The following is a 269976-nucleotide window of genomic DNA, read 5'->3' on the forward strand; positions in this document are numbered from 1 at the left end:
AAGACCTACAATGTTTAATTATACTATATGTAAAGAGTTGACTCTTTTTACAAAACGCCACTTTTACATCCATAATTACTTGTGCAAGTGAAATTCTTTCTGTTATTTTACTAAAGAACGAGACCACAAAAGTTGATGCTTCACCTTTTGGAGAATCTTTATATATTTTTGCTCTTCCACACAAGTGGTTGTATGTATTTGATCAGGAAGCTTACGAACGTTTGGAAGTAGTTGGGGGGTTTGGCGGCTTCCGTGCTCTGGAGTAAACAACAACACATAGACCATTACACACTTACATGCTTTTCCCCTGTAGGGAGTGTCATCTCAGCTGACGATTAGCGTTGGCGCTTGATTTCTGCCCCCTGGCCTTGGAATTGCCCTCTCCGCGCATAACAGGATGAGACAGGGCTGCAAATCAATAATCAAAATCAATAATCCAAGGCAGTGCTTGGATTTTATACTAGCCCTTCGTACATCAGCTAACATCTCAAGCTCGTTACCAGACACCCAGCCTAATAACCCCAGACAGCAAGGTCAATGCAGGGCGTGTTGATAGAACAGCGTTAGAAAGTCTTCTCCTGTCTGACTCACAGATTAGAGGACCGAGCCCAGGCCAGGCCCCTATCTCAGGTAGGGATGTGAGCTCCTCTCTGACCGTGATGGTTAGGGGTTAACAAGGCGGAGGGCTGGATTATTCCGAGCCTCAAAAAAAGGGCTTGCTTTTTATCCCAACCATTTGGGGCCTTATGACATTGGATTGAACTGAAGAGTTCATTGCTTTTGCATTCTGTTGAGCTTGTAGGTTTGAAGCCAGATAGAGTGTTTCTTGAAGCTTGGTGGTAATTGACATGATCTGACATTTGCTAATGTCCAGGGAGGTATGAGAGAGAGAGAGAGAGAGAGATGAGAGAGAGAGAGAGACCAGACAGAGATGAGAGACAGACAGACAGACAGAACAGAGAAGACAGAGACAGAGGACAGAGACAGAACAAGAGACAGAGACAGAACAGAGACAGTACAGAGACAGAGACAGACAGACGAGACAGAGAGACAGAGACAGAGAGTAGAGAGAGAGAAGAAAGAGAGACAGAGGAGAGAGAAGACGAGAGGAGAGAGATGGGAGAGAGAGAGAGAGAGAGAGGAGAGAGAGAGAGAGAGATTAATACTCCCTTGAGGAGGTGCATTAATTTTTTCTCCAATCTTCCTGGCATTCAATAACAATGTATCTGAAATGGAAATTCCTCTTATTCAGCACCATTTGTGAAATAAAAATAGAGAAATCCCACCTTGTGTAAGTTCTGTTTTCTTGAGCATTACCTATACGCTGTCCTATGAAAACAATACAATTGTGTCTAGTTTAGATACCTGAGAAAGTTGTATCAAGTATTTCACATCACACCGAAATCACATACTATACTGACATCTGATACAAATCCATATTTGTTAGTCAGCTGTCAGTATCTGAAGAAACCTATCATCTGACACAAGAGCGCTACGCTTGTCACGATCGTCATAACGTGGAAGAGAAGAGGACCAAGGCGCAGCGTGAAAGAATACATCTTCTTTATCAGACGAAGACGAAACGAAACGAAACACATACAAACTAATCAAAACAATAAACCAACAAACTGAAGCTATACAAACTAAGTGCTAACATGCAACATAGACATAGACAATCACCCACAAACTACCTAATGACTATGGTTGCCTAAATATGGCTCCCAATCAGAGACCAACGATAGACAGCTGTCTCTAATTGAGAACCAATCTAGGCAACCATAGACATACATACACCTAGACTAAACACTGCCCCATAAACATACAAAAAAAATCTAGACAATACAAAACACATACTTCCCCCATGTCACACCCTGACCTAACTAAAACAATAAAGAAAACAAAGATAACTAAGGCCAGGGCGTGACAACGCTGCAGGCAAGACAGTGACTATACACTAATACAACTAGTTCGGTATTAGGATGCTCACACATGCACACACACACACACACACACACAGAGGAGTTGAGGCACATATCAAAGGACAGTTTCTGCATGACTTGGGAGGGAGGAATTTACAGCTGTTTGGAGAATTGTGTGCCAGATACTGACAATATAAAAATCATTTAAAAAAGTTACCTTTATTTAACTAGGCAAGTCAGTTAAGAACAAATTCTTAATTACAATGACAGCCTACCCCGGCCAAACCCGGAGAACGCTTGACCAATTGTGCGCCGCCCTATGGGACTCCCAATCACGGCCGGATGTGATGCAGCCTGGATTCAAACCAGGTACTGCAGTGACACCTCTTGCACTGAGATGCAGTGTCTTAGACCACCGCACCACTCGGGCGCACGTGCCAGAGAGCCACAGCTGCAGATTCGGAAATGTATGGGAGATGACCCATACATCCATGTCTACTGGAAAGGTTATGGACCACATATAACTCTCATCCACAAATAGATCATACAGACATAAAGATTGGTGCCGTTGTGTGCGAGACAACACAATTGGGATTTTAAAATGTCATTGGTACTGTAAATGTCAGCATGGACCTAAACCCATCAGATTAAATGTGAGCGGCTCATCAACAAACTGAACTGACAACCATGACTCTTCATCAATTTCAAAAGAAGTCAGAACAGGTTTCCTCTAGTACACTGTACATGCTACAAGGAACGCAAAGTGGTTCTACCTGGAACCAAAAAAGGATCTCCTATGAGGACACCCGAAGAACCCTTTTGGAACCCTTTCTCGAAGAGCGTAGACTCCTGAGAAGCCTCCATGTCAACTCTATATAGACTCTTATTCTCTGAGCCATTTACCTTTTATGTTTCATTTCCCTATAGAAAAGCAGAACAGAATAAAGGCCCTCTGTCTCTCAGTAAACTAGTTTGATTAGGGGGAAGACAGAGACATCTACATCCATCCTGCCTCCTGGAGCCCGTACAGAGCAAGGAATAGGGCAGGGACTGGGAAACTGCCTGACTGACTGAAGGCCTAATCACAGCAAAAAAGGAGAATCTGGGGCAAACATACACACACAGCTTTCAGAGGRATAATAATGGACTTTAGACATATTCAACTTCTTCCTATTTTGATGAGCCTTGGATACATACAACTCTCTGATGTTAATCTCTGCAGCGGTTGCACTCCTGGTTCAGTTGGGACCTATGTACACATGAAATACCGTTTTCACAGCTTGATAGACATAAATGTACCTATGTCGCCTGGTCTATTTCTACTAGGAAATAATTGTGACATTGTATTGTATTTGATTATATTGAAATCGTTCATATGTGCCCTAACCGCTGCCAGAAAGGCAATTCAAAAAAACATTGGTTTGATCCAAATACTTCTGTAGCCCTTTCCTGCAGTCAAATGACCTAGTGTCCTCATGTTATGAATATTTTTCATAATTTAATAATTTCATACTCTTCCTGGGGTCCATCAAAATTAAAGCAGTTATACGTGTTAAAAACATTACAATACATTCATAACAGATTTCACAATATATTAAGTGTTACTTCATGTGGAATAGAGTTCCATGTAGTCATGGCTCTATGTAGTACTGTGCGCCTCCCATAGTCTGTTCTGGACTTGGGGACTGTGAAGAGACCTCTGGTGGCATGTCTTGTGGGGTATGCATGGGTGTCCGAGCTGTGTGCCAGTAGTTCAAACAGACGCATTCAACATGTCAATACCTCTCACAAATATAAGTAGTGATGAAGTCTATCTCTCCTCCACTTTGAGCCAGGAGAGATTGACATGCATATTATTAATGTTTGCTCTCTGTATACATCCAAGGGCCAGCCGTGCTGCCCTGTTCTGAGCCAATTGCAATTTTCCTAAGTCCCTCTTTGTGGCACCTGACCACACGACTGATCAGTAGCGCCAGGTGTGACAAAACTAGGGCCTGTAGGACCTGCCTTGTTGATAGCGCTGTTAAGAATGCAGAGTAGCGCTTTATTATCCAAGATTTCAGCCAATCAGTCTGTCCGTTTGTATGTCTGATTCTTGAGATCACAGTTTTAAGTGTTTTTATGATTTAATGACCCTGATACTGTCTACAGATGCTGTATAATACAACTGTTGAATGGAGACTTACAGAGGAATGTAAATAATATTTTTAGGCTGGATCATGTTGTTGTATTGTTATATGTTTTAATTCTGTAATGTATTGATTGTTGGTGCCTTCTTGGCCAGGTCTCGCTTGAAAAAGTGACTCAAGGTCTCAATGTGTTAAATACAGGTACAAAATTGTAGACAGACTTCTCCCCATTCTAGCTACTGTTCTATCAATATGTTTTGACCATGACAGTTTACAATCCAAGGTTACTCCAAGCAGTTTAGTCTTCTCAACTTGCTAAATACCACATTATTCATTACAAGATTTAGTTGGGGTTTAGGGTTTAGTGAATGATTTGTCCCAAATACAATGCTTTAAGTTTTTTTTAAATATTTAGGACCAACTTATTCCTTGCCACCCATTCTGAAACTAACTGCAGCTCTTTGTTAAGTGTTGCTGACATTTCAGTCGCTGTGGTAGCCGACGTMTATAGTGTTGAGTCATCCGCATATATAGACACTCAAAGCCAGTGGCATGTCGTCAGTAAAGATTGAAAAAAGTAAGGGGCCTAGACAGCTGCCCTGGGGAATTCCTGATTATACCTAATTTTGCTTTCCAAAGTTTACTAAGGGTTGGTAACAGGCTGATTGGTTGGCTATTTGAGTCAGATAAGGGGGCTTTACTATTTTTAGGTAGGGGACTAGTAGGCTTAAATTGAAAATATGGCAAACAGGAGTGGAAATATCGTCCGCTATTAACCTCAGTAATTTTCCATCCAAGTTGTCAGATCCCGGTGGCTTGTCATTGTTGATAGACAACAGTAATTGTTTAACCTCTTCCACAGTTACTTTACGGAATTCAAAATTGCAATTCTTGTCTTTCATATTTTGGTCAGATATACTTGGATATGTAGTGTTAGAGTTTGTTGCTGGCATGTCATGCCTAAGTTTGCTAATCTTGCCAAATAAATAAATCATTAAAGTAGTTGGCAATATCAATGGGTTTTGTGATGAATGAGCCATCTGATTCAATGAATGATGGAGCAGAGTGTGCCTTAATTGCCCAACATTTCATTTTATGGTGCTCCAAAGGTTTTTACTATAATTCTTTGTGCAATTTATCTCTGTTTCATAGTGTAGTTTCTTCTTCTTTTTATTCAGTTTAGTCACATTATATATCATTTTGCAATACTTTTGCCAATCAGTTGTATAGCCAGACCTATTTGCAATCTCATCCCTCTCAACAATAAAATGTTTCAATTCCTCATCAATCCACAGTGATTTAACAGCTTTTACAGTCATTTTCTTTATGGGTGCATGCTTATTAGTAACTGGGATAATCAATTTCATAAATGTGTCAAGTGCAGCGTCTGGTTACTCGTAATGTTTTTTCTTCCCAATTTCATGATATCCAATTGGTAGTTACAGTCTTGTCCCATCGCTGCAACTCCCCTACGGACTTGGGAGAGGCGAAGGTCAAGAGCCATGCATCCTCCGAAACGCGACCCTGCCTCTTGACACACTTCTTAACCCGGAAGCCAGACGCACCAATGTGTCGGAGGTAACACTATCCAGCTGGTGACCGAAGTCAGCTTGCAGACGCCCGGCCCATCACAAGGAGTTGCTAGAGTGCGATGGGACAAGGAAATCTCGGCCGGCCAAACCTGATGCTGGGCCAATTGTGGGCCGCCTCATGCGTCTCCAGGTCACGGCCAGCTGTGACACAGCCTGGGATCAAACTCGGGTCTGTATGGTTGCTCGTCATTACACACTGACCAACAAATAATCTTCACATCAACAACATAGGAATCACTACAAAACTTATTGTATGACCTCTTATACACAATATTAGGCCCAGCCTTTGAAACTTTGGATTTCCTAGATATGGCTACTATATTGTGATCATTACATCCGATGGATTTGGATACAGCTTTCAAACAAATGTCATCAGCATTAGTAAAGATATGATCAATACATCTTGATGATTTCATTCCTGTACTGTTAGTAACTACCCTGGTAGGTTGATCGACAACCAGAACCAGGTTGCAGGCACTAGTTACAGTTTGAAGCTTTCTCTTGAGTGTGCAGCCTGATGAAAGCCAGTCAATATTTAAATCACTCAGAAAGTATAATTAATCAACTTTTTTTTTTTTAAACAGACGGAATTCCCGGTGTTTCTATGTTAAACAGTTTGTTATAATATTTCAGTGTTCTGTGATGTATATAAAGTGTAATATTGGGATGCAAACTTAAAGTTTAATACATTTCAACTCTATATCTGACATATAGACAATAGCCATGTGTGTTAGGTGTATACTTTTGTTTCAGAGTAGATTTGTTTAAAACTACCAAGAAACACTACGTGACCCTGATTTAGCCCACTGCAGTAAAAGGTTAAAATCTTCAACAGCTAAGCTGCATGGCGCAGCTACAAAAACAAAGACCTTTATTAGATACCCCTCTTGTAATATTATCTCTCAATTGTTGTATCTTGAGCTGCTGTACCAAACCCCCCTTCTTGTTCATGTTTTGTTGCTGTGCAGATCATGTGACTGCTATCGCTTGTTTGATTGACATTGATAAAAACAACAAATATATTTTTTCAATCAATTTGAAAAAACTTGAATACATTTGGGTCTATGACTTGAGTAATGATTTGAAGCCTATCATGCATTTGTAAGCACTGTTAGCCAAAGACAAATAACACACTCCTCATGATGAAATGATGTGCAGAATGAAAAAGACAACTGCCATCAGAGCTGCTAATAAGAATCTGCAATAGTAAAGGTACTGAAGATGACCGAGATGTAAGTAAACCCAGGTTATCTCTGTTTTGTCCGACCCGGGTCACTCCTACTAACAAAGCTGAATCAAACAAATCACTCTTGAGAATCACAGTGTGCAGTGGGTTGATTGTCTGTGTGTCACTATGCTCGTGGTTGGGAAAGATACTGATTCCTCCTCTACCCCTCTGCATTTTCAATACACTCGTAGAGAGAAAAACGATCATCTCCATGACCCTTGCTCCTGTGTTTGTTGTGTGTGTGTGTGTGTTGTGTGTTGTGTGTGTTGTGTGTGTGTGTGTGTGTGTGTGTGTGTGTGTGTGTGTGTGTGTGTGTGTGTGTGTGTGTGTGTGTGTGTGTGTGGTGTGTGTGTGTGTGTGTGTGTGTGTGTGTACTGAAACATCAGTAGGCCTACATCACAGTCAATGGTTTCCTACAGTCATTTTAAAATACCGAAAATACATAAATTCAAGATGTTAAACAATCACTGACAACTGTTGACCCCAATGCCATGTCACTGTTGTAATTTATTAATACATTTGACAGGATGTGGATAGTGTTCCATGAGATCACACACACTAAGGGCCGTGCACTGACATGTTGGGAGGAATATGCTCAAACTAAAAAAAGGGCACTCCCAAAAATGTTTTTCCTGCAGCAGCGGTCACAGACTCGTTGAGCAATTATTACAAGCAGGGAAAGCAGCACAATCTGCTTATTTCTCTCAAATGTTGTACACAAATTTGTTTGCATCCCTGATAGTGAGAATTTCTCATCTGCCAAGATAATCCATCATGTAATAAAGCCCTTTTGTGGGGAAAAAACTCATACTGATTGGCTGGGCCTGGCTCCCCAGTGGGTGGGCCTATACCGTCCCAGGACTACCCATGGCTGCGCCCCTGCCCAGTCAGGTGAAATCCATAGATTAGGGCCTAATGAATGTATTTCAATTGACTGATTTCCTTATATGAACTGTAACTCAGTAAAATTGATACAATTGTTGCATGCTGTTTATATGTTTATATTTTTGTTTATATGTTTATATTTTTGTCCAACCCAACTTCAACATAATTTTTTGACCCGCGACCCCCAAAAAAGAGTGTTACAAAACTTGCGACCTCCTGCGCGTACACACATGCACGTGTGCACACGCAAACATTTACAAACAATCACTGCTCAATTGTAGCCTGTCATTACAGCCATAAACAGTGATTTTCAAAACGCAAGTTAGGCTACTGAGATAAACTGTGTTTAACACCTGCATTTGGAGTGAAAAAGTCATTCATGTTAGCAGTCAATATCAACTAGGGATATATTATGTCACTTCTCTGGAGTCCAGAGCAAGCAAAATCATTCTGCCTACTTGTAGTGGAGTCTGCAGGATTGGTTGGACAGCATGTTCTGTCTGCACCACTCCATCACTTTGGAGGGCAGCCTACCTGCAGAGTGCTCGTTCCCAGCCGGGTATACCTGTTCTTCCTCACAAATATCTTAATACATTTGCCAGAATATGTTAAATCTTCATCCCATAATATGCAATGTTACAGCTGCCTATCTTTAGACATGTAGCCAGTCCTAGGCCTATCTGAAATATGATCAATCAAATTGCCAGTTAGCCTATTGTTCTGGCAACGATGAGTCAGTAGATTGATAAAATGTATTTTATATGGATGCGAAACATAGGCCTACTCTGTTTTTGTCAGGCAAAACTGGAGGAAATGAAACAAGGTCTTTTTGGTCACTAATCTGGATATGCGTTCCCACCTTTTCTGAAAATGTTGATGACTGGTCATTGGTCAGCAATCAAGACGCGCAACCTTTTGGTTCTGAAGCATAGACGAGAATTTAACGATGACTTGCGGGCAGTGGGTTCAGAACAATAATGACAAAAAAAAAACATTTTGGGGGAAGTTATACCACCACTGAAAAGGGCAATTTGGAGATTGGAAGGGCAAAGGGGCATGTGTTGTGCACAGGTAAAGCCATAGCTGTGCATATGCCTGCTCGCACACACACAAACACTGGCTCAGACTCCCCTTTGCCTCCAGAACATCCTGAATTCTTTGGGGCACTCTACAAGGTGTCGTAAACGTTCTACAGGGATGTTGGTCCATGATTACGCAATGGCATCACACAGTTGCTGCAGATTGGACGATGGTACATTCTTGCTGCGAACAGCCCGTTCCATCTCATCTCAAAGATCCTCTATTGGGTTTGGTCAGCAACAATGTTCAGATACACTGTGGCTTTCAATTGTTGCGCAATTGGTATCAAGGGACCTAACGTGTGCCAGGTAAACATTGCCCACACCATTACACCACCGCCACCAACCTGTACCGTTGACACCAGGCAGGATGGGTCTATGGACTCGTGCTGATTACGCCAAATCCTGACTCTGCCATCAGCATGACACAACAGGAACTGGGATTTGTTGGACCAGGTGATGTTTTTCCACTCCTCAGTTGTCCAGTGTTGGTGATCGCGTTCCCACTGGAGCCACTTGTTCTTGTTTTTAGCTAATAGGAGTGGAACCCGGTGTGGTCGTCTGCTTCAGTAGCCCATCCGAGACACGGACTGACTGATGAGTTCAATTCCGAGGTGCAGGAGTTGCATTCCGAGATGTCGTTCTTCACACCACTGTTGTACTGCACCGTTAATAGTCTGTTTGTGGCCCGCCTGTTAGCTTGCACGATTCATTCTCCTTCGACCTCTCTCATCAACAAGCTTTTTTTTGCCCACAGGACTGCCACTGACTTAATGTTTGTTTGTCAAACCACACTTGGTAAACCATAGACACTGTTGTGCATGAAAAGCCCAGGAGGGTGGCTGTTTCTGAGATACTGGATCTGGCGCGACTGGCACCGTCAATCATACCACACTCAAAGTCACTAGTTTTTCCCATTCTAACATTCAATCAAACAATAACTGAATGCCTCAATGCCTGTCTGCCTGATTTATATAACAAGCCAGGGCCACATGATTCACTGTCTGTAGGATGATCCATTTTCTGTCCTGCTTCACTGCTATCTGTTTCAGGCAAAATGTTAGTTTTTAGGTGTTGGTGATTGCCATGTTCTCCAGCCTCCCTGTGAAGACCTAATAGAGCAGCTATTCCTTAAATAAACGTGAACCAGTTGGTCACGGTAAAGCAGTTTGTTCACGCGCTGGGACGGTTACTCGTCCGACAAATAGTAACACCATGATAGGCGACACAGAACGCATTTACGATAATTAAAAGTTTCACCTGAGAGTAAAGGAAATTAATGTAAACAAAAAACATACAATATAGCCTGCTATAACGCTGATTTACTCGCAAAAACACAACGACACCCCTTGGGTAAACATGAAAGGCGCAATTATATTTCAGTGCGCAAATGTATCCTAAATATGACTGCTATGTTATATATCGGCAGGCACTAACGTTAATACATATGATGAATAAATTGAATGGCAACTGTAAACMTATTTTCTATCATTTAGTTATTTCATGCAAAACAAATATGTGTTTCTGCAAACACTCAAACTTACCCATTCCAAAACGCGGATAAATCCAAGAGGTAATTTAAGCACTTGAAATGTCCCAACAGACACGAGCTAATGGAATGACAACAACAATAACATAGAAAAAAATTACGATATTTTTCATTTAAAAAATCCACAAAATATGTCATGTTTGTATAGCCTATTTGACATGTAAATTAGCCTACATTGTTAAAAAAAATGGAATAATGGCTGTTTATTAATGCATATTATTTTGAGACCTGACAAAACAAATATACAATCAACAAACATACCTCATTAGTCGATAACATTTTCAAAATACTTATCTCCTTGTTCAGTAAGATGTAAACAATTATACAGAGTTACCCAAACCGCTTGATGTCTATGCCTCGCGCGTGTAAGACTCTCGGCTCTTATTGCTACTACACGGAAAAACCCGAGCTTTCGTCAGCTTGTTGAAAAATAAAACACCATAGAGACAGACGGGGATTGGCTTCACGGAAATGAACGATGACTTCAAGATTTTACGATTGGATAAGATTTTCTTGTTATCGATTTAGGCTACGATGTGTTATTGTTTTGAACTGCCTCTCCTCCCCACGGTGGAGATGGATGAGAGGATGTGATTGTAACGGAGTGCCTGAATGTTGTCTCGAGGCGCCACGCATTAGTCTGGTCCTATAAGTAGAAAAATATATCTTATTAATCATGCATCATTTTGTAGGTTACATGCTTGCGTGCATGCAGCGCATGCACTACCAATAGACTGAGAAATCCTATGAAATGCCTTTGACCTGTGGGTATTTTCTTGTGACTCCACCATCTGTAGCCCATTCAGGATGAACCCGTCATCTGTCCCTCTGTAATGGTTGTGCTTTGTGCAGAATAATAACCCCCAAATCACTCGCCTATGGCTCCAAAAGCGTCAAAATTGACCTCTTTTATAAGACCATTTCTCTGAATCCTGGAAATATGGGCTATATTCAGATGTAACTTCCATTACTTGTAGGCTACATAAATTATGTGGATTATTATAGAATTTGAGCGAATATGCCTAAATTGCTCAGAACAAAACATTCATAGAGCATTGCAGATATAAATTGACTAAATGTATAAATGGACTATATTCCAATTCTACGTGAATGGTTCTTAGAATTATGTCGTTCTGAAGGATCCCCTGTGTGATTCCCAGACAAAGTCAACATGGCTGCTGGCTAAACACAATCCAAGGGCAAATAGGTAACTCACTGAAGACGTAATGTTATGTAATGTGAAGCAGGGACTGTTTTCAAGACTGAGTTGTACTCCTGTGTAGTCAGTGTACAGTCAGATTCAAATTCCCTGATGAATTATCATTTGCCTGACATTTTTGTTGTTGTTGATAAGGACATCTTTGTGTGAATATTATGATGAAAACATGAACCAGATTTTCCTTGTATTTTTCTGTTGATATGATGTTCCCTTGCTGTGTGATAGCCATTCCTAGCCACCCCACTGGAGGTTGAGCAATTTCTCATCTAATTAGCCAGCCGAGGCAGATAGAAGAGAGCTGGACTGTAAACTAACTGTAGGCAAGATGATGGTGAGCAAGCGAGGCTTCCTGTGTCTGTTATAGAGATGACAATTCCAGTAGAGATAAGTTAAAACCAGGCTGACAGTGTGGCTAATTTGACAAAATCTCTTCTCACTCCACCCCTCCTCCTCCCATTTTACTCTTGCTCACAAACATCCCTCTCTTCTCCTTTCCCTTTTCTCCCCCTCCCTCCGTCTGCCTGAATTGCTTTGTCCTAGCGATTAGAAAACTGTTAGATCCGATTGGCCTAATATTCCCATCACAGTAAATCAAAAAGAAGTGAGCAGGAAGAATAGAAGATCTCATGCATAGTTTATCCATTTAGTAGGATGTGATTTTTTTCATGAGCTGACTGTTTCTGAAAGGGCTGCCTGACATGAGTTTGCCTGTAGAGTTTGTTGAGCCAACAAACTCTACAGGCTTGCCAGGATCAATAAAACAATGGTCAATACAATGATTGAGCATGGTGCGATGATGTTGACTGATAATGATTTAAATAATCACTTATCTACGGAGTACAGGTGCCATCTCAACATACACTATATACAGTATATACAAACGTTTGTGGACACCCATTCATGTTAGTGGATTTGGCTATTTTAGCCACACCCGTTGCTGACAGGTCTATAAAATCGAGCACACAGCCATGCTATCTCCATAGGGAAACACTGGCAGTAGAATGGCCTTACTGAAGAGCTCAGTGACTTTCAACATGGCACCGTCATAGGATGTCACCTTTCTAGCAAGTCAGTTCGGCAAATTTCTGCCCTGCTAGAGCTGCCCCTGTCAACTGTAAGTGCTGTTATTGTGAAGTAAATCGTCTAGGAGCAACAACGGCTCAGCCGCAAAGTGGTAGGCCACACAAGCTCACAGAACAGTGAGTGCTGAAACGCATATTAATAATTAGTCCTCGTTTGCAAGTTCCAAACTCTCTCTGGAAGCAACGTCAGCACAAGAACTGTTCGTCGGGAGCTTCATGAAATGGGTTTTCATGGCCCAGCAGCCGCACACAAGCCTAAGATCACCAAGATCACTTTTTCAACCTCCTGAGGGCGAAGAGGCACAGTCCTTAGTGATTTGGACCCAGAGGAACTTGAAGCTCTCGACCCGCTCCAATGGACCTGTCGATGTGGAAGTTTCCTGTAGTCCACGATCAGTTCCTTGGTTTTACTGACGTTGAAGGAGAGGTTGTTGTCCCGGCACCACACTGCCAGGTCACTGACCCCCTCCCTGTAGGCTGTCTCATCGTCACCGGTGATCAGGCCTCCCACCGGTGTTGTCAGCAAACTTGATGATGGTGTTGGAGTGGTGCATGACCAAGCAGTCGTGGGTGAACAGGAAGTACAGGAGGGGACTAAGCACATTCCGATGTGGCGCCCCCGTGATGAGAGCCAGCATGACAGAGGTGATGTTGCCTACCCTCACTACCAGTGTCGGACCGTCAGGAAGTCCAGGATCCAGTTGCAGAGGGATCCAGTCCTAGGGTCCTAAGCTTGGTGACGAGCTTGGATAGGGAAATGGTGTTGAATGCTGAGCTGTAGTCAATAAACAGCTTTCTCACATATTTATTCATTTTATCTAGGTGGATGAGGGCAGTGTGGAGTGCAACTGACATTGAGTCGTCCATGGATCTGTTGGGGCGATATGCAAATTGGAGTGGGTCTAGGGCACATGTGTCAAACTCATTCCACGGAGGACCGAATGACTGAGGGTTTTCGCACCACCCTTGTACTTGATTGATGAATTAATGTCACTAKTTGGTAAGGAACTCCCCTCACCTGGTTTTCTAAGTCTTAATTGAAAGGAAAAAACAAAAACGTGCATACACTTGGCCCTTCGTGGAATGAGTTTGACAACCCTGATCAAAGACATGAGACTTAAGGTTACTTGCATAACCCCGGTTCTCTGATAATATGAGTGAGATGTATCACATATGGGAGGTGAGCCCTTTCTCCCTATGAGGTGCCACTCACATGTCCTCTGGTCATTCTTGACCATGCCCCTATTTGATTGAGCTCTTGCGAGCAGGGAAATTAGGTGATACATCTCACTCATATTATCAGAGAACCGGGGTTACGCGAGTAACCTTAAGTTCTGTTTCAAATACTTATTTCGATGTATCACATAAGGTGATATGGCCCGTATCGCAGACATGTTCTCTGAAGCCAGGGTAGTCCCAACAGTGTAACCCCTCAGTGGCTCAGACACTGAGGACAGTATGTGCCAACAAAGGTGCAGTGACATCCAGTCGGTAAAACCTCATGAAGTTATGAGAGGCGGCCCGACATGTCGCATCACAAATCTCTAGTAAAGAGATGCCTGTGAATAGTGCCCAAGAGGCAGTCATACCTCTGGTGGAGTGAGCCCTCAGGCCTTCTGCGGGCTGTAAACCCTTGCCAGTATTAGTAATTTAGTATTCTCCACTATCCGGTTGGAAATACGTTGACGAGAGAGGGGCCTCGCCTTGCAGGGAGGTGCCCAAGCAGCGAAGAGTTGGTTGCCCTTGTGTAAAACTCTCATTCTATCCAAGTAAATGTGCAACGTGCGTACTGGACACAAACGGTGGAGACACGCTTCTTCCATAGCGGTGAAGGGCGGCGGACAGAAAGCCACAAGCTCTAAGATGAGACTAGTGGTGTTTCTCAATGTGCATACAACCATGCTCCTCCCCCTACTGTATTACCTCACTCTTCACCTCCACATTCACTGAACCGTCTTCAAGCCAGGACAATGGCAACAAAGCAACCGTTTTAATTCATAACTATCAGTTATCAGCTAGCTATATGTGAACCATAATAATGACTTATTATGAGCATGGGATCTACTGTACGTAGGCAGGTAAACATGCCAAAATTAACACAGCCTGTATTTATTAACGTATCAAGATAAAATATTGTAGTCAGTCAACATATGAGATGTGAATAGGCAACATTTCATTCCGAAGTCGGAGTGTATTTTCTCTCACTTCAACTAGAATAATGGCTGCCATTGATTTCAAGAAATGTTGCCACATTTTTTATGTGGTTGAGTCATATTTCTTTGCATACTTTCCGTTCAAGCTTGCATCGATGCATGCTTTAAAATATGTACAAACAGAGTACGCATTCAAGAAGTGCCCTCTGTGCTCCGTTTCACATACCTTGATTTGGACAAATACTCCAACCTTCCCGTGCTCCAATTTGTGTGCTCGGAGCAGGGTAGTATGCATTTTGAGAAAAACCTCTGGTCCTGTCCCCGACTAAAACAAATCTAGGTTGACCAAAAGGCGTCTGTTCTTCAGAACAATGGATTGGTCGAAATGTTTAAATGTGTATTTTTCGATATATAGACACACCTTATGTGTTTTAATCAAATCAACTATATGCATTGAGCTTGTCTGATGCTTTAAGCTTACTGTTTGATGAAATATGACACAAATGACTCAAGAGGGAGCCAGAGATTTAGATAACCAGAAGAAAAAAAACTTAACCTGACCCAATCATTCTCCTCCCTCTCCTGCTGGCTTTCGCAGATTCTGCCATTACTCTCCTGAAGTAGCTGGTAACAGGTTACACGAGGAGTTGACAACCTTTCTCTCGTAAAATGCCAATTTATCTTGCATTTCTACCGATCTGTATGCCAGTTATGGTTTTCATATGCACATTTTCAATTAATTACAAACATCTTCATATCTCAAAATCATTGTCATGCGGTTAATCAAATTCTATCCAAATCTAAATGAAAATGATACAACATTAAAAAGCAACTTCTATTACCATTGCCAACTATGTAAAAAAAGCCTACATAAAGCCAACAAATAAAACTGCAGCCAGCAGGTAGAAAATATCATGATTTAAATAAATATCCTATAAATCACATTGGCCTGTCTGAAACGAACTTGAAACATTGTATCAACTATAACTTGGGTCCAGCCCTAAGCTTGTGGGTCCAGCCCTATGCTTGTGGGTCCAGCCCTAAGCTTGTGGGTCCAGCCCTAAGCTTGTGGGTCCAGCCCTAAGCTTGTGTGTCCAGCCCTAAGCTTGTGGGTTCCAGCCCTAAGCTTGTCGCGGTCCAGCCCTAAGCTTGTGGGTTCCAGCCCCTAAGCTTGTGGGTCCCAGCCCCTAAGCTTGTGGCGTCCAGCCCTAAGCTTGTGGGTCCAGCCCTAAGCTTGTGGCGTCCAGCCCTAAGCTTGTGGGTCCAGCCCTAAGCTTGTGGGTCCAGCCCTAAGCTTGTGGGTCCAGCCCTAAGCTTGTGGGTCCAGCCCAAAGCTTGCACTAGGGAACTTGCAACATTGTATAAAATATTCTGGTCCCTCAGAGATTCCCACGCCAGTGAGCTGGGCATATACACAGCTGTAGGCTGTCTCAAATACAAGGAGTGAAATGTTACAATTTACCTCACCTCTCAGGTCAGTTGTAACAGGGCTTGGGGTACAATGTAACAGTTTGAAAAAATGCATAAATCATGACATGCAACAGAATATTGAAAGCCTTTATTGAGAACAACTGTTGCCATGTTTAACATTTTGCACAGCAGAAATAATAAAATAATAATACAAATCATAAAATTGTTATTATTTTATGTTCCATTAACTGGCCCTTCTCAACAAACATCTGACAACTAAATAACAACATCTGGACTAAACAATTGAATGTTTGTGGTGTCCCTTATGGAAAAAAACGAATGAATTCCACATGTGAACACGTGCTCTTGTGTGATCACATGTAATTTTATGTGAAGTTAATGTGATAACATGTGTCAATGTGAAGGAACGTGATTAAAGGAAACTACACGTGACAATATGTGAGCACATGTGAGAACAACATTTCAACATGTGATACCATGAAACTAAACGTGACATTTCACTTGTTTTTAGAACACATCGCATTTGTGAAATTTCACTTGAAATCATGTGCAAGTGAAATTTCACATATGATATAATATGCAAATGTTTTTTTGGAACACTTCACATGAGATACTGATGCGATTTGATTATCTGACAAGGGTTGCACCAGCGGGAGAAGTTTTCCCCGGGTAAAAAGGGATTGGATTTGTTTTGGAACCTGGCTGCCCCATTCAAAGCCCATGGCGAAGTTGGCTCAAAACAAAATTAAGCATGTGGATGTTCTCAAGACATTTGTTTTACCAGTCGTCAGGACGTTACGTAATGGTCCCAGATGGTCCCAAACTATTATAAGTAACGTAATGATATGGTGGTTTTAAAGTAAGTGGAACGCTGTTCATCTAAAATATAACCCCACCTGGGATTTGAACTCACAACCTATGGATTTGAGGTATGCTGATCTTTCTGATCTTGCCCTACACATTAATTGTCTATAATACATCTATGCACTTAGAAAAATAATGCCATCTGCACTGCTGTTTTAATTATTAGTTATTAGTTCATCTGACCATTCTCTCATCATTGATTTAATTTACTCACTTCAGCAAAGTTTTATTATATTTGATTTATTTAACCTTTATTTAACTAGGCAAGTCAGGTAAGAACAAATTCCTATTTACAAAGACGGCCTACCAACAGGCAAAAGGCCTCCTCGGCGGACGGGGGCCTGGGATTAAAAATAAAAAACATTAAATACACATCACAACAAGAGAGACAACACTACATAAAGAGAGACCTCAAACAACAACATAGCAAGGCAGCAACACATGACAACACAGCATGGTAGCAACACAACATGACAACAACATGGTAGCAACACAACATGGTAGCAGCACAAAAAATGGTACAAACATTATTGGGCACAGACGACAACACAAAGGGCAAGAGGTAGAGACAACAATATATCACGCAAAGCAGCCACAACTGTCAGTAAGAGTGTCCATGATTGAGTCTTTGAATGAAGAGATGGAGATAAAACTGCCCAGTTTGAGTGTTTGTTGCAGCTTGTTCCAGTCGCTAGCTGCAGCGAACTGCAAAGAGGAGCGACCCAGGGATGTGTGTGCTTTGGGGACATTTAACAGAATGTGACTGGCAGAACGGGTGTTGTATGTGGAGGATGAGGGCTGCACTAGATATCTCAGATAGGTGGGAGTGAGGCCTAAGAGGGTTTTATAAATAAGCATCAACCAGTGGGTCTTGTGAAGGGTATACAGAGATGACCAGTTTACAGAGGAGTATAGAGTGCGGTGTGTCCTATAAGGAGCATTGGTGGCAAATCTGATGGCCGAACGGTAAAGAACAATTGAAGGGGTTTGTATAGTTGTCTAATGTTGGTGGGGCATATTATTCTGTTTAAGTGTTACTCCTGAATCAATATGAATTTAACCAAGCTGAGATTTACTTTGACGTCCAAAGTGCAGGAATACAAGTGTGGCGGCGTAGCAGAAATATCATAATGCTGTGAACCAAGAGGTTGTGAGTTCAAATCCCAGATAAAGACACATTGAATAATAATTACCTTATAAATAAACATACAATGTAGTCAAATATGTAAGATGAAAGCACTGTGTGTGTATCATAGACACACTTGATATTTTCATAAATGCCACGTGAAGTGATCTAAAAACACATACATTCAAATGTGAAATGTCACGTGTGAAATGTCAAGTGTTCCAAGAACTTGTTTTCACGGTCTGAAATGTCACGTGAAGTGTTCCAAAAACCAGGGCACAACTTTCACTGGGGATGGTGGTGACATACCCCCCCCCCCACATTCTGAAATTCAATTTTTGTCCCCCCTGTTGGAATGTGATCCAAAACAAGGAAACAGTGTGCTTTCTAGGTAGGCTGTTTGGAGTGTTTACCCGATGCGGACACCACAGAGCGGACTGACAGGCTGTGTGAAGGCAAAGCTTCTGGAAGGCTGGCTAGGCCAGCACAGGAGAGTTGAGCATAGTTCAGTGTGTTCAGCATTGCGCTCTTTCACCGAGTTGTAATAGGAACAGAAACTGGCTACTCTTTAGTTGACTGATGTAGCTGGAAAGGTAACCGCTGTTAACTTAACAGAAAAAAAACGAAACTAGTGTTTATTCGCAGTGCTGAGCTATTATTGTAACTGACATGTAACTTTAGCTAATGTTTCATCCCTTCTCGACTGAGGTAAATGGATAAGCTACGCTAGTGAGTTGCTGACTTGCTGCACCCTCGACAACTACTGTGATTATTATTATTTGACCATGCTGGTCATTTATGAACATTTGAACATCTTGACCATGTTCTGTTATAATCTCCACCCGGCACAGCCAGAAGAGGACTGGCCACCCCTCATAGCCTGGTTCCTCTCTAGGTTTCTTCCTAGTTTTTGGCCTTTCTAGGGAGTTTTTCCTAGCCACCGTGCTTCTACACCTGCATTGCTTGCTGTTTGGGGTTTTAGGCTGGGTTTAYGCTGGGTTTCTGTACAGCACTTTGAGATATCAGCTGATGTAAGAAGGGCTATATAAATAAATTTGATTTGATTTGATAGTGAGTAGCTACCACAGCCAATTCAGCATAGCCTCTAGTTATCTGTCAGATGGTAATAATAACCACCTCATATCGCTATCTAACAGCAGTTGTTTGTATGGACACGTTTTGTAGCCTTTGTTTTGTCACGTTTCAGAAGTAAATTAACTTGGCAAACTTTCGCCAATTGATGTACCGTTAGAGAGAAAGCTGGCCTTTTTTCCTCAATCAAACTAGACCTGAATCAAATGATTGAAGATTGCTATTCTGACTTTTGTCAGTGCAATGTGAGTTGTATTAGTCAGTATGTCTATTATTTTAGGTGTATGTGACACAGCTCACTTGCAAGCCCTGGTCCCAGCAACTTTGCGCCCTATAGGTAATATCAAATGTGATATGAGTGATGAAATATGAGTGATCAATATTTAAGCCTATTTCTAGGCAATGTAGTAGACTATAGCCTAATAATAGGCCTATTTAGGAAGTACATTTCCTTGGAAAGATAACTGTTCAGTGCTTCTCCGCCCATGTATACATAGGCTCTAGCCAACTCTATTTAATTGAGACCACACACGCACCTGATCTCGCAGGCATGGCTACTGAACTGGAGGCAGCAAGAATGATGACAGCAACACTTTCTACATTTTAGGAAGACGATTTGCAGGCAGAGACAAATAAATGGCTAATCCATACTTATTGGAAATGAAAAGGCACATCGCTCGCTAACCATAGTAGCCTAACCTATGTTCATATAATTTCAGACATAAATCACCATAGAATGTATTATCTACCAGTGAAACTGAATATCATGCACTCAGAAATTGTATTATTTTTCTGGAGGTGTAAAGCAGAAAAGGGGACATATTTGCAGATGTTGTGGTCTTGTGTAGCCTGGCTGAATTCTGGCAAACAGTATGTTCTTTTATCTCAGCATGTCTACAGATTCTCCCTTCTCCCTGTTAACTTMGAAATGTTGATACTGGACACTGTTATCAGAAGAAACTATGTAACCTAGCTAGAGGCTAATAAATGCATTACCATTAATTGGAAGGTTGGTTAGATTTGTTTTAAGATTAAGGGTATATTGTGCAGCTTTTATAAGGTCTGGATGCCTTATATGGAATACTGTACGACAAAAGGAGTCTATATTGAAAACATGGCCACGTCAGGGGAGATTTAGGCAATCCCTAGCTGCTGGGCTGCCCAGTCCTGGCCCTGCTGTACTGTTGTCACTCTGGCCTTGGCCTTACAAACCTGAAACCAATAATGAATGTTTCACTAAGATTCTAAAGCTGAGTGGGGTGTGTTGGGGCGCTACAGGGCCGTGGACCCCTAGGGGCAGGACGTGATGACCCAACTATATTGTGTGCATTAAAAATAGCTTTACAGTACTATTAGGCCTATGAGATGAATTGTATGGAGGGTGTACTGTTTCTGTATGTTAATGTGTAGGTGTACAGTGCATTCGGAAAGTATTCAGACCCCTTGACTTTTTCCACATTTTGTTACGTTACAGCCTTATTCTAAAATTGATTAAATATTTTTTTCATGTTGTGTTTTTTTTTACATTTTAGCAAATGTATTAGAAAAATATCACATTTACTTAAGTATTCAGATCATTTACTCAGTACTTTCTTGAAGCACCTTTGGCAGCAATTACAGKTTTGAGTCTTCTACGGTATGACGCTACAAGCTTGGCACACATGTATTTGGGGACTTTCTCCCATTCTTCTCTGCAGATCCTCTCAAGCTCTGTCAGGTTGGATGGGGAGCTTTGCTGCACAGCTATTTTTAGGTCTCTCCAGGGATCTTCGATCGGGTTCAAGTCCAGGCTTTGGCTGAGCCACTCAAGGACATTCAGAGACTTGTCCCGAAGCCACTACTACGTTAGCTTGACTTTGTGCATAGGGTCGTTGTCCTATTAGAAGGTGAACATTCGCCCCCAGTCTGAGGTCCTGAGCGCTTTGTAGCAGATTTTCATCAAAGTTCTCTCTGTACTTTGATCTGTTCATCCTTGCCTCAATCCTGATTAGTCTCCCAGTCCCTGCTGCTGAAAAACATCCCCACAGCATGATACTGCAACCACGATGCTTCACCGTAGGCATGGTGCCAGGTTTCCTCCAGAGGCGACGCTTGGCATTCAGGCCAAAGAGTCACATTTTGGTCTCATCAGACCAGAGAATCTTGTTTGTCATTGTCTGAGAGTCTTTAGGTGCCTTTTGGCAAACTCCTAGCGGGCTGTCATGTGGCTATTACTGAGGAGTGGCTTCCGTCTGGCAACTCTACCATAAAGAGATGGTTGTCCTTCTGGAAGGTTCTCCCATCTCCAAAGATTAACTCTAGAGCTCTGTCAGAGTGACCATCGGGTTCTTGGTCACCTCCCTGACCAAGGCCCTTCTCCCTCGACTGCTCAGTTTGGCCGGGCAGCCAGCTCTAGGAAGAGTCTTGGTGTTTCCAAACTTCTTCCATTTAAGAATGATGGATACCACTGTGTTCTTTGGGACCTTCAATGCTGCAGAAATGTTTTGGTACCCTTCCCCAGATCTGTGCCTCGACACAACCCTGTCTCAGGGCTCTACGGACAATTCATTCGATCTCATGACTTGGTTTTTGCTCTGACATGCACTGTAAACTATACGACCTTATGTATACAGGTGTGTGCCTTTCCAAATCATGTCCAATCAATTTAATTTTCCATCGGTGGACTCCAATCAAGTTTCAATGGAAACAGGATGCACCTTAGACTCAATTTCGTGTCACATAGCATAGGGTCTGAATACTTACTGAATAAGATATTAATAAAATAATAACATTTCTAAAAACCTGCTTTCACTTTGTCATTGATGGGTGTTGTGTGTAGATTGCTGAGGAATATGTTTAAAAAAAATCTATTTTAACAATAAGGCTGTAACACAACAAAATGTGGAAAAAGTAAAGGGGGTCTGAATACTTTCCGAAGCCACTGTATGTGTGTTTTCATTCAACTTCTGTTTTCCAAACCTTTCCCTTGAGATATAATAAAAAAGATGGGAAGGATGTTGTGTTGGGAAGAGAGTTGAGTTATTGACTAGACTGGTGGGGGTTGGGCGTGTAGGCGGCTCGGCTTGGCTGGGCGGTCTGGCTGAAATTTGATATAGAGGATGACTTAAAGAAAATGTATTTGTAAGAGTTGTTCATTTGTTAGGCTATTGGTTAAAGGTGGATCTAGTGGATCTAGTTCAGTGGATCTAGTTCAGTCTTATCAAACACTGAAACATATTTAATAATCTCTCACCTAGCTTGATGACTGTGGGCATTTTTGCTTACTTTTTGTTGTTCTAAATAGAGATGGCTAGAAGGGCCATGGGTCATATTAGATTGTGTATAAATGCAGGAAATGTGGTTAGATGCCCCCCAAAAATGGGAGGGCCCCCAGACCCCCTACCAAGCTACTGTAAGTCCCCCTCTGCAAATAGCACTGCTGGGTGATTTAAAAATAATACTCTTAGCAAAAATGTGTATTTTTAATTAACAATATGTAGAAATCTATGAGTATAGAAAGGTTCCGAACTTTTGTGATACATCACAGCACATTTGAAAAATATATGGAAAATCAAAACTGGATGGTGTTCAGAGATAGATGGGAGGGGTTGAAGGTAGCTGAAGGATGGGATGAAAAACAAACAAAATAGAAATATTGTAAAATATACTGTGTCCGTAAAATGTATATCGTATGTATAAGCTGGAAGTAGAAGCCTAAATGTTGTTGTCCATTAGTTTACTCCAATTAGGGGAGGGATGGTAGAGTTAGGGGAAAATAATAAAAGAAAATATATTTTGAAAAATATATATATATTTACAAAAAATATATATGGGGGATTGGAAATTATGCAGTCAATTACATTGATGGAAGCCATAATCTATCTGTCTAATTAAAGAATTAAAGCTGGTTTTTGTTATTTTGTTATTATTATATCCCCCCACTTCTAAAACCAAAGTTGCGCCCCTGCCAAAAACACATGTTTTTTTTGCATGTGTGTGTGTGTGTGTGTGTGTGTGTGTGTGTGTGTGTGTGTGTGTGAATGTTGGACATGTTCGCTCAATCAGAGACACAGTTGTGACAGTGGTATGGTAGTCGTGGGGTAGAGGCTTAGTGGGCCCATCATTTTTATTCCCAGCACCCAGACCTCCATAGGCTTGTTACAACTAACCCTGACCTTTGCAGCCATTAGCTATCTTCAATTTTAGCTACATGTTCAAACTTTAGCATTGCCCTATTTAAATCAAATATATCTACACACATTGGTTATAAACCTGATATAAGTTTGATGAATCTAACGTCAAAGTAGGTGATGCCATCGCAAAATTTGGTTAAAAAAAATACTTTCTGACCTCAAAATCAAATTTCTGTCAATAAAATCTGCAGTCTATAACAAGGGCTGTGGTCCAAACACTTAAAAGACACACCCTATCCCCTCAGTCCTCAAATTAAGTGGACACTTCTGATGATGTATCACTTCGTCTGGCGAGTATACACTTGCAGGGCAAGGGGCGAGGGAGGAAGGAATGATTTTTAAATGGACCACCCTTGGCCGGAAATTCGTCACTCACGCGATGATTTCAGCCACCAGTAGCTTGTGGGTGCTTTATATGCACTACAGTCAATTATGAGTGCATGTCTACTTATATTAAATATATAATTATTAATATACGCCTACTGTATGATAGCTAGCAAATTAATTAGCTAACTAACGTTAGCCTGCCTAGCTGGAACTTCTGAAGAAGGAAAATGTTTTATTTCTACAACTTCGAAAAGATAACCAAACAAAACATATTTACATTTTACGAGGCATGTTTGTGCCGTCATGTGCATTAGTAGCACAATTTCTAACTTATTTACATTCGTTTTTACTTACACTTGTATGTTGACTTCTCCATTGATGTTGTTTTTAAGTTTTCGCTGACTTTTCTTAGTGGATGTACAGTCGTCGCGAATTGAATTATGGGGAGTTTCAGGCCCCGAAATGAACATAATTGTACACTCCCAAAGCCGACTAAAAATTAGGGCTGGGGGGCTTAAGTTGCAAACTTCCCTTGGCTAATCATTTGGACCGCCCTCCAAGATGGCGACGGGCATTCCCCCAAGGGCATAAGGCGAGGGTAGGTGGACGAGGGTGTGTCTTTTAAGTGTTTGGACCGCAGGCAAGGTTATGCTTCTTCACATGAGGGTTGAGGACTAAACTGACCATGTGCACAGTGAGTCACATGATTCTAACTTGTTCCCGATTGGAGATATTGAGAGTGTACAATCCTGTGTTACAACCATCCCTGGTCTCCCCACTGACACCTCAAATGTTCTACTGCTTGAGCTTCTGTTCCTCTTATATAATATTTTCTCAAAAGTATTGTGGAGCTCCTGCACCTAAACATAAACAGTACCAACACCCAAACCTATTTCAGTCCAAGTCAAGCACTGATAAGAAACAGGTAGGCCTCTTTCATGACGTTTCAACTGGATCAGAGCATGACATGTTMCCCTTTCACGCTGAGTGGTTATCGAAAGGGAGACAGCTGGAAAGATTTTTCAAATACATTGAGGAACTATTGTCATTCTCAATGGATGTAAAAACAGACGTTGTTTGCTTGCCGTTTGAGGTGAAGAAAACATTACTTTGAGAAGCTCCACAGGTCATTAGTGGTGGTGCATTAAGCCAATCCGAAATACTATAATTTGTGCACAGGCCAGATAGCCTACAGGCCTATTTCTAAGCTACTCAGGTGCACATCCTTATTCAACATTGACTGGAGCGCTTCAAACAAAAGACAATGACTAAATTGAATTGACAAAATTTGATGAAATAAACTAAAACTTGTTTCTCACAAGTGTTGCATGGGTTGTGCGCTCTGCAAACAATGTGTCCACTCCGACAATGAGAAGGGTASAAGGAACAATAATATATTGAATGCATTAACAGAAATTACCATAACCAAACAAACACTGTAGATTAGAAATTATAGGAATTAACGGTAAATGTACTACTAGCAAACAATTCACACAATGAAGTTATGAAACAATGAATGTGCACAAATTGGTGGGAGAGATCGCATTCTAGCGAGAGAAGTGCATTGTGCATCTGGGCGCTGATGTCTACATTGGCCATGCACCGCTTACGGTGATACGGCCTCTGCAGAAATCAGGGCATTCATACTTCTTGCTCATCGCCGAGCAGTGCAGAGCTGTTGCCAAGGAAGTTGTCAAGGAAGTGAGTTTGTGTTTATACAGGATGTTCCGCCCCCACCTACTGTCAACCAATCATGTCAATGCGGAGCTATACAGAGCCCTCGACATTGTTACAACATTTGGGAGCCATATGACGGTGCGGTATAGATCTCAATTTCGCCTCTGCATGCCTCTGGAGGCTCGCAATTGCGTCACACCCTCCATATGGCGCCATCGACAACATTTTCGGATCAAGCATAAATAGTTTTTTAGTCTAGGCCTCCGCAATGGATTAGTTAACTGAGATGTGTGCAAATATATAAGATGCAAGATTGCGTCCCAACAACTGGGGTACCTAATGTGTCCAAGGCGAATGTGCAGAGTTCTTGTAAAGACAGGATTGAACCTCTTGGACTGTGCCTTTAATGAGTGGCGACAGGTATGGCCATACAGTCTGGCGAGTGTGGGGCTGTCTGCCAGAGAGCAGCTAACGGAATGTCGCAAGCCACCAACAGTATAGCGAAGAGGAAGAAGGAAACATACCGGTTACCCAGATTTCCTAATCCTAAACAGTAGAGCAGCTATGTGTCTGGTCTGTCTTGCCCCAACTCCGAGGAGGAAGGGTTATAAAGAACAGAATATTTCCCCAACCGCTCGCCCCCGTGAGGGGAGGTAGAGTGGTCAGTGGCCGGACTGCGTGAAACAAGCACAGGTGTAGGGACGAGGAAGACGCCTAAGCGTTGTAGACTTGGGAGTACCAAATAGGTGTATAGGGCTCCCGGGCCTGAAAAGGGCGCAGTTTCCCCCTCCCCTTTATTGAACCAGAAAGTATACATAATTAAATACTGGGCTAAGGGAGTCTTGTAGTGAGACAGAAAAAGCCTGTGCCTAGGTTTCATTCCCTGCTCCGCTCACCTAGAGTGATGGCACCCCCTGGAGGAGAACCAAGGGGGTGCACTAATGAGTCTGTTCTATGGTGTTCGGTTGCGCGCAATAGACATATTGAGTCAAAGTGCATGGGAAGAGGGCCATGATAGACGGCAAATGTCAATCAGTCATCCTGCTCCGTTTGTCACAACCGACCTGAGGGGTAGTGGGCATACACTGACTTCTACCCCTGGCTGGAACCTGAAAAGGTGCCGAGGGGAGAGCCTAAGGGAGAAGAGCACTTGGGGGTAAGGAGACCACATGTCCCAGATTGTGTGGGACAGTCTGGCATTTTGTCCCTTTGTCCTATAACCAAACAATCATGTCCTGCAGTTTATCAGCAAATTAAAACCACTAATTTACAATAAAAGGTTGATTTGTCCAATTACCGTGCGACCGGCAGTCAGACATTCCACGTTGCACTTATGAGAAGATATATATCATAAGGATTTGGTACTGGTGATGTTAAACACTCCAGTCATTGTTGAGATCTGATATTCTGTAGGCCAGTATGTCATATCATTAAACAACCACTTTTGTCAAATCCTTTCAGGCTAAATTCCAGCTAAACATGGAGAGGACAGTTAAAGCTGCAATATGTAACTTTTTAAGCACCCCGACCAATTTCACATAGAATAGTGAGTTATAGATCTTTTATTCTCATTGAAAGCAAGTCTGAGAAATGGTATATCTGTTCTATGTGTGTTATTTCTATACTTCCCAATCTTCTGTTTTGTTTTTACGTCTTTTACTTTCAGTTTTGTACACCAGCTTCAAACAGCTGAAAATACAATAGTTTTGGTTATGTAAAATATATTTCACAGGGGTTTAGATGGTATAATGACTCTCTACTCTATACTTGCTTGTTTGGGGCTACACTAGTTCATTTAGCAGACAAGATTTGTTTAGAATTCTGTGACATTATTTTATATTATTTTATAGTATGAAGAATACAATTGAACATATCTGAATTAAACAGAAAGGATATATTCTCCAAACGATTTGAGGGAGTATGCACATGCGGCTATTCCAGCAGGCTCCAGACTGCGTATGGTAATAGTTGAATAACCCTGACATATATTATTATACTTCTTTCTCTGTGACCAGGCTGCTTGTTGCATTGTAATGACAAAGGTTAGGAGAATTAGGTTAAGGTTAGGAAAATGGTTAGGGGAAGGGTTAGCTAAAATGCTATAGCTGTCCCCGATGCGACTTGAACATGTAACCTTTGGATTGTTAGACAGTTGCGATATATTAGTTTGTCTAAAGCAACCAGACCATTTGACATATCATATGTCTTGGAGGTCCACAAAAATATGTATAATATCCTTCGTATGGCTCTAAGGCCAGCCTGGATATGCACAGTTGTGGACTTATTATTAGGCAGAAGAAGCAATTGCCTCAGGCCTCACATCATCAAGGGGCATAATTGAAGAAAAATAATACTAATACTTCAAATAAAAATAAATCTCCGCTTGAGGCTCGGCTTCTGCCTGGGGCTTCTAAATCACTAAGTCCCCCCCTGGATAGCAACAACACATGCATGACATTCTCATAAACGAACATGTGCATTCAGGCACAAACATACAGACATCTCTGTCTTTATCTTATACACATGTGTGCACAGCTTTCAAGTGCAGCCTTGGTAAACACATAATTAAACCATATCACATAACTGTCCAATCAGTAAAAGCCTGTCTCTGTGTACCGTCAGGTTCAGCACATGCAAGAAGAGAACATAGGCGCTTTATTACAGTAGACCCAGAGCCATTTATAGTGCCTTCAGAAAGTATTCACACCTCTTGACTTTTTCCACGTTTAGTTGTATTACAAGGTAGGATGAACATTTATTTAATTGTAATTTTTTGTCAACGATCTACACAAAATAATCTGTAATGTCAAAGTGAAAGAAAAATTATAACATTTGTAAAAAAAAAAGAAAGAAAAATATAACACTAATATACAGTATCTTGATGAAATAATTATTAAACTCCCTGAGTCAATACATGTTAGAATCAGCTTTAGCAGTGATGAGTCTGTGAGTCTTTCTGGGTAAGTCTCTAAGAGCTTTGCACACCTGGATTGTACAATATTTGCACATTATTCTTTACAAAATTATTCAAGATCTGTCACGTTGGTTGTTGATCATTGCTAGAAAGCAATTTTRAAGTCTTGCTATAGATTTTAAAGCCGATTTAAGTTAAACTGTGTAGCTAGGCCACTCAGGAACAGTCAACGTCATCTTGTTAAGCAACTCCAGTGTATAATTGGCCTTGTGTTTTAGGTTATTGTTGAAAGGTGAATTTGTCTCCCAGTGTTTGTTGGAAAGCAGACTGAACAAGGTTTTCCTCTAAGATTTTGCTAGTGCTTAGCTGTATTCCGTTTCTTTTTATCCTTAAAAAATTCCCTTGTCCTTGCCGATGACAAGCATACCCATAACATGATGCAGCCACCACCATGCTTGAAAATATGAAGAGTGGTACTGGATTTGTCCCAAACATAACACTTTGTATTCTTGGACATAATGTTAATAATGTTAACCTTCAGGCTCTGATCAGGCCCTACACCCAAACAAGGGCACTGCGTTCATCCACCTCTGGCCTGCTCGCCTCCCTACCTCTGAGGAAGTACAGTTCCCGCTCAGCCCAGTCAAAACTGTTCGCTGCTCTGGCACCCAATGGTGGAACAAACTCCCTCACGACGCCAGGTCAGCGGAGTCAATCACCACCTTCCGGAGACACCTGAAACCCCACCTCTTTAAGGAATACCTAGGATACGATAAAGTAATCCTTCTAACCCCCCCCCCCCCTCCCTAGAATTAGATGCACTATTGTAAAGTGGTTGTTCCACTGGATATCATAAGGTGAATGCACCAATTTGTAAGTCGCTCTGGATAAGAGCGTCTGCTAAATGACTTAAATGTAAAATGTAAATGTAAATGTTAATTTCTTTGACACATTGTTTGCAGTTTTACTTTAGTGCTTTATTGCAAACAGGATGCATGTTTTGGAATATTTTTTATTCTGTACAACCTTCCTTCTTTTCACTCTGTCATTTAGGTTAGTATTTTGGAGTAACTACAATGTTGATCCATCCTCAGTTTTCTCTTATCACAGCCATTAAACTCTGTAACTGTTTTAAAGTCACCATTAGCCTCATGGTGAAATCCCTGAGCGGTTTCCTTCATCTCCGGCAACTGAGTTAGGAAGGGCACTTGTATCTTTGTAGTGACTGGGTGTATTGATACACCATCCAAAGTGTAATTAATAACTTCACCATGCTCAAATGGATATTCAATGCCTGCTTTATATTTACCCATCTATCAATAGGTGCTCTACTTTGCGAGGCGTTGGAAAACCTCCCTGGTCTTTGTGGTTGAATCTGTGTTTGAAATTCACTGCTCGACTGAGGGACCAGTGGGGTACAGAAATTAGGTAGTCATTCAAAAATCATATTAAACACTACTACTGCACACAGAGTGAGTCTATAACACAAATTTTGTGACTTGTTAAGAACATTTTTACCCTTGAACTTATTTAGGCTTGCCATAACACAGGGGTTGAACACTTATTGATTGACTCAAGACATTTCAGCTTTTCATATTTTTTTTGTTTGTAAAAATGTCTAAAAACATAATCCCACTTTGACATTATGGGGTACTGTGTGTAGGTCAGTGACACAACATCTCAATTGAAACCATTTTAAATTCAGGCTGTAACTAATCAAAATGTGGAAAAACTCAAGGGCTATGAATACTTTCTTAAGGTACTGTACATACCGCTCTGAGTAGACCTAATTTGAGCTCTTGCCACAGATTGAAATGCAGTAAATACAGTCAGGTTCAAACATCTGAGTCACTCACCCAGGAGCCTTTGATAGACTGAGCTCTTACCACGTCTGTCATTGGTCAGTAGACCGCTTCAGAGGGCACCAGGAGAAGTCGACTCCATGACAACAGATTTAGCCCATCCATTGCTAGGCAACTAATCCGGTGGTCATGGAGTGGGTCAATGATGGCTAATTATCGGATGCTTATCTCTTTGCAGAGGTTAACCATTCCACTAAATGCATTTTTCAGAACACTATTTTGTAACTGATAATGTGCACTTTTTCATGTCACAGAATATTTGATTATGTGCTTTCAGTTATTGATAAACAGAAAATGTCTTTTGGACTTTCTGCATTATAAACAAGTATGCACCCAGCCATAGAGGGTGGGAGTGCCGGTCGAGGTCTACACTATTTGTATTCTATAACACAGGGAATTAATGTGGCAAAATGACTATGGCCACTTCTAATAATATACCTTAATAGATCTACAGTACATCAGGGTCAGAGAGAAGTAAGCTCTATAGTGGGAATGACACTTGTTTAGATTTGTTTGGGTGACATCAAATCGAGGAGCAGAATCTTCTGAAGCCGTAGTTATTCATTTTCATGGAAACTCTCTGGTGCCCACTGTGGTTGAATTAGTTTGATGTCATATTCCTATTTTCGAAATGCACAAGGTTTACCGGTATGTCTGGACTGGACTGACTGACTGCATAGTTGTCATCCAGCCATGTGTCTGCACTCTGAAGGAAATGGATTTGCACATGACATGATGCATTTGTAGGCTCAGTATCAAAGGGGTTATGAAACCACCTGGATGATCCCTACTGCCAGTGTACATCTGCATCTCAGCTAACTATCACATCGTTTTCTGTATCTATCAATACATAGTTCAACCACATCATGGGGTAAAAAATATCCCTATATCTTCAGAAATAAATCAACTAGATGTTTTCCAGTGAACAACTGCAGATGCCAGAGAGGCCCATCCTTCCTAGCTCCAATCGAATTTAAAAAATGTGGTTATCTGTTGCTGCCAATCTCCATCGGAAATTACTGATGGGAAACATGCAACGACCAGCGCCTTTGTCTAATCTGCAGCTATCAGGAGATGAGGAGGCCAGATAGAGCCTTCCCTGTGACGCTAGAGCACTGATAACCTGGGGACAGGCTGCCAAACACATCCAGTCAAATTAATGGGTGATTTTTCTCATCAGCTGTGCTCCCTATCTCCTCACACAGCCTGTTCTGCTGGCTGGCTGCACAATATGCCAACATCACCACACTGCTTATTCAGTCTGGGAAGACAGGCACTGTTAATTAACTGACTGAGGAGAATTGCAGAGAGAGATTTGGGTGGTATTGTGAGCTATGGTATCCTCAATTCTTTCCTCAAACACAAAGACGGTAGCTAGAGAAGTAGCACAATGTCACACACTCTCTTACTGTGGCAATATTGGCATTTATCTATTAAACTGAGCATTTCATTTCACAATGGTGGAGAGGTTTACCTGAGTACATTTAACATGAATTATATACATATAAATATGAATAATATTTAATCATTAAATGTGTACATTTCTGACAGAAAATGAGCATGAGGAATAGTGTAATTTTGATTAGAAATAATAGACCAGTAGGGGGCTCTCTCTCATTACCTAGCCAGCTTCTACAGAGCAGTGTACTGTGTAGTGTAGGCTACTACCCAACAGCAGAAAATAAGGCCTCAAAGAGTCTCTTTGAAAGACTACTCAAATCTGTGCCTGTCCTACCCCAGGTGATAGGCTTGATCACAGTGATGGGGAGTAGTGAACTATACTGAACAAAAAAAGAACGCAACATGCAACAATTACAGTTTGCGACACGGGGCCGTGCATTACCATGCTGAAACATGGGGTGATGGCGGCGGATGAATGGCACGACGATGGGCCTCAAGATCTCATCACACTATCTCTGTGCATTCAAATGTCCATCGATACAATGAAATTGTGTTCGTTGTCCATAGCTTATGCCTGTCCATACCATAACCCCACCATGGGGCAGTGGTGGAAAAAGTACTCAATTGTCATACTTGAGTAAAAGTAAAGATAACTTAAAATGACTCAAGTAAAAGTGAAAGTCACTCGTGTAAAATATTACATGATATATTACATACAAATATTACATACATTTGTTTTAAAATATATTTAATAAGAATCAAAAGTAAATGGAATTGCTAAAATGTACTTACGTATCAAAAGTAAAAGTATAAACCATTTCAAATTCTTTATATTAATGTACTCAGATGGCACAATTAGATTTTCTTGTTTTATTGATGGATAGCCAGGGGCACACTCCAACACTTAGACATCATTTACAAACAAAGCATTTGTGTTTAGTGAGTCCGTCAGATCAGGGGTAGTAGGCATGACCAAGGGATGTTCTCTTGATAAGAGTGTGAATTGGACCATTTTCCTGTCAAATTGTAAGGAGTACTTTTGGGTGTCAGGGAAAATGTAAAAAGTACATTATTTTCTTTAGGAATGTAGTGAAGTAAAAGTTGGCAAAAATATAAATAGTAAAGTAAGGTACAGATACCCCCCAAAACGACTTAAGTAATACTTTAAAATATTTTTACTTAAGTGTTTTACACCACTGCCATGGGGCAGTCTGTTCACAATGTTGACATCAGCATGCCGCTCGCACACACAACGCAATACACGTGGTCTGCGGTTGTGAGGCCGGTTGGATGTACTGCCAAATTCTCTAAAACAACTTTGGAGGCGGCTTATGGTAGATAAATTAACATTACATGATCTGGCAACAGCTCTGGTGGACATTCCTACAGTCAAAATGCCAATTGCACACTCCCCTCAAAACTTGAGACATCTGTGGCATTGTGTGATAAAACTGCACATTTTAGAGTGGCCTTTAATTGTCCCAAGCACAAGGTGCACATGTGTAATAATCATGCTGATTAATCAGCTTCTTGATATGCTACACCTGTCAGGTGGATGGATGATCTAGGCAAAGGAGAAATGCTCTCTAACAGGGATATAAACAAATTTGTGCACACAATTTGAGAGAAATAAGCTTTTCGTGCATATGGAACATTTCTGGGATTTTTTATTTCAGCTCATGAAATATATGACCAACACTTTACATGTTGCATTTATATTTTTGTTCAGTGTACATGTAGTTCAACCAGTAATTGAATCACATTTTGCTGTAGCTTGGTGGTAGTTGAACTAAATTCAAATCTTGGTAGTGTTTTCAGTAAGCTACACCACTACATGGCCGAAAAGTAATTAACTACTGGAACTACACACTACTTTTTTTGTGAACAGAAGATATGGGTACAGTAGGCAATATTTCCTTTCTTTTCTGGCATCAGACCTGTCAAATTTTTACTTGAAACCTAGTTTTTATGGTAAAAAATAAATATAATTTTTCTTTGTTAAAATGCTCTAATTTTTACCCCTATTTCTACCCAATCTTGTGATATAAAATTACTAGTTACAGTCTTGTCCTATCGCTGCAACTCCCGTACAGACTCGGGAGAGTCGATAATCGAGAGCCATGCGACCTCCAAAACACAACCCTGCCAAGCCACACTGCTTCTTGAGACACTACCCGCTTAACCCAGAAGCCAGCCACACCAATGTGTCAGAGGAAACACCGTACAACTGGTGACCAAAGTCAGCGTGCATGCGCCCGGCCCGCCACAAGGAGTCACTAGAGCGCGATGGGACAAGGACATTCCGGCCGCCAAACCCTTCCCTAACCCGTGTCTCCCGGTCGCGGCCGGCTGCAACACAGCCTGGGATCGAACGCGGGTCTGTAGTGACGCCTCTAGCACTGCGATGCAGTGCCTTGGACCGTTTTTTATCTTTAATAGGCTAAATTACACATTATGTTAACATCTGACTCCAGAGACCTGTTCTGCAATTTGTGGTCTTTGACATTTCGGATTTAAATATGATAATTTTTCAGGAAGTAGTTTGGATGTAATTAACTACTTTCTCAAATTAACTTTAGTTTAGTAAACTATATGTTTATTAAGGGTAGCTTTAGTGTATCTTAACTTCTTCCAGTGTGAAGTAGCTTGGTAGCTTGTTAAACTATAATTTCAGAGTAGCTTCCCGAAGCTGGTATTGCACATATTGCTATAGATGGTGACTCACTGTGCTGAGCTGGCATCTTACTGTAACAGGAATTGACAATGCTGACTGGAGGCCTATCATTGGCAATGATGGAGATGGGACAATTTTGTTGGTTGATTACTATTTTAGGCCTATCTGCGCTGGTGGCACAAACCAGGTTCTCTCCCCTCTACAGAGCACACAGGTCCACCGCTATGAGTCTTGCTCTGTGGGTCTCCCCCTGTGTGGGTATGATTTAACTCATATTTACAGTAATAGCAGTGTGCTGGAAACAGGCTCAGGGGCTCCGGGCTTCTCTCTCTGAAGGACTCCGACTCGCTTTAATCCTTACAAAACCACTAATGGAACGCCTCATGACCTGTTCTACTCCAGCGAGCTCATTCACACGGTACACACACACACACACACACACACACACACACACACACACACACACACACACACACACACACACACACACACACACACACACACACACACACACACACACACACACACAGAATAAGTGCATGCTGGTGTCCACTGAAAGTAAGGCAGATATTTATTACCTCACCCATTCCCCGTCATGTGTGTAATGGATTGATATCTGCAGGTTGTACAGTTTATTCTGTTCTCTTTATAACAGTAACAGTTAGTGAAATAAATCTAGGTCTCTCCAGTGGCGGCTCGCCCACTAGGGCATTAGGGGTGGTGCCCGGCTTTTGATTGGTCCCATTTAAAATGTTAAAAAACTACAAATAATAATACTCACTATATATACACTGAACAAAAATATATAAGCAACATGTAAAGTGTTGTTCCCATGTTTCATAAGCTGAAATAATAGATTTCAGAAATGTTCCAAACATACAAAAACCTTATTTCTCTCAAATTCTGTGCACAAATTTGTTTACGTCCCTGTTAGTGAGCATTTTTCTTTTGCCAAGATAATCCATCCACGTGATAGGTGCGAGCGGTTTGCTGATGTCAACGTTGTGAACAAAGTGCCCCGTGGTGGCGGTGGGGTTATGGTATGGGCAGGCATAAGCATTTTATCAATGGCAATTTGAATGCATAGAGATCCCATGTCGAGATCATGAGACCCGTTGTTGTGCCATTCATCCACCACCATCACCTCATGTTTCAGCATGATAATGCACGCCCCCAAGTCGTAAGGATCTGTACACAATTTCTGAAAGCTGAAAATGTCCCAGTTCTTCCTTGGCCTGCATACTCACCAGACATTTCACTCATTGAGCATGTTTGAGATGCTCTGGATCAACGTGTAAGATAGCGTGTTCCAGTTCCCACCAATATCCAGCAACGTCGCACAGCCATTGAAGAGGAGGGGGACAACATTCCAAAGGCAACAATCAACAGCCTGATCAACTCTATGCGAAGGAGATGTGTCGCACTGCATGAGGCAAATGGTGGTCACAACATATACTGACTGGTTTTCTGATCCACGCCCCTACCTTATTTTTAAAGGTATCTGTGACCAACAGATGCATATCTGTATTCCCAGTCATTTGAAATCCTTAGATTATGGCCTAATTTTTTTATTTTTATTGACTGATTTCCTTATATGAACTGTAACTCAGTCAAATCTTTGAAATTGTTGAATGTTGCATTTATATTTTTGTTCAATATATTTTTGTTCAATATATACATACAGTATGTACACTACATGACCAAAACGATGTGGACACCTGCTCTTCGAACATCTCATTACAAAATCATGGGCATTAATATTGAGTTGGTACCCTTTGCTGCTATAACAGCCTCCGCTCTTCTGGCTTCCGATTTCCACAGCCGTCTAAGGCACTTTATCTCAGTGCTAGAGGCGTCACTACAGACCCTGGTTCGATTCCAGGCTGTATCACAACCGGCCGTGATTGGGAGTCCCGTAGGGCGGCGTGTGATTGGGAGTCCTGTAGTGCGGCGTGTGATTGGGAGTCCCATAGGGTGGCGCACAATTGGTCCAGTGTTGTTAAGGTTTGTCCGGGGTAGGCCGTAATTGTAAATAAGAATTTGTTCTTAACTGACTTGCCTAGTTAAATAAAGGTTAAATAAATAAATACAAAATTAAAAAAGGCTTTCCACTAGATGTTGGATCATCGCTGCGGGAACTTCCATTCAGCTACAAAGAGCGTTAGTGTGGTCGGGCACTGATTTTTAGAGACTAGGCCTGTGTCGCAGTTGGCATTCCAATTCATCCCAAAGGTGTTTGATGGGTTTGACATCATGGCTCTGTGCAGGCCAGTCAAGTTCTTCCTCACCAATCTCAAGAAATCATTTCTGTATGGACGTTGCTTTGAGCATGGGGGCATTGTCATGCTGAAACAGGAAATGGACTTCCCAAACTGTTGCCACAAAGTTGGAAACAGAAACAGAATAGTCTAGAATGTCATTATATTCTAGTGTTAAGATTTCCCTTCACTGTAAATAAGGGGCCTAGCCCAAACCATGCAAAACAGCCCCAGACCATTATTCCTCCTCCACCAAACTTTACAGTTGGCTACCTGCATTGGGGCAGGTAGCCTTCTTCTAAAATTGAATAAATATATAAATATTTTTTTCAATCTACACATAGTCAGAACTTCTGGGTCTGCTCTAGTCTCCCTCCCAATGAGTCTCTCATGCCAGACTGCTTACTTTCGCATGTGAGACTAGATCTGCTCTATCAGGTGTAGACGGAGCTAAATCAAAAAGCAAATTGTAATTAACTTGTAAATAAATAATCATAACAGTCATGGGAACCTGGGACCTGATGAACCTGACATATACATCCAACAAGAGTTGAAGGACAGAGGGATACACTAGCCAGAACCTTCTCATCGAGGATCTGGTAAGGACAAAAAAGCATGACGGTGGCTGGCCAATTTTTGGTTTTTCCCCACAGTACTCATCAGGTTCTACTGTAGGTTACAGTCTGACGTTGTTTTGTGGACTAAAAGAGCATAAAACCGGGGTGTCACAAAGCATGCTAAAATGATTTACCCAGCTTCTGTAATACATTTCTTTGTTGTAAAATTAACCATTTATATCTACCTTTAATAAGCAGCTAGCCACCTTTAATAAGCAGCTAGCCAGCTACAGCTAGCTGGTAGCTTGCTAGCTAGTTAGTTAGCCCATGTCAATTTCTTTCTAATGTAATATCTGACTAACTCYGAAATATTAAGTTATTTCAGAATGAAAGGTAACGGGCTAGCGCATCATGCTTTGTGACATTATGTTAGCTATCCCCAGTTAGATAATGTGTTTTGTAATAAATACCATTTAAAATAACACAAGCATATTGCTATTACGTTGTTACAACTAACTTCTTTCAAAACAGGGTTTCTCACAAACTCATAAGCAGATACTGAGACCCACACACACCCAGAGACAGATGGCTGACACAAACCCCACACAAACACTGATTAAAACAGGAAAGGCCTTGACCAACAGGGTGCTTGGGTCTGCATTTCACGAGATACTGAGACACACACACACCCAAGGACAGAGGGCTGGCACAAACCTTTCATAAACACTGATAAAACAGGAACATCTACGCACACACAAAATCTCCTCTTCAGGCTGAACATTTTACAGAGACACACAGAAATGTCAAAATAGGAACATCTACGCACACACCTAATCTCCTGTTTTAGCTGAACATTTCTGAAGACAAAGAACTCTACTCAGAGCCAATGGGACAGTGATACTAGCCTGAAGGGGACCTCGCCCAACTCATCAGGACCAACCAGAAGACCAGACCAGCCAGACTCAACCTACTTTATTACCTGTATAAAATACATTTGCACTATGTTTTCGGGGCTCTTTCCGACGGTTCCCTATGAGCCAGACAGAACGAGTCCGTGCACGCTTGTACCAGATATCTTTACTCTGAATAAACTGCCGCTTGTCATACAATTTACCACCTAGTCTGAATCGATCCTTGACCGGCTCACCCTTCTCCATATCCCAATATCAACAGTTTTCACTTATTGCATCTGCATGCTTGTTATGTTCTCCCTCGGTTGAATGCTTAAATTCTTGTTAATCTAACGGCACTGTCCAATTTACAGTAGCCATTACAGCGAAAGCATGCCATGCGATTGTTTGAGGACGGCGCCCCACATCAAAATATTTTCCCACCGGCACAGGTTTCATAAATTCACAAATAGCGATTAAATATTCACTTACTTTTTGAAAATCTTCCTCTTATTTCTCATCCAAAGGGTCCCAGCTTTAACATGTAGTGTCGTTTTGTTAGATAAAATCCTTCTTTATATCCCAAAAAGTCTGTTTAGTTGGCGCCATCGATTTGAGTAATCCACTCGTTCAACATGCAGAGAAAGGAATCTGAAAATCTACCGCTAAACTTTGTTTCAACAAGTTAAAATATGTTTCTATTTACTCCTCAGATATCCTACAATGTAATCAAACTATAATATTTCATACGGAAAGAATGCCCCTATACTTTTCATTTTTCTTTTGGATTTTCTCCTACGATATCTATTATGTTATAGTCTCCTACATTATTTTAACATTTCTACAAACTTCAAACTGTTTTCTTTCCAATGGTACCAATGATGTACATGTCCTGGCTTCGGGGCCTGAGCAACAGGCAGTTTACTTTGGGCGCATCAGTCAGGCGGAAATTGAGTAAAAAGGGGCCTAGCCCTGAYAAGCAGCTAGACGCTAGCTTCTGAGTTGGGTGCCGGAGCTACTGAACTTCAACTAACACTTAGAAATTAGTCTCATCCAGATGACTTTAGGACATTGCAAAAAGCTCCTGGGGAAAATACTTTTGCAAAAGAAATGCCAAAAATTGTCAGTTATCTTCCTCATCATTATCTTAAATACCAGTAACCACCCTAGACTCAATCACCAGTCTAGACTGGAGGGCCTGGTACTATGATGCATTGGGACATTATTGAGATGACTAAATGGAAGTGAGAACATACTTTAAATTGGTGCAATTACTACAAAATAACTACAGAATATTTGGTAGGATATATTTATTAATCTCATGCATGAAATTAGCAAATAACCTCAAAGTTTGTCAAAAACAGAAACATGCCAAGATACAATCAAGACAGTACATCTAATAATTTAGGGTTTATGGAATTCATCTGTACAATATTTTATATTTCAGATTCTTCAAAGTAGCCATCCTTTGCCTTGATGACAGCTTTACACACACTTGGCATTCTCTCAAACAGCTTCATGAGACTTCATGCTTTTCCAACAGTCTTGAAGGAGTTCTCACATACGCTGAACACATGTTGGTTGCTTTTCCTTCACTCTGCGGTCCAACTCATCCTAAACCATCTCAATTGGGTTGAGGTCGGGTGATTGTGGAGGCCAGGTCATCTGATGCAGCACTCCATCACTCTCCTTGGTCAAATAGTCCTTACACAGCCTGGAGGTGTGTTTTGGGTCACTGTCCTGTTGAAAAACAAATGATAGTGGGGCTAAGCGCAAACCAGATGGCGTATCGCTGCAGAATGCTGTGGTAGCCGTGCTCGTTAAGTGTGGATGGAATTTCTGAATAAATCACAGACAGTGTCACCAGCAAAGCACCCCCACACCATCACACCTCCTTCTCCATGTGTCATGGTGGGAACCACACTCCGGTAGATCATCCGTTCACTTACTCTGCGTCTCACAAAGACACGGCGGTTGGAACCAAAAATCTCAAATTTGGACTCATCAGACCAAAGGACATCTTTGTCCATTGCTCGTGTTTCTTGGCCCAAGTAAATCTCTTCTTCTCATTGGTGTCCTTTGGCAGTGGTTTCTTTGCAGCAATTCGACCACGAAGGCCTGATTCACGCAGTCTCCTCTGAACAGTTTATATTGAGATGTGTCTGTTACTTGAACTCTGTGAAGCATTTATTTGGGCTGCAATCTGAGGTGCAGTTAACTCTAATGAATTTATCCTCTGCAGTTTAGGTAACTCTGGTTCTTCCTTTCCAATTAAAGTAATCGGATTACATTACTGAGTTTGGGTTAATCCAAAAGTTAGTTTACTGAATAAAATTTTGGACAGGTTTACATTTAGAAAGTTACCTACCCAACAAGCAGTTCTAAGGGGTTATGCGTAGGTAACTGAAAAGGGGTTGGGGGTTTGGAGGGGACTTTTTGTTTAAACTGATGATTATCTCCCTCCGTCTTTCTCCCTTTTAGTCTGTGGCGTTAGGTGGGGTGGCCCACCTGGTGAATTTCTGCAGTAGACACAGACACAGTAGACACAGACACTAACTAGCGCTCTCTCTCTCATATATATATACACACAGTTTTAGCCTACTTCTTAACTGCAGTCTCCAGCTGAGTGGGACACTGGCAGTCAGATGTAAGCAGCAGAGGACCCGAGGCAAGTAGTGGCAGGGAAACTGAGGTAGAGAAACATTGAAGGCTAAATGAAGAGTTGGAGTATTAAAGCTCTGCTGTCATGTATCTGCCTACCAAAAGGGTCATTAATCCATGCCCCAGTAAAGCTATAACTTAAACATCCCATCTGTGCATAGGAAACCAAAGCGCACATGCACACAAACAACCTTTTTATTTGGCTGTGTCAGGGCTATGCCTACTATGCCTACTAAGCAATCAAATAATATAATCTTGTCATGTAAAGCAATAACACACACACACACTTCTAGATCCCAGTGTGCCCCTATGAAGGTCATATCAGTGAGACTGTGGCACCTAGTCAAGGCCTTGTGGTTGCCTCAGTAACAGGTAGTGGTTCAGGGACAGAGCACTTTCTGGTCTAGGTTATAGACACCTAGGTTAGGACAAGAGGATTCTAATAACTTTTTGCATAAATGAAGAATTCAAAACAAAGCTTTTCTAGTTAGCAACAGCGCTGGTTCCATGAATCCGTCCATTTTCAAAATCTTGCGCATGTGAATACAACACATCATAACCTTTGTCATAACCTGGTCAGGGACACTAGGCTAAAGGAGGGAGATAGACAGAGGCTCCACACCTGAACCCTCCCTAGCATGACACTGATCAGAGGTTGCAGTCTCAACCTTTGCACAGCCCAGCCAAAATACCCAAAACCGGCCTGGATCCTTCTACCACTGTGATTCTAGGCTAGTGCTTAGTATTATTCCCCCACTGTGATTATTATTGATCATTACTGTGGCAGGTTTAGCGGCTCTTTATTGGAATGCACTTAATGTAAGTCGCTCTGGACAAGACAGCGTTTGCTAAATGACTCAAATGTAGGCTACAGTAAAGCATTGTAACCTAATGTAATGTAATGGAAGTGAGGCTAGATGGAGGCAGCGGAAGGAATAAGAACCAATGGCCCAGTAAATGGGAAGGATTTTGCAGCTAGCATAACAGGGAGAAGTGATGCTTCCCCTTCATCACGATATTTCAAAACCATTGCATAGATGGACGTTGCTCAATACCTTGCATAGCAGAAGGTCATGGCTGATCTCTTTTTGATTAAATGGATTTCTTTGATTAAATGGATTTTCTATTAAGGCTGCCTTTCACCAAATAATGGCTTTCTGATTTTACTGTTCCCATAGGATGTCAAAGGGGCTTCTGTCTTCCTGGCATTATTCTTGATTTATGTTAGTATTCTTAAATTTGATTATTTCTTATTGTTGTTGCAGTGTCGAGAAGGAATCTGCAAGTAAGCATTTTGTTGGACAGTGCATACCATGTGTATCCTGTACATACGACTAATAACACTTGAAACAGTAAACAATACAAGGTTGGCAAGCAATGAACGCTACTATTTTTGACCTATGACTTGCATTGTAGTTAATCATCTACTTAGCTACCCTGTGCTAAAGTAATAAAATCACATTTTATTTGTCACATGCGCCGAGTACAACAGGTTTAGACCTTACCGTGAAATTCTTACTTACAAGCCCATAACCAACAATGCAGTTAAGAAAATAGAGTTAAGAAAAGATTTACTAAATACGCTAAAGTAAAAAACAAATAAACAATAATGAGGCTATATACAGGGGGTACCGGTACCAAGTCAATGTGCGGGGGTACAGGTTAGTCGAGGTAATTTGTAACATATCAATCACTCAAGAAAACTATGAGATGGTTACTAGACAAACGAAAGAGACAGAAATGAAACAGAAAGTTATTCAATGCATACAACTACCCAACTGGGAAAACTATGAAAAGGATTGTCGTGATTGCACAACATATTCTGTTTAAATTTTTAGAAAGGTTCTTAAATCCCTTAACGAAACATAAAATAAAGTGTTTGATTCTGAAAATTTTTAACTAGACATACCATGTCCTCAAAACTATGGTGCAAGGCAACAGAGCATGTTTCATAGATAAGAGCAGTAGTCTAGCGGATTACTGACAAATAATCTTAATACAACTATATATATATATATATATATATATCTTATACTTGACTTTCTGTAGCCCTCTATCAATCAATGAAATACAATTTATTTTATAAAGCTGTTTTTACAACAGCAGTTGTCAAAGTGCTTTACAGATTCCCAGCCTAAAACAAGCTAAGCAGAGGCACAGTTGCTAGAAAAAACTCCCAAGAATGCAGGAACCTAGGAAGGTGCTTGACCAGGATCTTCTTAAACTCCRGGGAGATGGTCGCCACAGTGATGGGATACCACATCTGGACCAGCATGGTCTGTGAGGGAGAAACAGACAGATTTTCAAAACACAATTTGATTGGAGAAGTTGATTTTGTTCAGAGACGACTTCTAAAACCTTTACAATGGGGTGTGTCTGTGCCACTGCTGCTGGCAGGGAAGCAGAAATGGGTGGGGCCTGGATATCAAAGCTGAGAAACACAGTCGGTACATCATTGTACTTGAATACTTCTTGATAAAACATTTTGTTGTGAAAGCACAACAAAATGACAATGAAGGACACTAAAAGGGGAAATTAAGAAAATTACCTCAATATAGTTGGTGAGCCAGAAGAAATCTGGGTCTGTGTTTTACACTGTGAAGACAACGTTCCCTATGGGAACGATCTTTCCCTCAGGAACCGCTTTGATCCGGATTGGGAGACGGCCATCATACTTCTGATTGATCAGTATCAAAATCTCCTATCAACCTCAGTGCGTGTGTCAGCATGCTTCAGTTTGGCTGGCGGCTAGCCGAAGTCGGCTGGGCAACCAAACGAGTGTGCTCGCATATTCCCTTAAAAGACCTTAGCTTGAAAAACAAAAAGCGGCAATAGTAGGGGAGAGCGAGGTAAGTTGTCACACGGGTAAGTTGTCAAACTGTTCGTACCTCCAACACTAGAGGCGCTATCTCAAAAATCAAATAGCTACTTTGTGTGACTACATGTTCTATGGTCAACTTCCTGTTCACATGTGGTCAAGGTCACTTTAATCTGAGGTGAGCACAAGTTTCTTATTTTTCCCCTTCAAAAGTAAAAAATTGGCACTTTAGATTTTATGCAATACAACTTTGTTAGGTATGAATGTTCAAAATCCTAATTTTGCACTGAGTAGAGGAGACAATAAAGTGTATTTTGATACTTTAACTGCAGTGCTAGGTTGAGCTAACCTTGAGATTTAGCCAACATTAGCACACATGGTAGTTTGGGGCAAATTGTCTCAATGACCTTGGGGCAYGTCTTCACATGTGACAACTTGCCCCAGTACAGAAGACTTGCCCCAGTATACATAGAACATGCTCAAAAAACATTGTGATATTGTGTAATCAGCTCTGATAATAGTATTTACTGTTACTGTAAATTGATTATTATATATACGTATAGTTTAGAGCAGCAGACATATCCCTGGACTACACCAGACAGGCTCTGGCGTGTGTGTGTGTGTGTGTGTGTGTGTGTCTACTAACACACTACATGCCTACTGTATGAGACAGCATATCCACACACACACACTACTTCATACAGTGTCATGAATTTATTGTGGTGTTATGAATTGTATTGTGACAGCAAGGATAGTAGACAGGGAGGTGGGCGTAATAAGCCTGTAATGAATATGTAATTGCAATGAGGAAATGTGATTTTGAAGGAAAGAAGAAAGGAAGGACGGAAAGAAAGAAAGAGGGGAAGGAAATAAAGATGGTTAGAAATTGTAAAAGAAAGACAGAATGGCAGCACACCACCTGGCATAATGTTAAAGGCAGTGAGGCAGGTGAAGTTGCAGAACAAATCAATCAGGAGTACAGCAAAGGATTTTGACAAATTACCGTACTCTGACTCGGTATTGTCCAAAGGTTACCAGAGAAGAAGTCAGACAGCCATGCCAACAACAGTGGTTGGCTATACAAAGCCACAGCAGGTTTTTTCACCTGATTTGGAGATGCAGCTTGTTCAGTGTACTACTAGGTCAGCTGACATTTATTTTGGTCTGTCGCCAAGTGAGGTCAGAAGACTTGCCTACCAGTTTGCTATGGCACACCAGCTGAAGTTCGCGCCAATGTGGGCAGAAAAAGAAAAGGCCAGCTCGGAGTGGTTTACAGGCTTCTTAAAGCGGCAACCAACACAGTCACTGAGAAAGCCAGAGGCAACTAGCCTTGTCAGAGCAAGTAGCTTCAACAGAGAAAATGTTAGTGCTTCCTTCAACAATGTAGCAGAAGTGCTACAGAGATATCAGTTTGGACCAGGAGACATATGGAATGTTGATGAAACTGGGGTGACCACTGTACATAAACCTGACAGAGTGGGGGGATATCAGTTTGGACCAGGAGACATATGGAATGTTGATGAAACTGGGGTGACCACTGTACATAAACCTGACAGAGTGGGGGGATATCAGTTTAGACCAGGAGACATATGGAATGTTGATGAAACTGGGGTGACCACTGTACATAAACTGACAGAGTGGGGGGATATCAGTTTGGACCAGGAGACATTGGAATGTTGATGAAACTGGGGTGACCACTGTACATAAACCTGACAAAGTGGGGTCACACAGAGTATACCTCCATATTTTATATTCCCCCGTGTCAACTTCTACAATCATTTCCTGATCAATGAGCAACCTGGCAACAAAGGAGGGGCAAATCCCCTGGGTGTGAAGATGTGCACTTTGTTGACTTCTTGAAACATTTTGTCGAGCATACAAAGTGCTCAAAGCAGAAGCCCTGTTTACTCCTTTTGGACAAAACCAGCTCTCATCTGTCAATTGATGGACTCATAATTATGCCAAAGAAAATGGCATACTTTATGCTGTCATTTCCACCCCTTTGCTTTCATCGGCTTCAACCCTTAGACAGGTCTGTCTACGGGCTACTAAAGAGGCACATCAACACTGCGTGTGATGCCTGGATGAGGAACAATCCCGTGAAGACAATGTCAATTTATGACATTCCTGGGATTGTGGCAATCGCCTATCCTCTGGCTGCAATCCCCTTGAACATTCAGGCTGGCTTTAGGGTGGCTGGGGTACAACCTTACAACAGCGATGTATATCTGGAAACCGAGTTTGCGCCATCCTACGATACAGATCACCCCATTCAGAACCCAACTCTACAAGGCCCCAGCACCAACCTTGCCTGCCAGCCCCAGCACCAACCTTGCCCTGCCAGGCCCCAGCACCAACCTTGCCCTGCCAGGCCCCAGCACCAACCTTGACCTGCCAGGCCCCAGCACCAACCTGACCTGCCAGGCCCCAGCACCAACCCTGCGCTCGCCAGGCCCAGCAACATTCCAGCCCTGCCAGGCCCCAGCAACATTCCAGCCCTGCCAGGCCCAGCCCAACCCTGCCCTGCCAGGCCCCAGCACCAACCTTGCCCTGCCAGGCCCCAGCACCAACTTGCCCTGCCAGGCCCCAGACCACCTTGACCTGCAGGCCCAGCACCAACCTTGACCTGCCAGGCCCCAGCACCAACCCTGCCTGCCAGACCCCAGCAACATTCCAGCCCTGCCAGGCCCACAGCATTCCAGCCCTGCCAGGCCCCAGCAACATTCCAGCCCTGCCAGGCCCCAGCACAACTGCTCTGCCAGGCCCCAGCACCAACCTTGCCCTGCCAGGCCCCAGCAACATTCCAGCCCTGCCAGGCCCCAGCAACATTCCAGCCCTGCCAGGCCCCAGCACCAACCTGCCAGGCCCCAGCACCATTCCAGCCCTGCCTAGCACGAGCTGACACAGACCTGCCCAGTTATTATGCTAGCACCAGCTCACCCTTGCCCAGCAATGCCATTTCTGACAGCGGACTACCAACTCCAGAGGACATCCGGCCATATCCATAAGCTGGCCCCCGAAAACCAGCTTGTAAAGGATGAAAACAAGCGCAAGACAGCAATTCTTTAATTTTTTAATTTATTATTATTTTACCCCTCTTTTCTCCCCAATTTCATGGTATCCAATTAGTAGTAGTTACAGTCTTGTCTCATTGCTGCAACTCCCGTACGGACTCAGAAGAGGCGAAGGTCGAGAGCCAAAACACAACCCAACCAAGCCGCACTGCTTCTTGACACGATGCACATCCAACCCGGAAGCCAGCCGCACCAATGTGTCGGAGGAAACGCCGTACTCRTGGCGACCTGGTCAGAGTGCACTGCACCCGGCCCGACACAGGAGTCGCTAGTGCGCAATGAGACGAGGATATCCCTGCCGGCCAAACCCTCCCCAACCCGGACGACGCTGGGCCAATTGTGCACACCCCATGGGCCTCCCGGTCACGGTCGGCTGCGACAGAGCCTGGGCTCAAACCCAGAATCTCTGGTGGCACAGCTAGCACTGCAATGTGCAGTGGCGCAGTGCTTTAGACCACTGCGCCACCCAGGAGGCGTGCAAGACAGCAATTCTAACTGACACACCAGTGAAGCAGGCACCAGAAATGGAAAAGAATAAGGCACAATCTAGCAAAAGACTGGTTCCGAAGAAATTGAACCAAGGGGGAGTCAAAATCTGGATCTGCAAAGAACAAGAAGGCAGCTAAAAAAATAAAAATCATTGAAGAGTCATCAACAGATGAAGAGGAGTGCTTCTGCCTCGTCTGTGTGGAGCCATTTGCTTTCCAAAGGAGACTTGGGTGAAGTGTGTGAGATGAAACAAATGGGCCCATGCTTGTACCTCAGGCCAGGACATTTATGTGTGCCAGAACTGTGACTCTGAAGATGAGTCTGATTAATCAGATACGGATGTACGTCGTATAGGCTGTTACAAAACTGTGCATTAGTGTGTTTAAACACCACGTCTGTTTTGTTTAACATCTAAGCAAGTTATCTGCAGCATTACATTTCATTCCGATTCCAACAATTACCGTGGATCTATGTACACGCCAGAGAACATTCCATTTTCAGTTCAAAGTAAAGTGGTTGTGCCACTTCATTCATGTGTGCTCTGTCAGCATTATTGTTTTGATTGAAAGGTATGATTTGCTAGATTCTCTAGGCATGATTGTTTTTATTTTGACTTCTTTAATGAAGTTGAATTTGGTTTTGAATTTGAAATTAAAATCAATATTCACAATGAATTAGTTGTGTTCTTATTTGTTGATAATCCAATGTGACAACTTACTCGACGTACTGTGACAATTTACCCGCTGATGGGGAAAATTGTCACAAGTGCACACTCTCTATTTAACTGTCTACAATTCCGTACTGAAATAAGATATGAAGATGTAATGAATACAAGATATGTGCCCAAGACTTCCTTCTTTCATTTGGTATGATATTTATACCATTGTGATGTATTGTGCCCAGTAAATGTTAGATAGCGTGAAAAGTGTGGTAACATACCTCGCTCTCCCTTACTGGGTCTATTTTGAGACGCCGTAGCCAGTATACACTTACTTAAAATAGGAGAGATCTTAGTCGCGCAATTTTACATCTAACTAAGATGTTTGGTGCAGTATTTCTCAATGAAAAAAAATGTGCATGAAAACATTTAATTGACAAAGACTTTATTCTGGAGCGAGTGCGCTTATGAAGTGGCTATGTTGAGTGTAAAAGTGATCATTTGAAACAGGTCCTATATGCTAGATTTAGATTTATTTGGCAACTTTAGTTGTGCTGATACAAATCCTGAGAATGTCTTAGAAATCAAAACATATGATGCAACTATAGGCCATTGATGATTTGAAAAAGTCACAAAAAAAGCTTGCACTCTGTTCCTTGTTTCAGGCTGCACACACACTGTTCTCTCATCAAGTGATCATATTTTCACCCATCAGACTATTCTCAATTGAATCTTGTCTTTACTAATATGTACAGTTAGTTTCGGTTTAGAATGGCCCATCATCAAATGGGCAGGAACAGGGGCAGGGGGAAAAAGACACGGCATCCGTATTCACCCGAACAGCGAATAGATCCTCCTCTTTTTAGTGGCAACCATCAAAACTCTTTTCACACAGGATTGAATATAGGAATATCTGGGCTCATAAGTAAACTCTCTCCCTCCCTCTCCCTCCCGGAGGACCTGAGCCCTGGGACCATGCATCAGGACTACCTGGCCTCTGTAGTGCCTTGCGACACCTAGGAGGGAGATAGCAGCTACACCGTATTTCTAGTAGTGTAATGCTGTGTTCATAATCAAGTGGGATGGTGGTAATTACCAGTTGAAGTCGTACATACCAGTTGGACACATTCTCGTGCTTTGAACTCGTTGAGAATGCTGATTGGTTAATGGCCAACAAGCTGTGTCAACCACAAACTAAAAGTGCAGCTATCATGCTTGTAAATTGCTTGTAAATTATTAATAGAATGTTGAATACATTTAATTTGAACTTACTCTATCTGCTGTCCACTGATTTTGTTAAAATATGAGACTAAATATCCACAGGAAATTGTGATTAAACCAACTTCCAGAACGCTGGTCAATATAATGATCTGTAGGTTTTTGTATTTCCAGGGTGTATTTTCATGGTYACATTCGGGTATTGTTTAGGTAGTGTGCATTACGTGCGAATGCAAGAGATTGAACATACAAGCTGAGAGAACCATATACTCACTGGTTCTCTAAAAAGGAGGGTTAACAATACTTTCCTGTGGATATTTTGTACAAAATTTCAAGCAGCTGAAGGGTCAACTGCACAGACAACCAGTAGAGTAAGTTCAAATGTAATTGTATTAAACATTCAGGCTTGTAATTAAAACTTCTACGATTTTAAAGATATACAGTAAGTTTCAAACTATGTCAAGCATTGGTAGAAAAGTCTGATTCATTAGGCAAGGATGATACTGTATGTGGTTGTCTCACTCAGCTATCTTAAGATGAATGCACTTATTGTAAGTCGCTCTGGATAAGACCGTCTGCTAAATTACTAAAATTAAAAATTAATTTAAAAAAAAATGATAGACTAGTAATGCCCCAGTTGGAGGGGCATTCAAGTGGATTTTCTTCCAGTCATATGTGATAAATACCAGCTTCCCACTTGTTTATGAATGCAGCTTTACACTGCCACAGAATGTGACCACACAGAGATGGAGATTTCAGAGCGGAGATGGAAGAGGAAGCGAGACAACCCACTCCCTGTTTATTTTCTTCTGGCCACTCCCTGTTTTTTTTTCTGATTCAATGAAAGTCAATGAACAAAGCAATGATCTATATAAACACTAGATGACTATTTGGGGGTGATGTGTTTAAGCCACCGTGCTTCCATCTTGGCACTCCCCCACCGGTGTAAAAAATATATTTTAGTTTTTGATGAATTTATACATACTTCTTAATTACATTATGTGAGATAAACATTATGATTAAACATTTTAAAATATATCATTTTGCTTAAAGTATACATTTTAGAGATTACTAATGATACTGTCCCTACTACTTGAAAAAATACTTTAAATACATGTAATTTTGTCCTAGAAACATTTAATTGAAATACTGTAGAATTCCATTAATTCTTATGGAGAACTGCTCCTACTGGGGATTGCAACTATATGGCCGACCGGTGGATTCAAAGCCTCTCAATGGTCAATACATAGCATCAGCAATCCAGAGTTTATATACATGATTTGAACTATGTGGACCAGAGCCAGCTGCTATTGCATTGGTGTCTATGGGAAAACCACCCGTTAAGTAGACTGGAACTGACACATTTTTTTTCAATGGTTAACGGCCTGACTGAACTATCTTCATTTATCCATCATCTTTGTTTCAGAGGTTTCAGAGGTGTTCAAAGAGGGCGAGTTTGAAAACATGCATGTCAGAAAGCATGTAGTGAATGGGTGTGTTCGAGGGGTTACACAACCAAAGTCGGGGGAGGGGCATCTGCTATATAGCCGAAAGTCCGACACTGTAGTGGTTTTCCAACAGCAAGGCTCAGATTAGTATGGCAATGTGTTCTACCTACTATTGTTTCTAAACGTTATTCTGTATAAATCTCGAAATATATATATATTTTTTCAGTGTTCCTAGATGTCTTGAATGCACTGAAGTTGGATGTCAGAGATTTCCCAGTTCCCAGTTGTTTAAAACCCGGTAGTGGTTGCAAGTCGGACGTTTTTTGCAAAACCATATTGCAAAAGTGATCCGCTTGATTCGCTGCCACTGAAAAGGCGTAGTCACTCAGTTACACAGGAGGCTGCAAAGGTGAGGACGGCTTATAATAATGGCCGGAACGGAGCAAATTGAATGGCATCAACCACATGGAAACCATTTGTTTGATGTATTTGATGCCATTCCACTAACTACGCTCGAACCATTACCACGAGCCCGTCTCCCCAAATAAGGCGCCACCACCCTCTTATGCTCAGTTGTACAAGTTTCATTTCAGCACTGTACTGATTATCACTTGGTGGAAAGTTTCACGTTCTTAGAAAGCATTGACTGAAGGGAAATGATGGTGCTGCTGTACGTTTTGGATTGTAGGCCTAGTGGCTAACCCAGTCAAGAGTTCCTGATCACCACTCTAGCACAGGTGGGATTGAAAATGTTCATAAACTTCATAAARATGTTGCAAAATAAATGAACGCATACAGTTGAAGTCGGAAGTTTACATACACTTAGGTTGGAGTCATTAAAACTCATTTTTCAACCACTCCACAAATGTCTTATTAACAAACTATAGTTTTGGCAAGTCGGTTAGGACATCTACTTTGTGCATGACACAAGTAATTTTTCCAACAATTGTTTACAGACAGATTATTTCACTGTATCTCAATTCCAGTGGGTCAGAAGTTTACATACACTAAGTTGACTGTGCCTTTAAACAGCTTGGAAAATGCCAGAAAACGATGTCATGGCTTTAGAAGCTTCTGATAAGCTAATTGACATAATTTGAGTCAATTGGAGGTGTACCTGTGGATGTATTTCAAGGCCTACCTTCAAACTCAGTGCCTCTTTGCTTAACATCATGGGGAAATCAAAAGAAATCAGCCAAGACCTCAGAATTTTTTTGTTGTTGACCTCCACAAGTCTGATTCATCCTTGGGAGCAATTTCCAAACGCCTGAAGGTACCACCTTCATCTGTACAAACAATAGTACGCAAGTATAAACACCATGGGACCACGCAGCCGTCATACCGCTCAGGAAGGAGATACCTTCTGTCTGCTAGAGATGAATGTACTTTGGTGCAAAATGTGGAAATTAATCCCAGAACTACAGCAAAGGACCTTGTGAAGATGCTGGAGGAAACAGGTACAAAAGTATCCACAGTAAAACGAGTCCTATATCGACATAACCTGAAAGGCCGCTCAGAAAGGAAGAAGCCACTGCTCCAAAACCGCCATAAAAAAGCCAGACTACAGTTTACAACTGCACATGGGGACAAAGATCGTACTTGTTGGAGAAATGTCCTCTGGTGGGATGAAACAGAACTGTTTGGCCATAATGACCATCGTTATGTTAGGAGGAAAAAGGGAATGCTTGCAAGCCGAAGAACACCATCCCAACCGTGAAACACGGGGGTGGCAGCATCATGTTGTGGGGGTGCTTTGCTGCAGGAGGGACTGGTGCACTTCACAATATAGATGGCATGATGAGGGGGGGAAATTATGTGGATATATTGAATCAACATCTCAATACATCAGTCAGGAAGTTGAAGCTTGGTTGCAAATGGGTCTTCCAAATGGACAATGACCCCAAGAATACTTCCAAAGCTGTGGCAAAATGGCTTAAGGACAACAAGGTCAAGGTATTAGAGTGGCCATCACAAAGCCCTGACCTCAATCCTATAGAAAATGTGTGGGCAGAACTGAAAAAGTGTGTGCGAGTAAGGAGGCCTACAAACCTGACTCAGTTACACCAGCTCTGTCAGGAGGAATGGGCCAAAATTCACCCAACTTATTGTGGGAAGCTTGTGGAAGGCTACCTGAAACGTTTGACCCAAGTTAAACAATTTAAAGGCAATGCTACCAAATACTAATTGAGTGTATGTAAACTTCTGACCCACTGGGAATGTGATGAAATAAATAAAAGCTGAAATAAATCATTCTCTCCACTATTATTCTGACATTTCACATTCTTAAAATAAAGTGGTGATCCTAACTGACCTAAGACAAGGAATTTTAACGAGGATTAAATGTCAGGAATTGTGAAAAACTGCATTTAAATGTATTTGGCTGAGGTGTATGTAAACTTCTGACTTCAACTGTACATGTTATTCAGTCATTGCATCCAAACTGCTCGTGCGCTTCTGCGTAGTCAGGCGCTAAAATAGAACTTGGTTCTATTTGTGACGCTTAAAGCACTTCAAGTTCCGCCCCTCCCATCTCCTCATTGGTCTTTAGGAGCATACACCCACGTGGGTGATTGAACGATAATTTGAGGTCCACACTCAAGTCCAGGTTGTGGTGGTAATGCACCTGATAGTGCCTGCATCTGATGGTCAGAGACTGACCATCAGATGCAGGCACTATCAGGCAAGAAAATTATTAAAATGTATGCTCACTCAGTTGTGTCACAAGTAATACAACAACAGATCTTTACCGGTGTGATCATATAGCCTACAGTACCTCAAACCGAACAACAATGCATTCAGTGGCAGGGCAATTCAAGCAAAGCAAATATCCTGTGATAATGTATTGGGCCTATAGTTTACTGCACAAACCTCATTGCTACAGTACTGTTTTTAATAGGTTAATGTTGCATAGGCTTACGTTTTTTAAGTAATGTTAAAAATAAATCTGAGCGGTAGATCTCGGCTTGCATAGACTTTACATAGACCGGTGTGGCATAAACAATCAGAGTTGCAGTAGGCCTATATGCAAATAGACCATTGCCAAATATGGATCTTTGCCATTTACTTCGAACCGGACTGTGTTTACAGCATGAGAAGTTGTGAGTACCGTAGATGCGCTTGTTTTGAGATCAAAACTAGAGCTGCATGTAGCCACTTGTAGGAAGCAGTGATTGCTTCCTACAAGAGCACAAAACATATACATTTCTAGACATCTCTGAAAAGCCAGTCAGGTGAAGAGCTTTTTTTGTCTTAAAGGGGCAGTGTTGTATTTTGAGACAGGCTTGAATAAACTAAGTAGCCAATTGGCAGAGGGTAGCAGAAGTTGTCTGTTTCTCTGTAATAATGGTATGGGAATAATAAATCATTTTATTTTGTAAAATGTACTTTGGTGCAAAATGTGGAAATTAATCCCAGAACTACAGCAAAGGACCTTGTGAAGACAAGCCCTGCATGTTTTTTCCCCCTAAAGTCTCATGGAATGTAGGCCTACATTGAACACCACACACTGGCTGCTACTGTAAGCTGAATGATAGAACAGCTATTTCCATGTTACAATGTTATTTTCTCCATTTTTTCTGCATTTTCTCCTTTGCTTTTAATGGTAGGCCACTCTGGTAGGGCTACATTATGATCAATTAGCCACAGTAGCCTACATGGCCACTGTTAAAACTGTAACTTAAAGTGTTTACAGCCTCAGTGTTCACATTAAACGCACGCTGGAAGATGAACAGAATTTTCATGACGTTCACATTTGCACTAGATATGAAATTTGCTCAGTGCCACAAAAGAATTTGAGCCAACATTGGTCACAGACGTCTTCTTCAAGTGTTATTGAGGGGCGATGAGACGCAAACCGCTGTGCTCCTTAGCCCCTTGCTGGTGGCAACAGACATAAACAATTCCTTGGAGGACTCAGCCCAAAATATCAAATCAAATCAAATTTATTTATAAAGCCCTTCTTACATCAGCTGATATCTCAAAGTGCTGTGCAGAAACCCAGCCTAAAACCCCAAGCAATGCAGGTGGAAAGATAATAGTGGATTACAACCAAATACAGTCATTGATTACAACAATATCTAAACCATGTTTTATAAATACAATATGATTATGTAACCTTTATGGGCAGCCAGAACTATAGTGTATGAAAATAAACCTTCATACTTGGATACGTTTCTGTGCGTTTTCAAAACTTGCACATCACAAATTATAAACCTACAATGGTCTATGCCATCTCAATCTAATCTCAAAATGAGATGGCAACATCTACAGTAGATACAAAGATATGACAAAGTAGTCATAAGGTTGCCTAACACTAAATGCAATTAGAAATGAATTCCTCCCTACAGATTTATGTATTGTTTATATACAGTGGGGAGAACAAGTATTTGATACACTGCCGATTTTGCAGGTTTTACTACTTACAAAGCATGTAGAGGTCTGTAATTTTTATCATAGGTACACTTCAACTGTGAGAGACGGAATCTAAAACAAAAATCCAGAAAATCACATTGTATGATTTTTAAGTAATTAATTTGCATTTTATTGCATGACATAAGTATTTGATACATCAGAAAAGCAGAACTTCATATTTGGTACAGAAACCTTGGTTTGCAATTACAGAGATCATACGTTTCCTGTAGTTCTTGACCAGGTTTGCACACACTGCAGCAGGGTTTTTTGGCCCACTCCCCATACAGACCTTCTCCAGATCCTTTAGGTTTCGGGGCTGTCGCTGGGCAATATGGACTTTCAGCTCCCTCCAAAGATTTTCTATTGGGTTCAGGTCTGGAGACTAGCTAGCCACTCCAGGACCTTGAGATGCTTCTTACGGAGCCACTCCTTAGTTGCCTGGCTGTATGTTTTGGGTCGTTGTCATGCTGGAAGACCCAGTCACGACCCATCTTCAATCCTCTTACTGAGGGAGGAGGTTGTTGGCCAAGATCTCGCGATACATGGCCCCATCCATCCTCCCTCAATACGGTGCAGTCGTCCTGTCCCCTTTGCAGAAAAGCATCCCCAGAGAATGACGTTTCTACTTCCATGCTTCACGGTTGGGATGGTGTTCTTGGGGTTGTACTCATCCTTCTTCTTCCTCCAAACACGGCGAGTGGAGTTTAGACCAAAAAGCTCTATTTTTGTCTCATCAGACCACATGATCTTCTCCCATTCCTCCTCTGGATCATCCAGATGGTCATTGGCAAACTTCAGACGGGCCTGGACATGCGCTGGCTTGAGCAGGGGGACCTTGCATGCGCTGCAGGATTTTAATCCATGACGGCGTAGTGTGTTACTAATGGTTTTCTTTGAGACTGTGGTCCCAGCTCTCTTCAGGTCATTGACCAGGTCCTGCCGTGTAGTTCTGGGCTGATCCCTCACCTTCCTCATGTCATTGATGCCCACGAGAGTGAGATCTTGCATGGAGCCCCAGACCGAGGGTGATTGACTGTCATCTTCAACTTCTTCCATTTTCTAAAATTGCGCCAACAGTTGTTGCCTTCTCACCAAGCTGCTTGCCTATTGTCCTGTAGCCCATCCCAGCCTTGTGCGGGTCTACAATTTTAGCCCTGTGTCCTTAGACAGTTCTCTGGTCTTGGCCATTGTGGAGAGGTTGGAGTCTGTTTGATTGAGTGTGTGGACAGGGTCTTTTATACAGGTAACGAGTTCAACAGGTGCAGTTAATACAGGTAATGAGTGGAGAACAGGAGGGCTTCTTAAAGAAAAACTAACAGGTCTGTGAGAGCCGGAATTCTTACTGGTTGGTAGGTGATCAATACTTATGTCATGCAATAAAAAGCAAATTAATTACTTAAAAATCATACAATGTGATTTTCTGGATTTTTGTTTTAGATTCCGTCTCTACAGTTGAAGTGTACCTATGATAAAAATTACAGACCTCTACATGCTTTGTAAGTAGGAAAACCTGCAAATCAGCAGTGTATCAAATACTTGTTCTCCCCACTGTATATAAGTAACAGTAATAGTTTGGACACACCAACTCATTACAAGGTTTTTCTTACATTTTTTTACATTGTAGAATAATAGTGAAGACATCGAAACTATTATATACATATGGAATCATGTGGTAACCAAAAAACTGCATAATATGTAAAATATTATATCTTTGAGATTCTTCAAAGTAGCCACCATTTGCCTTGACTTCAGCTTTGCACAATCTTGGCATTCTCTTAACCAGCTTCATGGGGTAGACACCTATAATACATTTAAATTAACAGGTGTGCCTTGTTAAAAGTTAATTTGTGGAATTTATTTCCTTCTTCATGCATTTGAGTCAATCAGTTGTGTTTGTGACAAGGTAAGGGTGGTATACAGAAGATAGCCCTATTTGGTAAAAGACCAAGTCCATATTATGGCAAGAACAGCTCAAATAAGCAAAGAGAAACGACAGTCCATCATTACTTTAAGACATGAAGGTCAGTCAAAACCGGAACATTTCAAGAACTTTGAAAGTTTCTTCAAGTGCAGTCGCAAAACCATTAAGCGCTATGATGAAACTGGCTCTCATGAGGACCGCCATAGAGGATACGTTCATAAACTGCTGACCAGACCGGACACGTCGCGTGCGCGAGCGTTGCAAAATAAATGTAGAATCCATGTTATTCAATTATTGCACCCACACTGCTTGCGTGCACCCACACTGCTTGCGTGCACCAACGAGCATCTGCGCTGCCAAGGGCTAAAATAGAAGTCATTCCTATTTCTGACGTAGATTGTGCTGCAAGTCCTGCCTCTCCCATCTCCTCATTGGTTTATAGAAGCAGGTACCACGTGCCATCTCCTCATTGGTTATACCACGTGGGTGATTGAAAGACGAACTGTTTTGACGGTCGTCGTGGTAATACTATGAAAGTTTAGATGCCAATCACCATATAAATTCAAAGATGAAAAAACCGGAAGGAGGAGAGATGAGGAGAGAACGATTCGGTTGACCGTTTTATGTGTGGATTAATTGTCGGAGTAGAGGACCTTGTGCATTTCAGGTAAAATAACAACTCAATGTTTATATCCCAGGACAAATTAGCTAGCATGTGCAACCTAGCTAAAAAGGACAAATTAGCTAGCATGTGCAAGCCAGCTAGCTAAATTGCCATACATGTTTAATGCTTTTCGACCTGTCCCCAAATTAATGTAATTGGTTCAGAGTTTGTTTTGATATTTTATCCTGCGTGTCGTGATCGCGTTTGGTGTGGGGAGACAAATAAATGTATGCACAATGGCGCACGCGCGCAGCCGGTTTGGGTTCCGTGTTAGAGTTACCAGCCTCAGAAATTGCAGCACAAATAAATGCTTCACAGAGTTCAAGTAACAGACACATCTCAACATCAACTGTTCAGAGGAGACTACGTGAATCAGGCCTTGATGGTCGATTTGCTGCAAAGAAACCACTACTAAACGACACCAATGAGAAGAAGAGACTTGCTTGGGCCAAGAAACACGAGCAATAGATATTAGACTGGTAGAAATCTGTCCTTTGGTCTGATGAGTCCAAATTTGAGATTTTTGGTGCCAAACACCGTGTCTTTGTGAGACGCAGAGTAGGTGAACGGAAGATCTCAGCATGTGTGGTTCCCACCTTGAAGCATAGAGGAGGGTGGTGTGATGGTGTGGGGGTGCTTTGCTGGTGACACTGTCTGTGATTTACGGTAAAAAGCCACAGAAGCCTTGGCCATAAGGGTAAATTGTTGGCACTGTCTTTGGAGGGATGGGACGCGGCCATAAGGCTGCACTTTATTGTTTTTTTATTAAGTAGGCTATATAGGCCCACACCCTCTCTAAACAGAAATTATAGCTATCCTGTGTTGGATTGGAATTATCCCAGGACCAGTCATGGAAAAAGGCTCCAGGACAGATATTATGCTGTCAGTATTGATGATTGATGCATTAATTCTGAGGCATAATTAAAAAATATATATAATAATTCTGATGCATAACCTATTACCTAGGCTACATAATTAATTATTAATAAGGGACAAGTCTAGGCTATATAAGGCCTAGGCTACCATACAACATTGGCACTATCATAAACAAAAACATTTAATTAATAGTCAATGAAATCATGCACTTCTAGCCTGACTATTGCACGTGTTAGGGATAAATTGATAACGTGGATAAATGATATTGGTGGATTGAAATATGAATAAAGAAATAATGATGTTGAAATAGGCTTATTTGGTGAAATCTCCCTTGGAGATGCATCTCCGAGTCTCAGATCATCAGGTGGATGGAGTGAATCGGTTGTCGCAGCAACAGCGTCAACTGCACCCCCACCCCCCGCTATAATTTGCTTTCTGATTCAGAACGACGGTCAATTCCCGGTACCTTCCAGTTGTATRTTCCCAATCCGCGCGATGCTTAGCAGGAAGCGGCCATCGATAGTTTTCTATTGACAAATCGCATCAGGAAAATAAGTGAAAGTCGATGGTTGTCCGTTCTTTCTATCTTTCATCCGACTCCTTCCCGTTCTCATAGATAGCATCCTAGCAAATCCCCGAAGCTGACTGGAGAGTTAAAACGCTGAAAACGCGTAGCCTAAGCAACTACAATTTTCTTTCGTTCGAATTCAATCGCTTTTTGTGCGAACAGTTTGACTAGCTACTCTCGTTCAACATCAGTCGCGCGCTTTCGTAATTCCTCTCCTCAACTGAAATTTCCTGTTTTAAATATAGTTTCTGGATTTTTTCGACTTTTCCCCCCACTGGCGTTGCCAACGCAACACAGATAGCCTGTTTCTGAACGCAGTCGTTATTCGAAAAAACCTCCTGTGGCACTGAGACACATCGGTCTACGCTTTCTCCCCTGTCTAGATAGTCTCCACCCAAGACCGACAACATGTTGGACCCATCTTCCAGTGAGGAGGAAGCGGATGAGATAGTGGAAGAAGAAGGCAAAGAGGTGATGGCACCAAAGACCGGGGGAGCACGGGTGTCACCCAGCCGGACCACCGAGAGTTCTGGTGGGCTCCAGCCCTCGAGCCGGGGAAGCAGCGCTTGTCCGTCCAGCCCCAGCCCCTCGGCGGCCAGCGAGAAGGAGAAAGATGATCTGGAAAAGATGCAGAGGGAGGAGGAAGAGCGAAAGAAGAGGCTCCAGCTCTATGTCTTTGTGATGCGCTGCATTGCCTACCCTTTTAATGCCAAGCAACCCACCGACATGGCCAGACGACAACAGAAGGTACTGTAAATAATAAACTCACAACAGTGACAAATTAATTTGAATGACTTTTAAAAAGCATCTCATATATATATATATATATATATATATATATATATGTATAGTATCTTATGAAACTAGTTGCATGTCCTCTTGCTTTGGAATGGTACATAAGTCATTATTAGAACAGAGCCAACCACACATGCACAATTCGAACGCTCATCTACTACTGCTGGTGTTGGAAAGACAGTAGATCCAGGAAAGGCATATTTCAATACAGCAACACTAGTCAGTGACCAGTTGCACTGTCACATCGTTTCCTCAAATGACAATCTGTGATTGCTCCATACTTTTAAATGTATGATATATAGGCATACCCATTGATTCTTGAAGAATATACCTTATAAATTACTTTAGCTGTCTAACCCCATCAGAATCCAAAATATAAGCTTGTTTTACTCCTATCTTTGTAAACACTGTAAATGTAAACAAACACTGTATATCCTCAAAACATGGTTAAAACTATACATTTGATCTAATGGTTGGTCAGTCCTTTCATCCATAGTTCTGTTTTTGAATTTGAGAGTGGTTACATTTCTCCAGCCCCATCCCTTAGCTGTTGTGGCTGCTTTGTTGTTGTTTCTGTGCCCAGCTCCAAGAGACATTACAGTCACACCATTAACAAGACTAATGTACATACACTGTAAAGCGGTTATCGTGACTTTGACAGTAGCTTACAGGCAGCTCGGTGGCAAGTAAAATTCTGTAATTCATATTACAGCACACCAACTTTAATATATTTTTTAACCAGGCAAGCCAGTTAAGAACAATTTCTTATTTACAATGACGGCCTACCCCAGACGAAGCTGGGCCAATTGTGCATCGCCCTATGGGACTCCCAATCACGGCCAGATGTGATATCGCCTGGATTCGAACCAGGGACTGTAGTGATGCCTCTTCGACTGAGATGCAGTGCCTTAGACCGCTGCACCAGTTGGGAGCCCAATATAAATAGCGTATTAAAGTAAGTACTGTGTAATGACACAGTACAAAGCCATAAAACCTACTTTATTATACTGTAAAAAAGTAAATGCCACCGTAATCGGAATGAATTAATTATTMAATGAATGAATGGATGAATTAATTACATTTGTTGAGGGGAGGGGTTTGTATTTCACAGTATTTTACTGTAACTACAAGGGATTGATGCAAGCAGGTTGGCTGGTAAGTAAAGTGTTTAGAAACATTAGAGCATATTAATGAATATTTTGTGATTTATATCACTTGCACTTCTAAAGGCCTTAAAGGCTTCCAAACTGGCAGCGACTACACAGCAAAACAGACCAAAAGGACATAGAAAAATGCTCAATCATTTAACGTTCAGGACTTGCTGCTACTCCAATCTTTCCCCTAACCATTTTTAATTGGTGGGGCATTATAGCCACATAGGAGTTAAATTGGTACAGCATTCTCAATCACGGGTGCAACAAATATAGCTCTTACAAGGCACTCCTCAAAGTATGTTAATGAGACAGAAACAACAATACCATGCCCTCACTAGTAGTCAAAATATTTTTTTCGCTCCAAAAATACAGTACAGTACTGTATTCTGGGCCGGCAGGTAGCCTAGTGGTTAGAGCATTGGACTAGTAACTGAAAGGTTGCAAGATCAAATCCCCAAGCTGACAAGGTAAAAATCTGTCATTCTGCCCCTGAACAAGGCAGTTAACCCACTGTTCCTAGGCCTTAATTGAAAATCAAAATTTGTTCTTAACTGACTTGCCTGGTATAATATTCTGTGGTATGGAATTACAGTATCATTCAAAATACAATTATTTCCCCGCCTACAACCTTTTCTCACAATGCCCCATCATTTACAGTATGCTGCAGTAAAACGTTTTGTACTGATTATAATACAAAAAAACACCATATAATTTACAGTTTTCCGTTAATAGTGTACTGGACAGGTTTGTGACAATACCAGTATCGAGATATTGTGATACTCGATTTTCCATGGCAAAAATGAAAACACAAAGTAGACCAAACTCTTTGGTCCTTTAAAAACCTGCGGTATGTAAAATATTGTGTGCTATAGACTGGTTAGCTGACAACATCACGAAAACGATGCGCGTGCTTCAATGGGGCAGAAGTCCGTGTGTTGTGATTCTGGATGGCCAGATAGCAATCAACAATGACAAGAAGCTGCCATGTGGGGAATGGTAGGTGACTCGTTTTAGCTAGTTTTATCTTGTTCTTGATACCATGTCTTGTTTTGACTGATGTCACGTCTATGCTAATATGGCTCAAATCTGCTAGCGAGCTAACCAACAACTGTAACGATGTCTATAGCTTGGAAAATAAATACATGTGACTCTGGACAGCAACATAATGATGTTTGTTTCCAACATTAGGGCTGTTTTCCTTAAAGGCCCAGTGCAGTCAAAACGAGATTTTCGTGAAAAAAATCGCCTGGAATTTTAGCCTGTTTGGGTGGGATGGAGTTTTTGTCCGCTGCATGTCACATGGCGATCTGATTTTAATGGACAAAAGATCATTTATGTTGTATTTGAATATTCATATTGTATTTGCATACGTACCCTCCTACGCTAGAACGAGAGAGTGGCTTCTTCTGTAAAAAACATGTCCTGCCCTAGGCTAATAGCTAGCTAGCTAGACGTTATAGTGTGGCTATTTGAATAATGACAGATCTTTGGATTACTCATATTTTCATCATGGACAACATGCAAAATTAAACAACGTCTTTCAATAATGTGTTGCCCTGAATTCACCTGGTTCATCGACGACACCGCACTCAGTCATGAAAGTCTGAAAAAAGTTCATGCTGAGTGAGAATGTTTCACTTTCAGTCTTCTACCATTAATCATTCATCCATACACAGGTAAGAGACTAACGTTATGGTACAGTGGCTAGCTACAAGTGCATACATTTTATGTTCCACCTGTATGACGTAATTTGCTTTGCTAGCTATATTGTTAGCTAGATAGCCAACTGCATATTGGTTAGCTAGCTAGCTAGCTGACCGGCAGCTGTAGGTTAACGTTGATTGCACATGCGTTATATAAGCTTAGATAATCATCTTTGTCATTATTGTACATTTTTGTCTGTTCCCTGCCAAAAATATTCACTGTGGTTCTAATGCTAATCAAATCACATGAGTCAGTGGTACAAACTGGATTTTATTAGCTAAATTTGGCTAGCTAGCTAGTTTTGATTAAAGTTACACAATTAGTTAAGGACGTTGTTTGCATATTCAACTAGGTGGCTAGCTAGATGAATACCATTCACATCCAGCTAGCTGGTTATTATGGCGTTAAATGTTTGTCAAATCTAGCTAGTTACAGTGCCTTGCAAAAGTATTCATCCCCCTTGGCGTTTTTCCTATTTTGTTGRATTACAACAAGGGTTTAAATAGATTTTTTATTTGAATTTCATGTAATGGACGTACATAAAATAGTACAAATTGGTGAAGTGAAATGAAAAAAATAACTTGTTTCGAAAAAGAAATAAAAAACTGAAAAGTGGTGTGCATGTGTATTCACCCCCTTTGCTATGAAGCCACTAAATAAAATCTGGTGCAACCAATTACCTTCAGAAGTCACATAATTAGATTGCACACAGGTGGACTTTATTTAACTAACTGTCACATGATCTGTCGCATGATCTCATTATATATACACCTGTTCTGAAAGGCCCCAGAGTCTGCAACACCACTAAGCAAGGGGCACCACCAAGCAAGCGGCTTGGAGCTGCAAAGCTCCACAGCGGACATTGGAGTATCTGTCCATAGGACCACTTTAAGCTGTACACTCCACAGAGCTGGGCTTTATGGAAGAGTGGCTAGAAAAAAGGCTTTGCTTAAAGAAGAAAATAAGCAAACACGTTTGGTATTCGCCAAAAGGCATGGGGGAGAATCCCCAAACATATGGAAGAAGGTACTCTGGTCAGATGAGACTAAAATTTAGCTTTTCGACCAACAAGGAAAATGTCTGGCTCAAACCCAACAACTCCCATCACCCTGAGAACAGCATCCCCACAGTGAAGCATGGTGGTGGCAGCATCATGCTGTGGGGATGTTTTTCATCTGCAAAGACTGGGAAACTGGTCAGAATTGAAGGAATGTTGGATGGCGCTAAATACAGGGAGATTCTTGAGGGAAACCTGTTTSAATCTTCCAGAGATTTGAGGATTTGTCCACCTTCCAGCAGGAGAATGATCCTGAGCATACTGCTAAAGCAACACTCGAGTGGTTGAAGGGGAAACATTTAAATGTCTTGGAATGGCCTAGTCAAAGCCCAGACGTCAATCCAATTGAGAAACTGTGGTATGACTTAAAGATTGCTGTACACCAGCTGAACCCATCCAACTTGAAGGAACTGGAGCAGTTTTGCCTTGAAGAATGGGCAAAAATTCCAGTACCTAGATATGCCAAGCTTATAGAGACATACCCCAAGAGAACCATTTTAACTTTGAGCTGTAACGGCAGCCTTCCCTCTCTTCATGAGAAGAGGAGGTGTAGCAGGGATCGGACCAAGACGCAGCGTAGCTCGTGTTCAACATGATCTTAATTACGAAAATACTGAACACTAAACAAATACAAAATAACAAATGTGGCTTACCGATACAGCCCTATCTGGTGCAGAGAAAACACAGAGACAGGAAACAACCACCCACAAATCCCCAACACAAAACAAGCCACCTATATATGATTCCCAATCACGGACAACGATTGACAGCTGCCTCTGATTGAGAACCATATTAGGCCGAACACAGAAACAGACAAACTAGACACACAACATAGAATGCCCACCCAGCTCACGTCCTGACCAACACTAAAACAAGCAAAACACACAAGAACATTGGTCAGAACGTGACATGAGCCTGTTTCTGATGCTGAGGTCTTTAAAGCACTAAAGGCAATAGACACTAAAACGTTTGCAGGTCCAGATAACCTGGATCCCTACCTCTTAAAGGTAGCAGCTGCTATTATTACTGAACCTGTGGATCACATTTGTCTGTTGAACAATTCCATACCCAGCATTTGGAAATCAGCTCATGACCTCCCACTGCTAAAGTATGGAGATCCCTCAGATGCTAATAACTATCATCCTATCTCCAAACTCCCTGTCCTGGCCAAAGTCTATGAATCCCTAGTGAGTTCACAGTTAAAAACCTTCTTAATTGAAAAGAACATACTCAGCGGGGTTCAGTCTTGCTTTAGATCGGGGCACAGCACCACAACTGCAGCTATGGCAGTGGCACTTGATAAAAGCAACATTGTGCTGCTCTGTTTGTTGATTTATCAAAGGCGTTTGATTCAGTTGACCATGAATTGTTGCTAGCTAGACTCAGTAACATTGGTCTCAGTGAAGGGGCAGTAAATTGGTTGAGGAACGATCTGTCTGACAGAACACAATGTGTATATACTGACAATCACAAGTCTAGCTTTCTTGAGATTAATAGAGGTGTGCCCCAGTGTTCCGTTTTAGCTCCTGTGTTGTTCTCAATTTTTATTAATGTTTCGGGAAATGGGATGCAACCGGCAAAGTTGCATCTATATGCAGATGATAGAGTCATATATTCATGTGCTCCTTCTCTGGTTCAGGCTGTTGAAGAGCTCCAGACTCCTTTTCAGTCACTGCAGGCCTCCCTTTATGGTCTCAAACTAGTCTTGTATGTACAAAAAAACTAAATTCATGACCTTTACCAGAGCTTGCACTCAGCCAGAGAAGGTTAGCATTGTCACATCTGGTGGCTTATCCATTGAAAAAGTGTCATCCTACAAATACCTAGGTATATGGTTGGATGACAAGTTGTCTTTTAAAGTTCGTATGGAAAATCTTGTGAGGAAGCTTAAATTGAAATTGGGTTTTTATTTTCGTAATAAGGCTTGCTTCCCGCTTATGGCTAAAAAGAAGCTTGTTCATGCTACTTTTCCCTCTGTAATTGATTATGGTGACTTGTTGTATATGCATGCAGCCTCCTCCGTCTTACAGAGACTGGACTCTGTTTATCATGCATCCTTGTGCTTTATTACAAATGCCAAGTCACTCACCCAACATTGCACCTTGTACCAAATGGTAGGTTGGACCTCACTTTATATGCGCAGAAAGCTACATATATCTACAAAGCCCGAGTAACTGCCTCCTGATGATTACATCATCGCCACACCGGAGAGTAGGATAAAAACCCAGCTTTGTCATGTCAACATGTTGAAACCATACTTCACCCGCTACGATCGGGCGACARTCGAACACACTCCTGTGTTTCAATGGCACGTTGTGTTAGCTAATCCAAGTTTATAATTTTAAAAGGCTAATTGATCATTAGAAAACCCTTTTGCAATTAAGTTAGCACAGCTGAAAACTGTTGTACTGATTAAAGAAGCAATAAAACTGGCCTTCTTTAGACTAGTTGAGTATCTGGAGCATCAGAATTTCTGGGTTCGAGTACAGGCTGAAAATGGCCAGAAACAAAGGACTTTCTTCTAAAACTTGTCAGTGTATTCTTGTTCTGAGAAATGAAGGCTATTCCGTGCGAGATCTCGTACAACGCTGTGTACTACTCCCTTCACAGAACAGTACAAACTGGCCCTAACCAGAATAGAAATAGGAGTGGGAGGCCCCGGTGCACAACTGAGCAAGAGGACAAGTACATTAGAGTGTTTGGTTTGAGAAACAGACGCCTCACAAGTCCTCAACTGGCAGCTTCATTAAATAGTACCCGCAAAACACCAGTCTCAACGTCAACAGTGAAGAGGCGACTCTGGGATGCTGGCCTTCTAGGCAGAGTTCCTCTGTCCAGTGTCTGTGTTCTTTTGCCCATCTTYATCTTTTCTTTTTATTGGCGCAAACCAGATGTGATAGCGACATCTGGTTTGCGCTTAGTGGGACTATCATTTGTTTTTCAACAGGACAATGACCCAACACACCTCCAGGCTGTGGAAGGCCAATTTGACCAAGAAGGAGAGGGATGTAGTAATGCATCAGATGACCTGGCCTCCACAATCACCCAACCTCAACCCAATTGAGATGGTTTGGGATGAGTTGGACTGCAGAGTGAAGGAAAAGCAGCCTACAAGTGCTTAGCATATGTGGGAACTCCTTCAAGACTGTTGGAAAAGCATTCCATGGGAAGCTGGTGGAGAGAATGCCAAGAGTGTGCAAAGCTGTCAAAGGCAAAGAGTGGCTAATTTGAAGAATCTCAAATKTKAAATATATTTTGATTTGTTTAACACTTTTTGGTTACTACATGACTCCATATGTGTTATTTCATAGTTTTGATGTCTTCACTATTATTCTACAATGTAGAAAACAGTAAAAATAAAGAAAAACCCTTGAATGAGTAGGTGTGTCCACTGGTACTGGTACTGTATGTATGGTACTGGTACTGTATGTATATATATATAGGGGATATCAGTATAAATGCAACATGTACAATTTGGTTCCATTAGCTGATTTGAAAATCCCATAAATTTACCATATGCACAAAAAGCTTATTTCTCTCAAATTTTGTGCAGAATTTTGTTTATAACCCTGTTAGTGTGCCTTTCTCATTTGCCAAGATAATCCGTCCACCTGACACGTGTGGCATATCAAGAAGCTGATTAAACAGCATGATCATTACACTTGTGCACCTTGTGCTGGGGGCAATAAAAGCCCATTTGAAAATGTGCAGTTTTGCCACACAACACAATGCCACAGATGTCTCAAGTTTTGAGGTCGAGTGCAATTGGCATGCTGACTGCAGGAATGTCCACCAGAGCTTTTGCCAGAGAATATTGGAGAAGGCGATGCATTTAAGTAGCGACGCATTTAAATTGATAATATTGTGTAATGGAAGTTGTTCTCTGTTGGTGGTGAGCAAACGTGTCCAACAAAAATATAAGCACAACATGCAACAATTTCAAAGATTTTACTGAGTTACACTTCATAGAAGGAAATCAATCAATTGAAACAAATTCATTAGGCCCTAATCTATGTATTTCACATGACTGGGCAGGGGTGGGCCTGGGAGGGCATAGGCCCACCCAGTTGGGAGCCAGGTTCACCCACTGGGGAGCCAGGCCCAGCACAAGTTCCCCCACAAATGTGGAAAAAGACAGAAATACAGACATAAATAATCCTCAGCACCTCCCTCCCCCTCCTCAGACAATCCTGCAGGTGAAGAAGCCGGATGTGGAGGTCCTGGGCTGGCGTGGTTACATGTGGTCTGCGGTTGTGAGGCCGGTTTGATGTATTGCCAAATTCTCTAAAACGACGTTGGAGGTGGCTTATGGTAGAGAAATTAACATTCAATTCTCTGGCAACAGCTCTGGTGGACATTCCTGCAGTCAGCATTCCAATTACACACTTCCTCAAAACTTGAGACATCTGTGGCATTGTGTTGTGTGACAAAGCTGCACATTTTAGTGGTCTTTCATTTTCCCCAGCAGAACGTGCACCCGTGTAATAATCATGCTGATTAATCAGCTTCTTTATTAGCCACACCTGTCATGTGGATGGATTATATTGGTAAAGGATAATTGCTCACTAACAGGGATGTAAACAGGGATGTATTTGATTATACATTCAAAACATTGATTTAAATTAATATGTTTTTAACCCGGTGAGTGACAGAGGAAGAAGATAATTTCATCAACTGCAAGCAAGGGTTTTCATTGAGATTGCTAATACAGCTAGCTGACCAAGGTAAGATTTGTTTTTGAAAATGAAAATTGAGTAGAGTTCAGTAGAATTATTTTAATGTAACAAAATACAAAATAATTGTTAAATGGTCTTGGTTAGCCAAGCAATGTGTTGCAAGCTAGCTAGCTAGCTAGCTAACTTAGTTAGCTTTAGTAAGGGTCGGTTGTCTGTTAGAACTGGCTAGCTAGCTAGATTATTTTTAGCAAAATATATTCCTATTTTCCCCTACTGCAGTGGATCCTTCTGGTCTTGAGCCTCAGCTGCCTAGGGACAGACCCATCCAATATAAGTAGTCTTTTGTATAATTTAGCTAGCTAGTTCCCAATTAAGTTCAAATCTGTTCACGAACATTAACCCCTTATTTATTTATTTTTCATCTTGTGTGAATAATTTCACTGACTCTCTGTCTCTGCATTATCCACAGGGACTGTCAACTTGTAAGTCTGAAAATTAACACTGAGTGTGAAGGAATCTGAATTGTAAGTATCAATTTTAAGTATGTTCATAAACATTCAACTCTAATTCATCTTCTTGCAAGGAAAGTTTTCATTGACTCATTTACATTTAGTCAGAATATGTTATTGTTAGACATCCAGTATCCTATGGAACGGAGAAGGGCAACAGTCTGGTACAAGTCAACAGGACAGCCGTGAGTTGGTGAGAAGTGAGGAATTTGGGCTGAGGTCAGGTCAGATGAAGTGAGAAAGAACAGACATCACTAAAGTCCTGTCTAGCAACAGAGATGTATTGGCTGTTCAGATGTGTAAGGAGGAGACTCAGCATAGGAGGAAGGTTTAAATACCAGTGCTTGTGTGAATATGTCTTTGTCTTATGCAGCTGTGTGACCCAGTGGGTGAATAAACTTGGTTTGAGCTTTACTAGTTGTCTGTGAGTTTTTACTCCGTTTATTTAGAACCTAACTAAGGTAACTGTCAACGTGTGAGTCTTAAAATTGACCCTGGAGGTGAAGGATTCTGCATTGTATGTATCGATTTGATTTTCAAATTCATTATTTTCACAGAGGTAATTACATTATATTTTGTGTTTCAGATGTGACCATATTTATGAAATACATTTTGTAATATATTTTACTAGCTACCACAGGATGCTGACAAAATGTATTTCCACACCATATATTTAAATATATAAACAACAAAGTTATCCAGGTCACACCCCCACACGTGATATTATTGAAAAGCCCAGAATGTCCTCTTAATGGTACAACATGACTTAACACACTGGCATGTATGGCCTCTAATGTCCATTAGAGTGGACAAAAATTTATTTCTGGGTCTCAGGAGGAGTAAACTCTAGGTTACTTTCGTAACCCCGGATCTTTGATAATATGAGTGAAATGTATCACATATGGGGATTTGCTAGGGAGCAGGGGCATGCAATGATACATCTCACTCATATTATCAGAGAACCAGGGTGATGAAAGTAACATTAAGTTCTCTTGCAAATACTTATGGGAATATGGCCAACTCCCGTGTCTCCGACATGCTCTCCGAAGCCATGATAGTCCCAACAGCATTACCCCTCAGAGGCTCCGACACTGAGGACAGTATGCGCCAACAGAGGTGCAGTGACATCCAGTCGGTAAAACCTCATAAACGAATGAGGAGCGGCCCGACATGTCGCATCGCAAATCTCATGTAAAGAGATGCCTGTAAACAGTGCCCAAGAGGTAGCCATACCTATGATGGAATGAGCTCTCAGGCTCTCCGGGGGCTGTAAACCTTTGCTATTATAAGTACATATAAGAGTTTCCGCTATCCGTTGACGAGAGAGGGGCCTTCCCTTGCAGGGAGGTACAGTAGGTGCCCAAGAAACGAAGAGTTGGTCGCCCTTGTGTAAAACACTCATATCCAAGTAAATGCGTACTGGACATAAACGATGGAGACGCTCTTCTTCCGTAGAGGTGAAGGACGGCGGGTAGAAAGCCACAATCTCTAAGGTGAGACATTAAATATTTATTGACCTTAGGCATGAAGGCAGTGTTATGTAACAAGGTCACCTTGGATAACCCTGGGGCTGTTGTAGGCATGAATGGTGAACACTACGTGCAGCTCATTCACTCGCTATGCAGACGTAAGGGCCATTAGTAGGACAGTAAGAAGGAGAGATTTTTTTTTTCAATCCTTTATTTAACTAGGCAAATTAGTTAAGAACAACTTCTTATTTACAATGACAGCCTACCCCAGCCAAACCCTCCCCTAACCCAGACGACACTGGGCCAATTGTGCGCTGTCCGATCACAGCCAGTTGTGATACAGCCTGGGATCGAACCAGGGTCTGTAGTGACACATATAGCACTGCGGTGCAGTGCCTTAGACCGCTGTGCCACTAGGGAAAGATATTATCTCCATGCTTTTCATATCAAAAAATGCTGCAGTGAAATAGCCTCAAGCACAATTGGCCGGTCCGAAGATGCTTGGAGGGCTTGGATACTGAGCGGAAACAACATGCTCCCTTCATGAAACGACATAACAGAGGAAGTTCCTGCTGTGTTATTGTCGAAACCTATAGCAGGCCGAGATAGAGGCTAAACAGTGGAGAAAAAACCTTCCCCCTGTTCAAAAAGGGCCTGCAGAAAGCATAAAACCTTCGATACATAGGTAAGGAATGATCTGTACTTGGTAACACCACTTCTCAAAAACGCACCACCTGTTACCGTACACTGGGTGTGTAGAAGGGACTCTGGGGATCCCAATGATTTTTTTAACAGGAGAAAGCCTTCCTTTTCTTTGAGCCTCAAAACCCGCCCTAGTCAGCATTTTGCAATGCTCGTAGGACTCAGGGTTGTCGAGTGCTGCCTGAGCATGCTCCCTTCCCAAGCAGTTGATGTAGGTGAAAATCCTTCCTCACAATCATGGAGCCGCAAGCCGGGGGTTCGAGTGCTGGGCATGGCTCACCCTTGGATGGGGTAGCAGTGGCCATTATATGGAACAAGGCTTGCTAATATAGAGACGCATGTTGTAAAAAACAACGTATTACGTGGAAGGCTCTGAATAGGCTTAAGCAAGTTAGGAAAAAAGCCACAAGGCTAATAACTAGCTAGCTTGAGCACAAAGTGAACGCTATAGCCACGAGGCTTGTAAGGCATTAACTAGCTAGCAGCTACCCTGTGGCTAAGGTGTGCTGTAGCTAGCACAGTGCTACCCGAAGGGGACTGCGTGGGGCAAGGTTCGACTTCGGGTTGGTAAAGTATCTCAAAGGAGAAGCCGTGAGGCTAAACCAGTCGATCTAACTAACCCAACGAATGGACGTAGGTTAACTAGATGAGAAAAGAGAGCTAGCAATGCTACCATGTGTGCAGGTAGGGATGCTTGTGTGGGTTGGCTAGCTAGCAGCTACCTTGTGCCTAAGGTGTGCTGTAGCCAGCACAGTGCTAGCTGAAGGGAACTGTGTGGTGGCAGAGTTCTGCTTCAGGTAGGTGTTCTCCCACGACCGTGGAGCCGTGAGGCTAAGTCGGTCGGGCAAGTTAACACAACCAAATGAACGTAGATTAGACTAGACGAGAAAAGGAAGCTAATACTAACTAACGTATGTGCAAGTAGGAATGTGGTTTGCTTGCTTTCCAGCGAGCTAGCCAAGTTAGCTTAAGCATTGCAGCGTGGGCTAATCAAGTTTCGATAGCTAGCCATGTAATGCTAGCTAACACCGAAGACTGAGAAGTAGAAAATAAATTATCTTAAAGCAAAATCTTTCCTTTCAGTCAGTACTCAACAGTATAGCCAGGAGGTAAGGTCCTTTGTTCGGCAGCGTTAACCTCGCGGTTCGCATGAGAACAGTTAAGTAGGAAGACAGGATTCTAGTCATGCTCAGGAGAGCTTCAGGAGCCGTAGCGATTCTTCCACAAGGAAGAAAGGTGAGAATTACCAGAGGACGGGTGAGTGGCGCTCTTACTCACCACATTCGCCACTTGACCTGTCTGTCTCCGACAGAAGTTGTGTGATTGGATCGTCATAGTGATCCGCCTCCAGTGAATCCCCATATTTGATACATTGAAACTAGTATTTGAAAGAGAACCTCCAATGGGAATTCCCAAAGCAAGGCTTTGCAGGTGCAGTTTTCTCCTGGTGATAACATGTTATGATCCTTTTCTTGTATGATGAAATACACTAGACAATTTGGCATTCTCTAGACTAGTGACTGTCATAAAGGACACCCTGCAGTCTGATGGGTGGTTCTGGTTCAAACATTCATTACATTACCTTGAAGAAGGCAAAGTGATGCCAAAGCGCCGGTGGTTTACCCAATAAATTACTGGGAGCTTTTATATAGTGTGTGACTCTATTTATTTTTATAGCCTCTTCTTTGCAGACATTTTCTGGAGATGAGTGGTGAGGGATAGCTCTCCTGGAATAAGTTGTCATACTTATTAGTCTATTTGGACACTTAAAGTATCTTCACCACATTACTGTAATGAGTATATGGACACATGGTGGTCCATGTCAAACAATGGTCCACCGTAAGATAAAGGGCAGTTAATTACTGCTGTTGATCCTTGAATGAGCTGGCGACTATACAGTAACTGGGTTGTGACCCTGGTCTGACCTTACCCGAATCAATGAAGTCAGAGTAACGGATGTGACCCTGGTCTGACCTGACCCGACTCAATGAACTCACTCTGATCTGATCTCTTAACATCAATCTCAAAATATCCTATCTTGTGTTCCCGATCACTAAACTCTTTGTTGGTTCAGTTTTAGGAAAACATGTAATTTCTCCCAGGAACAAATTGGATCGCTTTAACAATTTTTTTTCTCATGAAGTCATTGTGGATAGCTCCATTAGACCAATATGCAGGGCTGGAGGCTCAGCTGTCTCTCACCATTACCTTTGGGACATTACCTCATCTCAAATCAAATCCAATTTTATTTGTCACATGCGCCGAATACAACAAGTGTAGACCTTACCGTGAAATGCTTACTTACAAGCCCTTAACCAACAATGCAGTTCAAGAAATAGTTAAGAAAAGATTTACTAAATAAACTAAAGTAAAAAGTAACACACAAAATTACATAACAATAACGAGGCTCTATACAGGGGGTACCGGTAGCGAGTCAATGTGCAGGGGTACAGGTTAGTCGAGGTCATTTGTACATGTGGGTAGGGGTAAAGTGACTATGCATAGTTAATAAACAGCGAGTAGCAGCACTGTAAAAACAAAGTGTGTGTGGGGGGGGTCAATGTAAATACTCCGGGTGGCCAATTTATGAATTGTTCAGCAGTCTTATGGCTTAGGGGTAGAAGCTGTTAAGGAGCCTTTTGAACCTAGACTTGGCGCTCCGGAACCGCTTGCCGTGCGGTAGCAGAGAGAACAGTCTATGACTTGGGTGACTGGAGTCTTTGACAAATTTTTGGGCCTTCCTCTGACACCGCCTAGTACATAGGTCCTGATGGCATGAACCTTGGCCCCAGTGATGTATTGGGCCGTACGCACTACCCTCTGTAGCACCTTGCGTTCGGATGCCAAGCAGTTGCCATACCAGGCGGTGATGCAACCGGTCAGGATGCTCTTGATGGTGCAGCTGTAGAACTTTTTGAGGAGAGGGACTCATGGGGACTCATGCTAAATCTTTTCATTCTCCTGAGGAGTAAAGGGTGTTGTTGTGCCCTCTTTACAACAGTCTTGGTGTGTTTGGACCATGATAATTTGTTGGTGATGTGGACACCAAGGAACTTGAAACTCTCGACCAGCTCCACTACAGCCCCATCGATGTTAATGGGGGCCTGTTCGGCCCTCCTTTTCCTGTAGTCCACAATCATCTCCTTTGTCTTGCTCACATTGAAGGAGAGGTTGTTGTCCTGGCACCACACTGCCAGGTCTCTGACCTCCTCCCTATAGGCTGTCTCCACGTTGTCGGTGATCAGGCCTACCGCTGTTGTGTCATCAGCAAACTTAATGATTCATGGGTGAACAGGGAGTACAGGAACGGGACTAAGTACGCACCCCTGAGGGTCCCCGTTATTGAGGATCAGCGTGGCAGATGTGTTGTTGCCTACACAACTGGATCCTGGGAGCGGCCATGGTCCAGTTGCATAGGGAGGTGTTTAGTCCCAGGATCCTTAGCTTAGTGATACGTTTTGTGGGCACTATGGTTTTGAATGCTGAGCTGTAGTCAATGAACAGCATTCTCACATAGGTGTTCCTTTTGTCCAGGTGGGAAAGGGCAGTGTGGAGTGCGATTGAGATTGCGTCATCTGTGGATCTTTTGGAGCAGTATGCGAATTGGAGTGGGTCTAGGGTTTCCGGCATTATGGTGTTGATGTGAGCAAATGACCAGCCTTTTCAAAGCACTTCATGGCTACTGACGTGAGTACTATGGGGCGGAAGTCATTTAGGCAGGTTACCTTCGCATTCTTGGGCACAGGGACTATGGTTGTCTGCTTGAAACATGTAGGTATTACAGACTCGGTCAGGGTGACATTGAAAATATCAGTGAAGACACTTGCCAGTTGGTCCGCGCATGCTCTGAGTACACTCCCTGGTATCCGTCTGACCCCGCGGCCTTGTGAACGTTGACCTGTTTAAAGGTCTTGCCCACATCGGCTACTGAGAGCGTGATTACAGACTCGTCCGGAACAGCTGGTGCTCTCATGCATGCTTCAGTGTGGCTTGCGTCGAAGCGAGCATCTGGTATGCTCGTCTGGTATGCTAGCGTTACTGGGCAGCTCGCGGCTGGGTACCCCTTTGTATGCTTTGCAAGCCCTGCCATATCCGACGAGTCAGAGCCGGTGTAGTAGGATTCAATCTTAGTCCTGTATTGACGCTTTGCCTGTTTGATGATCATCTTGTACTGTTATTGTGTACACTTCCAGTTATGTCACATATCAAATCAAATCAAATCAAATCAAATCAAATCAAATTTTATTAGTCACATACACATGGTTAGCAGATGTTAATGCGAGTGTAGCGAAATGCTTGTGCTTCTAGTTCCGACAATGCAGTAATAACCAACAGTAATCTAACCTAACAATTCCACGCTACTACCTTACACACACACACAAGTGTGAAGGGATAAAGAATATGTACATAAAGATATATGGATGAGTGGTGGTACAGAACGGCATGGCAGATGCAGTAGATGGTATAGAGTACGGTATATACATATGAGATGAGTACTGTAGGGTATGTAAACATAAAGTGGCATAGTTTAAAGTGGCTAATGGTACATGTATTGCATAAAGATGGCAAGATGCAGTATGTGTGATTGCATGTGTCTGCTCTCAAGTTCAGCTCTGAGCAGATTGAATGGAATCTGCTTTAGAAACAAGGCAGTTGATTGCCTTCTCTCTTTTAGGGTTCACAGGGCACCTAGCTTGAGGTAGTCTGTGAATGTGACACTTGCTGTGGTTCTCAGTCTTAAACAGTATGTGTGAGTTCGATTTGTCCCTCTGTTAAGGTCACACACACTCACTAGCAGGATGATAAGTGGATGGTATTGCACCTGTAGAGTCGAATCCCTCCCTGTTCAGACTGAGCCTTTACTCTCACTTGAACCCCAGTGGATAGCTGACTGAGAAAGTGTATCTTTATCATTACAATGTCTTCAAAATCTCACATTGATGTAGGTCTCTATCTCCCCTTTCATATGATCTTCTCTTCTTTCTCTGACTGTCTTCCTCCCTCTTGTTCTCAGTCTCTTTCTCAGCCCCCCCCCCTCTCCCTCCCTCCCCTGTCTTCTTCCGTCTCTCACTGCCTCTGTCTCCTTCTATCGCTTTCTCTCACTCAAGATCACTCTCTCACTCTGTCTTTCAGCGAGCTTTCAGCCTGGAATTGGAGCTCATTTGCTCCCAGCAGTCGATATACCTTGAAGGCCTCTATATGAAAGTGATTGTAATAGTCATCAAGTCATTTACTCAATGTTTCGGCTGGATGCTTGTCCATATGACTCCTTTTCTCACTTTCCATCAAATACCACAGTGAAAATGTGGACTTATTAAAAAGAGAAAACTAGCATCTGTTGTGTTAATAGGGCCATAATGCTTGGGAAAAACAAGTCTTTGTCTTTTTAGGCATCAAGCTAAAGTGAATTTTTGCTGTGATAGATTATTTGAAACTTGTTTCCTCAAAACATGTTTTCTAATTAGGCATAAGCTCTGCAAGGCCCTTGATCTAAAATGAAATATGCTAACTAGCTCTGTTGTTTCAACCACTTCTCAAAAATATTGCATGCCATACCAATTACTGAAAACATGGAGCGATAGTTAAATGCAGAAGGCACTGCAATATGGTAACAACCTCCCGCTCCCTTTTGTCTTTTATTTATTCCCCATTCTCTCCCAAGCCTTCTAATCAGGCCTGGGGGATTAGTACACACAGGTGAGGCTGATGCGGTACAGTAGCACAATCAGGCCATCTGTCCTCTTTTTCACCACAATAGGCCTGGATGAAACCAGTCCAACACCGTCACACCTCACCCCCGCTTTTCTCTCCTTTCCTCCTCTCCTCTCCTCTGCACCTCTCTGCCTCTCCTCGACCATTCCCTTGCTCCTTTTCCTGTTCTTCTCCACTCCTCTCTGCCTTTCCTCTACCATTCCCCTACTTTTATCCTTGCTTTTCTCCTCTGCTTCTCTCTGCCCTCCTCTACCCTGCTCCTTGTCTTCTGCATATCTCCCCCACCCTCTCCTCTGCTTATCTTCCCTGCTCCTCTCCCCTGCTTCTCTCATCCACTTTCCTCTTCCATCTCTCTGTTGCTCCTTTTCCCAAATCCTTTTCCCCATCTCTCTTCAGGAGCCTCCAGTGGCAGGGCCTTGAGTACAAAGCTGTCGGATCAACAGATACACAGGGCTCCAGCCAACAAGGGCTCCCTTTTGATATTTTCATCTCTTTGTTCAGCCGACACCTTTGTCCATGGCTACTTACCCTCCCTGCTTTAACAAGCAACATGTTTAGGGCCTTACTCTTAGGAGTTTAACCAGTATAGTAATTTCAGCATATCAGAGGTAAACATAAGGAAAGGATATAAAGCAACGGATGAAAGGGAGGAAAGGATGTAAGGCCTCTGAGAGTTTTGGTCCAGCCTTGCTTAGTCTCCGCTCAGCCTACTCTGGGACGTATGAGACAGGTAACGGGACAGAGTTACGACCTCCCCTCCTCTCTCTCGTTAATTACCGTGGGATACTGCCTTGGTGGAGAGAAAGTTGCTTCTCTGCTCAGCTGTATTTGTCTCAGAGGAACGTGGTGCGCGAGAAACAAAGAATGATGTTGAACAGCAGTATGCTTTCTATTATCTCTCTGCCATCCAAAGCTAGACCAATAAAACTCCAGAGACAAGCGCTGCGAATGGGTCTTTTTCATTTAGCATTAGCACAGCCAGCTGTGTGATGCAAATATGCTTGGCTGCTCCCTGTACTGATGGAGAGAAAGAGATTCAGTAGTAGATTCAGTAGTCCTGCTTCAAAATTGACAATGAGATACAGTATGTATCTTTTTCTGTCCATTGGATACAGGTTTTATGCCTTTCTTAGACATCACGAGTGAGTGGTGTATAATACATGAGAGTTTCTGGAATTTAAATGTCTTAAAATAATACGCAATACGTAAGTGAGAATAGGCATAATCTGAAGCCAAAAAATAAAGGAAATTCACGAGCACCACAAGGCCTATTCTACCCAGGCTCTACCAAGGTTTCCAGCACACAGCTTTGACCTACTACAGTAGCTATTTTGGTATTGTACTTCAAAATATGTGTATGCAGATTGCTTACGATTAAAACTTTCTCAAATAGCCTAATTCATGCTCGTAGAGTGTCAGGACCCGGTGTGAGAAACAGTCACTAATAGTCGGCAGAACCCAGAAGATGAGGCAGACACAGCAGTACTAGAGACGGTGGTTTAATCAAAGTAAAAGATCTTCAGGCAAAAAATATAAATCCACAACGTCAAAAGTAAAGCCAAGAGAAAAAATGGATATCCTCCAAAATACAATGAAAATCCACAAAGTGGTAAGAACAGCAGGAAAAAACAAACCTCAAAAGACTAATCAAAAATAAACAAGAACAAAACCAGAGAACCTCTGGAAAATCCAACAAGAGAAATATATGTTCACAGCATGGCTGGGGCTGGGTGCTAACATACAAACACTGAGCAAAGAACTGAGGAACACTAAGGGTTTAAATACCTGCAAAGAAATAAGGCACAGGTGCAAATAATAATTAGACCAAGGGAAAAACAAAAGGTTCAAAAAAGGCGCAATGGGGGCATCTAGTGACCAAAACAATCCTGGCCAAATCCTGACATAGAGGAGGTGCTTCCACAATAATGTGATGTGTACTGCATACAAGATAAAGTATTCGATTCTTCACACACCACAGTATTATCCCATTACACTACCTTTTGATGCTTATTTTATTAAATGAAGGCAAGCTTTACTATTATACTTACAAGACCATCAGCCTTGATTGAGTTGTTTTGTCTTGTAGTAATGTGGTGTATGCATGTACTGTATTTCCTTAAACCTTTATTTTAGCAATACTGTAACGGATTTCCTCTTCGTCTGAAGAGGAGTACCAAGGATTGGACTAATGTGCAGCGTGCTAAGTGTCCATAATAGATTTTTAATAAATCAAAATGAACACAGAACAAAAATAACAAAACACGAACAAACAACCGAAACAGTATGTTGCAAACACTGAAACAGGAAACAACCACCCACAAAACACAATAGAAAACAGGCTACCAAAATATGGCTCCCAATCAGAGACAACAACTGACACCTGCCTCTGATTGAGAACCATACTAGGCCAAACAAATAGAAATATAACAACAGAACAAAACATATAAAAACAACATAGAATGCAGTGACAGTACCCACCCCCAAAGGTGCGYACTCCGGCCGCAAAACCTGAACCTATAGGGGAGGGTCTGGGTGGGCATTTACTGCGGTGGCGGCTCTGGAGCGGGACGAGGACCCCACTTCACCATAGTCTCGGCCCACTTCTGTGACACCTTAGGAGCGGCGACCCTCGTCACCGACCCTGGATTGGAGACCCTAGTAAAGGGCACCACTGGACTGAGGGACGCCTCTGGACTGACGGGCGCCTCTGGACTGACGGGCGCCTCTGGACTGACGGGCGCCTCTGGACTGAAGGGCGGCTCAGGCGGCTCCTGACTGAAGGGCGGCTCAGGCGGCTCCTGACTGAAGGGCGGCTCGGGCGGCTCTTGACTGAAGGGCGGCTCCTGACTGAAGGGCGGCTCAGGCGGCTCCTGACTGAAGGGCGGCTCCTGACTGAAGGGCGGCTCAGGCAACTCAGGACAGACGGGCGGCTCAGGCGGCTCAGGACAGACGGGCGGCTCAGGCGGCTCAGGACAGGACGGGCGGCTCAGGACAGACGGGCGGCTCTGGCAGCTCAAGACAGACGGGAGCAGTTGTAGGGAGGAGACGGAGAGACAGCCTGGTGGGTCCTGTGGCAGCCCCATGCACCAGGCTGTCTCTCCAGGTGGTGGGTGAATTTTGCAGGGCTCTGGCAGTGCACCTCCTTGCACAAAGGCGGAGGTAGCGGTCCTGCTGCTGGGTTGTTGCCCTCCTACGGCCTCTCCACGTCTCCTGATGTACTGGCCTGTCTCCTGGTAGCGCCTCCATGCTCTGGACACTACGCTGACAGACACAGCAAAACCTTTTTGCCACAGCTCGCATTGATGTGCCATCCTGGATGAACTGCACTACCTGAGCCACTTGTGGTGGTTGTAGACTCCGTCTCATGCTACCACTAGAATGAGAGCACCGCCAGCATTCAAAAGTGACCAAAACATCAGCCAGGAAGCATAGGAACTGAGAAGTTGTCTGTGGTCACCACCTGCAGAATCACTCCTTTTTTGGGGGTGTCTTGCTAATTGCCGTTAATTTCCACCTTTGGTCTATTCCATTTGCAACACAGCATGTGAAATTTATTGTCAATCAGTGTTGCTTCCTAAAGTGGACAGTTCGATTTCACAGAAGTGTGATTGACTTGGAGTTACATTGTGTTGTTTAAGTGTTCCCTTTATTTTTTTGAGCAGTGTATATATATATACACTACATGGACAAAGTATGTGGTCAACTGCTCATTGAACATCTCATTTGTCACGTCTACTCCCGCCCCTCCCCTCCCCTCCAGTGTTCGACATCGCCAGTATACTAACCACCGGTCCTGAGATCCATCATTACGCACACCTGGCATCAATCATTACGCGCACCTGCACGTCGTCGTGAGGCACACCTGGACTCCATTACCTCACTTATTACCTCCCCTATATCTGGCACTCCCTTAGGTTCTTTCCCCAGTCAGTATTGTTCCTGTGTTTATGCGTAAACGATACTCTTGTCTCGTTCCATGTTTGTTGTTTTATTAAAAGTTTCACCTACACCTGCTTCTCGACTCTCAGCGTCTCCGTTACATCATTCCAAAATCATGAGCATTAATATGGAGTTGGTTCCCCCGTTGCTGCTTTAACAGCCTCCACTCTTCTGGGATTGCATTCCGCTACAGTAGATGTTGGATCATTGCTGCAGGACTTGCTTCCAGTCAGCCACGAGCATTCATGAGGTCAAGCACTGATGTTGGGCGATTAGGCCTGGCTCGCAGTTGGCGTTCCAATTCATCCCAAAGATATTCTATGGGGTTGAGGTCAGGGCTCTGTGCAGGCCAGTCAAGTTCTTCCACACCAATCTCGACAACCCATTAATGTATGAACCTCGCGTTGTGCACGGGGGCATTGTCATGCTGAAACAGGAAAGAGCCTTCCCCAAACTGTTGCTACAAAGTTGGAAGCACAGACTCTTCTAGAATGTCATTCTATGCTGTAGCGTTAAGATTTCCCTTCACTGGAACTAAGGGGCCTAGCCCAAACCATGAAAAACAGCCTCAGACCATTATCCCTCCTCCACCAAACTTTACAGCGAGCACTAGGTATTGGGGCAGATAGCGTTCTCCTGGCATGCGCTAAACCCAGATTCGTTCGTTGGACTGCGAGATAGTAAAGGTTGATTCATCACTCTAGAGAACGCTTTTCCACTGCTCCAGAGTCCAATGGTTTCGAGCTTGACACTACCCCAGCCAATGCTTTGCATTGCGCATGGTGATCCTGGGCCATGGAAAACCATTTCATGAAGCTCCCGACGAACAGTTCTTGTGCTGACGTTGCTTCCAGAGGCAGTTTGGAACTCAGTAGTGAGTGTTGCAACCGAGGACAGATGATTTTTACTCGCTACACTACGCTCTTCAGCACTCGGCTGTCCTGTTCTGTGAGCTTGTGGCTGAGCCGTTGTTGCTCCTAGACGTAACACTGTAACGAATGAAAAACAGTTGAGAAACACCTGCAAAATACAAAGTCATTAGACAAGTACAAAACTCTTAAGAGAAATGATAGACATATTTACAAATCTGAAATTGGATAGGTGCTCTAAACCCTTGAATACTAAACTTCAGCTACAAATGTCTTAAGTACACCGCTGTCCAACTCCAGTAAAAGAGCACACATGTCCTCATTTATAAATGGTTGTATAAATATTAAAACCGGTGAGAGAACTCACAGATTTGGATCAGAACATACATTTTAAGTATCGATAGTGTGCGAAGTACCATGTTTACTGCGTGCATTTGTATTGGTATAAGTCGTTTGTCAGTTCCACATGGGCCAGCTTGCATTTCTCTGTGAGAGGTGCATTCCCAGAATCTGCCACTCTGCCATAAAGGACTGTGTTCCCAGGTAGTACCTTAGGGTTGGCGTGCATCTCACAGATGAGTGCAACGACCCACGCAGTAGTACACACCACCACACTCACTGCCACTTGCCTGCCACTTCATGAACCCAAAGGCTCTTAAGAGCCACCTAATAAATGTAAATAAGTGTGCGTGCGTGTGTGTGTCGGTAGGGGTCTGTCAAAACTATAAACTAAATAATCCTCTGGGAGGCGAACCCACCTCCAGCCATTACACTACAAACCCTGTTCTCAAAACACCGATTTCTTGAAGCGTTTGTTAAAAAAATGTTTTTTGTTTATTTCTCTTGCTTGGTTAAAATACAATAGTCTAAAACAGTTGATTTGTTGAAAACAGACACATTTAATCGTGTACATTGTCTTCAGAAAGTATTCCTACCCCTTGACTTTTCCACATTTTGTTGGGTTACAGCCTGAATTCTGAATGGATTAAATATATTTATTTTTTCACCCATCTGCACACAATACCCAATAATGACAAAGTGAAAACATGTTTTTAAAAATGTTTGCAAATTTATTGAAAATGCAATACAGAAATATTTAATTTACATAAGTATTCACACCCCTGAGTCAATACTTTGTCGAAGCACCTTTGGCAAAGATTACAGCTGTGAGTCTTTCTGGGTAAGTGTCTAAGATTTTTCCTCAATTGGATTTTGCCCATTATTCTTTTCAAAACTCTTCAAGCTCTGTCAAATTGGTTGTTAATTGTTACTGGAAAACCATTTTCAGGTCTTGCCATAGATTTTCAAGCAGATTTAAGTCAACTTTCATTCGGCCACTGTCTTCTTGGTAAACAACTACAGTGTAGATTTAGCCTGAGAATATGAGAATAACTTTTTTTATGCACGATGCGTTTAACAATGCAACAACCAATAATGGAACAGAAAACTTTGTAAATGATGTAATCAAAGGCAGATCTTGCATGTTTTAGTGAGTAAACACATCGTTTACTATTTGTTTGTGAATAGAGCGATTGTGTGATATGGAAATCCAGCGTAAGGTTTTGTGTGTGATGATAGTGTCAGCTTGCTCATGCTTCCCTTGCTCTCTTAAAGTAGTTGTGATACTGGTTCAATAGTTCACTATTCATGAGGACAAGGTGTTTGCACCTAATGTTGCCATGTCAAGTTTTCTACTGTGCAGCCAGTCAGTGAGTATTGTATCCTCGCCAGGGTCTGTACACACACTCACACTTAACGCATGGACACACTGCATACACACGCACATGCACACGCACACGCACACGCACACACACACACACACACACACACACACACACACACACACACACACAACACACACACACCACACACACCAACACGAACACAACACATATGTGCAGTACACCCACACATACTACACATGCTCACACATCCTGTCTCTGACACATGCAGTACACGTACAGTACCACTCTTTCAATGTTTTTTCTATATTTTTTACTATTTTCTACATTGTAGAATAATAGTGAAGACATCAAAACTATGAAATAACACATATAGAATCATGTAGTAACCAAAAAAGTGTTCAAAAGATCAAAATATATTTTATGTTTGAGATTCTTCAAGGTAGCCACCCTTTGCCTTGATGACAGCTTTGCACACGTTTGGCATTCTCTCAACCAGCTTCACGAGGTAGTCACCTGGAGGTTTGTCCAATCTTTTGTCTGGTACTGTACACAAACATATATTAATAAGACTGATCAGTGCATTGAGTCACTGTGAACACACAACCACAAAGTCTGATCAATTACAGCTGTAATGGTGTGCTGCCTGAGACACCCACAGAATGAGCATGTCAATTAGTACAAAGACTAAATGCACATGCTATCAGCCTAACCCCCCGCCACAAGCTCAGCGGTACCAGACATCAAGCTGTGTTTTAGTATTCTTTAACACTATTGAACTACTGTTAATGTATGTGCCATGCTATTCCATTCTCTATGTTGTTGGTATTCTTGAATACCATTTTAAAAGGGTGTGTTTTCTGTAGGTGGTGCTTAATCTATCTGTGAAGGAGTTTCTTATGTTTCCACACTTTAATGTCTCACTTTATAAGTGGATTACAATTGTGGAAGTGGCCAGAGATGTTTTATGTGGGCAATCCCATTTTTGGGACATTATCCTAATTTTAGCTGAGAGGTAAAAGCCTCCATTCACAGAACCTGTGGATAGTAGTTACAAATGGCCATGGGAGAGCTGGGTTGGACCTGGGAGTGAAGCAGTGGCACACTGGTAATGAACCATAGATGGATTCCCCACTGGCCCAAAGCACTTTGGAGGGAGAGAGCTGTGATGAGAGTGCCACTGTGGGTGCTGGAGCACCGTTCCAATACTACTTTCATGATTTATCCTTCCTGCCTCCCAGTCCCTACCTCAAAGTAATCATTAATCAGACTGGATTGGCTAAAACTAAGATGTGGAATCTTTGATTTTCTCATCTCATTAGATCAGTGATCACTTCAAGAAAGGGAAGAGCAGCCTCCTGAGTGGTGCAGGGGTCTAAGACACTGCATCGCAGTGCTAGCCGTGCCACTAGAGATTCTGGGTTCGAGTCCAGGCTCTGTCGCAGCCGGCCACGACCGGGAGACCCATGGGGTGGCGCACAATTGGCACAGCGTCATCCGGGTTAGGGGAGGGTTTGGCTGGCAGGGATGTCCTTTTCCCATCGCACACTAGTGACTCCTGTGACTGGCCAGGTGCAGTGCACTCTGACACGGTTGCCAGGTGCACGGTGTTTCCTCCGACACATTGGTGCGGTTGGCTTCCTGGTTAAGTTGGCATTGTGTCAAGAAGCAGTGCTGCTTGTTTGGGATGTGTTTCGAGGGACGCACGGCTCTCGACCTTCGCCTCTCCCGAGTCCGTACGGGAGTTGCAGTGATGAGACAAGACTGTAACTACCAATTGGATACCACGAAAAAGGGGTAAAAAAAAAAAATCTTTAAAGGGAAGAGCAATAATGTTTTTTACAAGTGCCCCCTCTAGAGGGCTAAGCTACAATAAACCAATCTAATGTTTCTTGCCGCAACCAAGTCTGCTCTGATTGATTTTTTTTGGTGGAACCATCCCACTGGGCACGAACTGGTTGAATCAACGTTGTTTCAATGTAATTTGTCATTGTGACATGGAATCAACGTGGAAAATACATTGGATTTGAAAAAAGTCAACAACGTAAACTTTTTCAGGTGGGTTAAATTTCAACCACATCACTATGTCACCATGTTAACCAAATTTCAACATAGACAAACATTGTATAAAATATGTTTAATTTGTATCTTTAAAACAACGTCAGACCTTCAACAGTATGTCCACTATCAGAAAAAAAACTATAGGCTGGGCAGCACCTCCTACTGGAGAATTTATCTATCTACATCTGGAACAAAAGCCAGACTAAGTAATGTAAGTAAGCAGATAGAACTGTTAAAACAGAAGATAAATCTCCTTCAAATGTTTTTTATTTTTTATGTTTATTTAACCTTTATTTAACTAGTTAAGAACACATTCTTATTTACAATGACGGCCTTTACAATTTTGATATTTGGTTGAGTTGACAACCAAACACAATTCAATATCACTTTTGAAATACAATAAATAGCCTGTTAACTTGTCGACAGGTTTACAAATGAAACAGTATGTTGGATTGACGTCTCCAGCACAAACAAAATAAAAGTAGAGAATGGGATTAATGCCAGTGACTCAGATGGAACTATCCAAGCTGAAGATACATCTCCTTTAAACGTTGATATTTGGTTGCATTGTCAACTTTTGCCATACAGTACAGTAAATACCTAAAGTTAAGGCTATCTTACAAACTATTGTAACATTCAACCTTAAAATGAGTAACACATCCATGGCCATATTTTGAGGTTACTGTAACTAGGCCTATACATTTCATCTTATGTAATCATATAAAACGGGCATGTTCAAGATAGCATGCATAGGTCGTTGCAGGTCTGTGGAGATCTTCACAATTGCTGTAATAATATGCACTGCATCTCAAACGGAATTGATCACTTGCACCATGTACTTTAAATATTATCTCAACTGCAATCCAGGTCATTTGCTTCTGCTATTAGATGAAGCACAGTGATAACACATTAAACGGTTGTATAAATAAAATACATCTGACATTGTATTCCCATTTGAACTTTGCTGTGGTTTTAAATGGTTGAAAGCATAGTGATAGCACATTGGAAACTCAACTAACTTTTGGCGGTATTTTTGAGTTGGTGATCATTGATCAACGTCTCAACCAAATATTACCCAATTATCCAGGTTGATACTATGTGGTGTATCCAGTGGGATTACTCTAGAGGAGCGGCACTGGCACGTGACTGGAAGCTCTATTATTTCGTTTCTTTTTGGGAAATATTCATTTTAAAATGGCAGCTTCCTTTCAAAAAGGCAAGAGTAAAATAAAATAGGAGAGAGAATGGGGGATTAGACATGTCAGTGTTTGTTTCTTCCCTTCTTTTGTGCTTGTGTAAGTGCATGTCCCTTAATAAAGCAACACGATGTTGCTGCTGAGCATTCACGTACCTCTGTTTTTATGTGCAGGCCTGTGTGGGTGGGTGTGCACGTGCACAGATGAGCACTTGCTCTCCTTTGTTGGTTGTCAGTAATCTGGGATTACACATCCATTTGATGTTTTACGGACATTATGTAACTGCCGGGGAGAGCCTGTCTTTGTGCCCTGCCCTCTATATAAGAGGAGAGGAGAGAGAGTGATGTGTGGACGACGAAAGAGAGAGAGATATGGTTGCCCTCCTGGTGCCCTCTCTCTTCTCTGAGACTGTTTTCCTGACCATATGTTCAGTAGTCACACATTAAAGACACTCCATTGGAAGCTGAATGGTGATGGCTTTTCCCCTGATGGTGATTAGGGAGATATGTTCCTTGATTTGCAATGGCCGACCCCCTTTGAATGATTCAGAGCTATTTCAGACCTCACCAACTGCCGAAAAACACTAATTAACGTTGCCGAGAAAGAGAGACAGAGAGACAGAGACAGAGACAGAGAGAGAGAGAGAGAGAGAGAGAGAGATCTGCTGGTATCTGCTGTATGACAGAAGAGCAGAACACAGAAACACAGTGGCTACATCAGGGCTGCCCAACCCTCTTCCTGGAGATCTACCGTCCTGTGGGTTTTCAGTCCAACCCTAATTTAACACACCTGATTCTACTAATTAGCTGTTCAACAAGACCTTAACTAGCTGAATCAGATATGCTAAATTAGGGTTGGACTGAAAACCTACAGGACAGTAGATCTCCAGGAAGAGGGTTGTGCAGCCCTCATCCATCATCTCCCTCCTTTCCATGTCCCAGTTGCATAGTGGCTGCAGAAACAGCGTCATATATGATAGGTGAAGTATGTTGCAGCGTGAACACTCGTGACTGAGGTATGTTTTTGTAGCTCACAGATGGCAGGCATAGAGATGGCCTCCACTAACACCAGGCCCTAAGTTGACATGTCCACTGCTTTCTCCTCTCTCCAGTAGTGGTGTGTGGGTAAAATCACTGGTGCAGCCAAGCCAGTAAAAACATCCATATTACAACCTATGTMTTGTGATAATTGCTTTGTTTGCTCTATAACCTGTTAGTTCATATGCCTTGACACCGTGATATATAGGCCTAAGGCAGAGACAATAAGATATCACAGTGGCAGAATATATTCAACCACACCTTTGTTTCATCACAAAACCGGAGATCAACCTCTGTCTGGTGAAGTCCACAAAGCATATTGCATGTAACAAACAGTTATATGACCTACAGCATGGTCAAGCAAGTTAATGTTTCCGACATTTCTGACTACTAAGCAGCTATTTATTTGGAACCACAGAGAGTTACTGCAAGTCGCAAAGTAAACAGGAGCTGCCTCCACTATTCCAGCACCATTTCAACTTGAACATTTCAACATCATCAAATCACCTACGCCAATGCTATCCTCCTCTCTTTCATGTTGACAAAACAGTCTTTGTCTCTGTCATACAGTACACGCTTTTATTTTTTGTTGTCCTAGGCTACCTGGATTAAGTGCTTGCTCACTAGCCTAACTTCCTTTCATGGGCAATGTCAGCTAGTTAACATTAGCCTTCTACATTTTCTAATTTTAGATAGCTAGCTAGCCACCAGAGGACAACAACACAATGGGATGCAACAATTAAAGTTGTTTTTGTCAATGATGTATTGCTCGTGTGATGTGATTGGAGTGAAGCCAAATCCAAACTGGCTTCCCTTGACACTTTTTTTTTGGTGCACCAGGACCATTCACAGTTAAGCTCACTCAGTTTAGCTCAACGCTAATTGGCTATTATTTAATAWTTTTTTTTATCAAGGGAGGCCAAATGCTCGCTGGCTTCCCTTGCCTTCAATGCTACGGGCTGCAACAATGTCATACTCTTTATGACCATACAGCATCAGACAGATGGCCTACACARACAGAGACAGAGGGATGCTGTTTTATTCGCTGAGATGCTTTCTCCGATGAGATGCTTTCTCCGATGAGATACATTCAACCTCTTACGAATTGAAGGAAAATTATGAAACAGAGACAAAAGATAAATAATTTTATAGATTTTTTGTATTTTTTTCTTGTTCAAGTTTTTGGGGAAGTCTGGCTTCCCTTGGCATCCATGAATACACGCCACTGGCTCTCTTCCTCTTTCACACTCTTCCTTTCTCGGACTCTGTACCTCCTCTCACTCTCATTCGCTCACACATCTAGTTAACTCAGGATGTCAGCGCCAAACCAAGTTTCATTACCACAGATGCCATTCCATACAGAAAGTGGGGGGGGTTACCTAGTCAGTTGTACAACTGAATGCCTTCAACTGAAATGTGTTTTCTGCAATTAACCTAACCTCTCTGAATCAGAGAGGTGCGGGGGGCTGCCTTAGTCGACCGCCTGGGACCACTGTTAACACTAACTGTAATACATTGACTATCAGTAAGAGAGAGGAAGATTTCTTGAAGAGGTTGCTACATTACTTGGTACAGTTGAAGTCGGAAGTTTACATACACCTTAGCCAAATACATTTAAACTCAGGTTTTCACAATTCCTGACATTTAATCCTAGTACAAATTCCCTGTCTTAGGTAAYTTAAGAATGTGAAATGTCAGAATAAAAGTAGAGAATTATTTATTTCCGCTTTTATTTCGTTCATCACATTCCCAGTGGGTCAGAAGTTTACATACACTCAATTAGTATTTGGTAGCATTGCCTTTAAATTGTTTAACTTCTGTCAAACGTTTCGGGTAGCATTCCACAAGCTTCCCACAATAAGTTGGGTGAATTTTGGACCATTCCTCCTGACAGAGCTGATGTAACCGAGTCAGGTTTGTAGGGGTCATTGCCCATTTGGAAGACCCATTTGCGACCAAGCTTTAACTTCCTGACTGATGTCTTGAGATGTGGCTTCAATATATCCACATAATTTTCCTTCCTCATGAAGCCATCTATTTTGTGATGTGCACCAGTTCCCTCCTGCAGCAAATAACCCCCACAACCAGATGCTGCCACTCCCGTGCTTCACGGTTGCAATGGTGTTCTTCGGCTTGCAAGCCTCCACCTTTTTCCTCCAAACATAACGATGGTCATTATGGCCAAACAGTTCTATTTTTGTTTCATCAGACCGGAGGACATTTCTCCAAAAAGTACGATCTTTGTCCCCATGTGCATTTGGAAACCGTAGTCTGGCTTTTTTATGGCGGTTTTGGAATAGTGGCTTCTTCCCTACTGAGCGGCCTTTCAGTTTTTTGTTTTGTACCTGTTTCCTCCAGCATCTTCACAAGGTCCTTTGCTGTTGTTCTGGGATTGGTTTGCACTTTTCCGTCCATCTCTAGGAGACAGAACGCGTCTCCTTCCTGAGCGGAATGACGGCTGCGTGGTCTCATAGTGTTTATACTTGCGTACTATTGTTTGTACAGATGAACGTGGTACCTTCAGGCATTTGGAAATTGCTCCCAAGGTCTTGGCTAATTTCTTTTGATTTTCCCATGATGTCAAGCAAAGAGGCACTGAGTTTGAAGGTAGGCCTTGAAATACATCCACAGGTACACCTCCAATTGACTCAAATTATCAATCAATTAGCCTACCATCTGCTAAATGACTTAAATGTACCAGAAGCTTCTAAAGCCATGACATAATTTTCTGGCATTTTCCAAGCTGTTTGAAGGCACAGTCAACTTAGTGTATATAAACTTCTGCCCCACTGGAATTGTGATACTGTGAATTATAAGTGAAATAATATGTCTGTTAACAATTGTTGGAAAAATAACTTGTGTCATGCACAAAGTAGATTTTCTAACCGACTTGCCAAAACCATTGTTTGTTTACAAGAAATTTGTGGAGTGGTTGAAAAACTAGTTTTAATGACTCCAACCTAAGTGTATGTAAACTTCCGACTTCAGCTGTATTATAAGGAATTGCACCCTGTAGTGTATATTCTTGTTTGTGAGATAATGTGAAAATGCATGCATTTAAAATATTGTAAGCTGGAGCCTGTTTGGGTACCAAATGTAGTTCTGTAGGCAACAGAGACATTAAGATGTGGCAATGATCATCAGAGAGACCAGGGTCCTGTTTCCCAAAAGGCATCTTAAGGCTAAATTAATCTTAGAACCATAGGATCTTATTCTAACGATGAACTTAACCTTAAGATACTTTTGGGAAACCGGGCCCAGGGTAATAGAGCTCTGAAAAGCTGTGATAGGGAGAGAAATAGAGTCTAACTTCTTAAATGACAGCCTAGGGAATTATCAGCATTGGTCCAGTTTCCTAGAGGACCAGGACTCTTTGTCATGTGTCCACCCCCATACAGAGCCCTCTGTGTGGGAGTAAACACAGCCCGGCTCCCGGAGACATGAAAAGAGGATTGTACCTCAGACACACACACACACACACACACACACACACACACACACACACACACACACACACACACACACTATTCACAGCACACACAACTAGCTTGTATGCATGCACACACACACACACACACAACACTATACTAACAATGGGGAGAACAAGTATTTGAAACCCTGCCAATTTTGCAGGTTTTCCTACTTACAAAGCATGTAGAGGTCTGTAATTTTTATCATAGGTACACTTCAACTGTGAGAGACGAAATCTAAAACAAAAATCCAGAAAATCACATTGTATGATTTTGAAGTAATTAATTAGCATTTTATTGCATGACATAAGTATTTGATCACCTACCAACCAGTAAGAATTCCGGCTCTCACAGACCTGTTAGTTTTTCTTTAAGAAGCACTCTGTTCTCCACTCATTACCTGTATTAACTGCCCCTGTTTGAACTCGTTACCTGTATAAAAGACACCTGTCCACACACTCAATCAAACAGACTCCAACCTCTCCACAATGGCCAAGACCGAGAAACTGTGTAAGGACATCAGGGCTAAAATTGTAGACCTGCACAAGGCTGGGATGGGCTACAGGACAATAGGCAAGCAGCTTGGTGAGAAGGCAACAACTGTTGGCGCAATTGTTAGAAAATGGAAGAAGTTCAAGATGACGGTCAATCACCCTCGGTCTGGGGCTCCATGCAAGATCTCACCTCTTGGGGCATCAATGATCATGAGGAAGGTGAGGGATCAGCCCAGAACTACACGGCAGGACCTGGTCAATGACCTCAAGAGAGCTGGGACCACAGTCTCAAAGAAAACCATTAGTAACACACTACGCCGTCATGGATTAAAATCCTGCAGTGCACGCAAGGTCCCCCTGCTCAAGCCAGCGCATGTCCGGCCCGTCTGAAGTTTGCCAATGACCATCTGGATGGTCCAGAGGAGGAATGGGAGAAGGTCATGTGGTCTGATGAGACAAAAATAGAGCTTTTTGGTCTAAACTCCACTCGCCGTGTTTGGAGGAAGAAGAAGGATGAGTAACAACCCAAGAACACCATCCCAACCGTGAGGCATGGAGGTGGAAACATCATTCTTTGGGGATGCTTTTCTGCAAAGGGGACAGCGACTGCACCGTATTGAGGGGAGGATGGATGGGGCCATGTATCGCGAGATCTTGGCCAACAACCTCCTTCCCTCAGTAAGAGCATTGAAGATGGGTCGTGGCTGGGTCTTCCAGCATGACAACGACCCGAAACACACAGCCAGGGCAACTAAGGAGTGGCTCCGTAAGAAGCATCTCAAGGTCCTGGAGTGGCCAAGCCAGTCTCCAGACCTGAACCCAATAGAACATCTTTGGAGGGAAGCTGAAAGTCCGTATTGCCCAGCGACAGCCCCGAAACCTGAAGGATCTGGAGAAGGTCTGTATGGAGGAGTGGGCCAAAATCCCTGCTGCAGTGTGTGCAAACCTGGTCAAGAACTACAGGAAACGTATGATCTCTGTAATTGCAAACCAAGGTTTCTGTACCAAATATTAAGTTCTGCTTTTCTGATGTATCAAATACTTATGTCATGCAATAAAATGCAAATTAATTACTTAAAAATCATACAATGTGATTTTCTGAATTTTTGGATTCAGTCTCTCACAGTTGAAGTGTACCTATGATAAAATTACAGACCTCTACATGCTTTGTAAGTAGGAAAACCTGCAAAATCGGCAGTGTATCAAATACTTCTTCTCCCCACTGTATGCACACATACGCACATACGACTAATGGGGACTCTGTTTCAGTGGGGGTCCGTCAGTCACAACCCACGCACATGCAGGCCCAGTGGGCTTCTGGGTCTGTGAGCATTGTCTTCTGGCCACGCTCGGGGTGCTAATGATGGGAGGAAATGTACTGTAACGTTAGATGAACAATAATGCATACACAGGACATGCTCACTTAAGCGATACAAGGCACGTGCCAGGCACAGACATACAGACCATGCTTAAACTCTTATGAACACACACACACACACACACACACTGACAAAACATGACTTAATCCGCATTTAAGTATGTATAATATACAGTTCATGTTTGTACAAGACATTCATAATACATCCTACATTACATTGATGAGAGTTGTACTATACACATACATATTGTCATATTTGTGCCGTGAACCTGTAAAGAGCATGCCTTTTCAGGAGTCAGTGCTGGTTGTGGCCAGCTGGCTCAGTAAAACAATCATTCAAGGGAATATTCCATCCTGTGCCAGAGATGATTAGTTTCATGCCATTAATGTGGTGCATTACATAAACCCTCAGCCTGATGTTAGCTGGCTTGGGGGCTTAGGGCCAATGGTGCTGCTTCATGAATGGATTGTAGTGGACAGTAAAACATGGGAGAGGACTTTAGTTAATGAGAAGAGACTAAGTTACCTTGTTGGTGTTTATTTGTAAGTGGAACAGTCTAAACTCTCTGAGTTGCTTATACACTGTGGGAAGGTAGATGACTACATTTCTTTATCGTATTATGTAAAAGATTTAGGGAACTATGACTTTGCTATTAATCTAATGGGAGAACACAGCATCAAATGTCAAATAGCAACATGATCTCATGCACATATATAGTGTATATGCTGTACCCAAGGGTTTGGAATATGGAGTGTTCTCTTCCTGGTCATCTAATGTTTGGAGTGTGCCTGTTTGCTCTGTGTCTGTTCATCAATAAAAGGCTGGCAGAAGAGGCATGTGTTAAAACTGACACAGTGTGCCAAACTCCAGTCAGAACACTGATCTTTTCCTTAGTAATTCCCTGGTATTAGTGTGTTGGTGTGTGTAGTTTCTGGACTGCTGCCATGGCTGGCCGGTCTCTCAGTCTGACAGGCATCTATAGAGAACCCTGAGGGTTTTTCCTCACTGTCTTAGGAGGAAGAGAATATTACACAGACACACCCATCTATTTAAATATGCAATATCTCTGTGAGTATCTTTTCTTTCGCATCCGGGATGTACAAACCAATCAATCCTAAGATTGTACTAAGTGTCAATCTTAAAAATATTACAAATATTTACACACAGGCATGTGCATGATTTCTTGTACTGACTTCGCAGTTAATTTAATTAGAGGACACTGACTTAAATAAAGAAATAAAGTCTGCTCAATGCTCAGCTTCGTTTTGTCTTTTACTCCACTCTGAAATGGAGGTAGTGAACATTGCACGGGTGCAAGCGTTTAGTAAATCTAGGCCCATGGTTGATGGATTCTAATGTAAACAATACAATTAAATGCTTCATTAAGCACATGTGATTCCTGCGGGAATTCACTCTTGAGACGGACCATACAGTATGGAAACTGTAGACACACAGACCATTATAGCGCCTATTCTCACCCACCCTTGTTGTGAGTGAGATTTCTCTAAGAGGAAACAATGACATGTTATCTTTGTAGTGTACACTTGAACCAGGAGGGTCACAATTACATATGTTCCAAATACACCCACAATTACCAATTACCACAACCCGGATCTGAAAGCACTACATAGGTGAAGGTGATATGGAGAAAAATACTTGCCCTCAGATTCTGCCAAATTCATTCCTCTAATATCTGTGGGGTTTGGAGTCAGGAGTCAAGGATCGGAATTTATTAAAGTGTGTTTGGACATACTGCAGCAACTATTTCACGTCAACTCCAAAACCCGAATGCACACCTGCCCCTCCCCCCGACTCCTACCCCCGACACCTACAAAATGTCTCAATTGACAGTAAGTCAACCAATCAGCTGAGCAGCCTGACTTGTTTGACACTTTTTGCATAATTTCTTTGAACAATAAAATGTCCATTAGTGAAGATATGATCAATACAAATGGATGTCACAGATCCAACACTATTGTTATACACTGTAGTTGGTTGAGTTATAACCTGGGTTACAGGCATTAGTCACAGTTAGAAGCTTCCTCTTGAGAGGAGAACTAGATGATAACCAGTCAATGTTCAGGTCACCAAGAAAATGTATTCTCTATTAGTGTCTAACATCAGACACATACTCCAGATACTGACAGTTTGCACTTGGTGGCCTATAGCATTACCTTAAAAGTAGAGGCTTCCGATGAGGCATGTGAACCTGCAACCACAGCACTTATTTTTTAAACTTTTATTTAGGGAAGCCRAATTGAGACCAGGGTCTCATTCGCAATGGTGCCCTGAGTGCACACATAATCACAATCAAAGAAAATTAACATTCCAAATAAAATAAGAAGAATAAAGATACAAATAAACTACTAGGTTTACAATATTACAATTTCAACAATTAAACCAATAACAATTAATCAAAATAACAATTAAATAAATAAGTACAATCCTAAATTAATTAATTTATCACCAGAGTCCTGAATGGCCCTAGTGGCACCAGAGAATCAAGACGCAAGGTATTTTGCAGGTTAATCCAGCAATGGGGAGCAATAAAACTCAAGGTGTCAAGGCTCTGGAGAAGACCCAGACACTTTCGAAGTAACAAAAGTTTACTACAAAAACAGGGGGGCAGGCAAACGACATGTCAAGGGCATGCAGACGTCAGTAGTCCAGAGCAGAGTCCGAAAGGTACAGAACGACAGGCAGGCTCAGGGTCAGGGCAGGCATAGGTCAGAAATCCAGGGTGGTGTGACAAGGTACAGAACGACAGCCAGGCTCAGCGTCAAGCAAGGCAGAATGGTGAAAAGCTGGAAAACAGAAACTAGAGACAGAAAGGCGCGCGGAGAAAAACACTGGTAGGCTTGACGAAACAAAACAAACTGGCAACAGACAAACAGAGAACACAGGTATAAATACACTGGGGAAAATTAGGAAGATGGGTGACATCTGTAGAGGGTGGAGACAAGCACAAAGACAGCTGAAATAGATCAGGGTGTGACAAAAGGAGGATTTACCTAAATTGGTCAAGACCAGAGGGACCTCAAGAGTGCGAGCGGGTTTGGTAGCTTATTCTTTTATACTTCAGCAAAAAAAGTATGTAAGTTGGTAGCTTGTGTAGTAGAGCTTTGTAAACATAAAGGGGTAATGAAGGGATCTACAGGACTTTATTGAGTACCAGCCAACCTTTTAATAGAGGATACAGTGGTGAGTATTAAAACTGTCACCTGTGATAAAGTGAAGGGCGTTATGGTAGACGACATCCACTTCATTTGTCATGAGATCCTCTCTGACCTTTACAGGAATATGCCTCTGAATATATACAGTAACACCTCCCCTGCAGACATTCCTGTCTCAGAAATTGCTAATATATTAATATTATCTAAGATTAGCAAATTACTAATCTCATTAACTTTGTTTCTGAGGCTACACACATTTATATGAGCTAACTTTAACCCTTTCTTTGGTAGCGTATCTAAAACTGAACTCATTGATAATAGGTTTTATTTGGAGTGTGTGAGTAGAGCTCACTAGATCTCAGAAAAACGTTGAGATTCTCTACATGTTGGATGGTGGATAAATGAGGATGGCTACTGTACAGATTCAATTGAATGTTTGTCACTTCCATAACTATAATCTGTGCTATAATCATTACCCTCATTTCAGGGTTTTAGTATAGCCCTCGGCAGAGAGGCTAGTAGTGTAAAGGTCATGTTAAACTCTGAACCTTGACCCCATTAAGGGTAATCACTACATGGCTTCCTGGAGTTGCCTGTGACATGGTGACCACGGTAAAAGTAACTTGGGACAGCTGTGGGCGGGGACAGATGGGGGAGGAGGTCCAGGGGTGGGTTGGTGGGCGTGGCTTTAGACATTAGTGTCATAGACAGAAGAGAAACCGAGACACACTGCTCCCTCATTTTTTCTGATCGGGGCGGGGCCAATCTGCTCTACTTATTGCCTGGTTGTTTGTCTTGTGTAGAGGACAAAGGAGAGAGACCACATGAGGGGAGCATTGATAATACATTTGAATGAATTACAGTATCTTGTTCCTTGCCAAAATGATGACAGAACGGTTGGCTACCCTCCCCTCTCTTCCTCTTAACATGTTGCAAGTGTGTGGTAAAGACTTTGATAAATGATGGACGTCGTTTGGGTGATTATCCTCAGTCAACATCACATTCCTAGATAGGACCTAAAAGTTTCATTATGGCTGTACTGCCTTGTGTCACCTGTCTATGCTGCATCACTTTCTCTATCCTCCCAGTTAGACCTGCTCTCTTGTCTATCTCTGCTCCTACCAGCCTGTGTGTTTAGCTTGGGATGGAGAGAGGCTGGGCAGTTTATTAGGTACACCCATCTAGTACTGGGTCGGACCCCCATTTGACTCCAGAACAGCCTGAATTATTTTGGGTATGGAAACGTTGCTCAATTGGTATCAAAGGACCTAACGTGTGCCAGGAAAATGCTCCCCACACCATTACACCACCGTCACCAGCCTGTACCGTTTACACCAGGCAGGATGGTGCCATGGACTCATGCTGCTTACGCCAAATCCTGACTACCATCAGCATGACGCAACAGGAACCGGGATTCATCAGACCAGGTGATGTTTTTCCACTCCTCAGTTGTCCAGTGTTGGTGATCGCGTTCCCACTGGAGCCACTTGTTCTTGTTTTTAGCTAATAGGAGTGGAACCCGGTGTGGTCGTCTGCTTCAGTAGCCCATCCGAGACACGGACTGACTGACGAGTTGTGCGTTCCCCAATGCCGTTATGCACTCCCTGTTGTACTGCACTGTTATTTGCTTGTTTGTGGCCTGTCTGTTAGCTTGCAAGATTCTTGCCATGAACGGTCCTTGGACCTCTCATCAACGAGCTGTTTTTGCCCAAAGGACTGCTGCTGACTGGATGTTTTTTGTTTGTCGCACCATTCTCGGTAAACCCTAGACACTGTCGTGTGTGATAAGCTCAGGAGGCCAGCCGTTTCTGAGATACTGGAACTGGCGTGCCTGGCACCAACGATCATACCACGCTCATAGTCGCTTAGGTCACTCGTTTTGCCCATTCTAATGTTCAATCTAACAGTAACTGTATGCCTCTATGCCTGTCTGCCTACTTTATATAGCAAGCCAGGTTCACATGACTCARTGTCTGTCTGTAGGAATGAACCATTTTCATGAACGGGGTGGTATAACTAATAAACTGAGTGTACATTTGCACAAGTGACTTGTGCAGTATTACTGTGGCAACATCAGTCCAAACTCATTTCCTATCTATATTTGAACATCTTTAATACCCAATCATTTATTTATAGCCTATATATCAGTCCTATGCAATATGCAATAAACCTCCTCATTGTTACTGTCAGTTAAGAGACCCCAGTTTTTAAAATGTTGGCGAGGGCTGTAATCCAGAATTAAGGTGGCATTTTTTTTGTCATAAAAGCCCTGAAGTTTACAAATAAAGATGTGGATGGGTCGTTCCATGAAATGAGTAACCTTTGCATCCCTTTGATATTTCAAGTAGAAATTGTGCAGCAATATTGCATTTTAAAAGCCTGTTCAATTAAGTGCCCTTCAATATAGACCACATGGAGAATTCAATAAATCCTATTTTTTTTATATGAATAAACACTTGCTAATGTGGCAAAAATCTGCATTTGAAATCCTATGACACAGGATGATTTTAACCCCAAAATTTCTCCCAAGTTTTCACGATGATTGTAAAGCCCTAGTTATTTTGTTGCTTTGACAAAGAKATTTCTGAAGATTATTATTTATTTAATGCAGTGGTGTAAAGTACATAACAAAAAATACTTAAAGTACTACTTAAGTATTTTTGGGGGGTATCTGTACTTTACTTGACTATTTATATTTTTTACAACTTTTACTTCAATACATTCCTAAAGAAAATAATGTACTATGTACTCCATACATTTTCCCTGACACCCAAAAGTACTATTTACATTTTGAATGCTTAGCAGGACAGGAAAATGGTCAAATTCATGCACTTATCAAGTGAACATCCCTGGTCTTCCCTACTGCCTCTGATCTGGCGGACTCACTAAAGACACGCTTCGTTTTGTAAATGATGTCTGAGTGTCCCCCTGGCTATTTGTAAATAAAAATAAAATGGCCACATCTTGTTTGCTTAATATCAGGAATATGAAATGATTTATACTTTTACTTTTGATACTTAAGTATATTTTAGCAATTACAAATTACTTTCTATACATARGTATATTTAAAACAAAATCATTTTAGACTCTTACTCAAGTAGTATTTTACTGGGTGACTTTCACTTTTGCTTGAGTCATTTTCTATTAGTGTATCTTTACTTTTACCCAAGTATAACAATTGGGTACTTTTTCCACCACTTATTTATGTTATTKGTGATTCCTTTTAAGGTWAAAAAAAACCTGTCCCTTATTTTAAGTTCAACAATGTTAAGTGAACTGAAATCTTGTTTTAATGTGGTGAAACTATTCCTTTAAAACATTTTWGAAAAMAWACATCTAATAGTCAAATCATAGTGTTAAAGCAGGTGAGCTGGATCTACTCTTTTTGGCAATATTCTGGTGTTTTGTGGTAGAAACCTAAGCGGGTCGAGCATAACATGTCAACCCTGTTACCTACAGCTAGGTTGACTAGAAATGTGCTTCCATTTCCACTGTCACAAGGGGATTTTTGTTTGATTTAAGATGCAATTGTCAACCCTGCTACTTTATTTGGCACTTAACAGGCATTTACTATGGTATGRTTTTTATTTATTTAACTTCTTGTGATGGAAAATGTGTTTTTTATTAAGTTGCCAATGTGCCCTTTATGACAGAATGTAACCATTTGGTAAAATCAGATTTTTTTTCTTACAAAGTTACACATCTTAAAAGGCATCGAATTGGTGGAACGACACGGATGTTAAAAACAGCATGAGATGGAACCAGGAAATGTGTAATTGGTAACGGGAGGACTGAGATATGAGTGCTGGGACCGGGGCTGCGCAGGGCAGTTAAATTATTTGTGTGTTGAGGATGTTAGAGGAAAACACGGTTTAAACGGGAGGCCATGTTTCAATTTAGCACTGAAGAAGAAAGATCTATGCATGCAAAGAGGATCCAAAAAGAGGAGTTGTGTTAAGTGAAGAAAGACAACATTTTTTTTACTGTATATTCAACATTGATATGAACTTATTCATTTTATAAGGGGACTGTGACAATAAATGTTTGAAGTGAAGTAATATGAAACCTATGAGCTAACTTAATGTTACCATGATTCCTAATACTCTGTCTCTGTCTCTGTCTCTGTCTCTGTCTCTGTCTGTCTGTCTGTCTGTCTCCTCTCTCAGATCAGTAAGCAGCAGTTACAGACAGTGAAGGAGCGTTTCCAGGCTTTCCTCAGTGGTGACACCCAGATAGTGGCAGACGAGGCCTTCATCAATGCAGTCCAGAGCTACTATGATGTGAGGCCCTACTCTCTCGGTGTGTGTGTGTGTGTGTGTGTGTGTGTGTGTGTTGTGTGTGTGTGTGTGTGTGTGTGTGTGTGTGTGTGTGTGTGTGTGTGTGTGTGTGTGTGTGTGTGTGTGTGTGTGTGTGTGTGTGTGTTTGGTGTGGTTCTGGATTGTGTTATCTGTTGATTTGTATTCACCAATGATTATTCTGTAGTTTTAATAGTCCTCTGCGGACGAACCAAATCGTCTGGATGTTTGAGGAGATGACTCACCTTTGGTCTGGTAAATGATGTGGAACACACAGACAGCTGCTTCCCTCAGGCAGTCTTATTAATGTTTTCCCCCTGCATCTGACAGATTCAAATGAATTGGACTTCCCAAAATAGGCCTCTAAAATATTAATAGTTCAGACAGAGGCTATGTGAGGTGCTAAGCTGAATCCTTGGACATCTTATGCTCCAGAAAAGTAGCTTTGAGTATGCCTATCCGGGGCCTACCGAGTGGCGCAGCGGTCTAAGGCATCGCAGCGTCTGTGTTGCAGCTGACTGCGACCGGGAAACCCATGAGGTGGTGCACAATTGGCCCAGCGTCGTCTGGGTTAGGTAGGAGGTTTGGCCGGCCGGGATGTCCTTGTCCCAACGCACTCTAGCGACTCCTTGTGGTGGGCCGGTTGCATGCACTCTGGCTTCGGTCGCCAGTTGTACAGTGTTTCCTCTGACACATTGGTGCGGCTGGCTTCCGGGTTAAGCGAGCAGTGTGTCAAGAAGCACTGCGGCTTAGCCGGTTTGTGTTTCGGAGGATGCATGGCTCTCGACCTTCACCTCTCCCGAGTCCGTACAGGAGTTGCAGCGATGGGCCATAACTGTAACTACCAATTGGATAACATGAAATTGGGGAGAAAAAGGGGTGAAAAGTACCCAAAAAATAAATACAAGAATATGACTATCCATCCCTTTCAATATGTCTGCCTTGACAACTCTGAAATCACAGAAGAACGATGTTCGAAACACTATCTCAAAGCTTCCAAACAGTTACAGAAAATGAGACAAAAGTAAATGAGATTTGCTCTGCCTGCAGAATTAATTGATACAACACTTCAATCAGCCTAAATTTGTGAATTGAAATGCTTCATTACTCAACACCCAGCTAAAGCTGGTTTTCCAATTCAATTAAAGCCCAATGCTCTTACTGACTGTGTTCTGGATGCTTACACACTCCCCACATCCCCACCTGCCCTAGAGCCTGGAGGAGACCTGGGTGCTCTTCCTTGGCAGAATTTAGGATTAAGCTACATAAAAAAAAAATATTCTAGCCAACATTTCAATTTTATTGTTTATATCAGCAGTTCTATCTTCAACACTCCCATTTGTGCAATGTTCCCTTATTTTTGGCCCACTGAGAGCACTGCTGCTGTTTCAGAAAAGTTGCAAGTGCCCGAGGATGATACATGTCTGTGTATCTGTATGTCCATCCAGCCTCAGAGGCGATGGCCCTCAGTCTTCACCCTGCGTTAGGCACTGATTGGGAACAGTGAGCCTGTCACCGTGAACCATAAGGAGGCTGCATGGTAGAGAGAGGGCCAACATCTGAGTCAGCCAGACATATGGGACATATGTACAATTGGCTCATTCATCCCCCTCCTCTCCCCTGTAACTATTCCCCAGGTCGTTGCTGCAAATGAGAACGTGTTCTCAGTCAACTTACCTGGTAAAATAACYGTAAAATAAAAAATAAAAATAAAAATCCACACCCCTTGGCATGGAAAATTGCTTTGTGAGAATTGTGGGAAAATAAATGTGCAGTTTGGGATTGAACAGATAAGCACAACAATGGCAGATTTAATTGAAACTACAATCATTTATTTTCCTCTGCACCTTCATCATGAAGACAGAAAGACCAAGCTGCAGCAAATCCTCAAAGAGAAGCAGTACTTTAGACATTTCACTTCCCTCCAGAAGCAAAGACATGTCAGGCTGCCACCAGGGCTTCTTTACGCAGATGCAGGGGAGAATGTCTCACAGAAAATAATGGGCAATTTCCAATTCAGAAATTGAGTTGAAATAAAATTCATCCCAACCTCACAACCAAACTGTATGTTCTTCCTGTATGTTCTTCCTGCCTTTTTAATACTTAAACCACATGCTTAATCCCCCATCTCTGCTCTTAACTGTGACCACAGATATTCCTGAAGAGTGACCGTGTGTCCCGGATGGTCCAGAGCGGAGGCTGCTCGGCCAGTGACTCGCGGGAGGTTTTCAAGAAGCACATTGAGAAGCGTGTCCGTAGCCTGCCGGAGATCGACGGCCTAAGTAAGGAGACAGTGCTCAGCTCCTGGATGGCCAAGTTTGACACAATCTACCGCGGAGAGGATGACCCCAGGAAGCACCAGCAGCGGATGACGGCCAGTGCAGCCTCAGAGCTCATCCTCAGTAAGGACCAGCTCTACGAGATGTTCCAGTCCATCCTGGGCATCAAGAAGTTTGAGCACCAGCTCCTCTACAATGCCTGCCAGGTGAGATAAGAGCTTCCTCTCATGTCCTTTACCAGACATTTGTCTTAACACTAACACTTTCACTGATGGAGATTTCTCAGTTTCACTCCTTTCTCTAGGTCTGAGAGGTGACTTGAGGTGCAGTGTCAACTTTTAACACCTTTTTGATGCTTTGATTTGAGGCTTGCTTCCCATTAAATTCTAATGGGTTGAAATTGTAAAAGTGTGCTGTGAAATCAGCCTTACTTTAAACCCCTGGAAAATCCATCCACTTTCCAGGGTTATTAGATGAATAGGCACCTGTCACAGAAAAGCACAGTTTAGTGTGGGATTGAATACTCTTTAATCCAAGCAGGAAAGAGGACTGGAATGAATACTGCAAAAAAATATGACCATTGTGAGATGGAGAAATAGTGTGGGTGGTGTGAAGGGCACTATGGAGGCAGAACAATAGATGAGTGTGACTACCAAGGTACTGTGCTAACGGCAATCATATTGTATCATGAGAATGGAATGGATAGCTATTGATCATTATTGAATGGAGAGGGTGGGCTGAGAAGTAGGCAGCCAGAATAATAGGACGATGGTGGCCTTTAAAGAGGGGGTTCACATGTCAGTCATACTGGGTTCAATGGAAGGTGTAGTGAGCCCTTCAGGATGTCTTAAGTCATCATCCAGGCTTTTGTCTGTCCAGGATTAACCATTCAGTTGCCACACACACAGGACGCTGGCCAAGGACGGCAGGTAGCCTTGCAGTTAAGAGCATTGGGACATTAACCAAAAGGTTGCTGGTTTGAATCCCCAAGCCTACTAGGTGACAAATCTGTAGATGTGTCATTGAGCAATGCACTTAACCCTAATTGCTCCTGTTAATCAAATCAAATCAATTTGTATTTGTCACATGCGCCGAATACAACAGGTGTAGTAGACCTTACCGTGAAATGTTTACTTACAAGCCTACAATGCAGTTCAAGAAATAGTTAAGAAAATATTTACTAAATAAACTAAAGTAAAAAATAAAATAAAAAGTAACACGATAAATAACAATAACTAGGCTATACAGGGGGTACAGGTACGGAGTCAATGTGCGGAGGTACAGGTTTGTCGAGGTAATTTGTACATGTAGGTAGGGGTAAAGTGACTATGCATAGATAAAGTAAATAGTCCGGGTGGCCATTTTATTAATTGTTCAGCAGTCTTATGGCTTGGGGCCTTTTGGACCTAGACCTGGTGCTACGGTATCGCTTGCCGTGCGGTAGCAGAGAGAACAGTCCATGACTTGGGTGACTGGACATTTTGGACCTTTTTCTGTCACCGCCTAGTATATAGGTCATGGATGGCAGGAGCTTGGCCCCGTTGATGTACTGGGCCGTACGCACTACCCTCTGTAGCGCCTTATGGTCGAATGCTGAGCAGTTGCTATACCAGGCAGTGATGCAACCAGTCAGGATGCTCTTGATGGTGCAGCTGTAAAAAAAAAAAAAGAAAAGAGGATCTGGGGACCCATGCCAAATCCTTTCAGTGTCCTGAGGGGGAAAAGTTGTTGTCGTGCCCTCTTCAGGACTGTCTTGGTGTGTTTGGACTAGAGGTCGACCGATTATTATTTTTCAACGCCGATACCGATTTATTGGAGGACCAAAAAAAGCCGATACCGATTAATCGGCCGATTTTTATTTATTTATTTGTAATAATGACAATTACAACAATACTGAATGAACACTTATTTTAACTTAATATAATACATCAATAAAATCAATTTAGCCTCAAATAAATAATGAAAAATGTTAAATTTGGTTTAAATAATGCAAAAAAAGTGTTGGAGAAGAAAGTAAAAGTGCAATATGTGCCATGTTAGAAAGCTAACGTTTAAGTTCCTTGCTCAGAACATGAGAACATATGAAAGCTGGTGGTTCCTTTTAACATGAGTCTTCAATATTCCCTGGTAAGAAGTTTAAGGTTGTAGTTATTGTAGGAATTATAGGACTATTTCTCTCTATACGATTTGTATTTCATATACATTTGACTATTGGATGTTCTTATAGGCACTTTAGTATTGCCAGTGTAACAGTATAGCTTCCATCCCTCTCCTCGCCACTACCTGGGCTCGAACCAGAAACACATCGACAACAACCACCCTCGTAGCAGCGTTACCCATGCAGAGCAAGGGGAACAACTACTCCAAGTCTCAGAGCGAGTGACGTTTGAAACGCTATTAGCGCGCACCCCGCTAACTAGCTTGCCATTTCACATCGGTTTCACCAGCCTAATCTCGGGAATTGATAGGCTTGAAGTCATAAACAGCGCAATGCTTGAAGCATTGCGAAGAGCTGCTGGCAAAATGCACGAAAGTGCTGTTTGAATGAATGCTTACGAGCCTGCTGGTGCTTACCATCGCTCAGTCTGACTGCTCTATCAAATCATAGACTTAATTATAACATAATAACACATAGAAATACGAGCCTTAGGTCATTAATATGGTCGAATCCGGAAACTATCATCTCGAAAACAAAACGTTTATTAGTTTCAGTGAATTACGGAACCGTTACGTATTTTATCTAACGGGTGGCATCCCTAAGTCTAAATATTCCTGTTACATTGCACAACCTTCAATGTTATGTCATAATTACGTGAAATTCTGGCAAATCAGTTCGCAATGAGCCAGGCGGCCCAAACTGTTGCATATACCCTGACTCTGCGTGCAATAAACGCAAGAGAAGTGACACAATTTCACCTGGTTAATGTTGCCTGCCAACATGGATTTCTTTTAGCTAAATATGCAGGTTTAAAAATATATACTTCTGTGTATTGATTTTAAGAAAGGCATTGATGTTTATGGTTAGGTACACGTTGGAGCAACGACAGTCCTCTTTCGCGAATGCGCACCGCATCGATTATATTCAACGCAGGACACGCTAGATAAACTAGTAATATCATCAACCATGTGTAGTTATAACTAGTGATTATGATTGATTGATTGTTTTTTATAAGATAAGTTTAATGCTAGCTAGCAACTTACCTTAGCTTCTTACTGCATTCGCMTAACAGGCAGGCTCCTCGTGAGGCAGGTGGTTAGAGCGTTGGACTAGTTAACCGTAAGGTTGCAAGATTGAATCCCTGAGCTGACAAGGTAAAAATCTGTCGTTCTGCCCCTGAACAAGGCAGTTAACACACCGTTCCTAGGCCGTCATTGAAAATAAGAATGTGTTCTTAACTGACTTTCCTAGTTAAATAAAGGTGTAAAAAAAWAATWATAGGTAACCTGCCTAAATGACTACCGCCCTGTAGCACTCACATCTGTGGCCATAAAAAGCTTTGAAAGGCTGGTCATGGCTCACATCAACACCATCATCCCGCAGTGGAGGCTCCTCATAGGAGGAAGGGGAGGAACTTCCTCCTCAGTAAATTTTATAAAAGTAAAATTGTGAAACATTAAAAGTGATCCTTTTTAGATAAAACTATACTAAATATATTCACGTCACCAAAAATGGATTAAAAGCACACTGTTTTGCAATGAAGTTTTACAGTAGCCTCAGCAGTACTCTGTAGGGTAGCAACATGGTGTAGCCGGAAGAAAGCTAGCTTATGTCCTCCTCTGGGTACATTGACTTTAATACAAAACCTAGGAGGCTCATGGTTCTCACCCTTTTCCATAGACTTATACAGTACTTGTGACAACTTCCTGGGGACATCCTCCAACCTATCAGAGCTCTTGTAGCATGAACTGACATGTTGTCATCCCAATCAAAGGAGCAGAGAATGACTCTAGTACTGGAAGCATAAGCTACAGCTAGCTAGCACTGCAGTGAATAAAATGTGGTGAGTAGTTGACTCAAAGAGAGAGAAAGGCAATAAATGAATTTCTTCCAAAATTAATAAGCAAGATATAGAGAGAGCTCTATATTTCATAGTATATTTTTTTTTAACTTTCACTTACTTAGCTAGCATCGAATGCAGCTAGCTATTTTAGCATACTCAAACACCCGGCTCAAACAGAAAGGGATGCTATGTTAGCTAGATAGCTATGGCTATCCAACCCTGGAACTCTTCCAAGTCAAGGTAAGCTTTTTGTTTTATAAATGTATTTTCACCCGGGCCCGCCGGTGTAACAGCTAATCTGCTTGCTGCTGACTATACACTGTACTACATGATTGTAGCGGGTTTACTAATGTGTTWGTTCTATTAGTTATGTTGACTACGATGTGACAACAATGTAGGCTGTGTTGTAGTGGTTCGTGGTCATGATATGACGGTTTGGCTTGGAAAGGTTTTTTCACCTGGTCACAGACAGCTGATATGTTGTGCACAAGTCCACAAGCGAAGGGAAAAGTTGAGAGGAGGAGAGCGCGTAGATAGATGTGAGAAGGAATTATATATATATAACAAACTGTTTGTATGTGGCTGTTATGAAAGTGAACTGTGTGGGCATGATCAGGGGTGTATTCATTGCACTGATACTGTTGAAAAACGTTTCTCAAACGGAAGTGGGGATAAATATACCTGAATTTGTGCGATAGAAAGTCTTGTTAGACTTAAGATTACACCCTAGATCAGCTAGATGCAGGCAAGAGTGTGCAAGACAGTATTGAATGTGTCACTGTCACCTTGATTACTCAAAATGATCTTGATCTGTCAACCTACGTTGTAAACTTTGCTTCCTAGACTAGGTTGTAGCAACCTCATGATGGGTACAGAGAAAATTAGAGTATCATGTAGTAACCTAAGCCTATCGCTGTTACATTGAACTGGGTGAAAGGAGTATGAATGACAGTCATCCAATATGCTGCAATAGAAATAAGGCCATGTTAATCCTCCCTCATCTTAAATGGCACCGACTGCCACTGCATCCCAGACAACCTGGACCCGCTCTAATTCGCATACCGCCCCAACAGATCCACAGATGATGCAATCTCTATTGCACTCCACACTGCCCTTTACCACCTGGACAAAAGGAACACCTACGTGATAATGCTGTTCATTGGCTATTGCTCAGCATTTAATACCATAGTGCCCTCCTAGCTCATCACTAAGCTAAGGAACCTGGGACTAACCACCTCCCTCTGCAACTGGATCCTGGACTTCCTGACGGGCCACACCCAGGTGTTGAGGGTAGGCAACACCACATCTGCCGTGCTGACCCTCAACACAGGTGCCCCTCAGCGGTGTGTGCTTAGTCCACTCCTTTACTCCCTGTTCACCCATGACTGTGTGGCCACGCACGACTCCATTACCATCATTAAGTTTGCAGATGACTCGATGGTGGTACGCCTGATCACCGATGACGATGAGCCAGCCTACAGGGAAGAGGTCAGAGACCTGGCAATGTGGTGCCAGGACAACAACCTCTCCCTCAATGTTAGCAAGACAAAGGAGTTGTTCGTGGACTACAGGAAATGAAGGGTCGCGCATGTCCACATCGACGGAGCTGTAGTGGAGCAGGTCGAGCGCTTCAAGTTCCTCGGGGTCCACATCATTAAGGAATGGTCTACACACCCCAATCATGGGCCACACACACCAAGACAGTCGCGATAAACGCCTCTTCCCTCTCAGGAGGCTGAAAAGATTCAGTATGGGCCCTCAGATCCTCAAAAAGTTATACAGCTGCACCATTGAGAGCATCTTGACTGGCTGCATCATCACAAGGTGCTACAGACGGTAGTGCGTACGGCCCAGCAAATCACTGGGGCCGAGCTCCCTGCCATCCAGGACCTGTATACCAGGCAGTGTCAGAGGAAGGCCCTGAAAATTGTCAATGACTCCAGACACCCAAGTCATAGACTGTTCTCTCTGCTACCAGACGGCAAGTGGTACCGATGCACCAAGTCTGGAACCAACAGGACCCTGAACAGCTTTTACCCCCAAGCCATAACTGCTAAATAGTTAGTCCAGGTAGCTATTGGTTAAGTATTTAACTATTTGCATTGACCCTTTTTGCACTAAGTCTTTTGACTCATCACATGTGCTGCTGCTACTGTTTATTATCTATCCTGTTTCCTAGTCACTTTAACCCTACCTATATGTACAGTGCCCACCACTAATATTGGCACCCTTGGTAAATACAGTTGAAGTCGGAAGTTTACATACACTTAGGTTGGAGTCATTCAAACTCGTTTTCCAATCACTCCCCACATTTCTTGTAAACAAACTATAGTTTTGGCAAGTCAGTTAGGACATATACTTTGTGCATGACACAAGTAAATGTTCCAACAATTGTTTACAGACAGATTCTTTCACTTATAATTCACAGTATCACAATTCCAGTTGGTCAGAAGTTTACATACACTAAGTTGACTGCCTTTAAACAGCTTGGAAAATTCCAGAAAACGATGTCATGGCTTTAGAAGCTTCTGATAGGCTGATTGACATAATTTGAGTCAATTTGAGGTTTGTACCTGTGGATATATTTCAAGGCCTACCTTCAAACTCAGTGCCTCTTCGCTTGACATCATGGGAAAATCTAAAGAAATCAGCCAAGACCTCAGAAAAAAATGGTAGACCTCCACAAGTCTGGTTCATCCTTGGGAGCAGTTTCTAAACGCCTGAAGGTACCACCTTCATCTGTACAAACAATAGTACGCAAGTATAAACACCATGGGACCACGCAGCCGTCATACCGCTCAGGAAGGAGAGGAAAAAGGGGTAGGCTTGCAAGCCGAAGAACACCATACCAATCGTGAAGCACGGGGGTGGCAGAATCATGTTGTGGGGGTGCTTTGCTGCAGGAGGGACTGGTGCACTTCACAAAATAGATGGCATCATGAGGAATTGAAAATTATGTGGATATATTGAAGCAACATCTCAAGACATCAGTCAGGAAGTTAGAGCTTGGTTGCAAATGGGTCTTCCAAATGGACAATGAATTGTGAAAAACTGAGTTTAAATGTATTTGGATAAGGTGTATGTAAACTTCCGACTTCAACTGTATGAGCAAAACAGGATGTAAAAAAAATCTTTATTGTTTATCCTCTTGGTCTTTCTTTGAAAATATTCACAAAAATCTAACTTTAATTAAAAGTAAAATAATTGAAAGAAAAAATATATTCTTCACATAAAATAAATATTTTTCTAAAATATGTGTTTATTATTGTCACCCCTTCATTCAATACTGTGTGCAACCTCCCTTTGCCAAGATAACAGCTCTGAGTCTTCTCCTATAATGTGTAATGAGGTTGGAGAACACATGGCAAGGGATCTGAGACCATTCCTCAATACAGATTCTCTCTATGCTTGTGGACTGTCCTCTTCAGCTCATCCCACAGGTTTTCTATGGGGTTTAGGCCAGGGGACTGGGTTGGCCATGGCAACCTTGATTCTGTGGTCAGAGAAGCATTTTTGTGTTGATTTTGAGGTGTGCTTTGGTTCATTGTCCTGCTGGAAGATCCAACCAAGGCCCAGTTTAAGCTTCTTAGAAGAGGCAGTCAGGTTTGGATGTAATATCTGCTGGTACTTGATGGAGTCCATGATACTATGTATCCTAACAAGTTGTCCAGGGCCTTTGGAAGAAAGACAGTCCCACAACATTAAAGATCCACCACCATACTTCACAGTGGGATGAGGTACTTTTCTGCATGGCTAACTTTCTGTCTACGCCAAATCCACCTCTGTGTGTTTCCAAAAGCTATATTTTGGTCTCATCTGACCATAGAACCCGTTCCCATTGAAAGTTCCAGTAATGTTTGGCAAACTGTAGGCGCTTGTGTTTGTTGTTTGATGACAGCAAAGGCTTTTTTATGGCAACCCTCCCAAACAACTTGTGGTTACGTAGGTGGCGTCTGATCGTAGTTCTGGAGTCTTTCTGATCCCAAGATCCAACTAACGTCTGCAATTCTCCAGCTGTGATCCCWGATTTTTTTTTTGCCACTGTTACCATCCTCCTCACTGTGCGTGGGGTCAATATAGACACACGTCCTCTTCCAGGCCGACGGTTGACATCTCCAGTTGCTTTAAACTTCTTAATTATTGCCCTGATAGTGGAAATGGGCATTTTCAACTGTTGAGCTATTTTCTCATAGCCATTTCCTGATTTGTGCAGCTCAACAACCTTTTGTCGCACATTAGTACTGTTTTCTTGGGTCTTTCCTATAGTGATGGTTGACTATGGGAACTTGGCCTGTATGTCACCTCATATTTATACCCCAGTGAAACAGGAAGTCATGGTTTAACACTTAAGTATTTCTAATCTCTCAGGTGAATTTAAAACGTAAAATATGCATGGGAATATACTTCAGTTAGATTTTACTCATAAGAATTTCTAGGGGTGTTTTGGAGAATTTTTTAAATTTAATTTACTTCACATTACATTTTTTTTACTTCATTTTACTTTTTGTGAGTATTTTGAATGAAACACCAAGAGGATAAACAGCAAATATATATTTTTTTACAGACTGTCTTGCTCATGTTTACCAACGATGCCAATAAGTGGAGGGCACTGTACATATCTACCTCAATTACCTCATAGCCCTGCACGTCGACTCGGTTCTGGTACCCCGTGTATATAGCCAAGTTATCATTACTCATTGCGTATTTATTCCTAGTGTTATAATTGTTCTATTTGTCAATTACTTTTCCTTTTTCTCTCTGCATTGTTGGGAAGGGCCCTTAAGTAAGCATTTCACTGTTAGTCTACACCTGTTGTTTACGAAGCAAGTAACAGATAAGATGTTATTTTATTTGAGTGTCAGATTGAGTGTTTGAAGAACAGAACAGCTGTAATCCGTGTCCCTACTCGGGTACCTGTCATCATGTACTTTAGGGTTGTGAGTTGGATGCTTTTGAAGGAGATTGAGATACAGATGGTTCCCTCCTATCACATTTTGTAGCAAGCTGTTGTTGCACTCATTAGATGAGTGGTTGTATTCTGGGGATTGCAGTGTAAGAATGGTGCAAAGAGGGCTGGTGGATTTCCAGTTGATAATCTGGGTAATAGGGTGCATTTTATGTTGTGTGTGTGTGTGTGTGTGTGTGTGTGTGTGTTGTGTGTGTGGTGGGGGGGGGGGGGTGGACCTCTACAAAACTGAAGACTAAAGTCATGACTATGTAAACATTTCTGTGAAGGAAACAACCTCAGTGACTGTCTAAATTAAAAATGAGAGCAATATTGTCTTCTGATGAATATGTTTAGCCTGTAATGATGATTTGAGTTAAGGAATAAATTGAATTTCAGCCCTGTTTGGCAGATGCGTGACTTGACCTAGGTGTGGGTGGACAGCATGGGTCTTCTTCCTTTTCACCAGATGGAGTTTGGAGTTATGGATGTGGTCCTGCTGACCGCTGCGCGCTTTTAATGAAAGCACAATCAGCCTATAATTGGTCAAGAATGGACAAGCAACAGCACAACATGGCTGAAGTGACTACACTGCTGGCTTCCCAGGGACTCATATAGAAACACAAAATTAATCATCATGAAAAATAAATAGTATCTTTATTAAAGATGCAGTCCGGGATCTTAAGCGCTTACAAAATTCATAACATATTGTACGAATTGGAATTTGTAACATGTCATACGAATTGCAAAAGACTTTTCAGGATGTAACATATCATACGAAATGGATGACGTACTACACAATTGTGCACCATTTTTTGGAACCCGTTTTGGCACAAATTTTCTATAGGATTAAGGTCAGGGCTGTGTGATGGCCACTCCAATACCTTGACTTTGTTTCCTTAAGCCATTTTGCCACAACTTTGGAAGTATGTTTGGGGTCATTGTCAATTTGGAAGACCCATTTTCGACCAAGATTTAACTTCCTGACTGATGTCTTTGAGATGTTGCTTCATATATCCACATAATTTTCAATTTCGTCATGATGCCATCTATTTTGTGAAGTGCATCAGTCCCTCCTGCAGCAAAGCAACCCCACATCATGATTCTGCCACCCCCGTGCTTCACGGTTGGGATGGTGTTTCTTCGGCTTGCAAGCCTCCCCCTTTTTCCTCCAAACATAACGATGGTCATTATGGCCAAACAGTTCTATTTTTGTTTCATCAGACCAGAGACATTTCTCCAAAAAGTACGATCTTTGTCCCCATGTGCAGTTGGAAACGTAGTCTGGCTTTTTTTATGGCGGTTTTGGAGCAGTGGCTTCTTCCTTGCTGAGCGGCCTTTCAGGTTATGTCGATGCAGGACTCGTTTTACTGTGGATATAGATACTTTTGTACCTGTTTCCTCCAGCATCTTCACAAGGTTCTTTGCTGTTGTTTTGGGATTTATTTGCACTTACAGCACCAAAGTACATTCATCTCTAGGAGACAGAATGCGTCCCCTTCCTGAGCTGCGTGGTCCCATGGTGTTTATACTTGCGTACTATTGTTTTGTACAGATTAACGTGGTACCTTCAGGCATTTGGAAATTGCTCCAAGGATGAACCAGACTTGTGGAGGTCTACAATTATTTTTCTGAGGTCTTGGCTTACTCTTGATTTTCCCATGATGTCAAGCAAAGAGACACTAAGTTTGAAGGTAGGCCTTGAAATACATCCACAGGTACAACTCCAATTGACTCAAATTAGTCAACTAGCCTATCAGAAGCTTCTAAAGCCATTACGTCATTTTCTGGAATTTTCCAAGCTGTTTAAAACTTCTTATGCTGCAATCCCGTCACCGGGATGATATGACAACAGCCAGTGACAGTGCAGGGCGGCAAATTCAAACAACAGAAATCTCATAATTAAAATTCCTCAGACATTCATGTGTCTTATATCATTTTAAAGGTAATCTTGTTGTTAATCCCACCAAAGTGTCAGATTTCAAATATGCTTTTCAGCGAAAGCACTACAAACGATTATGGTAGGTCACCACAAAACCACAATAAGCACAGCCATTTTTTCCAGCGAAAGATAGCTTTCACAAAAAGCAGAAATAGAGATAAAATTAATCACTACCCTTGATTATCTTCATCAGATGACACTCATAGGACTTCATGTTACACAATACATGCATGTTTTGTTTGATAAAGTTTATATTTATATAAAATAATCTGAGTTTACATTGGCGCGTTACATTCACTAGTTCCAAAAACATCAAGTGATTTTGCATAGCCACATCGTTTCAACAGAAATACTCATCATAAATGTAGATGATAATACAAGTTATACACATGGAATTATAGATATACCTCTCCTTAATGCAACCGCTGTGTCAGATTTCAAAAAAACTTTGCGGAAAAATAAACCATGCAATTGTCACGACTCCTTCCGAAGGTGGCTCCCCTTCCTGTTCGGGTGGCGCTCGGCGGTCGTCGTCACCGGCCTACTAGCTGCCACTGACTTTTTCCTCCCCCTCCTTATTTGTTTATTGGTTACACCTGTTTTTAGTTAGGGTGATTTAGTAGGGCTTTATTACCCAGCAGGCCCGCCTGTTGGGTGTGCGGGATTGTTTTGTGTACTGTTTGTGCATGCGTGTATGTCACGGTTCGAGGTAGTTGTATTTTCGGGAACTATTTTGTTCCCCTTGTGTGTTGGGGCATTTGGTTGGAGTGGCGTCGTGTTTCACCTTTTTGGTGATTAAAAGTTACGCTACTCTGAACTCTGTCTCCTGCGTCTGACTCTTTCCTCCACTACACCCCGTGTATTACAGCAATAATCTGAGACGGAGCTCAGAACAATAGCCAAATTAGCCGCCATGTTGGACTCAACAGAAACCAGAAAATACATGATAAATGTTTCCTTACCTTTGATGAACTTCATCAGAATGCAGTCCTAGGAATCCCAGGTCCACAATAAATGCTTGATTTGTTCGATAATGTCCGTTATTTATGTCCAATTAGCTACTTTGGAATTGTTTACCAAACACGCTAACCAAAGTCACAAACCGCGTCCACTATAACGTGACGAAATGTCCAAAAGTTCCGTAACAGTCAGTAGAAACATGTCAAACGATGTACTGAATCAATCTTTAGAATGTTGTTAACACATCTTGAATAACATTCCAACCGGAGAATTACATTGACTTCAGTTGACCGATGGAACAGAGCACCCTCTCACTTGAACGCGCCAGTTCAATGCGTGGGCACCTCATCCATATCTCGCTGTAATTTCATTGAGAGCTTGGTTGAAAATCTGCCACCCCCAGATAAAATCCAAACAGAAAGTGGAACTTCTCAGGTTTTTGCCTGCCATATGAGTTCTGTTATACTCACAGACATAATTCAAGCAGTTTTAGAAACTTCCGAGTGTTTTCTATCCAATACTACTAATAATATGCATATATTAGCAACTATGACATAGGAGCAGGCCGTTTACTCTGGGCACCTCTGTGCACCTTTCATCCAAGCTACTCAATACTGCCCCTTCAGCCATAAGAAGTTAAAGGCACAGTCAACTTAGTGTATGTAAACTTCTGACCCACTGGAATTGTGATACGGTGAAATAATCTGTCTGTAAACAATTGTTGGAATTATATCCAAAAATCTCAGTTTACATTGGCGCGTTATGTTCAGTAATGTTTTGCTTCCTAAACATCTGGTGATTTTGCAGAGCGCCACATCAATTTACAGAAATACTCATCATAAATGTTGATGAAAATACAAGTGTTATACATAGAATTATAGATCCACTTCTCCTTAATGCAACCGCTGTGTCAGATTTCAAAAGAACTTTACGGAAAAAGCACACCATGCAATAATCTGAGTACGGCGCTCAGACACAAAAACAAGCCATACAGGTACCCGCCATGTTGTGGAGTCAACAGAAGTCAGAAATAGTATTATAAATATTCACTTACCTTTGATGATCTTCATCAGAATGCACTCCCAGGAATCCCAGTTCCACAATAAATGTTTGTTTTGTTCGATAAAGTCATTTATGTCCAAATACCTCCTTTTTGTTCGCGCGTTTAGTTCACAAATCCAAATTCATGAGGCGCGAGCACTAGGTCCAGACGGAAAGTCAAAAAGTTCCGTTACAGTTCGTAGAAACATGTCAAACGATGTATAGAATCAACCTTTAGGATGTTTTTAACATAAATCTTCAATAATGTTTCAACCGGAGAATTCCTTTGTCTTTAGAAATGCAATGGAACGCAGCTAACTCTCACGGGCGCGCGCGAGACTGAGCTCATGGCATTCTGCCAGACCTCTGGTTGAAACAGCTCTCATTCTCTCCCCCTTCACAGTAGAAGCCTCAAACAAGATTCTAAAGACTGTTGACATCTAGTGGAAGCCTTAGGAAGTGCAATCGGACCAAATTTACACTGTATCTTGGATAGGCAAAGAGTTGAAAAACTACAAACCTCAGATTTCCCACTTCCTGGTTGGATTTTTTCTCAGGTTTTGCCTGCCATATGAGTTCTGTTAAACTCACAGACATCATTCAAACAGTTTTAGAAACTTAAGTGTTTTCTATCCAAATCTACGAATAATATGCATATCTTAGCTTCTGGGCCTGAGTAGCAGGCAGTTTACTCTGGGCACCTTATTCATCCAAGCTACTCAATACTGCCCCCCAGCCATAAGAAGTTAACATGTTTAAATGTTTTACTCACGTTGGCCGCGGTGAAGGAGAGCCCACAGGTTTTGGTAGCGGGCCATGTCAGTGGCACTGTATTGTCTTCAAAGCGAGCAATGAAGTTTCCCCGTGTCCGCGACGGGGCTGGTTTTCTTTTTGTAATCCGTGATTGACTGTAGACCCTGCCACATTACGTCTCGTGTCTGAGCTGTTGAGTAGCCACACTGTCTGTATTCGTTCAGGTTTCCGGTCGCCTTGCTATGATTAAAAGCAGTGGTTCGCGCTTTTAGTTTTGCGCGYATGCTGCCATCAATCCACGGTTTCTGGTTGGGGAAGGTTTTAATAGTTACCGTGGGTACAACATCACCGATGCACTTGCTAATAAACTCGCTCACCGAGTCCGCGTATACATCAATGTTGTTGTCTGTGGCTATCCGGAACATATCCCAGTTCATGTGTTCGAAGCAACCTTGAAGCATGGAATCCGATTGGTCGGACCAGCGTTGAACAGACCTGAGCACGGGCGTTTCCTATTGTAGTTTCTGTCTATAGGCTGGGAGCAACAAAATGGAGTCGTGGTCAGATTTGTCGAAAGGAGGGCGGGGGAGGGATTTGTATGCATCGCGGAAGTTAGAGTAGCAATAATCCAGAATGCTGCCAGCCCGAGACTTGTTTTCAGATTGGCTTTGTCAAAATCCCCAGCTACAATAAATGCAGCCTCAGGATATATGGTTTCCAGTTTACATAGAGTCCAGTGAAGTTCTTTCAGGGCAGTCAACGGTGTCTGCTTGGGGGGGATATACACAGCTGTGATTATAATCGAAGAGAATTCTCTTGGTAGATAACGCGGTCGGCATTTGATTGTTAGGAATTCTATGTCAGGTGAACAAAAGGACTTGAGTTCCTGTATGTTGTTATGATTACACCACGACTCGTTAATCATAAGGCATACTCCCTTGACCTTCTTCTTACCAGAGAGATGTTTGTTTCTGTACCGACTCTGATAACATATCCCGAGTGAGCCATGTTTCCGTGAAACAGAGAATGTTACTATCTCTGATGTCTCTCTGGATGGCACCCCTTGCTCGAATTTCATCTACCTTGCTGTCTAGAGACTGGACATTGGCGAGTAGTATACTCGGGAGCGGTGAGCGATGTGCCTGTCTAAGGAGCCTAACCAGAAGACCGCTTCTGCAGCGCCGTTGTTTTGGGTCGCTTACTGGCATCAGATCCATTGTCCTGGGTGGTGGTCCGAACAGATGATCCGTTTCGGGAAAGTCGTATTCCTGGTCATAATGTTGGTAAGTTGACGTTGGTCTTATATCCAATAGTTCCTCCCGGCTGTATGTAATAAGACTTAAGATTTCCTGGGTTAACAATGTAAGAAATAATACATAAAAAAACAAAATACTGCATAGTTTCCTAAGAACGCAAATCGAGGCAACCATCTCTGTCGGCGCCATCTTCATACCATCTCTGTTGGCGCCAGCTCTCACCCCCTCCCTTCCACAAAGATGTAGTTCAGTACTTTTCCATCACACAGTTGGAAAAAGGTTTCTCCATGTTCCTCCGTGCGTATCACAGGACATCTTATCAGTCAGGAGAGGTCTTTAGTTATTGGGAGTACTCATTCTCACAGTCCACTGCAGTCCACTAAATAATTACACTTCTCATACAAAGAGCTTGAACCTTACACTAATTTTGATTTCTAAGGCTATATAAAAAATCTATTCATACTAAGACGATATAATGATATAAAACAGTAAGAATATAAAACAGTAATTTACAATCTATCAATACAAAAGCTCTGGAGAATCCAGCTCTAGTGAGGCGGATAATTTGCCTTGATCTCTGCTCCCAGAACACAATCCCACAACACAAACACACACCTTCTGGTTGCCAGTTCATCTCCCTCTTGCCATTGTCTGTTAACATTCTGACCATTGGTCTACCTCTCTAACTTCAAGGATACATATGCCTATATAAACACTCTCCGTTAATCTTGTAGAATCAGTTAAAGAGATTCTCTGGTACTTTTGTAATCTTTATTAGTTCTGAAAGTAGAGCTCACAAGCCAAAAGTGGTTCCCTCTCTCGATTTGCTGTGTGTGCATCTTGCTAGTTGTCACTCAAATGGCGAGGGGCTAACATTCATTGGCTGAAACTTGAATTGCTAGGGGGCTGACCCACGTGGGGGGGAAATGTAGGGAAAATGGCGCTGCGCAGCTTCCTGTAAACAGTCACTTTCAAACTATGGATTTCGTGGCTAATTAAAATAAGGCTGTAATTCTGATCATAGACGTGTATGAACTACAGATTGACACTGTCACGCCCTGACCATAGTTTGCTTTGTATGTTTATATCTTTTGTTTGGTCAGGGTGTGATCTGAGTGGGCATTCTATGTTGTATGTCTAGTTTGTCTGTTTCTGTGTTTGGCCTGATATGGTTCTCAATCAGAGGCAGGTGTTAGTCGTTTGTCTCAGATTGGGAACCATATTTAGGTAGCCTGTTTTGTCATTGTGGGGGTGGGTGATTGTCTATGTGTTAGTTGCCTGAGTCTGCACTGTTATATATAGCGTCACGTTCGTTTTGTTGTTTTGTATTAGTTTGGTTAGTGTTTCTTCTTAAATAAATAGAAGAATGTATTCACTTCACGCTGCGCCTTGGTCCTCCTCTCTTCCACATTACGACGAGCGTGACAGACACATCCAGCCCGAAGCGGGAGGTTTCAAAAATACTTACTAGTTGCCAAAGTTCCGGATCATGTCTTTAAGTATTAAACAACATAAAAGCGRCAATGCAAACAGTCGTATTTTTTCCCGAAAAAATTGCCTACTTGAGCACACAATGTTTTAGAAGTCTGTCAGAAGTCCCTTTTATCATATATTTTCCAGTTCAGGTAGAACAGAAAAACAACAGCCGTCATCAATGAGTCTTTTGTTCTCTGTGTTAGTTGTATAAAACCTTTTACTCTGTCAAGTCACTTACTGTACACCTCATTGAATATGGATGAGAGAGATCAAACCCAAAGAAAAGACTCCTATATTTTTTGTATCATAAACAAGGCCATCAACACAACGATTTGAAAGCCCTCCGTTCTATGCATACATTTGCTGCTATTACAGAATGGGGAAGTAATATATCCTCAATTTTCATCAAAGACCTTGCTGCTATTGTACTGCAAACAGATGTCTGTCTGAAAGCTTTGAAGTAGATCTCAATGCTGGACTTTTGTTTTGGTGTAGTCTGTATGGTGTGTTGCTATGCTCACTGTGTGTGTGTGTGTGTTTATTTGTTTGTGGAACCTTTCTGCCGTCAGTCACACACACACCATGCCCTTTGTCTGCTCATTTGTGCTACCATGGTGACAGTAAACATGGCTACCTTTCTTTCCCCTCTCCCCCTCCTCCACTGTCAGCTGTTGTCATCCTGTATATATTAAACCAGACAGACCGGAAAGGTTTTCCCCTAATCACATATCAGAGTTTGACTTTGAATCTATCAATCGGAGGGGATTGCAATTTATTTAAACAATTAAAAGACTGAGGAGAGGAGAGCAAAGGAGAGGAGACGAGAGGAGCCTGTTTGGAATAGGTAGAGGAGATKGTATGTAGTGAATCACAAAATCCTGCAAACCCATCCTTTAGTCCGTTACCTCTGGCCAAAACCCCCAGTAGCTGAACACCTGTGTGTTATGACATTTAATCTCCTCTGTAGAGAGTTGATCCACAAAAGAGCCTGAAGCCTCGTGCACTGTATCTCGTTACACAGGAAAGCACTGTAGTATCAAAGTGGAAGTGTGCCCGGAGTTCTCTGTACATAGGATTAAACATTGATCAGACACTTATGCACTCTGAAAAATTTACCTTGGCAGAGCTGTGTGTGTGTGTGTTTTTGTGTGTTTGGTTTTACTATCCTTGTGGGGACCAGAATTCCTCACAAGGATAGTAAAACAAGGACAATTTGGATAAGTGGGTGTGGGGACATTCATCGGTCCTCACAAGGAAAAAGGCTATTTTAGGCTTAGGGGTTAGCATTACAATAAGGTTTAGGGTTTGGGGTTAGGGTTGAGGTTAGGGTTAAGTTAAGGGTTAGGGAAAATAGGATTTTGAATGGGAATCAATTGTTTGGTCCCCACAATGATATTAAAACAAATGTGTGTATGCTTGTGTTTTTCTTTAAAAAGTGGAAAACAGAAGGGAACAAGCAGATTAGGAGGACTGTAGCCTTGACAACGGTATCAGACAGTACCATACTTGAACCTAAACTCAATCAAGCCAGTGGTACTGAACTGGGATCTAAACTCAATCAACCCTACGATCCTGATATGTGGCCAAAATATTCATTTTACGGAGCGTGGTGGTGGACAAGTGAGTTTCAGAGGGAATGTCTCCCTGACCCTTATCCTCAACCCTCCCAGCCCTGCCTCACTCTGCCTGTGGTTACGCTATAGCTGTTCACCCCCATGAATGTTTTCACTTAAGGATGAGTTATCTGCTGCCTGGAGTGCTTAATGATGGAGTGACCGGTGCCTCAGACTCAGGCTCCACGCTCTAGTGAGTGATTGAAAAAGATAGATAGTTCATCATGCTACTCAGTGGACAGAATACACTATCGATTGCCACTCAGCACAACAACAGCATGGCTACTACAGTTACAATAACATGATGAAGATTGATACTACAGATCACAGACACAGACTGACTGGCTGGCTGGCTGTGTCTGAATATCCATACTAGCGTACTACATACTTAAACTGCATACGATGTACGCATCGTCGCATACTATTTAGCATGTACCGTTTAGTAAAAAGTATGCAGTATGCCACAGCTCCTGACTGGCTGAGTAGGGAAGGCGAGGCCGAGTGCAGGTGGATTTTTCCAAATTCAACAGAAATGCATCGCATTAACCAACCTGATAATAGCTCAGTTCCAATTTGATTAATTACTCTAAACTTTGAATAGAATAGGAATGGTTATAGGCAGACTATCACATTGGACCTATACTGTAGCTGTTAAGTCTACTCCCGCTTCTCCTCTCCGGTGTTCGACATCGCCGGTTTACTAACCACCGGTCCTGGCAACCATCATTACGCGCACCTGGCATCAATTATTACGCGGTATACTCCTCATGATTAGGCTCACCTGGACTCCATTTCCTCTCTCATTACCTCCCCTATATCTGCCACTCCCTTAGGTCTATTCCCCAGGCAGTATTAATGTTGTTCCATGTCCATACGTTACACTTGTGTCTTGCGGTGTGCTCTGTTACGTTTATTATTATACTCACTACCTGCACTTGCTTCCTGTCTCCCAGCGTCGTCGTTACAGAAGCCCATACAGCCCATCTATCCTATTTAAAAAGGACTGAAAACAGAAACATGTTTGGTTCAATTTCGACATATTTATTAGTGAAACAAAAGTGCTGTAACAAAAAAKAAGACTTCTGTTTTCAAAGATGTGATCATTTTAATGAGAACAAAAATGACTTAGCCTACATTTGAACACCACCGCAGAAGCTTCGCTATTCGGTATCTTCCCAATTAAGTAGCCTCGTTTTGTTGTTTGGCTACTTGAAGAGAACAAGGGTCTATCACTTGCAACCCACCTTTTCCATCTTTCCATCACCTTTCCCATCTTTTGCATTGTGGAAAAGTGTGCATCCAATTCTACTAGATGAAGAGCCGAAATGAGTATAACATTCTGGCATTTAAACCATACTCGATTTTCGCATACTGAGAATGCATCATGCGAGATTGCGTTGTTTCCCGTTGTTTGTTGATTTCTGTAGCGCATCCCCAAATCTAATTGATCAGCTCTTGTTAAAGCCAAAAATAGTATGACATCTGGGCATTTAAAGTTGACTCGATTTTCACATACTCGAAAGGCCTACTATTTGGGACGCAAGTATGGGTATTCAGACACGGCCACTGACTGACTGACAGGCAGGCACACACAGACAGGGATCATCAGTGCCTCACCCAGTGGGGATGTGGGATCTACTAAATTAAGCGGGCATGTAACACAACATACTGTTAGGCAGTGTGTCAAATGAGATGACTCACATTCGTCGTATGAATCGGACCAAGGCGCAGCGTGGAATACCTACATTCTTTATTATAAAAAGAAGGAACACTGAACAAACTAACCAAAATAACAAAACGACACGTGAAGCTATACAAAACGAGTGCTGACAGGCAACTACACATAGACAGAACCCACAAACACCAAAGGGAAATGGCTACCTAAATATGATCCCCAATCAGAGACAACAATAAACAGCTGCCTCTGATTTGGGAACCATATCAGGCACCCATAAACATACAAAACCCTATACATACAAAACCCCTAGACATACAAAACCCTAGACATACAAAACCCTAACATACAAACCCCAGACATACAAACCTAGACATACAAAACCCCTAACATACAAAACCTCCTAGAACATACAAGAAAAAACCTCCTAAACATAAGACCCTAGACATCACAAAACCCCTATACATAACAAAAACCTGCTTAGATCATATCAAACACCCCGTCCAGTTCTTACCCTTTAATACAAAACCCAGACATAACTATAAAGCCCCTACACATACAAAACCCGCTACAACATGGTATCCCAAGAATCAAACTGCGTTCCACCCTAGATCACACCCTGACTAACCAAAATTAAAAACAGAGATCTCTCAGGTCAGGGGCGTAGCACAGTACCCCCCCCCCCCCCCCCCAAGGTGCGGATCCCGGCCGCAAACCTGAACCTAAGGGAGGGTCTGGTGGCATCTACCCTTGGTGGCGGCTCTGGTTCTGGACGCCGCCCCCCCCCCCTCTTTAACGCTGACCCTCCGCCTTTGTAGAACGGACCGGGAGACATCGCCGAGGCTCCGGACTGTGGACCGTCGTGGATTTCCGTACTGTGGCCCGTCGCCAGGAAGCTCCGGACTGGGTACTGTCGCCCGGAGGAAGCTTCCGGACTGGGTACTGTCGCCGGAAGCTCCGGACTGGAGGACTGTCGCCGGAAGCTCCGGACTCTGAAAGCGCACTGGAAGCCTGATGCGTGGTGCCGGGAACTGGTGGTACCGGGCTGAGACACGCACCTCAGGAGGCGGAGTGTGAAGGAGAGCAGAACGACGTACTGGACTGTGTGGAGGCACTGGAGCTGGAGCGTAGAGCTGGCACAATGCGTCCTGGCTGTGATGCTCACTTGAGCCCGGCAAGTGCGGGAAGCTAGCACAGGACACACCTGTGCTATGAAGATCGCACTGAGAGACCTGATGCGTGGGACCTACGTACCGGGCTGCACATGAGCATCTGCACACTGCAGCTACGAGCACGCACCGTCAGTCACGCCCGCTGCTGCATGCGCTCTCAATCGCTAGCAACCTCTCTCCGGAATCTGCCTTGCGTCGAAACCCTCATTTGACTCCCTGACTGGCTCTGGTTCGCACCTCGCTCCGCCGACTGCTCTATGTGCGGACTGCTCCATGTTCTTGGGGTTTCTGTGCCTACCTCGTTGGTATAACTCCTCGTAATAGCGCCGTTCCACTTTTGCTGCCTCTATTTCCTCCTTCGGAAGGCGATACTCCCCAGCCTGCATCCAGGGTCCTGCCCATCCAAAATCTCCCCCAGGTCCATTCCTCCTGAACACACTGCTTGGTCCATTTATGGTGGGTTCTTCTGTCACGTTCGTCGTATGAATCGGACCAAGGCGCAGCGTGGTATACGTACATTCTTTAATATATTAAGAATGAACACTGAACAAACTAACCAAAATAACAAAACGACACGTGAAGCTATACAAAACGAGTGCTGACAGGCAACTACACATAGACAGAACCCACAAACAGGGAAATGGCTACCTAAATATGATCCCCCAATCAGAGACAACGATAAACAGCTACCTCTGATTGGGAACCATATTAGGCCACCATAAACATACAAATACCTAGACCTACAAAACCCCTAGAAATACAAAACCCCTAGAAAATACAAAACCCCTAGACAATACAAAAACTAGCGTATCCACCCTAGCCACACCCTGACCTAACCAAAATATTAAAAAAACAGAGATATCTCAGGTCAGGGTGTGACAATGACTCGTCTTGCCACTCTGTAGGGGACACTTACATTTGAGGTAGAGCTTTGGGCTTTAGGGCTTTGATCGCTGGCCGGGATTGAGACTTTAGCGATGCGATTGGATTAATTACTTTGGAATCTCATCCTATAATGTAAAGAGGACAGATTGGCCCCATTTTGACCCCACACACATCCCATACATACTTGACTGTGTGTCTGTCGGCTGCCAAAGCCAAGCCGTGTGTGTGTGTGTGTTCTCTCTCAAACACTACAGGAATGTAAGCTTGTGGTAGGCCTGATAGCCTATAGGGAGGAGGTCAGAGACCTGGCCGGGTGGTGCCAGAATAACAACCTATCCCTCAACATAATCAAGACAAAGGAGATGATTGTGGACTACATGAAAAGGAGGACCGAGCATGCCCCCATTCTCGTCGATGGGCCTGTAGTGGAGCAGGTTGAGAGCTTCAAGTTCCTTCATGTCCACATCACCAACAAACTAGAATGGTCCAACCACACCAAGACAGTTGTGAAGAGGGCACGACAAAGCCTATTCCCCATCAGGAAACTAAAAAGATTTGGCATGGGTGCAACATCAAGAGCATCCTTACTGGTTGCATCACTGCCTGGTATGGCAACTGCTCGGCCTCCGACCGCAAGGCACTACAGAGGGTAGTGTGTACGGCCCAGTACATCACTGGGGCTAAGCTGCCTGCCGTCCAGGATCTCGTCAGAGGAAGGCCCTAAAAATTGTCAAAGACCCCACACACCTCAGTCATAGAATGTTCTCTCTCCTACCGCATGGCAAGCAGTACCGGAGCACCAAGTCTAGGACCAAAAGGCTTCTTAACAGTTTTACCCCCAAGCCATATGACTCCTGAACAAGTAATCAAATGGCTACCCAGACTATTTGCGTTGTCCCCCCAACCCCTCTTTTACGCTGCTGCTACTCTCTGTTTATCATATATGCATAGTCACTTTGACCATACCTACATGTACATACTACCTCAATTGGCCCGACTAACCGGGGCCTGTATATAGACTTGCTACTGTTATTTTTCACTGTCTTTTTACTGTTGTATTATTTCTTTACGTATCTATTGTTCACCTAATACTTATTTTTTTACTTAAAAATCGCACTGTTGGTTAGGGTCTGTAAGTAAGCATTTCACTGTAAGGTCTACACCTGTTGTATTCGGCGCACGTGACAAATACACTTTGATTTGAGTTGGTGGTAGCAGCAGGGGTGGGTGTTCAGCAACATATTAATGCAGCAGTAAGAAAAATCAATGGCAAGAGAGGGCTGAGAGGGTAACACAGAGACAGGGAGAGGGAAGGTAGAAGACACAGAGAGAAATATATATATATATACTGTATAGGTAGTCTTTTGGAGAGAGGGAGAGAACAGGGACATTTTGTGCTATAATTCAGAGAATGAAAAACAGAAATTGAGAGAATGGAGAGAGACATCACCTTTTGATTCACCAATACCCCCCTACACACAGACACACACACACAATGCATGGTGGCAAATCTCCTAATCTTCATCCTGACATCTGTATCATTAAACTAAGCTGGGTTCCCGGTCTTCCTGGAGGCTACAGAGGGAGGGGATAAGGAGAAGTCATGTTGAAGAGTTGTATTCTAGACAGGGAGACTGTCGAGACGGATGTGCATGGGAGAGCGTGCATTTATTCCAGACACAATCATACTAACACAATACTCTCAAACACACACTGATAAACACTGTCAGATACAGTACATATGGTGTGGCAATCAGGCACACAGTTTTTGGCCAGTGGAGATTAAGCAGATTTAATGAATCTAATTATGGTTGGCCTTGCTTACATCAGATCTGATTCTATTATGACAGGGATATCTCTTTCTCATTACTGTTCTGGTGTAATGCAGAAAAGTATCTATGTCTGAGTGTCTGTGTGTGTGTGTTATGACAACTCTGTAGTCTTATTCTCATCCACCTTCTCCCTTGTTTCTCATCCCTCTCTGAGTGTTGCTGTGAAGAATGCCTCAGTGCCCCGTCAGAGGGTGGAGAGGGCGTATGTAGCGTGGGCAGAGATACTCTAGTGGACAGGGCACCTGCTTGGCACAGGCATACAACTCTCTGCCAGAGGGGAATGCCAACCCTGGGAATTCGGGTGTGTCTGGCCTTTTGGGTGTTGAAATTAGCTTTCTGCTATTCTGTGTGTGCTCGTTCGTTGGACTGTGTGTGTTTGTGCGTGTATTATCTACAGGGAGTGTAGAAGAAATGGTTGGTGTGTACGACAGTTCTGTAGACACCAGCTGGAGACAAGAAGGGAGACATTCCAGGCCTGCTCCTGTGCAGATGGCTTACTGGCCAACACACACACTGTTACTAGTACTGTACATTGTGTGTGTGTGTGTTCTGCCCATCCCACTTGAAGAGCCCCAACAATGCCTCTGAACAGACTGGGGGATTATATTAGCATACGCTATAGAGATCTTGTTGCATATCTGTGTGTGTGTGTGGTGATGCACATGTGGTCTTGAACACGTATGTGTTGTGGTATATGTCTTATACCACGGCATTGTTCCATGCTAATTTCTGATTGGCTAGAAACGCATTCTAGAGTGGGAATGTGGTGAGTAATGAGCATGAATGTCTCCGGTCTGTCAACGTTGCAGTCATGACGCAAATGGTGCTATGCTGTCATCCTCCCACATGTTCTCATTTGACCAGCTGTTTTCAGCAACTGGTATTGTTGACCTCAGTTGTCATATTGACAGATTTGCTAGCAACAAACTATTTAGCTAGCTTCTAGCCTAGTGTTTGATATACAATGCAACCTCCTCTACGGTAATGAACAGTGTCCTAACCAGACAGCAACTTTTTTTATGCCAAATGAAATCACGCATCATCAGCTCCTTCTTATGGATGTATCCAAATCAATGTCACTAACAGACAGCTTAAACAAACACATGCAGCTACTTTACTGTTATTCTGGCGGCACTGTTTGACGTGACTGTTATGACATGTCCTCCATTATTTCCAAGATAATGTACAGAGCGTCTATCTCTTACATGTACCTCAGTATTTGTGGTCCTGCCAGTACACACAATGCTAGAAACCATCTCTGCAGTAATTTGCTCCTCCATCCTCAGGCGCTGAAGGAGTGGCTGTGACAGATGTGTTTGTCTGCTATTATACTGCAGGCTCCCTGACCACCGATGACTATCCCTTTCTCACCAGCTCAGACACACCTCTGCTCTTCAATCTGGGGAAAGAGTCTATACTGCCCACATACATCTGATGAAATCTACTCAGATGTACACTGAATGTACAAAACATTAGGAACACCTTCCTAATATTGCGTTGCACCCCTTTTTGCGCTCAAAGGTGTCGAAAGCGTTCCACAGGGATGCTGGCCCATGTTCACTCCAATGCTTCCCACAGTTGTGTCAAGTTGGCTTGATGTCCTTTGGGTGGTGGACCATTCTTGATACACACGGGAAATGGTTGAGCGTGAAAAACCCAGCAGCGTTGCAGTTCTTGACACACTCAAACCGGTGCGCCTGGCACCTACTACCATAGCCCGTTCAAAGGCACTTAAATGTTTTGTCTTGCCCATTTTACCTGGATTCACCTGGTTATTCTATGTCATGGAAAGAGCAGTTGTTCCTAATGTTCTGTACACTCAGTGTATAGTAAATGAACGAATTCATAGAACTGAACCAGGGCTGTAAACAAGCATCATTAAAGGGGCAATCTGCAGTTGCTACTGTCGTGGAACATCGTCTCAGAAATATAACACTCGTAAGAACTTGTGAAATCAATTAGGCTTTTAATACAGAGCATTGCCAGCCGGAATGTCCCGCGGAACACCCCATTCCCAAAACCCTCGCTGTTATATTTATACACACATAGTATTATGTCCATCCCTTATGCAAATGACCTTTCTTTTCTTAAGTCTTTCACCACCATTATCTTTTAGTTCAAGCTTCCTACTTGTTCACGCCCAATAACGCCCATATCTGTTTTCAGTTAGATTATAATGGTAGCTGGACCCTCTATCATTTAGTGTGTCAGCATAATGTCTCACTTCCTTTAATTAATGTGTCAATGTACTCTTTGTTCAGTTTGCCTTTATTGGAATCAGCAGATTCTGTCCTATAAGCCTCTTTTTAGAAGCAGCTGACTATGAATATCTTTATCATTAGTGTCAGGTCAGCAGACCATGTGTCTCTTTATCATTAGTGTCAGGTCAGCAGACCATGTGTCTCTTTATCATTAGTGTCAGGTCAGCAGACCATGTGTCTCTCCCTTTCATTAGTGTCAGGTCAGCAGACCATGTGTCTCTTTATCATTAGTGTCAGGTCAGCAGACCATGTGTCTCTCCCTTTCATTACTGTGATCTATTTTTAATGTTCAGCCATTTTATACATCTATGTGCTGTCCTATACATCTCATTTACTCCTACACTACATCCATTGTTGGACTATATTAATGATATGTAACCGTTGTTTCTTGAAGATAACTTATAAATGCATCATGAGCTGAGTTCAACTGTCATACCCCATCAGAACCCAAAATATAACTTGTTTTACTCCAATGTTTGTAAAAAAAAGTGAATGTAAACATTTTACATTACATTTGAGTCATTTAGCAGACAAGAGTGACTTACAGTCATGAGTGCATACATTTTCATACTGGTTCCCCATAACCTTGGCGTTAGAAGCGACATGCTTTACCAACTGAGCCACACGGGACTAAACAAACACGATATGGCTTCAAAAAATGTTAAACTATCATTTTGATAGCATGGATGGTCAGTCCTTGCATCCATAGCTCTGTTTTTGAACTTGAAAGTGGTTGTATTTCTCCAGCCCCATTCCTCAGCTTTTTACCGAAACATTGGAGTACGCTTTATTGTTTCAACTGCTGATTCCCCCTTTAACATAGGAACACAATAATTTGACAGTGATTGAATATCGATCATCTTTCCCAATGGAGGGGAAGTGATGGAATTCAAATGGAAATGATATTGATTCCAGCTCATCACTTTAGTGGGGTTTACAAGTACGGTGCAAGTCTTTGCATGTTGATACATTCATACATTACTACAGACAATGATCCTTTTGAAAATCATTCCCAAGGATGACGATTATAATATACTGTAAGAACTAAAGGTAATATTATGTCATCACCATTAGTCTATGGTCATTGGCATCACTAAGGCTAGTAATGGAGGCTGTGTTTAAGGCCTATGTCACCTCTAAGGGGATTTTAAAGGCTATATGTCAGGCTTTTGTCCCCTCTAAGGCGATAGTAAACACTGTATGTCAGGCTTATGTCATGAGGAAATCTTCTCTCATTGTGTTTGTTTCCAGCTTGATAACCCAGACGAGCAGGCTGCACAGATCAGGAGAGAACTGGATGGACGACTGCAGATGGCTGATCAGATCGCCAGGGTAAGACACCACTACCTGAAAGTAAAGTAGAGAATTAGACACCAACCCACCCCTCTTAAATCACCTCACCAGAGCTGTAACAGATACTGTAGAAGGCAGTAGGCCTAAGGCCTATACACTAAGTAGTAGAGGTACTACAGTATGTGTGTGTTCTGAACCGTAGGCCCTCACATGAGCAAAACAGCCTCATTAATGTAAAAGCAGAGGTAGACTCAGGGCAGGAGTACGCATGAATAAACATTCTCTTTAAAAAAACCTGTACCCTTTATGGTTGTAGACTTCACTATGGACGTGTGTGTGATCGTGTGCCTGCGTGTGTACGACCCTGTGTGTATGCCTGCGTGCGTCTGTCTAACAGGGCGGCAAGTTTCCCAAGTTTGTGTCCAAAGAGATGGAGGCCATGTTCATAGAGGAGCTGAGATCCTCAGTGAACCTGCTGATGGCTAACCTGGAGAGCATGCCGGTGTCCAAGGGAGGAGAGTTCAAACTGCAGAAGCTCAAACGAGGGCACAACACCTCCATCATAGACATGGGCCAGGAGGACGAGAACACGCTGTCCAAGTCTGATGTGGTGCTCTCCTTCACTCTGGAGGTATGGTTGGTTAACACTGCAGCTCACACAGCCTGCCTGAGACACAGAAATGTCTTGAGTCAATAAATGTTCAACCCGTTTGTTATGTCAAGCATAAATAAGTTCAGGAGTAAAAATGTGTTTAACACGTCACATAATAAGTTGCATGGACTCTGTACAATAATTGTGTTTAACAGGATTTTTGAATGACACACATAAATATCTGTAAGGTCCCTCAATCGAGCAGTGAATTTCAAACTCAGATTCACAGACCACAAAGACCAGGCAGGTTTTCCAACGCCTCGCAAAGAAAGGCACCTATTGGTAGATGGGTAAAAAAAATGTAGACAGACATTGAATTTTCCTTTGAGCATGGTGAAGTTATTAATTACACTTTGGGTGGTGTATCAATACACCCAGTCACTACAAAGATACAGGTGTCCTTCCTAACTCAGGAAGGAAACCGCTCAGGGATTTCACCATGAGGCCAATGGTGACTTTGAAACAGTTACAGAGTTTAATGGCTGTGACAGGAGAAAACTGAGGATCAACATTGTACTGCAGTTACTCTACCATACTAATCTAAATGACAGCATGAAATGAAGGAAGCCTGTACAGAACAAAAATATTCCTAAACATGCATCCTGTTTGCAATAAAAGCACTAAAGTAAAACTGCAAAGGATGTTGCAAAGAAATTAACGTTATGTCCTGAATACAAAAGTGTTATGTTTGGAGCAAATTGAACACAACACATCACTGAGTACCACTCTTCAATATTCAAGGATGGTGGTGGCTGCATCATGTTTTGGGTATGCTTGTCATCAGCAAGGACTAGGGAGTTTTTGAGGACAAAAATAAACGTAATAGAGCTAAGCACTTTGTCATTATAGGTTATTGTGTGTAGATGGGTGAGAAATTATCAATTTAATCCATTTTGAATTCAGGCTGTAACACAATAAAATGTGGACTACTATAAGTCAAGTGGTATGAATACTTTCTGAAGGCACTGTAGGCTCTGATGAGTAATGTCCCATGGGACATAGTCCCTCCTCTCTCGTATACCTCAGAAGGTTTTGTTGCAGCAGTCGTAATGTTTTACACTCCCTATTCTGCTGGTCTCAGGGGACATGGCTGTAGATCAGAGAGGCTGAGCTGATCTGGGCGGCCCATGTCTGTGAAAAACCAAGGAAGATGTTTCTTTATAGTAGTATCAGTGTATTTAACAGTGCTCTAACTGTAAAATGTAATTTTGTGTTTGTGTCTGAAACTAGTTTGTAGGTGTTTGATCGGCGTGGTGGTGTGTTTTCTCTCAGGTGGTGATTGTGGAGGTTCAGGGGTTAAAGTCGCTGGCGCCCAATCGGATCGTCTACTGCACCATGGAGGTGGAGGGGGGGCATAAGCTCCAGACTGACCAGGCCGAGGCCTCCAAACCAACGTGAGTGTGACACGCACACACACACATGCACATATGCTGTGCACATACATGACATTACAGTGTTATTTATGAATAAATACCTAGTAACTGGGTAATAAGTTCAGTGCATTCTAATAGTTTTTTTTATCTAAACAAAGTCATGTTAGCTAATCAGGTTAGGAACTACATAACTGCATTTAGATTTATCAGCACCTGATACAGATTGTGTTAATATGAGCACTAAGTCTTGAGTCCTCGTTGGGTGGCCTCATGTTCTGGCCATAGCTGCACAGCATGATGTGGTAATGATATTGCCTGTGCGAGTGTGATCAGGGCACAGATAACAAGGTTGTAGACGCTGAGCCGTACTGATTACCCAACATGCACTTTGCGACACTGCTTGTGTACTCTAGCAGGTGACTGAGGTGGGACGTGTGGATGTGTTGAGACATTTGCTTTGCTTTAATTAAAGGATACTCAGATGTATGTAGAGTATCAGAGATGAGTAAGTAATCCATATCTCTTCCTGATATAGATGATGAATTCATCATTGTCAGTAGAGGGAATTATTTCCTCATATATAATGCAGGGCTCATCACCACTCTTCCGTCCTTCTCCTCCCCTCTTCTCTCTGCCGTCCTTCTCCTTCCCTCTTCTCTCTGCCGTCTTTCTCCTCCTTCTCTCTGCCGTCCTTCTCCTCCTTCTCTCTGCCGTCCTTCTCCTCCTTCTCTCTGCCGTCCTTCTCCTCCTTCCCTCTTCTCTCTGCCGTCCTCCTCCTTCCTTCTTCTCTCTGCCGTCCTTCTCCTCCTCCCCTCTTCTCTCTGCCGTCCTTCTCCTCCCCCCCCCTTCTCTCTGCCGTCCTCTCCAGGGTTTTTTGGGATCAAAAAGGGGCTTAGGTAGTGGGTGTGGCAGGGGGAGTGGCAATGAGAGCGTGGCAAAAATGTTTCATTCTACAAATTTCTCCATGGAGCTGAGAGACATTTTTGCTGTTTTGAAGCTGATTTCCKGTAATTCTGCACATTTTGCCATGGCTTATGCTGTATTATTTTGCTCAAACATAATAAAATTGATACTCAAAATGAATGAATTGTTTTTGGTATTGTATATTCTCCCTGACTGTCTAGCTTTATTTTTGGTGATTATTAGAGCTCAAAGATTATATTATTTAAGAAATGTATTTGCTCCATTATCTTTCCGACATACTTTCTGTTTTTAGTCTATTTCCTCTCTTCCCCTCCCTCTGATTTGAACAGCAGGATGGTATGTCCTATGCTAGAGCTATAGTAGCTAAAACAGTTTGTAACAGTAACCCTGTACCCTAGCCATCAATACTCATTCAGAAGTGTTCATCTTGAAGAGGGCCTTGTTCTGAGTGAACAGATGTTGCTGGTTGATTGTAGTTTTAGGGTCACGCTGTTACTGTAACACACCCTAGTGTGAAATATGTGGCCCAGTGGGTTTTTGTCATCTGTTACTGTCAGAGTTTTATCAGTCTCTATGCCCTGAGTGCACAGAGATAGAGAGCAGTTATTGTCTACAGTCTAGACTTTGGCAAGGGATGCAGCTGTGCCCATCATTGACATCAAACTCTGTTTCCAAGCTTATGGGTTAGGGTTAGAATTAAGGTTTGAGGCCTCCCAAGTGGCGCAGCGGTCTAAGGCACTGCATCGCAGTGCTAGAGTCGTCACTACAGATCTGGGTTTGATCCCGTGCTGTGTCACAACTGGCTGTGATCGGGAGTCCCACAGGGCGGCGCACAATTTGCCTGGCGTCGTCCGGGTTAGGCCGGGGGGCTTTACTTGGCTCTTCACGCTCTAGTGACTCCTGCAGGCTGACCTCAGTCGTCAGTTGAACGGTTTTTCCTCTGACACATTGGTTTCTGCTGGCATTCCGGGTTAAGCGGGCGGGTGTTAAGAAGCGCGGTTTTGCGGGTCATGTTTTGGAGGAGGCATGGCTCGACCTTCGCGTCCCAAGCCTGTTGGGGAGTTGCAGTGATGAAACAAGATCAAAATTGCGGGTAAAATTAAAAAATAAAACAAATAAAAAGGTTAGGGTTAGGGCTAGGTTAAGGATTTAGGATTTTAAATGGGAATACATTTTTTGTCCCCACAAGCATAGTAAAACAAGTGTGTGTGTGTGTGTGTGAGAAAGAGAAGGGGCTATTTTAGGCCCTGCTTCCTCACAGTGGAAAGCTCAGATGGGATCTGTGAGTGGATCAGTGTAAACTTTAGTTCAACCTCAATTGTTCCTGAAACAGAGGATAGTTTATTTGTGCTAGATACAGTATCTCGGTCAGACAGCCATGGATAACGGAACACTGAGTACATTTAAAAAAGGGATTCATTCCTTCTCTTCCATGATGCACAGATGGCCAGTCTCTTGTTGAACTTTGCATAGGAATGTTAGGTTCTAAATATCAGAGTTAGAACTCGACGGACATTATGAAAGCTTTTAAACCAAGTTTATTCCTGCCAATGTATCTAACAGCTGAACCGACCAAGACATATTCACACAAGCACTGATATTAAACTATTTCTCCTCTGCTGAGTCTCCTCCTGCACATCTGAACAGCCAATGTATCTCTGTTGCTTGACAGAGAACCTTAGTGATATCTGTTCTTCCTCACTTCATCTGACATGACTTCTGTCCCAAAGTGCTCACTCCTGCCCAACTCACTGCTGTCATGGTGACTGGTACCAGACTGTGTCTCTTCTCCTCCCAGAGGATCCCTCCCATAGAATCCCTGATGGCTAACAATAACATATTCTGACATAATGTAAACATTATACATTACCCTCTCTCCCTCAGTGACATGAATAAGTATATTTCATATTCTCAGAACCCAACAGTCCCCTCTGTTGAACATTAACCCCATACTGTTCATCACTATATAAACTTGTACATTTCTTATAAATGGACAAACAATGATAATACAACATTAACAAAAAAATGTAACACAAGACATATCAGCATTAATAAGGTGGTAAGCTATGCATAATTATATATGCATGAAAACCCAAAGTCTGATAACATGACAATTCCCACTCTCTCTTCACCTGTCTCTATGCCTCCAGGACACTCTATGCCTCCAGGATACGGATTCCACAAAAATGAAGGCCCTAGAGAACTTCCTCATGCTTTCACCCAGTCTTCCCCTTTCCGGCCACAGGCTCCGAAAGGTGTTCCCAAGTCATGTCATTTTCACTTTGTTCTCCTTCTTCCTCCATTGCCACCTGATCGGCACGTCACCTGATAGGCAAGTGCGTATCCCTAATCAATGTCTCCAGAATGTTGTGACATGACGATCTTTACCACTGCAGGTGCTGCAAGGAATACTGTGTGTGGACCAGACCAATGCTGTCCCAACACCCCCGCCTGGTGTATCTTTATGTACACTCAATCTCCAGAATTCAGTCCGTGCTCCCGGTTATCCCCTGCTCCTCATGTGCCGCTTTCACCTGGAAATATACACACTGCAACGTATGGGTCATTTCCTGACAACAGGACAACATAGACTCTCCCAACAAAGCTACGAGAGTAACCCCTGCTACTACTGACACTGCCCATGACGCATACCTCCAAATCCCTCATTTGCGCCGTAGACCAATTCCATGCTGCTACTATATAGCCACCTTCAGTTACTGTCCCTACAGCGACTGCCGTGAGAATAATCACTGCATGGAATCTGTCAAGTGTTTGCTGGTTGTTATAAATGGAAGAGATTAATGACGGAAGAATATCCATCCTAACAAAACTCTGAGTCATAGGTTTCCTGAAAGTTGACAATAGTGTCTGAAATGCCACCACTATCTCTGCTACTTTCACCATGATCTGGMTCTGTGCAATAGTCCCTATATTGTGCACAGTTAGCTGTCCTCCCTCTCTTACGAGCWATCTCCTGTAGCAATATACATAGTCTCTGGGGATGATACCACTCTATCACCCCGACCTCAATTTATGAGCCCCCACAGATCTCCATCCCAGTCACATTCCATCCCACTTAACAGCCTTATGTAAACATTGTCTCAAACACAGACCTCATGTGTACCTCGCCTCCTGCTACAGATACATTTTCACATATATCATTCCATCTAACCCATAACACAATAGTCACTACTCCTAATGCACTTCTAAAGTTATAAACATAATAAAACATTCTCAAATCAGTTAGTCAATATTCACCAATCCCTCCTAGAACAATGATCACTCTTATGTTCCACAACACATAAAAACATATTGACTTGAAAGGGAAAGAGAAAAGGTACATGTTTAATAATTCACACCACCCTTGATGTGACAAAGACTGGGGAAAGAACCGTCCATCCGTTCCGTTCTATCCCCATGTGATGCTGGTCTCCATGCCGTCTCCTTCATTTTCATCCTTGGGTGTTATTGCAAGACACAGGCTACGAGCCTTGTATGCAATTAATTGTACCGTATCATCCAGCAATCTATATGTATTGATGCAATTTAACATTACAATTCTGATGACATGGTAAAACAAATAAACCTTCATGGTTGACCCAAGCTATCATCCAGTGATTTCTCTAACAACCTCCCTCTCGGAGGACACTTAAAGGTAAGGTTTCTTGAGTGGAAAAACCCTCCCTAGGCCCAATCAATTCTAGCAGTGCACCCACACCTCACAGTTTGAGAGTAGAGCTCTCTCTCACTTTATCCGAATCATAATTAAAACATTTGATAAACTATCCAACCCACATTTAGAATGACAGTCCTTAGTGCTTTACTTTGAGTCTATCACTCAACTTCAAGTTTCTCAACCTGGCACACATCATCACGGTTAGAATGTACATTTATAAACGGGACCAGATATTACCGGTAATAACTCTTCTCATTACCACCCCCATTTGTCCCTGTTCTCCTGTCTCGAGTGGCATGGTAATGAAAGATCGGTATCTCAATGCATTCTTAGTCCAAATTGTTTGCAGTGTGTAGACCTTCCTCAATATCACCCCCCCCCCTTTTCCCGGCACTTCTTTATAGCGTTACAGTTCATCTTCCCAACGGCACATATGTAAGTCTAGCCTCTCACATTTGATGGCCCTTGATAATGTCCGATTTCAATATAGAGTAATCCATTTTTTCTACGTACACAAGTCTCTCACCTGAGCCTCTACCACCATTATGTCTGGTCCATTTCTCCCACCAGTACACCAGGAGCATGAGAGAAGTTTGAATGTGATCTCTCGCCAAGCTCACTCCACATGCGCGATCTCAGGACTCATGGCGCGCTCCTGCCGCCCGTAACCAGGTTAAAGGCTCSGACGCAGACCGGAGTGTTAACAGTCACTGTCGCATTGAACGTCTTTGTCGCTCTTTCTTCAGCCGGTTAGGGAGGGTTTTGAGGTTCACATACACTGTTCATGGTCAAATTATTCCAACCATGCATTAAGACCCCATCTGACGTCAACTTCCATGATAACCTCAAGAGAAGACAGATCAGAACATCAGTTTAGTTACAAGCATTGACTATATGACAAATTATTACATTTCCAATATTCTTAATACCTTTATATCTAAGACAAATGTCAAAGAGCATAACAACATACTGTTACTGTTGAAACCATTTTCAAAATTAGTTCATACTCCCTTATTTTACTGGCGACCTCTCGGAATAGTTACCAGATCAGGGAGTTAGCACCCTAACCCATGGGGAATCCCAACAATCCAGCAGACCCAATCTGGTGAAATTTGTATCGAAAGAAAGACAAAAATGAAATCAGCAATACACATATCACAATCCATTTGGAGTAACTGTCAACCCTTATTAACATATATTTTTCGTTTTATATGCAAATTTGAAAAAAAATAAACAAATTTGAATGACCAATCAACTTAGAATTACAACTCTTGATCTCCATAAGGAAATAATGATATCCATAAGGAAATAATGGTATCCCATAAAGTAATGGTGAAATAGACTAGAGACTGGTGTTTTTCATTCATTTTATAATTAAATCCCACCTGTTTCGACCATTTCTAGTGAGATTGATCAGGATACAGGGCATTCGATACCATTAAATATTTACTTTACCTTTTTCTTTCTCTGTCCTTCAGAAACCATTTAAAAAATGTCAAACATGTCCATCCTTCTACATAGCCAATTTAAAATCAAATTGAAAAGACCCCATAAAATAATTCCAATGGTATCCGGTAAGTTGTATGTGCCCGCTGGTGTGTCTGGTAAACCGTAGGTCAAAAACACACACGTGAACAGGCCTTTCTTACCTGGGAACTCCGTTCATGGCCTAATCTAGATACTTTTATACTTAAAACTGCCGAATATCACTAACTGCTCTCCCCAAGACCACAGTCTCAGGGAACATTCCAACGAGAGATAATGAAACCCCCTCTTCTGGAAAAGCATGTGTACGTTGTTGTTAGCATTCGCTATGTTACATCTTAATCAGCAATTCAAAAGTATTAATTATAAACCAAACATGATAATGGTAAATCCACTCTCCATACTCCCATGATTAAACATTTGTTTTAATCCACCCCATCGTGTATGTATCCTTTATTTAGCATGTACTACCCTTAGACATGGCGACATTATCTCGCCACTGWGTCTAACGATTCACTGGTGTCTTTTCGCCATGATTCTCCATAACCACCGCACCACAATGTTCATMAACTAAAACAAAACATTTTAAAAGTTCATTTTAGGTTTGGTAACCCCACTGCTAATTTCTCATGACTCCTCCCTTTCGTCCATTCTAAAAATCTATTCCAGAATAAGACGACATAAAATGTAAATCTATTTTATAATGAAACTACATAAAATGTCTCACGAGATAAAAAAATCCCTCTAAGGTTTTCTGAGTTTGCAAGGAGTGTTTGGCCAGATAATTTTAATGTGTTACCTCTTCAGAATCCATCCCCTTGGCATTTTGCCTAGATTTTTCAAACCAAAATACTTTTTACTTTGACAAATTTTGCCAATTTCTCATCATAAGGAATACACAATATTTGATCCCTGACATCTATGAAAARGTTGGTTGAGATGTGGTCTCCTACATCTCCCTCCACATGAAAAACGTGATCTGTATGAACTACTATCGATCGAACCGAGGCCATACACTGCTATCTAACATTTTCCTCTCCCGCTGCTTTCAAGAGGATTTTTTGCAACCCTTTTGAAAAAAATGCAAATGCTTGCATCGCAGCATCCCTCCCGAATGCAGCGGACTCCATTCCCACCTTACACTCCCTATTTCAATGACCAACAGCCCCACACCTAAAAGAGGACATTGATTTTCCCTTTCCTCCCTTTTCCCTTGTCCTACTTGGGCCATTGAAACCACTGTTAATGACTTTCACTGTGGCTGCATTAACCACTCGTACATCTGCGGAGTAAACGGAATTAGCTTCCTCTCTCCATGCTGCTTGTACTATTTCATCCCAGTGAGAATGCTGGTCCAATACTCCCYCAATTTCCGTTTTGATCACAGGTTTCAAACCTGCCATCAAAGCCGACATACGTCAACAGTGAAGAGGCGACTCCGGGATGCTGGCCTTCTAGGCAGAGTTCCTCTGTCCAGTGTCTGTGCTCTTTTGCCCATCTTAATCTTTTCTTTTAATTGGCAAGTCTGAGATATGGCTTTTTCTTTGTAACTCTGCCTAGAAGGCCAGCATCCCGGAGTCGCCTCTTCACTGTTGACTTTGAGACTGGTGTTTTGCAGGTACTATTTAATGAAGCTGCCAGTTGAGGACTTTTGAGGCGTCTGTTTCTCAAACTAGACACTCTAATGTACTTGTCCTCTTGCTCAGTTCTGCACCGGGGCCTCCCACTCCTCTTTCTATTCTGGTTAGAGTCAGTTTGCGCTGTACTGTGAAGGGAGTAGTACACAGCGTTGTACGAGATCTTCAGTTTCTTGGCAATTTCTCACATGGAATAGTCTTCATTTCTCAGAACAGGAATAGACTGACAAGTTTCAGAAGAAAGTTATTTGTTTCCGGCCATCTTGAGCCTATAATCGAACCCACAAATGCTGATGCTCCAGCTACTCAACTAGTCTAAAGAAAGACAGTTTTATTGCTTCTTTATCAGCACAACAGTTTTCAGCTGTGCTAACATAATTGCAAAAGGGTTTTCTAATGATCAATTAGCCTTTTAAAATTATAAACTTGGATTAGCTAACACAACGTGCCATTGGAACACAGGAGTGATGGTTGCTGATAATGGGCCTCTGTACACCTATGTAGATATCCCATTAAAATCAGCTGTTTCCAGCTACAATAGTCATTTACAACATTAACAATGTCTACACTGTATTTCTCATTAATTTGATGTTATTTTAATGGACCAAAAATGAGCTTTTCTTTCAAAAACAAGGAAATGTCTAAGTGACCCCACATTTTTGAACGGTAGTGTGTATATATACACAGTGCCAGTCAAACTTTGGACACCTACTCATTCAAGGGTTTTTCTATTATTTTTACTGTTCTACATTGTAGAATAACAGTGAAGACATCAAAACTATGAAGTAACACTTATAGAATCATGTAGTAACCAAAAAAGTCTTTCTCAAAATATATTTTATATTTGAGATTCTTCAAAGTAGCCTTGGTGACAGCTTTGCACACTCTTGGCATTCTCTCAACCAGCTTCGTGAGGCAGTCACCTGGAATGGATTTCAATCAACAGGTGTGCCTTGTTAAAAGTTAATCTGTTGAATTTCTATCCTTCTTGATGAGTTTGAGCCAATCATTTGTGTTGTGACAAGGTAGGGGTGGTATACAGAAGATACCCCTATTTGGTAAAAGACAACAGCTCAAATAAGCGAAGAGAAATGACAGTCCGTCATTACTTTAAGACATGAAGGTCAGTCAATTTCTAGAACTTTGAAAGTTTCTTCAAGTGCAGTCGCAAAAACCATCAAGTGCTATGATGAAATTGGCTCTCATGAGGACTACCACAGGAAAGAAAGACCCAGAGTTACCCCTGTTGCAGAAGATAAGTACATTTTTTAAATGTAACCTTCATTTAACTAGGCAAGTCAGTTAAGAACAAATTCTTATTTCAATGACGGCCTACCGGGGAACAGTGGGTTAACTGCCTTCTTCAGGGGCAGAACAACAGATTTTTACCTTGTCAGCTCTGGGATTCGACCTATCGGTTACTGGCCCAACCACTAGGCTACTAGGCTTCCTGCCGCCCCCTCAGAAATCGGCAATGAACTGGTTGTGCCACCTTTAACTGCAATGACTCCAACCAAACACGTTCTGTAGTTGTTGATCAGTCTCTCACATTGCTGTGGAGGAATTTTGGCCCACTCTTCCATGCAGAACTGCTGTAATTCAACAACATTTGTGGGTTTTCAAGCATGAACTGCTTGTTTCAAGTCCTGCCACAACTCAATTGAGATTATGTCTGGACTTTGACTATGTCATTCCCAAACTTCAAATTTGTCGCTTTTTAGCCATTTTCATGTAGACTTGATTGTGCGTTTTGGATCATTATCTTGCTGCAAGACCCAGCTGTGCTTCAGCTTCAGCTCAGACAGATGGCCTGACATTCTCCTGTAGAATTATCTGATATAGAGCAGAATTCATTGTTCCTTCTAATAAGGAAAGTCATCCAGATACTGAGGCAGCAAAGCAACCCCAAACTACCACACTACCACCACCATGCTTGACCGTTGGTATGAGGTTCTTACTGTGGAATGCAGTGTTTGGTTTTCGCCAGGCATAATGTCGTCCAAAAAGTTATACTTTTTAATCATCTGTCCATAGAACATTCTTCCAAGAGTCTTGATGATCATCCAGGTGCTTCCAGGTTCTTTTTGGCAAACTTGAGGCCACTTTTTGGATGACATGGGTCCCATTATGCCTTTTTGACAGGGGGTGCATGATTTTTTTTGTCTGATTTAGATATGTTTCTGCTTATAATTTCCAACATTTTGGTAGGCTATTTGTTAGTCAACTTGTCGATAATTAGATACATGTATGTCACGGCCGTTAACAGAAGAGGACCAAGGTGCAGCGTGTTAAGCGTACATTTTCCTTTATTTATAAAATATTACGCCGAACAACAAAAATAAATACTACAAAAACAAACCGTGAAGCTGAAGGCTATGTGCCCTAAACAAAGTCAACTTCCCACAAAGACAGGTGGAAAAAAGYGCTACCTAAGTATGGTTCTCAATCAGTGACAACGATAGACAGCTGCCTCTGATTGAGAACCACACCCGGCCAAACACAAAGAAATACACAACATAGAATACCCACCCCAACTCACGCCCTGACCAAACCAAAATAGAGACATAAAAGGATCTCTAAGGTTAGGGCGTGACAATGTAGCTTCTCTTTCTCTTTTTTATTTATTTCACATTTGTTTAACCAGGTAGGCCAGTTGAGAACAAGTTTTTCATTTACAACTGCGGCCTGGCCAAGATAAAGCAAAGCAGTGCGACAAAAACAAAAACAGAGTTACACATAAACAAACGTACAGTCAATAATACAATAGAAAAATCTATGTACAGTGTGTGTAAATGTAGGGAGGTAAGGCAATAAATAGGCCATAGAGGCAAAATAATTACAATTTAACATTAACACTGGAGTGATAGATGTGCAGATGATGATGTGCAAGTAGAGATACTGGGGTGCAAAAGAGCAAGAGGATAAATAACAATATGGGGTTGAGGTAGTTGGGTGTGCTATTTACAGATTGGCTGTGTACAGGTACAGTAATCGGTAAGCTGCTCTGACAGCTGATGCTTAAAGTTAGTGAGGGAGATATAAGACTCCAGCTTCAGGGATTTTTGCAATTTGTTCCAGTCATTGGCAGCAGAGACCTGGAAGGAAAGGTGGCCAAAGGAAGTGTTGGCTTTGGGGATGACCAGTGAAATATACCTGCTGGAGCGCGTGCTACGGATGGGTGTTGCTATGGTGACCAGTGAGCTGAGATAAGGCGGGGCTTTACCGAGCAAAGACTTATAGATGACCTGGAGCCAGTGAGTTTGGCGACTAATATGTAGTGAGGGTCAGCCAACGAGAGCATACAGGTCGCAGTGGTGGGTAGTATATAGGGCTTTGTGATAGACGGCACTGTGATAGACTACATCCAGTTTGCTGAGTAGAGTGTTGGAGGCTATTTTGTAAATGACATCGCTAAAGTCAAGGATCGGTAGGATAGTCTGTTTTACGAGGGTATGTTTGGCAGCATGAGTGAAGGAGGCTTTATTGCGAAATAGGAAGCCGTTTCTAGATTACATTTTAGATTGGAGATGCTTAATGTGAGTCTGGAAGGAGAGTTTACAGTCTAACCAGACACCTAGGCATTTGTAGTTGTCAACATATTCTAAGTCAGAACCGTCCAGAGTAGTGATGCTAGTCAGGCAGGCGGGTGCGGGCAACAACTGGTTGAAGAGCATGCATTTAGTTTTACTAGCATTTAATAGCAGTTAGAGGCCACGGAAGGAGTGTTGTATGGCATTGAAGCTTTGAAGGTTTAACACGGTGTCCAAAGAAATGCCAGATGTATACAGAATGGCGTAATCTGCGTAGAGGTGGATCAGAGAATCCCCAACAGCAAGAGCAACTTCATTGATATATACAAAGAAGAGAGTCGGCCCTAGAAGACTAAATAAACCCTTTCTCAACAGAATAATGCAATAGATTGAATGCATCAATCTAGTTGGCATTGGTAAAGTTTTCATTGTCATCATTAGCTGAGCAAAGACGTTTCGGGACTGGGGAAAAAATACTATAAAGCAACAAAAAAAAACAGGAAAGATTTTCTGTGCAAAATGTCAAAATTACATGAGTTTGACCGGTTGTAAGGAAAAAGAAAGCTGTGAAAGTGACCCAACGTGTTTCTGATGAGATATCTGCAAGAAATTTTTATTCTGCAGGAGTTCTTATTCATGCAATGTGAGTTATAGACCTAGAGTCAGTTTCCAGATTTAAGTTTCTGTTTAACCCATCTAAACTACAGTTCCCTTGACATGCCATCGGCCTATTTGAAGTCCCGTCTTGTGACTGTCGAATTTGTATAGCGCCTCACAATCATCACACATAACATAGCCGGCACTGCTATCATCCTTTTATAGCATATTTTCCAAATATTGCTTTTCTTTCTCCCTTCTCTTTATTTTCAAATCTCATATCGCAGCCTTTGTCTTACTGAATTGAACTTTGACAATGGCCTTTTTTCCTCTGTGGATTGACATTAACTTTTTCTGCCCATTCCCAAAAGCATTGTTTGGCAATTGGCTGTGTAGTCTATTTGGTGCATGTACAGTTAAGCCCCAAAGCTTAGGSTTATGCACTAATACCAGATAGCCTAAAATAATGAAAGAAAAATCTTTAGTAGGTGTGTATGTTTGTGGCTCCAGCTCTGTGCTGTACTATGTTGTGCTGCTCCGCACGTGTGGCTGAGCTGAGATTTACATCACTACTAAGTCCCATAGGAATGCCCCAGGCCTGTGCTCATGGCTACTGAGGCTCAAACATGACTCAAACCAACACCAGGCCTCACATCTGAGCCACGAGCCAGGCTTAGACATACACTCATCCCTAGATATACCAGGCGGTGTCAGAGGAAAGCCCTAAACATTTTCAAAGACTCCAGCCACCCAAGTCATAGACTGTTCTCTCTGCTACCGCATGGCAAGCAGTACCAATGCACCAAGTCTGGAAGCTTGGCAACAGGACCCTGAACAGCTTCTACTGTACCCCCAAGCCATAAGACTGCTAAATAAGAAGTCCAGGTAGCTATTTGGTTAACTATTTAACTATACTGAACAAAAATATAAAACGCAATATGCAACAGTCAAAGATTTTACTGAGTTACAGTTCATATAAGGAAATCAATCACTTGCAATAAATACATTAGGCCCTAATCTATGGAATTCACATGCCTGGGAATACAGATATGCATCTGTTGGTCACAGATACCTTGAAAGAAAGGTAGGGCGTGGATCAGAAAACCAGTCAGTATCTGGTGTGACCACCATTTGCCTCATGCAGCACGACAGATCTCCTTCGCATAGAGTTGCTCAGGCTGTTGATTGTGGCCTGTGGAATGTTGGCGGGAACTGGAACACTCTGTCGTACATGTCGATCCAGAGCATCCCAAACATGCTCAATGGGTGACATGTCTGGTGAGTATGCAGGCCATGGAAGAACTGGGACATTTTCAGCTTCCAGGAACTGTGAACAGATCCTTGCGACATGGGGCCGTGCATTATCATGTTGAAACATGAGAAGATGGCGGTGGATAAATGGCACGACAATGGGCCTCAGGATCTTGTCACGGTATCTCTGTGCATTAAAATTGCCATTGATAAAATGCAATGGTTTTCATTGTCCGTAGCTTATGCCTGCCCATACCGTAACACCAACACCACCATGGGGCACTCGGTTAACAACGTTGACATAAAAAAAAAATGCTCACCCAGAAAACACCAAACACGTGGTCTGGGGTTGTGAGGCCGGTTGGATGTACTGCCAAATTCTCTAAAATGATGTTGGAGGTGGCTTATGGTAGAGAACTTAACATCCATTTCTCTGGCAACCGCTCTGGTAGACATTCCTGCAGTCAGCATGCCAACTGCATGCTCCTTCAAAACATGAGACATCTGTGGCATTGTGTTGTGTGACAAAACTGCACAGTTTGTTATCGTCCCCAGCACAAGGTGCACTTGTGTAATGATCATGATGTTTAATCAGCCACACCTGTCGGTTGGATGGATTATCTTTGCAAAGGAGAAATGCTCACTATCAGGGATGTAAACAAATGTGTGCACAACATTTTGGAGAAATAATATTTTTGTACATATGGGACATTTCTGTGATCTTTTTCAGCTCATTACATGTTGTGTTGATATTTTTGTTCAGTGTATCTGCATTGATCCTTTTTGCACTAACTTTTTTGACTCGTCACATACGCTGCTGTTAGTGTGCTCATCTCAGGCACATTATAATGAGGAATACATACTGTGATCCTGACATCAATTTATATCTGTCATTTTCTGAAAGCAACATACATTATGTAATGTTATTTTATGATATGTAATCCAGACTTTAGTGATGCAAGGTAGAACGTCAGTGTGAGGGTCTGTGCCAATGATGTATATTAACCCTGTATTGCTGATGCTATGTAATGACCAATGAAAGGCTTTGAAGCCAACTATTTTGGCACTCCATAGGAATAAATGGAATTCTACAGTATTTCAATTAAATGTTTCAAGGTCAAAATTACCTGTATTTCAGTATTTTGTTGATGTGAGGACAGTATATAGCCTCGCTACTGTTATTTTATTGTTGCTCCTTAATTATTTGTTATTTTTCTAATTTAAATTTTTAATAAAAAAAAAATTTTTTTATTTACTTATTTCTTCAGTTTATTTTAGTAAATACTTAACACTTTTTTTTCTTAACTGCATTGTTGTTTAAGGGCTTGTAAGTAAGCATGGCAAGCGGTACCAAACTAACACTAGAGAAATTGCTAACTAGAGTTAACGCAATGACTGGACATCTATGATATCTGCTAGCAGCAGATACTATAGACTTCCAGTCATTGTGCTAACGCTAGTTAGCATTGGCTCATGAAACTACCTCTAACTTCCTTCATACTGGACACAGAGACATGCAAATGGAATCCACGAGTTCATCTGACTCTGGGGAACTAGATAAAGGGCCTCATGGCCAAAATCCCGAGGTATCCCTTTAAGGTGTCTGTAATAGAATAATCGTGCAAAAACAAATGTACACAATAACAAATGCATTTCCATAGCTTCCAAAATATTTTTTACTATGGTGGGGAAGTGCCAAGATGGAGGCGCGGTGGCTTCAAAACAGTACCCCGTTAGTCATCTAGTGTATAAATAAATAATTGGTCCACTCTCAAGGTTACAATGAAACAGCAATTACCACATTATACGTTTCGGCTTATATGCCTTCATCAGTGCTGTACAAATTAATTAGGAGACACATACTTAAAGATGTTTTATTGTCACATACACGGGATAGGGGGCGGCATAGAGCAAGGCAGTTAACCCCCAACAACAACTGCTCCCCGGGGGCCAATGACGTCAATTAAAGCAGCCACCCGCACCTCTTGATTCAGAGGGGTTGGGGTAGAAGACACGTTTCGGTTGAACGCATTCAGATGTGCAACTGACTAGGTATACCCTTTCCCTAGGTGCAGTGAAATGTGTTGTTTTACAGGGTTAGCCATGGTAATACAGTGCCCCTGGAGCAAATTAGGGTTAAGTGCCTTGCTCAAGGGTACATCGACACCACTACGCCGCCTGCTAGGCTGCAACACACCTGGGATGTGTTCAGTTCGATTAAACGTTTGCTATGTTGCGTGGCGGTTGTATTGAATGACACGTTTCCCCAAACCGTTCTTGAAAGTTTGCTCCGTTTGGTTTGTGTGGCGGGGTCTGGCATGAAGCAATGGGTGATGTGAGTGACTGAATGCATAGATTCCGCATGTGTTTCTCTGCTTATTAATAAAAATGGGATTTCCGGCTTGATACTTGAATCAATAGGTTGCTACAACCTAGCCTATGAATGAAAGTTTACAATTTAGATACACACAGGTCGAGAGAAAAATATGAGGTGACAGACAGTGACACATGGGCAGACAGTGACACATGGGCAGACAGTGACACATTCACATCCTCCTTGCACAATCTTGCCTGCATCTAGCTTATCTACGGAGTAATCATTAGTTCAACAGTTGCAAACGAGAGTTTCTATTGGACAAATTCAGGTATTTTTATCCTTGTTTCATTTGCTTCCGTTTAAACGCTTTTCAACAGAATCGGTGGAATGAATACACCCCTGATCACGTATAAACACGGTTCACTTTCATAGCAACCACATTGTATTCCTTCTCGCCTCTATGCAGTCTCCTCCTCCTCACCTTTTCCCTTTGTCTGTGGTCTTCAATGCACAAGCTAAACCATGTCATAACCGCTACACACAGCCTACATCATTGTCCCCATATTAGCTAAAGTAACGTCCTAGTCAACATAGCTAATAGAACTAATACATTAGTAAACCTGCTACAATCATGCAGTAAAGTTAGTGTATAGTCAGTAAGCAGTTTAGCCTTGACTTGGATGAGTTCCAGTGTTGTATTGGATAGTCATTGCCAACTAGCTAACATAGCATCCCCCTGTTTGAGCCGGGTGTTTTAGTAGGCTAAACTAGCCAGCTGCATTTGCTAGCTAAGTAAGTGAAACTGAAATTGAAAAAATAAAAACTCTTGCTTCTCCTTTTATTTTTTATTTTTTAATAAATTCATTTGTTGAAAACTGTTCAACTATTGTCTTTCTCTTTCTTTGAGTCAACTACTCACCACATTTTATGATCAGCAGTGTAAGCTAGCTGTAGCTTATGTGTTCAGTACTAAATTCATTCTCTGATCCTTTGATTGGGTGGACAACATGTCAGTTCATGCTGCAAGAGCTCTGATAGGTTGGAGGATGTCCTCCGGAAGTTGTCATAATTACTGTGTAAGTCTATGGAAGGGGGTGAGAACCATGAGCCTCCTAGGTTTTGTATTGAAGTCAATGTATCAAGAGGAGGACGGAAGCTAGCTGTCCTCTGGCTACACCATGTTGCTACCCTACAGAGTGCTGTTGAGGCTACTGTAGATCTTCATTGCAAAACAGTGTGTTTTAATTAATTATTTGGTGACGTGAATAAAACTATACTAAATAAATCTAAAAAGGATCACTTTTTTAAATGTTTTTCACAAATTACATTTTTGTGAAATTCACTGAGGAGGAYGTTCCTCCCCTTCCGCTTCTGAGGAGCCTCCACTGATGTGGTTTGATGTGGCAGTTAGATGTTTGTCGCCCATGAGACACCATAGGAACAAAGCCAGTAATCACTTCTTCAAAATAGTCATAATGAATCTACAATAATCTAAGATAACTCAACTGTTTTATTCATGCAATTGGCATTGAGGAGAATAGCACCTCCGTCACCGGCTTCATCAATAAGTGCATRGACAACGACGTCCCCACAGTGATCGTACTTTTATTTWATTTTTATTTAATTTCACCTTTATTTAACCAGGTGMGCTAATTGAGAACAAGTTCTCATTTACAACTGTGCCCTGACCAAGATAAAGCAAAGCAGACACAAACAACAACACAGAGTTACACATGTGAATAAACAAACATAGTCAATAATACAATAGAAAAAGTCTATATACAGTGTGTGCAAATGAAGTAGGATAAGGAAGTAAGGCAATAAATAGGCCATAGTGGCGAAATAATTACAATATTGCAATTAAAAACTGGAGTGATAGATGTGCAGAAGATGAATGTGCAAGTATATGGTTACTCGGGTACAAAGGAGCAAAATAAATAAATAACAGTATGGGGATGAAATAGTTGGATGGGCTATGTACAGGTGCAGTGATCTGTGAGCTGCTCTGACAGCTGGTGCTTAAAGTTAGTGAGGGAGATATGAGTCTCCGGCTTCAGTGATTTTTGCAATTCATTCCAGTCATTGGCAGCAGAGAACTGGAAGGAAAGGCGGAACACACACACACCACACACACATTGTTCTCCCTCACAAATAATTATAATGTACAGCATCTGGGTCAATAAATGACTTGATCATACTGACATTGGGAACTTATATTGGAAATGTACCTTAAAGGTTATTATTTAAGGTTATTGGTTCCTCCAAAGGAGGAATTGGCTTTGGGGGTGACCAGTGAAATATACCTGCTGGAGCGTGTGCTACGGGTGGGTGCTGCTATGGTGACCAGTGAGCTGAGATAAGGCGGGGCTTTACCTAGCAAAGACTTATAGATGACCTGGAGCCAGTGGGTTTGGTGACGAATTTGAAGCGAGGGCCAGCCAACGAGAGCATACAGGTCGCAGTGGTGGGTAGTGTATGGGGCTTTGGTGACAAAACGGATGGCACTGTGATAGACTGCATCCGATTTGCTATGAGTAGAGTGTTGGAGGCTATGTAAATGACATCGCCGAAGTCAAGGATCGGTAGGATAGTCTGTTTTACGAGGGTATGTTTGGCAGCATGAGTGAAGGATGCTTTGTTGTGAAATACGGAGCCGTTTCTAGATTTAATTTTGGATTGGAGATGCTTAATGTGAGTCTGGAAGGAGAGTTTACAGTCTAACCAGACACCTAGGTATTTGTAGTTGTCAACATATTCTAAGTCAGAACCGTCCAGAGTAGTGATGCTGGACGGGCGGGCAGGTGCGGCAGCGATCGGTTGAAGAGCATGCATTTAGTTTTACTTGCATTTAAGGCAGTTGGAGGCCACGGAAGTAGATTGTATGGTATTGAAGCTCGTCTGGAGGTTAGTTAACACAGTGTCCATAGAAGGGCCAGAAGTATACAGAATGGTGTCGTCTGCGTAAGAGGTGGATCAGAGAATCACCAGCAAGAGCGACATCATTGATATAATACAGAGAAAAGAGTCGGCCTCAGAATTGAACCCTGTGCACCCCCATAGAGACTCCAGAGGTGCGGACATCAGGCCCTCTGATTTGACACACTGAACTCTTCTGAGAAGTAGTTGTTGAACCAGGCGAGGCTGTCATTTGACAAACCAAGGCTGTTGAGTCTGCCGATAAAAATGTGGTGATTGACAGAGTCGAAGCCTTGGCCAGGTCGATGAATACAGCTGCACAGTATTGTCTCTTATCGATGGCGGTTATGATATCATTTAGGACCTTGAGCGTGCCTGAGGTGCACCCATGACAGCTCTGAAACCAGATTGCATAGCGGAGAAGGTACGGTGGGATTCGAAATGGTCGGTGATCTGTTTGTTAACTTGGCTTTCGAAGACCTTAGAAAGGCAGGGTAGGATAGATATAGGTCTGTAGCAGTTTGGGTCTAGAGTGTCTCCCCCTTTGAAGAGGGGGATGACCGCGGCAGCTTTGCAATCTTTGGGGTTCTCAGACGATACGAAAGAGAAGAGGCTAGTGATAGGGGTTGCAACAATTTCGGCGGATAATGTTAGAAAGAGATGGTCCAGATTGTCTAGCCCGGCTGATTTGTATGGGTCCAGATTTTGAAGCTCTTTCAGAACATCAGCTATCTGGATTTGGGTGAAGGAGAAATGTGGGATGCTTGGATAAGTTGCTGTGGGGGGTGCAGGGCTGTTGYCCTGGGTAGGGGTAGCCAGGTGGAAAGCATGTCCAGCCATAGAGCAATGCTTATTGAAATTGTCAATTATCGTGGATTTATCGGTGGTGACAGTGTTTCCTAGCCTCAGTGAAGTGGGCAGCTGGGAGGAGGTGCTCTTATTCTCCATGGACTTTACAGTGTCCCAGAACTTTTTGGAGTTTGTGCTTCAGGATACAAATTTCTGTTTGAAAAAGCTAGCCTTTGCTTTCCTAACTGCCTGTGTATATTGGTTCCTAACTTCCCTGAAAAGTTGCATATCGCGGGGGCTATTCGATGCTAATGCAGTACGCCACAGGATGTGTTTGTACTGGTCAAGGGCAGTTAAGTCTGGAGTGAACCAAGGGCTTATCTCCTCCTGGTTCTACATTTTTGAATGGGGCAAGCCTATTTAAGATGGTGAGGAAAGCACTTTTAAAGAATAACCAGTCATAACGAGAGTTATCAAACGGTTATCAAACGGTTATCAAATGGTTATCAAACGTTACGCCAGGGTAAGCCTACATGAAACACATACCTTATTAAGTGTTTCTAAAATCCCCAATGGGAAAAATTATTGGAACCCTTTCCCTGTTTGACCTCTAGGTTTTATGGGTATTACGACTTATACTGTGGTACTCTATTGCCTTCAGTTGCTCTTTAAAGGGCAACGGCTACGCTGAAGCGTTCCTCAACCCACAACTAAACCCCTCCCAGTTTTTGAAAAGGTCATTCAAAACAGCATTGTTTCCGTTTAATTGAACATTGCACACCGTTTTTTTGTACTGAACGGGTTAGTTAGTTACTGCCGAATTGGGAATCATCAGGTGCCGGTTTTTCTAAACTTTTTTTGAGGGGGGGGGGGGATCAGAATGATTCTCTAATTCTACAATTTTTGTTATCCAGGATCAGATAGATCTGGCTGTTTTTGAGACGGTTTTTTCAAAAATAATCAGATAGGATCATTCTGATCCAGATACCACAATATCAAGATCACTGAATCCAGATTTTCAGTGGTTTGGATAAGTATCTATATTGCCATCCACTGTACTTGGTGAGTTATGTTAGCATTTTGTTTAGCCAAAATGACAGCCAAAATGTTCACATTTGTATCTGGATCAGAATGATCCGGATTCTGTAATACTCTTTGTTGCTAACCAGGATCAAATCAATCTGGCTGTTTTTGAGATGGTTTTTCAGAAAATAATCAGATAGGATCATTCTGATCCAGATACCACAATATCAAGATCACAGAATCTGGATTTTTTGCTTTGAACAGGCTTACACCTTGCCATCTACTAGACAGATTGTGGTACTACTTCTACACACTCATAGGCAAACACATAAAGTAAACTACTTGAATAAAGGTAACTTGATAAAAAATAATATAGCTTGCATATCACTTAGAATTGTAATGAACACGATGGGAGACATAGAACTGGTTTCAAGCGCAGGGCGCAGCAGGTGTTTATTATTAAAAGACCACAGGAGGAGGCAGGTAGCTGGGTCCAGGGGCAGGCAGAAGGTCATACACAGGGGATTCAAAATGACAACAGTACAGGCAGGGAAAAGGCTAGTAAAGTCATTCGGGAGATCAGGCAATAGGTTGATAACAGGAAATCCGATAGGCTAAAGTACAGGCATGGAGCAGGGAATAGGCAAAAGGCATTAGTGAGGCAGGCAAAAACTATCATACACGGGAGGATTAAATTACCAGAAAAACAGCACTCCGAATAGACGTGTGTCACAAAACAAACAATACCTCACAATGATGGGGTGCAAAGAACTAAACTAAATAGTGTGTGATAATGACATACATGTGTCTGAACAGGTGATCAGAGTTCAGGTGATTGGGATCTGGAGAGTGAGCTGCGTTCAGGGGATCTATGTGTTTGAGAGTGTGAGCTGGAAAGTGGGCTGGAAAGTGAGCTGCGTTCAGGGGATCTACGTGTTTGAGAGTGTGAGTTGGAAGCAGACGTTACAAGCATTAAGTAGATGCATTTGTTTAACACTTCTCAATAGAACAACTAACCACATACCTACTGCAGTCAATTTAACATATTTAACCTTTGATTTTCAGATCTAACAAAGTTTTTTAAAACTTTCTCACCTTAGTTACATTTAAATGTTGTGGTTGTAATGCCTTTCACCTTTCTAAATCCACCCTGAATCCACCCTTCCACTGGCATCAAGAAAAAGCTCAATACAATCCTGATTAAAGGTCAGATTGGATTACTAAATCCTTATCCCTATTCGGAGGATCAGAATCTGTTTTCAGTTTTGAAAAACCCAGTGCTATCATTTAATCCTATCCGATTGCCGAAATCCAATAAGACAACTTTTGAAAAACTGGGCCCAGGGCATATACTGTATACAGGAAATATGTAGAAGAATAAAAACAAATGGACAGATATCATTGAGAAGAGACCTTTGTTTCCCTATTCGCCGGTATCTATTTAACCAGTTGCTTGCACCTCTTACGAACAACAGGTGTGTCTTCTCCTAATGAATTTGTACAGCATTGATGAAGGCATTTGTTTATCACTTTTTATCACTTTGCACTAACATCTTTTCTTATTCTTTCGAGCATGGATGAAATGATGTTGGCTTCCRTGGTTTTTCCTTTTCATGGTTTGAGTGAAAGTACCTACATATTTCTGCAAGCTCTTAGACTGCCATCTACAGGTGGTATGTAAAAACAGAATTACCAGGCTTTGGACAGCTACTTTGCTTAAAACACATATTTACAGACATTTAATTGTATGTAAATGTATGCTGTTAAATACTACACAATTAAAACCATCTGGAGAATATTCAATTTGTTCTGTTTAAATCCATGCAATATTACGCTTCTCTGTAATTTATTATATTAAATTATCTTTTCTCTCTCAATTGGTGTCAATATTGCAGAGTCGGCACTCTGCCAGTGCAATCTGCTCTGACAAGACAAACAGAGGAAAAACCCCAGGGAAATAGATTGCAGTCTTTTCTCCATGACTCATACATAGGCTAGTACCACTAGAGTGTTGTTGTTGTTGACTTGGAACGTGTGCATGTGTGACAGGCCGTTCTGTGGTGAGTCAACTGGTGAGCCCTTACACACTACTCCACACACTACTCTATAGTGGCAGAGCCCAATGTATTATTACACATGACTCACAGGGCTCATGATTCAGAAGCATTGTAACACTGTGTCACAAAGTGTTCCCTGCCAAGGCAGTGGCTACTGGGCTGGAGGGATGTGGGTCATGTTGATGGAAAGCAGCAATCCAACAGATGCTGGACATCAAGCCTGATAGGTTGTTGTTAATGGGTCATAATGGGGCTGCTTTCAGGGCGTTGGTGGGATCTGTCATGGATACTGTGTTTCATTTAGAGCAGGTCATTTTATACCATGCAAAATGATTGAAAAACGTACAGTTTAAGTGCGGAGAGAGGTCGATGGAGAGGGTGAAAGAGTGAGATGGACAGACTAGTCTTCATTCTGCCGTATCAGTGCTCCCCCACCGCAGGCAGAGAGAACTGTAGTGTATATATATTATTGTATAGTAGTTAAACCTTACAAATGAATACTCACTCTGTGGAGCTGTCACATCTGGGAAATGCTTCATGGATGGTAGCCGCTGTGTGTTGTGAGAGCAAAATTGCAAGATTATGTTATACTGTATTTGCATCAAATTGTTGTTTTATGCAACAGAATAAGGGTTGTTAGAACACTCATCTGTGTGTGTTCTACTGAGGATGGGCCTCTAGGAGATTTAACACTGACAGAAGATTTACGATGTCTTTGGGTGATAAACCTAAAGAGACCGCATTCCATAGCATGAGTTAATGTTTCCGTTCTATAAGGTACCAGGGAGAGATGACTCTGGGACCAGACCCTGGTCTCTACACAATGAGAACAGTTTTTTACAGCAGATACTGTTTGCTGTGAATTATAAGTACCTTTCATACAAATCTTAACCTTGTGACCCATTCCATACATCTGTTGTTTGTCATGAAGACTGAAGGGATTGTATCTTTGCTATAAAAGGCCATGGTATATTTTGTCGTTGAGCTCTCAACGAATCAACTAGGGGGGGGGGGGTTCATTGACAAGCTCCATTACTGCAGTAATTAAATAATAAAGTTGGATTGTTTTGAAGAAATGTAAAAGTCTCTCCTTTTGATTGCAATAATTCCACGACAGTGTACAATACTTAAGTGCAAAACTTATAATATTTTTCACAGATAAGAGACCACATAGAAATGTGATGCAGCACATCAGTGAGAAGTGACACACACAGGAGAAACACCTAACAGCTCAGAGATAGTCCACAGTAGGTTGTGGTGCATCCCAAAAGCATACTGAATGATATTGGAATGATGAAATTGCGGTTGTGGTGTCAAGACGTCATGGTTTCCCCTGTGCTATCTCTCCATCACAGAGTGAGTGTATTCTGAATACACTGGGTTTGTCATACATGCACACATACACACACGCACCAATATTACACTCACAAAAGTTCCAAAATGTCACGCTCTGACCTTAGATATCTCTGTTTTCTTTATATTTTGGTTAGGTCAGGGTGTGACGAGGGTGGGTATGCTAGTTTTTGTATTGTCTAGGGTTTTTGTATGTCTAGGGGTTTTGTAGGTCTAGGTATTTGTGTGTCTATGGTGGCCTGATATGGTTCCCAATCAGAGGCAGCTGTTTATCGTTGTCTCTGATTGGGGATCATATTTAGGTAGCCATTTTCCKTTTTGTGTTCGTGGGTTCTTGTTCTATGTTTAGTTGCCTGTCTGCACTATTCATATTAGCTTCACGGTTCGTTTTGTTGTTTTGTTAGTTTGTTCAGTGTTCATTCTTTAATAAATATAGAATGTACGCATACAACGCTGCGTCTTGGTRCGATTCATACGACGAACGTGACACAAAATAATAAAGACATATCAAATGTCATATTGTGTATATATACAGTGTTGTAATGATGTGCAAATAGTTAAAGTACAAAAGGGAAAATAAATAAAKGTAAATATAAGCTGTATTTACAATGGTGTTTGTTCTTAATTGGCTGCCATTTTCTTGTGGCAACAGGTCACACATCTTGCTGCTATGATTGCACACTGTGGTATTTCACCCAATAGARATGGAAGTTTATCAAAATTGGATTTGTTTTCAAATTATTTTGGGGTCTGTGTAATCTAAGGGAAATATGTGTCTCCAAATGGTCATACATTTGGCAGGAGGTTAGGAAGTGCAGCTCAGTTTCCACCTCATTCTGGGGGCAGTGTGCACATAAGACCCTCACAAACTTCTACAGATGCACAATTGAGAGCATCCTGACGGGCTGTATCACCGCCTGGTACAGCAGTGATTCCTGCACCGTCCGCAACTACAGGAATCTCCAGAGGGTGGTGCAGTCAGCCCAACGCATCAATGGGGGCATACTGCCTGCCCTCCAGGATATCTACAGCACCCAGTGTCACAAGACGACCAAGAAGATCAGCAAGGACCTCCGCCACCCAAGCCACGACCTGTTCACCCCACTAGAAGGCGGAGCCAGTACAGGTGCATCAAAGCTGGGACCGAGAGACTGAAAAACAGTTTTTATCTCCAGGCCATCAGACTGTTAAATAGTCACCTACAGCCTTGCTCCGCCCAGTACCCTGCCCTGAACTTTAGTCACTGTTTCTAGCCGGCTACCACCTGGTTAGTCGACCCTGCACCTTAGAGATGTACTGTAGATAGTAATTGAACACTGGTCACTTTAATAATGTTTACATACTGTTTTACCCACTTTATATGTATATACTGTATTCTAGTCAAGGCTCATCCTATATAACTACTGCTGTACACCTTTTCTATTCATATTTAGTCTATACACACTATCATAAGCATTTTCCTACACCCACAATAACAAATGCAAAATATGTGTACGCAACCAATAATATTTGTGACCGACCGCCTTGATTCGGTRTTATGTAGCAAAATTTGAAATAGTGTTTTTTACATTGGATAAAAGCAGAGAAACAGAGCTACAAAATGCCATATCATACACTGCATTTGAGGAACAATGGGAAAGTAATTCTGCTTTGAAAGTTGATAAACTTGTTACCTCACTTTTGAGAAAATGGCCTTTGAATGTTCGCTAGATAACTAGCTAAACAATGGACCATAATCCCAACTCATGATGTTACAACCCTGCATGAATCTGCAGGTAGCTAACCAACCGAGTCCAATGTTAGCTAGCTAACATTAAGCTATATCTAGCCAAGCAAATGGCTCTGAGATACGAATAATAAGATCATACACATAACGTTAGCTAGTGAGCCAGCCAGCTAACGTTAGCTAGCTAACAGTACACTTTAACTTGAAATGAAACCACTTTCTGTAGCTAGACTATCATGGATGGACGCTTCTCCTGTCATGGATGCCATGGTTGCCCTTAGTTTGAAGATGTAATCCAGAGATGTGTTTTCTCCATCTCCTTAGATATATACATGTATTCCACTGATTTCAAAACTCGGTCCTCCAGAAAGTGGAGAGGAACACTTGTAGTTTTACTACGCAATACATAATTTTTTTTAAAGCCGCGTTAGACAGGATTACCTACACATACTGACCAGCTCAAATAGACAGAAGCGTACTATATGGCAGACCAATCCAAACTCATCTTTCGGCATGTCCAGCCCACTCATTATCTCAGCCAATCATYGCTAACAGGAAGGTTGCTCACTTTTTCTGTATCTAAATCAACTAGGTTCGTATTTTAGCAATTTTATTAGTATTTACAGATGGCATACAAGTTTGTTATTAAGGCACATGAAAGTTCACATGTTCGAGAAGGCATTTCATGCCAAAAAACGCATTTTGATTTTTTTTTWAAGTTTACGTTCAAACAGCTCTCCTGTGAAGTAGTGACCTTCGACATGCGCCTAGTTTCCTGAAATGGGTCACATTTGATGTGAAACAATGTCATGTCACTCTTTAACCCGTCTCACCCTATGGTCTTCTGTGTGTTTCAGCTGGGGGACCCAGGGGGACTTCACCACCACACACCCCCTGCCTGCTGTCAAGGTGAAGTTGTTCACTGAGAGCACAGGAGTCCTGGCCCTGGAGGACAAAGAGCTTGGCAGGGTAAGAGCCTACAGAACTGGAGCCAGACATAGGCACAGTTAGCAACGAACTTGCTTTTCAGATTTCAAAATGGTTGCCATTGATGTGAATAGGGAGTATACATTGTTACGATCTATTACATACATTATACAAATACATATACATTGATACAACCTTACGTGGCTGTGTGTTTTATGTATGACTTGACTATAATAGATATGTGTCTTTGTGCTTCCAGGTGGTACTCCATCCGACCCCTAACAGTCCCAAACAGTCAGAACTACACAAGATGTCCGTGTCCAAAGGCTGCCCTGACAGTGACCTGAAGATCAAACTGGCCATCCGCATGGACAAGCCACAAAACATGAAGCACTGTGGGTAAGCTACATTGCGCTGAAACTCTAGATCAAATCATATCTTTCTCAGATGCAGTGATATGCTGCCATCTAGTGGGCCGACCATTAGTGCATAACACACACTTCCAGACGGCCGATCGACTGTTACCAAAGCAGGCAACCTTTATCTTTATCTTTAACCTTAAACATTAAATCTATTATCTTCAACATACATTGAACATTACTATGTAATTGGCACTGTGACATCTGACATTTTAAAATTTTCTCAAATATTGTTGTACTGCATTTATCAAGCTTACATAATGTTTGCTAAATAACAAAAGGTAGTCTTCTTCTTCAGTATTTCACCGCTTTGTTGGTGCCATTGCCTGGGATCAGTCATTAACAAAGTGCTCATAGCCTCACACTAATATGTAAGACATGACCATGTTAAAGAGCACATTGAATAAGAGTAAGAATTCTGACTGTCATGAATGGATATCAAGTAAAAGGTATTGACATTCTCCTCACCCCAGATCAAATAGCAAATAATGATTGTGATTAAGCCAGTGGGGCGGCAGGTAGCCTAGTGGTTAGAGTGTGGGGCCCTGTAACTGAAAGGTTGCTGGATCAAATCCCCGAGCTGACAAGGTAAAAATCTGTCGTTCTGCTCCTGAACAAGGCAGTTAACCCACTGTTCCTAGGCCGTCATTGTAAATAAGAATTTGTTCTTAACTGACTTGCCTAGTTAAATATATWTTTTTWAATAATGGCTATTGATGTAAGTGATGTGACAGCACCAACTCAGAGACATAAGGAAACGTTAACGTCAAACTTCCTCCCTCCTCCGATCTCCTCCACTGTGTGTGTGTGTCCTGCTCTATGGGGGAAGCCCAGTGTCTGGGCTTTAAGGAGCGCCGCCTGTCCCCCTCGTTCACTCTCCTCCATATGCTTCCTGTACAGGGCCTGTGAGGTCTGATGTGATGCTGGGGTGGCCCTGCAGTAGCCTGTGTTTGGGTCTTATGCTTCCTGTACCTGCCTCTGCCTGTACCAGCCTCAGCCCCCTTTCCCACTGCTCCTTTGGCACTAGTTTATTCAGAGAGAGAAGCCCTGATGTCCCTAAACTAACCAGAGGGATACACCGACAGAGGCAGGCAAGCCAGGGTACCCCTAGCCCGGCCAGGGGGAGGAGCGGACAGAGGCAGTCAGAGCTGGGGTCCTCACCCTCAGATGTTCATTTCTTCTTCATGCTCTGATTGGTCATTCTAGCTCTAAACCCTTTTCACAGTAAAAGGTAGCAGTAACAACTTTCTACCATAAGAGGTCAGCAGAGACCTTGTACTGTAACACATGCTTCTCTGCTATTGTTCGCCAATTGCCATTCACTCAAGGTGTTGTATATATTGCTCATTATAACGTAAAAGGAAAAATGTATATGCTTTTTCAGCATGCCACCTCTCTATGAAATAATGATGCAACGCAAGGTTTAATATTGTAAAGCAGCCTCTGTAGAAAGGCCATCCACCATAGACTACACAACTTGTTACTAAACCATTGCTTTGTTTACTTAGGTACCTATGGGCTATTGGTAAAAATGTGTGGAAGAGATGGAAGAAGAGATTCTATGTCTTGGTGCAGGTAAGAACAAAAGACCACTAAAGAAACCATGGTCAGCACTAATCCAATAAGTAAGATGTTATGTTTTTGATCTGTCATGCTTTGGTACGTGCCTTCCTCTAGTTGACTGGGGTGCTGAAGGTTTAAGCCAATTCTTGTCAGGAGCTTGTGTAGCTGTAGCAGCCATTTTCTGTCTGGCCTCATTTGGAGAAGCACACTTTCTCCTCTGTGTTTGGGAGGATATGTCTCAGAGCGAGGAGTTGACAGGCGATTGACAAACCAGAGTGTACGCTGGCTGGCCTAGCACTCGCAGCTACAAGAGCCCACGGAATGCTCGTCTCGCTCGCTCCCAGCTGTACATACAGTGTGTGTGTATGTGTGTGTGTGTGTTGTGGTGTGTGTGTGTGTGTGTGTGTGTGTGTGTGTGTGTTGTGTGTGTGTGTGTGTGTGTTGTGTGTGTGTGTGTGTGTGTGTGTGTGTGTGTGTGTGTGTCTGTGCCAAGTCTGTTTCTCAGAGAGACCGATAGCTTTTATGTTTGTGTATAATTTCATTTGTAAATCTTTTACTTTTCTTGTCTCTTCTGTTTTGGTTTATGTTTAAGTCGCGTGTAAGTATTCAAAGATCTTCAATACTCTATTGGTGTTTATGATGGACTCAAATGTTATTGTTCTTCAGAATTGGCAAAATGATTTATATTTTCAAAGTGAAGGGCAAATACGTTTAGTTCGCTTTACCATCATATAGTATGTCCCCTTTGTTCTTTGTGTTGCCTGAAAATACAAATTCAGCAGTGAAGTAGTTACAAAACTGTACGTGTGATTCATAGCCTATGAAAAGACAACAGTGTGCAACTTCAGCTGGTTGAGGAGATATGTCCATAGAAATGTTTAGAATTTATTTCTGAGTTTGTTGTGAGTTAGCTGTGTTAACTACTGTGGATGTGATCACCAACAGCACTCTGTGATGTTCAACCCTCCTTCTCTGAAATAACAAAACGCAAACTCACATGCGCTGTATGCCGAATGTGGCACACACACACACACACACACACACACCACACACACCACACACACACACACACACACACACACACACACACACACTTTCTGAATTTAATTTGACTGACATTTGTCATGATACTCATAAATAGCACAGTTTACACTGGGGGGTATTTATTTCAGTGTCAGAAGATTCGTTTCCTGTTGAATTATTCATGAGTTGTTAATTACATGGAGTGAGTAGATCATTTACAGTGCTAGGTGATGGACGCTGGCACCACCCATGGCAGCGACACACCAACAACACGTCAGGTACACGTAAACAGAATTCTACAGGTGTAAAGCTGTCATTACACACCCTGTAAACACGTTACGTGTGCCAGAGAAAAAAAGAACGAGTCAGGGGTTGAACATCCCATGAGATGGCTATCGTGACGGCTCATGCCATGTAACCCTCTCACTATTCCTGTGTGATAAAGTAAGTCCCCTTTCTCTGTTCATACCCAGTGAAAGTGGAAAGCGTCAGTATCAAAGGCATCAGCCTCAGCTGAACCGAGCGAGTCCCATCACGAGAGGCGAAAATGCCACTCTAAACCTGTGAAACTATGTTTTGTCTTAATTGAGTCGAGGGATCACAATTAAGCGGCTTGCTCCCCAAACCAAGCTCTCGCCAGACCCCTCCTACCCCCACCCCGCTCAGATAGAGTTCATCCTGCCTGTAGTGGTATCTGGCTAGTTGAATGCCCTGACAGGTCACTGCTCAACAGAACAGATTGGAGCCACAAACCACATGTTTATGATGCAAAGTGAAGTGTAATTATTCAGCAGTCTGGAGGCTGTCCTCGAAGACAGACAGAAGCAGCCACCCTACCACACTATCCTTCTTTTTCTCTCCCCCTTCTCTCACTCACTCCTTTCTATTTTCTTCTCTGTTCACTCACTCTCTTTGTTCTCTCTCTCTCTGATGATATGTGCTGGCTTTGGAGTGAAATGTTAAGCATTTCCGTATGACAACTGGGGGGGCTATSATGGTCAAGAGTTTCCTCAGTGACATACTGGCAAACAACCACATTGATCGCTGGCCTGTTCTCCAGCCCCACCCCACCCCCATCACACAATCCAATTTATAAACTCAACCAGTGGTGTAAAAATTACCCAATTGTCATACTTGAGTAAAAATAAAGATACCTTAATTAATAGAAAATAAATCAGTAAAAGTGAACGTCACTCAGTAAAATCCTACTTGAGTAAAAGTCTAAAAGTATTTGGTTATAAATATACATCATTATCAAAAGTAAATGTAATTTCTAAAATATACTTAAGTAGCAAAAGCAAAAGTGAAAGTATAAATAATTTCAAATTCCTTATTAAGCCAACRATGTTTAGTTATTTTACGGATAACCAGGGACACGCTCCAACACTCAGACATAATTTACAAACAAAGCATGTGTTTAGTGAGTCCGCCAGATCAGAGGCAGTAGGGATAACCAGGGATGTTATCTTGATAAGGGTGTGAATTAGACCATATTCCTGTCCTGCTAAGCATTCAAAATGTGCTTTTGGGTGTCAGGGAAAATGTATGGAGTAAAAAGTACATCATTTTCTTTAGGAATGTACTGAAGTAAAAGTAAAAGTTGTCAAAAATATAAATAGTAAAGTAATGTACAGATACCCKYAAAAACTACTCAAGTAGTACTTGAATGTATTTTTACTTAAGTACTTTACACCACTGCTCTCAACAATAACAAGGTTATTTAAAAGAGCAAAGCATGTAGGGTAATCAGGGAGCGAAGTCATTTAGAATCCTTTAACCATCAGTTTGACAGCAGGTCAGCCAGCCTTAAGGCCCATAGAGTCTTGCTCTGTCTCTGTCTGTGTGTTTGTCTCGCCTGGCCCTGACAGGTCCAAACTTTAGCAGGCAGAGGAATGTGAGGCTGAAGTGGGTTGAGAGAGAGGCAGGCGAGGGAGTGGGAAGGAGATGGGGAGTTCTGATGTGCCCCAGGGACGTCCCGAAGGCAAGGGGGCACCGTGGAGCTGGGTAGTGGCACCGGCGGCCCAGCAAGTTCCACCCGGGGCCTCATCAGAGCCCTGACAGTGAATCTCTGTTGTCACACAGAGGCAGGCTGCAGCCAGTGAGAGCTGCCACTTGCAGCAGAGGTGACAATAGCGTGGTACTGGCTGAGATCCTTGGGTTGCCTTGACATGACTGGCACCTAGCAGTCGGGCTCCTATCTCTTGTGACAGGGTGTCACTACCACACTCGTCTGTCCTCACTGAGTGACAGAGTCAGGGCCACAACCCCGCCCTGGCAACGGCGCCGGCAACAGCACCCTGCCTGCCCACCCTTGCTCTCTGATTCTCTCCCACCTCTCTCTCTCTCTCTCGCTCTCTCTCTCTCTCTCTCTATCTCTCTCAATCTCTCTCTCTGTGTGTCTGTCCTTGTCAGTAGCAGAATAAGCCTGCTTATCACTGTATCAGTCCTGGATAGATACACACTCACACTCAAGCACACACATACTCTCTCTCATCAACATAAGTTACTTTTACCAGCTCCCCCTCTCCCCTGGATCGGCCACTTCATTCATCTAATTATAATGTGATTATCCCAGTATACTCACACACACTCACACACACATTACTGACTAGAGGTTCAAGAGTGGGCAACACAGCTGTCATTTCCATTCTCTCACTATTGCACACACACGCACGCACGCACGCACGCACGCACGCACGCACACACACACACACACACACACACACACACACACAGAGATTTTCCCATATGCCTATCTTGACCAGCATCTGGTCACCATCTATGCCTGGTGATTGGCTCATTAACCCTTGTGTGACCATCTCTCCCGGTTGGTTATCACAAACAAGGTGTCCAAGGCCTGGGTTAGGGAACATGACGTTATATTTGAGATCAAGGTTACAGTGGTAAGTAGAACTGATAAGATGTAATGCTTTCTTTCAGTCTGTTATTTACCTGGTATACTAAAATGGTAGTTACATAGTAATTACTAGGCAGTTTACCAATGTTATGTCATTTTCGTCTGTAAGTCCTAGTACCCGTATTACTATGCGTTACCTTGAGAAATACCAGGTAAATAGCAGCTGGAATAGCACCATGAGATAACGTGTACAGTAAATAATTAGTAGCCCTCTGTTCCTTCCCCTGTGATGCAGGTGAGCCAGTACACCTTTGCCATGTGCAGCTACAGAGAGAAGAAAGCAGAGCCTGTGGAGCTGCTCCAACTGGACGGCTACACTGTAGACATACACCACCCTCAGCCAGGTACAAATAATACACCACACCACACACACCGACCCATCAGTCCAGATACAGTAATACAAACACCACACAACACCGACCCTCAGCCAGTACAATAATACACCACACACACACACCGACCCTCAGCGCAGGTACATAATTACACACACACGACACCCTCAGCCAGATACAGTAACATACCACAAACACACACCGACCCTCACCAGGTACAGTAATACACCACACACACACCGACCCTCAGCCAGGTACAGTAAACACCACACACACCACCGACCCTCAGCAAGGTACAGTAACACACCACACACACACCGACCCTCAGAGATACAGTAACATACCACCACACAACACCCACCTCAGCCAGGTACAGTAACACACCACACACACACCCGACCCTCAGCCAGGTACAGTAATACACCGCACACACACCGACCCTCAGCCAAACAGTAACATACCACACACACCGACCCTCAGCCAGTACAGTAATACACCACACACACACACACACCGACCCTCAGCCAGGTACAGTAACACACCACACACACACACACACCGACCCTCAGCCAGGTACACTGATACACCACACCACACACAGCGACCCTCATCCAGGTACAGTAATACACACACACACACAACACACCAACCCTCAGCCAGGTACAGTAACACCACACACACACACACACACACACACACCACACCGACCCCTAGCCAGGTACAGTAACACAGCACACACACACACACACCGACCCGCAGCCAGGTACAGTAACACACCACACACACACCAACCCTCAGCCAGGTACAGTATCACAACAACACACACACACACACACACACCGACCCTCAGCCAGATACAGTAACATACCCACACACACACCGACCCTCAGCCAGGTACAGTAATACACCACACACACACCGACCCTCAGCCAGATACAGATACATACCACACACACACCGACCCTCAGCCATACAGTAATACACCACACACAGTCACACACACCGACCATCAGCCAGGTACAGTAACACACACACACACACCGACCCTCAGCCAGGTACAGTAACACACATACACACACATCACCGACCTCAGCACGGTACAGTAACACACCACACACACACCGACCCTCAGCCAGGTACAGTAACACACCACACAACACACCAACCGCCTCAGCCAGGTACAGTACACACCCACCACACACACCGACCCTTAGCCAGGACAGTAATACACCACACACCGCACCACCGACCCTCAGCTAGGTACAGTATTCACACCACACACACACACACACACACACACAACACACACACACACAACACACCACACAACACACACACACAACACACACACACACACCACACACACACACACACACACACACACACTGACCCCAGCCAGAACAGTAACACACCACCACACCACACCGACGCCTACAGCCAGGTACAAACAACCACCAACACACACCACCCTCAGCCAGGTACAGTAACACACCACACACACACCTGACCCTCAGCCAGGTACAGTAACACACCACACAACACACCGACCCTCAGCCAGGTACAGTTATCACACACACACACACACACACACCGGACCCTCAGCCAGGTACAGTAATAACACCACACACACACCGACCCTCAGCCAGGTACAGTAACAAACCAACACACACACCGACCTCAGCCATGTACAGTAACATACCAACACACACCGACCCTCAGCAGGTACAGTAACACACCCACACACACACCGCCCTCAGCCAGGTACAGTAATACACCACACAACACGACCTCAGCCACGATATACAACACCAACACAACACCGACCCTCAGCCAGGTACAGTAATACACCACACAGCACACACCACCCACCCTCAGCCAGGTACAGTAACACACCACACACACACCGACCCTCAGCCAGGTACGGTAACACACCATACACAGACACTCACCGACCCTCAGCCAGGTACAGTAACACACCACACACACACACACCGACACTCAGCCAGGTACAGTAACACACCACACACACACCAACCTCAGCCAGGTACAGTAATACACCACACACACATGACCCTCAGCCAGTACAGTATCACACCACACTCACACCACACACCGACCCTCAGCCAGGTACAGTAATACACCACAACACGCACACGACCTCACTAGTACAGTAACACACCACACACACACCGACCCTCAGCCAGGTACGTAACACACACAACACAGACACTCCGACCCTCAGCCAGGTACAGTAACACACCACACACACCACACCGCACATGCCAGGTACAGTAATACACCACACACACACACGAACCTCAGCCAGGTAAAGTAATTACACACACACGCCACACCGACCCTCATCTAGGTACAGTAATCACACCACCACACACACAACACCACCACACACACACACACACACACACACACACACCCAACACACACCACACACCAACACAACAACACCTCACACCACCCAACAACACACACACACACCACTGACCCTCAGCCAGGTACAGTAACACACCACACACACACAACCGACCCTCAGCCAGGGACAGTAACACACCACACACACACACCACCCTCAGCCAGGTACCAGTAACACACCACACACACACGACCCAGCCAGGTACAGTAACACACCACACCACCACACCGACCCTCAGCCAGGTACAGTACACACCACCACACACACGCACACCGACCTCAGCCAGGTACAGTAATACACCACACACACACCGACCCTCAGCCAGGTACAGTAAAACACACACACACACCGACCCTCAGCCATGTACAGTAATACACCAACACACACACACCGACCCTCAGCCAGGTACAGTAATACACCACACACACACTGACCCTCAGCAGGTACAGTAATACACCACACACAAACACCAACCCTCAGCAGGTACAGTAAAACCACAACCAGCACACCGACACTCAGCCAGGCAGTAAACACCACACCAACACACACCGACTCAGCCAGGTACAGTAACACACCACACACACACACACCGACCCTCAGCCACGGTACACTGATCACCACACACACACAGCAAACCTCACCAGGTACAGTAATACACCACACACACACCACTCAGCCAGTACAGTAAAAACCACACACACACTGACACTCAGCAGGTACAGTAACACACACACACACACACACCGACCCTCAGCCAGGTACAGTAACACACCACACACACACACACCGACCTCAGCCAGGTACACTGATAACACCACACACACAACACACCTCATCCAGTACAGAATACACCACACACACACCCACCTCAGCCAGGTAAGTAAACACCACACACACACACACCGAACCTCAGCCAGGTTACATAACACCACACACACACCGACCCTCAGCCAGATACAGTAACAACCACACACAACACGACCCTCAGCCAGGTACAGTAATAACCACACAATCACACACACCGACCACTCAGCCAGTACAGTAACACACACCACAACACACACCGACCCTCAGCCAGGTACAGTAACACACCACACACACCGACCCTCACCCTGGTACAGTAACAACACACACACACCACACACACACACTGACCCTAAGCCAGGTACAGTAACACACCCCAACACCACACACCGACCCCCAGCCAGTACAGTAACACACCACAACACAACACATCGACCCTCAGCCAGGTACGTAAAAGACACACACACCACTCAACACACACACACGCACACACCACTCACCTTCAGCCAGGTACAGTAACACCAGACACACACACACACACACACACTGACCCTCAGCAAGGTACAAGTACAAAGACCACACACAATCACACACACACACACGCACACCACATCGACCTTGCAGCCAGGTACAGTAAACACCACACACACACACACACTGACCCTCAGCAAGGTACAGTAATACACCACACACACACACCGACCCTCAGCCAGGTACATGTAACATACACCACACACACACCGACCTCATCCTAGTACAATAATACACACGACACACACCGACCTTCAGCCAGGTACGTCACACACACACATACCCTCAGTCAGGTACAGTAATACACCACACAAACACACCACCCTCAGCCAGGTACAGTAATACACCACCACACACACACCGACCCTCAGCCAGTACAGATATACACCACACACACACCGACCATCAGCCAGGGTACAGTAACGCACCACACACCCACACGCCCTCAGCCAGGTACAGTAACACACCACACACACACCCGACCCTCAGCCAGGTACAGTAATACACCACACACCACATACACACACTACAGCAAAAACACATCACACACACACACACACCGACCCGCAGCCAGGTACAGTAAACACACCACACACCGACCCTCAGCCAGGTACAGTTAACACACCACACACACTGACCCTCAGCCATGTACAGTAATACACCACACAAACACACACCGACGCTCAGCCAGGTACAGTATCACACCACACACACACACACACACACACCGACCCTCAGCCAGGTACAGTAACACACCAAACACACACACCACACACACCACCCTCAGACAGGTACAGTAACACACCACACACGCACACCAACCCTCAGCCAGGTACAGTAATACACCACCACACGTACACCAACCCTCCGCCAGGTACAGTAACACACCACACACACACACCAACCCTCAGCCAGGTACAGTAATACACCACACACGTACACCGACCCTCCGCAGGTGCAGTAACATCAAATCAAATTTATTTATATAGTCCTTCTTACATGCTGATATCTCAAAGTGCTGTACAGAACCCAGCCTCCAAACACAACCACACACGGCACACACAAGACCCTCAGCCAGGTACAGTAATACACCACACACACACACCGACCCTCAGCCAGGTACAGTAATACACCACCACACAACACACACACCGACCCTCAGCCAGGTACAGTAATACACCACACACCAGTCATGGCTCTGCCATTGTACATTAATAACCAACACGGGTAATTTGTTCTCTTGGCAATTTAGCCTGTGCAAATGGCTATCCAATTCCTTTCCTTGAGATAATTTCCACGACTCACAACTAGTTGCATTAGTACCAGGGCCTAAATGCACTACATGACCAAAAGTATGTGGACAACTGCTTGTCGAACATCTCATTCCAAAATCATGGGCWTTAATATGGAGTTGGTCCTCCCTTTGCTGCTCTAACAGCCGCCGCTCTTCTGGGAAGGCTTTCCACTAGATTTTGGAACATTGCTGCGGGGACTTGCTTCCATTCAGCCACAAGCATTAGTGAGGTCGGGCACTGATGTTGGGTGATTAGGCCTAGCTCGCTGTCGGCTTTCCAATTCATCCCAAAGGTATTTGATGGGGTGGAGGTCAGGGCTCTGTGCAGGCCAGTCAAGTTCTTCCACACCGATCTCAACAAACCATTTCTGAATGGATCTTGCTTTGTGAACGGAGGCATTGTCATGCTGAAACAGGAAAGGGCCTTCCCCAAACTGTTGCCACAAAGTTGGAAGCACAGGATCATCTCTAGAATGTCATGGAATGCTATCGCGTAAAAATGTCCCTTCACTGGAACTAAGGGGCCTAGCCCGAAGCAGGAAAAACAGCCATAGACCATTATTCCTCCACCAAACTTTACAGTTGCCATTATGCGTTGGGGAAGGTAGCGTTCTCCTGGCATCTGCCAAACCGAGATTCGTCCATCGTACTGCCAGATGGTGAAGCGTAATTCATCACTCCAGGGAATGCGTTTCCACCTTCGCATTGCGCATGGTAATCTTAGGRTTGTGTGCAGCTACTTGGCTATGGAAACCCATTTCCTGAAGTTCCCGACGAACAGTTATTGTGTTGACGTTGCTTCCAGAGYCAGTTTGGAACTCAACAGTGAGTGTTGCAAGCTTGTGTGGCTTACCACTTCATGGCTGAGGCGTTGTTGCTCCTAGATGTTTCCACTTCACAAAATCAGCACTTACAGTTGACCGGGGCAGCTCTAGCAGGGCAAACATTTTACGAACTGACTTGAACTGACAYCGGTGCCACGTTGAAAGTCACTGAGCTCTTCAGTAAGGCCATTGTTTGTCTATGGAGATTGCATGGCTGTGTGCTCGATCTATACACCTGTCAGCAACGGGTGTGGCTGAAATAGCCGGATCCATTAATTTTACGGGGTGTCCACATACTTTTGTATATATGTGCTGGTATCTACCTGTAGCACTAGCCCTACAAACACTGCTAACTGTAATAATTCCTTAGGTCTTGACGGTGGGAGGACCTTCTTCAACGCAGTAAAGGAAGGTGACACTGTGATCTTTGCCAGTGATGACGAGCAGGACCGCATCCTGTGGGTCCAGGCTATGTACCGGGCCACGGGCCAGTCCCACAAGCCCATCCCCCCCACCCAGGTCCAGAAACTCAACAACAGAGCAGGCTCRGCACCTCAGCTAGARGCACCCATCTCCCAGTTCTGTAAGTGCCACCCATGTTGTGCCCACGAGGCCCACAACACTCAGAGTAGCTCTCACTGTTTCAGCTACAGTACCCAGGAAACGACCGCCCAATGTTCAATGCTGTTATGTCTAATCAAATTCAATATCTATCAAGATACGGATTTTATTGGACTCCTTTTTGAGGTAACCTCTTTTGTTGTATTTATTTCTCTCCACACAAGTGTGTATTTTAAAATGGACAATACGCACTGTTATGGTATATATTTATTCTATAGGAATGTGTGTGTAACAGTGTATATTATGTAACCCCAAGCAACTACAGCGAAGTGTCTACATCCATCTGGAGAAGAAAGAACGCCTCTCCTCACCTCTCCTTTCATTCTGTTTCATTAATCTCTCTACTATCGTCACTAAATATGTCGTTTTTTTCATCAACGCTGTGTCTCTCTCTCCTATTCCATATCACATTATCTCTCACTCTCTACCTGTATCTATTAATTTCACCTTATGTCAATATTCATCTCTTTAGTTTAGCTCTTCCCCTGTGTCCTATTATACCAGTTGTTTAACAGTTTATGAGCTCTTTTCCCCACTTTCTCTCACTCTCACTCTCACACTCATGCTTTGTGTGTGTCCCTGGTCTATCCCAGCTGCTGTAGGTCAGGTCTCTGTGTCTGCTCTCTGTCTTTATGTGTCTCTGGTTTGTTCCTTCTTACCCCGCTATCTATCTCGTAGCTGGATTTAAGGGTAAGTGCTTCCCTGTTGCTGGCACAGCTCAGATAATCCACACTGATTATCTGACCAAAGCAATGTGCTCTCCTCCCTCTTCCTCTTCTGTTGTTCATTCTCTCCCTCTATTCAAATCTTTATATTATCTCTGTCTTAGACCACTTTAGAAAACTTATARACTCACTTCCATCCTTCCAAGACTAAGATGCATGTCACTCTGATTTTGTTTGCTTTGCTTTGGTTAAACTGCATATTTGCCTTCTCTCGCTCTCAGCAACATAATTGAACATGAAATCCCTTCTTAGCAAAACAGACCTATTTCTAAACACCAGGACTTATAATATACCAATATGGTATCTCTTAAAAAAGGCAGAAACAGTTTTAATTACCATAATAGTAATAAAGGGTTAAGGCGGAGACAGGGCTAAAACCCACAACATAAAACTACAATGATTTGTTGATTGTCATGTTCCATACATTGCAGTAGAACTGAGGGCGTATGTTAATTCAGTGAAATGGTTGTTTTTGACAACTACTGGAGGCCTTTGTCTCTCAGCAGCTGATTACTACCATGTTAAAAGTGCCATGACATGAATTAAACAGTGTGGTCTCTGCACAATTATTCCAGGAAGCAATCAGGGAAATGTTGCTAAATAACTACGTGCTAGTTCACACTTGCAACTTTACAAATGCCTTCACTTTGGAGAAAAACAATGTAATAAAAACACTTACTATATGTTTTTGGGGTTTAAAATAAGATCATAAAAAAATATTATAGGTAGATAAATAATCGTGTCTTTTTATTCCAGACCAATGCAATTTGGCTACACACTTCATACACATTATATAGTTTGATGTGCTTCTTCCAAATTGCGGAAAAGTCCAAATCCAATGTATGCATGCATGTAAGTCTACTAAATGTCTGCTAGATGATATTTATATACAGTGCCTTCAGAAAGTATTCACACCCCTTTTTCCAAATGTTGTTCTGTTAGCCTACATTTTAAATTGGTTAAATTGAGATTTAAGTTTTTCAAACTTTTTACAAATAAATTAAATTGAAAATCGAAAATGCCATTAGTCAATAAGTGTTCAACCCCTTTGTTATGGCAAACCTAAGTAAATTCAGGGGTAAAAAAAAAAGTGCTTAACAAGTCACATAAAAAGGTGCATGCACTCACTCTGTGTGCAATAATAGGGTTTTAACATGATTTTTTTATGATTGCCTCTGTACTCCACACATACAATTATCTGTAAGGTCCCTCAGTCGAGCAGTGAAATTCAAACACAGATTCAACAACAAAGACCAGAGAGGTTGTCCAATGCCTCACAAAGAAGGGCACCTATTGGTAGATGGGTAAAACAAATAGCAGACATTCAATTGTTATTAATTACACTTTGGATGGTGTATCAATACACCCAGTCACTACAAAGATACAGGTGTCCTTCCTAACTCAGTTGCCGAAGAGCAAAGAAACCGCTCAGAGATTTCACCTTGTGGCCAATGGTAACTTTAAAACAGTTACAGAGTTTAATGGCAGTGATAGGAGAAAACTGAGGATGGATTAACTACATTGTATTTACTCCACAATACTAACCTAATTGACYGAGTAAAAATAAAAAATTCCAAAACATGCATCCTGTTTGCAACAAGGTACTAAAGTAATACTTAAAAGAATGTGTCAAAGCAATAAACTTTTTGTCCTGAATACAAAYTGTAATTTTTGGGCAAATCCAATACAACACATTACTGAGTACCACTCTCCATATTTTCAAGCATAGTGGTGGCTGCATCATGTTATGGGTATTAACGACTGGGGAGTTTTTCAGGATAAAAAAAAATGGAATGTAGCAAAGCACAGGCAAAATCCTAAAGGAAAGTTGCTTACCAAGAAGACAGTGAGTGTTCCTGAGTGGCCGAGTTACAGTTTTGACTTAACACTACTTAAAAATATATGGCAAGACCTGAAAATAGGTGTCTAGCAATGATCAACAACAAATTTGACAGAGCTTGAAGAATTTTGTGAAGAATAATGGGCAAATGTTTCCCAATCCAGGTGTGGAAAGCTTTTAGAGACTTACCCAGAAAGACTCACAGCTGTAATCACTGCCAAAGGTGCTTCTACAAAATATTGACTCAGGGGTGTGAATACTTAAATAAATGCAATATTACATTTTCAAAACAATTGCCCACATTTCTACAAATATGTTGTCACTTTTTCATTATGGGGTATTGTGTGTGGATTGGTGAGATTTGTAAAAAATATTTAGGAGTATGAATACTTTCTGAAGGTACTGTATATATTTATTATATATTTAATCAATTGTTATTTCCAGTGGAATATCCATGTTTTACTGAAGATTTCTCAATTCCTGCCTTTTCCTCTTTATTCTTCTTGCTGCTAAATGAGAGCTGGCAAATATGTACCTGGAGTATTCTGAATGCTAACATGTAGCAAGTGATGATGTCATGCCATTCCTTTTACCATATGCTGCTGCAGTCTTCTCCACTCCTTAGAGACGGACCTGAAATGAACACTTCTGCCACTTTTACAATGTACATATCCGTTTACCTTTTCTTTCTTTGGATGCCTGACAAGAACATTTACCAGGGTGATGTTCTCACCATTTATGCTTAAAACTGAGTCTGTTTTCTGTTCCCTCTTGTTGAAAGACTGAGACAGATCCTTGTTGGGTATATAGAGATTTGCCTCAGGAATTCATTTATCCTCTCCTTTAACACACTAATATTGGTATGCGCTCAGTGCTCTATGAATCATACAGTGCATGGGGATATAAAGTATTGTCAACTTGCAAATGTACAAATGTGTTAAAAACATGAACCTGTATACAAAATCTAAATGAGCATAATAAGATCTTCCACAATTGCTGTTCAATGAATTCAAATGTTTAGGATAGAGAGACTGATCGAGAAGGTGAGAACCACAGTGTCAGCTCATGTCTTTAGCTCCACGTTACCCCTAAATCAGACCCAGCTATCATCATGTACCCCTCACTCTGCCGTCAGAGAGTCTGGGCTGTGGGTGTTCTGGGGAGAGAGGGAATGAGCAGGGAGGTGGTGCTGGTGGTCAATTCTTTTCTTTTTTTACTATGCGCTAAATAGCCCAAATGTTTAGTGTAGGGATCTATAAATGAGTAGCATCCATCAATCATTGTGATGTCAGTCCTTCCCCTGCCTAGACAGACGGGGGTGACTAGTGTCATTGTCTGTTACTGTCCAGAGCCCCCATGTCCACTCCACCGCTGGAATGTCAAATAGACATGACAGGCCACCAGTCACAGAGGAGAGGGACACATAGTCACCTTTTTGGATTTGGGAGTTGGGGATCATAAGCATCATAGCAGCACAGGCTTTGTTCCCTGGGTGGTTGACAGCTGGCTTGGCGCCACATTGGGTTTCACTCAACAGTGAAGTCGAGGTCAATGGGAGAAAATAAAAGTGATTTTTTATTATTATATTCTCTCAGCTTTGATGGTAGTTTGGTATTTATGTATTTTTATTCTATAGTCAAAGTAATTTATTGTTCATGATTTTATATTTGTGTGTCACTTTCAGCTTTTGTGTGATTTGGAATTTATGAAAAACATCCAAAACATTTGACACTTTTTTATATCAGTGTGTCTGGACACATTTTACTATGACATTGTGTGTGTATATCCACATTGCAGCGAAAACTCATTTGTATCTATATCGCAACTGTTGTTAATGCTCCATAAGTGGTGTTGTCTCTTTATTTACATGTAAAGCCTCGTCTCGGGAGGGGCAGCTGCATAGGCTATTTATCCAGACCGCTGCTTAGAATAGCTGTGACCTGCGGATCTGAGGCATTCAGAGCAGTCCCTGAGCCCTGGCTAAAGCAGGGTATTAGAATACAACTAGAGGGAGATGGACAGCGCATGGATTATCGGTCAGCCTTCCCATTCCAGACAGACCCTGATGTAATGCCTAAGCCCACTCACTGGGAAGGAAAGTGAAAATGTGTTGTCAAATTTATTTAGCCCCCTCTCTGGACAAAAGGAGGGGGGGGTTAATTAGGGAGACCCTAGGGGGGATGTGCTGACGGGCTGAGCAGTGGAGGGGAGGGAGTGGAAGTAAAGGGGAAGGGTGGGAGTGGAAAGAAGATGGGTCTAGCTAGTGCACCTCAGAGGTTGCATTCGATCATGTGAGGATGCAATCAGAAAGGCTGCTATCAGAGACTTTAGACTATATATACTGATCAAAAATGTACATTTAAAAGATTTTACTGAGTTACAGTTCATATAAGGAAATCAGTCAATTGAAATAAATCCATTAGGCCTTAATCTATGGATTTAACATGGCTGGGAATACAAATGCATCTGTTGGTCACAGATACCTTAAAAAAAAGGTGGTGGTGTGGATCAGAAAACCAGTCAGTATCTGGTGTGACCACTATTTGCCTCATGCAGCGCGACACATCTCCTTCGCATAGAGTTGATCAGGCTGTTGATTGTGGCCTGTGGAATGTTGTCCCACGCCTCTTCAATGGCTGTGGGAAGTTGCTGGATATTGGCGGGAACTGGAACATGCTGTTGTGCACGTCAATCCAGAGCATCCCAAACATGCTCAATGGGAGACATGTCGGGTGAGTATGCAGGCCATGGAAGAACTGTGACATGGGGCCGTGCATTATCATGCTGTAACATGAGGTGGTGATGGTGGTGGATGAATGGCACGTCAATGGGCCTCAGGATCTCGTCACGGTATCACTGAGTATTAAAATTGCCATTGATAAAATGCAATTTTGTTCGTTGTCCGTAGCTTATGCCTGCCCATACCATAACTCCACCGCCATCATGGGGCACTCTGTTCACATCGTTGTCATCAGCAAACTGCTCGCCCACACAACGCCATACATGTGGTCTGCGGTTGTGAGGCCGGTTGGAAGTACTGCCAAATTCTCTAAAATTACATTGGAGGTGGCTTATGGTAGATAAATTAACATTAAATTCTCTGGCAACAGCTCTGGTGGACATTCCTGCAGTCAGCATGCCAATTGCACACTCCCTCAAAACTTGAGACATCTGTGGGATTGTGTTGTGTGACAAAACTGCACATTTTAGAGTGGCCTTTTATTGTCTCCAGCACAAGGTGCACCTGTGTAATGTTCATGCTGTTTAATCAGCTTCTTCATATGCCACACCTGTCAGGCGGATGGATTACTTGGCAACATTTTCGAGAAATAAGCTTTTTGTCCATATGTAAAATTTCAGGGAACTTTTGATTTCAGCTAATGAAACATGGGCCCAACTGCATGTTGAGTTTATATTTTTGTTCGGTGTATATGCTCAGGCCGATGGATCACATGTGGGGGGACCTGAGATTTCAACAGTCATACACTGTTGTGTAGGGAGAAAGACCCCACATAAAGTAACTTTGATACGTATCAAGAGAGAACTGGACCAACATTGTAATAATGAGACAGACAGACAGAACAGAATCAGTCATGCATGACCACAGGAATGACCCTTCTGCACTGGTTATGCTGCAACTCACATCCAATCCTCCTGACCCTCCCTCTGGCCCAGAGCCCTTTCCACCTGCTAGTTGACTATGAACCCCACACTGATCCTCTCCATTGACCAGACCACCCACCCCCAGATGAAGCATACTGTACGAGAGCCCTATTCAATGTAAACCGTTAACCTGGTGTGCAGGCTCAGAACAAATTGAAAAATGTTCCTGCCCGGTGGGAGGGTGTCCGTATAGTTTCACCCATACGCCATTGATTACTCATTAGATGAGCCCCAACCCACAATCTTCCAGTGCAAGAAAAATGTATACCCGTAAACCTTCTTAGCAGTTTTGATAGAATAGGGCCCTCACACTGTGCGAGTGACGCTCTCTTACCCTCTCACTCCGATAGCCATTCCCATCCTCTGCTGTGTCTAACTCCTGTGGATCCTGTCTCTCCCTTCGTGTGTGCTGGCTCTCTCTCTCTCTCCGGGGTGGACGGACACAGACGCGGACCGGGCACAGAAACATGGCATGGATGAGTTCATCTCAGCCAACCCCTGCAGCTTTGACCACTCCTCTCTGTTTGAGATGGTGCAGCGCCTCACCCTGGACCACAGACTCAATGACTCCTACTCCTGTTTGGTGAGGAAAGGGTTACCAGTCCAGTGGTTCCCTCATTCTTTTACATTGTGATCCTACATTCTATCAATTTTGATCTATTCTAACTTCCCTCGTATGTCTATTTTGTAGGGTTGGTTCAGTCCAGGCCAGGTGTTTGTCATGGATGAGTACTGTGCTCGTAATGGTGTGCGGGGGTGTCACAGACACCTGTGTTACCTGGGTGACCTGCTGGAGAGGGCAGAGAACGGGGCTATGATCGACCCCACCCTGCTGCACTACAGCTTTGCCTTCTGTGCCTCACACGTCCATGGCAACAGGTACAGAGTACTGACTTACAGCCCCCCTTCTACGCCACCCCCCATCTCTCTCTCTCTCTTTCTGTCTCTCTCTGTGTCTGTCTGTCTGTCTCTGTCTCTCTCACTCTCTCTGTTATGCATATGAAAGTAAACCCAATCCTCCCCACTCAGAGAACCCACTCCACCACCAACCTTCTTCATCAAATCAATCTCATTCGGAGAAGACAATAACAGAATGTATATTCCACCCTAGATCTGCATACAATTGTCTGTACTGGTATACTTCACCAAGCCACCTCATACTGTGCTTGTTGTTTTTTTGCCTTAGTCAAAGCTTTCTCTAATATTATTTTTCCAATCACTTGTTTCAGTCACTTATGCTTTTAAGTTTCTCATGTCCAGTTGGGATTTGTGTTTATTATTTTATTTTTCTTCTTTCTTTGTTGTCTTTTCTCAATTCATTGATTTTCATAGTCTGTTATGATTTAGGTTTGCTTTATTAATGTTCTTCTTTCTTTTTTTCTGATGCTTGATCTCTTAACATCACCCCTGCCTCTTTCTCATGCAACCTGTAGTCAGAGACTGTCTGAGTTGCTAAACTGGCCTGTAACCGAGGCAGAGCTTCAGAGTTACCTTTACCCCCCCACCCCAGAGCCCCCCACACCCTCTAAGAGGGAACTCAAAATCAAGGAGTTTAGGAAAAAAAAGGACTCCAAGTCCCAGGCTGTCTCTTGGCCCAGAAGGTAAGAGTCTGTGGTGCTTCCTCCCTGATAGATCCACTGTGACTCTCTCCCTCCCACCCGACCTCAGTCACTTGACTTTTTGATTTTAACAAGAGTGAATACTGGAGTTGAAATATTGAAATACTTATTGGGTATTTACATGTATTTTTTTTGTATAATAAAATGTGTGTTTGTGTGTACTGTACGTGCATACGTACGTACGTTTGTACCTATGAATACTGGAGTTGAAATATTGAAATACTTATTGGGTATTTACATGTATTTTTTTTTGCATAATAAAATGTGTGTTTGTGTGTACTGTACGTGCATACGTACGTACGTTTGTACCTATGTACAAAGGGTGTTTGTGTACATAGGGTGTTTGTGTACATAGGGTGTTTGTGTACATGTGCTCACACTTCTGTATGGAGACCGAATCTGTCGTAATCATGGCTGGATCTCGAGTCAATATAAACAAGCGAGTGTCACTACAGTGTGAGGGGCAAAGGTCACGGCGGCTGTCTGCCAGTCTGCCCCAGTCTGACAATCCTCCTACCCCATCTACCCCTTCGCATCTTTTTAGCTTTGCTTTTCCTTGGGGTACTTTATAGTCGTTCAGTTTTTGGCATTCTTTCGTTTTTAATTTGATGTTTGTTGTGTAGTAAATAGTTCCGCTTTTTTATTCGMTTTTTTCCTGTGAAGCACTTGCATTCTATGTCGGATATTTGCTGCATAAATAATGCTTGATTTGACTTGATTTGATTTCCACCCCTCCCTCTACCCTCATCCTATGACAGACAGTGATGAAGCTGAGGTGGGCTGTCTGTTTGAGTCCTGTTATGATCAGGCTGGACAGGAAGACGGGAGTAGCTCCAAGACTGGAGGAAAGGAGTGGGGGGTGGAGAGAGAAAAAAGGAAAATGGGAGAAAAAGAGAGTGGGGGAGAGGACGTAAAGAGAGAGGATCAGGAATTGAGGGAGAGAGAGAGAAATATGGAGACAGAAAATAAAGGGAGGGAGGGAGGTGTAGTGTACTGTAGTGGGCTCTCCAGCCGGCCGGTGTGCCTGGAGGTCAGGAATGACAGGTTGTCATGGGTGACGGGCGAGTGTCTCCTGCCACTGTCCGAGCTCAGGCCACAGCTACAGCCAGTCCGCCTACAGTCCCCATGACCATGACAGCCCATGAGAGAAACCCATCTTTGGCCAAAAAAAACCTCACTCCCCTCATCCACCCACAACGTAATAGCCTGATGGCCACAGGGCATGAACTGATTATTATAGAGAGTACAGTAGCCTGAGAGTAAATTGAGAATAAATTGTCTGTTTAAAGGTTGGAGTGGATTTCATTCCACCTCCAGTAAGTTTAGGTAATGATTTGGAAATGTGGTGTTTGAATGTTAAATACAGGTTAAATATGGTATTTGTCTTTTAAAATGTGATGTACWAGTCAATTTGTGAATTGGCTGTAATTCAACTACAGTCACGTACTGTAGCTTCTTGAACTAGAGGAAGCACAGACCTCTGATATGGCGTGCTTCCGGTGTTCTGTTATTAGTTTCTCTGATCGCTCTGTTACAAATGACTTCTCATTTCCATGTAGCCATTATAATAGAGGACAGGGGCGTGAGGTTATGAAAACATTATGAAWGCTGTGGAGGAGCAGAAAATGAGGCTAGGCATAATTAGTGTGAAATGATCAAATAGTTGATTCTGTTTGATCTGTTTGACGGACCGTCAGATGCAGAGATTATACAAACACCACATCTTATTAAAGGCTTTTTATCGACATGCCTCAGATGAACACAAAAACACAAACACGACAATCATAGCCTGAAACATACACACACACACACACACACACACCACACACACCACACCACCACACACACACACACACCACACACACACAACACACACACACACACACACACACACACACACACACACACAACACACACACACACACACACACACACACACACACACACCAGAGGAAGAGAGTGTGGTTGAGGGGCCTGGCTCCTTTATAGTGACGTGGCTGAGGACGGGGGAAATTGAGCAGAGTGCATGTGACAGAGGAGGCGCTGGTCGCCGTGACAGCGGCTTGAGGAGCAGAGACGTGACATGCTCCACGTCACCAGGCCCAGGATGTAATCTCAGTGAAGGACACTGAGAAAGGAGGGAGGGGTGAGGGATACTCCTGTCAGACAAGAATGGGGGCAACAGCTTGGGGGGGGGGTGGGGGGTGCAGTTATAACCCCCCGTCTGTAACCATCCTCAGATATCGGTGGCCCCACTGTTCCAGACAGATGGCTGGCTCTTACCTGTGGAATACACCACAGAAACTCTTCGTACTGTAGGCTCTGCTGTGGACATATAGCTAGCCACTACACGTGTACTTAGTTAGCTGAAATTCGCAGTTATAACTCCAGTGACCATGTTGACCCTTGTGTGACCCCTGTGATCACTGTGTCAGTGGTGGCCATACTGTCTACTCTGAATTGGGATATTACGATGATACTAATATAATATGTCCTAAGGGATATCCCAGTTAACACATACTGTATATTCATTGTACTTTATGTGGACCATGTGGGAATGAAACCCACAACCTTGGTGTTTCCTGCCCCATGCTCCAACCATATAAACTCTATGGTACTGTATATCCCTCAGGCCTGACGGGATAGGAACAGTCACTGTGGAGGAGAAGGAGCGCTTTGAGGATATCAAAGAGAGGCTGCGTGTTCTGCTGGAGAACCAGATCACACACTTCAGGTGTGTACTGTAATACTATATCTAAATCTATAACTGACCCTGGCACAGACACGGCTATGGGACTTATCAGACCACAGATTATAGATTGTGACAGATGTCAATCATGTATCAATCACTGTGCTCTGCAAAATTGTACTTACATTCTGATCTCAAGAACTAGCTGCCCGCTGGGCACAAACTGGTTGAATCAACATTATTTTCACGTCATTTCAATTAAATTGCGTTAAACCAACGCGGAATAGACCTTGAATAGATGTCTGTGCACAGTGGGTAGTCATTTATAAATTGTAGAAATCCTTGAGCATGAAGAATGGTCTTATGATGAAGGAAAACCTTCATAATAAACCCTACAGAAATGAAACTGGATTTCTTTCACAGGTACTGTTTTCCATTTGGTCGACCGGAGGGGGCCCTGAAAGCCACTCTGTCCCTGCTTGAGAGGGTAGGTTATTATGCATCCTCTTCTAACCTTACCTTATTAACTATGGACACACACCTTCCTAAACTAAATATACAAAATATTTTAAATGTTCCATCCACATTTTAATTGACCAGGTCTTATGGATCGATGTGTATTTGGTTTCTATATGTTGTATATAATATAGGCTACCTGAGTGTGGTAAACAGATGTTTGTCTCCTGTTCTCTACAAGTGAAGGGTCAACATGCACACTCCCATGCTTTTCTTTTTTGTGGTACCGCCCCAAAAAGGATAGTATTTTTTCTCTAATGTTTCCTTGTCACGGATACTAGGAGTGGTGGGTAGGAGTCAGGCACAGAGAGCAGAGGGTTCAGTGATTTGTAGATTTATTTCTCCGGCACAAAACGGTCACACCAAATACAGGGCGCATAAACACTGACCAGCCCAAACACAGMGCAAACGATCCGAAGAACAATGAAAAAACACATCCACAACCGACAGAGAACACAAATAATCCCGCACAAACCTATGCGGGCCTAACAGGCTTAAATAGACCAAAAATCTCGAAACAAAAAGGAACAGTTGCAACTAATAAGACTAAACTAACAGAAAAGGAAAAAGGGATCGGTGGCGGCTAGTAGACCGGCGACGACGACCGCCGAGCACCGCCCGAACAGGCAGGGGAGCCACCTTCGGTGGGAGTCGTGACACTCATGTTCTGTTCCAGGTGCTGATGAAGGATATTGTGACTCCTGTGCCCCAGGAGGAGGTGAAGACAGTCATCCGTAAATGTCTGGAGCAGGCAGCCTTGATCAACTACCAGCGCCTCTCAGAATACGCCAAAGTAGAAGGTAGATGACCACCTCAAATAAACACTGACAGTTCAATTACACAATGCAGCATCACACAGCATACTAGCTATACCCATAGAGTATTATTTCACACACAGTACTTTACTGTACTGTACAATGTTCTGTCGTCATTTATGTCTCCCCTCTAGCATTGTTACCACAATAGTATTGCTATCTACAGGGATTATCACACATTATTGTTACACAGTGATATACATGCTACAGACATCATGCCCTCTGGTGCTTTACCACATTGCCCCCTGCAGGTCAATGGGTGCTAACAAACTACAGTTGTGGGATTAGCTGATGAAACTAACACTGTAAAAGTGTGACATAAATGTGATCAGTGTTATTTCCTGATAGTTGCTGGTTGAAAATACAATCTACACAGGACCTTCTAATCAGCAGGTTTTGCGTGGTAGAGTTTCGGCCAGGCAGTAAATTAATTAATATACTGTACCAATAACAGAGTTCCAAACCTCTCTGCCAATAACAGCTAGTTTTCAGTTTCCCCCTCCCCACTCAGACCACTCCTAGACAGTGATAGCAAAATTCATCCTTGAGAAATAGTTTTTTTGCTGAAAAAGCTATTTGTGTTTCTTTTTAACAATTTTAATGGAAAAATATGTCAGTAAGGAACTTAATTGTTACCCAGAAAGGATTTGATATGGAGATAACAGCAGCATTTAAGAAGAAAACAAAGTCAAACATTCAAATACAATCAATGAATGGAAATAAGTGAACTCAAAGCAAAGATTTTGTCTTCATATGGTATTAATATAACTGTTCTGTCCCCAGCTGCAGTGAAAATACCTCGGCTTCCGGTCCTGTGGCTGCTGTTACATTAAGATGTGCTAATAAAGTTGAAACCCTCTTTTCATTTACAGGTGTCCTTTATATTGATGTAGATCCCTAAATAAATGTGCATGTTAGAGATGTGTACAGTAAGTAAAAATGCATTCAACTCCCTGTGAATCTGCCATCTTTATTCTGACTCCTGTGTGCCTCAGCTTCTCTCTGGCCCAGTCAACCCACTGTCCCTCTCCTTTCTCACACCGCCGTGGCTTCAAGGTGGGGTGATGCTCTGAAGCAACAATTGTCCTTGTTTTCTCTCCTACCCCTTTCCTATCCTCTCCTTTGTTTTGAAATAATCATCATCTTCTATTCACCGCCTCCTCCCCCTCTCTGCTTTCCTCCTCCTTGTTTATTGGCTTTGCTGCTTCTCTCCAAGCTCCTTGTAGTATGAACACAAGTCAGGAAGGCTAATGCACAAGGCATGCTGGGATTGCCCTCTGCAGCTACCCAGTATCTGTCTGTTGCATGTCCCAAGTTTTCTTTACTAGGCATCCAGAACTGGCAACATGTTCCACGGATACGTTTACAAAACAAATCTGTGTATATGTATGTGTAGCTTGGACTACACTCAACTATACTGTTTTACTATCGAATCCTCCATTCTCAAATTAAGCTATTCTCTATTCCAGTCAGTGACTATTAGGGCTGTGGCGGTCATGACATTTTGTCAGCCGGTGATTGTCAAGCAAACAACTGCCGGTCTCATGGTAATTGACCGTTAATTAGCATAAACACACCTACAAGCCACTGATGCAGACCTTTGGAACATCTGCATTTTAAAAAGTCTAATAAATCCATTTAATATAGCCTACACATCACAATAAATTCATTATTTATTTTAGACAGGTCTAAAGAAACACGAGATGAAGAAAATGTAGTCTATTTCAGAAGAACAAAATGGCATCCTCTGAGTTGTCCTTATGTTACATGTAGGTCCTGATCTGGCTATTCCATATGGCTGTGGGCTACATAGTCCATTTAGCAGACAGGATTTACTTAGAATTTTGTAGCATTATTTTATATTATTTTATAGTATGAAGAATACAATTGAACATAGCTGAATAAAATAGAAAGGATATTTTATCCAAATGATTTCTGAAGGAGTCCACACATGCAGCTAGCTATTCTGTGTTGAGTGGTTAATAAAGAAATAGATCCTCCTATATGACTAATTTAGAATTATTTATGCAACTTTAGTTGTGATACAAACGTTGGACTATATGTTTTGATTTTTAAAACATTCTAAGGCTGCATGATGCAACTCCAATGTTGATTTGAAAAAAGTCGCTCTGCTTTGTTTCTTAAGCAGGCTGCACTCACTTCATCAGTCTCTGGTTCACAATTTGACAAGCACCTGATAATAATCTCACCAGGACACAAATTTCCTGACGGCATCCCCCATGTGTGACTGTAATGCCACCTAACAAAATCCATGCCTATGATAATTTGAATTTCCTTTTCCCGTCTGCCAATCGCCATGCTCCGAAGCACCTCTCACTCACATAGCTCTCTCAGATATCTAAATTCTTATCAGCCAATGCCTGTCATGTGATCGGGTCCTTCTCACAGGCATCTCAGCTTCGAAGTAGGCTACAAGTGAAGACAGACACATCTAGGACGCAAATGAGTGCGTCCTTCTTAGTGTACATTAAAGATGTTAGATTTACTTTTCGTCAGCCAACAAGATGAGTAGTCCTAACGAACAGCAAAAGCACTAGCCTATGTCAATCTACTATCCCCGTAGTACAAAAGTTGACCTATTCTATTGGTCAACTTGTCCTTCTGTGCGAGAAATAAATATTCKAAATATACTCTGGGACGCGATAGATCCCAAATTAATACAACAACTCGTATCAAAAAAAAGTTTAAAAGCAATGAGGCTGATACAACAGATACAACATTTAGCTTAAGATGTAGATATACTATTAGGCTATTTCTTCACATTATAAARGCAGCAAAGTGCACAAGGCAGTAGGCTATATGCGCGAATGTTACAAAATGCTATCAATTAGCGGGAAAAGGTCATTATCAAAAGTGACCACAAAGGCAATTATGCTTGTAATGCTTTATTATAAAGGTGTATTTTTATGGTGAAAATGATCTTCCCCAAACTAGAAACTCACTCGCTGCTTATGTATGCCAGTTAGGCTCTACACTGGCTGTAAAGCTGATTAATGTGCTTAATTTTAAGAAGTTATTTGGCCACTTTAGTTGTGATATAAACCTTATCAACATATAGACGTGTGAGCTAGGCTACATGAGACTATGATTTGAAAAAGTCYAAAATAAAAGGCATCCGCTGTTTCTTGCCTTATTGCACACGGGGGGCATCATTCACAAGTGATAATATATAATTCACAAGTGAAAGGCTAATATTGTCTCCCATCAGACAATTTTTTTATTTAATCTTGTCTTTAATCTTGTCTTTACATATACTACATAATATATGTGTGAAATTAGTTTTGGTTTAGAATGGACCATTGTCAGGGGCAGGGGAAAAAATACATGTCATCTATGCGCTTAAATAGCTAATGGAGGGCGCTTTTCCCGTGGTTCATTTTCATGCCAGCCAGGTAGGCTATTCTCCTGTTGAAAAGTGAAGCAATGTGCTTAATATTAGAAAAGTTGAGAAGTAAATATAGTAGGCTATAGAAAGCTGATGGGATCCTCCTCTTTTTAAGAGGCCATCAAAAAATGTTGCGCAACATGAGCTCATGGGCTCTCATTATTTTATTTTTTTTTGATTTTTGAATGTCAGATGTCAGAGTGATTTCAGGGACAATAGAGTGCTGAGTACCAGGCAGTTAGCAAGTTTGGTAGGCTTCTAATGACCATCAGCAGCGTCAGAGCTTGGAGAAGCCTAGTTACTGCGACTAAACGACATGACTGCGGTCATGACTCCTGACTGCCATTGTGGCGGTAATACGGTCACCGTAACAGACCTAGTGACTATTAACCTTTCACTGCTACCAAACCCGGATCCGGGAGCACCCCCCACAGTAAAAAAGCTGACTAGCATAGCCTAGAATAGCGTCACAAGTAAATACAAGCATCTAAATATCATTAAATCACAAGTCCAAGACACCAGATGAAAGATACAGATCTTGTGAATCCAGCCATCATTTCTGATTTTTAAAATGTTTTACAGGGAAGACACAATATGTAAATCTATTAGCTAACCACGTTAGCAAAAGCACCACTTTTTTTACTCCACCAGTTTTTTACTCCATCAGTAGCTATCACTAATTCGACTAAATAAAGATATATATAGCCACTAACCAAGAAACAACTTCATAAGATGACAGTCTGATAACATATTTATGGTATAGCATATGTTCTTTTAGAAAAATGTGCATATTTCAGGTATAAATCACAGTTCTACATTGCAGCTGCAATCTGAAATAGCGTTGGAAGCAGCCGGAATAATTACAGAGACCGACGTCAATTACCAAAATACACTCCTAAAACATTTCTGAAAAATACACAGCATACAGCAAATGAAAGCCCAACATCTTGTGAATCCAGCCATCATTTCTGATTTTTAAAATGTTTTACAGGGAAGACACAATATGTAAATCTATTAGCTAACCACGTTAGCAAAAGACACCACTTTTTTTACTCCACCACTTTTTTACTCCATCAGTAGCTATCACTAATTCGACTAAATAAAGAATATATAGCCACTAACCAGAAACAACTTCATAAGATGACAGTCTGATAACATATTTATGGTATAGCATATGTTTTTTTTAGAAAAAATGTGAATTTTTCAGGTATAAATCACAGTTTACCATTGCAGCCACTATCACAAAAACTCACCCAAAGCGACTAGATAACTAAGAGAGCAACGTGTATTACCTAATTACTCATCTTAAAACATTTCTGAAAAAATACACAGCGTACAGCAAATGAAAGCCCAACATCTTGTGAATCCAGACAATATTTCAGATTTTCTAAGTGTTTTACAGCGAAAACACAATATATCGTTATATTAGCATACCACATGAGCTAACATCACCCCAGCATTGATTCAAGGCAAAAAGCGCGATAACGTTATCACCACCAAAATATATTTATTTTTTCACTAACCTTCTCAGAATTCTTCAGATGACAGTCCTGTAACATCATATTACACAATGCATATAGAGTTTGTTCGGAAATGTGCATATTTAGCATCACAAATCGTGGTTATGCTATGTAATCAGTCAAAACATGGCATGCATTCTGGCCGCGCCATCTTGGAAGGGCACCTAAGTTTACGATTATTTATCGATTAGATTGACTAAAAATATCAGGTTGGACAGCTAATGAAAGATGCATTGGTTATTAATGCAACCGCTGATTTATAGATTTTTTAAAATTAACGTTACTAGACATACAGTGTGCGTTACAGCCAGACTAGTGCCGCAATAATGGCCGAAAAATGCGTTTACATTTTTCCACATAAATACGGAATAAAATCATAAATAGCTCTTACTTTTGGACGAGCTTCCATCAGAATCTTGGGCAAGGTGTCCTTTTGTCCAAAGAATCGTTGCTTTGTTGTAAAACGTCCACTTCAACTTCGGAACTAGCAGCTAACAGTAGCTACGTGGCACACACATGTCCAAATCCTCAAACGCAATACTACGAAAATTCCGAAAATAGCGATATACTCGCATAAACTGATATAAATCGGTTTCAAATAACTTCGTTATGATGTTTCTAACACCTATACCGAATTAAATTACAGACGGACATATCTAAGGCCGATAACTGAGCGTTTCAAAATGCTATCCTGAGGTCTTGCGTTGCGTAATGGCGGAAGTCGAAAAGAGAGCGCACCTCGTTCCTTGCCCTTTTATAAGCTCTGAGAAATACGTAGAAACACCATTCCACTTCTCATTGGTTACTGACATCCAGGGGAAGGCGGGTGCAGTTCATTTCGATCCATAGGGCACACACAGAGCTTTAAACTGATCTGAGAACAGAGACTATTTTTCTGACCTTCGCATGTCCTGTCATGATTCTCGCTGTAGAAAGAGTTCTGGTTCACCCACAGACATAATTCAAACGGTTTTAGAAACTAGAGATTGTTTTCTATCCAATAGTAATAATAATATGCATATTGTACGAGCAAGAATTGAGTACGAGGCAGTTTAATTTGGAGACGCAAAATGTCGAAGTTGAAACAGCACCCCCTGTAGTGACAAGAAGTTAAAAAAAGCTGAGGGTGACGAAGATACCCTCAGTATCTTGGAGTGGAAAAACTGCAAAAAAATCCTTAATTCTGCTCCTCATAAACATTTTCTTGTTCGTTGCCTTGACTGGGAAGATCTCCAACTTGATAGAAAAGTCTCACTCCTTAATACCATTTGGCATTAAATAAAAGTGTGTACAAAGGCGACCCCCAGCCCCCACTCCTTTTGTCCACACACCCAGTCTCCTCCACATTCGACACTTCTGTCAAATCGATGCCTCTCTTTCTGTCTCCACGGGCCTCCTCAACCACCACCACCACCACATCCACAGAGGACGCTGTGGGGACCCCTAACCTCCACATGCAGCTACCCTCTGAACTCTGACCTCTCCTTCTTTGACCCCAGCCTTTTGCATGCCCCGATCCTCTCTTGTAGGGAAAAAGAGAGAAATGTATGAGCATCCTGTCTTCTGCTTGGCGTCTCAAGTGATGGATTTAACCATTCGTGAGTACCTTCCTCATCCTGCCACACCCTCCTCCACCCCTTACTTCTCCTCCCCTCTCCTCTACCATGTTTTTCAGTTTTCAACATCTCCTCTTTTGCACGTCACCCACCCCTCCACTACTACCATTCCCTGCCGCCCCTGAACCAATCTCTCTCTTTCTCTCTCTCTCTCACTCTTTCTCTCTCTCTTGCTTCTCTCAAGTCCTTTGGCTTTTTGATCTGTTGCTTCTGTCTGTGAAAGCTACCTGTGAGGGATCCAGACCCAGGGTCTCTGTCTGTCAGCCTATCTGTCTGTTAGTTCCTAGCAGAGCAGGACCAAGGCTCCATCTATCTGTGAAGACCATGAGATATCTTATCTACTGTATCTGGCAGCTCCTCTTTCTGTTCCCATGCCTGTCTGTGACTTGAATGCATTTTTACTTTGCTTCTGTGTAAACCCCCTCAGTCCCGTTGAACACCATACAGCTACAGTACCATAGAGAACATTATCATGACTTTCCCTTTGTATCAGTTCACACTTGGGACCAGAGGGGTAAGACAACAGGAACAGGAAGTGGCAACGTAAGGAGGACATATGTCGACACATCTCTACACGTTTTCCAATAGAAACATTTATATATTGCCATGTCTTTTCTTTATTATTACAGCTTTTTACTGTATGTCCTGAAGGGCGTGTTTTCTTTATTATTACAGTTTTTTGCTGTATGTCCTGAAGGGTGTGTTTACTTTATTATTACAGTTTTTTGCTGTATGTCCTGAAGGGTGTGTTTTCTTTATTATTACAGCTTTTTACTGTATGTCCTGAAGGGTGTGTTTTCTTTATTATTACAGCTTTTTACTGTATGTCCTGAAGGGTGTGTTTTCTTTTTGGGGGTTTGGGTTTTGTTTGGACCTCCGTCTGTATATGTTTTACTGTATAAAGATATATGTGTGTCCATGTCTGAGTACTGGTTAACATCAGAGGGTAAAAGATGTTGCTCAACCACCTGTTTTCCAGACTTCCACTCTATCCTGCTCTTATGCTTTCAGTACTGACTATCCTCTCTTCTTTCTCTCTCTCTTTCTCTCCCTCCCACCGTCCTTTGTCTCTCCTTCTCTTTCATTCTCTGCTCCCCCTCACTCCTACTCTCACTTAGCGGAGAAAACTCAGAAAGATAAGAAAGATCATCAGGATCAGGATCCAGGTGACATCATATATATGAGCATATCCTAACCCYGCTAGAGCCATAGCAACATAACATCTCACAGCCTTCCTGAGGCACGGCCTGGGAATGTTACAGGAACGTTGTGACAGCGTTATGTCACCACACCCCTGCCCTGTAGTTTCCCCTGTACCTGCACTGCATTCCAGTGATGGAGATGCAGCCCTCCCCAGTGGGTGATTGTGGTAACCTTAACTGTCAAGTCCTCTCTCTAACCCTCCTGTTAAGACCGCTCATCTGTGGTGGCTCCACCAATGGACATCCTCTGAATTCTTTTAAAATTCTTCCTCTTTCCTATAATGTGGCCTTACTGCACTAGATTTCTTACAGGAAGAAAAAGAAGTGAGGAAGGGAGGAAGAGGGAAATTGGAGGGAGCAATTTTAAGACCATTCAGACCATTGCCATTGAGTATCACACTTGTGTGATTGAAACCTGCAGAGTTAGCACTGCTTTATTGCAAGTACATGTAAGTTAAAGCAGTTATTACATGCTTTGGAATGTATGCTGTTGTACAATTGAAGTATTACTTCCTCTGCAGAAAGTGCATGAACTATAAATATCTCCAATGTACTAAAATGCAATAGTTTTGAATACAAACCTGTCATGGTTTGGTATTGATGGTTGCAAAATTTGACCATAAGTGATGAGACGGTTTGGATATTCTGACTGCTATTGTTCATTGATGACCATGTTTTTATATCAATGGAAATGTTGATACATTGGAAATAAATACGTGAACTAAGATGAGATCATAGATGATAATAGCACATACTGTAGTCATCATAAGTATTAATGTCACTTCAGACTGTTTCAGGGTTGCGATCCTGCTGCACTCTTAGAAGAAAAGGTGCTATCTAGAACCTTAAAGGGTTCTTCGGCTGTCCCCATAGATGAAGCCTTTGAAGATCCCTTTTTGGTTCCTGGTAGAACCTTTTTGGGTTCCATGTAAAATCCTTTCCACAGAGGGTTCTTCCTGGAACCAAAAACTGTTCTCCTATGGAGACAGCGGAATAACCCTTTTAGAACCCTTTTTTCTAAGAGTGTGGTGTCACTCTGGGTGACACATTGTTTCAATTCCACTGAATAGACAGAGCTCACACCTGGTTTCCCAGGTCTAAAACAGCAGACATCCCTTATACTGTAGAATGTGGCAATACTGAGTTTCTGTTATAGAAGATCTAGATTTGTGCCCTTGTCCCTCACCTCACCTGTATCACTCCAGCCCCCCTGCCCCTTCATTGACTAAGGGAAGAAGTTGCCTTTTTGTTTGAGGGCATTCTTTTAAACCCTCCATCCATACTGGTGACTAGGCCGTCATTTCAAAACTCAGTCAAAGAGGCAATCCTCTGTCCACAGTTCAGTCCACGGACACCACTGGGCTTAAAGTGCTATGCCAGTGTGTGTGCGTCACAGAACTGTACCTCTGTACACTGCCAATTAAACCCCTGCTACTACAGAATACTGACTAGCACAATGACAGATGTGTATGCCGGACAAAGAGCAGAAGCAGTGAGGAGAGGACTTCTTCCAGTGTAAAAGTCCACATTGTCACATTAATCTCTCCATTTTACTGGGACTGTAAACAGACTGAGAAATGGGAAATGAGTCAAGTAAGTCGGTGTTGTTTTGAGAGTCTGTCTGACTGATTCGTTAAGAAATGGGTAAGTCAGCCATATCGAAATATCTTTGACCCTGCCTGAGATGCCCTGAAGTCTGAACGAGGAACCAAATATGTATGGTACTGTATAGGCTACTACCCAGTCTTCCAGTTACCTCTGCTGACTCTCTCTCACACATATACCTTCTCTTCACCGTATTACTTATTATTTTATTTATTTCAAAAGCCTGACATTTATGTGTAGTATCATCACAACCTCATTGGTCAGTTGAGCTGGTTGGGTTTCGTCCGTTGGTTGTGTTTTGTTACATGATTGCTGTAGACGGAGTTGGTATCCATTAGTAGTAGTAGTATGTGAACACCAGACTTTAATTGTGTTTTTTTGTTCTTCAAGATGGATTTGATGTGAAAACAATTATTGTAATAATGCAAATACTTGCACTCTACACTTCTTAGTGGTTATATTTATCCTGGTTGTCACAGCAATCCTACTCAGCTGGGGAAAGTACCAGACTACAGTGAGAGTAGTTTTGCATGTCACATGTTAAACATGAAGAAAAGAACATGAGTGCTGCACGACGTTCTGCACATTCTGCATGGTAACTGTGGAACATGTGTTGTTTTCCCTGTTTTCATTTGACTCATTGTACCTGCGTTGTTCTTGATGGTGTTATTACAGTGTTGCCCTCTGAGGCTTACACAATAGCACACCATTACCATAACGTTGATCAGACGTTGTGGGGAGGTTTTACAGCCATGTATCTCCCTCCATATTGACCTGTGACCTTTGTGCTTCAGAGAATGTAGGGCGCTTAGTCACCCCAGCCAAAAAGCTGGAGGACACCATCCGCCTGGCCGAATTGGTCATCGAGGTCCTCCAACAGAATGAGGAGCACCATGCAGAGGTGAGTACATTACACACACTCTCTCCTCTGTCTGTCTGTCTGTCTGTCTGTCTGTCTGTCTGTCTGTCTGTCTGTCTGTCTGTCTGTCTGTCTGTCTGTCTCTCGCTCTCTCTCGCTCTCTCCCACACACACACGCACACACACACACATTATGTCTAATATATTCCTATAAAACACTGTGCAACGTGACCAGGGAAAATCCAAAGTCAGTTATTACCAGAGCAGAGAATTATTAACTACAGAGAACCACGGGGCATTTATTCTGTGTCTGACTCTGTGTTTAACAGGCTACAGTCACAAGTACTGGAAATCAGTCGGTACAGTATTCCTATCTCTGTTTTCTTTGACTGGGGGACTTCTGATTGGGTTACTTTGTTTGCTATACATGCCCACCTGGAGGTGAAAGCCAGCGGGGCTTTAATTAACCCTATTACCTCATATTCTACCCTAGGCGCTAGCTAGGAAGTTTTTCCCTGTGATGTCACAGTTGCTTTTCCTGTGAACAAGTGTGTCCCCCACAGAAGTTGCATGGGTCTGGTAGAGCAGTGTAGTACAGTGTGTAGTGTAGTGGAGGTTGGGTGGGATGATGATTCACAGACTCGATCATCCTGTTGTTGTATCACATACTTTTTAGTGGCACATGACTGTATTTGTACTCTTTCCAGAAACGTGAAGAGAATTTACAGACCTCAGTGACCCATTTTTAAACACCAAATGTGTCTATTGATTATGTGGCTAGTCCTAGTGCATGGTTTTCCTCGTGTATATCATGTTTATTCACAAAATAGAATGTTGGCATATTTTTTAACAGACCTTGACCTCTTGAGTATGTTTTGAAACAAAAAAAAAATGTCTCTGTTGTTTTGGATCATTTCTTTCTTTCACTGTCATCATCGCACATTTTCTGCCAAATAACCATTAGAAGGAAAAAGTCAACACGGGGACGCCAACTTTGAAGAAGTGTACCTGACTTAACCCCTTCCTGTTCTCTCATTGTTTGTTTTGTTTGCGGGGAATGTCCGAACAGGGCAAAGAGGTATGTGATAGATCCTGATAACATGACCTCTAACCCTTGCCACCCCCCACCTGCCATGACCCCTAACCCCTGCCACACCCACCTCCCATATTATGTGCATGTCCTGAAGATGCCCAATACCCAGGGATGATCTTAACTGTTCCCATCTTCCTTGTCTAGTAATAGCCTTGTACCCCAACTTCTTCCCTTATAGTTGCTGTCAGCCCGTCCCAGAGAGTTGTGCAAGTGCTTGTGCAACCCAAAGGGTTGCCTTTGGTGATAAGGCATACCCCAACAAGCACTGTGGCAGTGTCCCTGTCTATCATACTTAGACCCCTCCTACTGAAATAGTAGCCTCCCCCACCACCACATCGCCCCCCTCACCGTCTGGTCTGGTGCAGTTTTCTCTGTCCAACCCAACTGCCACAGCCAACTCTGGTCCCATCCTGTCAGGGAAAGACCTGCTCTCTAGTGCTGTGTGTTTGAGGAAAGCTGTGTGACAGGTAAGAGAGGTGATCCAGTCACCTCCACCCAACAAGCTGGTCCTCCTCCATTGTAGACTTGAGTACTCTCAATGGAAAAAGCATGCCATTTGTCAGGGTCAACGTGACCCACTCTATCCCCTCTTGCATTTCTCAAGTGCATTGTTGTGTGAATTTCCCCATTAGAAATGTACACTAACACTGTCAGTAGACCAGCAGAAGCAGCAATAGACACATCTTCCACTTTCCAACTCAGGACCCTCAGTCACCTCATTCATTCAGTTTGAGTCAATTCCATTTTTATTCAACTCAATTGGCGCATCTAATACAATGTTTGTGTATAGTGTATGCCATGTCCAATAAAGACCATTAATTGAATAGAATAGAAATTAAACTGACCCTAACTGTTACTCAATTCAGCATCCAATGTGGAGCATTAGTAGATGAATCCTCCTCGAGGCCTGTAATGAATTTTTTATTTATGGTTATGAGCCTCACCATTTTGACCCAGAGATCCTGTTGCTGGTTGCTGCTGGCGCTGTCATGCCAACCGTCCCATGCCAGAGTGCATCGGAACATTCACATCACAGAGGTGTGACGATGTGAATGGCTGATGGCCAAGGCCTCCAATGGGAAGAGATAGGGGGAGCATGGGAAGCTGAGTGTTAACCTGCATGAGACCAGCCTGTTCCAGACTCTGTCACTCCACTGATTCTATCTATCCTATGGGGAGGCTCAGAGCAGCTCTGTGTGAATGACTTAGTCAAGGAGCCGTGTCTACGCAGTTCTCTGTGTCTCTCTCTGTGGTCCAACAGAACAGTGCACGTTTAGCCGTGCTCAAGCGCAGAACTGAAACACTGCGCTCAAAGCTGTGAAGTGTACCCCAGAGATCTCTGTGTGATGCCTCAGAGGTGACAACTTGACTCTTATTGTGAAAACGAGAGAAGAAAAGAGCCCTTATATAGATCGGTGGAGTAGCATTCTCTCCCTTTTCCTCTAGAGAATGACAGTGCTGTGAGCCTTGTAGTTAGAGATGTGCTTGTATTATATTTGCATAATCTTATCCTCAATTTGTGTTTCTGTCTCTCTCTCTTTGTATGTTTCTCTACCTGCCTCCCTTTTCCCCTCTTTCACCCTCTATTTGTTTTTCTCAAACTTCCTTTATCTTCCCATTCCTCTTCTTCTCTCTCTATCCTCTACCTCTTTCGTTCATTCCCCCTTCTATCCCGTTCTCTTTGTCTATGTATTCCTCTCTCCTCTTTCTTTCATTCCTTCACTCAATCTATCTCTCCTTCCTCTTCTCTCTCTCTCTCTCTCTCTCTCTCTCTCTCTCTCTCTCTCTCTCTCTCTCTCTCTCTCTCTCTCTCTCTCTCTCTCCTCTCTCTCTCTCTCTCTCTCTCTCTCTCTCTCTCTCCTCTCTCTTTCTCTTTCTCCCTCTCATCACTCACTCACTCCACTCACTCACTCACTCACTCACTCAATTCACTCACACTCTCTCTCTTGCTCTGTCTCTCTCTGTCTCTAGGCGTTTGCGTGGTGGTCTGACCTGATGGTGGAGCACGCGGAGACCTTCCTGTCTCTGTATGCGGTGGACATGGACGCTGCTCTAGAGGTGCAGCCCCCTGACAGCTGGGACAGCTTCCCTCTCTTCCAGCTCCTCAACGACTTCCTGAGGACCGACTGTGAGTGCCTCCAACCCCGATCCAGGTCCTGAACTAGGGCTACATTATGAACAGACACGCAGAGCGTTTAGCACTCCAGAACCATACAGCACACACTTAACATGAGTGGAACATTCATGTCACATAGGACTGGGTTTTTATTGAATATTCATTGTGGTTGGTCTTGGCAAACTGGAGAAACTAAAACCTAGAGTTGAGATCTAATGTTACTTTCCCACAGCATGATCCTTTCTGCATTTGACTTCAGTATAATGAAAGGGATGAAGGTAACTGAGAGTACAATAGGGCGCTATGGGAGCCTCGCACTAAGAGCTGAGAGACTAACAGTGAAATGGTTGCTGTGGGCCCTGTCATCTCCCTAATGAACTGCAGTTGCCGTAGGAGCACTGTCCAGGGTGCTGAAAGCGTGACCCAGAAAGAAACACTTACCACTGCCTTTGTGAAGTGAACCTACACTGGGCTAATTGTCCCTGGGGAATGTCTCCTTTTAGCTTGTCAGCCAGGAGTCTGGAAGGAAGTAATGCAGTCTGTTGTTCACCTGCAGTGGCTTAATGGACTTAGACTGGAACAGCTTGTTATGCTCACTTGCTACTGCTGCACAATTGGCCACATTCACAGTGGCATTTTTTTTTTTTAATAGCCGATTGGTTATTCACATTGCAATGATCATAGTTACTAGACCATCTGGATACAAGCCAAACAGAAGGGCGAAATTAATGGTATTCTTCCCCAATTGACTTTTATAATACCAAAAGGCTCCAGTGATCACTGCATGTCAACACATGATGTGTTGGATTTCATAGTGCACTCTTTACATACAGTATAATTGATGTAGCACACATGGACTAATTCCATGTAATACTAGTAATTGTAATTCCCATGACTTTGACAGCATAACTCAACATGCAAACCTCACACGGTGATGAGTGATATGGTCACCAAAATAGCATCCATCTATCCGTGTCCCTCAGGGTCCTCCAGTGGTTTACAGGAGCACACTGACAGAGTATACAATGTCAAAATCTACACTACACACACAGTGCAACATCCCCACAACTACCATTCCATATCACAGGGGCATTTTACACAGAAGGTCATTTGTTTTGTCTCCCCACAGCAGCTAGCTTATATGGCAGGAAATAGCCCTAGCACCAGACAGGCGCCAAAAGTCAGACGCCATTGAAGCAGTTAATGAGGTCTAAAACAGAAGTGGCTGGGGAGAGGGGCGAGCCCTGCATCATCACTTCTGGACAAATACATCAAAGTGTACAGCAGCCGCTCAAGTGGCTAATTGGAGAGCGGCAATCAAGGAACAAAATAAACATCACACCTACTGTGTATCATCGACCTTGACTTCTATACACGCAGCACACACATATAGCCTACACACACAATCACACACACACACACACAGAGAGAGGGAGAGCGAGCGCTCAAAGGGATAAAATACAGACCCACTGTGTGGAGCCGTGAGCCATCGCATTAGCACACACTGGCCTCCATTTTATCTCCCGTGGTCTGTGTTAGCGTTGCCTTTTTACCAGTTGAATGTAGAGGAATCATGCCTTGTCTGAAAATACTAATAGCAACAGATATCCAACACAGAGAATAGTCTAGTACGGTACCTGATAGCGAGGAGCGAGACTACTATTAGCTTCCTTCTGATAGACTCAAAAGCTTAAAGCAAGGGTTCCACAGCATAGCTTTCATAAGACCAGTCCTTTCAAGACAGCGATCACTTCAAGGAAGACAGGAAGGAGAAGTCATTCTCCCTTGGCTGTTATATTGATGATTGTTCCTTTGGTGTTACAATTTAATGAATTACTTAATATATGCTCTTTCCTGTCTCAGATAACCTGTGCAACGGGCAGTTCCACAGACACCTGCAGGACCTGTACGCCCCCCTTGTGGTGCGTTATGTGGACCTCATGGAGTCATCTATCGCCCAGTCCATCCACAGGGGCTTCGAGAGAGAGTCCTGGGAGCCTGTCAAGTAAGGGCACCTCATCATCTAGAATCAACACCCTATTGTAATGATTCGATATCCTGGGTGCTACACAGTTTCTGCATTCAAGTTGGCTATGGCAGAAACTGACTGGCACCCAGAATAGTCAAACTGCAGTAGCCTAAGCATACCTTTCTTCATGTAGGCCAATTAATCAATAAAGGATGTTGGGTACTACCCAACATACAATATAGGTAGATGTTAATATCTTTTCAAACATGAATTACTGTCAATGATTTTAGGCTTTCCTGTTCATGTTAAAATAAATATTCAGATATTTTGGGGGTGATCATTTGTACCATGTATTTGTACATTAAATAGTTTGATATCCACATAAATGATGTATACTGAACAAAATATAAACACAACATGTAAAGTGTAGGTCCCATGTATCATGAGCAACAATAAAAGATCCCAGAAATGTTCCATACGCACAAAAAGCTTATTTCTCTCAAATTTTGGGCACAAATTTGTTTACATCCCTGTTATTGAGCATTTTTCCTTTGCCAAGATAATCCATCCACCTGACAGTTATGGCATATCAAGAACTGATTAAACAGCATGATCATTACACAGCTGCAGCTTGTGCTGGGGACATTAAAAAGCCACTCTAAAATGTGCAGTTATGTCACACACACAATGCCAACGATGTCTCAAGTTTTGAGGGAGCGTGCAATTGCCATGCTGACTGCAGGAATGTCCACCAGAGCTGTTGCCAGAGAATGTAATGTCAATTTCTCTAGCATAAGCCACCTCCAACGTCGTTTTAAAGAATTTGGCAGTACTTCCAACCGGCCTCACAACCTCAGACCACGTGTAGCCATGCAAGCACAGGACCTCCACATCCGAGCTTCTTCACCTTTGGGATCATCTGAGACCAGCCATCCAGACAGCTGATGAAACTGAGGAGTGTTTCTGTCTGTAATAAAGCCCTATTTTGACTTAATAACTAATTTTGATTGGTTGGGCCTGGCTCCCAAGTGGGTGTGACTATGCCCTCCCAGGCCCACCCATAGTTGTGCCCCTGTCCAGTCATGTGAAATCCATAGATCAGGGCCTAATTTATTTATTTCAATTGACTGATTTCCTTATATGAACTGTAAATTATATTTTTGTTCAGTATATAWTTGTGGGCAATTGTGTAAAAATATATGGTAACTATTTACTTTGACTACATATCCATAACACATTTATTACTCATAAGCATTTCATGAACATGTTATAACAGGTCTCAACCGCATTATTAAAGGTTCACTAAATATATCCATAGCATATCTATAGCATATTCATGTCATGCTATGCAAGAGTACATATTTAGGTATCTTAATAGGTGCATCATTACAATGACAGCTTAGTGTCATCATTATGGCTGTTGTCAAAAGTATGCTTCTGCCATACCTGTGTTAGTGAATATGCCAAAAGGCCAAACCACGTTTAGAAAACGATGCTGATATATAGCCTGTACCAGCCCCATCTCCCCCACCGGCCGGTATAGGCCCACGACTTACCTTCTTCTTCTTCTCACTGAGGTCAATGGTGCATAAAGATCCCCACGGGGTTGAATCCTCTGGGTACATTTTACGGATCAAATTGTGTAGTTGAGGGTCATATCATAACTCTTTCATATCTCATTAGCAACTCTCGTTCACATCACAATTAAGTAGGTCATACTGGTCTATAACCCACACATGAAAGGTCTATGTATGTATTCTATGCAGTCAAATTAAAGTAAAATCTGTTTTCACATTCATAAAGCATTTATAGCTATGCACTTCATGGTAATTACCTGTACAGTTTGCCACTGATCTATAACACCGACATTAACGTTCTATGTATGAATTCTATGCAGTCAATATAATATAATTTATATTTTCCCATTCATAAAGCATTTATAAACGTGCCACAATTATCAAAAAGAACACAGACACAACACAGAAAGGAAATATGACATTTTTTATTTACATTTTCTAGATTTAGCACATAAATCAATTGCTGAGGACATTGCCGAAGTATCTTAATATTCAAATTTTTCAGTTCAACTTTTCTTTAATAGATTTAACAAAGATGGATATTTATTGTATTCATATTCAATTCCTCATTTCAGACTCATAGCTAGCAATAACTATTTTAGTATGTAAAACTAATGTAGCTAGCTAGCTAGCTTAGCTCCTGGCAATGTCAACATATTTTCCAACTTTGTCAATAAAAGTTAAACTCATCTTAAAACTCATGACATTTAGTTAACAATGGTAGCTATCTGTATATTTTAAGACATACATTGTACTTTTGGACATTATGAGGTGAAAAATATCTATATCATCTTTACTCCACACACAGTGACACATACAAAGCTTTTCCTCACACTCCATTTGGCAAATCTGACCATAAGTCTATCCTCCTGATTCCTGCTTACAAGAAAAAACTCGAACAGGAAGTATCAGTGACGCACTGAATTTGGAAGTGGTCCGATGAAGTGGATGCAGTTTCGCTAGCACAAACTTGAATATGTTCCGCGATTCATCTGATGGCATTGAAGAGTTTACCACATCAGTCAACATCTTCATTAACAAGTGCATTGACGAAGTCATCCCCACAGTGGCCGTACGTACATATCCCAACCAGAAGCCATGGATTACAGCCAACATCCACATTGAGCTAAAGGCTAGAGCTGCCACTTTCAATGAGTGGGATACTAATCCAGACGCTTATAAGAAATCCCGCTGTGCCCTCCGACGAACCATCAAACAGGCAAAGCGTTCATACAAGACCAAGATGGAATCCTATTACACCAGCTCTGATGCTCGTCAGATGTGGCAGGGCTTGAAAACTATCATGAATTACAAAGGAAAACTCAGTCTCGAGCTGTCCAGTGACGCGAGCCTACCAGACGAGATATATTCCTTCTATGCTCGCTTCAAGGCTAGCAACACTGAACCATGCATGAGAGCACCAGCTGTGCTGGATGACTGTGTGATCACGCTCTCCGTGATCACTTTAAACAGGTTAACGTTCACAAGGCCACAAGGCAAGAAGGATTACCAGGACACATACTCAGAACATGCGCTGACCAGCTGACATTTTCAAACTCTCCCTGACACAGTCTGTAATACTTACATGTTTTAAGCAGACCACCATAGTCCCTGTGCCCAAGAATGCCAAGGTAACCTGTCTAAGTGACTATCACCCCTTAGCACTCACATATGCAACCATGAAATGCTTTGAAAGGATGGTCATGGCTCACATCAACATCATCATCCCAGACACCCTGGACCCACTCCAATTTGCATACCGCCACAACAGATCCACAGATGACTCGATCTCTATTGCACTCCACTCTACCCTTTCCCACATGGACAAAAGGAAAACCTATGTGAGAATGCTGTTCATTGACTACAACTCAGTGTTCAACACCTCCAAACTCATCACTAAGTTAACGACCCTGTGTTTAAACACCTTCCTCTGTAACTGGATCCTGGACGGCCCCAGGTGATGAGGGTAGGAAACAATGTATCCGCCACGTTGACCCTCAACACGAGAGCCACTCAGGGCTGTGTGCTTAGTCTCCTCCTGTACTCCCTGTTCACCCATGACTGCATGGCCGCGCACGACTCAACAACACCACCTCTCCCATGACGTCAGCATGTTTCATATTTAATCATATAAGTTATACAACATGTAGATGTAACTCTGACATATACATTGTGAAATCTCTTAAAGTTACAATGTTTCCGTTATAACGGCTTAAATGATATCACAAAACAATAAATTATCTGACATGATAGTTCTTCCCACATTCTTTGTGTTAGAAATATTGTTTCATTATCCACTTTTGGATGTTGGGAGTTTTGGCGGGAATAATCTCTTTGTAACAAAATGGTTCTTTCCCCTCAATACTGCATGGCAAGGGAGAGAAAGTTCCTGCAAGGTATTTACAAACGTCATAAAACTGGCCATCTCCCCCAGGAGAGTCTTGAAACCTTTGATTAGCCGGCACCTTTGATCTCCATCCAGGAGGGCAAGTCATGGCACTAGTCACTTTATTCCTACCTAGGATATGTACATACAGTTGAAGTCGGAAGTTTACATACACCTTAGCCAAATACATTTAAACTCAGTTTTTCATAATTCCTGACATTTATAGTAAAAAGTCCCTGTCTTAGGTCAGTTAGGATCACCACTTTATTTTAAGAATGTGACATGTCAGAATAATAGTAGAGAATTATTTATTTAAGCTTTTATTTATTTCATCACATTCCCAGTGAGTCAGAAGTTTACATACACTCAATTAGTATTTGGTAGCATTGCCTTTAAATTGTTTAACTTGGGTCAAATGTATCGGGTAGTCTTCCACAAGCTTCCCACAATAAGTTGGGTGAATTTTMGCCCATTCCTCCTGACAGAGCTMGTGTAYCTGAGTCAGGTTTGTAGGCCTCCTTGCTTGCACACACTTTTTCAGTCCTGCCCARAAATTTTCTATAGAATTGAGTTCAGGGCTTTGTGATGGCCAATCCAATACCTTGACTTTGTTGTCCTTAAGCKATTTTGCCACCACAACTTTGGAAGTATGCTTGGGGTCATTGTCCATTTGGAAGACCCATTTGCGACCAAGCTTTACCTTCCTGACTGATGTCTTGAGATGTTGCAATATATCCACCTAATTTTCATTCGTCATGATGCCATCTATTTTGTGAAGTGCACCAGTCCCTCCTGCAGCAAAGCACCCCCACAACATGATGCTGCCACCCCTGTACTTCACGGTTGGGATGGTGTCCTTCGGCTTGCAAGCGTCCCTCTTTTTCCTCCAAACATAACGATGGTCATTATGACCAAACAGTTCTAATTTTGTTTCATCAGACCATAGGACATTTCTCCAAAAAGTACGATCTTTGTCCCCATGTGCAGTTGCAACCCGTAGTCTGACTTTTTTATGGCGGTTTTGGAGCAGTGGCTTCTTCCTTACTGAGGGACCTTTCAGGTTATGTCGATATAGGACTCGTTTTACTGTGGATATAGATACTTTTGTACCTGTTTCCTCCAGCATCTTCACAAGGTCCTTTGCTGTTGTTCTGGGATTGATTTGCACTTTTCACACCAAAGTACGTTCATCTCTATGAGACAGAACGCGTCTTCTTCCTGAGAAATAGCGGCTGCGTGGTCCCATGGTGTTTATACTTGCATACTATTGTTTGTACAGATGACCGTGGTACCTTCAGGCATTTGGAAATTGCTCCCAATGATGAACCAGACTTGTGGAGGTCTACAATATCTGTCTCTTATACACATCTAGATGTGTATAAGAGACAGATCAGAAGCTTCTAAAGCCATGACATAATTTTCGGGAATTTTCCAAGCTGTTTAAAGGCACAGTCAACTTAGTGTATGTAAACTTCTGACCCACTGGAATTGTGATACATTGAATTATAAGTGAAAAAATCTGTCTGTAAACAATTGTTGGAAAAATTACTTGTGTCATGCACAAAGTAMATGTCCTAACTGACTTGCCAAAACTATAGTTTGTTAACAAGAAATTTGTGGAGTGGTTGAAAAACGAGTTTTAATGACTCCAACCTAAGTGTATGTAAACTTCCGACTTCAACTGTATCTACCTCAAATACCTCGTACCCCTGCAAATTGACTCGGTACTGGTACCCCGTGTATATAGCCAAGTTATTGTTACTCATTGTGTATTTTTTCCTCGTGTTATTATTTTTCTAAAAATCTTCGTTTTTCTCTTTGCATTGTTGGGAAGGGCTCGTGAGTAAATATTTTACTGTTTGTCTACACCTGTTCTTTACAAAGCATATGACAATTTTTTTCTTCTTTTATTTGAATTAAGAGACAAACATCATCGCATTCTTTCCATTTTGGATGCACTATCACAGGACAAGCGTGTGAGAGTTGAGTGGTCATTGAAATGACACTTCCTGGTGAACTCTCGCTTCTACAAAAATCATTTAAAAAATMTATTAAACATTTTGTTAACCTTTTTCATGAATGAAAGTATACATTTGTACATTTAAAATAACAAAAATAGCTATTAAAAGCCAGACGAATGCTAGGCTGTCACCCGGAAGCGATGCCACCATGACTTACCTCTCATCTGCAGTCAAAACATAGAGAATGATAGAGGCTTCTAGTTGCCAAAAGGCCGTATTAGCATGAGCAGCGCCATATTAGCATGGSCAGTGCCATTGAGGGCTTCCACCATTTTATTGTAGTCAACTGGGTGGGACTTCCAACTTCGTTGGCTGATCCCTCCTGATGACCTTGTTGGAGTCATGTCCAACCGGGTCATCAGGCGGGATCAGTCAATTGTGAAGAAGAACATTGACTACTTCTAAATGGAGATAGCCTCCATGTCACTGCCTATGCTGTCACATACGCTAGAATGGCACAAATACAAAGATGAGTTCTTTATATATCTCCATGTTCTCTCTTAATTTGTCCTGTTTTAAAAGGTCTGTAATGTGCAAAAGTACAATGTAAACAGTGAAATAGCTAACATTGTTAACAAAATMTTGAATAAGGGGGAAACACTAGCTAGCTTTACCACCTTGTGTTATTACGTTTTACTCACTAAAATAGTTATTGCTAGCTGAATTTGAATGCTTTGAATATGAATCTTTGTTAAATCTATTCAAGAAAAACTAACTGAAAAATGTCAATAGTAGGATTCTTTGGCAATTGTTTTCTAGCTAAAGTTACATATGGAAAATTGAAATAAAATACCATTCTGTGTTGTGTTCGTATTCTTTTTGATAAGTGAGGCATGTTTATAAATGCCTTATAAATGCTTTATGAATGAGAAAATAGAAATGACAGTACATTAACTGCATAAAATTCATACATAGATCTTTAATGTTGGTGCTATAGATCAGAGTGGCAAACTGAACAGGTAATTACCATGAAGTGCTATAAATGCTTTATGGGAAAATAGATTTGACTTTAATGTGACTGCATAGAATTCATACCCTTCATGTGTGCATAATAGACTAGTATGACTAACTTAATTGTGAGAAGGGCTGTTAATGAGTTACGGAAGAGTTATAGTATCAACTACAAAATGTTATCCGTAAAATGTACCCAGAAGATTCAACCCTGTGGGGATCTTTATGCACCATTGACCTCAGTGAGAAGAAGAAGGTAAGTCGTGGGCCTATACCGGCCGGTGGGGGAYATGGGGCTGGTACAGGCTATATATCAGCATCGTTTTCTAAACGTGGTTTGGCCTTTTGGCATATTCACTAACACAGGTATGGCAGAAGCATACTTTTGACAACAGCCATAATGATGACACTAAGCTGTCATTGTAATGATGAATCTATTAAGATACCTAAATATGAGCTCTTGCATAGCATGACATGAATGAACTATAGATATGCTATGAATATATTTCATTAACCTTTAATAATGTGGTTGAGACCTGTTATAATGCGTTCATGAAATACATAAATATGTGTAATAAATGTGTTGTGGATATGTAGTCAAAGTAAATCGTTACCAAATATATTAATTTGTACTAGCAAGATTATTTACTATCTATTTAATTCAAATGTTCCCTATTGCAGCTAAGACCATATGTCTGAAAATGCTGTTGGAAACATTTTTCCTCTGTTTGGTATTCCCTAGTGTTCATATGGTATCCCTTGTATTAATGTCAAAGCTATTTGCTGTCACCATATGTTGAGTTATCAATTGTTAACTATATTTAGTCATTGTTCGCTTCAATGTTGATAAGACACTCTTTACACATCATTTTTCAACATTAGATTTGTCTCTTCTATTCACTGCAACTATACCCTTACTTATTTCAACTTAATGACTACTATTTTTCTTGTAAATTTGCTCTGCCTCACCAATTGTTTTTCTTTTTCTGGGCATTGCTTCACTTTCCCTTTTAAAACACATCCATATTACCACTGTTATAGCACATCTTATTTTGATTTGATTTGATGTCTGTTTCCTCTACACAGGAGCCTAACAAGTAATCTTCCTGATTTGAGTCTACCAAATGTCAAGCTCCAAATGCCCAAAGTACCAAATCTACCACCAGTTAGCCTTCTAACAATGCCTAGCTTTTCTACACCCAACTGGATGGCAGCTACATGTGACTCGGAGTGTGTATTGAGTCTCTGCTGGAGCCTGAAACATGAAAAATGCATGTGTGTTTTTGGCATGAACATGTCACATGTCATCTGAAGTACTGGCTCAATTTCTGGAGATGTACAGGCAATATCCACCAATCCTAATTTAGATGGGGTCAGGTTTGACCTAGTTGATTTGACTTAGTTAGCTAAAGGCAGCTACTCAACAATAGGCTACAATAAAATATTGACACATTTTACTCTACTATTTTACTTTACTTACCGTAGTAGGGCCTGTAGTGCATTTGTAAAACCAACCATGCCTAACGTGCAGAAGTAGGAGAGCTTTGATCAGCCCTAGGGCTCCTGGTGCTTGTCTTTACTGAGGCATGAGCCTCTCAGATACGCCTACTTTAAAACAGATCATGTTCACTCTTCACACCATGATAATGATCCCACTTTTATATTGACGGAATATGAAATGAAGTCCCATTTCATTAGTGATTCTGCCAGTTGTAAAACTCCATGTCTACCTGTTAGCTCTTAGCAGCCCTCCCGGGGGACCAAGGAGAGACACAGCGTGAAGATAATTGCAAAGCTATGTTTAGATATGTTGATCAAAAGCACTTCTTCTGCACCTTGAGGTACACCTGACACATTACCAAAGTGAAACATCTTCAGCACCAGCTACTAAAAATGTGTGAAAGGAGAGAGAGAGATTAAATGAATACATTCGCTGCCAAAATGTAAAGGCACTGTTCTGTCAAAGATAGGCCTGAACTAAAAGCAGGTTTGGTATCTTGTAAATAAGCCATAAAGACTAAGCCAATCTCACCCCACAAAATAAAACTCAAACACAGCCTTGACACAACCACAATGTTGATAATTAGGAAAAAACAGGCTCAGCCTATTCTAAAATATGTAGTAAAACACTGCCTGTGATCTGATGTTCTTTTTCCAGGATCCAAGTTGTCCCAGTGTTCTTATTGTTCTACCTGCAGCCATGTTCATGCCAAGGCCCTAGCATGGGGAGTGGGGTTAGAGTAGGCAGTGTTTCAAAATGGAGAACCATCAATGGCTTTTCATTTTCCTCCGACTGCATGTGTTTGAACTGAAGGGTGGAAAGACACAAATTACTTTTTAAGCTGATTGGAAAACACCAAGAATGGGAAATGCTAAATTACACATCATTATTAAATGAGGCCCTACCCAAGCTAGTGTTTAAAAGTATTGAATTTGTGTCTTTCCATCACATGTATCTGATCTCCAGTCTGCCACAGTGTGCTAGGGAGGATAAGTCCCTGTTTACCCTGTGTTGGAGCTCTTACCTGTGGGCGCTAGTTGTGAGAAGGCCCCTGTGTGTCTGGAGAGACCTGTGTGGCTGGAGAGATCTGCTCTCTCTTTCTGCAGGGTTTGGGGGAAGGGGACAGGGAATGGGAGTGGGATACAGTCTCCACCACCGCATCAGAAAGCAACCCCACCCTTCCTTGTGTGTTTTCCCAGAGTGCACTAACTAACTGACCAACCTCCAGTGTGCATGGAGCCCTACTTTTTCCCTGGTTTTGATAACTACTCAACTCTGAGGTTATTAATTGGTCAAAGACATACTCATGTCTGTTTATTTTTACCATACACTGATTGGGACCTTGATGAACACAATTCATAGAACCTCATTGGCCAGGAATAGATCAAATATATAGTATCTTCCATTCAAAATATTTTAGAACCAATCGGTAAATGGTCAAAATAACCCAAACAAATGGAATCCTGAAACCTAGATTTGCCCATCCTCTCTGATCCTTGATGTAGTCCTCTACCCCCCATGTGTTCTCCTGTTGTGTAACAGTGCTCTAACCTTTAACCTCTTAGCTGTGACCCCTGACCTGTGCCCCGTTCTTCCTGCCCAGTAATGGCTCGGGGACATCCGAGGACCTGTTCTGGAAGCTGGATGCGCTGCAGACCTTCATCAGAGACCTGCACTGGCCTGAGGAGGAGTTTGGCAAACATCTGGAGAGCAGGCTCAAACTCATGTCCAGCGACATGATTGAGTCCTGCGTCAAACGGTGAGAGAACGCTCCTGAATGGGACCCTTGCACTTGCTTACACACAATTACACACATACACAGTCTTGTACAACTAACCTTGTGGGGACACCCAATTCAATCCCATTCAAAATCCTATTTTCCCTAACCCTAACCCTTACCCAAACCTTAACCCTAACCCTAACCCTTAACCTTAACCCAAAAACCTAACCTTAATCCTAAACCTAACCCTAGCTCCTAACCCTAACACTAAACCTAATTCTAACCCTAATTCTAACCTTAAACCCCCTAGAAATAGCAAGTATACATTAATACATCCACACACACAGACATTGTAGGTCCGTGTATAGTGCTCCACAACCTCTCTCCTTTCTCTGTCCCTGTCTCCAGAACGAGGGTGGCCTTTGAGGCCAAGCTCCAGAAGAGCAGTCGGACCACAGACCTCCGCGTGCCTCAGTCCATCTGCACCATGTTCAACGTGATGGTGGATGCCAAGGCCCAGTCAGCCAAGCTGTGTGCCATGGAGCTGGGACAGGAGGTAGAGGATTCCTTCCTCCTTATAGTCTTTAACCAGTCTTAGATCAGACATCAGATACCAGTCTTAGATCAGACATCAGATACCAGTCTTAGATCAGACATCAGATACCAGTCTTAGATCAGACATCAGATACCAGTCTTAGATCAGACATCAGATACCAGTCCACCTCCACCTGCACAGCCTCAGTCCAACACAGTTTCCACCTATTATATTCTAGATGTAATATAACGTAAATCATTCTATTGATGTCTAGTAGTGATTTCTCTTTCACTCTGATTTATATGATATATCACTGAGCATGCTGCACTGGATATACAGACCAGTATCCACCCTGGAGCAGTACCAATGCACTTTGGGGAAATCATTTTGTGCTCACCAGCTGTGTGTTAGATGTGTATTCTATTAAAATTGCATGGATTCAGGAGCTCTAGGTCAATTAGAATCAGCATTTCTATGCTTCATTTCTTTCTATTTGCTCATATTATGTAATGCTATGCTTATACAATACATGTTGTATAGTAGTACATTCTGTATATGTATTTCTGTCAAGGTTTTCACTGACAATTAGTTTCAATGGCACTTACTGTGATTGCTGTGTCTCCTGATTTAGCTTTTGCTTGAATATGTGCTTTTGCTGTAGTCGTTTCCTTTTTCACTATCATCTTTTCATTTCTTTTCTCTATCTTGTGAAAGTTTGTTAGAGATTGGGTAAGTGTGGCTAACAATTCAATTGAAATCTCACTCCCAGTTCCCAAATGTATAATTAGCCATCAATGCAGTTTTCCCCAGTCTTCCAACACTTTAAATGTTTTGATTTCATTAGCATGTGTGTAGATGGTACTGAATATACATGGGGTAGATTTGACAGTTCTCATCTCTGCACAATCTAGAGACCGATACCAATTATCAGCGCAGAATTAATTAGTCTGAGGTCTTTTACATGGCTCACTTGAAGACAAAAGAATGCTGTCATACTACTGATTAGCATATTGGCCTACTGTGAGACCTGGTAGCAACAAACATAAGGGAAGGGAGGGACGCTGGATTTGGACGTTGTGACTAACATGTCTCTCTCCTCACAGAGACAGTACCATTCCCAAATTGACGCTCTCATAGAGGAGACTGTGAAGGAGATGATCACCTTACTGGTAGCAAAGGTGCTGTTGCTGTCTTACTCACATCTGAAAGTGATATTACATGAATGTTGTTATTAATGTGTTAGACTTGCCAGTAACATAACTCCCTGTCTGTCAGTTTGTGGTCATTCTAGAGAGTGTCCTAGCCAAACTGTCCAGATACGACGAGGGCACTCTCTTCTCCTCCTTCCTCTCTTTCACAGTAAGAACACACTCCTTCTCTCGTTCCCCTCTTTCTCATCGTACACTGCATACAGAACTGGACCCTGATCTTGATATGATTTTAATCATCACAGGGTAGGATTAGTCTTGTTCAAATATTGTACCTTTAGCAAACATATGTTCAGAGAATGTACAGCTCTCTCCCTCAATTTGCTCATGATAACACTCCCAATGCATGAAAAGGTTAAGTATTTTAGTTTCCTGAACATTGTAATAGAAGTCTACATTTTTTTTGAGTGAACTGTGTTATTACATTTCCTGGCACGACTCACTTAAGCATATTGCAGTCACACACTGAAGCTACACTCACAGTATACAGTTTTTACAATGAAAAGAAGTTGCACAGTTGGAATCTCAAATCTTTCCTTTTCACCTAAACTCTCTGTCTCATTTCAAGGTGAAAGCTGCATCAAAGTATGTGGATGTACCTGTAAGTGGGAGAATAGCTTTATTATCAGTACTTGTGTTTTTCTTGTCCCAGTCCAAGTGTGCGCGTGTACATGTTTGTGTGTGTGTGTCATTCCATCTTCCCTGATATGGATCTGGGCAAAAACAGCCAGCTAGACATGTCATTGTGAGTGTCTCTGTTGTGTTGTGTAACAAAACCCCACAAAAGCTCAACACGGCACTTTTTAAATGTATGCCTTGTCAGTGGATCTGTGATTGGGCCTCTTATGTCCGCAGGGCCAGGGCCCTAGTTTCTGCATGGTAATTGTTTGCTTAATGCACAAAATAAAATTACACTGGAGAAACATACTAATTTGCACCCTTTGGAACCACTCAGGGATGTGTTAACTAAGTTCAGTTTACAGCGGGTAATACAAATACAAATTCATATGACCTCGTCCGCTGGCACAAAAGATGTGTTTCATATACCGGAGAAGAGGCGCGAGGGGGAAATACACACACACACACARWSASWSWCWRARWRYCAKACYCARWSWCKRYRWTGAATATTTGAGATGGCATGAGAAATGGCAGCCCTCCTAACAGTCTGTTCAGCAGCCTGATCACGTGTTCCTAGTTCTTCTGTTCACTTTGCACATGCCCAGACTGTGACAGATGATTCTGGGCCAAGTACAGATCTCTAATAGGAAGTTCAGTGAAAAAGACAGCCATAGCCCAGGGTCTATATGCACTGCAAATGAAACACCTCTCCAGAGATGTCAACTGTACATTTTAATACTTTTTTTTCTGAGTTGAAAATGACAATTTGATAACACTTTGGGTTGAATGTTTATTTTAATACCTGTCAGTTTTTCATATGCATGTCTTAGAGCTTGACATGACATAACAGTTGATAATAACTTATGTCACTTTGCTGGTCTCCATCATGTTTATTATGAGGTAAACAGGTTTCGGTGCCTTGGTGAGACAATGAATTTGTTTTTTGGGGGCTAATTACTCTTTCCCTCTTGTTCTCAACTCTCTCTCTCTCTCTCTCTCTCTCTCTCTCTCTCTCTCTCTCTCTCTCTCTCTCTCTCTCTCTCTCTCTCTCGTGTTCTGCAGAAGCCTGGGATGGACATTGCAGACGGTTACGTGACCTTTGTGCGCCATTCTCAGGACATGCTGCGGGATAAGGTCAATGAGGAGGTGTACATAGAAAGGTTATTTGCCGTAAGTAACCAATGCCGTCTCCTCACAGGGGGAGGCTCTCCAAGATGTGATAAAACAGTCGGTTCAGAGGGATAAGTCTCATTTTGAACAGCTCTCTGGCTTTTCTTTCGCAGCTGTACAAGTAGCTCTCTCTCTCCTTCTCTCCGTCTCTCTCTTTCCCTTGCTTTACTTCTAACTCTTCCCTCCATACTGAATACACTATGCTCTAGCCTGTGTCTTCTCTACTGAAGTCTTCTGCATCTTCTGTTTATTTCTGTTTGAGAAGTGCAAAATCTTGAGGAGGATTATCTTAAGCAGTGTTCTCTCTCTGCGAGTCAGCAAGCAGGGGTTCATCAATTGAAGGCCACACAATAGAATGCCCTCCTATAAGATGACTTAATACCGTCTTRACAATTCCCCAGTCTAAATTCTGTCTTCAGCCATTACAATACATTGTGTTCTTCCACTAATTGATCTGTAGCAAAATTAATAATCAAATCAAAAGGCTAGGGTTAGTAGGTCGGCTTATGCTGACCAGTTTCCCCCACACTGCTGACCCGTTCCCCCACACTGCTGACCCGTTCCCCACACACTGCTGACCCGTTCCCCACATTGGACTATATACAAGACACTTGGAACTGTCCCATTTTGACAATGAGGGCTTCCTCCAACGAAATCTTCCTCTTAGGAACGACAAACAGAAAGGAGGGCCTCTGACCCAGGGCTTATTGTAATAAGGGCTTAAGAAGGATGGAGAGAAAGAAAGAAATAACGGAAGAAAGGGAAAAAGAGAAATATAATGAGTTTGTATTTGAGAGTGAATAAAGTGGGGGGAGAAATGAGAAAAGAGAACACTGTCTTAATGAATAGCCTGAAACCTGGTTATCTAAATAATCCTCTGTGATGCATGTTGACCAATTTGTCCACTACTCTTTTTGGGGTGAGAACCTCAGATTGCACCTGTGCGCGTGTGTGGGTGTGTGTTATATGCGTGTGTGTGTGGCTTCCCCTAAGGCCTGCTGGCATGACCTGCCTTCTATCTAATCAGTCTTCTCTGAGTGAAAGTGTCTCTTCTCCATGTTTGTTTCTCTTGCTGCTTTGACCTGCTGTTTGGCTTGTATCGTCTTCTCTCAGAAGAGCATTTCTTTTCTGATTATAGCAGAGGCCTCTCTCTCTATATATATGTCACTCTCTATCTGTTCTCCCTCTGGCAGTACTGTGGCGTATGAAGGTGTCTTGCTGCGCTGTAGGACTCCTCTATGTTGTCCTTTTCTTGTCGCTCTGCTCAATATGACCAAGGCGTGATGCTGCTGTTTCTATGCGTTCATGCTCAGGGATCAAAAAGCATAACAACGCCCTTGGTTTTCTATGTATGTTCCCTTTCCTTCCATCTCTTTCTTTTTCTCACTTGAACCACAATGCCTTTCAACATTTCTTTCAGCTTTACTTTGCAAACACTTTCCCACCTAGCTATATATTTTGAAATGGAACTTATCTCTCATGTCAGATTGTTTTAACACATTATGTCCAGTGGCATGATTCAGAGTCAAATAATCTTTCTGTGTACATCTACTAGCAAGGCCCATCTCCCTGGAGATTCACCCCATATATACATGCATGCACTCAGCATCCCTCCCTTAACAACCTCCTTGGCATTCGTACAACACTGAGGAACACATTTTTGTTATTTATTTTTTTAGCTTACAGCACCTGGTATTCCCAGGCGGTCTCCCGTCCAAGTACTAACCAGGCCTGACCCTGCTTAGCTACCAAGATCAGACAAGATCAGGCATGTTCAGGGTGGTCTGGTCACAAGCCTATTTTCTTTTGCCCATTTTATCCCCAAATTATTTCCTTGGCTCATCACTGCAACTCCCAAATGGGCTCGAGAGAGGCAAAGGTCGAGTCATGCGTCCTCCGAAACATGACCCGCCTGGCCGTGCTACTTCTTATTACACTGCTCACTTAACCCGGAAGTCAGCCACACCAATGTGTCAGAGGAAACACAGTTCGACTGACGAACAAGTCAGCTTGCATGCGACCGTCCCTGCCACAAGGAGTCGCTAGAGTGTGGTGAGCCATGGAAAGCCCCCTGGCTAAACACTCCCCTATCCCGGAAGGCACTGGGCCCATTGTACACCATCATATGGGGCTGCCGGTCACAGCCGGCTGTGACACAGCCTGGGATCGAACCCCAGTCTGTAGGGACGCCTCAGCACTGCGATGTAGTGCTTTTGACCGCTGCGCCACTCAGGGACACATTTTGACAGCACAAGAGTGCAGGGATGTTGCCAAAACAGACACTATCGTTTGAATTACTCTACATAGCTCTTAAAATAGTTTAATACTTTGAGTATTAGTCGGTTTTTGCAACATCTCCACATTGTTAAGCTGTCAAAATTGTGCCTAAATGTTGATGCTCCCCCAAACGAGATATTCTAGGATCAGATAACTTCAGCCTTACTGCTTCTTAGACATAAATGTCTGCCTTCACCGACACCCCCGATAACACTTTATAGAAAGGACTAAAGAACATGGGGATCATACCAGTTTTAAACAGAGAGGGGGAGGGGGCATCTGTTCTGTAAAAATATGGATAGGGATTGTTTGTTTTGTTCTTTTATTTCCAGGGATAATCATTTATTCTATAACTAATTATAAAGTAGCACGTGCTGTTGTCTGTAAACGAAATATGCATCCTGTCAGACATAACCATTGGTAACGGTTGAAATTAAAGTCTGGCTTCAGCTGCTATTTACATCAAAGGCCCAATACAGCCYTTTTAATATCAATATAAATTTGATATTTCTGGGTAACAATTAAGTATTTTACTCTAATAGATTTATGTTAAAATGGGCAAAAAAAATTGCAAAAAAACTAATTCTCAGGCAAGAATTTTGCCCAGACTGTCTGGGAGGGGGAAACTGAAAAATAGCTGTTATTGGCAGAGAGGTTTGGAACTATATTTGTTATTTGTCTATTAACCAATTTACACCATGGAAAGCGTAATCTTCCTCCCGTGCAAACCTGCTGATTAGAAGGTCCTGTGTAGATTGCATTTTCAACCAGCAACTATCAGCAAATAACACTGAATATTGACTAAACTGGACCTTTAAGATTTCATGTGTTTTTTGGGGGGATAAATTATAACATAATTATTAGGTATTCATGAAGTTATTACCATTTCAACCATGTTATTTCTAAGACAAAACAACAGGTGAACAGCCAATAGTAAAGTTAAGTGTAATCAAAATATATTTATCTTGGATAAATACTTTTTTACTGGGATATTTTTCTTTTCAAGAAATAAAACAAAAATGCTACCCATCCATGATATCCACTTAAACAAATTGATTTGCATTTCAGGTGTTTTGATGTCATTCCATAATAGATTATCAGAAGACAAGATTTAAATCCTGTTCTATTTTATCATAATATAAAACAAATTAAGAGATTGAGATGCTGACCTTGAAAATAACATTATTATTCTCTGTACTGCTGATCATGAGGGGATTACTTTTCAAATCACACAATGCCTCTATAAATGAATATCCCTCATGTACATTTTACACATCTAGACAAAAACCAAAGTTCAAAATTCTCTTTTCTGTCTTTTGATCTCCTTTTGACCTGCAATGATTTACGTCCCACGTTGAGTTGGTACAATTGGTGCCCGTTAGAATAGATGATTTAGAAGGAGCCAAAAGACCAATCAGATGCGTGGAGGGAATGTCTTAGCCCTATAAAGGTTAAGGGCAGATTTAGTGGTATGGGTGTGGCTAGGGCCCTTCCTAAGAATCCATTCTAATACCCACCCTCAGCCTTAGACCTGAGCAATGGCTCTGAGGAGTAACAACATAAGACGTTCCTCTAAGGAAAATTTCTGTATTCAATTGTTTCCCCTACCCTAATCCCTTGGGTCCTGATGACATTTGGTCAAGGGTTTAAATGTAATTGTGCGTGTGTGTGTGTTTTGGAGCCAGTTGATCTGGAGGCATACCTTATGTCCCCTCAGGGTTAATTAGGGTGGAGACATGGATTTCTTCAAGACGTCAGTAGATGTCATATCAGACACAATAAGGATATGGTTCACTTCATTTAAATACATGTCAGAAGGACTGACTTTAGCCTGGGATCAGTCTGACCATATGGGCATAAGTTAGTATGTTAAGAAAACAACAACGCCCAAGAAATTCATTATGATTGGAGACATATTAGAAAGTGAATAAGGCCTATGTTGTGACAGATTGGATGGCAGGGGGGGCTGGTAAACCATAACATTATTTTAGTATTAATTTCACCTCTTCTCTCTCAGTAACAACAGCTCTATAGCTCTGTGCCAATGTCAAGAGGGTAAAACAACTATTTTTTTCTGAATTGTTATTGCAATCAGTGAGAAGAAAAGTACTATTTGATTCAGGCCATTGTTACATGCCACGATCCTCACCATGAATCCAATCATTCTATGATCTCTTTAATAATACATTTTTGTTTGTGAAAATTGAGGCTCGGACAGGTGTACTGGATGTGTGTGTTTGTGCGTCTATGTATGTGTGTGTGTATGTCTGTATGTGTGTGTTTTTGTGTTTGGGGAGAGTGATGCGGGTATTATTCAACAGTAATGATTAATCTTACAGGACTGTTCTCAAAGTACAGATGGCTTTCGTGATGTGCTATAGGTTTTACAGAGGAGCAATTTCTCTTTTTCCAAGCTGCCTAAGCGGCACCAAATTGTATACAGTGCTAAAGAGATGAAACTCGCAGTCAGATGGCTAAGTTTGTTAAGTTCAGGGGCAGGGAAAGGGAGGGAGCTGGATGGAGTGAGGGAGTGTGTGGGGGAGAGGAACAAATAATTTGTTTTCTTCCCCCCATATCCCCTCCTCCTTCTTGAAAGAACAGCTGAAGAGAAGAGGATTAAAACAGCTGTGCTTAACGTAAGGGCTCATCGACTTAATGCGGCTGGCCCAGAGATCATTGATTAAAACAGCCATCTCTTTAGCCAAGGCCAAATCCAGCACTGCACTGATATGCTAGCTGCCTGGTGTGGACCTCCAGCCTCCAGTGCCAGGGAACAAAGATTTTGGGAGGCATGGTGCCCGGCCGGCACTGGGTCCAGTTGTTCCCTGGCCAACCACAGATACACGGATTACACGGGTCAATTATAGACTTAATCTGCCTCCTGGGGATTAGGGCCCAGCTCATTGATTGATTTGAAGTATTTCCGTTGACCTTGGTAGTTATCAGATCTGCAAGATTGCACTTTATGACGAAGTTAAAACGCTTTAATCGCCACGCAGGGAACTGGTTCACGACTGCCAAGGGCAATGGAGGGGAGAGCAGGAGGGATTATGTTCGATTGAGATTGCGCTGCTGCTGCTACTGTTGATGTTGCTGCTGGCTTGTGCTTGTGGTGGTGGGGATGATGATGAGGAGGATAACTGACAGACCTACTGATACCACTTCACTGTCCCAGACACTTTACCACTTTTTCAGGATCCTGTCGCCAAGCGCAGAGCCAAGTGAACAGTTTAATCATTTTGAGCTTCTTGTGCAGCACGCAAAATTAAACTGTGGCCAGTTGCGGGTCAGGCAGACGGAGAGGAGAGGCCAGGGTGGGGCAGGCAGACAGAGAGGAGAGCCAGGGTGGGTTCCAAGCGCAGACGTAGAGGAGAGCCAGGGTGGGTCAGGCAGACAGAGAGGAGAGCCAGGGTGGTCAGGCAGACGTAGAGGGGAGAGCCAGGGTGGGTCAGGCAGACGGAGAGGAGAGCCAGGGGGGTCAGGCAGACGGAGAGGAAGCCAGGGCGGGTCAGGCAGACGGAGAGGAGAGCCAGGGTGGGTCAGGCAGACGAGAGGAGAGCCAGGGTGGGTCAGGCAGACGGAGAGGAGAGCCAGGGTGGGTCAGGCAGACGGAGAGGAGAGCCAGGGTGGGTCAGGCAGACGGAGAGGAGAGCCAGGGTGGGTCAGGCAGACAGAGAGGAGAGCCAGGGTGGGTCAGGCAGACGTAGAGGAGAGCCAGGGTGGTCAGGCAGACGGAGAGAGAGCCAGGGTGGGGTCGGCAGACGGAGAGGAGAGCCAGGGTGGGTCAGGCAGACAGAGAGGAGAGCCAGGGTGGGTCAGGCAGACGAGAGGAGAGCCAGGGTGGGTCAGGCAGACAGAGAGGAGAGCCAGGGTGGGTCAGGCAGAGGAGAGGAGAGCCAGGGGGCAGGCAGACGAGAGGGAGCCAGGGTGGGTCAGGCAGACGGAGAGGAGAAGCCAGGTGGGTCAGGCAGACGGAGAGGAGAGCCAGGGTGGGTCAGGCAGCACGGAGAGGAGGCCAGGGTGGTCAGGCAGACAGAAGGAGAGCCAGGTGGGTCAGGCAGACGTAGAGGAGAGCCAGGGTGGGTCAGGCAGACAGAGAGGAGAGCCAGGGTGGGTCAGGCACAGACGGAGAGGAGAGCCAGGGTGGGTCAGGCAGGCAGAGAGGAGAGCCAGGTGGGTCAGGCAGACGGAGGAGGAAGCCAGGGTGGGTCAGGCGATGGAGAGAGAGCCAGGGTGGGTCAGGCAGACAAGAGGAGAGCCAGGGTGGGTCAGGCAGACGAAGGAGAGCCAGGTGGGTCAGGCAGACGGAGAGGAGAGCCAGGGTGGGTCAGGCAGAACGGAGAGGAGAGCCAGGGTGGGTCAGGCAGACGAGAGAGGAGAGCCAGGGTGGGTCAGGCAGACGGAGAGGAGAGCCAGGGTGGGTCAGGCAGACGGAGAGGAGAGCCAGGGTGGGGTCAGGCAGACGGACGAGGAGAGCCAGGGTGGGTCAGGCAGACGGAGAGGAGAGCCAGGGTGGGTCAGGCAGATGTAGAGGAGAGCCAGGGTGGGTCAGGCAGACAGAGAGGAGAGCCAGATAAACAAGCTAAAGGACAGAAACGAGAGAATGAAGGAAAGAAGGCTCTAGTTAGACCAAGTGTGATGACCCTGCTTTGTTACTTTGTTGAGGAGATTACAGTCAACCTACCAGGGTAGTTACAAAGAGCACAGGAATTAAATCATCAACATGTATTGATCACATCTTTACTAATGCTGCAGATATTTGATTTAAAGCGGTATCCAAATCCATAGGATGTAGTGATCACAATATAATAGCCATATCTAGGAAAACCAAAGTTCCAAAGGCTGGGCCTAATATAGTGTATAWGAGGTCATACAATARYTTTTGTAGTGATTCATKTGTTGATGATGTAAAGAATATTTGCTGGTCTGTGGTGTGTAATGAGGAGCAACCAGACGCTGCACTTGACACATTTATGAAACTACTTATTCCAGTTACTAATAAGCACGCACCCATTAAGAAAATGACTGTAAAAACTGGTAAATCCCCTTGGATTGATGAGGAATTGAAAAATTGTATGGTTGAGAGGGATGAGGCAAAAGGTATGGCAATTAAGTCTGGCAGCCCAACTGATTGGCAAACATACTGCAAATTAAGAAATCATGTGACTAAACTAAACAAACATTTAAATAAACTACACTATGAAACAAAGATAAATTATATAAAGAATGACAGTAAAAAGCTTTGATGCACCTCAAATGAAATTTTGGGCGAAAAAAGCCAAAAAGCCATCTCGGCTCCTTCATTCATTGAATCAGATGGCTCATTCATCACAAAGCCCTCTGATATTGCAAACTACTGTAATTACTTTTTCATTGGCAAGATAAGCAAACTTAGGGATGACATGCCAGCAACAAACGCTGACACTACACATCCAAGTATATCGGACCAGATTATGAAAACAAGAATTGTACTTTTGAATTCCGTAAAGTCAGTGTGGAAGAGGTGAAAAAATTATTGTTGTCTATCAACAATGACAAGCCACCGGGGTCTGACAACCTGGATGTAAAATTACTGAGGATAATAGCAGATGATATTGCCACTCCTATTTGCCACATCTTCAATTTAAGCCTACTAGAGAGCGTGTGCCCTCAAGCCTGGAGGGAAGCTAAAGTCAATCCGCTACCCAAGAATAGTAAAGCCCCCTTTACTGGCTCAAATAGCCGACCAATCAGACTGTTACCAACCCTTAGTAAACATCTGGGGAAAATTGTGTTTCACCAGATAAAAGGCAGTAAACAAATTGACAGCAGAATGTCAGCATGCTTATAGGGAAGGACATTCAAAAGGGCACTAAACAAGCACAGCACGTACACAAATTACTGATGATGGGCTGAGAGAAATTGGTTGATAAAATGATTGTGAGGGCTGTCTTGTTAGACTTCAGTGCAGCTTTTGACATTATTGATCATAGTCTGCTGCTCGAAAAACGTGTGTGTTATGGCTTTACACCCCCTGATATAATGTGGATAAAGAGTTACTTGTCTAACAGAACACAGAGGGTGTTCTTTAATGGAATCCTCTCAAATATAATCCAGTTAGAATCAGGAATTCCCCATGGTAGCTGTTTAGGCCCCTTGCTTTTTTCAATTTTTACTAACGACATGCCACTGACTTTGCGTAAAGCCAGGGTGTCTATGTATGTAGATGACTCAACACTATACACGTCAGCTACTACAGCGACTGAAATGACTGCAACACTCAACAAAGAGCTGCAGTTAGTTTCAGAGTGGGTGGCAAGGAATAAGTTAGCCCTAAATACTTCTAAAACTGAAAGCATAGTATTTGGAACAAAATACTCACTAAACCCAAAACCTCAACTAATTCTTGTAATAAATAATGTGGAAATTGAGCAAGTTGAGATGACTAAACTGCTTGGAGTAGCCCTAGATTGTAAACTGTCATGGTCAAAACATATTGATGCAGTAGTAGCTAAGATGGAGAGAAGTCTGTCTATAATAAAGCGATGCTCTGCCTTCTTAACAACACTATCAACAAGGCAGGTCCTACAGGGCCCTAGTTTTGTCGCACCTTGACTACTGTTCAGTCGTGTGGTCAGGTGCCACAAAAAAGGACTTGCGAAAATGGCTTAGAACAGGGCAGCATGGCTGGCCCTTGGATGTACACAGAGAGCTAATATTAATAATATGCATGTCAATCTCTCCTGGCTGAAAGTGGAGGAGAGATTAACTTCATCACTACTTTTATTTATGAGAGGTATTAACATGTTGAATGCACCGAGCTGTCTGTCTAAACTACTGGCACACAGCTCGGACACCCATTCATACCCCACAAGACATGCCACAAGAGGTCTCTTCACAGTCCCCAAGTCCAGATCAGACTATGGGATGCACACAGTACTACATAGAGCCATGACTACATGGAACTCTATTCCATATCAAGTAACTGAACTGACGCAAGCAGTAAAATTAGATTTAACAAACAGATTWAAAAAAATATCTTATGGAACAGCGGGGACTGTGAAGCAACACAAACATTGGCACACACACACAATAACATACGCACTATACATACACATGGATTTAGTACTGTAAATATGTGGTAGTGGTGGAGTAGGGGCCTGAGGGCACACAGTGTGTAGTGAAATCTGTGAATCTATTGTAATGTTTTTAAAATTGTATAAACTGCCTTCATTTTTCTGGATCACATGGAAGAGCAGCTGCTGCTTTGGCAGCTAATGGGGATCCATAATAAATACAAATATAAACTTTTAACGTTAGCTATACATTGTCTTATTTTAGTTTTTGTAATCTATATATTTGTTTCACTTTTTTTTATAATACAATGAATATATAGTATAATTTCTTGGGACAGACATGCGTGTGTTTCTATTTAAACTAGGGTGTGAAAAGAAAGCACATGTTTTGGTTGTTGTTTCTGTTGTTTACCAGTCAGGGTTTCATTTTGGGGATTTAGTTTTTCACTTTTACTGTGAAAAAAGACATAATGTAGAAGGAAATAGTGTATTTGCCCTATTGAAGACTATACTATATTCATGAGGGGGGGTTTGTGTTGTTGATCTTCCTTTATCAATTGGATTAACTTCATATCAAATTACATCTACAAAAAGAGAAGCAAACATGTTTACTATTAAAACAAAAGCGTCATTGAATCTGGGAAAATCTACATAGTCACAAATATGGTTGAAGAAATGTTTTTAGGAGGATGAGGACGTGTTAACACAATGCATGCCAGTCTTAGATATATTGTGTATGAATCCAATAGCAAGAGTAAGATGCGTTTTTCCCATGTAAAGCCATGATACATCTCATTATGAACGCAATGCTTATTGTTTTTCATGCCAGTTAATAATCTCTTTATGTTGATATAAACCAATGGTGAAAAGAGGCTTTGGAATGGATAATGAAGAATCTGGATGATAGAAGGCCAGAATAAAATAAGACTAAGAATAACAAACAGGTAGTATATAGACTCACTGCAACTGTTGAAAACATGTCAAAAGGTTTCGCTTCCTTTTAATGAAGTCTGTAAGCAGCTTAGACTCTTTATAATTACTGAGGGAGCATTTTGTTTCCCCCCATCCATCCATCCATCCATCTACCCTCACTGTGATCTTGGACTCTGGCATAAATCCCTCCTGACCCACCCCAGAGGTCCATGTCAGTGGTCAAAACCAAATGAGGAAAGGAATGGATGAATAACATAAGACGAGGGAAATGGAAGTTAAATGGAGCCGTCTTTTATGTTGAGTGGGACAAGTCCTCCTGTTGGGGGAAGGGGGGTGATAGGATCGGTTGATCACACATATACACACACACACCATTTTCTCTGTTTCTCTCTCCTCTCTCTCTCTTTCTCTGTTTTCCTCTGTCTCTCGCTCTCTATCGAAAGGGAGGTATGGTGGCATTTGTTTGATTAACTTGTCTGACAAAAGTGACAGCTGCTTGCCGGTGCATGTGGATGAGAGGCTCAGCGCGGGTCCCTCTTTGTACATCTGTCAGCGGAGAGGCAGGGGGAAAGGGTGAAAAGAAACAAATTGGTCCCAAAAGGCAGGCCATTCACTTTCTGCACCCCCTCTCTTCCCCCCGTCCCTCCTTCCCATTCAGGTGCTCGGCGGGATCCTCAAGTGCTTGCTGGCTTATTCCATTTCGTTCCCCCTATAGTCTGAAGTCCACAAGTGTTTTACCCATCATTCTGAGCCCCTCAATCCACCTCTAAGCAGCCTTTTGAAAGGAGTATGGCTCACTTTGCTCAGGCCTTTGCTCGGTTTTATTCACTGAGCTTTTCTGTCCTTTATTGTGTGTTTACTCAATGGCGCCGGTGTAGTCCACAATTCCAACCGTTTAGTTCCTCAGAACATGCTCTTTCTCTCTTTTTTTAACCATGTTTTTGTAAAGTACTCTTATTTTGACACTGTAATCTGTTCAACTGACACTAACTAGTGTAATGTGACTGGTGACTGGTGACATTTATGTCAGTCTTGTGTTACATATGCACAGAACATTTATTGTTAGCCTTACTTATTTCACATTTCTTTAAAAGGAAAGGCTGACTATCTTAGCGATTTAGTAGTGGTTGGGCACACACAGAGGAATTTTGTTCCACTTAAGGTTGCGCTGAAGCGTGTGAATCGTTGGCCGGCCTCTCCTTTGTAAATGCGGCACAATCAGAACAGTTTGAAGCCCATAAACTTGCTGAGCCTGAAACTTTATTTCAATTTTGCCTTTCAGAGTGCTGCACTCCCCTATGTTTAGAGAAGTAGAAAGGAGAGCGGTGTGAGCGGAGCGCAGGGTGCTGGCAGGATCTGAGGGCCACAGCAGCAGTGGTGCTCAGCCAGCGTGGAGGGACACGGTATAGGGCCGTCTGCTTCCTGTGAAAGGACTGACTACCTATGGGATCAGCTCTTTTGGGGGGTGGGGGGAGACCTGGGGGTCACCGGTGTGAGTTACTATGGTAATTGAGTTCCGTCATCAATGGTCCTCCTCTCAGGAGCTATAAAGCAGACAATAACAGGCAAGCAGCAGCGTTGAAAAGCAAGCAGGTAGGATTACTCTGCCCCTTTGTCGTAAGTGCATAATGTCTTGTAGTCAGATTTAAAGACTTCTCAACCCCCGGGTCCTCCCCTCAGCCGCCCGCTGGGGGGCCTAATTTAGCTGCCCTGGCTGCCAGCTCTATCTGGGCCAGGAGACCAGTGTGGACAGCTCTTTTTAACCACTAACAAAGCCCTGTAGACACCCTGGCCAGGAGTGTTGGAGAAAGGTTGTGCCTTTGATCGGCCCTACCACTCTTTAATGGATTTTTGAGGATTGTTTTGTTTTTATTTTAAGGAGCTTGTAGAGCAGAGGCCGTGTGTGTTCTTGAGTGAATGCACACGCTTGCGTGTGTGTGTGTGTGCGTGCGTGCGTGCGTGTGTGAGAGAGTTAAAAAGGAAAAGTATTGGTGCGTAATGTCTCTGTGATACACAGCGGCCTCCCCTCTCCTTTAAATGTAAGCCTGTCACTTTGCATTAGCATCGTCGCGGCAACAATCATCATTCCATGCCTCCCGCTAATTGCAGACACAGCTGGGTCCCAGCAGGACACCTACTACACACCCCAGCCTTGCACCAACCAGGGCCAATCTGTGGAGCACTAACACACACACACACACACACCACACCTACTACAAGATCCAAGCTCAATCAGGCCAGATCCAATCTGGTCTGTAGCACTGACACATACACAATCACATGCACACACACAGACCTTCGCACACAAAGGCACACACACACATCACCACCAGCAAGGGCGGAAAGAGGCAGAGTCACAGGTTGCTTGTAATCCCCCTATACCCCCCATGGAAGGGCCCCCGCCTCTGCTCCAGCATTCCTGCTTTTTGTGTTTTTTGGGGGTCCAGGACAAAGGCCTAAGCCGACCCCTTACCAGTCCTCTGTCCTAGTCTCGCAAAGGCGTAGTGGGACTGGTGTATGTGTTTATGTGTGTATGCATTGGGATACGAGGGGAGGGGTATGCAGATTTGCACTGAATTCTGTTGGTTGCCCCCCTGCCAGGCGTTATGGCTTCCTGTAACATGTCATATATGAGTGTGAACACCAGGTTCAAGGCGGGGTGTTGTGTGTGGTGGTGGAGGGGCGTGGGGGGGTTGGTGTTGCAGGGGGCAGGAGGTTGCACTGCCTCCCAGCTCTTCACCCCTCTTCGGGACCTGCAGATGTTTGTATGTGTGTGATGAAGCAGTGGAACCCCTATCCATAGGCGCACACACACACACACACACACACACACACAAAGACACACAACCATCCAAAACCACCTTCATTATCCAATCCCTAATATCAGATGGAACTTGATAGAATGTCACAGTGTCACAGATTTGATCCCTGTTGGGTTATGACATTATATATTCAGAGCCATATTACACGTGTTTTGGCTGTCAGCTATTGCTAGCCTCCTGCTGATCCCAATCGAGCCTAAAAAGAGTGAGTGCCTGGGTGTGTTCATCTGTTCTAAGAGATTTGTTAGGGTTTGTTAGTCTGTTCAGAGTGGAACAAAGCAAGAGTGCCATCACTGTTCATTTCACAAGCCTGGCATCAGAGTCTGTCTCTCTCTGAGATTCCCTTGAGCACCACACCTCACACACACACAAAAAAACGAAAGATTGGACCTGAAATCAAAAATGGATTGCCCTCCCTTCAGCTAAATATATTTGACCTAAACTCTCCCTGAACGTTTGAAAAAAACAAATTACCCTCCCGTATACCCAAAATAATAATTAGAATATAAAGGTGATAGTAGAGAAAATGATACCATTTACCCTCACTTCTTGGACAGACCACAGCCTTAGATATGCAGTTTTAGAAACTGTTCATTGTCCTTTAAGCATTACATGGCAACGCAGGAATTTTGATAGCGCACAGGCTGCGGGCCAGAAGGTTGTGGGTTCACAGACCACCATGGACAAGAATAGGGGTGGAAAGAGAGATAGGCCTATGTGTTCATCTTATCATATTTCTCCAATGCCAAATCAGTGATTGTTTGCAACGAAACTGTCCCTGTTTGCAAATAATACAATCTGAGACATCATTAGGAATCTTAGCATGATAGGTTACTTTCAAAAGTTATGCATACCTTTCCACCCCAGACAGAGTAGGCCTACCTTTCCACCCCAGACAGAGTAGGCCTACCTTTCCACCCCAGACAGAGTAGGCCTACCTTTTGTCCTACCCCAGACAGAGTAGGACCCTACCTTTCCACCCCAGACAGAGTAAGGCCTACCTTTCCACCCCAGACAGAGTAGGCCTACCTTTCACCCCAGACAGAGTAGGCCTACCTTTTCACCTCAGACAGAGTAGGCCTACCTTTCCACCCCAGACAGAGTAGCCTACTCTTTCCACCCCAGACAGAGTAGGCTACCTTTCCACCCCAGACAGAGTAGGCTACCTTTCCACCCCAGACAGAGTAGGCCGACCGACGCAGAAAAATGTAAGCTTTAACTGCTGGCTACTCTTCTTCCGTGGCTTAACCCAACAAGTGTAGGTAACAAGTGCTTCCCTAAAAGCTGTCTGGGTTTAAACATCTTCTATTGGACAGAAAGTGAATAGTTTAGTCAATTGATAGTGACAGAATTAGATTACTTCCCAAGCAAAGTGCAATTTTTGTCTCCTTGTCTATAGAAGGTTGTAGCTCAGCCTCTGAATGTAAAATAAACTAAACAATGACATCCTCATATGCATCGGTGTCGCTTCTTCCCAGATATTTTACAGCTTGTTTCTAGCATAAAGCATTGCGGCTCAAAGTGCTGTTATATGTCATTGATCACTTTATATGATCGCATTCGCTTTATTTTCTTCAAAATCTTAAACTAACAAAGCCTGTGCTTTTTGCCATTTACTTGAATTAAAGTAAAAAAATAAAAGAAACAATAATCCTATTTAGAGGTTATGAAGGTGAGAGAAAGAGAGGCTGACAGGGAGAGATGGATGGAGGGCAGAGTGAAAAGAGGAGAGTGAGAGCAGTCACACCAGGCCTGGCCTCTCGGCGTGGGGTCGTGCTAGGGGCGAGATCACAGCCCTGCTGCCATGGCGATTCCTTCACAGGCACAGAGCGGCAGAGAGGAAGCTGCCACAGTGGTACACATGCAGCAGGTTCCCACAGTGATTCATCCCGCAGAGAAGGCCTTTACGTTGTACCCTTACTTACCCCAGCACAACTCCAGGGAGAAGCTATACACCAGGGTTCCCCACCTGGCGGCCCACAGGCCAACTTTGGCCCGATGGGGATTTTATTTGGCCCCCCAAGTCAGGGATTCAGCTCCAAGTGATTTTCATTTTGGAAATCTGTATAAAAAAAATCCACACAAAGTAGCAAGATATGTGATCGTATACAAATGTAAGCAAGGTTTAAAATGTTAATGTTTTAGTCAAATGTTTGTAGTCTACAAATGATTTGTAATTATGTTCCGGCCCCCTGACCATCCACTCAAGAATAAATGGACCCGCGGCTGGATCTAGTTGATGATCCCTGCCCTACACTGTCATCTAGAGAAGGAACTGATGATGTATGTACTGTTGTCACTACTGGGGTATGTTCACTTGAAACATGAAGTACTGTATACTGATAGCTACTTTTTATCTAGCCCCCTGGTAGAGAAGGAGCCTTGTGGCCTGAAAAAATTGTTCTCATATCTCATGACAGTCTTTTTTGCACATGAGTGTAAAAAAAGGACACAGCAGAAGGCCTCTCATTGACAGTGTGAAAGTTCCAGCAACACAAACTCAAGAGTCATCCCAGATATGTTCCCCTCCTTTCTTGTCTCTGCCTGACGGTTGAGCGCTAGTCCACTCTGATTAGCATCAGCCTGCCCTGATCATTACCAATCAATTAGACTTCAAACAGGACTCAGCCCACAGATAAACATCTGGAGTCTCTCAGCTAGCTACTCCGGTTATAGAGGAGGTGCTTCCAGTTCACTCACCCCTCAGCTGAGAGAGAGAGAGAGACAGCAAGAGGGAGTCAGTTAGTCAGAGGGTAATGAGTGAGTGAAAGAGACTGAGAGAGGGAGTTGTTGAGATGGAGAGAAATACAGAGAGGGAATGAGAGGGGGATGAAGACAGGAGAAAGAGAGGGCATGAAGGAGTGAGATTGTAAATTCCTATGAAATGCTGGTTCTGCTCTGTGTTTTCTGTATTCTGGTTGTCTGTGTGTGTACGTGTGTGTTTGTGTGTCTGTTTTGCTGGAGACCGTTGTGTTTGTGTGTTGCAGCAATGGTACACCAGCACCATGAACCTCCTGGGTATGTGGCTGACTGACCGAATGGACCTACAGCTCCATGTCTACCAACTCAAGATCCTCATCAGAGTAGTCAAGGTAAGTCAAGCTCAGTCAACAGGCCTCTTCCACGGCATCCCAAACCAATTGGTCATTCATTCAAAGTAATATATCAAGGTTCACAATGAAATAGTGTAGAATTACATAATTTCATTTAAAAAATAAAATGTTTATATTCTCTTAATCTGTGACCCATATTGAATGAGTTGTGACCTACTGTACCTTCTCATGGCTTGATAGGAAGCCTAGTACTGACAACCATTGTTTCTCTGTCCTGTGTTAATATTTCAGCGTGATGTTGGTGCAGTGTGAACAGTAACAAGTCTTACCAGCATAACGTCATGTCACACATTTATTTCTGTTCTCTCAGAGAGACTGTCTCCCTATACATGCAGTAGTGACTGATGAGGCCTGTATATGCAAGGGATCTGTCCTCACGTGACATATAGTGTCAGTGCCAGATGATTTAGTACAAAAATGGGTCAATAGGATGTCCCCGGAACGTCAGGAAATTGTAGCCTAAAGTCATCASGACGTTGTGTAATGGTCCCCATGAGGTTTTTGTCTAGTACACGCCGTGTTCCTGATGGGCGCAAAGAAACGTCCCGCCCACGCAAAATGTAACTCTCTATCCAGAGCAACCGGACCCTAGTTTCATTACACCTCCTCGTTACTGTTGCCAAGCCCATCAAGAGCCCTGATTGGTGAATCACTTATCCATTCACAGCTCTTTGTCTTTTGGCAATGTTAGGGACACCCACACAAAAAGTGCTTTTAACATAGTGTTTTCAACGTACATATTGGATACACTTCGGCATACATGATTACATTGCATTCCGATCTTCCTACTACGACACCAAGTTAATGTCAATGACTGAGTTCACCTGTATTCCTACACTTTTCACTTCAAAGTAAATCTCAGCTCTGTTAAAAATACACAAAACAACTATTATATTTATTATAGTGATTCCGGAGTAACATTAAAATATGCCCCACCAACATTAAACAACAATATGGGAAAAAACTAACTCAAATAGCTAAAATAAGTTAATTCAATCAATGATGTGAGAATAGTCAGATTAACTAATAACTAAAATAACAGTGCAGATGGAACTCATTTTCTAAGTCCATATATACAGTGGCAAGAAAAAGTATGTGAACCCTTTGGAATAAATTAGTCATAAACTTTTATCTGATCTTCATCTAAGTCACAACAATAGACAAACACAGTCTGCTTAAGCTAATAACACACAAACAATTATACGTTTTCATGTCTGTATTGAACACACCGTGTAAATATTCACAGTACAGGGTTGGAAAAGTATGTGAACCCTTGGATTTAATAACTGGTTGACCCTCCTTTGGCAGCAATACACTCAGCCAAATGTTTTCTGTAGTTGCGGATCAGACCTGCACAATGGTCAGGAGGAATTTTGGACCATTCATCTTTACAAAACTGTTTCAGTTCAGCAATATTCTTAGAATGTCTCGTGTGAACCGCTCTCGAGGTCATGCCACAGCATTTTKAATCGGGTTGAGGTCAGGACTCTGACTGGGCCACTCCAGAAGGCGTATTTTCTTCTGTTGAAGCCATTCTATTGTTGATTTACTTCTGGTGTTTTGGGTCGTTGTCCTGTTGCATCACCCAACTTCTGTTGAGCTTCAATTGGCGGACAGATAGCTTTATATTCTCCTGCAAAATGTCTTGATAAACTTGGGAATACATTTTTCCGTCGATGATAGCAAGCTGTCACAACTTCCACCGAAGGTGTTTCCTCTCCCTGTTCGGGCGGTGCTTGGCGGTCGGCGTCGCCGGCCTACTAGCCATCACCGATCCATTTTTCCTTTTCCGTTTGTTTTGTCTTTGGTTCTTTCACACCTGGTTTCATTTGCTTTAATTTCTGTGTATAATTACCCCTGTTGTCTGCTTAGGTTTGTGCGGGATTATTCGTTTCATGTTGCTCGTTGAGGTTGTGCCTATATACCGATTGTGTATAGGTTTAAGGAGCGTTGTTTTTTCCTCCTTCCGTGAGTAACTGTGTTCTCTTTTGTCATGGGCGTTTTATTGGTATTGTACCTGACCCTATTTTGTTGTGGACTTGCCTATTAAAAGACGCATCTTGGACATCTCTGCTCTCCTGCGCTTGACTCCTTCACCTACCTCCTAATACAATAACGCAACACAAGCTGTCCAGGCCTTGAGGACAGTGATGCCAACATAGCAATTTTGTTGCTAGATTTAGCAACTTTTCAGACTACCCTGGCAACTGTTTTTCAAACAGCACCTAGCAACAACTTTAGCTACTTAAAAAAATGTATTTGAATCTTTTAGCAACTTTTAAAAGTGACTCAAACGCTAAAATGCACGCATTTCCCCTCTAAATGAAAACGATTTTCTCTGTCAACACACGTGCCTGGCTGCAAAAGTGCATTGTGAGTGACGTCAGCAGCAGGCGCTCAGCTCGTGCACAGGCAGCAGAAGGCCAGCTGCAATTTCAGCAAATTGCAAATCATTGTTGGCTGACTGCAGCAGCAGTAGTACGGGTTCGACGAGCCAAACCCAATGAATATAGTTGCTCACGAATGTTTGATCTTGAACAGAACTTACAACATCACTCAACATGTTTCATTCAAAATTGTACAGCCAGAAGTACAGAAAAGAGTGGGAGTCTGTACCTGAATTTAAAGGGTGGCTGAAGCCAGTAATTGGGGATGATTGTCGGGTATACAGTACGTACTGCAAATCAGATATGCTTGCAAAAATGTATGACATCAAAAAACATTGTGCTACAGCAAAGCATATAAATAAATCAAAACCGTACAACCCCGCAACGCAGTCTACATTACCACAGTTGGTTAAGAAAGTGGATAACTGCAAAAGCGCAGAAGCTACTATGGCAATGGCATTTGCGGTGCATTGTTCGCTGCTAGCATGCGACCATTTAGGTATGGCTTGCAAAGCTGCCTTTTCATATTCTGTGGCAGCAACAAACTTCCAAGTGCACAGAAATTATTAGGGGAGTACTGGCTCCTTATTTTCTCAAAAGGGTAACATCAGATGTGGGGGATGAGAAGTTCAGTCTCCTTTTGGACGTCCACTGATGTCAGTGTCTCGAAATACCTGGGTGTGGTGATTCGGTATTTCAGTGCTAAAAAAAGAACCGTTATGTCCACATTTCTCGGGCTGGTTGAATTGGAGGGGCAATGCCAGATCAATAGCAAAGGCGGTAGTTGAGTTTCTTGAGAAGTGTAACTTCAGGGTATTGGCACTGATAATGCGTCCGTGATGACTGGGGTGCACAACAGGGTGCACAAGATTTTAAAGGAAGAATGTGCATTGCCCAATTTGCTACTCATCCGCTGTGTGTGCCATTCTTTGCAATTGGCTGTCAGTGCAGCATCCAAAGAAACCATCCCTAGAAGTGTTGAGGACTTAATCAGGGAAACCTACAACTGGTTTTAGATTTCCCCAAAACGGTGCGAGGCGTACAAAGCAGTGTGTGCCACCATTAATTGTGGCCAGAAACCCCTGCAGATCACCAAAGTGTGTGCCACACGTTGGTTATCAATTGAGCCTGCGGTAACTCGTATATTGAGCCAGTGGAAAGAAATGAAACTCCACTTTGAGTTGACCAAGGCCAGTGAGCATTGCTACATGGTGGTTGTGCTCCACGCCATGTACATGGACAAGACCTGACAATCTTGTAATTAATCCTGTCCGACGTACAAGTTGCAGTGAAGTCATTTGAGGGAGGAGCAAACAGATCCTGTCAAGCTTTTGGACAATCTGGTACACCTCTTAACATCAATTTGTAGCAGAGTAGTCAACCCTATGGCAAAAATGTATGTCCTGAAGGATGCCATTGATGGACATCTCAGTCCATCACCATTCCTTGGGTACCATTTCGAGAGCATGGTGTACCAACTCAGTCTTGCGCAAGAGGACAAAAAGGAAATTCGGAGACGGTGCATCAACTATATTGTTGCTTTAAGCAAGGAGCTGCAAGCAAGGCTCCCAGACAACCTAGAAGCTTTGCGAAACATGGCCTTCTTCAGTTTTAAGGAAACGCTAAAGCACAATAAAGGTACCACCGAAATTATTAAAGGAGCTGAGCTACTGGGGTACCAGCCCCAAACAATTGATAAAATTGTTTCCCAATGGAGAAACATCCATCTGTTTTGGTGGGACTCAACTGAAAATACATTTGAATTTTGGAGTGAAGTGAATAATTACATGTACTCTTCCGGGTCAAATCCATTTGAAGAACTGTGCAAAGCTACACTCGCTGCCCTCTCTTTGCCACACTCAAATGCGGAGGTTGAACGGCTATTCAGCCAAAGGAGTGTGGTCAAGTCAAAGTTAAGAAATATAATGTCACTGCACACTCTCAACTCCATACTCCTGGTGCGGTATGGACTGAAGCTGGCTGGTGATACCTGTTACCAGCATAAACTCCCAGGTGAAGTTCTGCAGCAGTTTGGCACCATAGCGGCATACAGCTTTAAGGCCACTCCATCCTCTTCTGCTGGTTCCAGCTCCGTGACAATGAAGTTGGACAGTGAAGATGAAGTGGATTTCCTTGCCAATCTATGATTCATCATATTTACAGTACGTTTGCAAGGAGTGGACTTTCTGGAACTGGCGGAGACACACAGCTGATGGTGGCAGTGTACTGCAGTGTGAGCGAGAACAGTGGCAATATCTGGAGGAAACCAGTAAGCAGCTATCCAGCCAAGCAGCACAACAACCTGGAGAGAGCTGGATGCCTAGCGCACACATCATTATTTGAGTTAAGTTGCTTGTTCAATAGGATAGCATATACAGTTGAAGTCGGACGTTTACATACACCTTAGCCAAATGCATTTAAACTCTGTTTTTCACAATTCCTGACATTTAATCCTAGTAAAAAGTCCCTGTCTTAGGTCAGTTAAGATCACCACTTTATTTTAAGAATGTGAAATGTCCTGAATAATAGTAGAGAGAATGATTTATTTCAGCTTTTATTTCTTTCATCACATTCCCAGTGGGTCAGAAGTTTACATACACTCAATTAGTATTTGGTAGTATTGCCTTTAAATTGTTTAACTTGGGTCAAACGTTTCGGGTAGCCTTCCACAAGCTACCCACAATAAGTCGGGTGTATTTTGGCCCATCCCTCCTGACAGAGCTGGTGTAACTGAGTTAGGTTTGTAMGCCTCCTTGCTCGCACACACTTTTTCAGTTCTGCCCACATATTTTCTATAGGATTGAGGTCAGGGCTTTGTGATGGCCACACCAATACCTTGACTTTGTTGTCCTTAAGCCATTTTGCCGCAACTTTGGAAGTATGCTTGGGGCCATTGTCCATTTGGAAGACCCATTTGCGACCAAGCTTTAACTTCCTGACTGATATCTTGAGATGTTGCTTCAATATATCCACATAATTTTCAATTCCTCATAATGCCATCTATTTTGTGACGTGCACCAGCCCCTCCTGCAGCAAAGCACCCCCACAATGTGATGCTGCCACCACCGTGCTTCACGGTTGGGATGGTGTTCTTCGGCTTGCAAGCCTCCCCCTTTTTCCTCCAAACGTAACGATGGTCATTATGGCCAAACAGTTCTAATTTTGTTTCATCAGACCAGAGGACATTTCTCCAAAAAGTATGATCTTTGTCCCCATGTGCAGTTACAAACTGTAGTCCGGCTTTTTTATGGCGGTTTTGGGGCAGTGGCTTCATCCTTGCTGAGCAGCCTTTTAGATTATACCGATATAGGACTCATTGATTCCAAGATGGCGTAGCAGTGTAGGCGTGTTTTGTCCGTCCTCCCGTGTACCTTTGTATTTTTTMTATTTTTTTATATATTTWAAAAAAAGAATTCTATCTCTTTTCGATTTTTAATTCGATTATACCTTCCGGTAACCTGCCTCACCCAACGTGATACGGAATCGCTATTATTTTTTACTTTGGAACACATTCAAGAACCTCCAGTAGCTAACCAGCTAATCAGCTACAAGCTATTTAGTCACTTTTACCTTCTGCACAGACACCAGCCCTGTTCTTAGCCTGGATATTACTCGCCAATCTACCAGCATCGGACTGTCTCTCCACAACAACGCCGGATTCCTGCCGTAATCCCTGAGCCACTACTTCTGATCCTCACAGCTAGCTTGCAGCTAGCTAGCTAGCTAGCTAGCTCACAGCTTGCAGCTAGCTAGCTCACAGCTAGCTTGCATCCTCCGTGGCACCCAGTACCCGAAGCTATCCCCTAACGCCACTGCCACGAAGCTAGCACCAGTTAGCAAACAAAATTCTACAATACCTCTTTCGCCATCTGGCTTGGATTCTCTGTCGACACGGCGCCCAGCCGCACGACCACGTCTGGTCTGCCGACGAATACTCCATCCGCTGTGCCCTCAACCGGCCTCCGTCTGAGCAGACCACCCCCGGGCTACTAACTTTAAACACTGTGTGCTAGCGTGGTGACGGCTTCCCTGCTCCATCCACTGCTCCCCCCTGGACACTATGATCACTTGGCTACATAGCTGATGCCTGCTGGACTGTCCATTAATCACGGTACTCCATTCTGTTTATTTGTGTTTATCTGTCGGCCCCAGCCGCGAACTCAGGCTCTGTGTGTAGTTAATCCGACCCTCTCTGCCTAGTCATCGCCATTTTACCTGCTGTTTTTGTGTTAGCTGACTAGCTGCTGTTGTCTCACCTGTTGTTTTAGCTAGCTCTCCCAATCAAGACCTGCGATTACTTTATGCCTTACTATATGTCTCTCTCGAATATCAATATGCCTTGTATACTGTTGTTCGGGTTAGTTATCATTGTTTCAGTTCACAATGGAGCCCGTAGTTCCACTCCTAATACCTCTGATACCTCCTTTGTCCCACCTCCCACACATGCGGTGACCTCACCCATTATAACCAGCATGTCCAGAGATACAACCTCTCTTATCATCACCCAGTGCCTGGGCTTACCTCCGCTGTACCCGCACCCCACCATACCCCTGTCTGCACATTATGCCCTGAATATATTCTACCACGCTCATAAATCTGCTCCTTTTATTCTTTGTCCCCAACGCTCTAGGCGACCAGTTTTGATAGCCTTTAGCCGCACCCTCATCCTACTACTSCTCTGTTCCTCGGGTGATGTGGAGGTAAACCCAGGCCCTGCATGTCCCCAGMCACCCTCATTTGTTGACTTCTGTGATCGAAAAAGCCTTGGTTTCATGCATGTCAACATCAGAAGCGTCCTCCCTAAGATTGTTTTACTCACTGCTTTAGCACACTCTGCCAACCCTGATGTCCTTGCCGTGTCTGAATCATGGCTTAGGAAGGCCACCAAAAATTCTGAGATTTCCATACACAACTATAACACTTTCCGTCAAGATAGAACTGCCAAAGGGGGAGGAGTTGCAATCTACTGCAGAGATAGCCTGCAAAGTTCTGTCATACTTTCCAGGTCTATGCCCAAACAGTTCGAACTTCTAATTTTAAAAATTAATCTCTCCAGAAATAAGTCTCTCACTGTTGCCGCCTGCTACCGACCCCCCTCAGCTCCCAGCTGTGCKCTGGACACCATCTGTGAATTGATCGCCCCCCATCTAGCATCAGAGTTTGTTCTGTTAGGTGACCTAAACTGGGATATGCTTAACACCCCGGCAGTCCTACAATCTAAGTTAGATGCCATCAATCTCACACAAATCATCAAGGAACCCARCAGGTACAACCCTAAATCCGTAAACATGGGCACCCTAATAGACATTATCCTGACCAACRTGCCCTCCAAATACACCTCTGCTGTCTTCAATCAGGATCTCAGCGATCACTGCCTCATTGCCTGTATCCGCTACGGGTCCGCGGTCAAACGACCACCCCTCATCACTGTCAAACGCTCCCTAAAACACTTCTGSGAGCAGGCCTTTCTAATCGACCTGGCCCGGGTGTCCTGGAAGGATATTGACCTCATCCCGTCAGTTGAGGATGCCTGGTCGATCTTTAAAAGTAACTTCCTCACCATCTTAGACAAGCATGCTCCGTTCAAAAAATGCAGAACRAAGAACAGATATAGCCCTTGGTTCACTCCAGACCTGACTGCCCTCGACCAGCACAAAACATCCTGTGGCGAAGTGCAATAGCATCGAATAGTCCCCGCGATATGCAACTGTTCAGGGAAGTCAGGAACCAATACACGCAGTCAGTCAGGAAAGCAAAGGCCAGCTTTTTCAAGCAGAAATTTGCATCCTGTAGCTCTAACTCCCAAAAGTTCTGGGACACTGTAAAGTCCATGGAGAACAAGAGCACCTCCTCCCAGCTGCCCACTGCACTGAGGCTAGGTAACACGGTCACCACCATAAATCCGTGATAATCGAAGACTTCAACAAGCATTTCTCAAGGCTGGCCATGCCTTCCTCCTGGCACTCCAACCTTGGCCAACAGCCCGCCCCCCCCCCGCTGCTACTCGCCCAAGCCTCCCCAGCTTCTCCTTTACCCAAATCCAGATAGCAGATGTTCTGAAAGAGCTGAAAACCTGGACCCATACAAATCAGCTGGGCTTGACAATCTGGACCCCTATTTCTGAAACTGTCCGCCGCCATTGTCGCACCCCCTATTCAGCCTGTTCAACCTCTTTCGTATCATCTGAGATCCCCAAGGATTGGAAAGCTGCCGCGGTCATCCCCTCTTCAAAGGGGGAGACACCCTGGACCCAAACTGTTACAGACCTATATCCATCCTGCCTGCCTATCTAAGGTCTTCGAAAGCCAAGTCAACAAACAGATCACTGACCATCTCGATCCCACCGTACCTTCTCCGCTGTGCAATCCGGTTTCCGAGCCGGTCACGGGTGCACCTCAGCCACGCTCAAGGTACTAAACGATATCTAACCGCCATCGATAAAAGACATTACTGTGCAGCCGTCTTCATCGACCTGGCCAAGGCTTTCGACTCTGTCAATCACCATATTCTTATCGGCAGACTCAGTAGCCTCGGTTTTCTAATGACTGCCTTGCCTGGTTCACCAACTACTTGCAGACAGAGTTCAGTGTGTCAAATCGGAGGGCATGTCCTACCGATCCTCAACTTCGCGATGTCATCTACAAAATAGCTTCCAATACTCTACTCAGCAAACTGGATGCAGTTTATCACAGTGCCATCCGTTTTGTTACTAAAGCACCTATATACCACCCACCACTGCGACCTGTATCCCTAGTCGGCTGGCCCTCGCTAGCATGTTCGTCGTCAGACCCACTGGCTCCAGGCATCTACAAGGCTATGCTAGGGAAGGCCGCCTTATCTCAGTTCACTGGTCACGATGGCAACACCCACCCGTAGCACGCGCTCCAGCAGGTGTATCTCACTGATCATCCCTAAAGCCAAAACCTCATTTGGACGCCTTTTCCTTCCAGTTCTCTGCTGCCTGCGACTGGAACGAATTGCAAAAATCTCTGAAGTTGGAGACTTTTATCTCCCTCAACAACTTTAAAATCTGCTATCTGAGCAGCTAACCGATCGCTGCAGCTGTACATAGTCCATCTGGTATATACCCACCCAATTTACCTACCTCACCCCCATACTGTTTTCATTTATTTACTTTTTCTGCTCTTTGCACACCAGTATCTCTTTTGCACATGATCATTGATGATTTATCACTCCAGTGTTAATCTGCTAAATTGTAATTATTCGATTTATTGCCTACCTCCTCATGCCTTTTGCACACATTGTATATAGATTCTCTTTTTTCTTTTTTTCCTACTGTTATTGACTTGTTTATTGTTTACTCCATGTGTAACTCTGTGTTGTCTGTTCACACTGCTTGCTTTATCTTGGCCAGGTCGCAGTTGCAAATGAGAACTTGTTCTCAACTAGCCTACCTGGTTAAATAAAGGTGAAATAAAAATAATTTTTTTTTTTTACTGTGGATATAGATACTTTTGTACCTGTTTCCTCCAGCATCTTCCCAAGGTCCTTTGTTTGCTGTTGTTCTGGGATTGATTTGCACTTTTCGCACCAAAGTACGTTCATCTCTAGGAGACAGAACGCGTCTCCTTCCTGAGAGGTATGACGGCTGCGTCGTCCTATGGTGTTTATACTTGCATACTATTGTTTGTACAGATGAAGGTGGTACCTTCGGGCATTTGGAAATTGCTCCCAAGGATGAACCAGACTTGTGGAGGTGTACAATTTTTTTCTGAGGTCTTGGCTGATTTCTTTTGATTTTCCCATGATGTCAAGCAAAGAGGCACTGAGTTTGAAGGTAGGCCTTGAAATACATCCACAGGTACACCTCCAATTGACTCAAATTATGTCAATTAGCCTTTCAGAAGCTTCTAAAGCCATGACATAATTTTCGGGAATTTTCCAAGCTGTTTAAAGGCACAGTCAACTTAGTGTATGTAGACTTCTGACCCACTGAAATTGTGATACAGTGAAATAATCTGTCTGTAAACAATGGTTGGATGAATTACTTGTGTCATGCACAAAGTAGATGTCCTAACCGACTTGCCAAAACTATAGTCTGTTAACAAGAAATTTGTGGAGTGGTTGAAAAATGAGTTTTAATGACTCCAACCTAAGTGTATGTAAACTTTCGACTTCAACTGTATACCTTGTTATTAGCTTGTACCTATAATTGTTGATCAGTTAGGTAGCATGTTAACTACCAATACACTGCTTAAAACTATAATTGTTCAAAATGTGTAGGTTTACTAGTTGAAAATAAAATAAATCAAATGTAATTGTTCAATAATGTGTAGTGTGTAATTGTTCAAAAATTCTATGTGTTGTGTTTAAAAATAAAAATATCTGATCATATAAAATGTGTTGTGTTTAAGTTACTTTTACAAAAAAAAATATGTGATAATAAACAAACAAATCTAAACTAACAAATGTAAAATCATATTTTTCGCCAAGATGGCCTATCAATTTGAATAACGTCATTGTGTATTCTACGTAATGACGCAGTTTTACATTATTACGTAATGACGTCATCACGCAATGACATCACAACCTCATTTAGCAACTTTTAGCAACAAATCGACCTGCCGCTAGCAACTTCCTCTGAAAATGAGTTGGCAACACTGCCTGAGGCAGCAAAGCAGCCCCAAACCATGATGCTCCCTCCACCATACTTTACAGTTAGGATGAGGTTTTGATGTTGGTGTGCTGTGCCTTTTTTTTCTCCACACATAGTGTTGTGTGTTCCTTCCAAACAACTCAACTTTAGTTTAATCTGTCCACGGAATATTTTGCCAGAAGTGCTGTGGAAAATCCAGGTGGTCTTTTGCGAACTTCAGACGTGCAGCAAGGTTTTTTTTGGACACCAGTGGCTTCTTCCGTGGTGTCCTCCCATGAACACCGTTCTTGTTTAGTGTTTTACGTATCATAGACAGAGATTTTAGCATGTTCCGGAGATTTCTGTAAGTCTTTAGCTGACACTCTAGGATTCTTCTTAATTAACCTCATTGAGCATTCTGCGCTGTGCTCTTGCAGTCATCTTTGCAGGACGGCCACTCCTAGGGAGAGTAGCAACAGTGCTGAACTTTCTCCTTTTATAGACAATTTGTCCTACTGTGGACTGGTGAACATCACGGCTTTTAGAGATACTTTTGTAACCCTTTCCAGCTTTTTGCAAGTCAACAATTCTTAATCTTAGGTCTTCTGAGATCTCATTTGTTCGAGGCATGGTTCACATCAGGCAATACTTCTTGTGAATACAAAACGTACATTTAGTGAGTGTTTTTTATAGGACAGGGCAGCTTTAACCAACATCTACAATCTCATCTCATTGGTTTGGATTCCAGGTTAGCTGACTCCTGAGTCCAATTAGCTTTTGGAGAAGTCATTAGCCTAGAGGTTCACATACTTTTTCCACCCTACACTGTGAATGTTTAAATGATGTATACAATATAGACAAGAAAAATAAAATGATTTGTGTGTTATTAGTTTAATCACACTGTGTTTGTCTACTGTTGTGACTAAGATGAAGTTCAGATCAAATTGTATGACTAATTTATGCAGAAATCCAGGTAATTCCAAAGGATTCACATACTTTTTCTTGCCACTGTATATTATAGGTAATAATACCATGGCATTGTTGAATACTCGTTTCTGATTGGCTTGAAGGGCATTCTAGAGCGTGCATTATTTAAGCAATAATGCCTGATTACCCAGGAATTATCATGTGACAACTCCCTCAAAGGGCTGTTCTGAGGCCCAAGGCGAATAAAACGGTTGCCAACATATTTATAAAAATATGAATGACATTTCTGCATATTAAATATTATTTTAATGAGTCATGGCTACTGGGGCTACCGAGTGGCGCATCAGTCTAAGCCACTGCATCTCAGTGTTAGAGGATCGCAGTGTTACTGACCCTGGTTCAATTCCAGGCTGTATCACAACCGGCCGTGATTAGGAGTCCCATAGGGCGGTGCACAATTGGCCCAGCGTCGTTAGGGTTTGACCAGGGAAGGCCGTCATTGTAAATAAGAAATTGATCTTAACTGACTTGCCTAATTAATTAAAGGTTAAGTAAAAAACAAGTAAATTTGTTTTTGCATTATGAAGTTGCTACCCAAGCGGCTGGTCGTTAGTTATTTTCTCATGTTTTGACCCAGTCGTTACGTTTAATAATTATAATAATTTGACGTTACTATCAGCATACCCCAAATCTAGAGGTTCTGAGTTCAAATCCCAGGTGGGGTCATTTTGTCAGGAATAAGTGATCATGTCAAATGTAATCATATTGTTGTTAATTAAAGATTTTTACACTATTTTAGCTGAACAGCGTACCACTTACCTTAAAACCCCCATACCATTTAATTACTTTACTTATAATGGTTTCGGAGACCTGGGACCATCATGTGACAAAAAAACACAACGTCCCAAGAATGTCCTAAAATGGTTCTAACATGGTCCTGACATGGTCCTCAGTGACGTCCAGGGAACTAGACAAAGGTACTTCAGAGAGCGTTTCCTTGGGACTGTCATGCGACGTCCTAAGGACTAGTAAAATTATAGTCCTGAGATTGTCCTTAAAAGGTTGTGACATGGTTCTCAGTGACATCCTAGGAACTTACAGGGAACTACACAAAGGTCCCTCAGAGAACGTTCCCTTTGGACCATCTACATCAAATGAAAGTCCTGAGAATGGCCTAAAAAGGTCTTGACATGGTCCTCATTGAAGTCCTGGGAACTTAAAGGGTACTACACAAAGGTCCCCCAGAGAACGTTCCCCTGGGAGCATCATGGGACTTCCCCTTGACCATCATGAAATGTCTCCTTGTCGTCATTGAATGTCCCGTGGATAACGTCTCTCCAAAACCCCTTTAAGGGACCTAATGGGAACGTTGCTGAATGTCCTTAAGACATGGGACTTCCCCACAACCCCTGTTTGTGGGGATGGCTCTTTGAGGAAAATGCTACACGTGGATAATTTGCTAAATGTGTCAAATATTGTGAACCATTAAGTGTCCTCTTAAGTGTCCTCTTGTCCACTCCTACATTTTTCCTGATCTAAAAAACACATGCTAGGTGAAAGCATTGTGATGCCTGGGAAATTGTTGTCACTAATTAAATGATTTAATGATTAAGATAGAGGAAAGGAGACAAGGAGAGGAGGCCACTCTAAACAGTCGAGATTCACCCAAACATTGCAGTGCATTCCTGGCTTCATGTCCTCTCTTGCCTTAGCAACTGACTGAGAATGTTTTGTCTGTGTGCTAGTCCCAACCTTGACCCTCTCTACTCTCTTGTTCCAGAAAAAGTACCGTGACTTCCGGCTGCAGGGCGTCCTGGACTCCACACTAAACAGTAAGATGTATGACACGGTGCGGAACAGACTGACCCTGGAGGAGGCCACGGCGTCGGTGAGGGAAGGAGGGATGTCGGGCATATCTATGAAGGACAGTGATGAAGACGACGATGATGACTAGATCAACATCACCGGATGGAGCCTGCAAATCAATGCATGTATCAACTTTGTTAACCACTGGACCAATCTTATAGGGTTATTATTTTTCACTGTCAGATAGATAGAAATACCCACAAAGGAACAACAATACAAATTAGTAACTGAATACATAAATTATAATTATATTAGTCATTATAATTATAAAATATATATATTTATGTGTTGAACTAAAAAGTATAGGTGTTTTACAAAAAAAGTTAGCATTTGCCTAGCATTCACTCTTGAATGTTCCTAAGCAATATGGAGAACCATGTATGCGATGTTGAGTACCATGATTAGGGATAATGCTTGGTGTGTACCTGTTGAATGCAAACCTGTTGAGGCGCTTTGTTAACGTACTGTGAATACAGTAATGGTACATCATTGTGAGGAGGAGAGTAAGATCACCTATTGTTCTCATTCATCTCAGAGCGTATGTCTACAGCCTAAAGGGAACCAAACTACAGACAGCCAGGCAACCTGTTTGTAGCTAGATTACAATACATTATAAAAAGTAGCTATCCATTCTCTCTCCTCTCTTAACATCAATGTAGAATTTACTTTGTTGACTCAATTCAATACTCAATACTACAACATTTTCCCTCACTGGCAAAACATTTAGCCACATTTTTTTTTAAATTATGAGTTGTTTTAGAAATGCAATATTTTAATTGTTTCATTGTTATATCTTGTTGATGTATTTATTGATAATTTATGTTTTTTAAAACATAATGTTTTTTAAAAATATGTTATATTTTAGTTATAATAGCAATTAGCACAAAAATATTCAATCACAAAGGGAAAAGAGACTTTCTTCTGTGTCCCCTATACTTCCGCCATTCCAGGTGATTACGTGTTTCCACACTTTTATATCTTTATTGTGTCTGCCAGTATTTTCTCTGCCGCTGATGTTGTTTTGTATATACACATACTGTACATTGCCCTGTGTGCAGTTACTGCATGTCCCAGTTATCATCTTCTCTCCAAAAGTGTGTTTGTTCTCAGTGTAAAGTTACTGGTGGAGTCATTTTGCTTCTGCCTTATGGGAGCTTATAGATCTGGGGCCCACAAAGTGAAAATAAAAGTATCTGTACAAACATACTGCTTTTTTATTCATGTAATTGTTATTGTTGTTGTGTTGTACAGTCCTGATGGGTATACTAGAAAGTAGGTTCAATTAGTTAGCCAGCTAACATTGATAAACTACCAGAAATAACTATAGATGTGTTGCTTAATTAAGACATCTAAACGTAGATACAGTATGTGTTTTTGGTTGGGGAGTCATTTAGACAATGCCCATTTCAAGCTGTCAGGAAGAAAAAAAAAWAWTTCTGAATATTTAGGAAAGTTAGTTAGCCAACTCCTTGATCCTGCTTTGTAGTATACCCCCCTGGAAATCATATTAATTTTAGTTACATTTCCTAGAAGTAATCTGCCCATAGAAATTAGTGTAAAGAGTTAGAGAGAAGTGTTATGTTGTGATACATTTTTAAGAAAAACAAACTCAAATTGAAGCTGTATGCACAATACATACACTATATATACAAAGGTATGTGGACACCCCTTTAAATTAGTGGATTTGGCTATTTCAGCCACATTCGTTGCTGACAGGTGTATAAATTGAGCACACCGCCATGCAATCTCCATAGACAAACATTGGCAGTTAATTAACAGCTAATAAACGGGAAGCAAGTACAGGGAGTGAATTTAATAAATAAACTAAACATGTGCGTAATACGCACACCCCATCAACCACCCAACTTTCGTTTTTGCCTTAAATAACCTTCTGTCTTATGTAACAATACCAAACGTAAAATATAATACTAATTTGAGTGTCCCGAATTTACTTTACTATGTTACGTTTAGTCTATGAGACCAGGCTGCGTGCTCCAGTGTTGAGACTTGGGCCAGTTCTTGCTGTGATGGTCAATTGAGAATTTTATTTGAATACCATTATCATTCTCATTTTAAAAGCTGATTGAAGCTTAAAAACCAAAGCAGCACAGATCGTGCCTGCGTAAATCTCCAGGCCTATTAATCCATCTCGCTGTCCTCTCCCTCACAAAATTGTTGCATCGCGCCTGGATTTATGTGCTGATTAAATGTATAATATCCAGAGGACCCTCATATGCTAGATTGGATGTTGAGCTAGAGCATTTTGGCCTTTGCTGTCGATTATTCCTATATCAGGTAGCAACGAGATGGGCGTCCATAGAAACGTAGCCACAATTAGGTCAGAAATTAAGTCCCAGGGAGAACATTACCGCTTAGAGCCTCTCTCGTTTGTCTGACTGTGCCCTACGCCCACCACAAGTATGAGCTGGTGAAATAGTGTCTTGAGTTTAACCACAATGTCTGCAGGGATGAGAAGTCTCATTTGCTCAATGGCACAGCTCTTCATTCCTCAAATTTCCCCCTAGCACTTGATATGAAAAGTAATCAGAGACGACAATCATTGCACTAGGAGAATACAAAATGCCATAAAACACCCCTGCTTATCATAAATTCCTAATTCACCAGGACTTTATCATTTCTAATCCACATTCTGGATGAATCTCAGAATGTGTATGTCAGAATGTGGAAGGCTGAACTGAAAACTTACACATGCCTATTAGAGAATAAGGATGAGCAAAAAGTGATACCTATAGCAGCTATTCATACTTGTTATAATGTAAGTATTGAATGTACAGTACAATGAATTCCTACTGTCAGTTCTCCAAAATGACAAACTATGTTGTCACCCTTCAACCAAATCATAGCCTTGTTCTCGAATGAGACACAAGATTGTTTCTGTTGTTGTTTTGGATCACCCCATTCCCACAATACTGGGGATAAATCTTGTTTTTCTCAATTCTTCTAAGAAGGATTTGTTGTTTGCCCTTCTTCTATGACATAATTAAAAATATGCGGTCTTCTTTTAATTCGTGACTTTATTATATTTAATCCCCCTGATATCTGTCATCTTGTCCCTGATTTTTCTTTTTTTTTAATCTGGTGGAAGAGATCTGCCAAAGTGTATATCATCTTTGGCCATTCTTCCAATCTCCTTCTGGACTGTATTATAAACTCTCAAGATGAGTAAAACTTTAATCCAACACACTAATCTCAGACTCTTTTCTTAGGACACCACTGTGACAGGAGGAGGGGGAGATGAGGGGTTATAAGGGCTGGCGTTTAAATACAATACATGACCAAAAGTATGTGGACACCTGCTCATCGAACATCTAATTTCAAAATCATGGACATTAATATGTAGTTGGTTCCCTCTTTGCTGCTATAACAGCCTCCACTCATCTGGGAAGGCTTTCCACTAGATGTTAGAACATTGCTGCGGATACTTCCTTCCATTCAGCCACAAGAGCACTGTTGCCACAAAGTTGGAATTGTGTACAATGTCATTGTATGCTGTAGCGTTAAGATTTCCTTTCACTTGAACTAAGGGACCTAGCCCGAAACATGAATCTCATCACAGACAACTTTAGCATTTGAGCTAATTAACAACTTTGCAACTACTTACTACCRTCCCCTAACCCTAACCTTAACTCTTTAACTTAACTCCTAACCTTAAGTTTAACCCTATCCCCTAACCCTAACTCCTAGCCTAGCTAACACTAGCCAGCTAGCTAACGTTCACATTAGCCACCTAGATAATGTTAGCCATAACAAATTTGAATTTGTAACATATTGTATGTTTTACAAATTCTAAAACATATTGTACGAATTGCAATTACTAACATATCATACGAAATGGATGATGGACATTGACAAATTAATACATACCATACGAAGTGTAACATATCATACTAAATGGAGTGTCTCAGATTTATGTTCGAAATAATATGAAATGCTCTGAGACCAGGTTGGAGCACAAGCAGTGGGGTGTCCTGACAGTTGAGGCCCCCATATACGACCCAACAGGTTCCCTCAGACATGATATCGCAGGATAATAACAACAACAAGAACATTGTAAGAGGAAAAAGTTAACGACCATAATATAAACAATTGGGCTACCAAATCCAGTGATCTTCACACTTTATTTTAAGCAAGCAATTTGTTATATATACCCACACAAAAAAATGGGCTGCTGCATTCAAACGTTTGTTCAGAACAGCTTCTGTTTTTTGGGGAGGTATTTTTGTTAATTTGCGTGCCAGAWGTGTTGAAATTGCCTGTTATTTAACAGAGCAGGTAGATGTCATATCCGTTTAATAAAGGCTGTAGCAAAGCCTCTTATGTTTTACTACCTCTCCATAACCTTCTTATCTGAGCCTTAAGAAGGGAAAACAACCCCACTGATTAATTTTGTATATTTTTTCCATGAAAAGAGTAGCTTACAGTTTAAAGCAATCTAACACAATGTTCAGTCAAGACATCAGCGCAGCGTATTACAGAGAGATGTTCTTCCTGTCTGATCATACAGTAAGCCCATATGGGGATCAACAGGATCACAGTGAGGAACTGGGGCTGCCAATCCCACTGTTGTTAAAATTTAATCACCTGATAGACACATTTATATTTCATAGCTCATTTAATTTTTTATATATTTTTCTCCACAATTTCGTGGTATCCAATTGGTAGTTACAGTCTTGTCCCATCGCCGCAACTCCCGCACGGACTCGGGAGAGGCTAAGGTTGAGAGCCGTGCATCCTCCGAAACACAACCCAACCAAGCCGCACTGCTTCTTGACACAATGCCTACTTAACCCAGAAGCCAGCTGCACCCATGTGTCAGAGGAAAATCCTTGCACCTGGCAAACGTGTCAGTGTGCCCGACCCACCACAGGAGTCGCTAGTGGACAAGAACAACCCTGCCGGCCAAACCCTTCCCTAACCCGGACGACGCTGGGCTGGTTGTGCGCCGCCCCATGGGTCTCCCAGTAGCGGCCGGCTCCGACAGAGCCTGGACTCAAACCAGGATCTCTAGTGGCACAGTTTAGCACTGCGATGCAGGGCCTTAYACCACTGCGCCACTCCGGATGCCCTCCATAGGTAATTTTAGCAAATATGTTGTACATATCATAGCATTTCACCAAGTTCTTACAATGGTCAGAAATGGTTTAGAAAAACTATACCTTGAATCTATGCTATCGTGCCCAGAAACCTGCTCCTTTTACTCTCTGTTCCGAACGTGCTAGACYGCCAGTTCTTATAGCCTTTAGCCGTGCCCTTATCCTACTTCTCCTCTGTTCCTCTGGTGATGTAGAGGTTAATCTAGGACCTGCAGTGCCTAGCTCCACTCCTACTCCCCAGGTGCTCTCATTTGTTGACTTCTGTAACCGTAAAAGCCTTGGTTTCATGCATGTTAACATTAGAAGCCTACTCCCTAAGTTTGCTTTATTCACTGCTTTAACACATTCTGCCAACCCGGATGTTTTAGCCGTGTCTGAATCCTGGCTTAGGAAAACCACCAAAAACCCAAAAATGTCCATCCCTAACTATAACATTTTCCGCCAAGATAGAACTGCCAAGGGGGCGGTGTTGCAATCTACTGCAGAGACAGCCTGCAGAGTTCTATCTTACTATCCAGGTCTGTACCAAAACAATTTGAGCTTCTACTTCTAAAAATGCACCTTTCCAGAAACAAGTCTCTCACCGTTGCCGCTTGCTATAGACCACCCTCTACCCCCAGCTGTGCCCTGGACACCATATGTGAATTGATTGCCCCCCATCTATCTTCTGAGCCCGTGCTGCTAGGTGACCTAAACTGGGACATGCTTAACACCTCGGCCATCCTACAATCTAAGCTTGATGCCCTCAATCTCACACAAATGATCTATGAACCTACCAGGTACAACCCCAAATCTGTAAACACAGGCACCCTCGTAGATATCATCCTAACTAACTCGCCCTCCAAATACACCTCTGCTGTTTTCAACCAAGATCTCAGCGATCACTGCCTCATTGCCTGCATCCGTAATGGGTTTGCGGTTAAACGATCCCTAAAACACTTCAGCGAACAGGCCTTTCTAATCGACCTGGCCGGGGTATCCTGGAAGGATATTGACCTCATTCCGTCAGTAGAGGATGCCTGGTTATTCTTTAAAAGTGCCTTCCTCACCATCTTAAGTAAGCATGCTCRATTCATGTAGAATGTAGAACAAGGAATAGATATAGCCCTTGGTTCAATCTGCCCTTGACCAGCACAAAAACATCCTGTGGCATTCTGCATTAGCATCGAATAGCCCCCGTGATATGCAACTTTTCAGGGAAGTTAGGAACCAATATACACAGGCAGTTAGGAAAGCTAAGGCTAGCTTTTTCAAACAGAAATTTGCATCCTGTAGTACAAACTCAAAAAAGTTCTGTGACACTGCAAAGTCCATGGAGAATAAGAGCACCTCCTCCCAGCTGCCCACTGCACTGAGGCTAGGAAACACTGTCACTACCGATAAATCCACAATAATTGAGAATTTCAATAAGCATTTTTCTACGACTGGCCATGCTTTCCACGTGGCTACCCCTACCCCGGTCAACAGCCCTGCACTCCCCACAGCAACGCGCCCAAACCTTCCCCARTTCTCCTTCACCCAAATCCAGATAGCTGATATTCTGAAAGAGCTGCAAAATCTGGACCCCTACAAATCAGCCAGGCTAGACAATCTGGACCATCTCTTTCTAAAATTATCTGCCGAAAATGTTGCAACCTCTATTACTAGCCTGTTCAACCTCTCTTTCGTATCGTCTGAGATTCCCATAGATTGGAAAGCTGCCACGGTCATCCCCCTCTTCAAAGGGGGAGACACTCTAGACCCAAACTGCTACAGACCTACAGACCTATATCCATTCTACCCTGCCTTTCTTGGTCTTTGAAAGCCAAGTTAACAAACAGATTACCGACCATTTCGAATCTCACCACACCTTCTATGCAATCTGGTTTCAGAGCTGGTCATGGGTGCACCTCAGCCACGCTCAAGATCCTAAACGAAATCGTAACCGCCATCGATAAGAGACATTACTGTGCAGCCGTATTCATCGACCTGGCTAAGGCTTTCGACTCTGTCAATCACAACATTCTTATTGGCAGACTCAACAGCCTTGGTTTCTCAAATGATTGCCTCGCTTGGTTCACCAACTACATCTCCGATAGAGTTCCGTATGTCAAATCGGAGGGCCTGTTGTCCGGACCTCTGGCAGTCTCTATGGGGGTGCCACAGGGTTCAATTCTCGGGCCGACTTTCTTCTCTGTATACATCAATGATGTCGCTCTCGCTGCTGGTGACTCTTTGATCCACCTCTACGCAGACGATACCATTCTGTATACCTCTGGCCCTTCGTTGGACACTGTGTTAACTAACCTCCTGATGAGCTTCAATGCCATACAACTCTCCTTCCGTGGCCTCCAACTGCTCRTAAATGCAAGTAAAACTAAATGAATGCTCTTTAACCGATCGCTGCCCGCACATGCCCGCCCGTCCAGCATCACTACTCTGGACGGTTCTGACTTAGAATATGTGAACAACCAAAAATACCTAAGTGTCTGYTTAGACTGTAAACTCTCCTTCCAGACTCACATTAAACATCTCCAATCCAAAATTAAATCTAGAATTGGCTTCCTATTTTGCAACAAAGCATCCTTCACTCATGCTGCCAAACATACCCTCGTAAAACTGACCATCCTACCGATCCTCGACTTCGGCGATGTCATTTACAAAATAGCCTCCAACACTCTACTCAACTAATTGGATGCAGTCTATCACAGTGAAATCCGTTTTGTCACCAAAGCCCCATATACTACCCACCACTGCGACCTGTATGCTCTCGTGGGCTGGCCCTCACTACATACTCGTCGCCAAACCCACTGGCTCCAGGTCATCTACAAGTCTCTGCTAGGTAAAGCCCTGCCTTATCTCAGCTCACTAGTCACCATAGCAGCACCCACCCGTAGCACGCGCTCCAGCAGGTATATCTCACTGGTCACCCCCAAAGCCAATTCTTCCTTTGGCCGCCTTTCCTTCCAGTTCTCTGCTGCCAATGACTGGAACGAACGGCAAAAATCTCTGAAGCTGGAGGCTTTTACCTCCCTCACTAGCTTTAAGCACCAGCTATCAGAGCACCTGTACATAGCTCATCTGTAAATAGCCCATCCAATCTACCTCATCCCATACTGTATTTATTTATTTATCTTGCTCCTTTGCACCCCAGAATCTCAACTTGCACATTCATCCTCTACACATCCTACCATCCTAGTGTTTAAATTGCTACATTGTAATTTCTTTGACACCATGGCCTATTTATTGCCTTACCTCTCTTATCCTACCTTCTTTGCACATGCTGTATATAGATTTTCCTACTGTATTATTGATTGTATGTTTGTTTATTCCATGTGTAACTCTGTGTTGTTGTATGTGTCGAACTGCTTTACTTTATCTTGGCCAGGTCGCAGTTGCAAATGAGAACTTGTTCTCAACTAGCCTACCTGGTTAAATAAAGGTGAAATAAAAAAATAAAAAAAATATTCCAATGCACCTGTCCTCTAGCCTATAGTCAAAAATGCTAATGCATATAAGCAAACATGCAATGCTGCTCCGATGTCCTCTTCAGTGCTGGTGATGGGCCTGGGTAGGTGTCGGCTGGCCTGAGTCAGGCTTGGGTAGACCTGGGCCTTGCATGGCTCTACTGGACTCAGAGCTGGCCCAGAGGGGACGCTCCCTTCAACCTGCTGTCGATCACTTTAATTTTGGCAGACACATGGGGTCTGTGCAGAGTGGGCGGCAGCCAGCAGGGCAAACCAAGGCCTCTCAGGTGGCCATACATGCTCTGTTCTCTCAGGCCTCCTCACCATTGTCCTGCTCTGCCATTCACTCCCCTGCTCTAAGCATCAAAGGCAAGGCTGCCCCGTGCTTTGAAAAGCTATGGGCTATTCAGAACTAACAGTATGGAGAACCTCCTGCACTTGGATAAGGGGTCAGAAAAATAGAAGGATGGGGGGAGGGAGATGGGGGACTTTAAAAGGCACAGAGTAAAAGTGGCACCAATGACAAATGTGACAAAAGAAGTAACGAAGGTGGGGGGAGAGAAATGTGGGCTAAAAGGCTGCCTTACGTATTTTGAATAGGGCACGCTGAATGTGTGTGACAAATAGAGAATGTTTGTGCGTGTGTGTGTGTGTGCGCGTGCATGTTGGAGTGTTCTGTAGATGAAGAGAGGCAAACAGACAGGCCACATGGTGGTCGTGTTGAGGAGCAGGTGAGGGGCAGGAGGTCTGACAGGCTAGAGGAACTCAGGAGGCCTTCAGGACACAAACACTGACTGACAAAAAGACTCACTCAGGAATACATTAAAAAAGCCAGTCCATAGCACAGGAACGCTGCATCGCTTTGACAGACAATGTTTTCCTCTTCGTTGGCATTTCCTCTGCAAACTTTTCCCAAGACACTTGGTTTTCCTCTGAGCACTTTTATATAAAAGAACAAAGCAGATATAAACRATGCCATCACCATGGTTTGGCACGTCTTAAGACATATTTGTGAAGACATCTTGAGACATCTTAAGTCTGGGAAAACATATCTCCTGATGATTTAAGATGTCTTCAACAAGTCTCTGTGTCTTAAAATGTCTGTAGACGTCTCAACTATGTGTCTTAACCTAAGACATCTCAAGACAATGATGGCTGGTATACTGATTACATTTCCCTTTGCATGAGCTTGGACAGGGGTTCAAAAGAATGTTTCCCATCCCAGTCTATGACCCTTTGACGTGGCCCTGTCTCATTCTGAAAATATAAATAGTCCTTTGAGATTAAACATGTCATTACCGCATGTGACCACAGTACATGCTGTTAGGTGACATGCTGGTCATGTGATTCTCTGATGTAACACATCGCCAAACATAGCCCTAATGAAGCAAGGTGCACAAGCTCACTGACAAGTTCTGCTCATGGGTACTTCCCTGTGGTTCCCTTTCCTTACACTAAGACCGTGGTGGAAGTTTTCATCCTCTGTGTCACCACTAATGGAGAGTGTGGTCACCACTGCCMGTCAGCAGGTGGGTACCGGGAGACTTAAAACGTTGAGCCAATGACAGACTCAATTTGTTGTGGTGTTGCATTAACACTGCCTATAGTTGTATGATTATTTTTATTTTATCGGTTAGCATAGGCCTAATGGTACGAGGATGCTGGCTAAGACCAGTCTGAGTTCTTAAAACTTCCTAAATCTGATGTCCAGGTTAAGGTTGGGTTAGGTAAATGCTTGGGAAAGGTGTGTTTGATAAATTGTGTGCCTGCGTGGGTAGGTGGGTGCATGTGGGTGTCGGTGTCTGTATAATGTCTGATGTCCACCATAAGATTAGGMTTAAGGTTAGTGTTAGGGCTATGGTTATTTTTAAGTATGTGGTTAGTATTACAGCTGTAGGGACATTGGAATACCAATCCAACCCCAACCCTAACCCTAAATTGGTAAGACATTGCACACACACACATGCACGCACACACATGCACACACACACACATACACATGAGCATGCACACACATGCTCACACACACACACACACACACACACATGCTCGCACAAACATACAAACATACATAACACATTCTGTGATGCAACACTGAACCATGCTGACATGGTCTCTCTGGACACTTGTGGCATCAGGGCCAACTCTCAGTGACAGGTCACCTCGGAAACTTCTCTTCCTGCAGAGTCAGCAGGACCAAGGTGTTCTCATCTCTTTCCCTCCACTGTCTGTCACTGAAGCTAATACCAAGAAGAGAGAATGTCAGTAAGGTTGTGTGTGTTTAAACTGCAGACACTATAAAAGAAGCCAATACGTTTGAAAGATATTCATAATTTGGCCTACCTTATCTTTTCAATATTATGCTTATAATTGTGAACTAATAGTCTGTCTAATTTGAATATGAGTATATCCTTGATAAACGTTACAGTTATTGAATYAAAAATACATTACATACATTGAATTATAGCAGGCTAGATTTGACTTTAAATCGATGCCTGAGCTAATTGCTGAACGTGTTAATCCGAAATAGTGGGTCGAGGTTACAGCAATAGGATCAATGTTTATTGTGCGGAGGAGCCGGTAATTGTGCCTGAATAAACTGAAATTAGAGTTGCACCATTTACATATAAGTGGAATTAGGTCTACTGGCACTCATTTAAACCTTTCCGCGCTAAAGTTGCAGGTGTGTAACTGAATTTAATATTGAATTAGGCTACATGTTCAGGTCTTGGCTACGCAGGCCTACACATATTTTGGCCATCAGTAAAAACAGACTGTTGTGAAAATGTAGGCCTATGGTATATTTTGTCGATATACTGTACATGTGTAATGTCAGGCCCACTTATTATCCTAGTGAATTTTCGTTATGACAATCACAAACAAAAAGAGCAGAGAAATGAACGGGTCAGTATCCTAATTTAAACACGTTTTTGTCCCTCAATTTAAACTGTGAAATAAAGTCGACATAAAAGCAGTAGATCTCAGTTCACATTTTCCATTAATTCACCCAAGAAAGACTAACATCTCCTTGAGTCTTATTATCTCAAGGACATCCACATGAACTTATCCACACTCGAATTATTACATTCCAAAGGGTAAGAGAGAACTTGAGAATGGCATGGTCGAAATGGTTGAATAAGCAACATCAATAAAGCGTTTACAAACCAATAATAAAGAAACGCAGTTATTGTGTGTGTGAACTTGCAAAGTTCTTTTGGAATCTCTTTTTGTAATAATTTGTTGTGAGTCTCAGGTGAAATCGTCTGCAAACAAATGAATTCAAGCTGGTCCTTATGAACAATGACTCGAGGGTGACTGGTCATTGTAGCAAGCACATAAAACTCCGGATTCCAGCAAACTTTTTGTGCTGGTTTAAAAAGAGCTCTTTTCATTTTTCGGTCTACCTCTGGCCAGGCTAAATCCTTTCTTCCCCCTTTAATCCTTCCCTTTATTTCAGAAAAACACAAAACCAGGTTCCACGCAGTGCTTTAGTAGCTAAAAGTGAAAGAGCTGTTTTTTTCGGAGCTGAGCTCTGAATCGCTCTGGAAAATTGGTTCTTCTGAATAAGTGAAGGAGGAAAAACGTTTAATAGGATCGGAGGGAGGTTCTGCTCTTGCAATCTGCTCCTTAAACAGGTGAAAATTGGACCTTCTCAATTATACAAATAGTAAGTAGCCTATAAACCAGCATGAAAAAGCTATTCCATCTCCAAGGATTAGCAACTCGCAATGAAAATTGAGACTGGTCAAACCGGAGGACCCAAATTGTTAATCAAGTTAAACAACCTCTGAGTCTGAATAACAGTCCTCTTAAATTGTGAATTTTAGCATAGTCAGAAGCATAACATCTGGAAATGAGTTGTATGGTCTAATTCAATGTGTAGCCTAATAGTTGCAGATATTCCCATTCAAAACATGGTAGCCTGAAATAAATCGAATAAAATTGGAATAGCAGCCTATTTCCTAAAAACAGTAGGCTAATTGAGTGTTGTTACGCAATAACAACAACAACAAGAACTACAAACAAATAATAATAATACCATCAATAATAATAATAATAATATGTAGCCAACTAATAATAACAAACACATTGTTAAAATTATTATTATCAAATGGAGCTCATATTTTTCTTATTTTCGAGAAAGGAATACATCATAGTTATTCGATTAGAGAATGGCTGGTGGTAAGAGGTGGAGGATTTGAGGATGGAGACATAAATAATAATCTGTAATAACTGTCATGCATACCACCCATGCCAGTATATAAGTGGGCCGCGGGAGAAGGGACAGGCCTGGTGATGGCGTTTCCTTGTCACCCTAATACGAGCTAGTTCATGTGACGTCAGCTAAATGCAAAAGACAGTGATCTCGCGCTGATGAGGAAGTCCGCTTCCAAGATGTGACAGAGCAGTCACGCTGCTATCTCCGAATAGGCTACATCTGCTGTCGCTTTACTAAAAGGTAAACTTCAACATTGACTATCAGATTCTCAGAGGTGCTGAATAGGTATGAACGCACTGTTTTTTGTCTTTTTCTTTTCCCTAACGAGCTCTGTAATGTCCTGTTAATTTTGTGTGTACTAGTTAATGAGCATTAATCTGGTACCCCTGAACGCTATTGTTCCAGGGATGGCCATTTGAATGCAAATGAGTGACATTGTAATACCAAGGTGCTTATTAAACTGATGTGTGTCCTGTCTTTTCTGGAATTCAGGAGGCGAGGACAGGGCGGCTGGTCGGCTGCTCCTCACAACAAGTTCGGTACACAATATGGCAAGTTCTCTCCCCTTTGGAACGGTGATGTCTTGCCCACGACACGAAAGCGGTAGAAGTGGAGCGTCTGCCACCCCAAAGCCGCTGGCCTTCTCGATTGACCGGATCATGTCCAAGACCTCGGAACCGAAAGGCAATTTGGATGAGCGGCGAGTGGAGTCTTCAGGGGGAAAGAAGATGCTCGGGCTCTGCTCACCTATACCGTGCATGATCCCCCTACAACCTTTTAGCTACGACTTACAAGCCAAGGCGCTGATGAACTACTCCGAATTTTGGAAAGCTAATTTCAGAGGAACACTATGCACTTCTGCAGCGATGTGCAAAGCCAACTGCGGGGTGTGTTGCAAAACGGACTCGGGGTTGAAGCAGTCTTTATTACCGGGGAGCAGGGTGATTAAACCCCAGGTCATCCATCAGACGGTGGCGATGCCCACCAACGGCTCTTTTTACTATTTCAACTACCTGGACTCTGCTTATCACCAGTCTGAGCTGCTAACCGGACACTTGTTCTCCTCGGCCCTGGCCAACTCTCAAGCCCAGGCTTCTCTCAGTGCGCACCAGAAACTGCTATTGCTGGAGAACGCCAAACTCGCCAGCGCTTCCGCCGAGAAGTTTCCGACACCTCAGTACCCACACAAGGAGCATCTTCCTGGCCAGCTCGACCAGATAGTGAAGGAGAACCATAACCAGAGCTCGGAGAAAAATGGAGTGAAAGCGCACAGCAAGCTCAACAACAGCTCCATGGACGGAAAACCCAAAAACTTCACCTGCGAAGTGTGTGGAAAGGTAAATTATTTCATTCAGTAAAACGAATGGTAAAAAAATAATGATGCAATTATTATTTTTCGTTTAGTTTGTTTATTATTTGATTTGCAAATCACTTACATTTCCTCTAAACAAAAACATATAAGCCTAGACAATTACTCATRATTTAACTTATTTTAGAAGTGTGCAAGAATAGACGTTCCCTATTTATTTTGACATTAAATTGAAGCTGAATTGTTAATTTCACATAATCAAAACACCTCACAAATGAAAACAAGAAAAGTAAAAACGAGATTGTTTATTTTCTTCTGCAGGTGTTCAATGCTCATTATAATTTGACACGACACATGCCAGTGCACACAGGCGCTAGGCCGTTCGTGTGTAAAGTTTGCGGGAAAGGATTCCGTCAGGCCAGTACATTGTGCAGACACAAAATCATTCACACACAGGTGAGACATATCATATTTCACTCGTTTATAACTCTATTAATTATATATGACTGTATTATAAACTACATCATGATTGCTTACAAAAAGTAGTCTAATAAGAATTTGTCTTKATTATTTTCCAGGAAAAGCCTCATAAATGCAACCAGTGTGGSAAGGCGTTCAACAGGAGTTCGACGCTGAACACTCACATACGGATCCATGCCGGGTACAAACCATTCGTCTGCGAATTCTGTGGGAAAGGATTTCATCAGAAAGGTAATTATTCACTATTAAAACCCTTTTCAAAATAGAAATCATATGTCCTCTTACGCATATATTTACACAAACACGCATGGTGGGGGGGGGGGGGGGGGGGGGGGTGGGGGGTGTTGGCATGGCTATGTTTTGAGATTAAGATAACACCAGAACGTCACAGTAACATTTTCCAGATCATATGATTTTCAGACTGTATTATGAATGAAATTAATATCCCAGACACATATTCATTAAATAGCATACAGTAAGTAATTGTATGACAATAGCGATGATGGTTGTGATTTTATATCGCAGTTGTAACCCAATGATATAAGGTTAGGTCCAAAAGTAACAGCAAAGGTACACAATTATTATTTAGAAACCTGTTGGTAAAAATGGATTCCCATTGCAGCCCTCTGATGATCTTGAAGCATCAATCTAAATAGGACATGTCACTTTACACTAACTAACTCTCCCTACAATGCGCTTACATTTGCCATGGGTCAAGAGACAGACCTTTCCCAGGTTTATAATCCGACAGGTTCCAGTTGTTGTTGCGTTTGATTTTGACAAAGTTTGACAACTTCTTGACTTCGACATGCAAAGTGCTGATTAATGAAGGCTGTAGAATGGAGCGTCTTTGTGGAGAGTAACTTAATGATGAACTATTGACCTCGAGGAGAAAAAAAGGAACTCAATGTGTTRCCTTTCGTGTATGCTGTTCATTTTATTCGCGATGTTCATTTTTAGTCATTGAATTTTTCAATTTCAGGAAATTACAAGAACCACAAGCTGACGCACAGCGGAGAGAAACAGTACAAGTGTTCCATCTGCAACAAGGCCTTCCATCAGGTCTACAACCTAACCTTCCACATGCACACGCACAACGACAAAAAGCCCTTCACGTGCGGAACCTGCGGGAAAGGCTTCTGCAGAAACTTTGACCTGAAAAAACACATACGGAAGTTACATGACAATAATTCATGTAGGCCTATATCTGCAGCGACAGATTCTTCCAGGGGACCCGAAAGCTGAGTTTTTCCATTGGATTTGGAAAGTCTCCTTCAACACTTAAATTGACAGTTTATTATGACTGCACCAGTACACATTTCTATGATTTTTTCTCTCTACAGTTTTCATTTATCAAAATGTTTTAAAAGACGGAAAACTATAAAGCATAAAAAACATTGGGACTGTTGATAGACTGATTAAAGACCATTTTGTGTTTGAGGTTTTTTATTATTCGATAAAAAAATATATAATAATAAGGATGTGAATGTTGTACTGTTGCACTGCAGTAAATCTGACCCTGAATGGATTAATGTTCTAAACATGTATAATGGAAATCATGACTATTTGCTCAACCCAGGAGTATATCGTTTTTATTTCCCCATTGCATAATGTGTGAAAATCGAATTGTAAATAAAAGGAAAATAAAATATTTAAAAGTGTTTTCCGTGGGCGCATTTGTATAAATTGCAATGTAAATGTAACATGGGATTTTTAACCATCTCAAATGTTGCCATTTATTAGTAGGAAATAGAATTGTATCCCGAAATCAAATGTTTTGGAGAACGTTTGCGGAAAAATATTCTAAATGTATATATGAGTTAGGCTAACCCTAACCCTAACCCTAACCCTATGCCCCAATTATTTGGAAAGGGCTATAACATATATGCATTGTATTGACATTTGATAACCCTTGCCTCCTATTATATTGCAATAGGCCAACATTTCAGACGTCTTCCATATACAGCTGCATTGCCAACCAATAAATTGCGAAGACAGTGATACATCTGATATAGGCCATTTCATCAAATATCAAGATGTTTGCTTTCTACACAGAAAAGCTTTGCACGCAACTGTTTTACTAGCACCATTAAGTAGACTAGTCTTAGCGTACTGGTAAGAATACATTGATTCTGTTACTTGAATGAGTTCAGTGTAAACATTTTTTGTCAGACAAGAGGCAAGACTCTGGTGGTGCTACACTTGACTTCCGTGTAATGGCACAAATTATTAGATATAACATGGACTCTTGAAAGCGAATTACATTAATCATCTAAACGCCCTCGGGGGGAGGCTTCGGAGCAAGACGTGTTCATCAGAATATGAATAATAAAGCACTTGGCCACATCACCCACCCCTGTCCTCATCTGCCCAACATTAATAAAGGATTACGTATTCTGCACACGGCTATTGGAACAATATTACCCTTGCGCGCTAACATAAATTCTGATGAGAGATGGGCGCGTGCTCCCAAATCTCGGGCTCCCAATTAGAACGTTTAGTAATTACGCGCCATGCCCAGGGACCGGTTAGAAGGCTAATATTACCAGTTGAATGGCTTGTTCACCTCTGGTCCCTTCTGTTCCCGGTAATTCACACGCAAGCTGCTCCAAAGACCAGAATATAACAACTAGTGTGTTTTTTCCAAAACCCTTATTTTTATATTGTCAACCCGATATTTTAAGTTAAATGGCCTGTAAATGCACATGTTTTGTCACATCTCATCGACCAAGACTTTTATATAGCCTAAAGGTTCACATTATTGTTCAATATGTAGGCTCTATATGTTCTGACTGCGGCTATGGAACACTGACCTTGTCCCGGACCTGCTGTTTCGAGCSCCCCCCCCCCCCCCCCCCCCCRKCRSRCDCRKCCTGTGAATGCTCAGCTATGAAAAGCCAACTGACATTGTACTCCTGAGGTGCTGACCTGTTGCACCCTCTATAACCACCTATACTATTATTTGACCCTGCTAGTCATCTACAAACGTTTGAAAATCTTGAAGAACGGTCTGGCCTTAATGGTCATGTACTCACTCTTATAATCTCCACCTAGCACAGCCAGAAGAGGACTGGATACCCCTCAGAGCCTGGTTCCTCTATAGGTTTCTTCCTAAATTCCTGCCTTTCCAGGGAGTTTTCCCTAGCCACCGTGCTTCTACATCTGCATAGCTTGCTCATTGGGGTTTTAGGCTGTGTTTCTGTATAGTCACGTTGTGATATCTGCTGATGTAAAAAGGTCTTTATTAATACATTTAATTGATTGATTGGCATATCTGTTTGATATTTCACACCCTTATTTGTTGGCGTTGATCATAATTTGAACACGCCTGCGTAATTTCCAGACATTGTGCGTAATTCCAGGTTAGGCTATGGAGTTTTAAATGTAAATTCAAGAAAGCCACGTCATATTGCATCATACATGTTTTTAAAAGGCTTTAATTGTGCTATGAAAAGAATAACAACTTTCTCAAATGTATAGGCCTAACAACTTTAGTTATTTTCCCTAATTTTTTTATTTGTACGTATGCCTAGGCCATTTTTCTACAAACATTCCAGAGCACTCTCAATTAATAAACTTTATTTGACTACAGTCAATAAGTTGCGGATAGGTGGTTGGCCTTTTCAGAAAAAGTTCTTAATCAAATTCCAACACAAACTTACCAGCTAGGATATCACGAGGTCAGTTATGCGCAATTAAACAATAATTAGGCAACGCTATCAAGTTGTCATCCCCCTCCTGCACGGACATTCTGGAACATGTCCACACACTCCACACCTACAACCTTATTGGGTCCAGTTTGACAGGCCGAATAATCAACAGTTAACACAGTATGTCAAGTGTTGCCAATTAAACTTGTTTTTACAAGCCACTGAGAAAACCATCTTTGATTTGTGTTTTGTAGGCTATTTTTTTATATATATTTTTACAACTCAGCCACATTGAATCTCAGTCTCCATTCATCCATCTTTGTTAGGAATAGTCTATAGCTGGGAAAATATGCATGGGCGAGTTTCTGAAAAGAAATGTTTGTGTCGAGAAAAGCGTCAGGGCTATGCGCAAGAGTGTCGGTCTTGTCCAAAGCCGGAGAAAAGAGTGCTGGAGAGTAAACAACCTAAAGGCAGCCGGGTTGCCCTTTTCTCTGCACTTTCCTCTCAAACATCTGAGCAACCAGCTTCGGTTCTAGAAACATGTTAATTGACAACGGAGCTCATTACCGTGTGCACATGTAACGCAGCACGAGAGATTACCGACACAAGAGCGCATTAATCAACTGTCAACAATCGAGTACATCTACACGACCAGGATCACCCAAAATTGAGGCATTTACAAGCCACAAAAGGCTCGCCTGAGACAGGAAGAAAAGAAGAGCCAGACTTTTGTTTGGCCAATTCAATTGATTGTAAATTGAAGATTAACGGAAGTAGCTCCAGCGTTTTTTAAGGACTAAGAGGAGAGAAAAGGACCAATTAAGTCCACCAAATGTTAACTACACCAGTTTTCCCCATTTAACCCAAATGAAATTCTAATTAAACCGTCCCTTGCCATCATTTTGGAAAGCAATTTATTTCGCTGCTGAAGGAGCGTGCGGGCTGGTTGCGCCCCTCGTTATATGAAGCATTGGCTCTTGTCACAAAGAGCTCACAAGACGCATTCTAAAATGCCAAGGGGGAAGTTAATGAGCATCAGACAAAGTCCTTGGATCTATTCCTGGAGAATGGTATTGGAAAGATGGACTCGGCCAGCCAACTACATGATGTTCTGGACACTTCTAAATAATGTTCAAAAGGGCAGTCAGCAATAATGTTGTTCTAGCTGCATAAAATATGCAGTCGTTACTCGACTGAAAAATGATAGGATTGTAACATAAGCTTACATATGACACCAAGAAAGTAATTGAATATATTATAGGAGTTGTTATTGTAAAAAACAAATAAATAAAGTTATAAGCAAAATATGGTTTCAACTGTTTTATTTTTGTGCAGCAGCCTAGCCTATTACACCAGCAAATTGGAGTGTACATGCATACACTGCAATCATGTTATACATGAATTAAAACTAAACCAAAACTAGTCAACATGCACTTTCCCCACTAAATCTAATTAAAATCCTTCTATACACATGTTACTCAATGATGTTATATCAATACGGACATGACCGACACACGAACATGCACGCACACACACACACACACACACACACACACACACACCACACACACCACACACACAACCACACACACACACACACACACACCACACACACCACACACACACCACACACACACACAACACACACACACAACACACCCACACACACCCCCAACCACACACACAACCCCCCCCTCATCAAGGGCATGAGTGGGAGAAGGTGCTTTGTAGCTTAGAGGTCTGTGGGTGCTGGGCTCGTGGGAGCCAAGTGTGGGCTCTGCCCCGCTGGAATCACATCACTGTCTGTCAGTCTCCAGAGAGTGACCTCCACCCAGGACCAGTCCACCCGCCCGCCCTCCCTCAGAGCCCAGGGCCAAGGAGCTGAAGGGGACCCTCTGTCCCCTTGCCCACTCCCTTCACCTCCATCTCTTGGAGGAAAGGAGAGAATCCTGACCCCCAAACAATCCGCTCCACATTTCCAGCCTCAGCCTCTCACCGCTCTGACGTGCACTGACAGCAATGAGATTCGTTTCCATGAGGAGTCATAAGTGAATACTAATGTTGGTCACTGTCAAAAATATTGAAATAGATAAACAATACCAAATTAATAGGCAAACATACAACTGAATATTAACCCATTGCTATAAATACATAAATATATGAATAATAAATGAGTAGTGTTTTCCATCGCACCCTGCTGAGACTGAGCTCTATTCTTGTGGAATTAAATCAGGAGCTCTCATTGTTGGTTAGGATCACTAATTCTGGGATGTCCGGTGCTAATCTCTTTGACCTGGGTTGGCCTTGCTGGGAAATGTCCACTACTGCTGTGCTTACCCACGAGTGCTAATGATGTACTTCTCCAGATCTCTGCACAGCAGCCGTTCCCACAAATAAGGTCCCTTATAATAAGATYCTACAAGTTGTGTCACATTAAGATGAGCATTCTCACCAGTTGGTAGGACGGAAGGACTGAACACCGATAAACAAGTTAACTTTCTTTTGTGACTTRGATAACACAATGGAGATTGATCTAAGCAATCATTTTTTCATAGGTAGAACCGTTAAAAATACATATGTGATTAAAAAAAAATCCTGTATGTCCATTAAACAGTAATCTGTAGTTCAGGACTTACATTGAATGTCTTCTTTCCTCTGTAGTATCAATGTTGAAAAGGCAAAAACAACATGGCAACAAAATTCACTCTCACACACTAACATAAACATATCCTTGCAGTCGTACACACCCAAATAAAACTATATGTTATAACTTCACTTACCACATCTGTAGGCTTGTGGAAAAAGAGATGGAAACAAATGAAGCATAATCAATATTTTACTAAATTAAGTATACTTTGAAAAGGACAAAAACACTGCAGGAGTGTCTCAGAATAATAGCGTCAAGCTTGGAAAACATTTCCAGGCAAGCTCCCGTAAACGAAAGCGAATTGTGTTTAAGTGCTCTACAATTGCAAAAGTATGCGTCTAAAGCTATATTTGTAAYGAGTACAGAGAGCCAGTGAAGTACAGGGAGGTATATGATTATGTTGACACAAAAAAAGAACTCAGGTCCATTTAGGAGGAAACACTATACTTACGCTTGGCCAGTCAATACTGAACACTGTGGGGCTCCCTTAAGGCCAGTGTTACTTCCTTTTAGTGGGCCACATGTAGACTTGTCTTTAATCCACCACAACATGAACAACACAGTCAACTCCTCTCTTAGCCGATACAGTAGGCACAGGCCTGGCAGGGCATGCACTTAACCAGAGTTGACATGACATGATCAAAGGAGTGATAAGGAATAATATTGGAGTACATTGTACAGTATGGAGCCCCCTGTTATGTCAAGAAACAGCATTTTAACATTGGTTTGTTTTCAAAAACTGTCCCAAAAACTAAGTGTAATAGTCACATTAATCACATTAGAATTAACTGTTCTAAAAGGACAGAAAAACAACAATAGAAAAACAAAATGATGCCAAAATCTTAGTTTTTAGTGCAGCACTCACTATACTTGCAGCACATTATTCAATAAAATACAACATACAATTATCCATTATCCAATCAATTGAAGTCGACAGCTACCCAGCTATTATGCTTTTCTGCTTTTAATTTACTCAGGAGCCTCTCAGCATGCTCTCAATAGACGCCCCAAATCATGTAATCATACGGTTTCAAATGCATATGCTAAGAGATGGAGGGGGTCACCTCCTCCTCTGTCAGCTGCTAATCCTGCWGCTGAACTTGAGAGGAGAGGCTGGCTTTAACCCAGGTGTCTGTGGGGTAATAGGGGTCGGGGGACCCAGGGAGGGTTGTCAGGACTGGGGTTGGCAGGGCCTGGCAACAGGGGCTTGGTCCCCCAACCGGGGGCGTGACAGGAGTTTGGTGTCCGTAGCTAATCCACCTCAGGGCTTTCACCATTAGAATACATCATGTGAATCTAGTCATTTGGAAGGGCTCCAGATCGTGCTCTTCAAAACACTTTTAGATAATTCTCTGCCTGTTCCCCCCCACTCTCGCTGCCCCCCCCAAACCTTCACCCACACCCACCCCTCCAACGTACACGATCACCACCACCACCCCCCATCAGCCCCCGTCCATGGCGACTGGTGCCTGCCTGACCTCGGGGGCAGGAGCAAGTCCCAGCTGAGGAGGCAGGGCAGCTGCCAACCATGGCCACTTCAACCACGGCCTCCCGGATGATTACGCTTGTCAAGCCGCCACTCTGTGTCAACGCAGCGTAGGTTTGATCATCGCAATTAGGCTGGATCAGGGATGCCATCTCTGCCACAGAAAGGGGAAGAGGGAGAGAAAGCCGAATGAAGGGAGATGGAGGAGGGAGAGCAGAGGGGTGGTGTGTGCTGCTTTGAAAGTCAGAAAGCAGGTGGAAAGGCTCACTGCGTCTTTGCGTCCATGTTTAACGGCGAGACTTCAGCCTTCATCAGAGCTCACATTATGTCCCGTGTACCTTCTCCTTATCCACACGGCAGCTCTTTAGCACTGTCACGTCGGCCCGTGTCTTAGCTGCAAATCTCTCAACAGAAGCCTCAATTACATTGGTGGGAGAAAAAAATCAGAAACATGTTATGACCAATTTGTAACCCCAAAAACGGGACCATTTGTTACACTGAATATGGGCTACTGTATAATAGTAAAATAACAAAATAAATCACAAATATTCCAACTGTACTAGCAATAAAGCTTTCTTATCAAAATTATACTAATTACCTAGCAAACAGAGCCCCCCCCCACACACATCAGAGTTTACACAAGCCTAATGGCCCTGCAGATATGAAAGGGTCATTTTACATACATTTCTATGGAGTATTATGAACATATGGTAACTGGCTGACCTCAGACTAGCCTTGAATAAAGGGACAATAAAAAAGCAATTATTGCAGACACAGAAGGTCCTTCTGGAGGCTTTGTGTAATAAAGACAGCACAATCCCATTGTAGCTCAGATGTAAAGAGGACTCTTCAATTACTATATAATGATTTAGACATTCCAGAGAACCTAGCTCAATGGCTCAGGCGAATATATTTAACCCCCTAATACACAGCATATACTGTGTGATGAAGTGCTAAAAATAATGATTAGGAGCTAATAAGCTAAACTCGATAAGCTCCCAACAATTTAATGGATAAACATATTACATCATTGGGAGCATATTGTGCAACTTTCTTTTTTGCTTTTGTGCAGTTGATTCTTAGTCTGCACCTCTACAAACATTTTGGGGTGTGTGTCAGCTCCTGATTTTTACTGGACTAATAAACTAAAGTAAAATGAGTAAAATGAAAGAATGATTTCTTAGTACATTTTTTACTTTGCAGTGAATGGCATACATAGATGAAGAATCGGGTGAATAATAAAACAGTTTTTTGGGTATATATATGCACATTGCTTGAACTTAAACAAGAAGGGGAACAGTAATTAAAGTATGAATGATTTGGGGTTTACCATAATATTCATATTAGTATTGATTGTAATAATAWWTWTWWTTTTWWWTTWTTTTTAATTGTGCATTACTATATACATTAGAAAAGAACATGGGTAAGACATGAAAATACATTTGAGTTATTTTGTGACAGATGATGAATGACCCGAGGTTAACTAACTGAAGGAGAGTTTGCCTTTGTTATCCAAATCTATGGTTCTACCTCCCCCTAGTGGACAGATATGAGCCATGAATTAAAAACACCACATTCTTTGTTTCAGATCAAATCAAATCTAATCAAATTTATTTGTCACATACACATGGTTAGCAGATGTTAATGCGAGTGTAGCGAAATGCTTGTGCTTCTAGTTCCGACCATGCAGTAATATCTAACAAGTAATCTAACAATTTCACAACAACTACCTTATACACAAAGGTGTAAAGGAATGAATACAAATATGTACATAAAAACATATGAATGAGTGATGCCCGAACGGCATAGGCAAGATGCAGTAGATGGTATAGAGTACAGTATAGACATATGWGATGAGTAATGTAGGGTATGAAAACATTATATTAAGTGGCATTGTTTAAAGTGGCTAGTGATACATTACATCAAGATGCAGTAGATGGTATATACAGTATATACATATGAGATGAGTAATGTAGGGTATGAAAACATTATATAAAGTGGCATTGTTTAAAGTGGCTAGTGATACATTACATCAAGATGGCAAGATGCAGTAGATGGTATAGCGTACAGTATATACATATGAGATGAGTAATGCAGGGTATGAAAACATTATATAAAGTGGCATTGTTTAAAGTGGCTAGTGATTCATTTAATTACATCAAGATGGCAAGATGCAGTAGATGGTATACCGTACAGTATATACATATGAGATGAGTAATGTAGGGTATGTAAGCATTATATAAAGTGGCTAGTGATAAATTGATTACATCCATTTTTCCATTATTAAAGTGGCTAGAGTTGAGTCAGTATGTTGGCAGCAGCCACTCAATGTTAGTGATGGCTGTTTAACAGTCTGATGGCCTTGAGATAGAAGCTGTTTTTCAGTCTCTCTGTCCCTGCTTTGATGCACCTGTACTGACCTCGCCTTCTGGATGATAGCGGGGTGAACAGGCAGTGGCTCGGGTGGTTGTTGTCCTTGATTTTTTTGGCCTTCCTGTGACATCGGGTGGTGTAGGTGTCCTGGAGGGCAGGTAGTTTGCACCCGGTGATGCGTTGTGCAGACCTCACTACCCTCTGGTGAGCCTTACGGTTTGGGTGGAGCAGCTGACAGGATGCTCTCGATTGTGCATCTGTAAAAGTTTGTGAGTGTTTTGGTGACAAGCCAAATTTCTTCAGCCTCCTGAGGTTGAAGAGGCGCTGCTGCGCCTTCTTCACCACGCTGTCTGTGTGGGTGGACCATTTCAGTTTGTCCGTGATGTGTATGCGAGGAACTTAAAACTTTCCACCTCTCCACTACGGTCCCGTCAATGTAGATAGGGGGCTGCTCCTCTGCTGTTTCCTGAAGTCCACGATCATCTCCTTTGTTTGTTGACATTGAGTGTGAGGTTATTTTCCTGACACCACACTCCGAGGGCACTCACCTCCTCCTGTAGGCCGTCTCATCGTTGTTGGTAATCAAGCCTATCACTGTAGTGTCGTCTGCAAACTTGATGATTGAGTTGGAGGCGTGCATGGCCACGCAGTCATGGGTGAACAGGAGAACAGGAGAGGGCTGAGAACGCACCCTTGTCGTCACTTCCTCTTGAATTTGCAGACGTGTTGCTGTGCGTTGTGTTGCTGTGCGTTTTGTTGCTGTGCGTTTTGTTGCTGTGCGTTTGTTGCCAACCTTACTTTGCTAGCTGACAACTTTACGTTTTTATTTTTTTTTCTTTTTAATTACCGTTTATATTTTTAGTTTTTCCATCACAACTTTTTTCCCTCATTCAACTTTTTCCATCCGGACGCTTTATCTGGACATGGTTCGTCAGCACTTTCAACAGCCGAAGCTAAGTAGTAACATTAACATGATGTCTTCTAATTGTCGCTGTACTCATAATATACAGAGAACGATCGCCTTATGGCGAGGATAGCTGTGCTGCAAGCCAGCTTCAGACGCAATCGTTAGGCAAGGGTAATTTCAGTGTAGGAAAGGATGAAACGGCGTCTGTGCCACAGTAAGTACAGATAGTAACGTTAGTAAATCCCCCGCACAGTTCCCGCAGCCGGACAACTTTCTCATGGCTTCTGGAGGGAAATGCTGTAGGAATGCTCAACTGGTCGCTCATTCAGCCACAGAAACTTTCAACCGGTTTTCCCCATTAAGTAGCGAGTCGGAGTCTGAGGTCGAGTCTTCTCTTGTCTCTACTCCTCCCGTTACGGGGTCTGAGACACCGAAGGCTCCCACCATTAGCTCTGAAAAATTAAAACCCTAGTCATTGGCGACTCCATTACCCGCAGTATTAGACTTAAAACGAATCACCCAGCGATCATACACTGTTTACCAGGGGGCAGGGCTACGACGTTAAGGCTAATCTGAAGATGGTGCTGGCTAAAGCTAAAACGCGAGTGTAGAGAGTATAGAGATATTGTTATCCACGTCGGCACCAACGATGTTAGGATGAAACAGTCAGAGGTCACCAGCGCAACATAGCTTCAGCGTGTAAATCAGCTAGAAAGATGTGTCGGCATCGAGTAATTGTCTCTGGCCCCCTCCCAGTTAGGGGAGTGACGAGCTCTACAGCAGAGTCTCACAACCTCAATCGCTGGTTGAAAACTGTTTTCTGCCCCTCCCAAAAGATAGAATTTGTAGATAATTGGCCCTCTTTCTGGGACTCACCCACAAACAGGACCAAGCCTGACCTGCTGAGGAGTGACGGACTCCATCCTAGCTTGGAGGGGTGCTCTCATCTTATCTACCAACATAGACAGGCTCTAACTCCTCTAGCTCCACAATGAAATAGGGTGCAGGCCAGGCAGCATGCTGTTAGCCAACCTGCAGCTTAGTGGAGTCTGCCACTAGCAATGTCATGTTAGTCAGCTCAGCCATCCCCATTGAGACTGTGTCTGTGCCTCGACCTAGGTTGGGCAAAACTAAACATGGCGGTGTTCGCCTTAGCAATCTCATTAGGATAAAGACCTCCTCCATTCCTGCCATTATTGAAAGAGATCGTGATACCTCACATCTAAATAGGGTTACTTAATGTTAGTATCCTCACTTCAAAGGCAGTTATAGTCAATGAACTAATCACTGATCATAATCTTGATGTGATTGGCTGACTGAAACATGGCTTAAGCCTGATGAATTTACTGTGTTAAATGAGGCCTCATCTCCTGGTTACACTAGTGACCATATCCCCGTGCATCCCGCAAAGGCGGAGGTGTTGCTAACATTTACGATAGCAAATTTCAATTTACAAAAAAAAAAAATGACGTTTTCGTCTTTTGAGCTTTAGTCATGAAATCTATGCAGCCTACTCAATCACTTTTTATAGCTACTGTTTACAGGCCTCCTGGCGATATCAGCGTCCTCTTTGAGTTCCCTGAATTCCTATCGGACCTTGTAGTCATAGCAGATCATATTCTAATTTTTGGTGATTTTAATATTCATATGGAGAAGTCCACAGACCCTCCAAAAGGCTTTCGGAGCCATCATCGACTCAGTGGGTTTTGTCCAACATGTTTCTGGACCTACTCACTGCCACAGTCATACTCTGGACCTAGTTTGTCCCATGGAATAATGTTGTAGATCTTAATGTTTTTCCTCATAATCCTGGACTATCGACCACCATTTTATTACGTTTGCAATCGCAACAAATAATCTGCTCAGACCCAACCAAGGAGCATCAAAAGTCGTGCTATAAATTCTCAGACAACACAAAAAATTCCTTGATGCCCTTCCAGACTCCTTCTGCCTACCCAAGGACGTCAGAGGACAAAATCAGTTACCACCCAACTGAGGAACTCAATTTAACCTTGCGCAATACCCTAGATGCAGTTGCACCCCTAAAAACAAAAAAACATTTGTCATAAGAAACTAGCTCCCTGGTATACAGAAAATACCCGAGCTCTGAAGCAAGCTTCCAGAAAATTGGAACGGAAATGGCGCCACACCAAACTGGAATTCTTCCGACTAGCTTGGAAAGACAGTACCGTGCAGTATCGAGAGCCCTCACTGCTGCTCGATCATCCTCTTTTCCAACTTAATTGAGGAAAATAAACAATCCAAAATTTCTTTTTTGATACTGTTGCAAAGCTAACTAAAAAGCAGCATTCCCCAAGAGAGGATGGCTTTCACTTCAGCAGTAATAAATTCATGAACTTCTTTGAGGAAAAGATCATGATCATTAGAAAGCAAATTACGGACTCCTCTTTAAATCTGCGTATTCCTCCAGGGCTTTAGCTGTCCTGGATCTGCACAGCTCTGCCAGGGCCTGGGATCGGGAGAGACACTTAAGTGTTTTAGTACTATATCTCTTCACACAATGATGAAAATAATCATGGCCTCTAAACCTTAAAGCTGCATACTGGATCCTATTCCAACTAAACTACTGAAAGAGCTGCTTCATGTGCTTGGCCCTCCTATGTTGAACATAATAAACGGCTCTCTATCCACCGGATGTGTACCAAACTCACTAAAAGTGGCAGTAATAAAGCCTCTCTTGAAAAAGCCAACCTTGACCCGGAAATATAAAAAACTATCGGCCTATATCGAATCTTCCATTCCTCTCAAAAATTTTAGAAAAAGCTGTTGCGCAG

General features: G+C 42.6%; 3 protein-coding genes and 1 pseudogene across 9 annotated transcripts in view; 2 read left to right on the forward strand and 2 right to left on the reverse strand.

Moving 5' to 3' along the window:
* Nucleotides 1-10978, reverse strand: part of LOC111969949 (synaptoporin-like) — a 54772-nt gene extending 43794 nt beyond the window's left edge. Inside the window, exons 1-2 of the mRNA XM_023996348.2 lie at nucleotides 10643-10978; nucleotides 10377-10442 (exon numbers count right to left, since the gene is read on the reverse strand). Coding sequence (XP_023852116.1) covers nucleotides 10377-10442; nucleotides 10643-10660 — 84 coding nt within the window. The 5' untranslated portion in view covers nucleotides 10661-10978. The remainder of the gene's footprint in view (nucleotides 1-10376; nucleotides 10443-10642) is intronic.
* A 47766-nt stretch (nucleotides 10979-58744) lies between these two features.
* LOC111969950 (calcium-dependent secretion activator 1-like) lies at nucleotides 58745-242746 on the forward strand. 6 transcript variants are annotated; one of them, XM_070445576.1, is made up of 30 exons: nucleotides 58745-59632; nucleotides 100130-100243; nucleotides 102411-102743; nucleotides 129601-129681; nucleotides 130040-130273; nucleotides 131567-131688; nucleotides 157806-157917; nucleotides 158135-158274; nucleotides 159803-159869; nucleotides 164033-164141; nucleotides 170384-170596; nucleotides 177309-177445; nucleotides 177554-177741; nucleotides 181114-181215; nucleotides 181594-181657; nucleotides 182363-182486; nucleotides 188957-189025; nucleotides 190162-190209; nucleotides 192645-192751; nucleotides 195774-195930; nucleotides 197782-197923; nucleotides 205909-206052; nucleotides 207927-208082; nucleotides 208452-208599; nucleotides 209682-209756; nucleotides 209854-209937; nucleotides 210355-210387; nucleotides 211467-211574; nucleotides 227649-227753; nucleotides 241465-242746. In XM_070445576.1, exons 1-30 carry the CDS (start codon nucleotides 59294-59296, stop codon nucleotides 241636-241638), a joined length of 4029 nt encoding a protein of 1342 aa, XP_070301677.1. In that variant the 5' UTR covers nucleotides 58745-59293; the 3' UTR covers nucleotides 241639-242746. The 6 variants fall into 6 exon arrangements, with proteins under 6 accessions (XP_070301677.1, XP_023852117.1, XP_023852118.1 ...); XM_023996349.1 differs by lacking the exon at nucleotides 190162-190209; XM_023996350.1 differs by lacking the exons at nucleotides 190162-190209; nucleotides 205909-206052 and having other exon boundaries at nucleotides 58746-59632.
* On the reverse strand, nucleotides 213252-213370 carry LOC111970786 (5S ribosomal RNA; annotated as a pseudogene).
* Nucleotides 242747-254478: 11732 nt separating the features above from the next.
* On the forward strand, nucleotides 254479-257666 carry LOC111969952 (fez family zinc finger protein 2). 2 transcript variants are annotated; one of them, XM_023996353.2, is made up of 5 exons: nucleotides 254479-254569; nucleotides 254822-255666; nucleotides 255960-256094; nucleotides 256217-256349; nucleotides 257101-257666. In XM_023996353.2, the coding sequence occupies exons 2-5, from the start codon at nucleotides 254878-254880 to the stop codon at nucleotides 257361-257363; spliced, it is 1320 nt and encodes a 439-aa protein (XP_023852121.1). In that variant the 5' UTR covers nucleotides 254479-254569; nucleotides 254822-254877; the 3' UTR covers nucleotides 257364-257666. The 2 variants fall into 2 exon arrangements, with proteins under 2 accessions (XP_023852121.1, XP_023852122.1); XM_023996354.2 differs by having other exon boundaries at nucleotides 254525-254614.
* The last annotated feature ends 12310 nt before the right edge of the window (nucleotides 257667-269976 follow it).

Source organism: Salvelinus sp. IW2-2015, linkage group LG11 (genome assembly GCF_002910315.2).
Source record: "Salvelinus sp. IW2-2015 linkage group LG11, ASM291031v2, whole genome shotgun sequence".
Taxonomy (NCBI): Eukaryota; Metazoa; Chordata; class Actinopteri; order Salmoniformes; family Salmonidae; genus Salvelinus; species Salvelinus sp. IW2-2015.